Consider the following 247,839-nt stretch of genomic DNA (forward strand, 5'->3'; position numbering starts at 1 on the left):
CCAGGGAAGCCCAGGTGTAGAGGTTTTATACACAATTTTTGTTTTCTTTTTTACACTGTTTTCTAAATTTCCCCAGTGAACTTGTACAAATCCTTAAAATAGTACCTAATATATTCATTTATTTTAAGAACGAGAGCATCTAATGTGAAACCGCAGTGCCTGTCCACCCAACTCGCCTCCAGAGGCAACTCCTTTCAGCTCTTCTAGTATGCACTGCTCCAGGGGGTTTACATGTATTCACTCATTTAATCTTCTCAACTGTCCTATGAGGTGGAACTAGTATTATTTCCAATTTACACATAAGGATACTGAAGCACAGAGAAGTTAAATAACTTACCCAAGGTCACATAAGCTAGTAAATAGTGGAGCTGGGATTTGAACCCAAGTAATCTGGCTCCAGAGTTAAAGATTTTCTGCTGTTACTGAGGCCTTACCAAACTATAATGCATTACTTAACTCACATTTAAAAAGTCACTATTACCTAGCACATGGCAATAAAATCATTAAAAAAAAAAGTTGTTTTATTTACATTTGTATCTTATAAGCAACTGATTAACTTAAACTGAAACATGATAAATAAAAGTTTGCAGCTCTAATCATCACTTAAATACCCAATACATTTAAATTAAAATTAATGTGCTAATATTTCCTCTTTCCTGATTTATAGCAGCATATTTTCTTCCAAAGCTATCATATATATTTTTAAACACGTTATAGAAATTAGATGACTTAAAGGATATACAGAAAGAAAATAATCAAAAATAAGTTAATTCAGATGTACACAATCAGAAAAAGATACTGAAGTTAACGAATATGTGGCTTAAAAATCAATACAGCGTCCTTTTCGTTCCCAATCTCCATATCGGGTAGGTTCTGGGCCCCTGGGTCCACCTCTTTCTTTGGTAACAGGATTAACATCATCTGGAAATTCTGAAGAAAGACAGAGATGTAAAAAAAAGCAGTCAGTGGAGATGGGAAAAGCATTATGGTCAATTCTGCAGACGAGGTTGCAGAGCTGACAGTTAACAGGATGCATGCTACTGAAGAGGCTACTACTATGCAGTCCTTAAACAAACTCTCCCCAGAGAGCGGTTCCTCTCCCCAGTCTGAGAAATCACCTTAGCATCCAATCTTCATATCCAGTCTACTTTATTTCCGGCATTAGTGACAGAATTCTCAGAGGACTCTCAGGCCCTCATCTGAGGAGTGGCTGGGTTAGAACAGAAGGAAAGGGGTGCAGAGAATACAGAGTACAAATCCACAGGGTTTGGAAGGTTTTGAAACAAGATTACTTTGAAGATTACTTTGATTCAATGCCTTATTTTTCTTAACAGTGAAGTGGGGACAACAATCATACCTGCCTTACTATCTTGAGAAATAAAAAAAGAAATGCATGTAAAAGGTCTAGCACAGTGCCAGGTATATAAGAATGCTCAATTAATTTTAGCTATGAGTATTAATTTTCCTCATCATACGGTTTTGGCTTCAGCAACTGGTTCCCTGAAACTGCCATTTATGGGCATAAGAGCTGTTATTATTGTTAATAATAGTGTATGTCTGTTCATAATAGGAATATCTGTTTTGAGTCAGGCCCAATTCTGAGGACTTTATACATATTAATTCATTTAACCCTCATAATAATCCTTTGGGATAGGAACAATTACTGTTTCCTTTTTTTTTAAATTAATTTATTTATTTTGGCTGTGTTGGGTCTTCGTTTCTGTGCGAGGGCTTTCTCCAGTTGTGGCGAGCGGGGGCCACTCTTCATCGCGGTGCGCGGGCCTCTCACTGTCGTGGCCTCTCCATTGCAGAGCACAGGCTCCAGACGCGCAGGCTCAGTAGTTGTGGCTCACGGGCTTAGTTGCTCTGTGGCATGTGGGATCTTCCCAGACCAGGGCTCGAACCCGTGTCCCCTGCATTAGCAGGCAGATTCTCAACCACTGCGCCACCAGGGAAGCCCTTATTTCCATTTTATAGGTGAGGAAGATGAGACTAAGTGATGAAACTGAGTTTGAATTCACACATTCTGGCTGCAGTCTTGCTCTTAGCACATACACTGTACTGATCTGTACACAGGAAGATCAGGAGAGGAACCAGCTATTAGAAAGAATCCCAATTCTTAAACAATGTCTAATCACTCATTCATTTTCTTTGAAGTATAGGTGATTTACAATATTGTATTAGTTTCAGGTGTACAGCATAGTGATTCAGTTATTTTTACAGATTATACTCCAGTAAAAGTTATTACAAGATAAAGGCAATAATTCCCTGTGCTGTATATAATTGTTGCCTCTCCAATTTATACACAGTAGTTTGTATCTCTTAATCCCATACCCCTATCTTGGCACCCCCCTTCCCTCTCCCCACTGGGAACCACTAGTTAGTTTTCTATACTGTGAGTCTGTTACTGTTTTGCTATATACACTGTTTGTTTTATTTTTTAGGTTCCACATGTAAGTGATGAGTATTTGTCTTTCTCTGATTTTTTCACTAAGCATAATATTCTCGAGGTCCATCCACATGGTTGCAAATAGCAGATTTCATTCTTTTTAATGGCTGAGTAATATTCCATTTTGTGTGTGTTTGTGTGTGTGTGTGTATCTTCTTTATCCATTCATCTGTTGGTCACTTAAGTTGCTTCCATATCTTGGCTATTGTAAACAATGCTGCTATGAACGCTGGGGCGCACGTATCTCTTCAAATTAGTGTTTTCATTTTCTTTGGATATATACATAGTAGTGGAATTGCTGGGTCATATGGTAGTTCTATTTTCAGTTTTCTGAGGAACCTCCATAATGTTTTCTATATTAGACGCACCAATTTACACTCCCACCAACAGTGTAGGAGGGTTCCCTTTTCTCCACACCCTCTCTAGCATTTATTATTTGTTGACTTTTTGATGATGGCCATTCTGACCAGTCTGAGGTGGTACCCCATTGTGGTTCTGATTTGAAATTCTCTAATAATTAGTGATGTTGAGCATTTTTTCATGTGCCTGTTGGCCATCTGTATGTCTTCTTTGGAAAAATGTCTATTCAGGTCCTCTGCCCGTTTTCTGATTGGATTGTTTTTTTATATTGAGTTGTATGAGCTGTTTATATATTTTGGATATTAACCCTGTGTTGTCCGTATTGTTTGCAAATATTTTCTCTCATTCACAGGTTGTCTTTTCATTTTGTCCACGGTTCCTTAGCTGTGCAAAAGTTTTTAAGTTTAATTAGGTCCCATCTGTTTATTTCTTTTGCCTTAGGAGACAGATCCAAAAAAATATTGCTACAATTTATGTCAAAGAGTGTTCTGCCTATGTTCTCTTCTATGAGTTTTATGGCCTCAGGTCTTACATTTAGATATTTAGTCCATTGAGTTTATTTTTGTATATGGTGTGAGGAAATGTTCTAATCTCATTCTTTTACATGTAGCTGTCCAGTTTTCCCAGCACAGCTTTTTGAAGAGATTGTCTTCTTCCATTGTATATTCTTACCTCCTTTGTTGTAGATTAATTGACCAAAGGTTCATGGGTTTATTTCTGGGATCTCTATTCTGTTCCATTAATCTATGTGTATGTTTCTGTGCTGGTACCATGCTGTTTTGATTACTGTAGCTTTGTAGTATAGTCTGAAGTTTGGCGCTTGACACCTCCAGATTTGTTCTTTTTCCTCCAGATTGTTTTGGCAATTTGGGGCCTTTTGTGGTTCTATATGAATGTTAGGATTATTTGTTCTAGTTTTGTGAAAACTGTCATGAGTATTTTGATAGGGATTGCATTTAATCTGTACATTGCTTTTAGTATGGCCATTTTAACAATATTAATTCTTCCAATCCAAGAGCACAGGATTTCCTTCCATTTCTTTTATCATCTTCAATTTCCTTCATCATTGTCTCATAGTTTTCAGAGTATAGGTCTTTTACCTTTAAGTTTATTCCTAGGTATTGTATTCTTTTTGGTGTGATTTTAATGGGGATTGTTTTTTTTACTTTATCTTTCTGATAGTTCATTATTAGTGTATGTAAAGGAAACATTTCTGTATATTAATCTTGTATTCTGCAATTTTACAGAATTCATTTATTAGTGCTAATAGTTTTTTGGTGGAGACGTTAGGGTTTTCTATATGTAGTATCATGGATCTGCAAATAGTGACAGTTTTACTTCTTCCCTTCACATTTGCATACCTATTTATCTTCCTTGTCTGATTGCTGTGGCTAGAACTTCCAATACTATGTTAAATAGAAGGGGCAAAAAGTGGGCATCCCTGTCTTGTTCCTGAGTTAGAAGAAAGGCTTTCAACTTTTACTGTTGAATATGATGTTAGCTGTGGATTTGTCATAAATAGCCTTTATTATGTTGAGATATGTTCCCTCTATACCCACTTCGGTGAGAGTTTTATAATGAATGGATAATGAACGTTGTCAGATGGTTTTTCTGCATCTATTGAGATGATCACTTGGTTTTTATCCTTTCTTTTGTTAATGTGGTGTATCACATTAATTGATTTGCAAATACTGAACAATCTTTGTGTCCCTGGAATAAATCCAAATTGATCATCGTATATAATCCTTTTAATATATTTTTGGATTCAGTTTGCTAATATTCTGTTGAGGATTTTAGAATCTATATTCATCAATGATATTGACCTGTAATTTTCTTTTTCTGTAGTATATTTGTGTGGTTTTGGTATCAGGGTAATTATTGGTGGCCTTGTAAAATGAGTTTGAGAGTGTTCCGTCCTCTTCAATTTTTTGGAATAGTTTGAGATGGTTAGGTATTAGCTCTTTATATGTTTGGTAGAATTCTCCTTTGAAGCTGTCTGGTCCTGGACTTTTGTTTGCTGGGAGTTTTTAAATTACAGATTCAATTTTACTACTAGTGATCAGTCTGTTCAAGTTGTCTACTTCTTGATTCAGTCTTGACAGGTTGTATGTTTCCAGAAATTTATCCATTTCTTCTAGGTTGTCCAATTCATTGACATATAACTGTTAGTAGTGTTCTCTTATGATTTTTTGTATCTCTGTGGTTTTTGTTGTTACTTCTCTTTCATTTCTTATTTTATTTGGGTCTTCTCTCTTTTCTTCTTGGTGATCCTTGCTAAATGTTTACCAATTTTGTTCATCTTTTCAAAAAACCAGCTCTTGGTTTCATTGATCTTTTCTATTGTTTTGTTGATTTCTATTTTATTTCCCCTCTGATCTTTATTTCCTTCCTATCGCTGACTTTGGGCTTTGTTCTTCTTTTTCTAATCCTTTTAAGTGGCACGTTAGGTTGTTAATTTTTCTTTCTTGAGAAAGGCCTGTACTGCTATAAACTTGCTTCTTAGAACTACTTTTGCTGCACCCCATAGATTTTGGAGTGTTGCATTTCCATTTTCTTTGGTCTTGAGGTATTTTCTGATTTCCTCTTTGATTTCTTCATTCACCCATTGGTTTTTTAATAGCATGTTGTTTTAGTTCCCATTTTTCTTTCTGTAATTGATTTCTAGTTTCATACTGCTATGGTCAGAAAAAATGCTTGATATAATTTCTATCTTCTCACATTTTTGAGACTTGTTTTACGGCCTAGCATGTGATCTATCCTGGAGAATGTTCCATGTGCACTTGAATATAATGTATATTCTGCTGTTTTTGGATGTAATGTTCTGTACATATCTGTTAAGTCCAAGCGGTCTGTTGTGTCATTTAAGACCAGTGTTGCCTTATTGATTTTCTGTCTGGATGATTTGCCCATTAATGTAAGTGTGGTGTTAAAGTGCCCTACTATTATTGTGAATTTCTCCCTTTTTGTCTGTTAGTATTTGCTTTATATATTTAGGTGCTCCTGTATCAAGTATTTATGTTAATGATAACATCCTCTTCTTGTATTGATCCCTTTATCATTATATAATGCCCTTCTCTGTCTTCTGTTATAGTCTTTGTTTAAAGTCTACTTTATCTGATATGAGTATTGCTACCCCCACTTTCTTGTCATTTCTGTTTGCATGAAATAACATTTTCCATCCCCTCACTTTGTCTGTGTCTTTAGCTCTGAAGTGAGTCTCTTGTAGGCAGCAAATAGAAGGGCCTCATCACCCTATGTCTTTTGATTCGAATACTTAGTCCTTTGACATTTAAAGTAATTATTGACAGGTATGTACTTAATGCCATTTTATTATATGTTTCCTGGTTGTTTTTCTAGTTCTTTGTTCATTTCTTCTCTTGTGGTTTGATGATTTTCTTTAGTAGTATGCTTGTATTCTTTTTAGTTTTATCTACTGTAGTTTTGATTTGTGATTACCATGGGATTCATATATGTTGACGTTTAACTATATCTACTTGTTTTGAACTGATAGTCGTTTAAGTTCAGATGCATTTGAAAAGATCTACGTTTTTTACGCCCCTCCCCTACATTGTTTTTGATGTCATAGTTTAGATCTTCATGTTTATCTCTTAACTATTTATTGTAGTTATAGTTGCTTCTACGATTTTTTTTAAGTTCATCTCTTTCTTTTTAATTCCTTGCCAAATAGTCAGTAACAACCAACAGATATTATTAAGGTTCTGTTTTCCAGCCCTTCCCTTACAGCTACAAGTTCATTAGGTATGTGGGGTCTATGTCCCAGGTCACTGCAGGCCAACAGTTAACCAAATGCTTTTACAATTTTTTGTTTTTAATCTTTGTACTGGCTTATTTAAGTGGTTGATCCTCAGTCCTTACTATATATTTGCCTTTCCTATCAGGATTTCCCCTTTCCTACAGCTTACTTCTTTTCCACTCAGAGAAGTCCCTTCAACATTTCTTTTGGGGTAAGTTTAGTATTGATGAACTCTTAGCTTTTGCTTATCTGAGACGCCCTTTATCACTCCTTCTATTTTAACGATAATCTTGCTGAGTAGAGTACCCTAGGTTGCAGGTTTTCCCTTTCGGGACTTTGAATATATCATGCTGCTCCCTTCTGGCCTGTAAAGTTTCTGCAGAGAAATCAGGTGACAGACTTATAGGAATTCCCTTGTGTATGATGCTTTGTTTTTCTCTTGCTGCCTTCAGAATTCTAACTTTTGCCGTTTTAATTATGATATGTCTTGGTGACCCTAGGTTGCAGGTTTTCCCTTTCGGGACTTTGAATATATCATGCTGCTCCCTTCTGGCCTGTAAAGTTTCTGCAGAGAAATCAGGTGACAGACTTATAGGAATTCCCTTGTGTATGACGCTTTGTTTTTCTCTTGCTGCCTTCAGAATTCTAACTTTTGCCGTTTTAATTATGATACGTCTTGGTGTGCATCTGTTTGGGTTCATCTTGTTTGGACCCTCTTCCTGTACCTCGATATCTGTTCCTTTCTTCAGACTGTGGAAGTTTTCAGTCACAATTTCCTCAAATACATTTTCAATTCCCTTCTCTCTCTCTCTCCTCCTTCTGGGCCCCTTTTATGTTATCCCAGAGATCTCTTAGACTGTTTTCATTTTTTAAAACTGCCTTTCTTTTTGCTGTTCTGATGGGGTGATGTGCATTATTCTATCTTCCAGATCACTTATGTGTTCTTCTGTGTCACTTAGCCAGCTATTCATTCCTTCTAGTGTGTTTTTTACTTCAACTATTGAATTCTTTATTTCTGATTGGGTCTTTTTTATATTTTCTAGTTCCTTGTTAAAAACATTGCTGTGTAGACGTTATTTTTTTCCCTAATTCAGTTTACATTCTTATAACCAATGCTTTGAATTCTTTATCTAGTCAACTGTTTCATTAGTAGTTTTTTCAGGGGTTTTCTATGGCTCTTTCAATTGAGAGAAGTTCCTCTGCCTTTTCATTTTGCTTAACTTTTCCTGCCTCTGTGAATTTAGGTGAAAGTTACCTTGAAGGAGTGTTCTTATGTAGGAGTGTCCCTATACAGACTGCATGTGCCCAGTGCCTTTTGTGGGAGAACTGAATTTGACATGGATGCAAATCATGTCTTTCCTCAGTGTGTGCTGACAGCTATCTCCTTGGTAGGAGGTGGGCCTGCTGGTGGAGGGGCTAGAGCTGGAGGCGGGTGTGGGGCAGGACTTCCCCTCTGCTAGGTGGCTGTCACTGCCCTATCAGGGTGGGGTCTGATCCCAGGTTGCTGGAGCAGAAGCCCTGAGGGTCAGGCATGAGCCGGCTCTGTTCCCTTTAAGTGGGTCTCTTCCTCTCTCCTTGCCCCAGAGCAGGAAGTGCTGAAGTGAGTGGGGCCTATGTGGGCTCTCCGCTCATGTCAGCCTCAGACAGAGGTCTGAGCTGCCTCTGACCCACTGCCTGTTCAGGTGCACATATTTGCTTCCCATGCTCCACTCGGGTGCAGCCTCGGTACAAGCCCACCGTGACCCTCTCAGCTGGTCGCTGCCCCAGCCCGTCACCTCCACCTGGCAGTGCAGCCACACTGCAGAGCCGCGGGGGCCCGTGTGGACTCTCGGCGTGTGCCAGGAGCGAGCTGTGGCAGGCCGGCTGCCGTCAGAGGTCTGGGCTGCTTCTGCTGTGCCACTTGAGTAAGTGCCGGCAGTGGCTGCCGCTACCCCTCCAGGCTCCACCCTGGGACTGGGCCACCTCTGCGTCCCACGGCTGAGTCTTCTTCCTGGTAGTGGCTGCCCCAGAATGGAATGAGTGGGACCAGGGAGTTGGCTTGGCTTGGGGCTGGGGTGCACGATGAGGCAGCCGCAGGACTTGGCAGCTGCTGGAGCAGACCTCTCTCTGCACTGCCTTTGGGCCAAGGCTGCGTGCGCCCTCCTCACAAGCGGAGTCCAGGTGTCCCTCTGCCCTCCTGGTAGTCCCAGGTGCCCTCCAACCAGCCAAGGGGGCTCGTCTCCCCTGTGGAGGACGCCAGGACTAGGGCACCCAATCTGTGGTTCTCAGCACTCACTGCCCATGGTGGGTCTCCGCCACGTATTCTCCCTTTTCTTCTGAGTCCCCTCCCAGGGGCACAGCTCCTGACCTGATCACTTTTCTTCCCTTCCTACCCAATTATGTGTGGATATTTTTTTACAGTCTTGGTTGTACCAGGGTCCTTCTGCTAGTTTCCAGTGAAATTGTTCCATATGTAGATGTATTTTAATGTGTTCATGGGGGGAGGTGAGCTCCACATCCTCTTACTCCACCATTTTGATCAATCTCTCCAAACTGCGTCTCTTTAGAAAACTAAACGAACATCACCAAAATCATGTCGGCAAAAGAAAGCAGACACGGAATTTACCTTGAAAAACTTCAAACATTTATTCATTTCAAAATTCTATCTCCACTGTGAATAAACTGTCCCCACCCTCATCATTATTCTGTTTCTAAAGGCCTCCTTGCTTTGACTTCCTCTGAAAGCGTCTCTAGCGGAAGCTTTTCTTCTCCCATATCTCTGGGGCTCACTGGTGTCTCAGTCAGCTTGGGCTACCATAACAAAACACCAGAAACTGGGTGGTTTAGACAACAGAAATTAACCTTCTCACAGCTCTGGAGGCTGGGAGTCTGAGATCAGGGTGCCAGCATGGCTGGGCTCTGCTGAGGGCTCTTCCTGGCTGCAGACGGTCCCTTCTCATTGTGTCCTCACGTGGCAGGGAGAAAAAGACAGCAAGGCCTCTGCTGTCCCTTCTTATACGAGTACTAATTCCACCATGCGGCCCCACCCTCATGACCTCACTTAAACCTAATTATCTCCCAAAGGCCTTCAACTCCAAATACCATCACACTGGGGGTTAGGACTTCAACGTACGGACTTTAGGGGCACAATTCAACCCGCAGCAGGAGGGAAGAAGGAGAGGGTCAAGATGTCCCTGCTGCTCACTGCTGCTCCCAGCCTCTCGTTCTGCCACCGCACCTCTACAGCCCTTCCTCTTCTGAATTCCAAACTTCACCTCTCCAGTGCTTTTCTCCAGTCTCGTAAGAAACTCAAAGACTCTTCTATCGTCTTGGGCAGGTAGTTTCATTTCTCTTCCCATTGTCCTTAATATCAACATCCACATTAAGAACATCACATACTGGGGCCACAAATGTCCTCAATCCTCTTCCCTAGCAATCTTTATCTCCATTTCTGCCATCCATTTGGGTTTTATTATTTCTTGCATATGTTCCTTCTCCAAATCCCACACTCTTGAGCTCTCTTCTTTCTGACCACAACCTCCTATCCATCCCTCCATCGTCCTCTTCCTCATGTGTGTTTAACCAATCTTCACCCTCATTATATCCTGTAGTTTTCTAAAACGTTTTATTCCCACTACTTCAACCCTGAATCATGCTGAGTCTCATTCTAGACAAATGCAATATTTCTAATTCATCTCTGTTTTCTGACTCTCATGGCTCCAGCCTAACCTGCACAGAAAGCTGAATTAATATTTCTAAAACAGAATCCCACCTCCATACCATACTAAGGGAAAGAAGCCAGACACAAATGACTAGGTACTGTATGATTTAATTCAGTTAAAATCCTAAAAAATGGCAAAACTATAGTGACAGAGAAGAGATCAATGGTTGCCATGGGGATGTGAAAATGAGACTAAATATAAAGAGGCACCGCTTCCCTGGTGGCACAGTGGTTAAGAATCCGCCTGCCAAGGCAGGGGACACGGGTTCAAGCCCTGGTCCGGGAAGATCCCACATGCCACAGAGCAACTAAGCCCATGCGCCACAACTACTGAGCCTGCGCTCTAGAGCCCATGAGCCACAACTACTGAGCCCACGTGCCACAACTACTGAGGCTGCACGCCTAGAGCCCATGCTCCACAAGAAGAGAAACCACCGCAATGAGAAGCCTGCGCACCGCAACAAAGAGTAGCCCTTGCTCGCTGCAACTAGAGAAAGCCCGCACACAGCAATGAAGACCCAACCAGCCAAGAATGAACGAATGAATGAATGAATGAATAAATTAATTAATTTTAAAAAAGAGGCATGGGGAGTCTTTGAGAGATAGAACTGTGTTATACTTTGTGTTGGTTACATGACTGTACTCATTTGTTAAAATTCACTGAACTGTTCACTTAAAATGGGTGAATTTAAAAATGGGTAAATTTTATTACATGCAGATTATACTTTAAGAAAGCCCATTAAACAATCTCCACCTGAGAACTTTCAGTGTTTTCCTCACTGTACACTGCAAAAAGCCCATATACTTCAGGCCCTCTCAGATTTGAAATGAATCTACTTTTCTGGCCTTATTTTCCATTAATCCACTATACACACTTTACACACTGGCTAAGTCTTGCATGTGTCAAGTTCCCAGCCTCTTTCTTTCTGATCATTCCTTTCTCTCTTTTTTGGAAACATCTCCCCACAACTCCTTATCTACTCATTACAATTTCATTGATCCTTTAAACCCCAACTCAAATGTTCTCTCTTTTGTCTACCTCTCTCTAACCTCTTTCTGTGTATCTCGCACATCATTTACCACACAATGTCCTGTTCATAGTTATGCAGGCATTCCATTTTCCTTTCCTTACTCATCTTTGCGTCAAACAGGGTGCTTAGCTGCAAACAAGCATATCATCTTAGTAACAAAAACTACTCTCTGCAAAGGTAACCTATAATTTTTTTCTTAGAATAAAGTATGTAGTAGAGTCAGGGAGACTACATTAGAAGGAAGACAACAAGGAAGAATTACAGACTTGTTAGGAGACCAACAGAACTAGAGACAGCTTGAATTTAGGCTTTATTAATAGAATGGATAAAAGGAGATGAATTTGAGAGATGATAAGAAGGTAGAACCAACAAGACTTGGTTAGTGATTGGATCCAGGACACAGGAAGAGGCAGGAGTGAAGGATTATCCCCAGATTTCAAGCTTGGATGACTTGGTAGGTGGGGTAGACTGGGAATTCAGAAGGAAGAGGATTGGGGTAGGGCTGGTGGGAGGGAACAATGAGAAAAGGATGAGTTTAGTTTTAGATGTAATAATTTGAGATGTACCTGGAATATGCAAACAAAGATGTTGCAGTTGTAGATAGGAGCAGCTCAGGAGAGAGGTCTGACTAGAGGTATAAATGTGTGAATCATCAACACATACGTGGTATTTCAGATAATCTCAGGAAGATATGAGCTCTCCTAGGAATGCTTAGGGAGCTCAGGACAAAGGCTTGGCATATACATACATTTGAGAGTTGGGCAGATGCAGAGGAGCTTAAAAAAGAGCCAGGAAGAAATGATTGAAGAAATAGGATGAGAAACTGAAGAAAGCATAACCGAAACCAAAACAGAAGATTTCCAGAAGCAGTAGTTAATACTGTCAAAGCCTGTGGATAGCTCAGATAAAATGAGGATTGCAAAGCATCTGCTGGATTTGGTAATGTATCTTCAACAAAAACTTCAGTAACTTGAAAATTAAGATGGATGCCTAGCCTTGTGTCAGACAGATGATTACCTTTTGAAATATGCTTTCCTTTTTCTTTGTATTAAATATATATAATATTTATCATTTTAACCATTTATAAGTGTACAATTCAATGGCATTAAATATTCACAATGCTGTGTAACCATTACACTATACCCCAAACTTTTTCATCATCCCCAGTGTAAACTCTGTACCCATTAAATAAAAACTTTCCCTTTCCCCTTCCCTCTAGACCTTGATGACCTCTAATCTACCTTCTATCTCTATGAATTTGCCTCCTCTGGGTACCAGATATAGGTGGAATCATATAATGTTTGTCCTTCTGTGACTGTCTTATTTCACTAAGCATAATATTTCAAGGTCCATCCATGTTGTAGCATATATAAAAATGCCATTCCTTTTTATGACTGAATAGTACTTCACTGTGTGTACATATCACACTTTGTTTATCCATTCATCCATCAGTGGACATCTAAGTTGTTTCTATCTTTTGGTTACTGTGAATAAAGCATGGCTGTGCAAACATCTGTTCAAGTCTCTGTTTTCTCAATTATTTTGGATTTATACCTAGAAGTAGAATTGCTAGGTCACATGGTAGTTCTATATTTTACTTTTTGGGAAATTGCCAAACTGTTTTCCATAGCAGTTGCATCATTTTACATTCCCTCCAGAAACACGTGTGGTTCCAATTTCTCCATGTTGTCACCATCACTTGTTATTTTCCAGTTTTTCTTAAATTACAGACATTCGAGTTGGTGTGAAGTGGTGAGTCACCGTGGTTTTGATTTGTATTTCCTTAATGATTAGTGACATTAAGCATCTTTTCAAATACGTGTTGGTCGTTTGTATATCTTCTTTGAAGAAATGTCTGAGTCCTTTGCCCATTTTTGAATTGGGTTGTTTTCGTTGTTGTTGAATTGTAGGAGTTCTTTATGTATTCTGGATATTAATTCTTTTCAAATATATGATTTACAAATATTTTCCCCCATTCTGTAGGTTATTTTTCTGACTTTCTTGATAATGTTCTCAGATGAACAAAATTTCTTAATTTTGTTGATGTCTTATTTATCTATTTTTACATTTGTTGCTTGTGCTTTTGGTGTCATATGCATGAAATCATTGTCAAATCCACGGACATGAAGAGTCTGCCCAATTTCCTTCTAAGAGTTTTATAGTCTTCCCTCTTAAGTTTAGGTCTTTGACATATTTACAGTTAGTTTTCGAATATGGTGTAAGGTAAGGGGTCCAATTTCATTCTTTTACATGTGGATATCCAGTTTTCTCAGCACCACTTATTGAAAAGACTGTCCTTTTCCCCACTGAATGGTATTGGCAACCATGTCAAAAATCAATTAAGCATATACGTGAGTGTTTCTTTCTGAGACTGCTGCTTTTGTGTGAGACATTTTAAGGAAATATTTCCTCTCAGATTTTTATGCTTAGCTAAAATCTTGGAAGAAAAATTTTACCTCTAGATTAATGGCAACTTTTTAAAAGCCTCCATCACCTTGGCTGGTTGATCTGGTTATTAGATTGGGCTTGGTAGAGTGCTATAATCTGAAATATTTAATGAATGAGCAAAACCCAAAAGCTTTTATATTCTAGGAAGAATTCCAGACACAGGTCCCTGTATCCTCTACTGGTATCTTCTTGCCTAGGATGCTTCACTTCATAGATGGGTTAGCGCTCACGAGACTGGAAAAACCAGACAAGCAGGGCAGGCTTGCCAAAGTTTCAGACTGGTATGTCTACATTTATGCTGTATGAAATGCTATTTTTTGAATAGCTAATATGTGCTCATTTTCCACAATCCAAAGGTACAAAAGGATACAGCATGAAAATAAAGTAGTACTTAAAAAAAAAAAGCTTTAAGACATGAACCAAATTTTATATATACTGAATACAAAATAATGTTTAGTCTATCATCCCTCCTCCCCCCACAAAACCTCTTTATTCTCCAAAACGTCCCCTTCTCTTTCCCCAGCCATGTGATTACAGTGAGAACAACCACATTTTCACCTGTGACCCAGGCCACTGGCCACTGGTTGATTTAGCTGTGGACATCTGATCCAAGGTAGGCCAATGAGCTCTCTTCTTAAGGAATTTGAAATCAGGACTAAGAAATTGTATTTTCAGTCTTGTTGTTCTCTTGAACTGAGTAGCTGCTAGGAGCAGTTACTTTCTGCCCAGTGGACTCAGAAGGGAGTATGGAGACAGAAAACAATGAAGAGTAGGTACCAAAGACAAGAGAAGGAAGAACACCCTAGTTTCCATACAGTGTTTAGTCCTGAGGTCCCAGTCTTCTTCTAAGGCCCAGCAGCATTACTGCCCTAGGGAGCCTCACTTGTTCCCTGTACCTTAATAACAACATACCCTACCTTCTGCTTAAGTCTGTTCAAGTAGGTTTCTGTTATTTGCATCTTAATTCATATATTTTGCCATGCGAATAATGGGGTGTAATAAGTAAATTAATCAAACATAATCAATCACTGCCAGGGGCCTGGAAATCTTTTTTTTAACCCATACATATCGATAGTCAATTCAGTAAGTCCCCTACATACGAACCTTCACGTTGCAAACTTTCAAAGATACGAACGTGCATTCCATCAACATCACGCATGAGTGAAACTGCAGCTTGCCCTCTGTCTCCCATTGCTGACGATCCTTCAGCTCTACCATCTCCCACCTCCTCTCCCTCCTCCAGTCAGTATCTCTTCTTGCCTGTTCACTTGATGCCAGCCCGTGTGCCAGCTGTTGTACTGTACTTTTCAAGGGACTGTACTGTTAGATTAAAAATGTTTTCTTTGTTTCTTTGTTTTTTATGTATTATTTGTGTGAAAAGTATTATAAACCTATTACACTACAGTACTATATAGCCGATTGTGTTAGTTGGGTACCTAGGCTAACTTTGTTGGACTTACAAACAAATTGGACTTACGAATGCACTCTTGGAACAGAACTTGTTTGTATATAGTGGACTTACTGTATGGTAATTTTATTCATTGTTGAAATATTCTTTATTACTGTCAATGAAGAATCATAAAGAATAACATGCTTCCTTCCTTTCATTTGCTTCTCAATGACTGAAACACTTTCTTTGAAACCAAAAATTAAGAGAAGAGCTTTACTCTACTCACTTGTCAGTGGTTCTTTCTCTAAATTGGAATCTTCTGGTGCATCAAAACGACCTTCTGGTAACTTTGGCTTCTTAAGGGGTTGTTTGATGGGTTCAGATTTTTCTCCTTGAGAATTTATTTTCCTCAAAGAATGACACAGAATGGGTGATCCTAGCAGAGTGAAGACAGTGAAAAAATAGGAGCCGTTCATTTATTCTACTTCAAAATGTAATACTTTTATTTACTTGTGTTAAGCTTACACATTCACATTTATCAAAACTAAAAAGTACAGAAAGACACATAGTGACAACCCTTCCCTCTGCCCCTATCTTTCAGATTGGCCAGTTCCCTTTCTTGGAGGCAACCAATGCTATCAGTTTGAAAAGAAGAGCTTTGAAATGAGTTAGTTAACCACTATCAAAATTGCAAAAACAGATATAAAACACGGATTTCTGGGACTTCCCTGGTGGCACAGTTGTTAAGAATCCGCCTGCTAATGCAGGGGACACGGGTTCGAGCCCTGGTCCAGGAAGATCCCACATGCCGCAGAGCAACTAAGCCCGTGTGCCACAACTACTGAGCCTGCACTCTAGAGACCCCGAGTCACAACTACTGAGCCCACGCACCACAACTACTGAAGCCTGCACGCCTAGAGCCTGTGCTCCACAACAAGAGAAGCCACCACAATGAGAAGCCCGCGCACTGTAACAAAGAGTAGCCCCCACTCGCCACAACTAGAGAAAGCCTGCGCACAGCAACGAAGACTCAACGAGGCCAAAAATAAATAAATAAATAAATTTATTTTTAAAAATTTAAATAAATAAATAAAATAAAATAAAATAAAATACGGATTCCTGTCTGAAGCAATGCCAAAAATACCAGGAATCAGATCATTAAGAGTAACTCAGTAGTAGGAACTTTTCAATGACAATATTTAGTATTTAAATCTCTATAAGTCACAAGGCACTGTATTTAGTATTTTTATATTTAAATCCTAATCATGGCCCTCTTTTTCTGCCAATTAAACGTCTTAAAATGTGTTGGGCACCTGCAATGTATAAATGAGTTCACTTTCTAGGTTACAATGAGAAAGGTAAGCTTTCAGTATTATGAAAGTTATCCAACCCTGTTGAGATAATGTTCAATGAGGGCAAAACCACTCTGAAAAATGACCTCAGGGTTGAGGTCTTCAACTTCCCGAAGGAATGGCTTTAGAGGCAGACAGAGGTGGGTACCAGTTCTGGTCACACCACTGTGGCAGGCACAGTAATGCCCCCAAAGAGGGTGAGAACCTAATATGTGGAAACTATGTGCAGGCTTGGTCACATGGTGAAGGAGAATTAGGTAAGAGATGGAACTGAGGTTGCTGATCAGATGACCCTGAACTAGGTAGACTGTCCTGGATTATCTGGGTGCGTCCACTGTCATCACAGGGGTCCTTAAAAGGGGAAGAGAGAACTGGAAGAGAGAACTGGAAGAGAGAACCAGAGAGGTGGCAGTGAGAGACAGACTTGATGATGTTTCTGGCTCTAAAGATGGAGGAAAGGGCCACCAAGTCCAGGAACTTGGGCAGCCTCTGGAAGTTGGAAAAGGGAGGAAACAGATTCTCCCCTAGAGCACCCAGAAGAAACACAACCCTAACACCTTGGTTTCAGCACAAAGAGACCCATTTCAGACTTCTCACCTCCAGAACTTTAAGGATTTTTAAGCCACTAAGTTTGTGGTAATTTGTTACACCAGCAATAAGAAACTAAAACAAATACGTACTAGTTGTTTGACCTCTGTCAAGTTATTTACCCTTTCTAAATCCATTTCTTCCCCTCTAAATTGAATATAACAGTATCTATCTCATGAGATTACTAAATAGATTAAACAGGACAATTCATGCAAAGCACTTAGCATAGTGACAGACTGTATCTATTATTATTATTATAGAATTTTCTGGAAGCTCCTGATAGCATTACATGTAGTTAGAATTTTCTTTCACTACATGTATTTTATTCATATTCCAACAATGACTACATCACCCTACCCCCCCGCTTTAAAATATTATATATATATACACACACATGCAAATATATATGCACAAGTATTTGTTTGTATGTATATATGTCTCTATGTATATATATATATACACTCTCCACAGCCAATTTGGAATTTACATAAGACTTGTTTGTAAGATTACATGAAGTTAACATTACATACAAACTGCATTAACAATTTCAAAATAGTACATCAGGCTGTTAATTTGCACGTCCACTGCATATATCTCAGTGTCTAGCAACATTGCTGATTGTCTGAATGTCCAATTGTAATGCAAGTTAGTCTTCGGCCAACAAAATTCAAGAATTAAGAAAATAAATATACAACCGAATGTATTAATAAAGCTACAATGACTTACAGAATTAATATAGACTTCTCCCATCTAAATACTCACTTACATAAAATACTTCACATTTATGATACTAATTGGCTGAGAAGAATCTCAGTGAATCAATAAAAATTTCTACACATATTAAAATAAAAACACTTACCTAAAGTTTTAATGTATTTATTGAGTTAGACTACAGACCATTTTGCCTTCAAACTTCCACTACAATATTTAAGGGCATATTTTACTTTTAATTATGTCCTCATAATAATACTTAGTTAAGCATTTGCTAAAAATCAAAAGAGAAAAACCTGCAACAATAACATCTTGTAAGGCGGCATTTATTTTTATTAAGAAACTATATGGGGGCTTCCCTAGTGGTGCAGTGGTTAAGAATCTGCCTGCCAATGCAGGGGGCATGGGTTTGAGCACAGGATCAGGAAGATCCCACATGCTGTGGAGCACCTAAGCCCGTGAACCACAGCTACTAAGCCTGTGGTCTAGAGCTCGCGAGCCAAAACTACTGAGCCCGTGCTCTAGAACCCGCGAGCCACAACTACAGAGCCCGCATGCCTCAACTACTGAAGCCCGAACGCCTAGAGCCTGTGCTCTGCCACAAAAGAAGCCACCGCAATGAGAAGCCCATGCACCGCAACGAAGAGTAGCCCCCGCTCGCAGCAACTAGAGAAAGCCCTGCGTGCAGCAACAAAGACCCAACACGGCCCAAAATAAAAATAAATAAATTTATTAAAAAAAAAAAAGAAATTATATGGGTAACAGAAATATGAGTTTCTGATTGTACTAATATATTTCATATAATAATCTGTTCCTGGTTTTTGTGGTTGACTATTTAGAAAAATATTATATTGAAAATGTTGGTGAATATAAACCATGCACAACTGAAAGACATTCTCGGTCCCAAATCACAGGGTTTGTATCAGTCATTTGCTATCCGAAATACAGGATTCTGTAGAAGTTGACAATATTATATCCCAATTTAGCAACTTCAGCCAGCCTCCACAATAGGAACTTCTATCCATCACATGGTGTCCAACTTTCTATCCATCAACAAATCTATTAGCAATTTGTAAAGCGTTAAAGGTTGTTTGCTAAGTCATGACAGTTTAGTAATAATTAATACAGATATACAGAAAAGAGAATTTTAACAAATAGATTCTTAATGTGGACAGATTTTACATCTACTCTGGCTAATGAGTAGTTTCTGCATTTGGTTACTAATTAAATCTATTTTACTGTACTTTAAATAACTTACTTTGGGGCTTCCCTGGTGGCGCAGTGGTTGAGAATCTGCCTGCCAATGCAGGGGACACGGGTTCGAGCCCTGGTCTGGGAAGATCTCACATGCCGCGGAGCAACTGGGCCCGTGAGCCACAACTACTGAGCCTGCGCGTCTGGAGCCTGTGCTCCGCAACAAGAGAGGCCGCGATAGTGAGAGGGCCGCGCACCGCAGTGAAGAGTGGCCCCCGCTTGCCGCAACTGGAGAAAGCCCTTGCACAGAGACGAAGACCCAAAGCAGCCAAAAATAATAAATAAATAAATAACTTACTTTAAAGCCTAAAATTCAGCAAATATTTAATAGATACCAGTAGCCATTGCTACTGTGCACTCAGCCTTGACTCAACACAATTAAATTCGTAATTCTTCTTTTAGGTTTGGCTGTTTTAGCAAGTTAAAAAAAAAAATCCCTGTATTGGAAACTTGAAATGATATTCAGTGTAAAAAGTAACCTGGGTATGTTTCAAATCCGTAGAAATTTGTAAGCATTTATGAAAAATCAGGAAAATGGCACAAAATCCCTGGCTGTCAATTATAATGTAGACAAAATCTGACGCTAAAAATTTTGCTTCTTAACTGATGCAGATATATGAACTGTAAATAAGAAAAGTAATTTTATGTTTTAGTTGCTTCCTGTGTGCCAGGCACTGTGCTAGGGGCTGAAAATATGTCAGCTTATTTAAACCTCACAATAAACTGATGAGATGTGTATAACTGTATTTTACAGTAATTCTGTTCAGTATGAACACAGTCATTTTTGGAAAAGTGACATTAGGCAGATTTGGTAGAGACTGCTAAGTGCCACAAGTAGCCACTTTCCCTTCTTCCACTGAGTTCTAGGACGCCCACTCCTGCCTGGCTTGTGATCAAGCTGAGCACCAGGCCACTCGCTTAGAGATCACATTTCCCAGCCTTCCCTGCAGCCACGAAGCCACGTGTCCAAGCTGGCCAGTGGGCTGCGGCTACAAATGACGCGTCCAAATTTTAGATCGCCTCAATTTTGCAACAAACCAACTGCCCTAGATTTCTTTTTCCATTCCTTCAGGTTGTAATGTGGACATGGCAGTGACCCAGCTGTAACCTTGTGGATGAGGACAAAACCCAGGGCCAAGTGATACTTAAAATATTTAACAACTTGTATGATATAGACACTGCTCAATTATAATATATGTCCAACCAATCAGAACTGACACAGGCTGTAAATAACTAGTAAAACACTACTAGCATGTATGGGTTGACTATTGGTGCTGCTTTACAGATGGTGAAGTAACAAGATGAAAAGATCATGATTCCTGTCCCATCGGCAGGGCTGTCAGAGCAGCTAGGCCCTCCCCTTAAGTAATATAATGGAGGAGTAGAAAACGCAAACTCAAGGCACTAGAGTCACACTTGGGTCCCAGTGCCAGCCACACCACTTAATAGCAATATGATTCAAAGAAGGTTTCTGTATCTCACTGAGTCTGTTTTCCAATCTGAAAAATGGGGATATATCTCCTACCTTGTAGGGTAGTTCAGAGAAATGAAGCAATGCGTATGTCTTCATGTGCACACATTGAGTGTATTAATAACGTGAGCCTAACTGTGGGACACAGAAGTCAATGTGCACAAGGGTTTTGAGTAAAGAACAGAAACGTGAGTGTACCCTGGGGAAAGAAAGAAGAGTAGCAAAGTATAAGTTTGAGAAACTGGTCCCTCAGTCTGGCTTTGGGCAGTTCTGAAGGAACTTTATCTACATAAAGAAGGGTAACAAGGAAAAGCCGAAAGACCAGTTTTCTCAAAGGACTCTGAGACTATGGAACCATAAACAGAACTATTTTTGTAGTTAGGTAAGCGTGTGTCAAAATGCAGAGGAAAAGAATTTCCCTCATTTCTGCACAGTACAAGATCAGATGGGATACTGCGCTCCTTTTGAGAAACAGGGAAATGCACCATAAAGCCCATGTCTTCTTTTTCAAGGGGTGGTTTGGCCTTATCCAGAGCCTATTCAGAACTGTGTTTACAAGTACATTATAGGCAAGAAGATGACATTCTAAAAGAACTAATATAAGCAAAGGAAAAAGAGTGAATCACCACTAAAAAATAAAAACAACTTTTCAAAACTTCTGTTGTGGCAATTTGATAGAGACGTCAAAACCCTATAGCCCTAAAACATCTAAAAAGGTAAAAAAAATATATACAAAACACTTCTAAATCAGAGGAAGAAACTTTAAGGAAGTAAATAATGATAAACTGTCAAAGCAGTCCTGTAAGATAAACAAACACTTAAGCTGCTACATAACCTGTGTCTTTCTCCCCTAGAACTTACACTACAGAGCTCTCAGGACAGCAGGGAGAGCACTGTCTTATGAGTCCGAGCAAAACAAAAAGCCTATTAGAGGCCATAACTCAGGGAGGCTCACACACTGAACAAAGAGTGATTTGAAAGATTTTTAAATGTGCACATAAGCCACCTGGGGAATATCTTGTTAAAGTGCAGATTCTGAGTAGGTCTGGTAGGACCTGAGATTCTGCATTTTAACAAGCTACAAGGTGATGCTCGAGTTGCTGATCCAAAGAGCAAGGAACTAGAAGACAACATCTAGTCAACAAAGAGAAAAGTTAAGGAAGAAAAAGTGTCCATCTCAACCTTCATTCTGACTGGAGATGTAAAAAAGAAAGACCCTTCTGATATTTTGAAGCCACTAGTTGACCACACCTGTGTTTATGCCTGATTACACACTATCCACATGGTCCAAAGACACATGGGAGCATCTCACTATAAAGTGGATCCAAGTCTAAAGTTGAAGTGCTGTCAGACACACGGCAAAAGCAGAAGCAAATCCTCTGAGGACAAATACTCTCTCAACCCATGTCTTATGGAAGTCTCGCAGAGAGAATCCCAGTAAAACATTCAAGGAAACAAGCTATCATAAGCAAGATCATAAAGATCTATATACTGAAATAACTGAAATCAGAAATAACCACTTAATGTGTTTAAGGAAATAAAAAAGGAGCCAAACAGAAAAAGGAGTAAGAGACTGTGAACACTGACTAGGCCAACATTAAAAAAACACACAAAGAAATTTAGAAAGATAACAATTTAAATTTAAAGCTCAATAAAAGGGCTAAATAGCAGAATACATACAGTTGAGAAGAGGATCTGTGACCTGGAATAAAGTTCTAAAGAAATTATACCTGAAAAAGCATAGAGACAAAGAGATGAAAATAATAAAAAAAGATGTCAAAATATTTGGAGGATAAAATGAGATCTAACAAATGTTCTTTTAACCATAGTTCCAGAAGGAGATAACGGAAAGACCAGGAGATGTCCAACAGACAGGAATCTTCGGATGTAGAAAGCACAGAGAATTGCAAGTAAAAAAACAAAAAAAAAAACCAGAGAAGCAAGAAGAACTACAATTCTGCATCCTGTGGAAGGAAAACCACATAACAGAAGACAGACAAAATGAAAAGGCAGAAGACTTTGTACGAGATGAAGGAACAAGATAAAACCCCAGGAAAACAGCTAAATGAAGGGGAGATAGGTAACCTTCCAGAAAAAGAATTCAGAATAATGATAGTGAAGATGAACCAGGACCTCGGAAAAACAATGGAGGCAAAGATCGAGAAGATACGAGAAATGTTTAACAAAAACCTAGAAGAATTAAAGAACAAACAAACAGAGATGAACAATACAATAACTGAAATGAAAAATACACTAGAAGGCATCAATAGCAGAATAACTGAGGCAGAAAAACGGATAAGTGACCTGGAAGACAGAATGGTGGAATTCACTGCCACGGAACAGAATAAAGAAAAAAGAATGAAAAGAAATGAAGACAGCCTAAGAGACCTCTGGGACAATATTAAATGCAACAACATTTGCATTATAGGGGTCCCAGAAGGAGAACAGAGAGAGAAAGGACCCAAGAAAATACCTGAAGAGATTATAGTCAAAAACTTCTCTAACATGGGAAAGGAAATAGCCACCCAAGTCCAGGAAGCACAGAGAGTCCCAGACGTGATAAACCCAAGGAGAAACATGCTGAGACACACAGTACTCAAATTGACAAAAATTAAAGACAAAGAAAAATTATTGAAAGCAACAAGGGAAAAACGACAAATAACATACAAGGGAGTTCCCATAAGGTTAACAGCTGATTTCTCAGCAGAAAGTCTACAAGCCAGAAGGCAGTGGCATGATATATTTAAAGTGATGAAAGGGAAGAACCTACAATCAAGATTACTCTACCCGGCAAGGATCTCATTCAGATTCTATGGAGAAATAAAAAGCTTTACAGACAAGCAAAAGCTAAAAGAATTCAGCACCACCAAACCAGCTCTACAACAAATGCTAAACGAATTTCTCTAAGTGGGAAACACAAGAGAAGAAAAGGACCTACAAAAACAAACCCATAACAATTAAGAAAATGCTAATAGGAACATACATATCGATAATTACCTTAAACATGAATGGATTAAATGCTCCAAACAAAAACACAGGCTTGCTGAATGGATATAAAAACAAGACCCACATATACGCTGTCTACAAGAGACCCACTTCAGATCTAGGGACACATACAGACTGAAAGTGAGGGGATGGAAAAAGATATTCCATGCAAATGGAAATCAAAAGAAAGCTGGAGTAGCTATACTCGTATCAGATAAAATAGACTTTAAAATAAAGAATGTTACAAGAGACAAGGAAGGACACTACATAATGATCAAGGGATCAATCCAAGAAGAAGATATAACAATTATAAATATATATGCACCCAACACAGAACCACCTCAATACATAAGGCAACTGCTAACAGCTCTAAAAGAGGAAATCGACAGTAACACAATAATAGTGGGGGACTTTAACACCTCACCTACACCAATGGACAGATCATCCAGAATGAAAATAAATAAGGAAACACAAGCTTTAAATGACACAATACCAGATATAGATTTAATTGATATTTATAGGACATTCCATCCAAAAACAGCAGATTACACTTTCTTCTAAAGTGCGCACGGAACATTCTCCAGGATAGATCACATCTTGGGTCACAAATCAAGCCTCGGTAAATTTAAGAAAATTGAAATTATGTGAAGCATCTTTTCCGACCACAACGCTATGAGATTAGAAATCAATTACAGGGAAAAACACATAAAAACCACAAACACATGGAGGCTAAACAAATATGTTATTAAATAACCAAGAAATCACTAAAGAAATCAAAGAGGAAATCAAAAAATACCTAGAGACAAATGACAACGAAAACACGATGATCCAAAACCTATGGGGTGCAGCAAAAGCAGTTCTAAGAGGGAAGTTTACAGCAATACAAGCCTACCTCAGAAAACAAGAAACATCTCAAATAAACAATCTAACCTTACAACTAAAGGAACTAGAGAAAGAAGAACAAACAAAACCCAGTTAGTAGAAGGAAAGAAATCATAAAGATCAGAGCAGAAATAAATGAAACAGAAGTAAAGAAAACAACAGCAAAGATCAATAAAACTAAAAGCTGGTTCCTTGAGAAGATAAACAAAATTAATAAACCTTTAGACACACTCATCAAGAAAAAAGGGAGAGGAGTCAAATCAATAAAATTAGAAATGAAAAAGGAGAAGTTACAACAGACACCGCAGAAATACAAAGCATGCTAAGAGACTATACTACAAGCAACTCTATGCCAATTAAATGGACAACCTGGAAGAAATGGACAAATTCTTAGAAAGGTGTAACCTTCCAAGACTGAACCAGGAAGAAATACAAAATATGAACAGACCAATCACAAGTAATGAAATTGAAACTGTGATTAAAAATCTTCCAACAAACAAAAGTCCAGGACCAGATGGCTTCCCAGGTGAATTCTATCAAACATTTAGAGACGAGCTAACACCCATCCTTCTCAAACTCTTCCAAAACACTGCAGAGGAAGGAACACTCCCAAACTCATTCTATGAGGCCACCATCACCCTGATACCAAAACCAGACAAAGATACTACAAAAAAAGAAAGTTACAGACCAATATCACTGATGAATATAGATGCAAAAATCCTCAACAAAATACTAGCAAACAGAATCCAACAACACATTAAAAGGATCATACACCATGATCAAGTGGGATTTATCCCAGGGATACAAGGATTCTTCAATATATACGAATCAATCAATGTGATATACCGTATTAACAAACTGAGAATAAAAACCATATGATCATCTCAATAAATGCAGAAAAACCTTTTGAAAAAATTCAACACCTACTTATGATAAAAACCCTCCAAAAAGTGGGCATAGAGGGAATCTACCTCAACATAATAAAAGCCATATATGACAAACCCACAGCAAATATCATTCTCAATGGTGAAAAACTGAAAGCATTTCCTCTAAGATCAGGAACAAGACAAGGATTTCCATTCTCGCCACTAATATTCAACATAGTTTTGGAAGTCCTAGCCACGGCAATCAGAGAAGAGAAAGAAATAAAAGGAATACAGACTGGAAAAGAAGAAGTAAAACTGTCACTGTTTACAGATGACATGATACTATACATAGAGAATCCTAAAGATGTCACCAGAAAACTACTAGAGCTAATCAATGAATTTGGTAAAGCTGCAGGATACAAATTTAATGCATAGAAATCTCTTGCATTCCTATACACCAAGAACGAAAGATCAGAAAGAGAAATTAAGGAAACAATCCCAATCACCACTGCAACAAAAAGAATAAAATACCTAGGCATAAACCTACCTAAGGAGGTAAAAGACCTGTACTCAGAAAACTATAAGACAGTGATGAAAGAAATCAAAGTTGACACAGATGGAGAAATACGCCATATTCTTGGATTGAAAGAATCAATATTGTGAAAATGACTATACTACCCAAGCAATCTACAGATTCAATGCAATCCCTATCAAATTACCAGTGGCATTTTTTACAGAACTGGAACCAAAAATCTTAAAATTTGTATGGAGACACAAAAGACCCCGAATAGCCAAAGCAGTCTTGAGGGAAAAAAACTGGAGCTGGAGGAATCAGACTTCCTGATTTCAGACTATACTACAAAGCTACAGTAATCAAGACAATATAGTACTAGCACAAAAACAGAAATATAGATCAATGGAACAGGATAGAAAGCCCAGAGATAAACCTACGCACCTATGGTCAACTAATCTATGACAAAGGGGGCAAGGATATACAGTGGAGAAAAGACAGTCTCTTCAATAGTGGTGCTGGGAAAACTGGACAGCCAAATGTAAAGGCATGAAATTAGAACACTCCCCAATACCATACATAAAAATAAACTCAAAATGGATTAAAGACCTAAATGTAAGGTGATACACTATAAAACTCTTAGAATGGAAGAAAATATTTGCAAATGAATCAACGGACAAAGGATTAATCTCCAAAATATATAAACAGCTCATGCAGTTCAATATTAAGGAAACAAACAACCCAATCAAAAAATGGGCACAAGACCTAAATAGACATTTCTCCAAAGAAGATGTACAGATGGCCAAGAAGCACATGAAAAGCTGTTCAACATCACTAATTATTAGAGAAATGCAAATCAAAACTACAATGAGGTATCACATCACACCAGTTAGAATGGGCATCATCAGAAAATCTACAAACAACAAATGCTGGAGAGGGTGTGGAGAAAAGGGAACCCTCTTGCACTGCTGGTGGGAATGTAAATTGATACAGCCACTATGGAGAACAGTATGGAGGTTCCTTAAAAAACTAAAAATAGAATTACCATATGACTCAGCAATCCCACTACTGGGCATATACCCAGAGAAAACCATAATTCAAAAAGACACATGCACCCCAATGTTCACTGCAGCACTATTTACAATAGCCAGGTCATGGAAGCAACCTATATGCCCATCGACAGACGAATGGAGAAAGAAGCTGTGGTACATATATACAATGGAATATTACTCAGGCATAAAAGGGAATGAAATTGGGTGATTTGTAGAGACGTGGATGGATCTAGAGACTGTCATACAGAGTGAAGTAAGTCAGAAAGAGAAAAACAAATATCGTACATTAACGCATATATGTGGAACCTAGAAAAATGGTACAGATGAACCGGTTTGCAGGGCAGAAATAGAGACACAGATGTAGAGAACAAACGTATGGACACCAAGGGGGGAAAGTGGCGGGGGTGGTGGTGGTGGTGGGATGAATCGGGAGATTGGGATTGACATATATACACTAATACATATAAAATAGATAACTAATAAGAACCTGCTGTATAAAAAATAAATAAAATTATATTAAAAAGAAAAACAAAAAAACACGTGGACACAAAGTAAAATGAAGAACCCAATATTAAAGGAAGATCTAAAAAAGCAGTCAGATAAAAGACATATTACTAGTAAAGGAACAAAAATTAGACAGATGACTTCCCAGTAGCTATAATGAAAGCCAGAAGAGATAGAGCTGTGAGAAAATGATGCAGCGATTGAAACCACCTTTCAAGAACAAGAGAGAAATAAAACAAACCATATTTTCAGATTAAAAATAAAATATATATTTTTAAAAAACCACAGAACTTTATCACAAGACTGTCACCAAAGGGAACTTCTAAACAATGTACTTTAAGAAACTGATCCAAGGAATTCCCTGGTGGCGCAGTGGTTGAGAATCCACCTGCCAATGCAGGGGACACAGGTTTGAGCTCTGGTCCGGGAAGATCCCACATGCCGCAGAGCAACTAAGCCCGTGCGCCACAACTACTGAACCTGCACTCTAGAGCCCATGCGCCTAGAGCCCATGCTCTGCAACAAGAGAAGCCACCGCAATGAGAAGCCTGGGCACCACAATGAAGAGAAGCCCCCGCTTGATGCAACAAGAGGAAGCCCGCATGCAGCAACGAAGACCCAACACAGCCAAAAATAAATAAATAAATAAATAAATAAATAAATAAGTAAATTTTAAAAGTTGTTAAAAGAGTAAATCCTAAGAGTTCTCATCGCAAAGAAAATAAATTTATAATAAGAAACTGATCAAAAAGTAAAGTGTGAGATAAAATAGATGATAAAAGTTTTACATGTTGACTGTATAAAAGTTTAATAGCAATATTGATTTGTGTTACTACACAATTCCACCCTAACATACACACAAGAAAACAAACACACACACACACACACACACACACACACACATACACACACACACCCTTAAAAGGCTGAATAACAGAGGTGGAGGGTGAGTGAATTGAAAGCATTTTTAAGCTTTGTACTGTTTAGGAGGAGAATAAAGATATTAATTAACTTTCGACTTCCTTAAGCATGCATTTAGATTTCAAGGGTAACCAATAAAAAGCAGTGTGTATCTTCCAAAGCAGTGTGTGTCTTCATTTTTTCCCTTTTTTTTCCAGCAGAAGAAAAAAATGAAAAAAGCAAACACTGAATTCAAAGTATGACAAATAGAAGGTGTGAAAAATAAGATGGTAGAAATAAAGTCAATTTTATCAGTAACTATAACTGTAAATGGATTGAACTCTCCAGTTAAAAGGTATGCTGTCCGACTTCAAAATAAAAACTCACCAAAATATAGCCATATGCTGTTTATATGAAGAGAACCATTACAATGGTTCAAAAAAAAAAAAAGGACCAATGTTATGGATGGAAGGTTTGTGCCCAACACCAACCCCCCCACCCCAAATTCATATGCTGAAATTCTAACCCCTGATGTGGTGATATTAGGAGGTGGGGCCTTTGGAAGGCAAGTAGATCATGAGGGTGGAGCCCTCATGGTGGATTAGTGCCCTTGTAAGAAAGGCTATGAGAGCTTGCAGGGGCCGCCTGCTCTCTGCCACATAAGGATACAACAAGAAGACAGCCACCTGCGAACCAGAAAGCAGGCTCACGCCAGAGACCAGATGTGCTGGCACCTTGATCTTGGACTTTCCAGCCTCCAGATCTGTGAAAAACAAATGTCTGATGTTTAAGCCACCCAGTCTATGGTACTTTGTTATTGCAGCCTGAGCTAAGACATGTGAGATGCACCATTTCCACATCTTCTGAAAAAAAGGGGAACCCACAGAAAATGGAAAGAAAAATAACAACAATAAGAGAAAAAATAATAACATAAATAAAAGACATAAAACTAAGAGGATCAACAAAACCAAAAGTTGGTTCTCTTAAAAGACTAAAACTACTGTGAAGTCTTTGGTAAAACTAATATGAAAACGACAACAACAAAAACAAAAACACCCCAAAAAACCAAGAGAAGGCAAAATAAATAATAGGAGTAAAAGAGGAGTACATAGCTACATAGAACAAAAGTTTTTTCAAAACCCCAAACCAGGAACTTTATGCCTATATATTTAAAGTATACAAAATGAACAATTTTCTCAAAAAATTTAGCTTATCAAAACTGACTTAAGAAGAGAAAATCTGATAAATACCACAATAATCATTACAAAAATAACCAATAATTTAAAATCTTCCCCAAAGAAAAGGGCAGGTCTAGACAGTTTTGCATGCAAATTGTAGCAAACACTCAAGGAATGGAATATTTCCATCTCAAAAAAAAAAAAATCTAATATAGAAGAGAAAAAGATGAGAACCTGCAGTATAAAAAAACAAACAAAACAACTAATACTAAACTTTCATTGGGTTATTTGTATGGAAATATGTTAATATAAATGTTTCAGACATTACATGAAATTTCTAAAAATCTTATATTTGTATTTGTATGGAAATATGTATGGAAATATGTTAATATAAATGTTTCAGACATTACATGAAATCTCTAAAAATCTTATATTTGTATTTGTATGGAAATATGTATGGAAATATGTTAATATAAATGTTTCAGACATTACATGAAATTTCTAAAAATCTTATATTTGTATTTGTATGGAAATATGTATGGAAATATGTTAATATAAATGTTTCAGACATTACAGGAAACGTCTAAAAATCTTATATGTTCTGGTATAATGTTATAAGTAATAATCCTAGTTATTACTTTAAAATGTATATCTCAGAAATAACTAATTTTCTTGTCAACTGCATTATTATGAACTTTCATCAAATCTTTAACCATGGTCATTTTTAAGTCTTTTGTCATTTACAGACAGTTCTGGGTGTACTCTGATGATTTTGCAAATATGTTCCTATAAAAGGGTTTCATCTTCAAGAAATTCATGGAAAAGACTCTGACAAGTACAGGTTTCTGGTAACTGACTGTACTGCTGAACTGAATGAATAAGCATTTTCAGAACTCTAATGAAAAACTGATGAACTCATAAAAGTGCTAACAAAAGATCAAGATGAAAAAAAAGAAATTAATTACATGGGACTGAGTGAACTGATGAGGATGAGTATAATTTTTGTGACTTTCTGTCTGAATTAAAAAAAAAAAATCCCACAAGGACTCAGAGGAAAAGAATATACAAATCAATTTTCACTGCAAAGTAAAGGAGCTGTTACAGTGGAGGATTACTGGACTGAATGTCAATATTATGACATAGTATAAGTGTGTTTCATGTTTGGTAATTGCAATCATTGTTGCTTTTGTTGTGGTCATCCATGTACAATGCTTGGTGTCAGTCTATTTATCTCTTGTAAAAATAAAATACAGTGTGTGTGTGTGGAAAAAAAAAAATCTAATATAGAAGAGAAAAAGATGAGAAGACTCTTGAATTCAGTAAGAGGCTAGAATAACTTTAATTTCAAAACCAGAAAAGGAAATTGCAAGACAGGAAAATTACAGGCCAACTTCTAAACAAAATATTAGCATACCAAACCCAACATTATATTAATAATATAATCAACCTGATCAATGTGAATATTTTCTAGAAATGCAAGAGTGATTCAGCACTAGAAAAATTTATAATTCACCAACCCACCATATTACAGGAGAAAAATGAATTAACAAACAAGATGAAGAAAAATGAATTAGTAAATTTCAAGATTTATTCTGTCTTAAAAAACAGACAACTACGTAAACAAAAAAACCCCCAAATCCTTCTAGAAATGGCAAGGGACTTCGTTAACCTAATAAAGGGCACAGCTAATATTACAGGATGAAATATGAACATATTCCCTTTGCAATTACGAACAAGTATGCCTATCACCACTTCTAGTCAACATGGTACTGGAAGTCTGAGCAAGGACGGAAAAACAAGAGAAAAGAAAAAGATACAAAGATTGGAAAGGGAGAACTAGACTTTCATTATTTGCAGGCAATATTTGTGTCTACCTAGCACCGGCCCCACCAAAATCTGCAAATAAATTATTTAAATTAATAAAGTAATTTAGCCAGGTTACTGGACACAGAATCAATAAATAAGTCAACTGTGTTTCTATACATAAGCAGCAATCAGAAAATGATAATCTTAAAAAATATCGAGCAGTTGTAACCAAATCCCAACACGAACTTTTTTTTTTTTAAAGAATTTTATATGGAAAGCAGATATCCAAGAATAGCCAAGACACTTCTGAAAAACAAGATGAAAGGACTTACCCTACTAAATATCAAGAGTTGTTACAAAGGTATGGTTATTAAGATAGGTGTTACATCACAGGAACAGACAAATAGATCAATGGAACTGAAAAGAGAGCCAATAAATAAACCCGCGTGCATATGCATATGTAAACTTGATTTATGACAGTTGCGTTACATCAAGGGGGAAAGGTCCAATATATGGACCTGGGACAACTGGTTATTGACATGGGAAGAAAGTGAAATTGGTTTCCTGCCTCACACCATACATGAAAATCAATTCCTGGTAGAATAAAGGCTTAAATATAAAAAGCCAAACTATAGACCTTTGAGGGGAAAATACAGAAGAATATCTCTACGACCTTAGGGTAGGGAAGGCTTTAAGAAAGACCACAAAGCACAGACAATAAACAAAAGGATCACGACAAGATTATAATAAAATTATGAATACCTGTTTATCGAAAGCCACCTTTCCTTTGAATCTGTGTGACTGTACAATCAGATCCATTATTTTATTCTGTCTACCCCTGAAGATAATTTTTAAAAAAAGACACCATAAGAGTAACAAAAGCAGCCCACAAACTGAGCTTGAGCTTGTATGGCTGTTAGCATAAGTGAGGCCATCTTGGGCCCATATAGGCTTTCTGCTGACCCTACCCACGACTGTACTGCGAAGTAAATCACTCTCTGTTGTCAAGGGCTTAGCAGTTAATCGACATTGTTTAGTAATCATTCGGATCAGGTGGCCTCTATACTCTTGTTAGTCCCCAAACAATGAGGAAAATCTTCGCTGACATATTCCGGGCACCCACAAGACCAGTTACCCACTCATAAATCTTAGGAACGCACTTCCTGTTTCCAAGCACATACCTCCATAGTCTAGGTCAACTATAAAACTGTCCCAATGGCCCCCTTAGCGGTTTGGAGTGCAGCTGTTAATTCTTTCTGATGGTTGTCTGCCTGCTCTCAGCCTTTACAGGTAAGTTACCCTATGATAAACTGATTCACCAATTGTATGAACCTGCCTGCCGTGTTTTTCAGTCTTAAGATGCCTTCTCAGCTCAGTAAGCACTTTTCATTCCCTCCGCCCTCAGACAGAGCTATTTGCCATTTACATAAGTAAAAAAGGTATAGTGGTCAAATACACGTAAAGAATATAAATAAGAAAGACAAACAACCCAATAAGAAAATGAAGAGATATTTCATCAAAAAAAGCGAAAAACTTTCTAAAAGATGTTTAACTTCTCTAATCAGAGAAATGCAAAACCGTAATGAAATACCATTTCAACACCCTATAGGCAGACAAAAATTAAATTTTCTGATGCTATCCAATGTTGGCAAGTACGTGGAGCAACAGGAACTCTAATACTGCCGGTAGAAGTATAAATTGCCAGTAGGAACGGAAAATGCCTTTACAGCTTGGCATCATATTGTAAAAGTGAACAGGCCTATGCCACGTATTCCAGGAATCCAACCCCTTGTGCAAGTACACCTACAATGTACACAAGATGTGTAGCAGTCAATCCTGGTGCTTCTAGAGTTACACAATATCCACTGAGAAGGGGAAAGGAAAAACGTATGATACACTCTCACAACTGAATGAATAATTAATTACAGCATCACATACCAACATGGATGGAATCTCAAACCTGTTAGCTGAAAAAAGCAAGTAAAATAAATACAAATGGCATGAAGCCCTTTCTATAAAGATCAAAAGCTTGCAGTTACACAACTGCATCAGGAAGCAGGTAGCAGGTAGCCGTGTGGCAATGGAAATATTCTATTTCTTAAACTGGAGAATGGATTCATAAACGTTGGCTTTGCTTCATAACTCACATGTGTTATGTAACTTTTTGGTATGAAACACTTCATTCTTAAGCTTTGAACATTAGTGAAAAAGGGATATTGAATGAACACACAACGGAGCTTTACACAGTTATTACCTCGAGGTTTGGATAGTATGGGACTTTTACTTTATAAATTATTCATTTCTGGATCATCTAAAATTTTTACAACTAACAGGTAGTCTGGGGAGAGATGATTACAGAAAGGAAAACAAACTTTATAGGAATCTAGGGTCCATCAGGAGGAGGGGCGGAATTGTCTTCAATTTAACACAATTTCTCCGGGATGTCCTAAATTAAAACTAGGCTTAGCATACTCTGTGGGTTAAGGCTGTAATATTTTGAGAAAATTTTCCAGCAAAAATGGGTTTTACAAAAGATTGGTTTTTACTGAAAGCATGCATACTTTCCCAGGAACAATTTCTGGCTTCACCTAATTTTTATTATACTTATTTGCCTTCGGCCCACTTTTCCAAAATTCTGCACTTTTCCACTTTTAGTACTGTAGACTGGCAGAGATCCTTTTCGCTGTAAATAAACTAAGTAAGCAAATGATGACTCCACTGCCGCAGGGCCCGCTTTTCCACACTCTCCACGCGCACCACATGCCGCGCGCCCTGAGAACCCCCCAGGACCCAGGACGCCCGCCCCGCTTCGTGGCCATCGCGGTGGCCGCCGGGAAGCAGGCGTCCGGCCAGCGGGGCCCAGCGACTGTCCAGCTCCGGTCCCGCCCTGAGCTCGGGCGGGAAGGACCTGCCGGGGACGAGCGCGGTGGCCGAGCCGGACACGAAGGCTCGGCAGGCCCGGGGCCCCCGAGCCCGCGACACGCCGCTGCCCCGCAGGACGCGTTTCGCGCGGCACCCGGGCCTTCGCGACCGCACCCGCGACCTCGGCCCCGGGGCCGGGCGCCTTACTTGCCGCTCTCCACGCTGTGGCCGGTATGTGGCCCAGCAACGAGGCGAAGCCCAGCACGACCATGATGCCAGCTCCCGGGGCGTCCGCAACAGCCGCGTCTTCCCGGCACGCCCCGCGGGAGGGGCGGGGCCTCCGCGGGAGGGCGGGGCCTGGGGCGGGGCGGGGCCTCCGTAGCCAGCGCTGCGAATCCGCGCTCCCGCACCTGGCTGTCTGCAGGAAAAAGTGGAGCGGCTCGGCCTTCTCGTGAAGAACAACCCAAACTACCCTGAACCTCGTGTTGATGAAAACCTCAAATCATGGCTGAAGTTGGATGAGGGAAAGCTTCCGTTTGTTCCTCTCAATCTGAGGCGAAGGTCTCTTGGAAGCTCGCTGTTCCAGTCACAAAGAGCGGGCACTTTCTACTCTTCTGCCTGTGCAATAGGCTTCTTTCCCCTCAGTTCTCCGTCTTATTTTTTTACATTGCTGCTTGTTCAGGGAACTCTGACGCACTGACCGGGTGGCCTGGAAGATGAGGTTTGGGTGCAGCGCAGAACAGAGGGATCTCATCTGGTCCAGCTGCTGGGAAGGAGCGCTGCGCATCCGCCCTCCGGTTCCAGCCGCTCCTGCCGTGCTCGGAGCACGTGTGGCCGGTCAGGAGGCTTCATGGGACCTGTGGAAAGTCTACACAGAATCACAGTGGAGTACTTCGGGTTTTTTGTTTGTTTTCTTCTTCCTTCACTCCTTCCTTTCTTTTTTAGGAAAGTTCTTGGCCAGCTCTCGGGCTCTGGTGATGTCTGACCGAGTAATATCAGGTGGCTATACAATTTGAGTTTCTCATCACAAACCGGAGTCATCTGGTCCCCCTAGATAAGGACTCCTTTCACCAGGAGGCAGTGGTATATTCGGAACGCGGCCAGAGCCAAAACCCAAGCAGTTTTCATTAGCAGGTAGCTCGGTAGCTTACATACACACTTTTCACCCTTAGTTCATATCTACAACTTAGTGATGAGTTCCTTGTGACCAGCTGACAGAGGAAAAAATTCAAAGCTGGATTACAGAGGGCTTTGCTCCATATACTGACCAGCTGGCAAATGACTGCTTTGGCATTTCGAGCTGCATTTAACAGAGGCCCTCGAGGAACAGCAGAGAAAAAAAAGATCCTCCCAGAGGGCAGAACTTTATCTTACACTCTTTGCCTGGAAGGAGATATAGCTTGAGATGAAGATCTACATCAGTTCATGGGCACTGAAATCAAGTGGTCAGGGACTGGGAAAATGTAACGGTTTTGGAATAGGTTTGTTTTGGAATTAGGACCTCTCCAAATGACCCCAAAGCATGAGAACATTTGGGTCCCATTGAGTGCTCAAAAGAAGGCTCCCATGGCAAAAGGGCTCTTAATCAGAACAAGATGACTGCACGTTATCTACTGCTGTCTAGCATATTATACCAACATTTTGGGGCTTAAAACAATAAACATCTATTCTCTTGCAGTTTTTGTGCGTCCGAAATCCAGGATCCAGGGTGCCTCTGGCTCTAGGTGTTAAATGAGGTTGCAGTCAAGCTGTGAGCCGGGGCTCCTGTCTCGCATGGAGGCTTGACTAGGGGAAGATCAGCTTCCGAGCTCACGCACATGATTATTGGCAGGATTTAGTTCCCTGTGGCTTTTGGACTGAAGGCCTCCCTCAGTTCCATGCTGCGTGGGCTTCTCCAAAGGTCATTTCACAACATGGCAGCTGGGTGTCCACGGAATGAACAAGCAGGAGAACAAGGGAGACTGCTCGAGATGGAAGCCACAGACCTTCTGTAACCTAACCTCAGAGGTGACAGCCCATCACTTTGGCTGAACTGTGTCATTAGAAGTGAATGAATTAGCAGATCCAGCCCACCTCAACGGGAGGGGATTACACCGGGGGTGAATGCCAGCAGGTGGGGATCACTGAAGGGCGTTTTAGAGGCTGCTGACCACCATGACCATTCTGCAGGCATCGCTTAGCCTCCTCCCCTGTCCCCAGCTGTGCTTGCTCAGTGCCCCCCCCCCCCCCGCCAACAAGGGCGCCACGGTGGCATGGAGACATGCATGTGTTAACGCAGTTTCCCCACTGCCAAGACTGATGGGCTAGCACCACTACTTGCAGTGACCAACCCGATCGATCCCTGATATAATATGGAATAGCCTGGTGGCAGCTTTGCTTACAAGGAACTCTACTATAATGAAGGAGATAGCAATTGGTTCTATAGGAATAGACAGTTATTCTGGGTTTGGATTGCTTTCCCTGACTTATGCTTCTTTCAACACTTCCCCTGTGAACTCACTGAATACCTTATATTCCATACACTTTATGTATCATCCCATACAACATTGTTTCCTGTGGATACAGGTGCCTGTGGGGTAAACCAGTCTCATCACATATCCCATCAGATCAGAAGCAGCTGGTCTTGTAGGACAGCCCTGTTAAAGGTTTACTCTTGGAACGAGGTGAGAAAATGCTTTGGGATGCTGTCCTAAAGGATTTGGCATACGCTCCAAATGAGTTAACAGTGTTCTTCTGTTGACAGAATAACAGGCTCCGAAGAACAGCAGAGGGATTGACATCTTGTTGTGACGTCTCACACCCTGCCCGTGTATTTTGCTTTCCATTATGGAGAGAAACAGTCTGCCATGGGTCCCATGCAGATTATTGCTGAGTATCGCAGCTGCAACTCATTGCCTGATCCTGGGCAGTTTCTGTAGCTGGTCATATGGGCATCTAAGTAGGTCAAGGCAAACACAGCATTGCTACCATTTAACTGCTGCTCTCCTGGGGGAAAGAACTGGCTTGTGTGCTGCTTGTTCAAAAATGGCTTGGCCCTTGGCTCTGGATTCTTCTCCTGGAATGCAATCCAAACTGCTTGGCCCTGGTCCTGCATCGCGTGTACACGCCTCACTTGGCCCTCGGCATCAGCGTGGGAAATGAGGCTCTAGGAGCTGGTGTGAACGTGCTGACAGCTTGGCCACGACTTTGCTGTAATAAGGTCCCCTGTCTCCATGCGTCCACGAAACCGCAGCAAGACTGCAAGCAAGACAAGTAGATACAATCTCAGACCCTGCGCTGCTCGCCATCGTCTGCACGATTCCCACTTCTGCTGGCATGCTAACTGTTGTACCCAGAGTGGGGTATAAGGGGATAGATAGTGTTTTCTCTGAATTGGAAGTTGGGATTGCCTCCTGGCCATTTGTAGCTCATGCCCCTAGGTAAGGAGTTAGAAAAAGTGGTTAAGGTGCTAGCTGTGGCGATGGGCCCTGATGACCACGGGGGAAAAGGGAGTGGGGAGAGGACTCCATCTAGAACTTGGGGGACGTTGTCTCCTGCAATAACCTCTCACACCATGTTGAATTGTAAACATTACGCAAAGACTATTGCAAGCATATAGAGGCAAGGCCACCCAAGCCTCAGATCCTTGGGTCACCCAAAAGGTAAAGAAATCTGATTGGCTGAGGCGCTGGTTGAGCACAAAGAAAACAGGGAATAAGTGGCACTGGTGACAGGTCATAGCCATCTAGCTTAATGGCCAGTGGCAGAACTCAGGGCTCTATTTACCACAGTTTCGTTTTGGTTTGAAATCAGAGAGCTTTGGGACATAAAACACGCTGCTCCCTACATCCTACCCTGGAGATTCTGCTTCAGTTGGTCTGTCCTGGGGCCCTGAAGTTCATCAAGGAAATTTGCAAAGCACTGCTCTAGCTGTAGTTTCTTCCTCACTGGCTCATGCGTGTGCTTATGTAGTTAATAATTTCTTTTCTCTCCTGGTATATTGGCGGGGCGGGTGATGAAGTCACAGTTTTGTCTGTGGGCTGCACACCACTGAGGCAAGATCATTACAAAACCAGACGAGAAATGGACATAACACTGAAATCCTGGACTTGAAACTGGATGGGGGATAATAGCAGTATGTCAGGACAAAGCATTTAAAAAATGTGTGAATATGGTTATTTGTGACGTTGGAAAGGCAAAGAGATGGACTGCATTAGACCTCTGATGTGTTTTTCTATTTGGTGCTCAGTCATCAAACCCATTCCACAGGTTTAGTGAATTCTGGCAGGAGAAACAGTCCCATCTTCTGCTGGGGAAGCTGACGAAGTCCGATATACTCACTGTCTTGGGTGCCTGACAGCCTGGGTGCTGGCACGAGACTAAGCCTGTCAGTCGTATGATCTCACCAGACTCTGAATCTGGAACGAGTGATGCAAGTAAGTGGATGTCTGGGATCCAGTTTTCAGAGGCATCCCTGCTGGCAGAAACAGCTCCCCTGGAGCTGGAACTTGCCTATAATTTTGGTCATAGTCTAGCTTCCTCGGTTTCTACCAGTTTTCCAAGAGTGGTTCTCCAGCCTCTCTGTCAATTCTGTGAGCTACCTATATTCTTCCAATAAATTCTTTTTCTGCTTAAGTTAATCCCAATGGTTTTTGTTGTCTGCAACCCAGAATTCTTACTGGTATACACTTCAGTGAGATTTATTCTCTAAGAGTCAGTTACGATCACTGCCCTTCTCCCTCAGAATCCCACCCCACCCCTGCACTCTGAATTTGGAGGTGAACAGCATATGACAGTTTCCCTGGTAAATCAGAAGTTAAATCTGTTGGACTTGAAACCATAATCACTGATGTGCTTTTAAAACTATTAAAACAACCAACAACCAATCAACCTACTATGATCATAAGAGCAGTCTTCCCTTAAAAAGAATGATATGATTATGAATAAGAATGAATACTTTGATAAATCTGAAAGATTATTCAAACTTAGAATAAGTTGAACTTCTTTTTTTAGTTAAAAAAAAGAAATAAAAAGAAATAAAAGAAAAAAAGTATGGTATTTCAAACTCAGGACCAAGAAATGTGAAGATGAAAAATGTGTATAGCAAAAATAAAAATATACCTCTAGTATTCTGAAAATAAGCAAGCGTTTTAGCTGTTCCTCCAGATAGTCATTTGTTCATTTATTAGCAGCAGAGGCAACAACACAACGCTAAAAATAAACATGCATCAATTGTACAATACACACTTACAAAAGCCTATCTATCCTTAGTGCATTATTTTTTCACAAGTAAAACAAGAAAGGAAAATAGTGAATTTAATGCTATTCAGCACCTTGAATAAAGTCAAAAGACTTTACATCTCCATATATCAAAACATTTGCATCTGTATCACCAAACATGTAAAGTTAATTATTTTGTTCCATTTGAAACATGAATTATTTTATTTACATTACTCTTTAGTTCAACAAATTTTAACAATATTTAAAAATTATCTAAATTCATAAAAGTAGTTCATAAATTTCAACATTTAATTATTATGTACATACAAGGAAGTCCATGAAAAAAGTTAAAGAAATGTAGTCAGAAAGTTCAAGCAACATTTCCAAATTTAGCAAAATTCCAACCAAATCAAGGCAGAGGGCATTCAAACATTCAAAAATCTCTAGATGCTGCTAAAATGAACATGAAAAGTTCCAGTAATAAAAGTCAATATGAGAAATAATGTTGAAATCACCAGTAGAAAATATATTTTAATAGGCATGACATATGTTTACTAGCAACAGTAATAATGATTCTTTTATAGAAAATGTTCATAACGTTGTCATATATGAACTACCCGATTTGAGAGGGCAAAAGAGTTGATTTCAAAAAATATATTTTAGCAGCCACAATTTTATTTCCAGTTAAAATATAGTAAAATGTTAAAAGTAAAATTTATGATTAACTAAATAATACCCCAATACTAGAAAATTTAAAATCCCATGCTATTCTAGCAATAATGGCCTCTAATACGATGTGTCTGATGTGAGGATTGTGGAAAGCCAATAATAAACAATCAGACATACATATGGGCTTAGAGTTTCACTGAAATACTTATGTAGCAAAATATATGAAAAAGTAATAGAAAAGTAAAAAGATAAAATTAAAAAAATATTGCACAGCCACATTACCTAGAAAGTAAAGTTGATGTTTAAAAAGCTCTAAACATGGATGATATAAATTATCTTCCATATAAAAAGGTATAAATATTTCTTAGAACTTATCAGCATCTACAGTTTAATATAATACATTATCTGAATCACTGTTGAATGAGGTAATTGTCAAGTCTCTACCAATGCATTTAATCCTAATGGAAATATTTGAGGGCGGCAACCAGAAAGAATTTCTCTAAAAATATTTCCGAATCCAGAACAGCTATATGTGCAGCTCTCCCAATGAGTGAATCAGCTGTATTGGGCAATGCATTGATGACATTATATCGAACCAAGTTACAATCCTTGCTTTGCAGAACCGGGCGAAGCAAGTTGTGGATCATTTCTGAATAGATCTGTCCTATGGAACAAATAGAAAAAAGGAAAATCGGTTCACAAGAAGAACTGAAAAAAAGTTCTATGCCAACTTTTATATAATTTATAAAATTTAGTTACATTATTTCCGTTTAAAGCAGAAAATTGTCTTTTAAAAGGTTTTTTTAAAATATCACTTGAATATCACTTTTGAGACTGTTTTAGAGAAAATATAATCACATTATTTATCTAGTCAAGTAAAATAAATTTATCATACATTATTCTTGCCAACTTGATATTTTTAATTAAAAGCAATGAATATAACAGAGCAAATAGTTTTCTTCAACCTTAAGTCAATTATGACTCATTATGAAAGTAAAGGAGCCATGCTGAGACATTCTGATAAAACAAAATTTAAAACTTGAGTCAAGAGCAAATACTTTAAAAAAGTTTCCATGGCAGCCAACGTTATTCCACATATTTCCAAATTATCTTGAGAAAGAAGAGCAACTTCCCATAATGAGAAGAACAATGTGAGTTTGGCTCAAAGGTCAAATTGAGAATTTTTTTTTTTTTTTTTTTGCCTGCAGGTTTATTTAATGCTTGGTTTTGCTTTTAATTTCAAAGTTGTGCTCTTCTCTCCCTCTTTTTGGTTAATTCTTACAATGGATTTATTGAGGGCATGCAAAGCATAAAAGGTAAAGGTTACATACATATACACATACAAGCACAAACTGCCTTAAAAGGGGCAAAACAGTTTTTAATGCTCATGCATTACTATATTACTAACAGATGATATGCTAACACATATCCATCAAACGTGAATTTTAGGGAGGCAGGTATTAAATTTCAGGGGAGAGGCAGGATGTAGCCTTGAGGAATGATGAGAAGCGAATAATATACAGAAGCATAATTAGAGAAAGAAGAGAGGTGTTTAAAAGAGGGATCAATATCATTTAGATTTCATAAAAAACGGTTTTTAGAAATTTACTTTTTTTTAATTGAAGTATAGTTGATTTACAATATTATATTAGTTTCAGGTGTACAAACATATTGATTCAATGTTTTTATAGATTATACTCCATTTAAAGTTATTATAAAATATTGGTTCTATTCCCTGTGCTGTACAGTATATCCTTGTAGCTTATTTATTTTACGCATAGTAGTTTGTATCTCTTCTTTTCTTAAAATTTTATTTATTTTTGGCCGCGTTGGGTCTTTGTTGCTGTAAGCGGGCTTTTTCTAGTTGTGGTGAGCGGGGGCTACTCTTCAATGCGGTGCGCGGGCTTCTCATGTTGCAGAGCACGGGCTCTAGGCATGAGGGCTTCAATAGTTGTGGTGCGTGGGCTCAGTAGTTGTGGCTCGCGGGCTCTAGAGCACAGGCTCAGTAGTTGTGGCGCACGGGCTTAGTTGCTCTGCGGCACGCGGGATCTTTCCGGACCAGGGATCGAACCCGTGTCCCCTGCATTGGCAGGCAGATTCTTAACCACTGCGCCACCAGGGAAGTCCCAGTAGTTTGTATCCCTTAATCTCCTATCTCTATCTTGCCCCTCCCCCATCCCTCTTCCCACTGGGAACCACTAGTTTGTTCTCTGTATCTGTGAGTCTGTTTCTGTTTCATCATATTTGTTCGTTTGTTTTATTTTTTATATTCCACCTATAAGGGATATCATACAGTATTTGTCTTTCTCTGTCTGACTTATTTCACTAAGCATAATGCCCTCCAGGGTCCATCTATGTTGCTGCAAATGGCAATATTCCATTCTCTTTTATGGCTGAGTAGTATTCCATTATGTAGATACACATCTTCTTTGTCCATTCTTCAGTTGATGGACACTCAGGTTGCTCTGATGTCTTGGCTACTATAAACAATGCTGCTATGAATACTGGAGTGCACATAAGTTTTGGAATTAGTATTTTCTTTGGCTATATGCCCAGAAGTGGAATTGCTGGATCATATGGTAGTTCTATAATGTTTAAAATTTTTAGAAACTCCATACTGTTTCCCACAATGGCTGCACCAGTTTACATTCCCACTACAAATGTACGAGGGTTCCCTTTTCTCCACATTCTCACCAGTATCTGTTACTGTGATCTTGATTTGCATTTCCCTGATAATTAGTGATGTTGAGCAGCTTTTCATGTGCCTGCTAGCCTCTGTATGTCTTCTTTGGAAAAATGTCTATTTAGGTCTTCCGCCCATTTTATAATCTGTTTGTTCGTTTTTTTGATGTTGAGTTGCATGAACTGTTTACATATTTTGGCTTACTGGTCGTATCATCTGCAAATATTTTCTCCCATTCAGTAGGTTGTCTTTTTGTTTTGTTGATGGTTTCCTTTGCTTTGCTGTGCAAAAGCTTTCACACTGAAAACTTTATTTAGGTCCCATTTGTTTATTTTTGCTTTTGTTTCCATTGCCTGAGGAGCCAGATGCAAATATTCCTATGACTTATGCCAAAGAGTGTTCTGCCTATGTTTTCTTGTAAGAGTTTTATGGCTTCTGGTCTTACATTTAGATCTTTAATACATTTTGAGTCTAGTTTTTTTATATGGTGTGAGAAAATGTTCTAATTTCATCTTTTTACATGTAGTTGTCCAGTTTCCCCAGCAGCACTTATTGAAGAGACTATCTTTTCCCCATTGCGTGTTTTTCCCTCTTTTGTCATCGATTAATTGCCCATAGGTGCGTGGGTTTATTTCTGGGGTCTTTATTCTGTTCCATTGATCTATGTGGCTGTTTCTGTGCCAGTACCATGCTGTTTTGATGACTGCAGTTTTATAGTATAGTCTGAAGTCAGGGAGTGTAATTGTCCAGATTTCTTCTTTTTTTCTCAAGATTGCTTTGGCTATTTGGGATCTTTTTTGGTTCCATATAAATTTTAGGATTATTTGTTCTAGTTCTGTGAAAAATGCCATTGGTATATTGATAAGGATTGCTCTGAACCTGTAAATTGCCTTGGGGAGTATGGACATTTTAACAATATTAATTTTTCCAGTCCATGAACATGGATATCTTTTCATTCCTTTGTATCATCTTCAATTTCCTTCATCAGTGTTTCATGGTTTTCAGAGTATAGGTCTTTCACCTCCTTGGTTAAGTTTATTCCCTAGGTATTTTATCGTTTTTGATGCGATTTTAAACAGAATTCTGTTTTTGCTTTCTCTTTATCATAGTTCATTATTAGTACATAGAAAAGCAAATAGTATCATGCCATCTGCAAACAGTGACAGTTTTACTTCTCCCCTTCCAATTTGGATGACTTTTATTTATCTTTCTGTCTGATTGCTGTGGGTAGGACTTCCAATGCTATTTGAATAAAAGCAATGATAGTGGACATCCTTGGTTTGTTCCTGATTTTAGAGGAAATGCTTTCAGCTTTTCACCGTTGAGTATGAAGTTAGCTATGGGTTTGTCATAAATGGCCTTTATTATATTGAGGTAGGTTCCCTCTATACCCACTGTGATGAGAGTTTTTATCATGAATGGATGTTGAATTTTGTCAAATGCTTTTTCGGCATCTATTTTTTAAAAAATATTTATTTTTATTTATTTGGCTGGGCTGGGTCTTAGTTATGGCATGCGGGATCTTCAGTTGCAGCATGTGGGATCTTTAGTTGCAGCATGCAAACTCTTAGTTGTGGCCATGTGGGATCTAGTTCTCTCAGCATGGATCAAACCCAGGCCCCCTGCATTGGGAGCGTGGAATCTTAGCCACTGGACCACCTGGGAAGTCCCTTTCGGCATCTATTGAGATGATCATGTGATTTTTATCCTTTGTTTTGTTAGTGTGGTGTATCACATCAACTGATTTGCAGATACTGAACCATCCTTGCATCCCTGGGATAAATCCCACTTTTGGTGTATGATCCCTTTAATGCGTTGTTGAATTTGGTTTGCTAATATTTTGTTGAGGATTTTTGCTTCTATGTTCATCAATGATACTGGCTTATAATTTTCTTTTTTTGTGGTGCCTTTGTTTGGTTTTGGTATCAGGGTGATGCTGGCATTGTAGAATAATGTAAGTCTTTCATCATCTTCAATTTTTTAGAATAGTTTGAGGATAGTTGTTATCTCTCTTCAAATTTTTGGTAGAATTCACCAGTGAATCTGTGTGGTCCTGCACTTTTGTTTGTTGGGAGGTTTTTTTTTTTTTTTTCTGATTAAATTTCATTACTGGTAATCATATGTTCATATTTTCTGTTTCTCCCTGATTCAGTCTATGGAGATTTTACATTTCTAGAAATGTATTTATTTCTTCTAGGTTGTCCATTTTATTTATTTATTTATTTATTTATTTATTTTTCATAATTGACCTTTTATTTTAAAAAATTACAGGGAGCAATTTCTAGAATCTTATTTTATAAAAGTACTGCCTATATCAAACATTTTATATCACTATTAATTCCACTAAAGAGCTGCCTTTTTTTTTTAAGGTACTAATTCCAATTGATGGGATACATGCCCTTAAAATAGAAAGTTTCCATTTATTCAAATGTCAAAATTAAGATTATTGAGAAGTTTATTGCTTTATGGCTGGGCAAGATGCTACTAGCACATTTTAGGTAAATAATATTCTTTGTTAAAAACTATGAGGTCATTCTGTTTAAAACTTTCAGGATAATTCACAGAAAATAGATATATTTATTCAAATTATACATTGAAGGGCTGAGATATTAGCTATAGACATTTATACGTGAAGCAGCTCTTTAAAGAAGACACACAAACAGGTCTGTCTTGGTATAATATATATAATTGAAATTAATAAAACCTGGAAGACCAATATTATTACACTATGTTCTGTTAAGATCTTAAAAAAAAAATGCCACATTTAGTAGTCCATTTGTGCTTAAAATACTCATATGCATGAGAAGCTTTAAGGAAAAAAACACCTCTATACATGATGATGAAAATAAAGTAATCAATGTTTTGAAACTGCACTGTTATTTAAAACTTTCCTAAATTCAGACCCTCCTTTGCAGCCGGCACAATTTTTCAGGTCTCATTGGCAACCTGGGGAGGCCCCTCTAGTATTCGTGAAGTAAAGAAGGTGGTGATAAAAGACCAAGCTGCTGCCATTAATCCAGGCCTTTGAATTGCACTGGCATCTTCACCTGCATCTTCTCCACTCTCATCTTCAAGCCCATCATCCATAAGAAGCTCCATTTCTTCAAGTTCTAGATAGTTCGCATTCTGCACATCATTGTTGACTTGGGCATTATTGTTGGGAACCTGTTGCTGACCTCCTTCTTGCCTAAAAGGAAACCATCCAGCTCGGTGTAAATAAACCAGTAGCATGGCTCCCATTACCATGATGAAGCGACTAAAAGAGGAAGAGCAGTACACGATGCTAGGGGGCACGGCGGCCCGTGAGCACGTGTACATCCAGCCTAGCCGGTCTCCACTGAAGTCTTCTTCGTTCAGCACTGGACCTCCCTGTGCGTTCCTCTGAACATTCGCATACGTGGGTCGATTTTCTTGGGCCACTAGGTTTGGAGCCGGTGAGGGTTCTTCTCCAGGAACATGTGCCACACTTAGAGGCTGTGAAGCAGCAGGCGGGGCTGGACTGGCATTTGATGTGGCCTGAGCGGAAACTGCAGCTTGATATTGCGCATCATACCGATGGGTGTACATCTGTTGACACCACAGCATCTGCAGTGGGCGACAGTGGGGTACCCTGGGAGTCCAGCCGGAACAGCCCGCCCAGGAAGCTGGTTGTCTACGTTTCCTTGCATTACCTATGGGAACTGATGACTAGTCATCTCTTATGATACTTGTATTTTTGTGGCATCAGACATTGTAACTATTCCTCTTTCATTTCTTGATGAGTCCGCTTGCTGCCATCTTTGACTAAAAGTAGAGTACAGCCAAACATGCAGCATGACCATTACTGCAACCACCAATCCCAATCATCTGGAGGAAATTAAAGCATGGATTACTTTTGAGGCAATAAAATGGAGGAGCATTGGTAATTAGATGAAAAAAGGATTTCAAAAGAACAACTACTGTGTCATTGGCCAAAACATCTTACGCAGCAAAAGAAAAAGAAAGGAAGAAAAATGGAGGAAGGATAGCTGTTACTATCAGCGGGTGTAAAAGGAAGTCGAAGGAAAGAGAGGACAACAAAAAGAAGGGAGAAGACAACTGCAAGAAAACTTTGGGACAAACTCATGTGTAGATGTAGCTCTTTGAAATACTTCTAATTTACTTTGTTACCTGACTGTTTGTCCTTTAAAGCTGTCTTGCACATTTCAATGCGGGCAGAATGATAAGGAACGTAGCGATCCTGCAGAGAGCCCACTAGTACAACATTTTTGAAATAGTGAAGCCCTGTGAAGAAAAAATACTGAGTTACAGTGCAATAATTAACCAGATTTGAAATAACTTATTAGCATCATATTAAGTGACCATAAACTTTATTTCCTTGGTAGTACTAAGTTTATGCCTTTTTAAATAACCGATGAATTCTTTCTCCAAATTTCTATACATTCTGTACCAAAATCCCCAGCTTCCTTATATGTAGTTTATGTGCTGATATGACAAATGTGTGTTTGCACTGAGTGAGAGCAAGGATTCTGGTCTGGGGGTTAGGGGGAGACTGGATATGGTGAGCTAAAAATTCTATAACAAGTGTTTCATGACGCTTTTACTTTCCAAAGGATATTCATCAATATTTAGGATTACTCCCCAAAGAAACATATATTCTTCCATAAAAACAAACAAAACACCCTATTTAAATCCTTTAAAGCTGACTTTTTACTTTAAGTTTTCATTTGACTCTTGCCTAATATTACTTATATTTTCTCCTTATTTAAGCGTGATGTCAAGAGGATAAACACTTTGATTTTTCATTTTTTTCCAACGAATTTTTGTGATCCATCCAACAGACTTTTGTCAGGTCTATTTTAATTTTTTTTTATTTTTCAGTAAACTACGTGAATTTAGGACTTGTGTCCTTGGGATACTTTGCTAAATAACTTATTTAAGCACTGAAACCACATTCTTGACCTCTTTAATACCAGTAATGTTCTAATTACAGTAATGTACTCTTTGGCTCAGACTAGTATATACAAAATCAAAATTTTATATGATAATTAAATAAGATACAAATCAATAATGGTGACACATTAGAATTGGGTGTGTAGTACAGAGAGTTTTGTTCTGGAATGTTCCAGAATAAAACTTTGATACTTTATGGGCACTGAAATTCAGACTCTTAGAGACAGGCCAATTGTGGGGACTACTGTGAATCCAGAACATAGGAAGCCTTGGTAGAAGCTCCCTGTCTTCCTTGGTACTTAAGGATCCTAATGATGGGAAGAGTTTAGACTGACACACAGCCAGGTGAAACAGTATATACCCTCTGTGTCAAATATAAGGTATCCCTCCTTTTCCCAATGAGAAGATACTACTTTGTGGCCACTTGAATATATAAAATTCTAGAGATATAAGTGAAATAACAGAATGTCTATAACAGGAATTAACTCAGTTGAACAAACATGTTTAAAATATTTTAGAAAGATTAAGAAAAATTGATTTTTTCCCCCTTCATTTTCACATTTCATGGGACAAATTCATCCCCTTTTGGCATCACTTGATGACAGTCTTCACTGGTGCTACTTTGGGAAACGTCCGTGTGTCCTAGAGCAAGAGGTCTCTGAACTGGTATACACTTACCCCCAGGGGTAACTTAAGACTCTCCATGGTGTGGATGGGCATTTACAGCTTTAAGAAAATTGATTTCCAGATCCCAACTTCCATATGAGCACTTTTCTACAAATGACTTTTCCTTCTCCTACTTTACAAGAGAAAGACATTTCTCCCATCTATACCAGATCTTCTTATGGTATATGGCCCTGGGGTATAAAATCTCTGGGAGAACCAAGCAAAATATGAACGAAGTCTTCCTCTTCCAAAAAGTAAGTTCGCTGTTACCGACTGTTTGACAATAAGAAATGGCTGTGCCAGTTAGATTTTATGGCAAATATTCTCCATAAATTAAATGAGCTAAGTCTGTGACTCCAGCTGAATACAGTAAAAATATACCACCTCATATGCTGGAAAATATATCCTGTGCAACTATTTAAAGTTATAGAAAACAGTTCTAGGTGTCACCATACAATTATACAAGGGGATACAAACTTTTCCAAAATTCTTTTGAGGGGTAAACAAGCCAAAAATGTGAAAGCCACGGTCGTATGGTACGTCATCTTCACTTCTAACCCAGTTATTTTAGGTACTGTACTTTCTGAATCTAAGTATGATGCTGTTAACTGAAATCTTTTCCCGAACTGCATGAAACCAGCCATGTAACAGCACAGTTGGCTTCTTCTTTTATCTAAAAGGTGTGCATGTGTGTCCTCCATAAAGGCGAGCACACTGCACATCTCCGGGGGCATCACTCCCATCACATCGACAGGAATGACACTGCACAGCCGGTGGCAGCCTTGCTCCGTAATGGTCACCTCTGTACTTCTCCGGAAACCACCAGCGTCTTCTAGGTCCCCCTCTCTCTTACCTTATGGCCTTCCTGTCTCACTGGGCACACGGAGGCGTCGGAAGGGGCTTCCGCAGACTCTACCGTAACACAAAACCCACCTCCTGCATCTGTACCTTCTCGCCCTGCCCCCGCTGCTGCCTCAGGCCGGCCCTTTCACTAGTGCACTAGGTCCCACTCCTCCTTCCTGTCTGCTTAAGGGCGTGCCTCTAGCTGCTGTGCCCTCCTTCTCTCGCATCAACAATTTTCTCTTCTGGATGCATCACTCGTATCAGGATGGAAAATACTACAGTATTATACTTCCCGTCTTAAAAAAAAATCAGTCCCTCAATGAATCTGTCCTTGGGCTTTATTCTCCCCTCCAATTACCTCCCTGCCCCCCCCCCACCATTTCTCAGCACTGCTCTATTTCTATAGTCTACATTATAAGAGTAATAGTCATTACATTAAAAATTAAATATACTTTTCAAAATAATCGCTCTTTGCAGAGATTCTGTTGTGCTTCTACAGAGAAATGGCACTCAGGCTGAGAATCACGGCTTTAGACCAAGACCCTGGAGAGGAGTACCCACGTCTCCCCAGGTTCAGGCAGCTCGGTGCAGAGGAAGCACGCAAACCAACAAAGGGAGAGGAGGGGACGTCCAAGAAACCCTTTAACTCTCAGATTCCACGATGATGCAATAGATACAATCACAGATTCTGACACTGACATAGATACGCGATATTGTCATATTTTTAAATGTGATTCCCAAGATAGCACTGTACTTTAAAAATGCATTTTAAACTTAGTAATTATTTTAATAATACTTTTTCAACAATAATGTATTATTACTAGTACTGTGCTTCTGTACGGAAGGTTTGCTTTTTGTATTAGCCAAGAACCAAGTTAAACGGACTCTGACCCTCTTCTGAGTCTTCTGGTTCCCATTCCTGTGTAGCAGTGCTGGCTGGAGAGGGCAGAAACTCAAAGAGAAGCACGGTAGCCCCCGAGGCGCAGTGCTGGTGGGAATCATGGCAGCACTTCGCCCGAGCTGAAGTCCAGCTGCTGACAATGTCTGAGGTGTGTATTCGGGGAGCCTTGTGCTGTAGGTTCGTCCTCTCTGCGCCTGCGCTGACTCTACCTGCTCCGAGATGGTCTCGTCCACTGGCCTTCGGGCTAGCGCTTCACTCAGCCCAAGGTGACTCATTCTCGGTTGAAAAGTTACCTCTAACTTGGGAAAGTAACACGATTTCCCCATCTATAGAATGAGACAGTTTAACTGGAAAAGTTTCTAAATATTTTAGTTATTTTTCAGGATTGCCAAGAAAAAGATTTAAGTAAATGTTCAATATTTTTCTGGACTGCATAATTACATGGTTTACATATGAACGAACATTGTAATGGTAAATTTCACCTTCATTATCTTAGTCTTCCTGATATTTTTGGCTGCTCATTTTTTTTTCTGAAAAATTTGACGAGTTTTAAAGCAGTTCATCTTGACTCATCTCTGGTTACTTTCTGGACCTGGCAAAGAGAGCGGTTCTGAACTGGTGGCTTTGCATGCCAGGGAACACTCAGCAGTGTCTGGAGACAAGGCCGCTTCTCACGAGCAGGGGGCGGGGCGTGTGAGGTGCTGAGGGGTGCGTGCTTTACTGGCGTTTGGTGGGTAGAGGCCAGGGACGCTGCTAGATATCCTACAACGCACAGGACAGACCCTGACGACAGAGAACACCCAGCCCAGAACGTCGAAGTGCTGAGGCTGAGAAACCCTGTGTTTTCTAAATGGACACAGTCTACTCAATGTTAAACTGTTCTTATTTTTACTTATTTATTTTAAATACATTTGAAAGAATTTGCTTCCTAAAATAATGTAAGCTGATGCTGATGCTTTCCTACACTTTCAGAAACAAACTACAAATGTTAATTACAAATCAAGTGATACCTATAATTAAACACCTCTGTAATCTGCTGGAAGAAAAGATTATCTTGTACCATAGTAGCACAGCAGGAGACTTCTTTAATTGTTATATTTTGTTTGTCAGAATTCAACAGCTGGTAAAGAGATTCTAAGCAGCTGTTTTTAGGAAGATCTTAAAATAAGGATATTTTGTTCTTGAAATTCCAATAATGGGTAGATTGTTCTTTGGCTCTTTTTGAGCCCTCATCGTGGAATACAGGAGAGCCCCTGGGCCTTCTCTCTATGTAATCTGGACTACTCAGCACTGCTGTCACCTCATCTAGATACAGTATACAGTTTACCTTCCACATTGCTCTAGGTTCCTTCATCTTTCTTTCCCTTGATATTCAATGAGGACATGCTAGCATGCTGCAACTATATTGTGTAAATTACTGATATATTTTATCAGCAATCTGTAGGATGCTATAGGTTTTTTAGTTGAAACCTGCTATAAAAGTTAATCATTGTTATCATATGATATTGCTTATATGTGGCATCTTAAAAAAAGGGTACAAATGAACTTATCTACAAAGCAGAAATAGAGTTACAGATGTAGAAAACAAACTTATGGTTACTGGGGGGAAAGGGGAGGAGGGATAAATTGGAAGATTGGGATTGACATATACACACTACTATGTATAAAATAGATAACTAATAAGGACCTACTGTATAGCACAGGGAACACTACTCAATACTCTGTAATGGCCTATATGGGAAAAGAATCTAAAAAAAAGAGTGGATATATGTATATGTATAACTGATTCACTTTGGTGTACACCTGAAACTAACACAACACTGTAAATCAACTAGACTGCAATAAAAATTTTAAAAAATTTAATCACTGTTTATAATTGTAATGCCTTAATCAAAAAAGATAATTTCCTTGTAAATGTTAACATTTCTGTAGCCCTCTACAATATCTATTGTGTTCACAAAACAACAAAGGCAATTCACACTTAATAAATACCTGATTTTTACAAAAAGACAACATTTCTTAATTGCTTTAGAAATCACTCAAATTATTTTAGGCTTTTAAATGCTTCCTTAATTTTAATATAACGAATAGCTTTCGATTAAGGAACGCTATTAACCAATGAGATGTTGCAGAGGAAAAGACTGTTTCAAAATGAAGACCCACAGGGGAGGCTTTGCTTAAATAAACAAGGGAAGAGGGTAGAAGGCTGGATTTTGCTTTAGACAGGTGATTTTACGCTTTCTCAAAAGAAGAGGAAATTGGCCATTCAGAAGAAACAGAAGCAATAACTGGATCAGGGCATCAAAGACTTTATAGCTTTAGCAGAGTAAAATATAAAAGAACAGTTATCTCTAGGGCTCTTGATTGTTTAAAAATACCTGAGAATAGCATACTGGCTATGTAAATTGGCTAAGTAAACACTGCTCTATGTTTTCCTGTTTTATTTACTTATGTTTCTATTATTTATTTCTATATTTTAGTATTATTTAATGTACTAGTTATTATTAGAAAACACAGTATGCTTTCACGCTATGTTCCATAATAATACTAATTCAATTCAGGTGTATACTAATAAATTCATTTCTAGCTACAAGTAGAAATCTTAAAACACAAAAACAATTTTAATAAGTCATTTGAACAATTTTTATAGCTAGTAATATTGACAGTTCTGCTAAAAAAAAAAATCTCCTAAAATAGATTTATGATGTTAATGTGAAAGCAAATTTCTATAATCTATAATACTAATACTATTTTAGTTCAGGCACCTCTTCATTTAGAGCTATTTTTACCAACTAATATTTACTGAGTTCCGTGCTATTCAGACCATAATCATTTTACATGAATTATCTCATTCAGCCTTTAATGGTCTTGTGAGGAAGATACTATTATTCCCATTTTACCAGTGAAGAAACGGAATTACTTAATATTTAGATCAAGTAACCTTTGTCAGTGTTTCAGCTAAAACTAGTATCTATGTGTGCCTTCAAAGTTTGTCTCTTAACCAGTGCTACACCGGTACAACCAGGGGGGGAGATGAAAGTCCTGCCACGCATTAAAAGGCAAATAATAAATTACTAACTTGTAAGGAAAAATTTTAACTAATCCTTAAAAAATAACTCAAGTACAAAAGACCTACTCATATCTACTAATAATTATAAACTTAGTGACACAAGTATCTGTTCAGTTGGGAAATGCCATGAATTACAGAATCTTTACAGTAAAAGTTTATAGTTTTGCTTTCTTTAGTGTTTTTATTTTCTTATGTTGCTATTAGCACTACTGCTAATTAAATCTCACTTTGGAAAATGCAGTGTAAATACACAGGCCCCAGGGAGTACTGACATTCGGCTTTGCCTTTCATACATTTCCTATCCTGGCAGCAGCACCGGTACAAACTCCACAGCTACACACAGTGCTACACACGCAGCTACACACGGTGCTACACACGCAGCTACACACAGTGCTACACACGCAGCTGCGCACGGTGCTACACACGGTGCTACGCACGCAGCTACGCACGGCGCTACGCACGCAGCTACTACACACGGCGCTACGCACGCAGCTGCACACGGCGCTACGCACGCAGCTACTACACACGGCGCTACGCACGCAGCTGCACACGGCGCTACGCACGCAGCTGCACACAGTGGTTCTAGTCAGGGTCAGTTTCTCTCACATGAGAACTATGTGATGCATTTGATTTTGTAGGAATATCTTGTGGTTTTGTGAATCAAATAAGTATTTCTGTGTACTGTAAATACCTTACTGTTGTCACTTTGTACCCTTAGGAACAAAATCACAAAACTCCACCTACAAAAGAACTTTTCTTTCACTGATTCTAATAACAGACGACACATGAAATAACCATTCCCCATTCTCTTTCTCATATTGACAGCAGTATTTAAGGCAGAATCTTGACAAGGTTAAAACAAGACTCAAATGAAGTGGGCTGTATTCAATGATTAAATCTGTCTAGTGTTCGTATCCAATGTTTCAAGAGCAGGATGGAAGACATGGTGAGAGGAATGAAGATGAAAAACGGATTTAAAAGGCCAGGGCTTAAGTTTACAAGTTCAAGCTACTTCAGCCTTCACCAAATATATGGGTTTGATTTTCAGCTTACCGTACAATATTTGACCTGCTTTTGGGTACCGAACATAATATTGAACAGATCACTCATTGATTCAATAGGTTGACAGCGAACACCTACTAGGAAGAACTACGGTAAATGCTGAGGGTACGTGGGAGGGTGGGAAAGGGTTGTCATGACAGGTCCCACTTAAGGAAAAAAGGTTGAGATACATAAAAATGACTGACATGAGATAAGCTATACGATGACTATGATAAAAGAGGTTCATATATAATGTTACAGCAGTTCAGAGATGACATTAACAATCTTGGGATGTGGTATGCAAAGAAAAGAAGTGGGGTCAATCAAGGATGACACTGAGGTGTTTCAAACCAAGCAATCTTAGAGGACAGAGTAACATTCAGAAAAGGTCAAAAAAAGAGGTAGCAAAAGAAGAAACTATCCACTTTAGACACATTTAGTTTGACATAGAAGCACAGATATGCAGCAGGCAAACGAGGAGGGGAATGCACTACTGCGGTCAGTCCTGAGACGCGAGATTTGGGATATGAAGGCATGTGCTGGTACTCTGACAGCAGAGGAGCACCGCATCAGACAGGGCATCGGGGAAAGCTCCGGAGAGCAGGTGGTGCTGCAGTGTCATTTTAGAAGGCGAAGAGAATCAGCGCTACAAAGACGGGCAGACGCACGGGGAGGAATGGCGGCAGAAGCAGCGTGGTGAAGGCGAGGAAGCACAAACACGTGAGGCGTGGCTACGGAGAAGGATGCCGCGTGCAGAGGAGGATCCGGAGCCCGTGAAAGGACCAGGAGCCACGGATTATACAGGATTTGATGCCCTAAGCCTCGGGCTCGACACCTCATCCTGAAAACTATAAGGTACTCTGGAGGATGTTTGAACAGGACCAATACGGTCTGATTTAACTTTTAGAAAACCATTTCATCCAATGAGGAAGTGAGACAGAGGAGAAGGGGGCGTACAGGAGGCAGGGTAACCAGTCTGGAGGCCACAGCCATAATCTAAGTGAAAGTGATGAAGGCTGGACTGAGGCAGTCACAGAGGAAGGAAAGGGAGGCCCCACCAGCTGCCAAGCAGGCCGGCGCTTCAGGGCTTGGTAACTCAGCAGATGCGGGGAAAGGGAGAAAGAGGAGTCAAGAAGAACTTCTCAGTTTCTGCCGGGGTAGATGCAGAGAGGTCAATGTGAGGGGAAAGAGGAGGTGTCTGAACACACCACACTGCAGGCACCCATGGGACGTCTACGTAAATATACTCTGCAGGCAGCTGCACACACAGGTCTAGGTGTGCTGATGCTTGTAGGCCAACAGAAGGAAGTAGGAAAGTCCTTGCTTGACGGCCTTGACTTTCGCAGATAGAACAGGAAACAGAGCCACTTGTGGAAGTGCAGGCAGCAGTGGTAGTTTAAGCCTGAGGAAAAGAGGTGGGAAGCTTTGAAGGGAATGAGTAGGAAGCTACTGAGAGGTAGCCAGACAGGGAGGCCACGGATCTACAGCAGTAGAGATGTGCACGCCTGCGTGTCCTTTGTGGCAGAGCTCAACAGGCTAGGTGAAGAAGCGGTAGGACAGGTTTGCTAGTTGGCTAGATAGAAAGCAAAGGGTGACAGTGTATGAATGATGAAAGTGATAATTCACAGAGTCTGAGACGGGTCAGGAAGGGGATGAAACCCTGAGGCACACGGTCATCTTAAGAAGATGGAGTAGGGATCTTAACTGAGTCTAGAAAGCAGGCGAGAATGAGGGAGTGAGAGAGAAAGGACAGGCTATTACAGTGACAGAGTGGAATACTGGTTGAAATTTCTGGGTGGAGTGTAGCCATGGGTAAGGGTTCACAGTGGAGTGGAATGGAAGGTTACCAGAGTTGAGAAAGGCTCTGTAATGCTTGGTGAATCATCTAACGGGTCGGCTCATCAAATTACCAAAAATGATGCCAGGATTTAGTATATTAAGATTCAAGAAAAATATCTTTTCTGGGCTTCCCTGGTGGCGGAGTGGTTAAGAATCCGCCTGCCAATGCAGGGGACGTGGGTTCGAGCCCTGGTCCGGGAAGATCCCACATGCCGCGGAGCAACTAGGCCCGTACGCCACAACTACTGAGCCTGCGCTCTAGAGCCCGTGAGCCACAACTACTGAAGCCCGTGTGCCTAGAGCCCGTGCTCCACAACAAGAGAAGCCACTGCAGTGAGAAGCCCATGCACCACAACAAAGAGTAGCCCCTGCTCGCACAACTAGAGAAAGCCTGCGAGCGGCAATGAAGATCCAATGCAGCCAAAAGTAAAATAAATAAAATAAATTTTTTAAAAAAGAAAATCGTACAATTAAAAAAAAAAAAGAAATATATCTTTTCCTAAGCGTAACTGTGTAATAACTATTTGTCAATGCACTCGTCAAAGTCCTCACTGAAGATGCAAGGAGGGCCCAGGAGAGCATTCTGCTGAAGAAGACGAGAAGGCTGCAGCTCAAAGGGAGCAGTCTCACGCGGCGGTGCAGCAGTCGCGACCGGGAAGAATGGAAAGCAAGAGGACGGGCTCCCGCTCTGGGTGGGCCTCGGTAACCGAGGAATCAAGAAATCCAGCTGCCTCTATGGCAGGCCTGTGTGGTCAGGACTGCTGCCTTTTGTTTTTTGGTAAATAAAGTTTTTTGGAACTGCAGCCACACTCACTAGCTCACGTGTTGTCTATAGCTGTTTTGGGGCTACAGTGGTATGTTGAGTGGTTACAGCTGAGACCCTATGGCCCGCAAGCCAAAATGTTTACTATCCAGCCCTTCAGCAAAACAGCGTGCCACCCTCCGCTCCACAGCCGGGGGAGCGGGCAGGCGGGGGCGGGCTGGGCAACAGCCCGCTTTCCGTGATGGCTCCACTTTCAGCAGGAAGCGGAGATCACATTCCTTGAGGAAGGTACAGACGAGGGCAGTCTGTTCTCCTCAAGCGGAGACCTCAGAGGACACAGTGGAAAGAATGTGTCGGGAATCTGTGGGCGTGAGGATGAGTCCGGGAGAGCGGAAAGGTCCCAGGTGAGGTCACTTACAGGGCGTGAGACCGAATGGCCAAGGACCAGCTGGGGACTTCCGGGAGTGAAAGCTTAGAATACACATGCAAGATGGGGAATATATTTAATAACTGGTTGAGTAACAGGATCCATCCAGTGGCGAGAATTTGAAGAAGGAATAACTACTAATAGTTTCGTTTCTGACATTTTCCAGAAATGCTTATAATAAGAAAGTAAAACAAAAATGTGGCCGTTTAAAACAAAGGCTGAGGACTGGGGTTGGGGGCAGCTAGAAAGACGGGAGGCCTAGGACATGCAGAGGCCTAGTTCAAAAACTTAACTTAGAGCTGGTATGAATTATAAATGCCAAATTGTTTAGGATAACTTCAAAGTAGCTGTGCAGCTCACAAAATATAAATACAATCATGTAAAAAGAAATTAAACCATGTTATCAATTGCTTAGTTTTAACTGTGAGTCTATTTCACTATTAAGAAATAACAACCGACTGATAGTTTTTTAATCATCAGAAAGACATGTTGATAATTGATTTGTTAAAGGTTTATTTTAAAAAAGGTTTTCAAGTGAGTGTTTTCAAAACTGTTTCTATATACTTACCGGCTTTATTACTAAGCTTGTATAAGAAAGTCTGGCGAGGGTCTGAATGATCTCGACATGTCAGTTGCAAAAGAGAACCTGATTTTTTCCATTTCTGCATAAACCACAGACCTAGAGAGTTATAAATGGTATGTGATATGTGAGAGTTATAAACCGGAAATATATAGTACCATATGCCAACGTTATTTATTTTAATATATATATTTCACTTCAAAATATATCTCCCAAATTAGCATTTTGTTGGCGAATAAAAAATATATTTGCAAAATATTTCCATTTTCTGATAACAAATATAAACATACAGACACACAGAGGTTAACGATGGGTTAACGGTGGTTGACAGAGGGCTTGTTATTTATTTCTACCTCATTAGGTAAGGAAATAGGTAATGGTCTATGAAGAACACATTTGGGAAAATTACACCTTTAGATATATTTGTTCAAATTATAATGAAGCAGAGGGGGAGAAAACTTTAAACACAGTAGTAGATCCACATGCCTGAGCACGGAGCCTTTACAGACAATCACAGGTCAGTCATGGGAGACTAACTGGATAAGGACCAACTCTAAGGATGAGCAACTGGGTAATGTTTTCTAGTAACAGCTGAATATAATTTAAGTGTCATATTTAACTGTATTTCTTCATCTTATCAGTTACCCGTATTTAAATGCATCTTCCCCTTATTAAGTGAAACCTCAATCACTCTGGAGCTGGTTTTCAAGACTGTAGACTATTCATTTCTACTTTTGTTGATTCTATTACTGAGGTGAACAGGGGAGGAAAAGAGGGAAAAAACCCTTTAACTGATTAAAGCTGCCAATTGGAAGTCTATCTGGGGAAAAGTTTAGTGAAGAAAGAAATTCAAAGTACTGCATCCGATTCATACTGGGTTCTATTTTGTACTATTTATGGATCTCATTTTTCTCATGCCCTCTTCTTGAAACTGTAAAAATCTACAACTAGCTAGATTTTGAATACCACCATTTGAAATGGGATACAAAGGAAAATGGTATGGTTTATTTGTCAATGAAAGAAGTAGAAGAGAAAATGGAAATAAGAGTTTCAAGGCTCAATGAAAAAAGTCAGAATGAAATCTAATTCTTACAATGGGAATCAATTGACTAAACTATAAAAGCCATTTTAAAATTCTAAAGGAAAAACAAAGCCAAATAAAGGGCAAATCAAGTATCAGATCCTTCTTAATGAGAATATTTATTCTAATCAATTGGGGTCTTAATTTTTACTTTAATTTCTTTTAAAAGTTTAGAATTTATTTTCTCATAATATCCCTTTATCACTATCAAACCAAAATCAGAGTTAACGTTCTATATAAAATATTTTATAACTTTAAAATGTATTAAGCATATTTATTTGTTATCTGTTCAACTAAGGGAACAACAAAATAGCCTGTTTGTAAGACTAACATTTACTGAAAATATTTAAACAGTTTAATGATAAAAAGGGAAAAAATGCTCTTGTGACTTGACAAATATCTCAATATGACATCATTTTCTGAAATGAGTTTTGTCAGCTTATTTCATGTGCATGACAAAATAGAAAAATAGATACACCTTTTGTTTCATGAAATTCCAAGTACATGACAAATCTGCTCTAAAATAAACACCAGAAAATATTAAATTTGTATTTAAATCTTCTCTCCACGCCATAAATTTTGTACTGGACAATAAAACTTCTTACCTGTATTAACAAGAGCACTGCTATTGTAGAGCGTACCAAGGTGAGGTCCAGAGAGTGATAGAAAGGTATGAAGTTTGTCAAGGTAATATTGAAACCGTGGCCTCGTAAGCACTGAACGGATTATTAAATTGCCCAACGAATGTCCAATAAAGCTATAAGAGAAACAAAATGACATTTCCCCTATAGTATTAGTTTTAAAAACAAAATAAAAGCTGCTATCACTATACATAGATGTGAAATACTAAGAATTTAAAATGTTCTAATATGTTTTAAAACTATGGTTTGATACTCTGAAATGATATAACTTACATTTTGAAGCAAAAAATGTGAGAATGTAGCAGAAAATTCCTATTATTATAGTTTATATACTTGCTCTATAGAAATAAGATATTACTTATCAGAAAATTTTTACTCCTAGCTCATAATTGCTTAGAAAGAAATACATTTTAAAAGCGTTAATATATTGACTAGATGATAAATTTGCATCTTTAGGTACACACACCAATTATTTACCTGTTAAGTCATGATTTAAAACAAAATAATGAAGTTATACGTATAAGCATGATTTAGGAGACATTATATCCCCATTTCTCTTATTCTCTGGTCCACACTCCAAGGTGGGGAATTCTCTAAGTACTTTCAAGCCACAGGAAAAAAAAAAACGTGCATTTTCTGACTGTAAGTCTAAAATTATACCAAAAGAATAACTAATACTCATAAAGCATTTCACCTTTATTAAGGAATAGTTTAAATCAAAAGAGCCTTTTTGCCTACCATTATTTTACGATAGTATATGAATCCCTCGGGACAATTAACAGTGAAAGAAGAAAGCCTGAAAGCTGTCTTAAAAGTGGTTTACAGATATAACTAGTTTACAGACATAACTAGTTTACAGATATAACTAGTGAGAAGCTGCAAACTTCCTGAAGCTGTGAAGTAAAGTTTGATAACGAACAGTCCTCAAGCAACCAAATCAAGCTTTTGGATAATGGTTGATTATAACTGACCATCTAATCTAAAAGAGGGCATACTTTCATGGATGAATAAAAGAACTGAAACAACAGACTTATTTTCTCATCATAAAATAACAAATTAATAAAAGGAATACAAGATGACTACAGAAAATTTAGTAAACAGATGAAGAATCCATAAATGAAGAGAATGACTAGAACAAGAAAACAATCTCTCTCCACCCTCCACATACTTGCATCTCCCACCATATTTTAACAGAAATCTGTTTTTAAACAGGGACTTCAAATGAAAACCTGCTCTCTCTGTTCTTTGTCGCTACTCTGTACTTCGAAGTGGAAGCAAACTCTACAAAAGCCTAGAGTATAAAGAGCCAGCTTCTTCCTCTAACCCAGCTGGGATGTGAAACTCATCAGTTTACTCTACTCTTTTTGAGGCAGGAAGATTAGTTTTGACTTTTTCTTTAATTCTTACCGGACTAGAAGAAACAAATGCTTTTCTCTCCCCCATGTCTATTCACAACATCTGTGATTAAATAATAAGACATATTGATTTGATCATCATCTCCTGCTTGTGGAAAGCTGCAAGAAATTTCAGAATATTTCACCACCTTAAAAAGAAACCCTACGTTCTTTTTTTTTTTTTTTTAAATAAATTTATTTATTTATTTATTTTTGGCCGCGCTGGGTCTTCGTTGCTGCGCGCAAGCTTTCTCTAGTTGTGGCAAGCGGGGGCTACTCTTTGTTGCGGTGCACGGGCTTCTCATTGCGGTGGCTTCTCTTGTTGCAGAGCACGGGCTCTAGGCACGCAGGCTTCAGTAGTTGTGGCACGCGGGCTCGATAGTTGCGGCTCGTGGGCTCTAGAGCGCAGGCTCAGTAGTTGTGGTGCACAGGCTTAGCTGCTCCGCGGCACGTGGGATCCTCCCGGACCAGGGTTCGAACCCGTGTCCACTGCATTGGCAGGCGGATTCTTAACCACTGCACCACCAGGGAAGTCCAACCCTACATTCTTTAGCTATCACCGCCCCCCCCCACCCCGACCATCTCCCCTCTCCCCCAGCCCTAAGCAGTCACTGATCTACCTCTATCTCTATAATTTTGCCAATTCTGGACAATTCATATAAACAGAATTATATAATATGTGGTCTTTCCCTAAAATCTTTTTATTTTTATTCTCTTTAAATTAGAATTGCGGTATCCTATATTTCAGAATAGGACAACAAAATTACCAGAAATTCTGTGTGATTTTTCTATAATTCATAAAGATATAAAAATAATTTATGTAATATTATATAAGTTACCTTATTTTTGAGACTGTTAGACTATATATCTGAATATATTGTATTATCTCGTCCAGAAGGCGATCAGTCATGCTATCAAAATCAGCAAAAGTATCATTCTAAACAAAAGCGAAATCGATACATTATATACTGAATATGTGTAATTACATAAAACACAGAATATAAACATTATTTTTAATTTAGGTATTGACAATATGGTTAAAGACCAGTGATTTTTAAAGAAGTTAGTGAATGTAATATTCATTATATTAAAATGAACAAGTAGCGAATTTCTAGGGAAAAAAAAGGCTCACTGTTCTTAACACTTCACTTAGATAATCGTTTAGTCCACTATCAACACTGAACATAAGGTTATTTATAATGGTTTAATTAAAATACTTGCACAGAATGTGAAATTCTAGGAATTTTGCACATGTAAAAAGCTCATAAATCAAACTGTAAATCACTTCTACTTCCTTAGGCTACGCATTAATTGTTAAACTTCATAGAAATCAGAAAAATTATTTCTACTACTACAGGCATTTTGTAGTCAGCAAATATTTAGGTAGAAACTGGTAGAAAAATGTGTGCTTCCGCTGAAAACACAGCTATCTGTACCTGATTTCTCTCAGACATAAGAAAATCAATTCTTTCCCCAGGCAGTCCAAGTTCAATGTAAGTTTTTACTAACCGGAGATCTGCACTGTTACCTAGAAAATGGAGAAAATGAAAGTTATACCTAAGGGACGAGATAAAGCAAAAGGTACAACGTGCACCCTCATACTCTGTTACGCTTCTTGGGGACAAGCGTAGGCCTACGCCAGCTGTGAAGAGACAAGGCCCTGGGAACCAGAATCCTCAGTGTCTATTTCACAGTGGATTTCCATCAGCTGGCAATGGCCTCCAACAGCCTATCTCTTCAGAGGTCTGGTCGCATTGATGCTCTCTCGCCACCGCCCCCCCACCCCAGCAGTGTGTCTGTCTCCCTCCCTATAACATGGGATAGTGTGTTCCTTGAAGATTTCAAAGAGGAATTTACCAGAGATTCTACTGGGCCAAGAAGCCTTTCTTGGAGGATAATTCTTTGAAAATTTTATTAGTGGGGAGGGAGAAAGAGGTTAGTATTAGAGATATTTTATATCTTAAGAGTCACGGTTTTGTTTTTCTTGAAGAAAAATCTCCAATTTCATAAGCATTTCCTAGCTCAGACCTGTGTTTAGCATTTTTATAATCCATAAAATCTTTTGTCAATTTGTTGCTACAGAATCACCTTACAACACAGTAATACTCTGCTAATCCAGAGATATTTGGTGTCTTCTAACACAGTTCCTAACCAAGAAAAATAGGCTGCTGAGTAACCAAAACAGCTGTCACAAAACCACAGCAGTAAAACAAGGTATTAAGAATTTAAGTTATACCCTGATTAATCAGTGAATCTTTAATTCTTAGGTATTGATTTTTCTTGTCCATAAGGTTTAAAGCAGCAAGCTAAAAGGGAAGCAGAAAGATGATCAAAGGGAGACAAAATGATTGCCACGAGGTGACAGCTGACAAAAATAATAAAAAGAGAGAAGACAGAAGAATCCGAAGTTAAAATAAATAAAATGTTGGCATGTGGATGTCAACTCCATGGAAAATTTACTTTACGAAGAAATCTAATATTATACTCAGCAAAATTAAGCACGTCTCTGTTTTAGAGAGTATTTAAGATTTAATTAATATCAGCAATTTAGAAATCTTTTTTCAGGTCAAAGATTAAATAAAACTAAATGCGATCTACTAGGAAAAGAAAAGATTGAGTCGCTACGGGTTACATGCACAGACGTTACATACCGTCCAGGCCATGCACACAGACGATGAGATGGACTCCGTGCTCGGAACGGTCCTCCTCCTCCTCCTCCACACAAAAATAGGGTACTGAGGATGCCAGGAGAGGAACATCGCTGTACATGAACCCGGGGAGCTTAAGGTGCTCCAATTCTTCTTTCGCCTGAAGGAAGCTGAAGCAAAAAAGCGTAAAAGACACTCGTTACTAAGTATTATATTCAGTTTTTAGAACCAAAAAGATAATGTGCTGCATTTAGAGAACTGCAGAAGAGGAAACCCAGAAATATTTGATTTTAAAATAATGAAAATACGAGGGCTCACCTAAATGATTTAGAAATCAGAGAGTAATTTTTTTTACTATTTTTTAGTACATATTCTGATCAAATACAATGAGTATTTAAAGCCTGACATCACTTAAAATTATTCTTTTAAACTTGAAATCCACTAAGAAAACACCGGGAACGGAGTTATGCTTTCTACTGAATTTTATACTGTATGCATAGAAAGGACGGGAGAAGTACTGCAGAGAGGACAGTCTGACGCCGATCCTGTGATCAAATCTTACCCTCTTTGCTCCTTTTTAATCTTATATGAAAGGAAAAGAAGGAGATATTCTACACAGTGTAGCAGTGAGAATGGCAGGTATAGTATGTAGTAGATGAGGTGATTTGTATTTTTCTCTAAAAATACCCATAAGAAGGAACAGAACTAAGAGGAGGATGTGATTAAGTAAAATTGGTGGCATACACCCACTTACTGATAGAATAAGTGACATATCTAATCAACCTGGGGACTGAGAACACCAAAAATTATTAACTATCGTAACATTAGATCACTTGGACTGATAAAAGTAAAACTCCGAGAAGCAGATGAACACTAAACTGAGCAGCACACGCTGGGTGGAGAACACAGACCACTGTCTTCACTAATGACTCAGAAGAGTCTGAGGTGCCCAGGAGGCGGTGCAACCTTCGGCTTCCTAGCATGTTACAAGTCTTCAGTGGGCTGTTCTCACCTTGCTGGGTTCACTAGCTGTAGGCACCATGGATCTTACTTATGTGTATACATCAGAATGATCTGGGAACTTAAAAAACCTACAGTGGATACGCCCAGACATTTTATTCCAGGGATTATAATTCCATGTGGAATAAGGTAGTAGAAAACCAGTGCCATGCTAGTAAACCTATGTCATGCTCAAAATTTTCTGGATTTTTTTTTTACTGGTCCAGGAAATCCCAATTCTGGAAACACTGACTTAGCTGAGGCAGTCTAAGTCTGGTAGGCTTTAGGAAGTTTCTAGCAATTATCTACTATTGTCCTTGTTTGCTAGATATAAAACCTAACTTTTGTCTGGGAGTTAACCAGGGGAGAGATGAGGTATTGATGGGAAAAAAAGGGTTTTAACTTCAATTATTCCATACTTCTACCATAAAGCTACCAATGGAAAATCTGTATCAGGCAAGTCGAGCCTACAGAACAGGACAATCACACAGGGAACTGCAGGTCTGTCTGTCAAAGAGCATACTGAGTTCACTGCTCCATTTCAGACAGCTAATTGAAGAAGCACTTTCTGTATTACAGAAACCAGAGAACGTGAAATATGTATGTTACCAGAGAAGTATACATATACGTCCTCTCTCTCTCTCTTTAGTAGCACGTGCTATTGTGCTCCATTACTTACGCTTGTATTTGAGGTTTTGGTGAATTTTCATACCAGGACAGTGATGAGGTGAAGTTGTGAGAAGCGCTGCTTGGCTGCTTTGTAATGGCATCACATTTACTCTTAGAAGAATACTTAACACTACAAGGAGACTCTCGTGGTGCAGACGGGAAGGACAGACAGCCGGAAGCACAGACAGTAGGCATAGTTACACCATCCCTCAGAAAGTCACTGCTAATCTTTTCAGATTTGATCAATCTTTCTTCTGCCGGGGCACCTCGGTCTGTACAGTGAGCATCTACTGTCCCATCCAGGGCTGAGTCACCTGTCTCCTCATAATACCCATTTTGAACCATCTGTTGGTCCTGCTCTTCTTCCTCCTCATCTTTACCCTCTTCCTGCTGAACATGACTAATTTCTTTTTCAGAAGTCTCCTTCTGAGGGCTAACTGAATTGCTGTAGCTAACAGCACACGTGTCAGAAGTATCTGTACTGCTGTGACAGCCAAAATAATTTTCCACAAGCCCTTGCTTTACCATATCAGGACTGGCTGAAAAAGGGTCACCGGTACCCAGGTGAGTTTCATCTTTAACTGTAGGGGCTTCTGAATACGTTTGTTTGAGATTTAACGCATCGCTATTTTTTCTTTTCACAGTTCTATCTTCACTGACGTCTGTCCTGGTAGAAATGGAAGCTGAAACGACACAAGGGGTGCCTGAACAAACCAGTCCTGAACTTAACGGAACTGCGGTCCCTGCAGGGTCACTAGATTTATCAGGACTCTGGGAGTCTTTACACACAGTGTCCGAGTTAGGTTTGGAGCTGCAACTACTTTTCACATCACCGGAAGTACCTTCATCTGAAAAAACAAATTGTAAAGGGTCTTTAGTGCTTGAGCTTAAGGAATGTATTGCTATCGTTTCATTGTCCAAACGCCCTGAAAACACGACACTCTGCTGTTGCAAGAGAATACTTGACTTTTTCCTGTCGTCACATTTTGGCACGCCAATCGTTCCCAGATTCAACACGGCTCTGCTATCGCTCAGGTGGCATTCAGGCACAACAGATTTCTTAGGGTTTTCATCGGGTGAAAGCTCATCGTCAGAAGGCAGAGAGTTTATGGACGTTAAGGATGACTGGATCTCGCTGAAAGCACTTGTGCTCTCGGTACAGTGGCTGCCTAGCGAAAACTTTACATTATGATCCGGCTTCATCAAAAGCTGAGGAAATAACCTTTCGTTATTGTAAAGACCTTGCCCTTGTACGGTTTCAAAGACTAGGTCAGGGTTTGGATGTGTTGCAACAGAGCTTGGTTCACTTTCCACACCTGAATCTGAGAACCGAGACGAGGCACACGTGGCACTAATATCTGGTAACTTAATTGAGTCTGCACTCACTACAACATGATATTCTCTTGTAGAAGAAGCAGGTTGATTACTTCTTAGCTTAGCTAATGATTCTCCAACAGAATGACACTTTGCTTCCTGCAAAGCTTCCTTTTCAAGTGTTACTTCTATAGATTTAGATTTACCGTTAGATTCTAAGGACTCAAAGTTGGGTAGTTGTAAACTATCCACAAATATTTCATCTTGTCGAAGCTCTGTCCAAGGTCCTATTTTAACAGTTATTTTCTCTCCACTGAAAGGGTCTTTATTAGAGGGCTTTACTTCAATTGTCCTAACTCCCGAAGTGGGGGCAGTTTGATGATCATGGCAATCATCTGATGAACTTCTGGATGCCACACTGTGTTCCACTTGTGCAATTTCACTATCGTCCTGGGAGATATCAAGTTTACCTGAAATGGACAAATTTGCACAAAGATTTAGGCTGCCAGAGTTCAAAGGATCAAACAGGTCTGGTTGCATATTTTCAATATCTGGAGACTTTTGTTCAGTTCTCTCTGTATTAGCTGGCAAATAGCTAGCTTCCTTTTGACTTGTCTGTCTGATGTAGGTCTTTAGGTCAAAATTATATCCACATATTGTGGTGTCCAGACCTTCCTTCTGACTATGTGAAGGATTGCCTTCAAAGCTTTTAAAGAGATCATTTGATGCTGTACTTTTCAAACATTTGTAGCCTACCAAAACCACAGAATCCTTAGAGTTCTGTTTTATTAATTTTTTTGTGTTTTCAGGTTTCATTGTTTTCATGAGCTTAGTAACCTTAACCTTGGATTTATTTGATTCTTCACTCTTTCCTTTTAGAGACTTTGTTAGCTGCTTTTCACCTTCTGTAGACCAAAAACTGGAGGCCCCAGCAGGTCTGACTTTCAACTCTGGGCTGGAAAGTCCAGCTAGAGAGCTTTCTTCAGTCTCACATTTATCCATTCTACTGGACTCTGATCTCTGAAGACTCTGAATTCCCATCCAGGGTGCATCTAAGTCTTTTATCCAAAGAAAAAGAAATTCAGGTTTAAAACGAGGTATAAGAACTCATATGATTAAGACTACTTTCTCTGACTATAACTTTCTAATATCCTCAAAAATAAATAAAACTGGAGGGGGGAAAACAGCCCCACATTAAGGAATGGCTTTATGTATATTAGACAGAATATACTGAAAATGACACACACAGCTTACATATTTTAGTTAGATTACACTTACCTTCAGTAACTGCATCTAAATACCTGTCTTCAAAGATCACAGGTAACGAATTGAGATCTCCATCTAATTCACTGCACTCAATAGGCAGGGGTGGGAGAGAGCTGCAGAAGGCAGTGTTTTTGAGAGCGGTGCACATCTGGAGGTGACTCTGAGCACTGGAACACATGTCTTACGTCAGACTGCAATCTAGACAACCACACCGATTTCACCTCATCGTCTCTCCGGGACCACCCCTCCTCAAGACACCCTCCTTACGAAAGAGCGCCTTGGTCAGAGATAAAAACTGGTACGATGAAAATTATGGTTTGTGGACAAAAATTACTGACATAAAATTACGGTTTACTGATAAATTATTTAATTTCTATTACACTCTTCTATACTTTTAAATGTTATTTCAAAGTGAGTCATCTGTGCTTAATGTCTGAACATCCTAATAAGCTGAGAATAGCATAGAGGAGAAAGACCAAAAGCTCAAATGCCTGCTAACGATTTGATGATAATGTTGAAAAAAAAAGTTAACACGTACTGATGAATACAATTAACAGCTATTTTAAGAAAGGTATATAACTTTCTAATGCAAAATAGTTTTTTTTAAAAAACTTTCTTACGGAAAATTTGAAACAAATCAAAGTACACAGAACAGCACCATAAGCCCCATCAGCAAACATTTTCCCTTCTTGCTTTGTCCGTACCTCCACTCACTGCCTACCCACACACCCTATGATTATTTACAGTTGTCTGTTGCGGCATATACTTCCCATGCACTGAAACAAACAAATCTTGGCTGCACGATTCTGACAAACGGACACGCGATACAGAACATGTTCCACCTGTCCAGAGAGTACTCTCACGTCTTTCCAGGCAAACTCCCAGCCCAAGTCGACACCAAGACAACCATTCTTCTGACTTTCTTCACCTTAGTCTTACGTGTTCCAGAACTTCATATAAACAGAGTCATATATTCTTTACTCTTTTATGTCTGACTTCTTTCACTCAACATAATGTCCTCAAAATATTCTTTAAAGCCAAAGAAAACCAGATCTAAATGTACTCAGTAGGGAAAGTGGAAGGCATCTACTCAGGATATTTGAATTGTAAGTCTTTTACATGACAGCAGGAAGTGCCAGGCAGACTACCTGCGAAAATATGTAATGCATAATGATAAATGTAAGAGACTCTGACCTGTGAAGATAAAAATACAGCAAGATGGCCCAATGGAAGGCTGGAGCGAGCCAGGGACTCCCAAGGGTGGGGCAGGTCTGTGTGGGGAGGTGTAGCGGCGCAGTGCACTTCTTTATGTAAGGGCGGGGTCTTTGGTGAAGTAATGCATAAGATTAAATGCAATTCGACTAAACAGGAGCTTTCTAAACGTCAAATTCTCCTAATTTCTTTCATTGTAAATATTGTATATTCTGTCACTGATAAATTCTGAGATGATATCTTAGGTAAAAGGAAGTAGAATCATTTAAATTTTGGATTTATGCTACTCACTGAAGTTCCTGGTATGCAATGGCAGCTTCTCTTGGATGTTCAAAACAAAAGAATGCCTCAGAAAACCTGCGCACCTGGAAAATTCCAAAAGGGAGTATGAATAACATGGCACGTTTAAAAAGTCAATCAGGAAATGGGTGGCAGGGAAAGAAAGCCCCTGTGAGAAGTACTCTCCCTCCTCAGGGTCGCCAAAGCCCTGTATTTTGGTACTTACTGCAAGAGTTAAAAGAAAGAACAGAACGTAGGTAAGAAATTCCGTTTTACGTTATGGATCCACCATTCATCCTCCTTGGAGATGGGGAGTCTGTGTGTCCTATTTACCACGCACGACATCCCCACACCAAGAACAGCACCCAGCGCACAGAAGGACGGTGGGACCAGCTGGCGCTCCCCGCTGCTGGGTGCCAGGCATCCCAGGGCACACCAGCTGAGCTGGCGGTGGGCTCCCTGGCTCTGCGACCTTCGGCATTTCACCTTGGAGCCCCGATGACTCTTTTTCAATCACACTTAATACTTATTCTTCATAGGGGGTTATTGCAAAGAGTAAACAAGATAATGTACTTGATAGCAGTTTTTAATCTGGAAAGTGTCTATAAATATAAGCTATTACAATTACCATTGTAGCATTCACCACGTTTTTTCTTAAAATAACTGTATATGTGAATTGTCCCCCCTCCTAATGTGTAACGTTCTTTAGAGCAGGAACTGTGTTTTGGATGATCTTTGCCATCCCCCCAAAATATGCCTTGGTATGTTACAGAAGCAAGTACTTGGTAAATACTGGTCAAATCTAGTTGAATATTTCTTCCATCATATTTGTATTCTGACCCTTTCATTTCTAACTATGCAGGAAAAGGCTTTGTCAGCTACTGGAGCAACTGAAGCAACAGTAAGGGGATGGAAAAGATATTTTGTTTGAAGGGTACGTGGAGGAGAGAGAAATGATATTACATCTTGGAATTATATTACACTTAAGATTTCTTTCTAAAGGGAAACACAACTTAGGGGTCTTTGGTTTTAAATGTACAATGAGGGGCTTCCCTGGTGGCGCAGTGGTTAAGAATCCACCTGCCAACGCAGGGGACACGGGTTCGAGCCCTGGTCCGGGAGGATCCCACATGCCGTGGAACAGCTAAGCCCTCGCACCACAACTACTGAGCCTGCGCTCTAGAGCCCATGAGCCACAACTACTGAAGCCCACACGGCCTAGAGCCCTCACGCTGCAACTACTGAGCCCACACGCCACAACTACTGAAGTCCTCACGCCTAGAGCCCGTGCTCCACAATAAGAGAAGCCACCGCAATGAGATGCCCGCTCACCGCAACGAAGAGTAGCTCCCGCTCACCACCACTAGAGAAAGCCTGCGGGCAGCAGCAAAGACCTAACGTAGTCCCCCCCCCAAAAATACATATTCAAAAAAAGAGTCAAATATTTTAGAAGCCAAATGCAGAAAATTATGTATTGTACGCTCCCCCTTGTATTTTAAAAAAGAGAGGAGAGGCTGGTGGTGATGGGGTTCTGGACATGCTACCCCAAATTACGGCACCTTGGCACATTGAATATCTTAAGGTGAAGAAATTTAAGAAAAGGAAGAGCAGGAAAGTTACGCTGACCTCCTCACCAACCTTCTCCCCTAAAACAGGTCATAAAACCCTCATGTGAGAGGTGTCCTCACTATACCCAGAGGAATGGAACGTCCATTCCTATCTTCCGAAACAAAGGAATGCCAAGAAGAAGCCTACAAACAGGCCTTGCTAATAAATTCCCTCGGGTTACTACAATTACTTCATACTCCTTAACCTATCATATTCCTCCATGAACTGTCAACTCTTCATCAAGCCTATCATAAGATACTCAGGTCTGTTTCTTTGGGTCTTCATTTCCTTATTCATTTCCTTATGAAGGCTACCTTGTCACATAAAACTTATATTAAACAAATTTGTACACTTCTCAGGGCTTCCCTGGTGGTGCAGTGGTTAAGAATCTGCGTGCCAATGCAGGGGACATGGGTTCCAGCTCTGGTCCGGGAAGACCCCACCTGCTGCGGAGCAGCTAAGCCCCTGTGCACCACAACTACTGAGCCTGTGCTCTAGCGCCAGCGAGCCACAACTGCTGAGCCCGCGAGCCACAACTACTGAAGCCCGCGCGCCTAGAGCCCGTGCTCCACAACAAGAGAAGCCACCACAAGGAGAAGCCCGTGCACCACAACGAAGAGTAGCCCCCACTCACCGCAAATAGAGAAAGCCCGCGTGCAGCAATGAAGACCCAATGCAGCCAAAAAAAAAAAAAAAAAAAAAAAGTACAGTGAATTGGAGAAATGTTTTATAGGTCATCAAGTTATAGCCAGTTGAGTTTCTGACTTCCTAAGCTTGTCTCCCTGAGTTGGTGAGCCTGGGTCTTCAGAGGGACAAGTTGACAGGGGGCAACAAAACGTCTGTGGGAAGGATGCAACTGTCTTCACCTTCAAATGCTGCTGACGGCCCCCTTCTTCCTCTCCAACACTAAGGGAGACATGAGGAAAACTTATCTGCCTGCCTGCCTGTCTGTCTGTCTGTTAGAGGTATTTTCCCCGAGGGCTGTAAAGTGTAAAGAAATGCAGCCTGAAGTCATCTGGATTCCTGCAGCTGCAGCTGGGCCTGCCTGCCCGCCTTCCCTGATCCCTACAATAAGAACCGTCATTTCTGGACAGCGTCCTCCCTACCAGGCTCCGGGCTAAGCACTTTAGTTTCATTCTTTGATTTGAACCATATAAAAACCCTATGAAGTGGATATATGTTCATTTAACAAGCGAGGCAAGACAACATAGCTGGGCCGTGATACACATGGGATTCAAACAAAGACTTGAGAAAAGGGTCAAGACTTGTGCTCCAACCACTGATCCCTTCCCTTCTGCATTAAGACTCCCTGTTATCATAAAGTCTTTCCTTTCCTCTCTGCTCCCAGACGAGGTTCTCTGTCTGAACTTTCTCCTGCCCTGATTTCCGGGCAGTGGCAACCCGTGAGGAAGAAGGCTGGCAACAGCACTGTGAGGCCATAACTAAGGCATCACTGCCACCTGATGGCAGCACAGCTTAATTCTGGGCAAAAGGCATGCATAGAAAAAAATGTCAAATTTACAAATTCAAACTCAGGATATGAGTAACAGATATTAATACTTTGGTATATATATATCTGTAAGACAAGTGTTGAGTATGTACCCTAATTTTAAAAAATCCACTTATTTGGCAATATCAACTATTCAAAATTTAACTAGGACGTTAAAAAAAAAAGGCTTTAAGGGTTCAAAATGGGTGTTTATACTGCTTTAAAGAGTTAAATGTTCCTTTACCTATGTTCACCCTAATATGTTGTTTAAATTGCTAAACAATGCTTACTATAATGATTTTAGTAAGTCGTTATTAATATAACTAAATTTATTATAATTTAATATATTAATCACATATTATTATAATATTTACTATAATAATTTTATACATGCTCATCCAGGTTAGATTCTAATCTGTAGTGCAGAGTCTAAATATGTGATATATTATCTATGTTGCCTTGAAGAAAGAAGGCACCTCACAAATGTTCACTGAACAAATGTTTCCTTTTTTGAATTTTTGAATTTTATTTATTTTTTTATACACCAGCCTCTTATTAGTTATCCGTTTTATACCTATTAGTGTATACATGTCAATCCCAATCTCCCAATTCATCCCATACCCCCGCCCCGCCACCTTCCCCGCTTGGTGTATGTACATTTGTTCTCTACACCTGTGTCTCTATTTCTGCCCTGCGAACTGGTTCATCGGTACCATTTTTCTAGATTCCACATATATGTGTTAATGTACGATATTTGTCTTTCTCTTTCTGACTTACTTCACTCTGTATGGCAGTCTCTACATCCATCCACGGCTCTGCAAATGGCACTATTTCATTCCCTTTTATGGCTGGGTAATATTCCATTGTATATATGTACCACATCTTCTTTATCTATTCGTCTGTCCATGGGCATTTAGCTTGCTTCCATGACCTGGCTATTGTAAATAGTGCTGCAATGAATATTGGGGTGCATGTGTCTTTTTGAATTATGGTTTTCTCTGGGTATATGCCCAGTAGTGGGATTGCTGAGTCATATGGTAATTCTATTTTTAGTTTTTTAAGGAACCTCCATATTGTTCTCCATAGTGGCTGTATCAATTTACATTCCCACCAACAGTGCAAGAGGGTTCCCTTGTCACCACACCCTCTCCAGCATCTGTTGTCTGTAGATTTTCTGATGATGCCCATTCTAACTGGTGTGAGGTGATACCTCATTGTAGTTTTGATTTGCATTTCTCTAATAATTAGTGATGTTGAACAGCTTTTCATGTGCTTCTTGGCCATCTGTATGTCTTCTTTGGAGAAATGTCTATTTAGGTCTTCTGCCCATTTTTGGACTGGGGTGTTTGGTTTTTTTAATATTGAGCTGCATGAGCTGTTTATATATTTTGGAGATTAATCCTTTGTTGATTTGTTTGCAAATATTTTCTCCCGTTCTGAGGGTTGTCTTTTCGTCTTGTTTGTAGTTTCCTTTGCTTTGTAAAAGCTTTTAGTTTCATTAGATCCCATTTGTTTATTTTTTTTTACTTCCATTACTCTAGGAGGTGTATCAAAAAAGATCTTGCTGTGATTTATGTTAAAGAGTGTTCTTCCTATGTTTTCCTCTAAGAGTTTTATAGTGTCCAGTCTTACATTTAGGTCTCTAATCCATTTTGAGTTTATTTTTGTGTACGGTGTTAGGGAGTGTTCTAATTTCATTCTTTTACATGTAGCTGTCCAGTGTTCCCAGCACCACTTACTGAAGAGACTGGCTTTTCTCCATTGTAGATCCTTGCCTCTTTTGTCATAGATTAGTTGACCATAGGTGCGCGGGTTTATCTCTGGGCTTTCTATCCTGTTCCATTGATCTATGTTTCTGTTTTTGTGCCAGTACCATATTGTCTTGATTACTGTAGCTTTGTAGTATAGTCTGAAGTCAGGGAGCCTGATTCCTCCAGCTCCATTTTTTGTTCTCGATTGCTTTGGCTATTCGGGGTCTTTCGTGTTTCCATACAAATTGTGAAATTTTTTGTTCTAGTTCTGTGAAAAATGCCAGTGGTAGTTTGATAGGGATTGCATTGAATCTGTAGATTACTTTGGGTAGTATAGTTATTTTCACAACATTGATTCTTCCAATCCAAGAACATGGTATATCTCTCCATCTGTTGGTATCATCTTTAATTTCTTTCATCAGTATCTTATAGTTTTCTGCATACAGGTCTTTTGTCTCCCTAGGTAGGTTTCTTCCTAGGTATTTTATTCTTTTTGTTGCAATGGTAAATGGGAGTGTTTCTTTAATTTCTCTTTCAGATTTTTCATCATTAGTGTATAGGAATGCAAGAGATTTCTGTGCATTAATTTTGTATCCTGCAACTTTACCAAATTCAATGATTAGCTCTAGTAGCTTTCTGGTGGCATCTTTAGGATTCTCTATGTATAGTATCATGTCATCTGCAAACAGTGACAGTTTTACTTCTTCTTTTCCAACTTGTATTCCTTTTATTTCTTTTTCTTCTCTGGTTGCCCTGGCTAGGACTCCCAAAACTATGTTGAATAACAGTGGCGAGAGTGGATAGCCCTGTCTTGTTCCTGATCTTAGAGGAAATGCTTTCAGTTTTCCACCATTGAGAATGATGTTTGTGGGTTTGTCGTATATGGCCTTTATTATGTTGAGGTAGGTTCCCTCTATGCCCACTTTCTGGAGAGTTTTTATCATAAATGGGTGTTGAATTTTGTGAAAAGCTTTTTCTGCTACTACTGAGATGATCATATGGTTTTTATTCTTCACTTTGTTAATATGGTGTATCGCACTGATTGATTTGCGTATATTGAAGAATCCTTGCATCTCTGGGATAAATCCCACTTGATCATGGTGTATGATCCTTAATGTGTTGTTGGATTCTGTTTGCTAGTATTTTGCTGAGGATTTTTGCATCTATATTCATCAGTGATATTGGTCTGTAATTTTCTTTTTTTGTAGTATCTTTGTCTGGTTTTGGTATCAGAGTGATGGTGGCCTCATAGAATGAGTTTGGGAGTGTTCCTCCCTCTGCTATATTTTGGAAGAGTTTGAGAAGGATGGGTGTTAGCTCTTCTCTAAATGTTTGATAGCATTCACCTGTGAAGCCATCTGGTCCTGGACTTTTGTTTGTTGGAAGATTTTTAATCACAGTTTCAATTTCATTACTTGTGATTGGTCTGTGCATATTTTCTATTTCTTCCTGGTTCAGTCTTGGAAGGTTATACCTTTCTAAGAATTTGTCCATTTCTTCCAGGTTGTCCATTTTATTGGCATGGAGTTGTTTGTAGTAGTCTCTTAGGATGCTTTGTATTTCTGTGGTGTCTGTTGTAACTTCTCCTTTTTCATTTCTAATTTTATTGATTTGAGTCCTCTCCCTTTTTTCCTTGATGAGTGTGGCTAATGGTTTATCAATTTTGTTTATCTTCTCAAAGAACCAGCTTTTAGTTTTATTGATCTTTGCTATTGTTTTCTTTGTTTCTATTTCATTTATTTCTGCTCTGATCTTTATGATTTCTTTCCTTCTACTAACTTTGGGTTTTGTTTGTTCTTCTTTCTCTAGTTCCTTTAGGTGTAAAGTTAGATTGTTTATTTGAGATTTTTCTTGTTTCCTGAGGTAGGCCTGTATTGCTATAAACTTCCCTCTTAGAACTGCTTTTGCTGCATCCCATAGGCTTTGGATCGTTGTGTTTTCGTTGTCATTTGTCTCTAGGTATTTTTTGATTTCCTCAGTGATGTCTTGGTTATTTAGTAATGTATTGTTTAGCCTCCATGTTTTTGTGTTTTTTACGTGTTTTTCTCTGTAATGATTTCTAATCTCATAGCGTTGTGGTTGGAAAAGATGCTTGATATGATTTCAATTTTCTTAAATTTACCGAGGCTTGATTTGTGACCCAAGATGTGATCTATCCTAGATAATGTTCTGTGCGCACTTGAGAAGAAAGTGTAATCTGCTGTTTTCAGATGGAATGTCCTATAAATATCAATTAAATCTATCTGGCCTATTGTGTCATTTAAAGCTTCTGTTTCCTTATTTATTTTCATTATGGATGATCTGTCCATTGGTGTAAGTGAGGTGTTAAAGTCCCCCACTATTATTGTGTTACTGTTGATTTCCTCTTTTAGAGCTGTTAGCAGTTGCCTTATGTATCGAGGTGCTCCTATGTTGGGTGCATATATATTTATAGTTGTTACATCTTCTTCTTGGATTGATCCCTTGATCATTAGGTAGCGTCCTTCCTTGTCTCTTGTAACATTCGTTATTTTAAAGTCTATTTTATCTGATATGAGTATTGCTATTCCAGCTTTCTTTTGATTTCCATTTGCATGGAATATCTTTTTCCATTCCCTCACTTTCAGTCTGTATGTGTCCCTAGGTCTGAAGTGGGTCTCTTATAGACAGCATATATATGGGTCTTGTTTTTGTATCCATTCAGCGAGCCTGTGTCTTTTGGTTGGGGCATTTAATCCATTTACATTTAAGGTAATTATCAGTATGTATGTTCCTATTATCATTTTCTTAATTGTTATGGGTTTGTTTTTGTAGGTCCTTTTCTTCTCCTGTGTTTCCCACTTAGAGAAGTTCCTTAGTATTTGTTGTAGAGCTGGTTTGGTGGTGCTGAATTCTCTTAGCTTTTGCTTCCTCTGTAAAGCTTTTGATTTCTCCATCGAATCTGAATGAGATGCTTGCCGGGTAGAGTAATCTTGGTTGTAGGTTCTTCCCTTTCATCACTTTGAATATATCATGCCATGCCCTTCTGGCTTGTAGAGTCTCTGCTGAGAAATCAGCTGTTAACCTTATGGGAGTTCCCTTGTATGTTATTTGTCGTTTTTTGCTTGTTGCTTTCAATAATTTTTCTTTGTCTTTAATTTTTGTCAATTTGATTACTATGCATCTCAGTGTGTTTCTCCTTGGGTTTATCACGCCTGTGACTCTCTGCGCTTCCTGGACTTGGGTGGCTATTTCCTTTCCCATGTTAGGGAAGTTTTCGACTATCATCTCTTCAAATATTTTCTCGGGTCCTTGCTCTCTCTCTTCTCCTTCTGAGACCCCTATAATGCAAATGTTGTTGCATTTAATGTTGTCCCAGAGGTCTCTTAGGCTGTCTTCATTTCTTTTCATTCTTTTTTCTTTATTCTGTTCCACGGCAGTGAATTCCACCATTCTGTCTTCTGGGTCACTTATCCGTTCTTCTGCCTCAGTTATTCTGCTATTGATTTCTTCTAGTGTATTTTTCATTTCAGTTATTGTATTGTTCATCTCTGTTTGTTTGTCTTTAATTCTTCTAGGTGTTTGTTCTTTAATTCTTCTAGGTCTTTGTTAAATATTTCTCACATCTTCTTGATCTTTGCCTCCATTCTTTTTCTGAGGTCCTGGATCATCTTCACTATCATTATTCTGAATTCTTTATTTGGAAGGTTGCCTATCTACACTTCATTTAGTTGTTTTTCTGGGGTTTTACCTTGTTCCTTCATCTGGTACATTGCCCTCTGACTTTTCATCTTGTCTGTCTTTCTGTGAATGTGGTTTTTGTTCCACAGGCTGCAGGATTGTAGTTCTTCTTGCTTCTGCTGTCTGCCCTCTGGTGGATGAGGCTATCTGAACAAATGTTCTTTAAGTTCTTTTTATACAAACCTGATTTATGCTTACTATTAGACACAACCCCTACTGGTTTAAGTTATTTGGTTTCTTAATCCACAGTACATTTTAAAGAGCAAATGAAACCAAGGGAAAAGGAGAATTAGAGCATACATAGTATATATGGGCATTAAATATACATAAGTATACTAGGCAAAGGAAATGAGAACTTGATGCTGAAACACAAAGGCCCCCCTTAAAGAAAACCTAGAACATTCCCATAAAAAGTAGACAAAATAAGTAAAAAATTAATGTAACTTGGGCCTCTCTAATGGAGGATCTACTGTCCAGACATTTTGAGAGCACAGGACACCAGTGTACTATTAAAGCAGACCACATTATACAAGATTCATAATGATAACTAAGTCACTTTGAAAGGGTTAAATTAGGTTCCATATACTCTGCTTCAGAAGGTAAGCAACCATGAAGCACACTAGAAAGTTTTCTTTAATAGACTAAGTTTTTCAGAGCAGTTTTAGGTTTAGAGAAAAATTGATCAGAAAGTATAGGGAGTTCCAATTATACCCCAAGCCCCCAAGTTTCTCCTATTACTTACGTCTTGTATTACTGTGATGCATTTGTTATAACTGACGAACCAATATTGATACATTATTATTAACTAAAGTCCATCGTTTACATTAAGGTTCACCCTTGTTGTTGTGAATTGTATGGGCTTTGACAAATGTATAGTGACACGTATCCACCATTACGATATCATAGAGAACAGTTTTACTGCCCTAAAAATCTCCTATGCTCCACCCACTAGACTCTCCCCCAATCCCCCTGAGCCCCTGGCGACCACTGATTATTTATTTATAGTTTTTCCTTTTGCAGAATGTCATAGAATTGGAATCATATAGTAGGTAATTCTTCAGACTGGCTTCCTTCATTTAGCAGTGATATACTTTTAAGGTTTCTCTATGTCTTTTCATGGTTTGATAGCTTATTCCTTTTTATTACTGAAAAATATTCCATTGTGTAAATATACAACAGTTTGTTTAACCATTCACCTGATGAAGGACATCTAAGTTTTGGCAATTATAAAAAAAAGTTGCTATAAATATCTGAGGGCAGGGTTTTGTGTAGACCTAAGTTTTTAACTAATTTGAGTAAATACCAAAGAGCATGTTAGCTGGATTATTATGTAAGAGTATGTTTAGATTTATATGAAACTGTCAAACTGTCTTCCAAAGTGGTTGTATCATTTTGCATTCCCAACAGCAATGAATGAAAATTCCTGTTGCTCCACATCTTCACCAATATTTAGTGCTGTCAGGGTTTTCAGTTTTAGTCATTCTTACAGGTGTGCATGGTATCTCACTGTTGCTTTAATTTGCAAATCCCTAATAATAAGTTGGGTATTTTCCTTCCCCCAAGTGAAAGGCTATAGAGGGCCTGAGCTGGGTCCCCCACGTCAGCTGGACTCTAGAAAGACAGTTTCTGAGGAGGAAGGTCTTGTTAAGAAGGACAGAATGCTCTGGATGTATTTACAAATGGCTATTTCCCCCTCTCCCTGCATGAGGGGATTTCTCTGATTTGAAGTATGTGAACCTGGTAGGGTTCCTGGAGCTAAAACTCACAGAAGTGTGGGTGTCCCCTAAGACAGGGCCCTCCTGGAGTTATTAACTCAAGCTTGTTCACACTGAGCCTCCAGAAATTCATCAATTACAGTTTAAGTTTTGCTCTCCTGGTACTGGCTCCTGGTGACTTCTGTTCATGGGTTGGTTTCTGCTTTGGTAAGATGTGATTCTCTGTAACTGGCTAGCCATCTCTCCAGTTTGGGGGTCAGGAGTTTATCCTGTGGCCTCAGTTCTCTAATGGACCCAAAAAGATGTGTTGATATTTGGTTTGTTCAGCTCTTTTCTTGCTGTTAGAAAGGGAGTGATGAAGTCCAAGCCTCTTAAAGCTGGATCAGAAACCAGAAGTCCAGCAAGTACTTTCAAGCCACAAGTATAAACTGGCCAATGACGGGGAGAAGCTGGTCGTAACAAATGAAGAGATGAGGAACCTTAGCAGAAAAATGAAACTATCAAAAAAAGAAAAGAACCAAAGGCAAATTTTGGAAGTAAAAAGTATATATTTGAAATGAAAATTTTACTAGACAAGATTTAGAGCAGATTAGACACTACAGAAATGAGTTAGTGAATTCAAAGATGGAACAACAGAAATTATTCACACTGAAGAGCACAGAGAAAAACTACTAAGAAACAAAAGAATATCATATAGTGTAACATAAGTGAAATCAGAGTGCCAGAGAGAGAGAGTAGAGGGGAAAACTGGGGCAGAAAATTTCTGTAGTTATAATGGCTAAAATTTTGATAAAAATATCACCCTGCAGATCTGAGGATCTCGGCAAATCATGAGATAAATAAACATAAAGATAAATACCAAGAAAATGTATAAATATATATTTAGATAAATATAAAGAAAATATATAAACTACAAGCAAGATAAATACAAAGAAAACTACAACAAGGCACATCAGAGTCAAACTGCTGCAAACCAAAGATAAGGAGAAAATTGTAACAGCAGCTGGAGGGAAACAACAATATAAACGACAACTGATTTCTCATCCGAGATTATGGAGGATGGATGATAAAGGTATGTCTTTAAAATACTGATACAGGAAGAAAAAGTTAACCCAGAATATTGATTACACAACAACCGTATCAATCAACTTGACCTAATTTATTTATTTTTGGCTGCGCCATGCACCTTATGGCATCTTAGTTCCCTGACCAGGCACTGAACCCAGGCCACTGCAGTGAAAGCGCCAAGTCCTAACCACTGGACTGCCAGGGAGTTCCCAACTGTAAATATACATGTACCCAACACCGGAACACATGAATATATTAAGCAAATACCAACAGATCTAAAGGGAGAAATAGAAAGCGACACAGTAAGTCCCCTACATACGAATGAGTTCTGTTCCGAGAGTGTGTCCGGAAGGCCAATTTGTTCGTAAGTCCAACAAGGTTAGTCTAGGTACCCAACTAACACAATCAGCTATATGGTACTGTACTGTAATAGGTTTATAGTACTTTTCACACAAATAATACATAAAAAGCAAACACAAAAAATAAAGAAAACATTTTTGATCTTACAGTACAGTACCTTGAAAAGTACAGTAGTACAGGACAACAGCTGGTACTCCTTAGCAGTACCAGCTACATCACCGCTGCTTTTCCACTTGCTTCTGGACATCCTACGCTTGAAATAAAGATACTATACTACTGTATTCTATACAGTACAGTACAGTAAAATACACAAAAGCACAACCACCTGTAGAGGATGCACGCACGTGACAACGTAGCCAGACACGTGAACTAACTTACGTGATTGGACACGCAAACGTGTGTTCGCATCTTTCAAAGTTCACAACTTGAAGATTCGTACGTAGGGGACTTACTGTACTCATTAAAATGCTCTAACATCACTTTTTTAAAACTTACCCTCAAAGTATGGTGCTCTTGTGCTAGTAATAGTCTTAGCTCTTCATGTAGTGTTATAACTTCCAGAAACTGTCCCCATAAAGCCATTAGAAGTGAGCAAAGTTGTGCGAGATTCATATTTATAAGTTCTGCCAGTTCATCAGGATTCTCTATTTTCTGAAATGACAAGGAAAAAAACCTTTACTGCTCTCTGAGAATTACCATAACACATCTATATATATTACTGAGAATATTAATACAAAGGCAAATTTTTAGTTTTAAAAAATGTGTCTGTGTGCACTTGCACGTGTGTGTGTGTGCTTGCATGTGTGTGTAGAGAGAGACCAACTGACCCATGGCTTTTTTCTATCTGACAGTTACTACAGCACTTTTCGACCATTTAACCAATATTTAAATACCAGAGGTATCTTGTTACTGAAATAACATCATAGTCTAAAGTTACAAATCAGGATTCTATAGAACATGATCAAATTCAAACACTAAAATACTGGGAATTTTAAACACAATGTACAAATCATGATGAAAGTTATAAAAATTTTGAAAGATGATGAAATCTTAAAATCTGATTTTTTTCCCAATCAGCTAAGTAAAGTACTTAAAAGATCCGTAACTCCTCGGAAAGGACTGAGACACTCTCTAAAGTACTGCTTTGCCCTCATACCTGTGCTCCTAGATTTTATTTTGCTTGTGGGGATCCTTTCATAGAGCTGTCGGACACTTCCTTCCTTCTCTTTTCTAACAATTCACTCACCCAGTATTTACTGGGCACATTTTACATGCTAGGGCCTACATTCTACAGACAACAAGATTAATATGAAAAGTTTACAGTCTAATGAGGAAAGAAAAGTGGGTCAACGATTACAATATACTATTATGAGTGTTCTAATAGTGGTATTAAATTATCCCATTTATTTAAATATTCACCTAAACTGATGATGGAAGTTAAGAGTACTGAATGAGATGCAGAATCTTCTAAAAGGCATTTGGTTTTCTTGAATTGATAAAATAAGAAATTCTAAACAAAGAATAACAAAGGACTATAAATCAGAATGATGTATCTCTTTGGTCAAGCATTTTTATCATGAGGACAGGCTTTTCTTCAATACACTGAGGCAGCAGTCAGTCTTCAGGGAGGTAGTATCTTGACGCAAAAATCTGTCTTTAATTACTAGTAACACTAAGAAATCTACTTTAAATACATACATGGGTGCTGATCTCATTTTCCTACTGTAAAGACGGAAGTAGTCGTCTGCTCAGATTGAAGCTGACAGCCATTCCCGCCTACACACCAATGATGGCCTCATTTACGGCTCTGGATCACATCTCCCTGAGTTCTAGATCCAGCATCTACTGGATGACTGTACTTGGACAGTTCAACGTATCCCAAACTGCACTGCACCCTCCCTTTCTAAAAACAAACAAAACCCCCAAATGTTGCTTATCACATATGACCCTCTTTCTCTCAGTTTGTATTGGCTTCTTTTTGAAGTCTGCAATCCAGCAGGCTTTTCTTCCCCAACCCAAACCAAGCTTCCATTTATCTTCTTAACTAAGAGAACACTTAAAACAAAAACTCAGCAACATTAGTAAGAAAGGAAGGTATCGTGTCTTATTTACTTTTGTGACTCTGGTTACCGGTACACAGTAGTCACTCAATAAATACTTACTGGACGAATAAATGAATGAATGAATAAGGAATTACAGGCCTCAGATAAGGAAAAAGCTCCCAGAATACAAGGACAAACTCAGAAAACGCTGACAAATTCCAGAATTCTGGAATGGAAGCTAACAGAGTCAACAGATGATAAGTACTGATTGATCAACATACACAGAAATTCTACAGAGGTGTTCTGCCCCAGGAAATGGTTTACAAATGTTATTAGAAATGAAGCTAACAAGTTTTTCATGTCTCCTAAGAACACACAAAAGATTAAAATGTACTATAAAGAAGCTGAAGCCTGCAGTATTGTTTCAAGAATGATTTTAACGGAGTTAGGAAAAGAAGACTAGAATAAGTATTTGACAGTAATTAAATAGCACTACGTAAGGCAAGCAATGCTACACCTAGTACAATCTACACACAAGTAGAACTAATTCTCCTCCAGAGAGCAAGGCCATCTAGATACCTTGTAATTATTAGTGGCATTTCTCAGGGATCATGGCACCAAGGTTCTGAGAAAGGACTTAGTATTTTCATTATTGGGAAAAGCATCCCTTCAGGTATAAACAAATTACTCCTTTGGTTTATATAACTCTTTACAGTAAGTGTCAAAATGTAAATAATAATCATTTCTTTTTTATATTAAAAAGGAAATCAGAATTAAGTTTGACAAGATCTTTTATATGTATAAATGTAGGAATAATAAGACCTTACATTTATGTATTTTTTTCAAAAAACATTCATTATTTTGTCCTACTCATAGCATTCACTGACCTTGTTTGATTACAAAATGGTGCTTACTTTAATAGACTTGGAAAATGGGGGAAAGCAAAAAAGAAAAAAATAAAGTTCATCTTAGTTTATAGTCTTCAATTTTTTTCAGTTATAGAGAGGAAAAACCCAGAATCATATATAGCTTTATGCCATTTTCACTGGATAACACAGTATGAGCATTTCCCTACATCATCAAACATTTGTTGAAAGCAACATTTTTAAGGTTGTACAACTTTTTTAGATTATGAGTGTCCCATGATTTCTTTAACCATTGTCCTACTGTTGGGGATTTATTTAGGTTAATGTTTTACAATATTATAAGTTACACTACATATGAATCTCTGATTGTTTATTTGGTATAAATTGAGAAGAAATACTCTTTTTGGCTTTGGATACATACTGCCAAACTAATCTCTGAGAAAGATCTACGAGGTACGAGAATCTGTATCTCACCACATCTCAATAAGCATTACGTTGTTATTAAAAAATCACAGCTAGGTTAAAAATGACGTCAGAATATTTAAATTTTTGTTTCTTTGATAACTAAATATTTTTCATATCCTTATTAGCAGTTTTTGTAATTCGGTGTCTAACCTATACTAATATGAAAAATGGGGACTAACAGGTTTTCTTATCGATTTGTAAGACCTCTTTAAATATTATTCCACCTCTTGTGTATTCTATCTGCTGTCAAAGTTTACCCTAGTTTACGTTAAATTTTATGACGTCCATTTAAATACTGAAATTAAATACGAGTACATAAAAATTTATTAGTAATATTTGAATACATACGTATTTTTTTTAACACTTAGTACAGATGGATATAGAGTAAAGAATAAAACTTTTCCTTCACAGCCTCATCCTTCATGCTATTGTTTTTTCTGTATTTTTGTTAACAGTTTGAAATGTATATGTATGTGTGTATATATATCCTTTCAAATATTTTATATATAATCTAATCACACAAATATGATCAAATACATACAGAGCTTTTTTTAACATATAAAAATCATACTCATATTTTTCCAACTTATTTTTTCTTTTTTCTTTTTTTTCTTTTAAAGATTTTTGACGTGGACCATTTTTTTTAAAGTCTTTATTGAATTTGTTACAACATTGTTTCTGTTTTACATTTTGGTCTTTTGGCCCTGAGGCATGTGGGATCTTAGCTCCCGGATCAGGGATCGAACCTGAACACACTGTATTGGAAGGCGAAGTTTTAACCACTGGACTGCCAGGGAAGTCCCTATTTTTTCAATTAATATATCCTAGAGAGCTTTTCAGCATGAAAACTGTACCTTGCATCATAGATGAATATATATATCTTGAATTAAAGAATCCATGTCAATGCATAGACTTGCCTAATCCTTTCAAATGGCTACATGGGAATTGATAATTCTTTATGTCTGTTGAAATGTATTAGCACTTCTGCGGGACAGATTCCTAAATAAAAACTGTTTTGTGGCAGAGCATGTGTTTTTAATAGATGTTTTCAGAATAGACTGATGAAGTGACCTAAAAAATGTACCAATTTCTACCCTCACCAACAGCATAGGCAGATACTAGTTTCCCTACACCCTTATCAACAATGCAGATTAGCAGTCACTTTCATTTTTGCAAATTTCATGGTCAAAAAACCCTTTTATTGTTTAAATCTGCATTTCCCTGGTTTTCAGTAAGACTTAGTGTCACCTATGTAGCTAACTTGTTCTGTTAAGAACTGCGTTTTGTACATTGCCTCTATGCATATCCCTTTTTCCCGGGTGGTGTTTTGAAACTGATACATAGGACCTCTTTATATATTGTGAGTATTAATCATTTGCCACTTTTAAGTATTGCCAAATATTTTCTTCCAGTTTATTGCTTCCTTTCAACTTTATTTATATTTTATTTTGTTTTAAAGAAGTTTCAAATCATCAATACCTTATTTTGTCTTTTACTATTACTCTGAAAAAGTTATTTCATATCCTAATATCAGATTGTTTATATATACATGTATATGTAAATTTATCTTCCAAATTTTTCTGGACATTTAACTCTTCAAGTCCATTTAGAATTTGCTTCTATAGTATGGTATTTTACCACACCATTTATGTAACCCAATGTTTGCGATATTTTATCATATATTTAATTCTTAAACATATTTAGTGACTGTTTCAGTGCTATTTAGTTTCATTGATTTGTCTTTCTAGTCTTTTAGAGAAGTCCTACTCTATTTCCATAACTGTAGTTTTATATATATATATATTAGCATCCACTTGGGCAAGTCCCTCTATATTATTATTATTCAAAAGTTTTTCTTAGTCATCCTTACCTTTCTTTAAGTGATCTTTAACATAAGTTTAAAGTTTCCAACAGGATTTTGACATAGATGCATTAATATTATTAACTTGAGAAAAACTGGATCTTTCAGAGATCATTCACCTTTCCGTCTGGGAGTATCATAATGTTTATTCATCCAAATTTCCTTTAATATGTCAGTGAAACACTGTAGATTTTTTTTTCCATATTAATCGCAAACATCTTATTAAGATTATTTCTAAGCGTATATAATTCTTTGGGGCAACGATTATAATGACATTAGTGATTTTTTAAAGAAAACACTTATCTTACTTGAACCGTGGGGAAAGCCTCTAGGATAGTATACGAAATTGTCTATCCTGCCCATGTATAATTTTACAAGGAGAAGGTAAATACCTTTTTCAAAGGGGTCAAGTCCTCATTTAAATTTACATACAGAAATACAACCCGAAGTCAATATATTTTTGTTTGATTCATGTCTCCGATTTCTTCCATTAATGTAGCTAAACAAGAGTGAAATACATAGGGATCCTAAAACAGTCAAAACATTTAGTTCCATGGGGAAGAAAAAGGAAAAATAAAAATCTATTCAATTTAATTGCAAGAATGAACTAGTAGAAAAATGGTCTGAGACAAACTGATCTCTTGAAATAAAACAAACTTTCATTTCTAAATAATATCACTTTACAAAAATATGTAAGTTTAAGTAATGCTTAAAAAAATTTTTCCAGAAATTCTTTGAGTGAACTAATAAGAGAAAAAGGACACTTCTGATCAGTTAATTGTCTTTGCTATTTCATTTATATGCACAATAATATACATTTTAAAGATAATTTAACTTCACGTTCAAGTCAAATGTTGTTTGATCAACTAAGGTGTGTTTCTACCTAGATCAACAATTTTATCTTTGCATTTTAGAAAGGATAAATAATTAATATTTTCCTCAATAAAATACTTAGAAAACAGAATCCACTCAAATAACTTGGTAACGTGAATTTTAAAAATGCAAGTACCTTGACTTCTTCACATAATTCAGTAAGTCGCGCTTCCACATCCATTTCCTCTGAAAGGAGTAAAGAGTAATTGGAGGAAGTATCTCAATGTTAGCTCTGTAAACTGTTTTTGAAATTATAGAAATAAATTAAATTACCTTTAAAAAACCAGAAGGTTGCAAAATATCCGGACTATATTAAATGAATTAAATTTCAATGTAATATATTTTTCTAAACACATTAATCATGCAGGTAATGTGATAATTAGTAAATTCTATGTTCTGATTACAGGCATACCTCGAAAATATTGCAGTTCGGTTCCAGACCACTGCAAAAGAGTGAAAACTGGAATAAAGCTAATTACATGAATTCTCTGGTTTCCCAGTGCATATAAAAGTTACATTTACACTATACTGTAGTCTATTAAGTGTGCAATAGCATTATGTCTAAAAAAACAATGTACATACTTTAATTTAAAAATATTTTATGCTAAAAAAATGCCAACCATCATCTGAGCCTTCAGTGAGCTGTAATCTTTTTGCAATAGTAACATAAAAAAATCACTGATCACAGATCACCATAATAAAATAATGATAATAATGAAAAAGCTTGAAATATTGAGAGAACTACCAAAATGTGATACAGAGACACAAAGTGAGCAAATGCTGTTGGGAAAAATGCTGCCAACAGACTTGCTTGCCGTAGGGTTGCCATAAATCTTCAATTTGTGGAAAACACAGTATCCATGAAGCGCAATAAAGTGAGGTATGCCTGTATTAAGTAGTGGGTTTCTGTTCTCATAAGAGGCTAACACTGTCACGGAACTACTGACTATATACCTCAAGTAACTTGCACAACTGCATCACAGAAAAGATAAAACACACAACTAAGGTTTTATTGCATTTCACACATTATAAATTCCAGTGATCTTAGTATTTTGTATTACATATGTACATGCTTCACTTTTTACAAAAGCTTCGCTTTTTATAGTAGCTACAGTTCAAGTCAAAATAATTTTTATAACCAAAACATATGTAAAGCATGCCTGGAATATAAGCTGTTTAATGAAAATGAATGACAAAATCCTTTTCGACAAAAAGTAAGTTTATATTTTAGTTTAATAAATTCAGTTTTCTATCAGACAGTCTAAAACCGAGGCAATTTTTTCCCATAAAATCCTGACGTATTTAATGTATGCTACAACCATTTACAAAGGGGGGGTGCAGATTAATTTACAATCAAAATGGTAATATTTACAAAGGAGTACAGAAACTAACAGAATAGAAGACTTATTAGTTACTTTTTGCAGGGAAGACATTTCGCTAAAGCCTGAAATATCATGTTTAGACATACTCAGGTTTTCTTCAGAAATCAAACTAAAATGAGTTCTCCTAAGAGAACTCTAACAGCATAGGGTCAGCACACAACATTTCATAATCTTGTTGCTGTAAGGGAGTTTAACTGATCATTCTCACACAAAAGCAAGAATACATTCTGTGACATCCCTGAATTCATTCACCAGCTCACTGTCTCGTAAGGTACACTGAATGTTTACTACTTGATAAAAAGAATGATAAGCGTTTAAATTTGATAAAATAAGCAGTTACACTGATGTGCTGAACACAACCAAGCTATGATGGGAACAACAAACACTCTGTTGGTAATTAAAACCAGGAGGACACACAAATGTTTTGTAATTCACAAAATATATAAATAACCCACTGATAACTAAAGAAATCTGCTGAGATTTCAAAAATCATTTCACCGTCAGGTAAATCAGTGGCTTCTAAGGTTAGGTTTTCCAAAAAAAAAGAAAATATCTGGCAGACCCTGTATTAAAATCATAACTTCCATATGCCAACATCTGTTTTCACATCACTCATGATGTTTTCCTTTGATAGAAGAAAATCAGCAAAAGTGGTCTTAGTAGGTTACATATCCTACCTATGAATTTTTAAAAAATGAAAATAAACTTTCTAGAGTTTTGATACTCTTTTCTCATCTTTACATACAGGAGCCTAAGTGCAGAAACTGGTCCATTTGCATTATGGTTCGTGAGAGCTACTTCAATGCAAACACCTCCAGGGATGCTTAAATGCAAAACTTAACTTCAAAACCTTTGAGTTGAAATGATTTCAACATCATTTAGGATTTTAACTGAGTTTAATTAATTTTTCTTTTAAAAATGCCTATGTATCTATTTATACAATTTTATAGACATGTGCACAGGTTATTTTCTTACAATTTTTCTTTTCAGAAACGCCATGCGGTGTGATCTCAGCTCCCCGACCAGGGACTGAACCGGGGCCGCGGCAGCGAAAGCCTGGGATCCTAACCCCTAGGCCACCAGGGAACTCCCTACAAACTTTTTTTTAACTTGGCTCCTCCTGCTAATCGAAGGTGGCAGCTTGGAACACATCCTTCCACATTTTCAAATATATACATATATGAGAGCTGGAGTCACTGGTTTACAAAAATGGGTGTATTTTACAAACCTGCTGCAATTTGCTTTTTGTCTCTCAGCAGTACTCCATGTAAATGGGATATGCAGCCCTAAAGCACTTTTTTCAAATGGCTGCATAATATCCCTTGGTGTGGGTACCTCAAAGTCCACTCTTTGCTGAATGATGGGCATTTATCTTTGTTTTCAGTGTTTTGCCACTAAGAATACTGTGATCAACATGCGTGTACATATACCGTTACATACGAGTACTCCTTTCCGTGCTACAGATGGAACAAAAATGGAGTTGCTAGGTCGAAAGGTAAACGTATCTTAAATTTATCTTCTAAATCTATCCACCCTCTCATCTACTCATTCATTCAACAGATATTCATAGCATAGTTCAGATAATGCCAATACACTGCTAGGAGTTAAGGATAAAAGATATCTCAAAAAAAGTGTTATTTAACTAACTTCACTATGTTTTAGTTTTGAATCAAGTCTTTTCCCACCCAACCAAATACTGGGCCCTTCTTTATATAGGCCTTATTATATGAGCAGCGTTTTTTAAAATTATTTAGCATGCTCACATCTAAATTGATAGGCTGACAATACAATAGTTAATGAGAAGTATATTTTTATTGCTAAAAAGAACACTAAAACATGTCATAAACGACCATAATGTCACACCATGAATTCTTTAATTTTATAGTTAAGTTACTTAATGAGAATACAAAATTATACTCTAAAATAATGATCATAAATAAATCTTCAACCTTTCTTTTTTCCTTCCTGATAAGAAGATAAGTTTCTCGCTTCACAGTTTTAGTGAAAACTGACCCAATTTAAGTATTTCTGGGCTAGTTTTCATTTGAGAAATGTGGAGAAAGATTTTGGCTCTTTAATTTCCTTTTATCCATACTTCTGAAAACTGAGAAACAAATGCTGTGATTTAATTTTATTTTTTATTTCTACAGCTTTTCGTAACTTTTAAAAAATGTAATAGTGATGGCCTATTCAACGCCAAGTAAAAACTTTCAATATACTTATGGAAAGATAATAAATTAAGTACTATTGCTGTTCAAGAACAAAAGTCTATAACATATAGGGAAATATATCAATAAAATAATGAGATCACAATATTTCCTTTCAAATGTGTAACATATCTGGATAGTGGTGACTTGATATTACTGTATTTTGCTTTTTAAACTTAGAACAATAAAAAATAAATACAAATTGACTCAAAAAACAAAGCCAGGTACTAAAGATGCTTCTCTCTTTAATTCTATAATGCATGAAATTAGCTTCAGTTTTTAAAACCACATTTTATTATCCTTAGCCCTACCCAAAGACAAACTGACTTTGAACAAATTTAGGCATTACCATTAAACCAACAAATTCTGGCAATGAACATGGTTTCCAAAAAGTGCTCTTTGTAGGAACTCTAAAATGAGTATGTTAAAAGCCAAAGAAATCTTTGCATTTAACATTTCCAGTTTTAAATAAAAACTTCAACATTAAAATTAATTACAAATTAACCAAAGCTTATCTACAAACCAAATTGATTCTAATAGTAAGTTCTTAAATAAGGGTGGTAGGAACATACAATATTAAGAAATACATATTTATGAAATTTGACACTAATTTAAAGCAAAGTTTCCTGCTAATTAAAAGGGATTGTTTACTTAACCTATTTGTAAACATACCTAGACAGGTGTCTTTCTGGGTTGGTGGCTGTTTTCTTCTGAGAAGGCGCTCATAAAGGACCTGCATGTTGGCCTTGGCTAGTTACAAGGATTGCACACAGCACTAGTTACTATACTCCTTTTACAATAAAATTTATTAGAATTTTCCAATTTGTTATTAATAGTTTTAGTATTGATCCGATAGTGCAGTTAGATTAGAACACTAAAGCAAAATCTTTCAGTTAGTTAATTAGCTTATTAGAATTACAAATGATGTACATTCACGTTTATGTTACTTTGTTCTTTTTTCTATTTAAGTGTATGTGCCACTCAACATTTCATAATCCAATATTATTTTTATGTTTTAATTTCTTAAACTCAGAATTTTAGAGTTGGCAGGGGTCTCAGAGGTCAGCGAGGTCAACCCCCTGCCTTTACAAGTCTAGAGACCGGGGCCCCAAAAGGTTACATGACTTGGTAAAGCCTAGATTCCAGAATTCCTGACACCCATTTTCAGTAGGAGTTCCTTGCACCAAACCAATATTTAACTGTATGTCATCAAAAAAATGTACATCATTCATCTACGAGAAAAGAAAAAGACACAAGCAGAACAGAATTCAAGGCATTATTTTTAAAAAGGGAATAGAGTTTAGATACACTCCTCACACCATGGTGGAATTTAAGACTTTTAAATATATACATATTTGAAAACTCAAGAAAAGTGCTAAATAGTAGAAGGAAATAGAATACATCCTCTAATCAAGAACTACTTTACAAACTTACTAAAACTGGTGAATATAATGATGTTTAGTCAACAGTGTTTTACAGAAATATTATCTAGTGCCTACAATCTAATTTTGCTAGGATAAAAATAAACAATGTTAATAGTTCAGAATATGCAGTAGTTTTATTTTGAATAGTTAATAATATTTTTAGATGTTGTCCTAGAATATGCATTCAAGAATAAACTAAAATTCACAATAAATAGAAAATATAAATAATGAAAAGTTTAAGAATAACACAAAGTATCACTGATAAATATTTACTGAAGATGAATCTTGAATTTAAAAATCCCTAGGAAACTACTATAAAGTATGTGCTGATGTCTATGTACTTTTCAATTATCAACAAAAACTGTATTGTGCCATTTCATTCATTCATCCATTCAACAAATATATTTTGAGTAAACACCATGTGTAAGGTACTAATAATTTTATTCTACCACTATTATTTGTTTATTTGAAACTGAAGTCTAGGGGTTTGCTTTAGAATTTTATTTTCTGATAAAATATTTTAAGCAAATAATTTGGAATAAAATTGATATTCATTTAGTAACTGACTCCTGAAATTAAACATAAGGGCTCTTTTAATTATGCTATTTTCTACATTATATTCATAAGCCCAAAGTAATATATATGTGCCACAAAAGCCATCCTCACCCCAAAGTAAAAACCTTATAAATAAATGAATTATCATACTGAAGTTAGATAAATTAGCGCTAATACTGTCTAAGCTATTTGAAATAAATCTTTGCCTTTGAAAAGAGATGCTTGTTTCCTTTAAACATTATTTCCTTTTGTACAGAAATATTTTTTTATAAGTTAAAATGTGGTTCAAGTGTTTTTCCATTCGGAAACATTACATGTGAAAACTCTTTGAAAATTCCGTGCACGCAGCATGGACAGGCCCACCTCACACAGGGCTCTCTGTACTAACCCACAAGAACCCCACCCAGCTGTGGGAGTCTCTCCTGTCTCTCTCAGTGCTGAACTGACTCCTTATTAAGGGAACGGGGATGTCAAAGCTCTTCAAAGACCTAGAAGAGGCCTGCTCTTTCCTCAGCACTTTGCTCAGCCCGAAGGAATTCCTCCGTTAACCAGTTTTCCTCGTGGAGCTTCCTCACACCTTCTGCTTTCTGGATGCCCTCCTCTTTCCTTCCTGGTGCATTCAGCACATCTGGACCCCTTCAATCCTCCTGCCCTTAGAATGGAAACCAGTTTGCATAAACAGTCCCAGTTACTTACAGGTAGTAAGTGACAGCAATGGTGCACACATGCACATGCAGTCCTGAGCACTACACGATGATGCCTCCACGAATTCAACATCCAAACTACTAACAGATTCTCCTATAGAAATGCGATTACACGTGGTTTCTGTGTCATACCACTACTTCTCAGTAACATGGTATCGCCCTTCATTAACATTATGGTTTAATAGTTTTGTGGTCTGACCACTAAACCTAAATTAACCAAAATTTATCATATAATTCTCCTAAGAAAATGTGTTTGAATCCCAAAGAACCAAATTAAAAAATACATGAAGCAAAAGTTTTCCATTAATTGAGGATTAGTGATAGCTTAAATTAGTTCTATTCTACAAACAATTCTTTCATTTTCAAAAAAGAACATTTTTTAAAGTTTACATTTGAGGCAGTGGTCTCTTAAAGGATTTTCCTAAGGGAAATAGAAGAGTCTAAGTACATGAAACAGCAAGGAAAAAGAGTATTCCAGAGAATAGTAATCAAAAGGTTTCCGTACTACCATTTTTGACTTGAGGAAGAATACATGAGCAAAAAAGAACAAACATTTTCCTACTGCTTGTAAAACTGGGGATACACTGGGATCCTTGAATTAAGCATTCTAAATAGTCAACTGAATGATATCTGTTTCTAGTCAAGTCAGGAAAGTGTGCACTGAACTGACTGATAATGAAATTAATCCAACCCGTGGGAGCATCTGCTGACAGGCAGCGGTACAACAGCCAGCCTGTTCTCACAGCTGAACCTCAGTGAGGTACAGATCACTTCCTTACAATTCTTTTGTATCTCAAAATAGGCAGTTATAAAAACGGGCTAATTAGTCTCAAACCCAAGAATTATTTTCAGTAACTGACTATTTTTGATAGTGCATCAATATTGTTAAAAGACTGAGATCCTTGAGGAACAAAGAAATAAGTAAGAACAGTGATTAATTTCAGTAAAATTTAAAAAGTAATTTCTGATTTGTTCAAGTATGTAATGATGAAAATAATTTATTCTAAAGAGATAATTAAAATGTGCTTTTTATGATGAGCTTATAAAACTTTTATAAGTAAAAGCTTATAAAACTTTCATAAAATGTCTGAATAAAAACATTTTTGCAAATCTCAATAATTTATCTTCTGTGAAGTGATATATGTATTTTGCAAACTACAAGTGGTATACAAAATCAAGGCAATATGATTTTTTATTATGTATTACAATATACATGCAGATATTAATGTTGGACAAAAACCGAAGACTGGTGTTTTAAAATTATTTTTTAAATTTTCAGAATGTTAAAACTGAGTAATGTTATTATTTTCTGAAATGAAATAAAAGAAATAAGATCTGATATCACTTAAAACCAAACATATTTAAAAAAAAGGTCCCAAGTACCTACAATCTGCTTAGACTGTTAAATATTTGGAAGTATGGATTTAATTTATCTTACCTAATCTATCTAATTTCTCTTCCCTATCTAATAATTCTATGGATAATTACATTTGTTTTCTAGTAAGCTTTCTGCTTGTACTCTAAGAGAAGTAGTAATATTGACATACTGTTTAAAAAAATCTATCAAAAGACTCATTTCAAACTTAGCACCAAGAAATTATTTCTCAATATCATACAGTTTTTTTAATTTCAGAAAGTAATTATCAAAGATTGAAAAAGATGGAGTTGAGAGAGAAGTAAAAGTGAAGCACATAAACCTAGTTTTAGTATAGAAACTATGGCCAAGCTGATAACTAGCAATATGAGAATGAAGAGAGTGCCTTGAACTAAAGCAGAGGTCTGGCTACTTTCAACATACCCAGTTCTAGTTTCTGACAAGAGGGAAGCTCTTCCGTTACCGTAATGAAGTAGCTGTGCAGCCCCTTGAAGGCCAGCAGGAGGGTGGCGCAGAGGGTGTAATGGAAACGGTAGGCGTGACGCAGGAAGGAGTCTGCAATGACGAAGCTGAAGCCCTAAACAAGGAGTCGATTTGGGACACGCTGTTAGTAACCAAGAGTCTAAAAATAGCACACTTGAAGCTTAGAAAAATAAAGGATTTACAAGTCACAGTTAATTCTAAACCGGATAAGAAATCTAGCAATATCTTAGGGAGTTGTTCTCGTTCACACAAGTAATTTAAACACAGGAAACTTCGACTGAGTGGTACTCCACTTTTGTAGTCTGAGCCCCCTTTTCTTTCAGGGGAGTAATGGCTGTACTCATACTGCTGCAAGCTGGGTCTCCACTCTGGCAGTGACTCTTTACAAGCACCTTTGCAATGATTCTACCAGTTGTGTGAAGGGAACAGGGGGACACAGTAAGTAATAAGTTAAAAAAGGCCCCGGCTGTCAAAGATCTCTATCCATTAAGTCTCGTAAAATCTTGAAGTATCAGGTTCGTTTTCAAAAAAACAACTGGAACCAACCAATCTGTTAAGATCATATTTAATTAGATATGTAAGTTGTTGAGCTCAAATAATTAACAAAAGAACGATCACATTCACAAACATAACAGTTAAAACAAATTTCATTCAAAGTAAGAAAGAAAAGAGGATTTATAAACATATCAGTTCTTACGTCTGGTGATAACTGTTTTGTGTAGTTAATACCAAAGACCACACTTTCAAGAGTAGGAATCACAGAATCTTTGTTTTGTGCTGGTGCATTTCTGTTTAACCAAGTAGTCTTCACAGGGCGAGGAAAGCTGGAGGAACAAGCATCACATTATTAATGTCAAAAGAGTCTATTTATAGTGTTAAGTTAAATGTTTACAAAAGAAAGTCTTAGAGGGACAGAATAAAAAGCAAGGGCTTTGCAAGGCCTTGATTTCTAAACTCTTCTTAAAGTAACTTTACAATTTTTCCTTTAAGAATTTGAGGTAAAGTACTGGCTAACTATAAGAAGGCCAAAGCATTTGACTGGTTGGCAGCCTGGCAAAAGGGAAAAGACAGGAAAGTAAATCAAATGTACCATAAGCAGAGAGCAGCCTTCATTTGCAAAATGAATTTGCTTTGCAAAAATGAAATATCTAGACCCTAGCAACGAGGGTGTCGCAAGTCACTGGTAAATACCACTTGCTATGAAGTGTTTCTTAAAATTGAGTCAGAGAAGCTGTACCTAAAAAAATCAAATATAAGAAACAAGTTATGCAAAAAACAAGCAAAGAAAAATCCTAACCTCAGTTACTTTAAATAATCGATTTAATGCCTATAGTTGAGTTGATCATAGAAATTGTTTTATATAAATATAATATTTAGGGACTTCCCTGGTGGCGCAGTGGTTAAGAATCTGCCTGCCAATGCAGGGGACACGGGTTCGAGCCCTGGTCTGGGAAGATCGCACATGCCGCAGAGCAACTAAGCCCGTGCGCCACAACTACTGAGCCTGCGCTCTAGAGCCCGTGAGCCACAACTACTGAGCCCACGCGCCACAACTACTGAAGCCCGCATGTCTAGAGCCCGTGCTCTGCAACAAGAGAAGCCACCACGATGAGAAGCCCGCACACCACAATGAAGAGTAGCCCCCGCTCGCCACAACTAGAGAAAGCCTGCGCACAGCAATGAAGACCCAACGCAGCCAAAAATAAAAATAAATAAATTAAAATAATAATAATTATGTTTAAAAATGTAATACTGTAAACTAAAAATTTTTTCATTTAGTTTAGAGGACTAAAAAGTCCAGCTATAACAAAACTTCAGGAGAAACCCTGCATTTATAGAAGCATAAACAGTGAGGAACACTACCGTTAACAGGACCCCTCTACCAGCGTGCCACCAGCAAAAAGCTTTCCTTCCCCTTGCCTTGCTTTCCTTCCCGACCCTCTCCTTTATAGGCAAAGAGGGGCACAGCTCTAGCAGCGAGAGAGGGGACATCAGGGCCCAGGGCAGTGACAGAAAGAGCAGCAACCCCAGTTGTCGCAGGCGCCTCAGTCTCTTCTCCAATCGCCAACCAGAGCCAACAGCTAGTCCTCTTGGCTTCTGATTCTGAGCCAAAAATGTCCTCTCCTTGCAGTGAACGGTCTCTAGGAGACGAGCCGCCTCTCCCCACCAGTCTGTGCAAGAGCTGCAGTACCACAGGAGGAATCGCACACTGAGTCACCAGGACGAGCTCTCCGTACTCAGCGATTAGAGAGCGGCACTGATAACCCGAGCTAACGGCTAGGGACCGTTCGCGCATTTCTTCCAAAAAGAAATGAAGCCATTGTTATAAAGAAAAAGGAATGCTAGAGATAGCTTCGTTAGGGATTCTTAATGAAATCACAAAACTAAGAAATTCGGAAAACTACAAGAATGTATTTTATAAACAGATTAAAAACTTTTAGCATTAAAACCTAACAGGCTATTCATATAAAAGTAATATTGTATACTACTTATTCGAAAGTTATATTTCAAAAAAACATACTTTCCTGTCAAAGAAGTTTCATTGAGTTATTATGCTGTTAAGTATTAATTTATTTAATCAACATCTAAAATTGTTTTGAATAAGTTTATAATAAAATTATATATAATCATAGGAACACTTTCCTGTTTACAAAAGTTATAGCAACTGAGAACAAGCTCTCAAAGGTCTAACAGGAAAGACAAAAATGGCAAAACAACTAGTTCCAGATCTTACTACAGAATAAGGAAGGCAAAGCAGGTCATCAGGAGAAACAGACGTCTTCCTGGCCCCATGCTCTAAAGACATCACAGGACAACACAGGGGAAGTAGGGCTCACAATTTTTACAGCAACATAAAGACATGCAACAGGCTGTTACTTGGGGAAAATATGTTAAATTGTCTTGGTTTTCTATAAACTCTGAAGTAGGTAATTCTACAAAATCACCTACTTAGTTTTCTGATAAGTCAGTTTAACATCATAACCCTTAAGCATCATCCCTAACATCAGTTGCTGGAATAAAATTTGCATCAGAAATTGTAAAGTAGTTCAGAAGTCAAGTCAATTTGGAGCCTTTTCACATAAGTTACTGATTTAAAAGTGTCTATCTGTTACCCATGCCACAAGGATGATGTCTTACTGTAAGAACTAAAGAGCTTGAACTGTATTCTTACATTAATGAAAGACAACCCATCTCCCCATGGAAGTGAGCAGAAAAAACAATTATCCCAATGAATTTATTATGATCCAGAATATTATGTACCTTTAGGCTAACATGACATAGTTTTAAATGGCTTATTTAGTAAAGATCCATAAAATAGGTTAATAACTTAGGAAACAAGAATTACTGTATAGATTTAAGAAGATAAATTAGTCTAGAGAAAAGACACAAAAACTATGAAGAAATGAATACACTTCCCCAGAGAATGAATAGTTACAGTCAGCATTGCATAAAAACAGAAGTGCCGACTAAACAGTGCTGTATGGTTATTTCCATATTGCATTACTTTTCTTGGTCAGTTTATTTGACAAAGAATGCTCCATATTTTTGTAATAAAAAAGTCATCAATCTAATGTTCCCATGCTCTTATATTTTATTAATACTTTAGTATAAAACTGAGAGTATTTATTAAATAAGTGTGACTTCAGAAATTCCTATTTCAGTTACCTTTATCAAAGTATATGTTTCCATTATAAAAATAAAGGACACTATGTAATTAAGGAGCAGGGAAGTGGTTACACTTACCTTATTAGTGGCTGGTGTAGAGCAACCAATGACGCATGGACTGTCACAGACACAACAGAAAGGTGGAAGTAATCAAACATGACATTGACATGGTGATGGAGGCCTCTTTGGAGGCTAAAGTGCAGCTTCAGTGTTCGGCTGCTTATCAGCTGCAAGGCGTTCAGATCATCTGCCCTGTAAAAAGCAACACATTTGCTTATTAGTACGAAAATTTCGTAAAGGCCAACATTTTGTAGCATAGTTTAAACTATCAAAACCTTTAATTACTTAATTATTTTTTAAAAACAGAATGAGAATAATTTTTAAAGCATCACATTTGCATTAGACAGCAATATGAAATCTAACAATAAGAAAATAACCAGATCTTACTTCTAGTTTTCTAACTGTACTTACAGTTTCCATGTTAATGGACTGTTTTTCACTAATGCCCCTACAAAACGAGTCCTTTTTGATACTTTAGGAAATACTCTCATCTTAAATTTTACTCCATAGGGAATACCGTTTATAATAAAGTTGCAGTACAGTGTAGGTCAAATCCTATTGTGATAAATCCCAAAAGGTGTTTAAAATTGTTTTTATGGTACAAAATTTTGTTATTAAGTGTTGCTCAAAAATAAGCAAGTATCAATAATTGGTATATATTTTATTACAGATATTTAATCTGTCATTAGATTTACACATACAAAAATTGAAACAATGCCATGAAAATATGTCCAAATATATATCTATTTTTAACCAATACGTACATTATAATTACGTACAGCTAATTAACTATTTACTCATTTCAGCTTACTCCACTTACAGAATTGACCTGGTTTAAAAAAGAATCCATCAAGGAATTCCCTGCAATAAACAAGTATCACAGAGGACCAGTAGCCACCACGTAAAACATTCTTATTCCTCCGTGGTAGTAAAGAGGACATCTCACAAGCAGACCTTGAGAAATGTAACTGCTTAGACGTTTATCCCACACGTAGTCTGAATTTATATACAATTTTCAAGAAGTATTTCTACAGGTACATTTGAAATGAAAAAAAACCCCACGAAAGTAAAATAGTAAAATGGATCTCTGATTCTTGTTTTACATGAATACAAGCATAGTTTGTCCCTAAAATGTATGACTGTATGTCCAGATGTGTGGACAAGTTCAGGGTAGCCAGTCCTAAAGCTTCTTCATGGACTGTGGAAACAACTGTTAAGTCTGAGTCATCAGTCTGGATAACTCTCTGAGTATCAAGAGAGTCCCACCTGAAGGTGGCATCACTCATGCCACCAAGAAGGATAAGCCAGTGATGCACTGGAACAGAGCTCGGTTGTGTTTAAATGCCTCAAGGCAGTGGTGTTGTATTAACCGTGCAATTTCTAGAGTCTAGGAAATTCTTTCATGTTTCTTCAAGTCGTCTGACTTTGCTACCTGGAGCTCATGGAATCAGCATGGGCACAAAAAAGTACGCCTAACCATTCCCATGAGACTCTCCCAGAAGGGAGAAGGAGTCCAAAATAAAGAAGGAGGTAGGCTGGGTTCTAAGAAGAAAATGGGGACTCTAATACAGATAGATAACAGTCATGAGTAACTTAAGATTTTTAATTGTTTGATTAGCCTACTTACGAATAATCTCCATCTGTGAAGTGCAGATCCAAGGATAACAGAAAATTCATTTCCTCAAGGGTTTCTTCAATCTGAAGAGAAATTATACTATGAGCTGCCTTTTGAATATTTTATAGAAAGTTAGAAATATGCCTTGAGGCTTTACAAAAAATATTTATCTAAATATATATGAAGAAATGTTTACCTTTTTTTCATCCAACAACATTTTAACCTTGAAGATCATGACGTCATTTAAAACAACTTCCTCATTTTTATATAGAATTTGAAATGTTTTACTGCAAATCAGAGAATCATGAACTGAAGCTGGAAAGGCTAAAGTCATACCTAAAACAGATAAGATATGTAATTGACAGGTAAAAGGAAAAATACAATACAACCATACTTTTACTTTACTATACATTTGATTATATTACTCCAATGCCATTATTTTATATAGCAGTATTAGAACATTTCTGAAAGTTTGTTACTTACTATGATAAAAAATGAATAAATATGGCTTCCCTGGTGGCGCAGGGGTTAAGAATCTGCCTGCCAATGCCGGGGACACAGGCTCGAGCCCTGGTCAGGGAAGATCCCACATGCCGCGGAGCAACTAAGCCCATGTGCCACAACTACTGAGTCTGCGCTCTAGAGCCCGCGAGGCATAACTAATGGGCCCGTGTGCCACAACTACTGAAGCCTGTGTGCCTAGAGCCCGTGCTCCGCATCAAGGGAAGCCACCACAACGAGAAGCCCGCGCACAGCAACGAAGACCCAATACAGCCAAAAGTAAATAAACAAATAAATTTTTAAAAAAATTTGTTAAAAAATATGAGTAAATAAGTACCTTATAACCATTACAGAACTCTTATACAACTTAATCTGAGAAGGTAAATGAGAAATCTCAAGGTAGATATTTTAAGAGTGAACAGTTGATCTGTATACCACAGAAGAAAGCAATTTAGTTTTCCATAGCTGCCTAGTGAAGAATCTGGTTGGCTTTTGTCCTGCTTGCTGGGAAGCAACTTCTAAACTCTTGGAATAAAGAATTTGGTTGGCTTTTGTCCCTAATTCCTGAGAGTTAGCCTCTAAATCCTTAGAATTTCCCAATGACAGGAGTGTCTCTGTTATTCATGGTGGCCCAGATAGTTTACGGTAAGGTGACGACTCAGGACGGGGGCTGGCCACACCAGTGAGACCAACCATGTGATTGGAAAGTTGGGGTTTTGAGCCACATGCTGTAAGCCCAACCTTCAGGGCAGGGAAGGGGGCTGGAGACTGAGCCATGCGGGTGATGATTCAATCAATCGCGTCTATGTAATGAAACACCAATAAAAACTCTGGACACTGAAGCTTGGGGTAGCTTCTCTGGTTGGTAATACTCTGTACATTGTCACACATAGATTTTTCTGGGTGGGTAATGCATCCTGACCCCTTGGGGGGATAACAACAGACCTCACAAACCTGGGACCCTCCCAGACCTGGCGCTGGGCATCTGTTCCTTTGGATGGCTCTGATTTGTATCCCTTTGCTATAATAACACTTTAATAATACGTAGAGTGCTCTCCTGGGTCCTGTGAGTTGTTCTCGTGAATTACTGAACCTGAGGGGGTACTGAGTAACTCCCAATTTGTAGCCGTGTGATCAGAAGCAAGGGGAGCCTATGGATCCTCAAGTTGCAGCTGGTGTCTGAGGTGAGAGCATATCACGGAAAACTGTGTCCTTTACCTGCAAGGTGTGGTCCACCTCTGGGTTGTTGGGTGTCAGGTCATCCCAACAGCCCACTTGCTGTCTTATTACTCAACCCTCCAGAAATAACATGATGGGAAAAGGAGTCAAAGAACCTGGAGATGTTTAATCTGGAGACGATGCACAGTGGGCCTCTCCGTGGGCAGGGAGCCCACAGTGAGACACCAGAGTCCACCTGGAGTGAGGAGGGCGTCCCTGCTGGGGTGGCCTGAGGTCCGAGCCTGTGCAGGTGCCGAGGGCAATCCAGGTAGAACAAGGTACTGGGAGCCCAAGCAAGATGAGGGGGCAACTGCGTGGGAGGGGACCTTAGGCTGTGGGGGAGGAGGGGGTCCTGGCTGAGGGGCAGCCTGGTACAGGGTTCAGAAGTCCCAAAAGGAGGAGAGAAACCCCTCTCGGGGGTGCAGGTGGGTGTGGGCAGCAAAAGCCCGAGATGCTGCAGCGGAGCCCGAGCAAGGGGAGGAGAATGTCCCTGCAGGAGGAGCTCCTGGCGGGAGGGCTGAGCAAGTCCGGGGTGAGGTGAGGAGGGTGTCACACAGGGACGGGGGCTGCAGGAGGTGCTGAAGCCCGAGAGGTGGACGGGTGCATCGTGAGGGAGGGAGGCAGTGACAGGAGCTGCTTATGGAAGGGGCTGATCAAGTGAGAAAACACACCAAGGGTCTGGAGGGCCAGGTGCCCTACTGAAACCTTTCAGGGAAAGCAGGTCCACAGATGGAAAGGGGATACAAATATAAAACGAGTCCTGCGGTTTTGGACTAAACTGGACTAAAATGAGAAATACTCATGTGAACTCGTGGTTTTTACTACATGTTTAGATAAAGAAAAACAGGTGTAAAAACAGATGTAAATGTATTCATGTATGTGTAAGTATATATGTATATACACGTACTCACTAGCTCGGTCCACTCACAGGGCCTGAGAACACAGCCCCCAGTACCAGTTTCTAACACAATGCTCCACGAAGAAGAACCAAGGCTGTGCAGAAATGGTTGACTCCAGAGCTGGGGCACACACAGGACAAGATCCATCTGGACCATCTTTTCATACCAGAAAGCAAGTAAGTGCTAGGAGAACGAGGGGACACATCAAAAGGACAGAGAAGCCAGCTTGAAGAGGTTTCCCTGGTCACAGCGGGGATAAACTGAGCGTCAAAGTAAATGACGACAGAAATGGATTAACATGCACTGAATAATACAGAAATTCATAAATCCACACTGATATAAATACATACATACATACCAGAAGTTTGAAGGGAAAAAGAGTGACTTTACAGTGAAGTCTGACAGAGACTTAAATGATCAAGTTAACATCACATTAATGGGACACACAGAAGTCATGTGCCACCTGGTAAGATATATGAGGTGAGCACAGCATTGCTCCTGAGACAGTCCTGTCACACACCACGAGGAAATCACAGACCAATGAGAACTGAAGGACATTCTACAGACTATCAGGGTTACAGTCTTCAAAGGCGTTACAGTCATGAGACTCAAGGACAGACCGAGGAACTATTCCAGAACGAAGGGGACTGAAGAGGCATAGCACTGATTACGAGGCATGATTCTAAACTGATCATTTGCTGCAAAGGACTCTATGGGGAAAACTAGCAAAACTTCAATGGGTCTGAGCATAAAGTGGCAGTAATGTATCGATGTTAGCTTTGTAATTTGATGATTTCATTGGGTTATGTAGGACAATACTCTTGTTTGGAGGAAATACCCACTAAAGTGTTTGGGGATGATGGAGCATCGTGTTGGCAAATTACTCTTAAACAGTCCAGGAGAAAAGTTCTTTGTATCGTACTTACAACTTTTCCCTTCACGCATATATGAAGGGAAATCAAGTATCAGAAACGTAACTTCTGTATATTACAGAGAAGAGGAAGAAATTTTCCTTAATGGAAAGTAAATTTTTAATGCACCCAGATGACGCAAACTTAGAATCTGCCGCCTCAGAGAGCGCCAGTAAGGCTGCAGCTCCTCCGCGGGGCTGCTTCTCTTCCACGCTCCTCCCCCCGCCCGGCCCGCAGCTCCTGTGCCGCCCGTGAGTGCCTGCAGACACCCTCCGTGTCTCCTCTCTGCGGCCACCTCCACCACCTTTGAATGCCACGTCGTCACACAGCACCACTCGGCACCTTGCTCGTGTCTGCAGTCCCTACAGAGCCCTGGAAGCCCTTACTTCTTGAAGGCTGTATCTCTTAATTCAAGGTTACTTCCTCCCAAACGACGGCAGCCATCACTGTGGGTGAGAAACCTCCCTGATTCCTTCCCTCCCCGCCCTCAGGGCTCTCGCCTTGCAGCCCTCCTGGCTCCCAGTCCTGCGTCGTCCCCTAGACTTTTACATGGCCGATGACCGCGATCCCTCTGTAACTTAAATTCCAATCGACATCCCCTCACACGCCCGCCTTTCTTTCCAGTTCCTTCTCTCTAAGACCACCAGTTCAACAATCCTTTGACCCCACTGGATCCTACTCCCCTTCATCGCCCCCTGCTTCCCCTCAAGTCCCCACTTCCCTCCTTACCCACCTTAACCTCCACGGTTCATGTTATCACTCACCCTTGCACACGTCCTGTTAAGGACACATACTACTCTTGCTTTGTCATATTTGCCCGGAGAAATCTCAACCTTTGTAAACCTAACTCTTTGCCTCATCCATACTTGTGTCCACAAGGTGAATGGAGCTGGGAAGAATACACAGCTCTTCTGACGGACCAGACTTCAAATCCACGATCACTAAGCTTAAACAGGCCCTCAGTGCTGCCGAGCAATCACACTAGGTTTTCTGAATCCATTCCCGCTCCACATTCCTAGATCACTATTTCATAGGTTATTTTCTCTGCTCAAACCTAGCCTTCAGTCTCGACTGAGCAGTTTGGTTCTTATTTCATAAGAAGATAAACATAACCAGGTTACTTGGCTGCCTGCACGTCTCACTCTCCTGGCTTTTCCCCCACTGCGCAGGCCATGCCCTTTTAATCATTTTCTTTGCTGTGTTTTTCTTATCCAAGAGGAAGCATACCATAGTATGGTTTTTTTGGTTTTTGTTTTTAAATTTATTTTCTTTATTTTTGGCTGCATTGGGTCTTCATTGCTGTGCACGGGCTTTCTCTAGTTGTGGCGAGCGGGGGTTACTCTTCGTTGCAGTGCGCGGGCTTCTCATTGCAGTGGCTTCTCTTGTTGCGGAGCACAGGCTCTAGGCGCGCGGGCTTCAGTAGTTGTGGCATGTGGGCTCAGTAGTTGTGGCGCACGGGCTTAGTTGCTCCGTAGCATGTGGGATCTTCCCGGACCAGGGCTCGAACCCGTGTCCCCTGCATTGGCAGGCAGATTCTTAACCACTGTGCCACCAGGGAAGCCCAGCATAGTGGTTAAGGACAGATTCTGGTTGAAATTCAGGCTCTGCCACTTATTAGCCCAAATTCAATCTTTTTGTTTGTTTTTTTTTAAACAGGGTCACAGATTTATTTATTTATTTTTGGCTGCATTGGGTCTTCGTTGCTGCGTGCAGGCTTTCTCTAGTTGTGGCGAGCGGGGGCTACTCTTCGTTGCGGTGCACGGGATTCTCCTTGTGGTGGCTTCTCTTGTTGTGGAGCGTGGGCGCTAGATGTGTGGGCTTCAGTAGTTGTGGTGCACGGGCTCAGTAGTTGTGGCTTGTGGGCTCTAGAGTAGAGGCTTAGTAGCTGTGGTGCACAGGCTCAGTAGTTGTGGTGCACAGGCTTAGTTGCTCCGCGGCACGTGGGATCTTCCCGGACCAGGGCTCGAACTTGTGTCTCCTGCATTGGCAGGCAGATTCTTAACCACTGTGCCACCAGGGAAACCCCCAAATTCAATCTTTATTAACCTTTCTGTCTTCTATGCCCCAGTCCTTAGCAAATCCCATAAGCTCTACCTACAAACTACGCATACCCAGTATTTACTGCGTATTACTACGCATACCCAGTATTTACTGACTGAGAGTGATAGAAATGCTCTAACAAAAACAAAGAACACTGCAGTTAGGAGTGCCCAAAACAGGATTCTAAAGCACGTGATAAGAAACTGTTCACAAAACAAATTATCCTAAATTGCTTCGCAAGGACAATAATTAACCTGCTGTGAGAGTCACCTATGCCCTCAATTAACATCAATATTTAAAGCTTTTAAAAAGATGTACCAATGACTTAAAGAAAATAAACTTATCAAGTTTTATTCCAAACCAGAAGCCAAGGGCAAAAGCTGTGCAAGTTCCTCCCAGTCGTTCATTCACTCCTCCAGTCAACAAGTATTTACTGAATAGCTATTACAACAGCTATTATTCTAACAGTCTATAAATAGGCACATCATAGACACTTTCTAGGTGTTAGAGATAAAGAGTGAAATTAAAGAGATAAAAATCTCTGACCTTTTGGAGCTTACATACTAATGGGAAGGATGATAAAGACAGTAAATAAGAAAAATGATACAGTATGTCTGAAGGTAATAAGTGCTACGGAGAAAGATAATGAGGAAAGAGGGTGAGAAAGGTAGTGGTTTTAAACGGAAAAGGCAGGCAATGCTTCATTGAGAAGGGGACCTCTTAGCAAGGACCAGATCCCCACGTCCTCTCCCTGCTACAGGCCTCCTTCACCTGAGGAGTCTGGAGGTTTGTTCCCCAGAGAGGACAGAACAGAGGCCCTCTGAACGGGAAGTCACCTGGCAAAGCTGAGAGCACGAAGGTATAAGCAGAGGCGTTCTGAACCCTGAACGCCGAGGTGCAAAGAGCACTTCCTCTACTGGGTTCCCAGAAGGCTGGCAGTTAAAGAGTCTTACTCTCCAGGAAGGAAACAGGCTAGAGCCTTCTCTGGCATTTCAAGAACTGCAAGGAGCGTAAGATCTAACCCTATTTGCAAGCCAATAAACTAGCTGGCCACAGGGTCGTGGATGCCGGCAAGAGACAAGAGACTCTGGGGTGAGAGTTTCAAGTTCACCTCAGTTGCCCTTGTTCTCACTCGCCCACGTCACATGGGGTGACACAGGTGGATACCACGCGTGCATAGGGTTTGGGTCACAGTTGAAGAACTCTAAGCTTAGGAAACCTTGATCTTTTTTAAGGGGGTATAAGAAAACCTGTCTAACCTTTGAACTGGAGGGAGACCTTATCTCTGTCATACTGGACAGTAAACAAATCACCTTCTGCTCCAGACAGAGACACTACCTACACCTCCCAAAGCTCCTCACTACAGCAACATCCTTAAAAACATGGTCTGCAACAAAAGCCTTTCAGTGTCCTTGCTCACAAGATGTACGGAAACTGAGAAACCATGGAGAGCTACTTTCAACATGTAGGGTAAAATCTCAGCTTCTTCACAGTTCTTGACATAGGGAATCTGACCAGGCCAAAATATCTATAATAGATCTGTTATGTAAATCTATTTTATTAGATAAGATCTCAGATACCGACTTCACAGATTCCTAGCAATCAGCTCACCAACATCACCATAATGTGACACTCAAAGACACAAGTCCCACGTGTGCTCTCCGAACGTCCAATCAGCCTCCTTTCAGTCACGTGCAGATAACTGAGGACTATCAGACACCTGAAGAAAGCTTCTAACATGCAAGTTAGAAACCAAAACAGAGAAAAAGCAACTTGTAGAGAGAAATAAAACTTAAAAATCTATCAGTATTGTTCTCAGAGAAAAAAAATCGCATTCAAGAAATAAGAAAATGTTGCTATAACTGGGGGGGTGGGGGAAGGATGGATTGGGAGTTTGCAATTAGCAGATGCAAACTAGTATATATAGGATAGATAAACAACAAGGTCCTACTGTATAGCACAGGGAACTATATTCAATATCCTGTGATAAACCATAATGGAAAAGAATATAAAAAATAATGTATATATGTGTATAGCTGAGTCACTTTGCTGTAGAGCAGAAATTAACACAACATTGTAAATCAACTATACTTCAATACAATAAATTTTTAAAAGGGAAAATGTTGCTATAACAAAGGAACAGTCACAGAACAAAAGAGCACTTGAATTTTAAAAGAAAAAATGGAATGAGACGGAGTGAGGAAAAGGAGGGGAGAGAGGAAGGAGAAAGAGAGATAGACAAAAAAAGGGAGAAAGAAAAGCAAAAAGCTCAAAAAAGCGGTTACAGCTGAAGAAATAACCTAGTAAATACAGCAAAAAGGCATAAATGGAAAAAAAGGAGAGGAAAAAACTAAAAATTAAGAGAACCAGTGAAGATGATCCACCATCTAAATGACAGAAGTTCCATAAAGAAAGAACAAAGACAGATGGGAGAAAATGATTAACAAACTAAGAAAATTTCCCAGAACTGAACTGCTTCCAGAGGAAAAGGGCCCAATGAGTAGTGAGAGACCAGAGGTACATCATCATGTGCCATTAGGGCAGCCGAAACAAAGAGAAGATTCTACAAGATTCTTGAAAGGGGAAAAGGATCACATATAAAGAACTAGCAACCAGAAAAGCTTTGAAACTCTCAACAGCAATGCTGCAACCCAAAAGCCAATGGAGCAATACTCTCAAAATTCTGAAGGAAAGAGTTCCAACCTAGAATTCCATACTTAGCTAAACAAATGTAAGAGCAGAATAAAGACATTTTTAGACACTAAAGGTTTCAGACATATTTATTTCCTACACCACTTTTCCCAACAAGATAATGGAGAATAGGCTCCACCAAAATGAGAGAGTAAACCAAGAGACAAAATAGGTGTTAGGAAACAAGATCCAATGCACAAGGAAGGTAGAGGGAATCCCTAGGAAGACGTGAAGGAAGATTCCAAAGAGGTCCTCTGTCTTAGATACAGAGGTGACTGATCAAGATTGGATCAGTGTGCTCAACAGACAGCTACGCTGAGGTCTATCATCTGAAAGACCTGTGCTGCCATGGTACCATTTTTTAACCTAAGGACAGATTAAAAGCTTGGCCAGATTCCTTTCAGCACGTGATTTGTTTGAGGGTGGACAAAGAAAGTTTCTGCCCTATAGCCTAGATCATATGAGGGCAGTCTTTTCCCCTCACAGAGGTTTTCTGCTTTGCCCTACTCCTAAGAGTTGAAGGAAGGAAAACTGAACAGTAAGTGTACATGCAAACCAGCCTATTCCACACGCTGGCTATCTAATACTCCACCACGCCGCGACCTTGGCAGGAGCCCTGGATGTGTGAGTTCACACAGTACTCCATCACACTACAACCTTGGCAGGAGCCCTGGATGTGTGAACTCACACAGTATTCCATCACACTACGGCCTGGAAGTGTGGATTCACACAAGTCACTCCTGACCTTGCCCATTAACTCCCCTAAGGGATCCTGAGCCCTTTCAGTGCACAGAAGCACACCATAACCCAGGGACTGCTCAGCTTTCTCATGGGAGCAGCTTTCCCTCACAGCTGGGCTTGTGCTTGCTACTCAGTTTTCCCAAACTCAACCAGACACTTCCTTGGCATATACTCATAGGTAATGAAACTATAAGCAAAACAAAAGAATGATTAACACAAAAGTCAGGAGGGTTATACAAGGTGCTTTTATGGTACTAATAATATTCCGTCTCTTAAATGAAGGGTTGGGTAACTGGGTGTTTATTTTATCACTTAATAAAGTAATGTTTTACATTATCTTCAAAAATGTCTGAGACATTTCACAATAAAATTTTAAATGCTTATTGCATTATGTATGTCATGCATTGTTCTAAGCTAAGTAGACCAGACCAAACCAAAACAAACCAAAAAACCGCTTTCCTTGCCCTCATCTAATTCTGTAAATTCCATCTGCACTAAATGTGACGGAAAAGGACAGAGTGCTGTGGCATCTCATAAGATGAGGGTGAACTTTGTCTGCAGAGTCAGGAAAGGCTTTGGTGACAATATAGCATTTGAGTTGAAATACCATGAAAAAGTTAGTCAAAAGAAGACAGAGGGAGGAGAATTTCAGGAGGAAGGAGCAGAAACTTCTCGTTAGCAACTGCTAACAGCTATAAAAGAGGAAATTGACAGTAACACAGTAATAGTGGGGGACTTTAACGCCTCACTTACACCAATGGACAGATCATCCAAAATGAAAATAAATAAGGAAACAGAAGCTTTAAATGACACAATAGACCAGATGGATTTAATTGATATTTATAGGACATTCCATCCAAAAACAGCAGATTACACTTTCTTCTCAAGTGCGCATGGAACATTCTCCAGGAAAGATCACATCTTGGGTCACAAATCAAGCCTCAGTAAATTTAAGAAAACTGAAATCTTATCAAGCATCTTTTCTGACCACAACACTATGAGATTAGAAATGAATTACAGGGAAAAAAACGTAAAAAACACAAACACATGGAAGCTAAACAATACGTTACTAAATAACCAAGAGATCACTGAAGAAATCAAAGAGGAAATCCAAAAATACCTAGAGACAAATGACAATGAAAACACGAGGATCCAAAACCTACAGGATGCAGCAAAAGCAGTTCCAAGAGGGAAGTTTATAGCTATACAAGCCTACCTCAGGAAACAAGAAAAATCTCAAAAAAACAATCTAAACTTACGCCTAAAGAAACTAGAGAAAGAAGACAAACAAAACCCAAAGTTAGCAGAAGGAAAGAAATCATAAAGATCAGAGCAGAAATAAATGAAATAGAAACAAAGAAACAATAGCAAAGATCAATAAAACTAAAAGCTGGTTCTTTGAGAAGATAAACAAAATTTATAAACCATCAGCCAGACTCATCAAGAAAAAGAGGGAGAGGACTCAAATCAATAAAATTAGAAATGAAAAGGAGAAGTTACAACAGACACTGCAGAAATACAAAGCATCCGAAGAGACTACTACAGGCAACTCTATGCCAATAAAATGGACAACCTGGAAGAAATGGACAAATTCTTAGAAAGATATAACCTTCCAAGACTGAACCAGGAAGAAATAGAAAATATGCACAGACCAATCACAAGTAATGAAATTAAAACTGTGATTAAAAATCTTCCAACAAATGGAAGTCCAGGACCAGATGGCTTCACAGGTGAATTCTATCAAACATTTAGAGAAGAGCTAACACCCATCCTTCTCAAACTCTTCCAAAAAATTGTGGAGGAAGGAACACTCCCAAACTCATTCTATGAGGCCACCATCACCCTGATACTAAAACCAGATAAAGATACTACAAAAAAAGAAAATTACAGACCAATATCACTCATGAACATAGATGCAAAAATCCTGAACAAAATACTAGCAAACAGAATCCAACAACACATTAAAAGGATCATACACCATGATCAAGTGGGATTTATCCCAGGGATGCAAGGATTCTTCAATATACGCAAATCAATCAATGTGATACACCATATTAATAAAATTGAAGAATAAAAAGCATATGATCATCTCAGTAGATGCAGAAAAAGCTTTTGACAAAATTCAACACCCATTTATGATAAAAACTCTCCAGAAAGTGGGCATAGAGGGAACCTACCTCAACATAATAAAGGCCATATACGACAAACCCACAGCAAACATCATTCTCAACCGTGAAAAACTGAAAGCATTTCCTCTAAGATCAGGAACAAGACGGGGATGTCCACTCTCGCCACTGTTATTCAACATAGTTTTGGAAGTCCTAGCCATGGCAATCAGAGAAGAAAAAGAAATAAAAGGAATAAAACTTGGAAAAGAAGAAGTAAGACTCACTGTTTGCAGGTGACATACTATACATAGAGAATCCTAAAAATGCCACCAGAAAACTACTAGAGCTAATCAATGAATTTGGTAAAGTTGCAGGATACAAAATGAACGCACAGGAATCTCTTGCATTCCTATACACTAATGATGAAAAATCTGAAAGAGAAATTAAGGAAACACTCCCATTTACCATTGCAACAAAAAGAATAAAATACCTAGGAAGAAACCTACCTAGGGAGACAAAAGTCCTGTATGCAGAAAACTATAAGACACTGATGAAAGAAATTAAAGATTAAACCAACAGATGGAGAGATATACCATGTTCTTGGATTGGAAGAATCAATATTGTGAAAATGACTATACTACCCAAAGCAATCTACAGATTCAATGCAATCCCTATCAAATTACCAATAGCATTTTTTATGGAACTAGAACAAAAAATCTTAAAACTTGTATGGAGACACAAAAGACCCCAAATAGACAAAGCAGTCTTGAGGGAAAAAAATGGAGCGGGAGGAATCAGACTCCCTGACTTCAGACTATATTACAAAGCTACAGTAATCAAGATAATATGGTACTGGCATAAAAACAGAAACATAGATCAATGGAACAAGATAGAAAACCCAGAGATAAACCCACACACTTATGGTCAACTAATCCATGACAAAGGAGGCAAGGATATGCAATGGAGAAAAGACAGTCTCTTCAATAAGTGGTGCTGGGAAAACTGGACAGCTACATGTAAAAGAATGAAATTAGAACACTCCCTAACACCGTACACAAAAATAAACTCAAAATGGATTCGAGACCTAAATGTAAGACCGGACACTATAAAACTCTTAGAGGAAAACCTAGGAAGAACACTCTTTGACATAAATCACAGCAAGATCTTTTTTGATCCACCTCCTAGAGTAATGGAAATAAAAACAAAAATAAACAAATGGGACCTAATGAAACTTCAAAGCTTTTGCACAGCAAAGGAAACCATAAACAAGACAAAAAGACAACCCTCAGAATGGGAGAAAATATTTGCAAATGAATCAACAGACAAAGGATTAATCTCCAAAATGTATAAACAGTTCATGCAGCTCAATATTAAAAATACAAACAACCCGATCAAAAAATGGGCAGAAGACCTAAATAGACCTTTCTCCAAAGAAGATGTACAGATGGCCAAGAAGCACATGAAAAGCTGCTCAACATCACTAATTATTAGAGAAATGCAAATCAAAACTACAATGAGGTATCACCTCACACCAGTTAGAATGGGCATCATCAGAAAATCTACAAACAACAAATGCTGGAGAGGGTGTGGAGAAAAGGGAACCCTCTTGCACTGTTGGTGGGAATGTAAATTGATACAGCCACTATGGAGAACAGTATGGAGGTTCCTTAAAAAACTAAAAATAGAATTACCATATGATCCAGCAATCCCACTACTGGGCATATACCCTGAGAAAACCATAATTCAAAAAGACACATGCACCCAAATGTTCATTGCAGCACTGTTTACAATAGCCAGGTCACGGAAGCAACCTAAATGCCCATCAACAGATGAAAGGATAAAGAAGATGTGGTACATATACACAATGGAATATTACTCAGCCATAAAAAGGAATGAAATTGGGTCATTTGTTGAGACGTGGATGGATCTAGAGACTGTCATACAGAGTGAAGTAAGTCAGAAAGAGAAAAACAAATATCGTACATTAACGCATGTATGTGGAACCTAGAAAAACGGTACAGATGAACTGGTTTGCAGGGCAGAAGTTGAGACACAGATGTAGAGAACAAACGTATGGACACCAAGGGGGGAAGTGGCGGGGGGTGGTGGTGGGATAAATTGGGCGATTGGGATTGACATGTATACACTGACATGTATAAAATTGATGACTAATAATAACCTGCTGTATAAAAAAATAAATAAAATTCAAAAATTAAAAAAAAAAAGAAACTTCATTTATTTTTTACTTCATATAGTATTAGGTACACGGTCAGCACTTGCAGAGAAACTGGAACTCGTGTGCACCATTGATGGGAATGTAAAATGATGTAGCTACCATGGAAAGCAGTATGGAGGTTCCTCAAAAAATTAAAAGTAGAACTACCATATGATCCAGCAATCCCACGTCTGGGTATTTATACAAAAGATTTGAAAACAGGGTCTTGAAGACATATATCTGCACTGTACTGTTCATGGAAGCATAAATGTCCGTCAACGGATGAATGGATAAAGCAAGTGAGATAGAAGATGGAATATTTTCAGCCTTAAAAGAGAAGGCAATCCTGTCATACGCTACCACACGGATGAACCGTGAGGACTTACGCTAAGTGCAACAGGCCAGACGAACACTGCATGATTCTACCTACATGAGGGATCTCGGATCGCCACTCACGGAAGCGGTAAGTACAAGAGTGGTTGCCAGGGCCCGGGAGCTGCGGTAAATGAGGAGTTCTCAGTACACCATGTGCAATGCACAGAGTTTGTCAAACAACAATGTGCATACAGTCAGCAACACTTAACACTTAAAAGTTTGTTAAGAGGGGAAATTTCCTGTTATGTGTTTTTTACCAAAAAAAAAAAAAAAAAATGAGTGCTTCATTCTGGAGTGTTAGTAACCCATGGCAATTTATTTAGAGAGAAGCCTTGAGGTTTTCATCCTAAGGTTAACATTAATTTCCTGACATTCTGCACTTGGGCCTGGGGTGCCCAGCTGACCTGATTACAGACCTTTAATTTATCTCTGTTTTCAGGCCCGCCTCTAACTTTCCTTCATCTGCTATTCCCATCTGCACGCTTGCAGGGAAAGTGTCCCGAAAAGGTAGTTCAGCTCTTACTTCTGTTTTCTGTCCTTCAAAATTCACTGAAATATTTTTGTTATTCCTTCTTACACTCCTCCATTGCTATTACCAAGGAGTCTTGGAAACAAGAAGACCCAGACATATGTGTGTACTCAGTTTATTGTCTTGAGTCGGAAAGCCTCCCTGCTTTTTAACACTTATTTGATGATAACCTCCGTCCATGAGGTTAGGAACCACATAAACATGTTTCATTGCTTTGATTTACGAGTGAGGACCGTGTCTTACACACAATAGGCACTCAGCAAGTATCTATTGAAGAAATGAACTTTCATCTAACTTCTTAATTTAGTGCCCTATTTCCTTGTTGAAATGACTCTATTTTCACTTTGCCTATCAGTCATCTGCTAACCCAAACATCAAACCTACACTTTGAGAGACTTGTGATAGAGGCCTACAAATACTTCCACTAAATCATGATAATTTAGATTTTATTCCTATCACCATCTTTCTGCATTTCCATTTCTTTTGGTTTAACAGCTAGCATTGGTATCTCTCATTTATTCTGTGAACAAGTGAACATTCATTCAACCATAACTTGCTGCTAAAATATCGAGAACTAAGAGATATGAACATAAATAAGAACACTGCCCTTGTTTTCAGAGTTCCCAGTCTAGTTTGGATAGAAACATTCAAGCAAATAATTGCAGTACAATGTGATAATCTCCTAATTCCCTATTTCCGGAGGCCAAAGCAAATGGCACTGTAATTATCACTGTCTCTTCAGCCAGGTAAAAAGACAACAAATGGCAGTGACAGAAGGAAGCCGCTGAATCCAGGGAAAGGAAGTGGAGGCTTGTGATGCCAAATGGACTCAAGTTTCATAATCTATGCAAGAGTTTATTGCAAGAGCTAACTCTCTGGTGAGTTTTCCATTCACAGTTGTTGAAATTATTCAGTTCCTGATAACAGTAATGGATTAGTGACATAATATGAATTGTCTCTAGCTACATATTTCTTTAAACTTTCCTCATTTTTACAGGCATTTTTCTTTAATGATTCTTGTTGTCTGTTTGTATTAGAATTCCACTTCTGAACTGGAAAAAATGTGTTAAGATGCTAAGAGCTGAAAGAAGTCTATAGAAAGAGCTATGACAACATGGCAGAGGAAACTTCTCAGTGCCTATGGGAGGCATCTACGGGCTAACAAAGGAGACAATGAGGGGAGGAATGTGCACAGAATAGGAGGGAGGTTAAAGCCCAGCGAATTTGTTCCAGAGAATCCACAGGGACAACAGTGGGAGATAAAGTCAGACATGTAGGATGGGGGTCAAGTCATGAAAGATCTTCACAATTCAGAAAAATCTATCACAACATTTCAGTGTCTGTCAAAGGAAGGCCCTGAAAGGTTGGTGTCTGGGCAGAGTTTAAGGAAACAACTAACAGGGGAGAAAGAGATGGTTCTTTTAGCAGCACTGCAAAATACTGACGCTTCTTTACAAGTGGCCAGTTAGCCACTGCCAAGGCAAAGCACCTGGGTCAACTCTTCCTGATACCTAGCCCCGATTTCCAGACTTCCCTTTTTCTTTTTGTTTTATTTATTTTTTAATTAATTAATTAATTAATTTAAATTTATGGCTGCATTGGGTCTTCGTTGCTGCATGCAGGCTTTCTCTAGTTGCGGCGAGGGGTAGCTACTCTTCGTTGCGTGCGCGGGCTTCTCATTGCAGTGGCTTCTCTTGTTGCGGAGCACGGGCCCTAGGCATGTGGGCTTCAGCAGTTGTGGCTCGCAGGCTCAGTAGTTGTGGCTCGCGGGCTCTAGAGTGCAGGCTCAGTAGTTGTGGCACATGGGCTTAGTTGCTCTGCGGCACGTGGGATCTTCCCGGACCAGGGCTTGAACCCGTGTCCCCTGCATTGGCAGGTGGATTCTTAACCACTGTGCCACCAGGGAAGCTCCCTTTTTCTTTTAACCACTACCACCTGTATAAAAGCACTGGCTGGTGGTAGGTAGAAAAAAGAATGCAATACATATATGCACAAGGAATCTTACCCAGAATAGACAGCCTTAGAAAAACCCTGGTCAAACACAAATAACTGGAAATTTCCTTTTGGTTCAACCAGGTTTGATTTCTTATTAGTCCAAATGTTTATCTAGTTGTGAAGCTTTTATCAAAGTGGAGAATGTACTTTTTTAGTAATAAGACTTTCCCCGCATATTATTGCTTGAATTTTGGGCAGTTTCTCTTTCTTTCTCCCCATAAACAGCAGTCTTACAGAAGAACTAAACAGATTTTTTTTTCCAAAGAGGACACTAAAATGGCCAACAGTCACATAAAAAGATGCTCAGCAAGGCTAATCATCAGGGAAATGCAAAACAAACCCACAATTACCTGTCACCTCACACCTGTCAGAATGACCGTCCTCAAGAAGAAAAGAGACAACAGTGCTGGTGAGGGTGTGGAGAAAAGGGAACCCTCACACGATGTTGGTGGGAGTGTAAGTTGGTCTGACCACTGTGGAAAACAATATGGAGGTTCCTCAAAAAAGTAAAAATAGATCTGCCATACGATCCAGCAATTCCACTTCTGGGTATATACCCAAAGGCAACAGAAATGGGATTTTGAAGAGATATATGCACTCCGGTGTTTACTGCAGCATCATTCACAATACCCAAAACGTGGAAACAATCTCAATGCCCATCAACAGATGAAAGGATAAAAAAGATGTGGTGTATATATACACAATGGAATATTATTCGGCCACAAGAAAGGAGGACATCCTGCCATTTGTGACAATATGGATGGATCTTGAGCACATTATGCTAAGTGAAGTAAGTTAGAGAAAGACAGTATGTATGATATCATTATATGTGGAATCCTAAAAAAAAGTCAAACTCATAACGAACAGAGAGTAAAATAAGAACAATCTTATCTTCCCACCCCCCCCCATCCCCTGGTATGGGGTGGGTGGGAAGATAACACTGATGTAGCTTAAGGGTACGAGCTTGCAATGAGTATAGTATAAATAAGTCATAGAGATCTAATGCATAGCATAATGAATAAAGACAACAATACTGTACTATAATTAGGTAATGTGATAAATATCACTACAATGGCAATCACAGTACAATATACAAATGTATCAAAGTAATACATTGTACACAATGTTAAATTTATACAGTGTTACATTATTCAATAAAAATGTCAAATTTATTCAATAAAAAAGGAAAAATAGCTGACTTTTAATTACTACTTATCACTTATTTATTGCTTCTCACTACTACTACTAGCTACCATCTATAGAGCACTTACTATGCGCCAGGCATTGAGCTTTACGTATATTGTTATTAATCCTTTAGGCAATCTTATAGGGCAGGGATCAATATATCCATTTTATAGATACCAAGCCTCTGATAACGTAACTAAGTTGTCCAGGAAATAAATGCCACTGCTGTTTGCTGCGAAGCCTGTGCTTGGTCTTCTATGCCACACTGATAAACTAGTTCAAAGGCGTACCTGCAGTTCACTCTTACACTTACTACAGAGCCCCACACCGGAGGGGGAGAGCTGTCTCACTGAGGAAGAAAGACCCAGAGGAGGCGCTGAAGAGGGCAGACCATATCAATCAGCTCTCCTGTGTACGAGCAAGGCCAACCCTTAAACACGGAGAAGGGAGAGGCACACAAATGGCTCCAGCAGCCCCCTCTTCCGGGACCACCTCTCCTTACATCGAGCGGGTGCTGAGATCCTAGAGGTCACCTTATTCCAGCTCTTTAACATCTGCGGCAGTTAAGATAGAACGGGAAGCCAGGACAACGTACCCAATATTTACTGAGTGCTACACCGGGCCTCTTGACCCAATTTTCTCATTTAGTTTTCAAAAAACACACTGTAAAACAGGGATTATTTCCATTTCACTGGTTAGGAAAGGCTCAGAGAAACTGAATAATTTGTTTAAGACCATAAAGCTAGCAAACAGCAGAACAAGACTTGAAACTAGTTATGTCTAAATTCAAATACTCTGTGCAGATTAAGCTAGCTTTATACGAATAGAAATGGAAGCCCAGGTACCCAGCTTTCTGTAGTAAGTTATAAAGTCCAGGGACTTTTCGGAGGTCTCTTCCTCCCTTCGGTTTTCCCCTCTTGCCCTTGGTCATCCTGGCTCATGCTTCTTGTCCAAGAAATGGTTTCATTGATTTTTTAAAAAAATTTTAGATTTACTTATTAACATGAGATGTTATCTTATGTGCTTAATTACTATGTTGTATAAAAGAAATTATATAAATCATAGGAAAACATCCAATTAATAATATAAGTTTCAGCTCTTTACAACATTAAATGGTTCACAAATGGTACAGTAAATGAGTCAAACTTGACTGCTTCTTATTCTTTCCTGTATTACTAGAAGCCCAATAACAATATCCTACATGTATATGGCCCTTTACAGTTTGCTGTGAACTTTCACTTATTGTAAAGCAGGTTACGCATTTCACAGATGAGAAACTGAAGCTCGCAGAGGTTACGTGAGTTCTCCAAGGTAACATAAAGGGAAGCTGGTATCCTGATTCCAAGGAACTACTTTGTTAACCACAACAAAGCTGCATCTTTGACTCTACAACTAGTAAAATACCTAAGATATACCTATAGCTATCTCGATTTCATAGGTGACCCAGATCAATACCAAAACGGGAACTAGATTTGCCTTGTCTGTCCAGAAACTTAAGATTCTCCTTCTTTACGTTGGATAGTCATTTCAATTTTATAAACCCTTTCCCTCTTGTGTTACCATGAAAATGTAAATGCTGTTTACTTGTTTTCAACATTTGGAATAAACCCATAGACAAAAACCACAAGATTTAACTACAGTTATAAATCCGAATATGAATGTTAGCAATCTTGATAATATAAAACAAAGGATATGTCCAACAGGTTGGGAAGTGGAGGGAAAGAAAAAATTTGAAAAAAGAGGTAAGATTGTTTATATCCTTACTTTAGAAAATGAGGGGTCTGTCATATGTGCTGAAATAAGAAACAGAGCTTTAAACATTTCATTTGAAGCTCCGGTAATGATCAAAGAGAAATGTGAGAATAATGGTATCTCTTAAAAAATAGGGGGAGAGGGAGGAAGTGGTGTGACAGAAATTGTCACGGGACGTGGAATGTCCATGTAGGGGAAACCATCAGGACTACAGAAACAGTTAAAAGCGGATGCATCCAGAGAAGGAGCCATGGTTTTCACTACTAATCTTTCTGGACTAATGGATCTTTTAACTCTTTGCTGGTATTATTTGCATAAAAATATTTTTTTCAGAGAAAAGGGACGGATAGATACAAAAACTCAAATAAAACAGTAAACGCTTCTTTTTAAAAACTACTATCGCTATTAGAAATGGCGAGTTGTTACTTTTTATCAAAATTGTACATAGTCTTCTAACATTTCAAACTGGGGCCAGCTTCCCAGAACCGGCAATGACTTCTCTGTTGTAGAAATCTCTGAATGCACTGTTATTATTCCGTTTTCAACAGCCCCATAAATACTCACTGTCTCTCATGACTGATGTTATTATAAGATGACAGCTATGTCCTGGCTCAAGCCTCTCACTGTCAGCACAATCTTGTGCTGGAAATAATTTAAACATGTTGCAATAAGCTGTATAACACTATCTGATTCCCAAACCATCTAACCTGTCTACTGCAACTCACAGACAAAAATCATCATTTTTTTCTCTTCTTCTTAAAAGTTTTCCAGAAATATACACACGGTGTAGGATATATGGTAAAATATAGAGCTGGAAAGAAAAGGTCTTGAGATGGAAGCACAAATCTAAATTAGAAGAAAAATAGGGTATGTAACAAAAAGTACAGAGAAAATTCAAGCCCTTGGAAGGAAACGTGAACTGTTAAGGAACAGAAGCGAAAAGAGACTTAAACATATTTATGTTGTTAGCAAGGATGAATCTAGAAATCAGTGATATATATTTATTAAAACAAAGTCAGCCAAATACATAGGAGTAATTTCTGGAGGCAGAAAAATTTTGGAAGGATACTTTTTCCTAACAAATTTACTAATACTAAAAAGGTACACATACTCCAGGAACTCTTAAATATCATTTTAAAATGAAACAAATCTTAGGGGAGGAAAAACATAAAAACAGAAAAGAACCAATACCTCTTAGATTGGAATAAACTGGCTGCCTTTCTTTGCTCTTTGTTTTTCAGATTGCTGGTGAGGAAACTCATCTGAACATTATTTTGGATCTACTGTACCTGTGATCCTGTAGTAAGTCATGACATTCCATCAACCATTATTCTCTATAATTTTCATACAAACTTAAACATTCAACACCATAGGCTATTCTGGGGTATACTGGCAGGAAATACAATTTGGATGCCAGATTTACATTCCCAGGGAGGTTTCAGAGGATGGTTCAGGAGCTGTGGAACATGACACACATAAAAGGTAACCAAGCTGGGGATGGTCTTGGGCAGGAAAAGCAGCACATCTCACAGTTCATTCAGGGCCACTGCATTTGTAAAAGTGTGGATATCTTTGTGTACCATAGCTCTGATGAGCACAGATGCAAAAATCCTCAACAAAATACTAGCAAACCAAATTCAAGAGCACATTAAAAGGAGCATACACTATGATCAAGTGGGATTTATCCCTGGGATGCAAGGATGGTTTGACATATGCAAATCAATAAACGTGATATACCACATTAACGAAATGAAGATAAATGAAGGATAAAATGAAGGATAAAAATGAAGGATAAAATATGATCATCTCAACAGATGCAGAAAAATAATTTGACAAAACTCAACATACTTTCATGATAAAAACTCTCAATAAATTAGGTACAGAAGGAATGTACCTCAACATAATAAAGGTCATTTATGACAAGCCCACAGCTAACAAATCCTCAGTGGTAAAAAGTTCAAAGTGTTCCTCTCAAGTCAGGAACAAGAAAAGGATGCCCACTCTTACCACTCCTGCTCACCACAGTACTAGAAGTCCTAGCCACAACAAACTGGCAAAAAAAGGAAATTAAAGGCATCCAAATAGGAAGAATTAAAGGAATTTAATTCTTTAGTTAAAGAATTTAAAGGAAGAATTAAAATCATCTCTGTATGCAGATGGCATGATCTTATACATAAAAACCCTAAAGTTTCCACCAAAAAGCTGTTAGAATTAATCAATGAATTTAATAAAGTTGCAGGACACAGAATCAACATATAAAAATCAGTTGCATTTCTATACACTAACAATGGACTACCTGAAAGAGAAATCAAGAAGAAAATCCCATTTACAATAGCATCAAAAGCAATAAAATACTTAGGAATAAATTTAACCAGAGGAGATGAAAGACCTGTACACTGAAAACTGTAAGACACTGAGGAAAGAAACTGAAGAAGACACAAATAAATGGAAAGATAACCTGTGTTCTTGGATTGGAAGAATGAATATTGCTAAAATATCCATACTACCTGAAGTGATCTACAAATTCAATATAATCTCTATCAAAATTCCAATGGTATTTTTCACAGAAATAGAAAAAATCATCCTAAAATTTGTATGAGACCACAAAAGTTCCTGAATAGCCAGAGCAATCTTGAGAACGAAAGAACAAAGCTGGAGGCATCACACTTCTTGATTTCAAACTATAATTGCAAGGCTATAGTAATCAAAACAGTATGGTATTGGCATAAAAACAGGCACATAGATCAATGGCACAAAAAAGAGAGCCCAGAAATCAGCCCACCACATATGGTCAACTAATACCTGACAAGGCACCAAGAACACATAATAAGGAGAAGAAAGTCTCTTCGAAAAGTGGTGCTGGGAAAACTGGACATTCACACGCAAATGAATCAAACTGGACCCCTATTTTATATCACTCACAAAAATTAACTCAAAATGGATTAGACTTAAATTTGAGACCTGAAACCACCAAAGCTCCTAGAAGAACACAAAGGGGAAAAGCTCCTTGACATTGGTCTTGGCAACGATTATTTGGATTTGACACCAAAGCAAAGGCAAAAATAGACAGGTGGGACTACATTAAACTACAAGGCTTCTGCACAGCAGAGGACACCACCAACAAAAGAAAAAGCAACCTACTGACTGGGAGAAAATGTTTGCCAACCATATATCTGATAGGGGATAATATCCAAAATATATAAAGAACCAAACAACTCAACAGCAAAAAAACAATCCGATTTTAGAATAGGCAGGGGAACCGAATAGACATTTTTTGGCAAAGAAGACATACAAATGGCCAACGGGTACATGAAACGGTGCTCAACATCACTAATCATCAGGGAAACGCAAATCAAAAGCCCAAAGAGATATCACTTCACATCTGTCAGAATAGCTATTATCAAAACGTCAAGAGGTAACAAATGTTGGCCAGGATGTGGAGAAAAGGGAACACTTGCGCGCTGTTGGGGAGAATGTAAATTGGTGCAGCCGCTATGGCAAACAGTATGGAGGAGCCTCAAAAAACTGAAAATAGAACTTCCAAATGATCCAGCAATCCCACTCCTGGGTATATATTTGAAAGAAATGAAATCAGTATCTAAAAGAAAATTCTGCACTCCCATTTTCATTGCAGCATCATTCACAATAGCCAAGAAATGGAAATAACCCAAGTGTCTGTCAGTGGATGAATGGATAAAGAAAATGCAGTGTTTCTTTAAACAATGGAATACTATTCAGCCATAAAAAAAGATGGAAATCCTGTCATTTGCAGCAACATGGATGAACCTGGAGGGCATTAAGCTGCATGAAATAAGTCAGACACAGAAACACAAATACTGGATGTTATCACTTACATGTGGAAACAAAACAAAAAAGTCAGTTTCATAGAAACAGACAGTAGAATGGTAGTTGCCAGGGGCTGGGGTGTGGGAGAAATGGGGAGATGTAGGTCAAAGGGTACAAACTTTTAGTTATAAGAAAAATAAGTTCTGCAGATCTAATGCACAGCATGATGACTATAGTTAGTAATAAAGTACTGTATACTTGAAATCTGTTAAGAATAAATCTTAAGCCTTCTTTCCCACAAACACACAAAACAACTAAATATGTGAAGTGATAGATGTGCTAATTATCTTGACCATGGCAATTTTTTCACATTGTACCTGTATAACAAATCACATATGTATATGTACTGTACAATGTATGTGTATAACAAATCACATTGTACACTTTAAATATATAAAATGATATTTGTCAATTATTCCTCTATAAAGCTGAAAATATATATAAATAAAAAGGTGGTCCAGAAAAAAGAAGTTTTTCTACAGTATTTTCCAACTGGCAACTTTAGGAGATACAACAGAGCAGGACATTTAGTCTGCTGATTAAGGAAGGTCAAAAAGGCAGTACCAATCTGTCCTGTAACATTAGTTGTTTTAACCTGTTTCCTAGAAAGTAGACTTACAAAAGACCTATTGACAATAAATGTATACTCCAACATGTACAGCAGGCCAAGAAGAAAATTAATTTTGAAAAGAAAAAAGGTACATATTTTTGGTCATAAGCAATAGGTCTCCCTGAGCATTTTGACAGTCTTCAGAAAGAGTAAACTCTCCATTACGTACAATTCATTAAACTTTAACATTAACCAGTTTTTTGGTATCCATAGTACGCTAAGAAAGATAATCCTCAACACTTCAAATACCCAGAATATATTTTTAAATTTCAAAAATGAACTGAACTGTGCTCAACATAGCTTTAATGTTAGGCATACTTATTATTTTATGATGCTTTGAAAACTAGTAATTCATATTAGAAATACATGATAACTCTCTAGTACGTTTCATTAACCATTTCGTTTTCTAACTGCTTAGACTGAAACAGAGTATACTGTATCAGGAAAGCTGAAAAAATGCCCAATGATTATGTCAGGGCCACTAGTTTTGGCTCCAATCCTTTAATGCTGGTGTGTCTCCTCAGAATATGAGTAATAAAAGAGCTGCTATAACATGTCTATTTTATGCTTTCTGGCCCTTTGTTTTCTAATTAGAGTAATCAACCAGAAAAAAAAAAAGTGGTTGAAGAATATTCTCAAAACGCATACTATAAAACTTTATCATAAAACACCTTTGTGATCGTATGTCAAATTATGTGTCCACGTTCACTGTGTATTTGTTAGAATTATATATTACATGATATAAATGATACCACCCCCACTTATGTTTGGTTTCATGGAAATTTCACATACTTTCTTTTATTCACTCATCATAAGAAACCTAAGAGGGAGACAAGGAACCTATAATCAAGCCTGTTTTACTGAGGCCTCAAATATATTTTTTATAAGAAGTATGAGAATGATGCTCTTTGGCATCTTATATTTGTAATTAAAAGACAAAAATAATTATGAGAAGTTATTATTGGTCATTATAATGTTGCTTCATATTTTTAAAAAAAATGTTGAAAATATTCCTTGGCTTACCTGCTGCATGTAACAAACTAGCTTCCACTCTGTGGGGAACTCTTGGTGGAATTTTCATAGACGCACGAATCTGGTAAAAACTAAAGCAAAAGAGACAAAGAAGTCACTTCAAAACACTTAAAAATATGCAATGTCACAATTCCTATATATCTATATGTATTAAAAAATAACGTTGGTCTGCTTCTATCAGTCTCCCACAGTATTTACTGCTGGTGGAAAACAGTGTATCAGATCCACACACAGATCAAATACTAGCATGGCATAAAACCCAAAGGGAAACAGGCGTGTGTAAAGACAGACGAGAGAAACAATCTTACTTTAAATGAGAGAATGCATAGCACCCATAGGAGTTACTAACGGTTCTAAGAGTTTCACTGCTTTATTTGATTTATTCATTTTTTCTTTTAAAAGATAATAAATTATTCTTAAGCATAACTTTGAGAAAATACAGGATTAACAGCAGACGGTTTATAAAAAATTAGTTTCATACTATAAGGTATGTATTTGGTTGAAAGAGTTCAGTATTTTTTCGAGGTCATAACTATTCTGTTTAGTTTATGCACTTTTACTTGCTTATTTATTCTACAAAATTAAGAAAAAATATATATTAAAAAAAATCTACCAGTCATTAATAATATCAGTTTAAACAAAAAATTATGAGATAAAAGTATTATAAAATGCTTGTGTTTTAACATCATTACACTACTAGTTTGTGTATGTAATGGAGGATACATGTATCTTTGTACACACACACACACACACACACACACACACAGAAGGTTACTAAAAGCTAAATGAAGATTATAAATCAGGGATGACTTTAGATGGACCCTAGGGAGCTGAATATTTAGTCTTTATTTTTCTTTAATAATTTCCTAGATGATAGTTTAAATATTACATTTGTAAATAATACAAAGATTAAAATATATAAATATATTTATTACTATTATTTCTAGGAAGGTGTGGCCTTGAAGAGAACATATGGTCAGATCACAAAACCCGAATTAAAAAGTGAATGAAACAGTAGCCAATTAAATTTAGAACCTTTAAAATCACAATTTGGCCTTAAAGAGACATGGCAAAACTCCACAGAGATAGATGCTTAGTTGAGATTAAGATGGGGTAAACTTGAAGACGTGAGATGACTGAGAAGAAAAATCAAAGTGGAAACAGCAGGAGCCTTGGGACCAAAGGAGAGCAAAGTTTTAATTTTAATTAAAGATTAAGTGAAATATTGCTATTTTAAAATATTCAGGTATGTGGTATAAGAGCTTAAGAATAAGCAACTGATAGACATTTCATTTTAAACTTCTTAAGCACAAGAACTATGTCCTATTTGTAAGTGTACACCCTCAATCCTAATATAATGATTTGCACACATAAATTCAGAGACATTTAAACAACACTCTGCATTTACTGTATACTGTTAGAGTATCCTAATATAAAATTCTCTGAATTTAAATGTGCTTGTGGGACTTCCTTGGTGGTGCAGTGGTTAAGAATCTGCCTGCCAATGCAGGGGACATGGGTTCAATCCCTGGTCTGGGAAGATCCCACATGCCGCGGAGCACCTAAGCCCGTGTGCCACAACTACTGAGCCCGTGTGCCACAACTACTGCAGCCCACGTGCCTAGAGCTTGTGCTCCGCAACAAGAGAAGCCACCGCAATTAGAAGCCCACGCACTGCAACAAAGAGTAGCCCCCGCTTGCTGCAACTAGAGAAAGCCCCCGTGCAGCAACAAAGACCCAGTGAAGCCAAAAATAAATAAATGAAAAAAAAAAGTGCCTAAAACATACGGTTCAACATATTAAAAAATAAATAAATGTGCGTGTGTATACATATACATACACGTACCATTAATTCAAGACTTATTGAGGACCCACCTATGTGTTAGCCACTGGGCTAAGTTCTAGAGATACAGGAAAAACAAACCACTGGAAGTAATTACCTACATTATTTTAAGCGATGTTCACTTTGCATTTATAAAAGCAGTCTATTATGACTGTAAATATATTTTTTTAATTAAAATTAATGGTACTTTAAAGGTATAAATCTTCAAAAATGAACAAAACTTTCAAATGTGCATATGTTAATTTTTTTACGTAAAATATCAAATAAGAGATAAAATTTTAAAAGCAAAGGATAAAATATTTCCTTTTCTAAGGGCTGTGGTGAGCTAGGTTATTCAGAACAACTTCTTGCTAAAAAAACAACTAAAACAGCCAAATAAGTATAAAAATATATCTTTATAAAATTATTGAAGAGGTAACAAAATAGTATGGAATTATCAAACAAAATCAGTCAGGTAGACAACGCAATGAAGTTGCTTTTGTCCTGCAGGCATCTGCCGATCCATTCTGACAAACCTTACTTTCGGCTTTAAAAGCCTGGGTTATATTTTAGATATGAGCATCTAAAAATTGAGAAGAAAAAGGCCAATTAACGTAAAAAAATGAAATAGAAAATTAATAAACAGTTCACCAAAAAAGAACTGCAAATGTCTCTTAAATACATGAAAAAAATTTCAATCTTATAATTTTAAAAACTACAAATTAAAACTATAATGAGCTATCCTTTCTCATCTGTCACATCGAAAGAAAACCAGCAGTTTGACAAAATACTCTGCTGGTGAGGCTCTGGGCAAAAAGGAATTCTTCCGTACTGCTGGTGAGGTAAAATTGTGCAATGCCATATGGAGGGGAATTTAGCAATAAGGAGCAAAAACACATAGACATGTACTCTTCGACCTAGCATCCCACTTTTAAGACTATTTCCCAAAGATACTTTAGCAAAAATATTCAATGAGGTAGCACAAGGCTATTCACTGCAGCCTTAACTGCAACAGGAAAACTCAAGAAAAATGCAAAATGTCCATCATTAAGGGATTGGCTGAATAAACTACGGTGCAACTATACAATGCAGTACCACATGGCTATAAAAAGTAATCTTTTATATATATATTTTAGTATATCTATATCTACATTTACATATATATATTTAGTATATCTCTACATACTGCAAAGGAGTGATCTCTAAGATACATTTTTTACCAACAAAAGCAAGCATGGAACATGTGTACTATGCTACCTTTGTGTAAGAAGAAAGGATATGATTATATATATTTTTTGCCTTTTAAAAAAAGTAATAAGGGGGCTTCCCTGGTGGTGCAGTGGTTGAGAGTCTGCCTGCCAATGCAGGGAACACGGGTTCAAGCCCTGGTCTGGGAAGATCCCACATACCGCGGAGCAACTAGGCCCATGAGCCACAATTACTGAGCCTGCGCGTCTGGAGCCTGTGCTCCGTAACAAGAGAGGCCGCGATAATGAGAGGCCCCTGCACCGCGATGAAGAGTGGTCCCCACTTGCCGCAACTAGAGAAAGCCCTCGCACAGAAACGAAGACCCAACACAGCAATAAATAAATTAAGTAAATTAAAAAAAAAGTAATAAAAGGGAAGAATATACACAAAACTAATAAAAAATAAAATGGTTACCTATAGGTGGGGGAATGGGGTCAGGAGAAGGGACCGGGATGAAAACAAGGCCTCTCTCAATGTATGTACTTCAGAGTTTTGATTTTGGAACCACAAAATATTTTTATATAATAACAAAATAAATTAAATTTAAAAAAAGCAATCCCCTAAACCACCCTAAAACAACTGAACTTAATGTGTACCTTCTTAACTGCAATTTCACAAAGTTCTTTCAAGTGATTTTTAAAACATAGTACTTTAAGTGCCTATTCCTCATGGGATATATCCTACAATAAAAGAGAACCCCAAAGAAGTTTTAAACAACATTTATAGTCTTGTTGGTGGTGCTACTATTATTTTGAAATTATCGTAGACATATTTGCACACACATGAATAAAGCAAGTTAAGTAATCATGTTATTAGGAACCAAGATTTTCAGTGTAAATGAAAAGAGATACAAATATAAAATTATAAAAGTAAAATCCTTGTAATCTAAAATTAGAATAGGAAAATAGTAAAAATTTATCATGTATTTTTCTTAAAAAAAATGTATTTTCTACCTCTGTCAACTGAGAAGGCCTAGAAGCAATGACTCAATAAAAATGTGTATCTTTAACACGTATATTACGATCTCTAAACACTATTTCCTACTAAAAGGAACTAGAGCCCCTTGGCTGATTCCAAATCTAGAGCAGGGAATATACTAGAATCTAGAAAAGCTAGTCACAGTAGGAAACACGGAAGCTCTCAAATACTGCCTGCATCACTCCATGAGTTCACAGAAATCAACCTACAAGGCTCTCTCTGAACATCAAGAAGACTAATGATGCAGAATTACCATCAGATACATTAAAAATCCATGAGTTCATATTGGTATAGGCATAACTTGTTTTTATCACACTTTATTCCAAGGTATTGGGGTGGCCAAAAGGTTCATTCGGTTTTTTCCCATAAGATTGCTCTAGTAGCCCTTGGTTGTCTTTAACTTCATTCAAAACAATTTTATTAGATTGTATGTGACAGCTGTCATATCAGCATGCATTTAAAAAAAGACTTATCAAAATTGGTGAATTTTTGTGCAGCCTTTTTAATACTGAAGATGGAAGAAAAAAAGCAACATTTTCAGCATATTGTGCTTTATTATTTCAAGAAAGGTTAAAACGCAACTGAAACGCACAAAAAGATTTGTGCAGTGTATGGAGAAGGTGCTGTGACTGATAGAATGTGTCAAAAGTAGTCTGCAAACTTTCGTGCTGGAGATTTCTCACTGGACGATGCTCCATGGTCGGGTAGACCAGTTGAAGTTGACAGCGATCAAATCGAGACATTAATTGAGAACAATCAACATTATACCACGCGGGAGATAGCCTACATACTCAAAATATACAAATCAATTGTTGAAAATCATTTGCACCAGCGTGGTTATGTTAATCGCTTTGACGTTTGGGTTCCATATGTTAAGCGAAAAAAACCTTCTTGACCATATTTCCCCATGCGATTCTCTACTTAAATGTAATGAAAATGTTCCGTTTTTAAAACATATTGTGATGGGCGATGAAAAGTGGATACTGTACAACAATGTGGAATGGAAGAGATCATGGGGCAAGGGAAATGAACCACCACCAATCACACCAAAGGCCAGTCTTCATCCAAAGAAGGTGATGTTGTGTATACGGTGGGATTGGAAGGGGTTCCTTCCGGAAAACCAAACGATTAATTCCAACAAGTGCTGCTCCCAATTAGACCAAGTGAAAGCAGCACTTGATGAAAAGCGTCCAGAATTAGTCAACAGAAAACGCATAATCTTCCATCAGGATAACACAAGACCGCATGTTTCTTTGATGACCAGGCAAAAACTGTTACAGCTTGGCTGGGAAGTTCTGATTCATCCACTGTATTCACCAGACATTGAACCTTCAGATTTCCATTTATTTTGGTCTTTACAGAATTCTCTTAATGGAAAAAATTTCAATTCCCTGGAAGACTGTAAAAGGCATCTAGAACAGTTCTTTGCTCAAAAAGATAAAAAGTTTTGGGAAGATGGAATTATGAAGTTGCCTGATAGATGGCAGAAGACAGTGGAACAAAACGGTGAATGTGTTGCTCAATAGAGTTCTTGGTGAAAATGAAAAATTTGTCTTTTATTTTTACTTAAAAACCGAAGGCACTTTTTGGCTAACCCAATATTTTTTTTTACAAGTTGAAGGTTTCTAGCAACCCTGTGTCAAGCAAGTCTACTGGCATGATTTTCTCAATAGCATTCGCTCACTTCATGTCTCAGTGTCACATTTTGGTAATTCTCACAGTATTTCAAACTTTTTCATTATTATTACATGCGTTACGGTGATCTGCGATCAGTGATCTTTGATGCTACTCTTGTAATTGTTTTGGGGCGCCACAAACCACTCATATAAGACAGTGAACTTAATAAATGTTGTGTGTGTTCTGACCGCTCTACCGACCAGCCATTCCCCCATCTCTCTCCCTCTCCTCGGGCCTCCCCATTCTCTGAGACACATGATATTGAAATTAGGCCAATTAATAAACCTACAATGGCCTCTGAGTGCTCAAGTTAAAGGAAGAATTGGTTGTTTCTCACTTTAAATCAAAAGCTAGAAACGATTAAGCTTAGTAAGGAAGGCATGTTCAAAGCTGAGGCAGAAAACTAGGCCTCTTGTGCCAAACAGGTAGCCACATTGTGGATGTAAAGGGAAAGCCCTGAAGGAAATTAAAAGTGCTGCTCCAGTGAACACACGAATGATAAGAAAGCAAAACGACCTTATTGCTGCTATGGAGAAAGTTTCAACGGTCTGGAGAGAAGATCAAACCAGCCACAACATTCCCTTAAGCCAAAGCCTCATCCAGAGCAAAGCCTAACCTCCCTTCAATTCTCTGAAGGCTGAGAGAGGTGAGGAGGCTGCAGACGGAATGTCTGAAGCTAGCAGAGGCTGGTCCATGAGGTCCAAGGAAAGGAGCCGTCTCCATAACAACAAAGTGCAAGGTGAAGCAGCAAGTGCTGCTGTAGAAGCTGCAGCAAGTTATCCAGAAGGTCTAGCTAAGATAATTCATGAAGGTGGCTGCACTGAACAACAGGTTTTCAATGTAGGCAAAATAGTGTTCTATTAGAAGATGCCGTCTAGGACTTTCATAGCTAGAGAGAAGTCAATGCTGGGCTTCAAAGTTTCAAAGGACAGGCTGACTCTCTTGTTAGGGAGGATGCAGCTGGTGACTTAGCTTGAAGCCAATGCTCATTCACCATTCTGAAAATCCAGGGCTAAATCTCCTCTGCCGGTGCTCTCTAAATGGAACAACAAAGCCTGGATGACAGTACGTCTGTTTACAACATGGCTTACTGAATATTTTAAGCCCACTGTTGAGACCTACTGCTCAGGAAAAAAAATTCCTTTCAAAATGTGACTGCTCATTGACAATGCACGTGGTCACCCAAGAGCTCTGCTGGAGATGGACAATGAGATTCATGTTGTTTTCATGCCTGGTAATATAACATCTATTCTGCCGCCCATGGATCAAGGAGTAATTTCCACTCCCAAGTCTTATGATTTAAGAAATACATTTCATAAGGCTATAGCTTCCAGAGACAGTGACTCTTCTGGTCGATCTGGGCAAAGTCAATTGAAAACCTTCCAGAAAGAATTCATCATTCTAGATGCCATTAAGAATATTCATGATTCACGGGAAGAGGTCCAAATATCAACATTAAAAGGGGTTCAGAAGAAGTTGACTCCAACCCTCCTGGATGACTTGGAGGGACTCACTCGTCAGTGGAGGAAGTCACTGCAGATGTGGTGGAAACAGCAGGAGAACAAGAACTAGAAGTGGAGCCTGAGATGTGACTGGATTGCAGCAACCTCATGACAAAACTTGAATGGATGAGGAGCTGCTTCTTATGGATGAGCAGAGAAAGTGGTTTCTTGAGATGGAATCTACTGTTGGGGAAGATGCTGTGAAGACTGTTGAAATGACAGCAAAGGATTTAGAATATTAAACTTAGTTGATATAGCAGGGACAGGGTTTGAAAGGATTAACTCCAATTTTGAAAGAAGTTCTACTGTGTATAAAATGATACCAAACAGTGCTGCATGCTACAAAGAAATGGTTCGTGAAAGGAAGAGCCAATCAATGCAGCAAACTTCATTGTCTTATTTTGTCACATTACCACCCCTACCTTCAGCAATCACCATCCTGATCACTCAGCAGCCATCAACACTGAAGCACGACCCTCCACCAGCCAAAAGATTACAACTCACTGAAGGCTCACATGATGGTTGGCATTTTTTAGTGATAAAGTATTTTTAAATTAAGGTATGTGCATTTTTTTTTTAGACAAAATCCTATTGCACATTTACTTTTTTAAGTGTAAACATAACTTTTACATGCTCTGGGAAACCAAAAAATTCCTGTGAACTTATTTATTGTGATATTCGCTTTATCGCAATGGTCTGGAACTGAACTCATAATATATCCGAGATATATCTGTACTAAATAAAAACTGATGATATTTGAAAGATGCTAGAGCAACAACACAATATTCTGAAAACTAGTAAATAAGGAAAAGAAGAAAACATTGGCCATGTCTTTCTGTATAAACTGTATTTCAGAGTAGCCAAATAGTTAATGAGGCAAAAGTCTTCTTCACAGAATTATAGCTAATAAATGCAGAAGGAATAATAGAATATCACCATTTTGTAAGCCCTAGTAAAATAAAATAATGACTCTGGACAAAAGTTATGAATAGGTACTATCAACTAAGTGATGAGGAACTTTATAATGGATGCATCAGATTGACAATACCTGAGTCAATCTCATGAAAAGAGGCAGACATTTTATGTCCCCAAATATAAGGTAACAGGAAGGACACAGCATCAGCTATGAAGGACTCTTCTCAAAAACTATCAGAATTTAATCAAGCTTTTGGATCAAACTAGCAATTACAAATTTAAAAAGAAATCTAAGAGACATAACACCCAAATACAACCTGTAAATTTTGGAGGGATACTGATTCAAACAAACAAACTATAAAAACACATTTATAAGATGACTGAAGAAATGAGAACACTGTTTTATTTGATGCCAAGAAATTATTTTAAACATTTCTTTAAGTGCAATAATGGTTTTGCAGATTTTTAAAAACAAAAGTCTTCCTGTATTAGAGATACTAAAAAAAGATTGGGGAGGAGGGTAATAGGTGAAATAAGGAGAAAAAACTTTGATAATTGTTGGCTAGATTATAGGTATATATGTGTTTACTATACTTTCAAATGTTTTAAACTTTTCTTTAAAGAAACAAAAAGTGGGTCCTAGATTGGTATTTCCCAAAAGGCCAGACACAAGGAAAATCTCTCTCAAAGAATAAACCTGAAGATCTTGGCAGAAATCAGAACATGAAAAAAAAAAAAAGAGATGCACACGGAGAAAAAAAGAAGAGGGTACACAGAAAGCACAAAATATAAGATAATGGATATAAACACAAATATATCAGCAATTACATTAAATATAAATGGACCAAATGCTCCAGTTAAAAGACAAAGAGTGCCCTAGAGAATGAAAAAGATAAATCCCACTGTACGTTGTCTACAATAGAAAAATTGAAAATACAAGGATAGAGAAAGTCTGCAAATAAAAGAATGGTAAAAGGTACACTTTGAAAATTTTAACCAAAAGAAAGCTGATGTCACAATATTAATATTAGACAAAACAGAGTTAAAAGCAAACAGCATTATTAGGATACAGAAGTCTTTTCATAATGATAAAAGCTTCAATTCACCAAATTAGCACTTTTAATTTGTAGGCATCAGTTCTCAAAACATGGGGTATGTCTGTTATAAACAGAAAATTATTGGATTTAAAATCCAAAAGTCTGCCTTTAAACCGGAAAACTTAAAACTATTTGAGTTTTATGGTCACAATAATTTTAAATGTTTGCACTTGTCATCTTATTCTATATTTTTTGTTTTTGATGTTGCTTACTTTCTCCATTCCTTCATTTGCTATGTCGACTCTGGTTAACTTGCTTTTTTTTTTTGTAATAACCACATATAATCTCTAATTCCATTAGAAAGCAAATAAGTTTTTCAAAAACATTAGTATATAGGTATAGGTTTTTACAGAAAGACATTTTTTAAAATTTTGCTTTTCATTTATGTAAGATGCAGAATTTAACAATTACTTCCCCCACTGTCATTCTCCTTTTCCATATTTTATTAATAAATCTGGAGAACCAACTCACTCATCTGTTTGAAATGGACAGTTTTCAAAAACTCTAAGATTTAATTTTGTAAATATATTTATTATTTTGACTTATTTCTATCATTTCAATAAGTTTCACAGCTAATCTCCTATTACAACTTCCTTAATTTAGAGTTCTAAATTTTTACTCCCTTTCCTGTTGTTCAAGAACATATCACAAATAATTTATTCAAAAAGAGTAAGTAAAGAGTATATTTTCTAAGACTCTGTATTTTCTTAGAATATCTTCCTACTGTTACAAAAGACAGACTACTTGGGTCACTACATCTTCCCTGCAAAGCTCCGAAGAGGCTGTGGCGTTATTGTAGGATCATGAGTAGTTTTAGGAAAAAAGCTTCAGAGCAGATTTTTATTTCCTTTTAGGTAAAATCTTTTGAAACTGGATACTTAACAGAACTCTTTAATTTTTGAAATATAAACTTTTTACCCCAATACGTTAACTTTTAAAATCCATTCTTTAATTTTGTCAAGAAAACAATGAGCTCACTTGCTGTGTCAAAAAGTCTTTATTAAGATCAGGAAAGATCTATTCTTATTGTTTATTATCTAGCCGAATTTACTGGTTACCTCTTTGAGAGCATCTTGTTATTTACAGGTGGAACTCTCATAAAATCCATACAGATAGTCCCTGGGTTAAGTAATATTTGACCCATAAATAAATTCCTCTTTATGCAAATTGTTCCTTAAATTACATATTTGCATTATTATGGAAACACATTATTGTACACTTTGTTAACGAGTACACAAATTCATAAGTTTCATGTTTCTCTTCCCATTGGTGTTTGCATTGCCTTGAAGTCACGTCATTTATGCTTTGATTTTCGCATAGACACTTCTCATAACAACTGTCCTTTAATGGAAAGATTTTCTTCTACTTAATTGACAACATTAATATTAAACTATTTTTTTCTGTTTTCTATAGTTCTTTTCACAGTTCCTAATTTGATTTCTTCTATTTATTTATACTTCAAACACAGATGCATTCAAGGCCAGTACAGGCTAACTGTTGGTATACTCAGTCAGTATCAGCTCCATCACTGACTGTTATGCTCCATCACTATGATCCTTCAAAGGATGCAGACATCCTATCTCACACAGGCCACAAATGGCAGACCTATACTATGGCATCGATTTTTAAAAATGAGGTAGGACACAATAATGAGAGAAATCCAAAGGTTTAGAAGTAGTCTAATAATTGATGTAAATTGCTGTGAGAAAACTAACTTTTCTGACTACAGAGAATGGTTGATTCATTTAAACCTGAGAAAGTGATGAACTTCTTAGATAGTATTCTCAGTTCTTATACCTTACTGAAGAAACAGACAATTTTAGATAGTTTTGAAGGCCTTGAAGAAAACTTGAGGTGGTTTCCTGTGAGTCCAATCAGCACCACTTAATCAGAAGTCCTCAATTTATACAACATATACACATTATAGACAAGGGATCATTTTTTCCAAGGTTGTAATCAATGTCAATAATCCAAAAAATCAGCATGAAATTTTCTGACTCTGTTGGCTGACAATCATTTTTAAATCAAACTGTCAACTTCCCATGAGTTTAACAACCTCAGAATTATAAATGGAAGGGATTTAAGATTGCTTTGTTCAGAGCCTTTAAAGACTGTGGTATAGAACCTGGTTTCTAGGGTTCTACAGGCCTTTCCTAAGAGGATTTCAGCTCCACGGTTTTGTGATGTTACTGAAACCTAAGAAAACAATTTCTAAGTCCATATCCTTGATCTTCTTTATTTCCAAATCATAATACATTATTCACCTTGCAGTAGTATAGCTTATGACAAGGGAATGGTGCTAGGACTGACTGGGGAAAGCAGTTGTAGCTACAGGTATGTAATTAAACTGTTTTATGGGAAACCACATGCGAAAGAAAATAAAAAATAACAAAGTACTACTATCATCGTTTCAACTTGCACTCCATGGCCGTTTCCCTCATTACTTGTTTTATTATCAGCAGTATGCTGGATTGCTGACTGTCCCAAACACACCTGGAAACAAATCAAACTGATAACATTTCACTTGCTTTACAAAAGAATGTTAAAACATACAACACTTTGCCCAAGTTCCCACACTTTCTAAATATTTGAGAATACCTAACGTTAGTCCATCTGCTTCCTTCTGAAATGAATTAAACTCAACTCCATTCTAGAAGCCATTCACTGATATTCTAAAGCTGTGTTGTTTAAACTGCGGTACGTACACTGGTGCATCTCTGTGACATGTTACCAACCTGCAGTGAAATAAAGCAAACCGACTCCATCTCAGAACACACTGTTTTAGCTAGTCTTTTTTTTTTTTTTTCTTCCTAGCAAGAGTTTCTCACTGAAGAAAGCAGTGCATTAATCTACATTCTGGCAAAAGTGCCTCACCTCTTCTTGAATTAGTAACAAACTGTATGCAGATGAGTACTCAATAGCAATATCCAGAATTCCAGAAAAAGATGTTCTCATAATTTTGCAATGGTCTCCAAAGAGAGGAAATTTCCCCTCCAGTTTAATACCTAACTGAAATTGCTACAGCTTCAATTTAATACCACTCTCTTATCCTTTATGCTATTGAGAACATGTGTTTAAATAACATTTTTCCCTGTATATTTAAAAGGCGATCTCTCCTCCCCTTTTGGAGCCCTCTTGATAAACGAATTTTGAATAGAATCAATTGGGAAGTCCACCAACTTGTAATCATGTACTTCTAGTATAATAAACAACTCAAAACAAGTTAGTTACACTGAGTTCTTGTATCTCTCATTTATATAAGACATACGCCCACATACCATTTAATAACATCAAATTTATAATCAATGCTGTAGAGTCTCAATTTTCTTTTCAGAGTTTACAATCTACCATACTTAAAAAAAGACAGAATAGGTTAAAATGAAAATACAGCTAGTTTTTCTTTCGACTGTTAGTATCTGGGCCATTGGTTTACCATTAAGGAAAAACAGTGTAATTATAGTAAAAACAGACCTACTCAGATGCCACATGTTCTCTCTCTTCTGTGCCTGCCAACAGCTTAGGCCCTGCCTAGTCGGTTCCTTACCGTGTAACAGCAACGGTGGCAAAATTAAACACTACACACTGTGGGCGCACAGGACAAGGACCATCACCAAATGTGCACGAGAAGCGCTTCCTCAAACTCCACCTCCATTTAGTTCTCGCTGGGCTATGACTCTAGTGCTGTTCAGTAAGATATTTATTGATGTTATTTTAAAAACACTGAAGTAAAATACCGTACAGGACTACAGGCAGACCTCGTCTTATTACACTTCACTTTATTACACCTCGCACATAATGTGTTTCTTTACAAACTGAGGGTCTGTGGCAACCCCGTGCCGAGCAAGCCTATCGGTGCCATTTTCCCCAGCAGCGTTTGCTCACTTCGTGTCTCTGCGTCACAGTTTGGTAATTTTTGCAATATTTCATTTTCACTGTTATTATGTTTGCTATGGTGATCTATGATTGGTGCTCTTTGACGTTACGGTTGCATTTTCTAGCATTAAGGTATTTTTTCCTTAAGGTATGTACATTGTGTTTTTAGACGTAATGCTATTGCACACTCAACAGACTACGGTTTAGTACAAACATCACTTTTATATGCACTGAGCAACCAAAAACTTCATGTGACTCTACTGCAATACCCACTTTACTGCAGTGGTCAGGAGCTGAACGTGCAGTCTCTCTGCGTTCTGCCTGCATTTCATTACCTGAATTTGTAAGTTTCTCATCTCAGTCTCCTAAACAGTCATTTCATAAATCAGAAAATAAATTGGAAAAGATACATTCTATTTCCTAACATTTAAATATAAATTTAGATAAATTTATCTGTTTATCTATCAAAGCCGACAGTTATTTAACATAACAGCCAAACACGAGCTCTAAATTAACTTGCTTATGGCAAAGGTAGTAAAGACTCAATAAGAAGCATAAAGAAAAGGTTTAAAAGGCAGGAACTGATAAATCAGAATAGAAAAGAGTAAATTATATCCTTGAAAATATTCTTACAAAAAAACAAGTCAAGCAATATATCTAAAGACAATGAGCCTCTAATTATTAGATTTTAGAAAGATCAGTAACATAACAATATTGTTCAAAAGTCCTCAATGGATGTGGAAACTAGATTGCAGAATAACAGAAAATTAATGAAAGCAGCAATCATACGTGCTATGTTTACGACGGCTGACAATAAAATGGAACAACAGTTCACTTAGTCCTTATCTCCAGTTCCAAACCTCCAATTATTTATGAACTATCTCCACTTGGTATCTTACCTCAAACTCACCATATGGAAATGAACCAATTCTGAGTCCCACACCATGGCCCCCCTTCAACTTCATTGCTTATTTCAATATCACTAATACTGTCCAAGTCAGTGTGATTCGAAACTTCGGCATTATCTTTTCAAATTTCTTCTCTTTAAAAATTCTAACTTTGCAAAGGTAGAACAGTGCACCCATATCCCACTGCCCATTTTTCACCTGTGAAAAAGACTTTGCCATATTTGCTTCACATATTCATTTTTTCCTTTGCTGAGCTATTTCTAGGTAATCCTAGAGGTCACGTAAACCCACCCTCCACACACAGATTGTTTATGCTTTTGCTGTCTCTGCACCATCCTCCACACAGAGTCACTCATTAAATCCTACTCTTTACTCCCCAAAATACCTCACAGAATAACAAAAACCAAAAGATGCTGAAGTGTGTGGCAGACTGACTTTAAAATGTCCTCACTTTCTTCCTCCACCCCTGTATCCACACTCTCGCAATGAGACTCCCGTTAAGAAGTGGAGTGTAGCTCCCCATCCCTTGAATCCGGGCTGGCCTTATGGCTTGTTTTGGGCAGTACAATGTGGAGGAGATAAGAGTGAGCTAGTTCCAAGCCTAGGTCTTAAAACGTCTTCTTGTACAGTTTCCTTCTCTCTCTTTGGATCCCTGCCTCCTCTATGACAATAAGCTGGAGGATGAGAGATGATAAAGCAGAGCTGGGTGCACCCAGGTGGGGCCATTCTGCACGAGGTAGCACCCTGCCAGCTGACTGTGAATTCGTGAGCCCAGCCAAGATGAACCAGGCCAGCCCAGATCAGCAGAACCTTTCAGCTGATCCACAGATCTGTGAGCAAAAATAAATGCTTACTGCTGTGATGCACTGAGGCTTTGTGTTTGTCGTCAGCTGCATTACTGTGGCAATAAATAACTAATACGAAAATGGGTACTAACGAAACTTAAAATATGTGGCACTGACTTTGGGACCGAAGTAACGGTTAGCTACAATTACAGAGGCAAGAAAAATAATGCAGAAACTACAGGAGACTGAAAAAACAGTGACCCATGTTTTGTAGTGATAAACTTTTGGTCAGTATGCTTTCAAACAATAACTTAGAAGCAGTTAGACACTGTACCTAAGAAACTTTTGGACTCGAGCAAGCTAATTTCCTGGCAGAATGTTGGAAACGTCACCTGGTTGCTCCTAGCAAGGGTAGTAAGGTTTTGCAAGAAAGAGATGAGCTAAAGAAAGACCTGATCATTTCACAAGCAGAATCTAGAGGAACCAAGACTTCCTGGGGAGGAAAATAAAACTGCTTACAAAGATCTAATCAAGGGAGTGGCTGTAAATCCCTTTCTTAGATCTCCAAAGGAGTTAAGGGCAGTGTCTAAGTAGACATTCTCAGCTTGACAAAAAGGCTTTTAGGAAGTTAAAGGGCGTGATCCCACAGAATTCTGACCTCCAAATAGTAGTGATTCATTGAGAGAGTAGTCACGTCTCAAGAAACAATTGTGGGTGTGGGTTTCAGAGCATGGAATGGACTATATCAGACATACAGAATCCCCATAAAGTTTTACACTGAGTTTCACTGGCCAGAGAGCCACCAGCCCAGACCTGGCCTGGCCTTGTAACTTGCTTAGGCAGCAGAATGCAGTGAGGAAACAAGTGTGCCAATACAAGGGATCCTGCCACTTCTGCTCTCTTTCTTGGCCTCCTGCCTCCGCCATGAGAACAAGCCCAGGCTGTCCTGAGAGACCACGTGCAGCAGAGCAGAGCACAGCTGTCTGTTTTTTTCAACAAGATGGCAGAGCCAAGACAGACAGACGAACAACAGAAGATTTCTCTCATCCTACCCCGGTCGGTCACAGCCCCACCGCTACCACTGCCAGCACAGGAATTCAGGTTTGTATCTTGAGACATCGTGAGCACCTCCACACTGCTCCCTGCGCCTCTATTTCTTCTACACGACCCTCCATCCAATATCACCATGCTCTTCATCATGTCAGTAAGTGCTGATTGTAATAACAGTGACAATTTCATCCCTGCTTGGAAACCATCAATGGCTACCCAAATCCCTCCAGACATCAAAAGTCCTTCACAAGCATAACCTCTCCTCTCTTTACTATCTTTCCACAACTCTACTAGAGAATATCCAACCTCCTACTACTCTTTAAAATAACCTGTTCATCCCTGTTTCCGAGACTTGATTCATGATGCGCTCTCCTACTAAGAGGGTCTTTCACCTTATCCTCTGCCTAGCAATCTTATCCATACCTTGATCCTATCCCTCCATTAAGCTTTTCCTAACGTACGAGCCCAGAAACATATCTTCCTCTTCTGATTCCCGGAGCACTTTCTATATATACTTTTTGAGGAGTCAACATTTTGTGTTCCTACAACATTTTGTGTTTTGTGTATATATGTTTTATTTTCCCCACACACTGTTAGCTTTGAAAAAGCAGAAATTAGATCTTAAACATTTTCATTAAAATCCTCTCAATGCTCAGTACAAATTCATAAACACATATTAAATATATCCAGCATTATCATTAAATCCTTGTGAATATACTCAAATATATATTTAGCAATAAAATTTCTCTGAGAAAATAGTTGAACATAGCTCATTGTTTTCCTTATATATGGTGGAACAAAAATATGTAATTAAATTTAAATGAAAACTGTACAATTTATCTTATGCAAAATATATAATTTTCACATTAAAATACAAACCCTCTCTGAAATAAATCCACATTGTAGAACTTGTTTAGCTCCACGGAGAATTCTACCATTGCTTGAACTTCAGTCATTTTTAATTTATACTCAGAAGACAAATCTGGTAACAGCACCTTGGTTAAAGAAGGGAAAAAAAAAATCATGAGAAGCACAATAAAAATGCCAACTTACAAAATCACTAATATTAAACATATTTCAGAGTATGATACATAGGCAGGAAATAAAAATGAAGCTAATTAATTCAGTGCTCCTAAGTTAGCCTGTCGACTATATAGCACCAGAATCTATACTCACTAAATATACTTACTAATGAAATACTTACTAAATAGCACTACTCTAGAAGATATGCCCTGTTAGAATGCATTTTCTAAGATTTGTTTCCCTTCGTGACAACTATGTGATAATAAATAATATAGCAAATTGCTAAAAGTAAGTTCTGACTTTATCATAGATAAAACAGTAACTTTTGAAGAAAAAATTAAGGTACCTAATTATTCTCTTCTAGTTCTACATTGCATGTAAAGGCAACTTCAGAGTCAAAACAAAAGAATTAACAGTCTTTAATTCCCATTTAAATTCATGAAGCTTTTTCTCTGTCAGGTGAAGTTCTTAACTGACTGTTCATTTTTAAATTCAAAACAAAATTTTCCCTCATTACAAAAGCCTAAAGTGTTCATTTTCAAGAGGTTAAAAAAAATAGACAAGCAAAAAAAATAAATAAATATTCACAATTCTATCCATTGAAATACATACTTTGGTATATATTCTTCATATGTGTGTACATTTGTACAATTTCTATAAAAGTAGGATCAAACTACATGTACATTTTATAACCTGTTTATTTTACTTTTTTGATGAACACCTAGTTAATAACTTTCATACTGTGAATGTTATAATTTAAGCAATCTCCTGCTGTTGGGTATTTCAGTGGTTTCCATCTTCACACTATTTCAAAAAAGCATTATCACAATTATCCTTATCAGTGACACATGCTTTAAAAAGCAGTTTGGAGTAAGAGAGTGTTGAAAGACAATTCTGAGAGTCTTGTGTTTCTGCATGTCTTGCGAGCAGAGGCACTGACTGCCTTTATTCCGGACTATTTTTCAAGGACATATGTTTAGCAAACAGTCTTAGGAGTCAGAGACAGTGTCTCACACTGGAATTAAGGGCAGCTCTGTTTACTGCGCCATGTAATAAAGTCTCCCCTGAGGCACAAGCCAGCAGGCTCATTGCCCATCATAAAAGATCTGGGTTCCTCAGTTCAGGGGTCCCCTCCATAACTCAACCTACTCTTACGCAGGGGGCCTCATACTCTAGCCACCGCTATTGCCATGCCTATAAACTATCATTTTCTCTGATCCAGGAATCTCATGTCTCCTGCCCACATCCATGGCGCTGCAGCAGGCTAACTTGTTACTTTGCACGTGGGATAAATTCTCAGACCCTTCAGTTCTTAAAATAGTTCTTCATAGAAATCTGGCAAATATTTTGATCTATTATGAATTAAATGCCATATTCTTACCTCTGCTGATCAAAACTTCATTTTAATATCATTAAATAACCAATGTTGTACTTCCAGTTACTGATTCTTGCTAAAAAAATATTGTTCCCCCTATGAGTAAGAAAAAATAACATCTCAAACAAAATAGCAGACATAAAAATGTCCATTTTCAGGAAACCTATGCTTCGTTAGTTACTTAGTATTTTCAATTTATCTAAAAGATCCATATCCTCCATAAGGCTTAGGAATAAGTTTTAGAGATGTTTTCATTCACAGTTTCACATATAAATATTAACTATTATATCTTTGTTATGATTCACTTGTATATACTTCAAAGTACAATAATAAAGGAGTGCTTTCTGAGTCCAGTGATTCAGAAACAATCTTCATGAATACCCAAAACAGTATAAGCTTATTAATTTTTAAGATGTAAATTCACCATTTTAAATTATGTAATTCCGGAGTAATATTCCATTGTATATATGTACCACATCTTCTTTATCCATTCCTCTGTCGATGGACATTTAGGTTGCTTCCACGTACTGGCTATTGTAAATAGTGCTGCTATGAACATTGGGGTGCATATATCTTTTTGAGTTATGGTTTTCTCTGGGTATGTGCCCAGTAGTGGGATTGCTGGGTCATAAAAGGAACAAAATTGGGTCATTTTTAGAGATGTGGATGGAGACTGTCATACAGAGTGAAGTAAGTCAGAAAGAAAATAACAAATATCGTATATTAATGCATATACGTGGAACCTAGAAAAATGGTATAGATGAACCTATTTGCAAAACAGAAATAGAGACACAGATGTAGAGAACAAATGTATGGACACCAAGGGTAGAAAGGCGGGGGTGGGAGGAATTGGGAGATTGGGATTGACACATATACACTATTGATACTATGTATAAAATAGATAACTAATGAGAACCTACTGTATAGCACAGGGAACTCTTCTTAATGCGCTGTGGTGACCTAAATGGGAAAGGAAGTCCGAAAGGGAGGGGATGGAGAGATATATATATATATATATATATATATATATATATATATATATATATATAGTTGATTCATTTTGCTGTACAGTAGAAACTAACACAACATTGTAAAGCAACTATACTCCTATAAAAATTAATTTAAAAATATGTATTTCCCTTGGTGGAGTGATTTCTGAAACTTCACACACACACACAGATATGTGAAATGTGTGTGTATATACATACACACGTATGCTATGAGCTATTTAAAATATTTTGACGAAAACGGTTGCCTGGATATGCTATGGATAGTTTTTTCACACTCCAAATATTTATTGCTTAAATTTTAAAAAAGTCTTTCGCCCTTGGTATAATTATTTAGGTACTAAAAATGTTAAAGACCACATTCTCTCTTCTTTATACATTTTTTTTCTTCTCTCCATCATACAGATATAGACTTTACCATGTTCCATAATTGTTATTTTAAACCTTAATAACCACATCAAAAGATTTTTATAGTAACTATTCCTAACGAGATCAAAACGATACTACCTTTATATAAGATATGCCCCATCTCATGGAAGTAGCCTCTTCTCTAAGACAGCTTCTCCTGTACATATATTCTTGTGTGCAGGGTTCAGATCATGATCCAGCCCTGTGACTCAAGTTTGCTTAGGTCTCTATGCCTTAACTTACTCAGATATAAAACAGGTATTCATTCATTCAAACATTTATTGAACACTTACTATAAGCTAGGAAATGCAAGAGATCCAGGCATAGCTAAGTTCCCAACACCTCAAAGCGCTCACTAGCCACCAGGAAGAGATAAATATACATAAGTACAGCACAGTGGTTAAAACAAGGCTGAGGATCTGAGCCCAGATCCAACATTCTGGTAGCTACCCCTCTAGTGTCTTCATTTCCTTCATGGAATATAGCATCCCTACCACCTAAATTAGTAGGCCTGTTATCTGGGGAAGAAATAAACTTTTTTCTCATTTAAGCCATTTTACTTTTGGATCCCTTTACAGCAGCCTTTTCCTTAACCCAGAAATTAATACCAAAATTAGAGTACTGCCACAACAAAATCCTAAAATATGTGGCAGTGGCTAAGTCACTGGGTAGCAGGCAACAGGGAAACATACTACTAGGATAACGGTGACCTGGTTATAATGGAGCAAAACATTCCATAAATTGTTGCCTACTCTAACTTACAGAACTTGGTGCCCATAAAAAACCCAGAACTTCAGGGAAAGTAGGTGAAAAGAACCACAATATTTGTGTGTGTCAGTGGTTCTCTGCTGCATTTACTCAGGCAAGAACTGGCCAGTTTGCAAGATAAGATGGAAGGAAATATAGAGATGTGGGTCCTTAGTACCTGCATTATCAGGAGATAAGATTATTAGTACTTTTCTCAAAGACTTCTATTAAGACTTTATTTTTCAAAACAAACAAATTTGTATTGGTGCATAGTTGATTTACAATGTTGTATTAGCTTCAGGTGTACAGCAAAGTGATTCAGTTACATATATATATTCTTTTTCAGACTCTTTTCCGTTATACTTTATTACAAGACATTGAACATAGTTCCCTGTGCTATACAATAGGTCCTTGCTGTTTATCTATTTTATATATAGCAGTTTTTGTATCTCCTAATCCCAACCTCCTAATTTATCCCTCCCCCCTCTTTCCCCTTTGGTAACCATAAATTTGTTGTCTGTGAGCCTATTTCTGTTTCATAAATAAGTTCACTTGTAACATTGTTTTTAGAGTCCACATATAAGTGATACCATATGATATTTTTCTTCCTCTGTCTCACTTACTTCATTTAGCATGATAATCTCTAGGTCCATCCATGTTGCTGCAAATGGCATTATTTCATTCATTTTTTATGGCTGAGTAGTATTTCACTGTATATACGTACCACATGTTCTTTATCCATTCATCTGTCAATGGATATTTAGGTCATTTCCATATCTTGGCTATTGTAAACAGTGCTACGATGAATATAGGAGTACAGGTACCTTTTCAAATGATGGTTTTCTCCAGATATATTCCCAGGAGTGGGATTGCTGGATCATATGGTAATTCTATTTTTAGTTTTCTGAGGAACCTCCATACTGTTTTCCATAGTGGCTGCATCAACTTACATTCCCACCAACAGTTAGGAGGGTTCCCTTTTCTCCACACCCTCTCCAGCATTTGTTATTTGCAGATTTTTAATGATGGTCGTTCTGGCCGGTACAAGGTGGTACCTCATTGAGGTTTTGCTTTGCATTTCTCTAATAATTGGCGATGTTGAGCATCTTTTCATGTGTCTATTGGCCATCTGCATGTCTTGTTTGGAGCAATGTCTACTTAGGTCTTCTGCCCATTTTTCGATTGAGTTGTTTGTTTTTTTGTTGTTGAGTTGTATGAGCTGTATATTTTGGAAATTAAGCCCTTGCCAGTTGCATCATTTGCAAATATTTTCTCCCATTTTGTAGGTTGCCTTTTCTTTTTTTTTTTTTTTATGGTTTCCTTTACTGTGCAGAAACTTGTTAAGTTTGATTAGGTCCCATTTATTTATTTTTGCTTTTATTTCCATTACTCTAGGAGATGGATCCAAAAAAATATTGCTATGATTTATGTCAAAGAGTGTTCTGCCTACGTTTTCCTCTAGGAGTTTTATAGCATTCAGTCTTACATTTAGGTCTTTAATCCTAAATGTATATGGTGTTAGAGAATGTTCCAATTTCATTTTTTTTACATGCAGTTGTCCAGTTTTCACAGCACCACTTATTAAAGAGACTGTCTTTTCTCCCCTGTATATTCTTCCCTCTTTTGTCATAGATGAATTGACCATAAGAGTGTGGGTTTACTTATGGGCTTTCTATCCTGTTCCATCAATCTATGTGTCTGTTTTTGTGCCAATACCATACTGTTTTGATTACTGTAGCTCTGTAGTATAGTATGAAGTCAGGGAGTGTGATTCTTCCAGCTCTGCTCTTCTTTCTCAAGATTGTTTTGGATATTTGGGGTCTTTTGTGTTTCCATACAAGTCTTAAAATTTTTTGTTCTAGCGAACCCTAAAGATGCTACCAGAAAACTATTAGAGCTCATCAATAAATTCGGTAAAGTTGCAGGATACAAAATTAATATACAGAAGTCTGTTGCATTTCTACAGACTAACAATTAACTATCAGAAAGAGAAATTAAGGAAACAATCCCATTTACCATCACTTCAAATAGAATAAAATGCCTAGGAATAAACCTACTTAAGTTGGCAAAAGATCTACACTCTGAAAACTATAAGATGCTGACAAAAGAAACTGAAGTCAACACAAACAGATGGAAAGATACACCTTGTTCTTGGATTGGACGAATCAATATTGTTAAAATAACCACACTACCCAAGGCAATCTACAGATTTAATGCAATCCCTATCAAATTACCAATGGCATTTTTCGCAGAACTTTTAAGACTTCTTGATGAAACGAAAGAATCTAGCGCTGTGGCTAAGATTATGTTTTAGGCTGCTGCCATCCCACCCCCCCAATGCCTGCTGTTTCAGATGGCTTCAAGACAGTGGCCATTAGAATGAGATAAAGTGGTCAGTGCACAGAGAGCAGTAAATAAGGCAGGCTTAAGAACTACACCGGGAAACAATTTTGCTATAGTCACTGGCACCAGAACGGAATGGAGACAAACATAAAAGACTCCTACTATATTTTTGAGAGAATCGTATTTGTCAGAGAAATTATAAGCTAATCTACAAACACCTGTGACCATGTCACTTGCAGGATAGCAAGCCTGCAGTAGCAGGAAACTGACTATGAAAGCTATATACCTTCCAAAGTTGGGAAATTTTCCATACCAACTTCAGATGTGGTCATGGAGGTTAACATAAGGAAGAAACACCCAGACAGCAAAGACAGGGGTCACAGTGCAATGAATATAGGCATTCTTACCAGAAAGCAGAACTAAGGATAATAGATGCTACACCACTACTGCCCAGCATTGCTCTCAACCAGAGACCTCTATGTGTCTCTCATTGTTTACTTACCCAAATGGAAAATTTTATTATTCTTTTCCTGTTTCTGATCCACCATGATATGTTCAGTGTATGTGGGAGGGGCAAGGGAGGAACAAATAACTGTTTTGTCTACAGGTCACTGGACTTGCGGATCTGACAGGAAGTACTGATCCCTTAGTTGGATTAGTGCAACGAGAGGATTGCACCTGGGTTGTCTCCTTTGGGGAAGGGAGCTGGAGTGTTTTCAATAGGTAGGATGAAGGATACACATGGATATTTGGTGCCGAACTGCAAGACTGTGGTCAACTACTTGTCACTTCTGTTTTCCTCTTCCTCACTGCTGAATGGTCACCCAGCCGGAGACTACGTCCCCGAACCACCCTTGAGGCAAGCGTGGCCAATCGGTCCTTTCTGTGGACCGCAAACTGAAGTAATATATGCAATGTCTGCCTCATTTGTTTAAAAGGAAATTCTTTGCCCTGGACTTCATTGCTTCCCTTTTTTACAGGCCAGAATACCTTCTTAATAGTGACCCAGTATTGACCACACAGATTAGGACAAAACCTGAAGAATGGTAAACAGAAAGATGGAAAGATTCTGGATTCCTGAATGGTTTCATAGAGCACAGATGTCGAACTTATCTAGGCTGTTCAGACTTTTACGTCTTATAACTCTTTATTACAGCAACTGTACCTAACCTATACCCTAAGTAATACATCCCCCCTCCAGGCTATTTTCAAAGAGGAAGACAGATGATCCTTTATATTATGTATTACATATATTAATTAATAGTTATGTTATATAATTATATACAGTAATAATATAAAATGCTATACAATGACATATATTATTTGAAAATAATTCAAATTGTCTCTCTTTGTTCTGATTCAAACCCCCAACGGCTTCCCACCACGTTCAGCAGTAGTGCCTTACAATGGATTGTATGACAACCTTATAGAATCTAGATCTTCCATCACTTCTCTGTTCTCATCTCCTACCAGTCTGCCCACTCCAGTCACATGGTTTCCTTGCTATTCCCCACACACACCAAAGAGATTCCTGCTTCAGGGCATTTGCAGTGGTTCCCTGGAACACTCTTCCCTCCAGAATATCCAAATGACTCACTCTACTCCTCCTAGTCTTGATTCAAACGTTAACTTCTCAAATAGGCTTTTCTGAGCCACACCCTCTAAAACAGGACTCTCTCTCCTGACACACCCTATCTCTTTCCTCCTTTATTGTTTCTCCTCAGCACTAATCTCCATTTAACAAACCAAAGATTCTACTTAGTAGTCTTCATTCTTTCTCCCCAGTAAAATGTAAGCTTCATGAAGGCAGGAAATTCTGACTACTCTGTTCACAGCTGTACCCCACTGCCTGCCACACGGCAGGCACTTAATTTAAGATTTTAAGGAACACTTAATAAATTAGCTTTAAATATTCCATAAATATTAACTACTAGTATTTTTCTCCTATTTAAACCCAACCGACTTGAAAGGAATCATTACACTGATGTATTGAAAACAGTCTTGCACGAATAAACTTTTATGATAAAATTCCTTTACCAGTATAAGTCCAAGATCTGTTAGCAATTTCCTTCACTTTTCCTCTCACATCCTGCTGTGCTTTTTGTTCTTTTGTTGATGCCTAATTTTCCTCAGTTCATCCCTTTTTACTGATTATTCCCTAAGTAGAAACATATGTGTACAGATATATACAGAGTAATACTGATAAATCTATTTTTCATTCCCCCCCAAAAAACAAAAAAGAATTATGTTTATTTTTATATGTTGGTAGAAGAAAAAAATTCAAAGGAGAAGAAACTAAAGGAAAAGAAGAGTAGGCAAAAAAGAAAGGAAAGGGCTTCCCTGGTGGCGCAGTGGTTGAGAATCTGCCTGCTAATGCAGGGGACACGGGTTCGAGCCCTGGTCTGGGAAGATCCCACATGCCACGGAGCAGCTGGGCCCGTGAGCCACAATTGCTGAGCCTGCGCGTCTGGAGCCTGTGCCCCGCGACGGGAGGGGCCGCGATAGAGAGAGGCCCGCGCACCGCGATGAAGAGCGGTCCCCGCACCGCGATGAAGAGTGGCCCCCGCTTGCCGCAACTGGAGAAAGCCCTCGCACGAACCGAAGACCCAACACAGCCAGAAATAAATAAATAAATAAATAAATAAGAAAATCCTTTAAAAAAAAAAAAAAAAAAAAAAAAAGAAAGGAAAGAAAAATTCAGAGCGCTCTCAGAGTCCAGGGGGATGTGTGGGACCCTCTGCTCATAAACCGCTCTTCCCCATCACAGGGAGTAACTGCTACTAAGGTCCACACAACCCTTGCTGGCCCAGCACCATCAGAGGCTTCCAAATTTCCAAGTAGATACTGAAAATGTTTTTCCTAAAGGTTTTCACCTAAATTTCTCCTAAATTTTAGATGTTGCCAGCTAGTTAAAAAACAAACACAGACAGAACAAAACCTGTGTAGTGAAAATCAAATTCCTCTACAGGAAAAATTCATTCAAAGTTTGCAATGTCTGACTTCCACAGATTCTCATGCCACTCAGTTCATCAGGTAAAGAATCTTTCATGAAACAGGGAAATCCTGGCCTGTCCGCTCTCAAGGAGGAAAGAAATTGAAGAGAGGAAGCCGTTCCTTTTACCCAGACGTTCCTGGGAGACTCTCCACTGCCAGGAACTCCCTGCACCACCGGAAGCTGTGAGCTTCACGGCCTCTTGCACAGTCTGCTAGACGGCTCATATCTGTCACTTTCATCTGCACCTCTGAAGCTATGGGAAGCCTGGCTTACCTGAGACTGTCCACTCTGCTCTCCTGGCCTTGGCAAAGTAGCCTAAACAGAATAACTTGAGAGGTCTGTTCAAGAAGAGTCCCTGCCTGGGCCATTTCCTAGGCCCCTAAGAAAGAACTGAGCTGCGTAAACTACAAACCTCAATCCAAAGATGCCACAGGGGAACCTCAAACAGGAACTGCCCCTGACACTAAGTGAGAAACTTACGCAGAAAGGCTCTTAGGTCTGAAGAGGGGTTTCTCTGACGGTCAAACCCGACAATCCCCTGTAACATCTCAGGGAAAGGCAGCCCATTCCCAGAGGAACGCGGTCACCTGTCAGACCGGAAGACGGCCTTGGCCCTCAAGAGTCGCTACATCCCACATGGCAGCCAGCAGCCACAATGGCTACTGAACAACAGAAATGCGACTAGTGTGACCAAGGAACGGAATTTAAAATTTTTAATTCGTTTCCATTTACATCCAAACACTGAAGCAGTGTAGACATTTTTTTCATTAAACATAACTTTATTGTTTTCATGGGCTGTATTTTACTTTAACTGTTAAAGACGACTGTACTGAGATATACTGTAAATGTAAAGCCCACACTGGGATTCAAAGACTTAGAGTACAGAAAAAGAATGTAAATATCTCATTAATATGTTTTTTATATTGATCACATCTTGAAATAATATTTTGGATAAATTTTTATTTAATAAATTTTGGATTAAATAAAATATACTATACAAATTAATTTTATCAGTTTGTTTTTATTTTCTGAAATGTAGCTCCTAGGACATGTTTAATTACACATATCTCACATATTTCTCCTGGATCTTAGTCTTGGAATGCCAAGCCAACTCCTTAATCACTAGAGTGCACAGTAACTGCCCCAGAAACAGTGCTGGGTGCATAAGCACTGTGCCTAGCTTCTAAGACCAGGGATTCTCACACCCATCGGATCAGCTGAGACCTACAGTATCCGCAAAGAGGAGTCCAGGCGTGGATCCCTGGAAAAATGTGGGAGATGCTCCTGTACCACCAATGCCCATCCTGAAACAATAGCTAAACATTCTGAGCTCAGCCTGAACTCCTGAGTGTTTCAGAAACCTAAAAGAGGACACAGAAATATCTGAAACTAAGAGGCACAGTTAGTTCAGAGGTTCCTTAAAAAAGACTAGCGACCCCAGGCGATGATGAGATCCTTTCTCAGAAAGCAAAGAGCTAACAGTCTTGACTCTTGAACTATGAGCCCAAAACAGATGTTCTGAGGATATTCTTTCTCCGAAGGCCGGGGGTAAAGAAGCTGAACAAACTGGAGACTCCAGACACTCCCTTTGTCAACCTAAGAGATAAAGGCACCGCTTTTATAAATTATGGAGCCAATGGCTCCAGCCTCCGAATTTCATTCCCCAGTCAGCAGCCATGGGACAAACGGGTTCAGAGCCTGTAATACTGGCCGTCCAAATAATGATGCCCAATTGTACGCAGATGTTAGGTACAGAAGACACCACATAAGGTAAAAAATACCTATGGACCAACTTACCCTTAGAAAGGCTCCATGTTGGCAATCAGTACATCATTTCGCAATGAATAAAGCACATTCACTTTTCCTTCTAGCTTTAGAAAAAAAAAACCACTGGTTCTTCAGATGAACACTAGATAATGTAGTAAACTTGCACTGAGGGGCCACAGTGTACAAAAATCTATACATCTTTAAATGTTCACACTCAGTGTAGTGAGATGCTCACATTATGATAGACACATAGGAAGTGATACCAAATGAAGGAACATCAAATTCAAGCCCAACCAGATGAGGGACTCACACTATGACAGATATCTGGGGACTGAGACCGACATTTGGGATCTGGGCCCAGTGAAGGGAAGGGCATCAAACATGTACAGTTAAATTCAAGTTTGTTAAATAGGAATACGATGGGAACAAAGAAGTCCTCTAGATCTAGAAGGAGGCTAACTCAATCCATTTAATACTAGTCAATTTTGAGTACATTTTTTTGGGCCTTCTCCCACAAATAAACAGGAAGCCCCAAAGAGGGGCACCCCAAGAAGCCTTCAGAATGCTGTTCTCATAACCTTGCAAATAATACAAGATTCCTGTAACCCTCAAGTTCTGTAGCAAACCAAGGAGAGTAGGAAGAGGCGTCTCTTGGCGCAAGTACGCTCAGCCGCCACCTTTCCTAAGGACCACTCACCTAGGGCCCAGCAGAACTCCAGTCCGCAAGGGTCCGGCCCTCACAGTCTTTGAGCTAATCTTGACCAAGTCAAACCAGACAGCCATAAACTGAGAACAACCAGCCAGTGACGTCTGTACTAGTCTTGCACGTCTCACCCTGCTTTCTGGTGTAATTCTGGCCACCTAAGCCGGTTAAGTCTGCATTGCTTGGTTCAGTCTAAATATCTGGCCTATGCTCTTGTTTCTTGATTTACATTCAGGTCCTTTTAGGACTGGCTGAGGCCTCGACACCCTGCCCAGCTCTGGAAGCTCCCTATTTCAGGGGCTAAGCATGCTACGTCCCTGGATTATACCCTACTCTAAAACAGCCAAGCCACCCGGCACTCTCTTGACTCTGAGGATCACCACCACTCAGAAGGCGTCTAACCTTCTTTTCGCCTCCACGATTATTCGCACACACAACACCCTTTCGTCAGTGACATCTCTCACCTTAAAAGGTGATTATCAACGAAGATGAGCTTAAGAGACTCGCTAGAGTAAAGGGGACATGTAAAGTGAGGGAAATCACCGGTCTAGAACCTTTTGCTGCTACGCATCACTCATCAAATGGAACTCCTGGGCTTCCCTGGTGGCGCAGTGGTTGAGAATCTGCCTGCTAATGCAGGGGACACGGGTTCGAGCCCTGGTCTGGGAAGATCCCACATGCTGCGGAGCAACTGGGCCCGTGAGCCACAACTGCTGAGCCTGCGCGTCTGGAGCCTGTGCCCCGCAACAAGAGAGGCCACGATAGTGAGAGGCCCGTGCACCGTGATGAAGAGTGGCCCCCGCTCGCCGCAACTAGAGAAAGCCCTCGCATGAAACGAAGACCCAACACAGCTAAAAATAAATAAATAAATAAAGTAGCTATTAATTAAAAAAAACGAACTCCTGAGGGCCACATACCGTACTGCACTAATTATAGAAATATTTAAGAAGAGAATAGAGTACTAAGTTCTTCTCTTCTGGGGAGAGGGTAAGAGGGAAATCCTCCAAAGGAAAGATAAGCAGAATAGCTTGATAGACAAATTATATTTTAAAAAGCTATACGTTTCCCTGTTGATACCAAATATAGACCAATATAGGCAATATCAAATACAAACCAAATATGAACACTCAAAACTTTTTGGATTACTTACTCTTATACCAGTAGCTTTTATTACTGCATCTAATTCTCATAAAAATCTGAAAGCGCTATTATTACTCCATTTTACAGGTGAAGAAACTAAGGAGCAAAAAGTTTACATAACTTATCCAAGGTCACACAGTTAGAAAATAATGAAAAGAGGACAAATACCTCAAAAGTGTCAAACTTCATGGCCTATATTTAAACTTGTATAATTCTAAAGTCCACACCTTGTTTTAGGAAATAGATTCAGTAGTCATCAAGCCATGAGATAAACATGTCCCTACTACAAGAAAACCTGAAATCAGAATGCAATATTGATGAAAAAATTTCACTTGATAAATTAACTATATTCAATCTTCCATGCAATTAACATTATTCCCTAATCATGAAATCTTCAAATTCCTCACACCCACAAATACAAAATCTGAAGTTTAAAGGCATTGCTATCTTCTGATTTCTTAAAAATTTGGGTTTAAACAGTTGTGTCTAATAAAAGAGAAATATATTATTATTACTCATCTTAGAACTGACACTTAGATTAAGAAGCACTCTCAGAACATTGTTAATTTTGGATAACTGTATTAATATGATAGAAAATCCATAGAAAAAATAATTTTTAAACATAATGTAGAAAGAACGTTAGTAACTTCTGAGAGTATTTCGATGATTGACTTACTACATGAATGAAGTAAAGAAACTGAGAAACAACTTTTCTTGCTCCTTATGGGACACTTGGTAAAAGATACTTTTGACATTACGTGGAAAATCGGATTTATTAAGAGCAGTTCATATAAACTTTTCAGTTGTATATGCCACAAAACAAACCTGCCAGTAACATAATAGAGAACGCCTTTGAATATATCATGTTATTATATATCTTAAAAATCCCAGAATAGCCCAAAGTACCAAAACTAGTTACTCCTTTTAACATAAAGAGAAATTCAGAAAGAACCACAATCATTATCTATTACCTAGTTCAGGGATCTGCCCAACATTCTGAAAATATTTCATCTTACTAGTTATCTCAACAGAGAACAAAACTCAGAACCAGAACAGAAAGTACAATCCTCTCTCTGAAAAATATTCCAAGAAACTAACAATGTTTTCCTAACAACTTCTGCTTTCTTGCTTTCTTCAGTATACCGTTAACTTTGGTAACAGATCCAGGTAACCTGGATTCTAATTCAGACTGTCTAAGCCTCAGTTTTCTCAAATGGAAATAATATTTATAATTCCTAAGTCAAAAGGACCTGACACTTTTATATTTCCATTAAGAAAAAAGAGGTTGTTATTAAATTTAGCACATCATTGATAACCAAGTATGAACCTGTTAAAAGTGGCAATCTTTGAAAATAAAATGGTAAAACTCACTGTGAAGTCGTTTCACTCTATTTCCCTGAAAAATCTAGACCTGCCAAACAACTTGTGCTCTCTGATTTTTCTGAAAATCCCCTGGGCCCATTAGGAACACTTTTTTCTGTATTACCACTCTGCTTCTTACTCACATTCATTTCTAAACCTTCTTCCTGACAACTCAAGGAAAAAAAAAAAACACGATACACTACTCACTTCAGATCTACATACTCCCATCTCCACCCATTTATTTAAATACACAATGAACATATCACAAAACTCACTTTTAAGCAGTTCTTTCTTACTTACTTTTTAAGCAGTTTTTTGATACTTTGAATCAAAGCAAAGGAAATCCTTGCCCTTTCTATCCCCTAAAGAACCTCCACTCTCAAGGGTCTACATCACAGCAAAGATGAAATGTAAGACAACAGAAATTTATGGAAGTAACCAAAATCCTGTTAACTTTACTTTTTCAGTTCATGTAAATGTAACTTTACATTTTCAGCACACGTACTGAATGCCGCAGTGGCTGTTTCACTGCATGTGAACATTAAACTAGTCCACAGTTCATGGTACATGCTACTAAACTTTTCACATAAGTCTGAAATCTAAAGAAAAACATCGAAATTGCAGTGATCTGGGATTTAAGCATTCAATTATACTCTTACGACATAGTCTAAAAGAGATAAAAATTAAGAGTTTATATTGCAGTTTTTGCCTGTGGTGGCCCTAAGCATGTTTAAATGATTAGGGCTTACTTTGCTTTTGGGAGATCAGTGCGTAGCCAGCCACCTGTTTACCCACGTATTACAGGAAGACACACCCGAGGTATAGAGGTTAAGCGACTTCTACAGACTAATGCCATGACTCATCATAAGAGTGTAGATCTTCTGATTTCTAGCCCTGTGCCCGCTGTCCGCCATGAATCTTTATTTTAATTTCTAAGAGCACAGAATCAACTCACTATAAATACCAACAGGAATTTGTAAGAATTTATTTTAATGAACAGCTACCCAGAAATAGAAAGACTTGCCTTTGAAAGCTGGGAAGACTTCCTTCTGAAGCAGCACTTATCTCTATTTGCATTGGAAAAATCATTTCTAAAATCTTAAAAGCTGAGGAGTTTATCACCGCCTACCATACACAAGAACTGCTGGTTCTTCCAAAAGAGATGTGGTTTCACCACCTCAGACCCTAAACAGTGTCTCCTTCTACTTTTACCTCTCATACACCTTCAAATAAGGAACGACACATTTTTGTCTTGGTGCTTCCCTTCTGTACAACAGAAACAGAAACATTTAATTCCTACCTGACATAGACAACGTAAGGAAGAATTTACTGTTTGTGGACTGCTTTGAGATGCCAGAATGAAATACATAATGCAGTTGCTGTTCGGCCCTAGAATAAACGCAAACTTCACTGAGAGTGACTGCTTCCGCAGATGCCTTCAAAATAAGATCCTACAACATCGTTGACACAGAGAAGTTTTTTGTTAAGCCAAATCTTGATCACCATGGAGGAAAAAACCTCCACGACTGTTTAGAAAGTTCTTTCACCCAATTCAAAAAGTTAGTACTTCTGTCCCCACATGTTTCTCCTTTAGTAAGGACACTAATTCTGTAAGTTAGCAAAAACTATGCATTTATTACAGAGACCATCACAAAAACGATGCAATCAGTTGCAATAGCAAATGTATAAAATATCAAATTAATAACTAATTTTATTTTTTTTTAATTTGTTAAATTTCATTTAAGACTAGTTCTTGGACAACTGTATTTCCCGGAGGACAATAAAATCTCCAAATGTTAACCTTATGTTTGGAAGTCAGCCTTTATATTTTCATCAGCTCTGTCCTCAAGTGGCTTTTCTTGACATGTCAGGCAAACACAATTCTTAAAAATTAAAGGTTCTATCAGTAAGTGTAACAGGTTATTGCTACTGTCACTCTTTTGATGATACTTCCAGTCAGCGAAGAAAGAAAAGGAAGAGATTTTATTAAATTGTCAACTGAACTAAGTATACTGAGTGGATACCTGCTTTAGGTAGAAAGTAAAAGAGACTAGAACTCTTCAGAGATTTCATAAGAAGTAAAACGGATTGGCATTAAGAGCCTCGACCTATGCAAACAGAAAAAAGAAAAAGTTTTAGAGAAAAAAAAGATCGAGATTAGAGAGTAGAGAGGGGATCAGGATGGAGAAAGACTGGAGGACAGGGGCCGTCAGGCGGAGGCGATGCAGTAGGGACCGAGAGGGAAGGATTCAGGCAGCGAGAGGGGCGTAGAACGAACTCCAGCACGGAGCGATGCCAAAGCCAAACACGCCGTCGGAAACTCACACAAGAGAGAGAAGGTGAAGCACCGAAGGGGGTTAATGGGAAAAGCAGAGAGCCAAGGAGCAATGACAGAGGCGGCGGAGTAGGAAGCCTGGCCGGTGAGGGAAGAGCCGGCCCAGGGATGCACGGGGGGAGGGGGAGAGAGAAGTCCAGGCGCGCAAGGGGTACCCCGCCTCCCACGGGGGACCACCGGGGATGAAGAGCGGATCCGCGAGGGGGGCACGGGCGGGAGCGAGGCGCGAGGATGGGCAGAGGGCGAAGGGCAGTTGGGGGCGCCGGGGGGCGGGCAGGAGGAGTGAGGGGCGGGGGCACGGGGTGGGGGGGGCAGGAGTGAGGGCACGGGCGACAGCGGCTCCGCACCCCGAGCGCGTCCGCACCGCCGTCCCCGCCGACCTTCAGCCGCCCGGCGCCGGCTCCCACCCGAGCGGCCGGTGAGGGCCGGAGCGGCGAGGGCGGACCGGGCGCAGAGGAGGCCGCTTCCCGCCGGGCCCGCGGGAAGGACAAGGAGGGGGTCGCGGGGGTCGCGAGCTGGGACGGGAGGACGTCGGCGGCTCACCTCTCGCCCGGCTCGGCCTCCGCCGCCGCCCGTCGGACGAAGGAGCCCGTGGTGTCGCTGCAAGAAGGCGGCCCCGCCCGGGTCAGCACCATCCCGCCGCGGGCCCCTCACATCGCCATCGTAGCCCCGCAACCTCCGCCGCGGAGGAGCCGGCTCGTCAACGCCGCCAGACGAGCGGCCCAGCGCGGCCAGCGAGCATGCGCAGTCGCCCGGTCCCGAGGGAGCCCGGCCGGCTGCGCTACCTGGGAGCCACAGGTCCCGCCGCGCGGCCCCGCCCCCGTCCGGCCTCCCCTCTCCAAGCGAGGCTCCGCCCCGCCGGCCTGCGCCCCGCCCCCCGCGCACTCCGAGCGCCCCGGCAGCCGCTCCAGCTCCAGAGCTGACTGAGATTTCGAGAGCTCTGTCCGCCCTATTGGGCTCCCGCTCCCAAGCTCCCGCGAGAACGGGAGGTTTGCGTCAATAAAAAGCGCGAGCGCTTTGGAAGTGCCCGGCTGCGGGTATGAGGAGGGTGAGCGCCTTGCGGTTGGCACCCAGCGGCGGGCGAGGAGAGGGAATGCGGGGACTTGAGTTGTATTTCTCACAGCGTCCTTCGTTCTTCTGTCTTCCTCACCTCCTTCCTGCGGTCCGGGATGAAGAGCCCGGTCCCCGCGCTGCTCACTCTGCGCAGCAGGAAGGGAAGAGACAGCTGCCGTTGGAGAGTCGGTTGCTGCATTTGAGGGGGGGAGGTGTCCGTGTTGCTATGGTTACTGAGCGGTTACTGATGCCCAAAAGGGCTGGAGGGCGAAGTGAATGTACCTCTTAGGTTCCATGAACGGAGCCCGTGAAGGATAATCCTTCAGTGATCTACTTCACTCACCCCAGTTTCTGAACCTAACCCAGAAGAACCTTTTGTGGTGCGGAAAGCTCAGTGTGTTACAAAAGCAAAGGTGAAAAGAAGGAAGTTGGGGCTGCGGCGGGTGTTTTACAACTGAGGGGGGTGGATAGTGGTGAGGGTGTATAACAATATGAGTGTGCTTAATAGCGCTGAACGGCACTTTTAAAAGTGCTTAAAATGGGAGCGGGGGAGAGATAAATTAGGAGTTTGGGATTAGCATATACCCACTACTATATATATAAAACAGATAAACAATAAGGACCTAGTGTATAGCACAGGGAATTATACTCAATATTTTATAATAACCTGTAAAGGAAAAGAATCTGAAAAAGATATATATATAAATCTGAATCACTTTGCTGCGCACCTGAAACTAACACAACATTATAAGTCAACCATACTTCAACAAAAAAAATAAAAGTGATTAAAATGGTGAATTTTATGTATACCTTACCACAATAAAAATGAATTGGAAAGAAAATGCTTTGTGCACTGATTTGGGAATAAAACCGATGCCTTGTAGCTTAGACCAGCGGTGCCCAACCTTTTTGGCACCAGGGACCAGTTTCCTGGAAGACAATTTTTCCACGGACGGGGTGGGGGGGGGGATGGTTTCGGGATGATTCAAGTGCATTAAATTTATTGTTCACTTTATTTCTATTATTACATCGTAATATATAATGCAATAATTATACAGCTCACCCTAATGCAGAATCAGTGGGAGCCCTGAGCTTGTTTTCCTGCAACTAGATGGTCCCATCTGGGGGTGATGGGGACAGTGACCCCCGACGTGTGTTGCTTCTGTCCAGTCTACTCCGTGAGATGCAGCTTGTCACTTGCCACTCGCAGATCGGGTTTTGATGTGAGTCTGCAAGCAGTTGATTGATTATGGTCTCTGTGCAGTCAGACCTCTCTGCTGATGATAATCTGTATCTGCAGCCACTCCCCAGCGCCAGCATCACCGCCTCAGCTCCACCTCAGATCATCAGGCATTAGATTCTCATAAGGAGCGTGCAACCTAGGTCCCTCGAATGCGCAGTTCACAGTAGGGTTTGCGCTCCTATGAGAATCTAATGCCACCGCTGATCTGACAGGAGGCGGAGCTCAGGCGGTAATGCGAGCCGTGGGGAGCGGCTGTAAATACAGATGCAGCTTCACTTGCCGGCCCGCTGCTCACCTCCTGCTGTGCGGCCTGGTTACTAACAGGCCACTGACCAGTGCCAGTCTGTGGCCCAAGAGTTGGGGACCCCTGGCCTAGACCATTTGGGGGACAGATTTTGAATATAATTTAACCTCTGGTATTTCTTTGTGTTACTATATCTTGTTAACATGACTGTAAGTGCCTCGTTACCCTACAATAACCAGTATATTAACATTTGCATGAATGGCTTGCTTTCCTGGTTCCTAATCTCTGTCTTTTTAAAAAATGGCCATATAGCATTTTACTATCCTTACACGTAAAGGTTTTTTTGTTTTGCGATTTGAATTGTAGCCTTACAACTGAAGGCCTTTTCCTATTTTTTTCCTTTTTTTTTTTAGCTCTGGCTCTCTTAGGAAAATGTCCTAAATATCCAATAGTTTGCAGTTCCATATCTATGTCTTCCCTAAAATTCACCCTGTGCCAAGATTCCTTCCCTATTAATGTATTCTTTTTGTTCAAATCACATTTTTAAAACATCTATGTGCCAGAGAGTATACTAATCTTGGAGGATACCAACATGAATAAAACAGAACTTGGGTGGAGTGTTTACATAACTGCCTTATGATGTGATGTGTGTAGTGCAGAGATGTGTGCACAGGGAACTACTGGAGCTCAGAAGAGGATTAATCCAATTTAGGTTGGGAGAGGTCATGAGTCAAGAAAGACTTCCAGGAGGAAATGATTCCAGAGAGTTAATGCAGTGGAATATATGTGTGTTTGGGGGTGGGGAGAGGGGAGGAGGAATAGAGGGGGAAAAGATCGCTTGAACAAAACCACGCAACGAGAAACTGATCTTTGCACAGAACTAAGACTAAGCAATTTGATGCCACAATTTGAGGGTGTCACGCTAGAGAACCAGGCAAAGATCAGATCATGGTGAGCCTTTGAAGGATTTCAAGGAAAGATCAATTTAGTATTTTTTCATTACCTAATCAATGTATGCCAAGCACTGTGCTAGTTACTAGGGTACAGGAGGTTTAAGAGTCACTCCTAACTCTCAGGGAGTTTACAATCTAGTAAGGGGAGACAGGCACCTCAAAAGTCGAAAAGTTGTACCAAGGAGTTAAAATTGGGGTAGGCAGAAGGTTGGTTGGGAGTCCAGAAAAGGAGCTCCCTTCTAACTAACCTAGAGGTTTAGACAAGACTTCCTGGAAATGATTTGTCAATAGAAGAATACAGAATACTCTCTTAAAATTAGAAAAACTATGATATCTCCTGACATACAGACTATTAGAGTGCAGAATGCGTTGGTCTAGGCGTCAGTTTACCTGGTTCAAGTCTAGATCTGCGGTACACTGTGTAGTCTGAAGAGTCTGTGTGATCTGTGTAATCCTACATTCTCTAGGTCTCAGTTTCTCTCATAACAAGAGAATCAGATTATATGGTATCTAAAGTCTTTTAGAAAATTTGTGACTCTAAATTTACTTCCCATTTATCTCCCAAGGTTTTGAGTCAGCCTCTATGCTGCTAATTAACATTTTTGTGTCACACTTAACACACTTAACGTTTAAACTAAGTTTTATGTTATATGTGTCATTTTCTATCCAAGCCATGCATGCTCAAAGGATGCAAAGTTGGAATCCTTTCTATCCTGTGGTTTACTATCTATGGTTTACATGATTTCACTTTGGCATAGAATGTATTTGAATCTTTACTAAACCCTTCTAACTGTAGTGTTCTCTTAACTGGAGTATTCCTTCTGGGGCAGTCACTCTTGTCTCCATGTAAAATATAGATTTAATCATTTGCAGACATTTGGGAAAGTGCCCACAGTACTCAAGGTAAGTTTTTTAAAGGTTATATAATCTTAACTAATATGAGATGGGGGCAAAAAAAAAGTTTCATTACAGGAGTTCCTTCATGGTTTGGTAACAACTACAAACCAGAAGGACAAATGTATTACTTCACAACTTAATGTCATAACATTATTTCATGACTTAATAGCCATGGTCTTTCTGGAGGAATCACAATATAAAACTCAATTACCAAGTTTTTCTTCCCTGTAATGTAATAGCAAACCCTCAAAAAAAAAATGTTTTCTTCCTTTCTTTCTTTCTTTCTTCCTTCCTTCCTTTCTTTCTTTCTCTCTTCCTTCCTTCCTTCCTTCCTTCCTTCCTTTCTTTCTTTCCTTCTTTCTTTCCTTCCTTCCTTCTTTCTTTCTTTCTTTCTTTCTTTCTTTCTCTCTCTCTCTCTTTCTTTCTCTCTCTCTCTTTCTTTCTTTCTTTTTTTTATTTTTATTTTTGGCTGTGTTGGGTCTTCGTTTCTGTGCGAGGGCTTTCTCCAGTTGCGGCGAGTGGGGGCCACTCTTCATCGCGGTGCGCAGGCCTCTCACTATCGCGGCCTCTCTTGTTGCGGAGCACAGGCTCCAGACGCGCAGGCTCAGCAGTTGTGGCTCACGGGCCCAGTTGCTCCGCGGCATGTGGGATCTTCCCAGACCAGGGCTCGAACCCGTGTCCCCTGCATTGGCAGGCAGACTCTCAACCACTGCGCCACCAGGGAAGCCCTCTCTTTCTTTTTTAAACTGATAATGTTGGATGCTTCTGAGAGGGAAACTTGGAGAGCTGGGCTTTTGGTGAGGGGAGGGAAAGAAGACTTTATATAGTATATTCTTCTAAGTTCAAAGCTAGCAAATGTATTAAAGAAAAAAATGTTTGAATCTATGTTAAATGATACAGTTTTTTAAATGTACACAGACTTTAATGATGATATTACAGAAAAGAAAACCTTGATAGCTACATAATCGACTAAAATACAAACAAGTGTTTGCTATACAGTGTGAAAGGGGTAAACAGTGACTCCTTGGTTGGTTGCAGCTCCGATTATCTGGATTTCCTAAAGACAGAGTGTCTGCTTGGATCACTCAGAGAGAATCTGTCAGACAGAAGGTGTTTCCCCCACCACCATCCCACTGAATCATTCCTGTGAAGTATAATTATCTAGCATCATGTGACAGTAATGAAATGATTTCTGAATTATTCTCTTCCTCATATGCTAGAAGCGTAACATGATTTTTAAAAAGATAATATTTATACTAGTTGCCATTTGATCTGTGATAGCAAACATATTAGGGCAACTATCTCACTCTTCTAATGACTCACACATTTTTATCTCAAGTCCTGATCCTTAACTCCAGTCACAAAACTTCTTTCTGCTTCATATCAGGCCCTGTCACTGAGGTATCCTGTCGACTCCTGTTACTCAACACATCCCAGACTCATCCTGCTCTCCTTTCCCCATCACACACAGCTCCATCTCCCTACCGACCTTCTAGTGTCTGTTAATGACCCTCCTCCCCTCCCATTTACCTAAGCCCGGAACCTCACAGCTGTATTTGCAACTTTATGGATTGAACACATAATCAAAAAATCAAAACAGTTTTCTAGTATCTGTGACCTTATACCTTTGCATAACTTTCTTTTCTAGCTTCCTGATCTGTAAGTTGGGTATCATAATAAGAAGCTGCTTCACGAGAATGTTGTGAAATTATTACAAAGATCTTTTACAAAAATAAAAAAGGTATACATTTCTGATTATTCCTGGCACTGGCAGGAATAATGAGAAGTCATGGAAGATTAAGAGATGAATCGAACTTATAATGTGTCCATAATTAGTGTTTAATTTCCTCTTGATAAGCAACAGATACAATTCTAAACTCCTATGTCAATTTGCAGACCATAGAGAATGCAAAATTAACTTCATATGTTTAAAATGTCTTCAGTGGAAAACTCTTCTTTCCACTTCTTAGTTTCTGCATTGGGAACATTGATGGGAATGCAATAGAAAGAAAAAAAAACCTACAATAAAATCATTTTTCTGTATTATAGTTGTCATTATGTTTTATTTTTTTCTTGGGTAACTACCAAATTTATTTATCCTTAGGTTTATTTGAAATGTGTAACAGTTGCCAAATTTGTCTCGGGTATTGAAAATAAAAGCTTCTTTGTATTAGGAAATATGAATTTCATTCATTATTTCCATTGTTTTTAAAAGTTACCACTATTTTCGAATTATTCGGAAAAAAAAGTAGTTTAAAGTGATCTGGGAGATGGGAAAATAGTTAGCTTTTGGGTGATTCTATTTGTAGAAGCTCCTTTAAGAGAACATATGCCTTTGTACTTACTTTTACAAGTTAAGGAAAAATGTTCTTGGCAGTTGCTTTTCTTTTTTCTTGCTTTATCACCATGCAGAATGTAGGAATTAAAAGCTGACAAAGGATTTTATTGTTACTCCTGTAAAAAATATCTTCTACTAATTTTTCGCTGGTTTAAAATGATTGTATAAATAGTATATTGTCAAGATTGAAATTTGTAGATGAAAATTTTACAAGTGCTAAAGCAAAACTTTATTAGGTTTTAAAAATAGTTTATTGAGATACAGTTGACAAAAACTGCACTTATTTACCATGTACAATTTGGTACATTGATGCCTGTAAAATCATCACCATAATCAAGATAACGAACATATTCACGAGCATGAAAAGTTTCCTTGAGCCTCTTTGTAACCCTATATCCTGTCCCGTTCCCTACCCACACCTATCCCTAGGCAAGCACCAAACTACTTTATTTCACTATAGGATAGATTTCATTTTCTAGAATTTTATATGAATGGAATCAATCATACAATGCCCACTCTTTTGTCTGACTTCTTTCACTCAGCACAATTATTTTGAGATTCATCCATGTTGTTGCACATACCAATAATTCACTTCTTTTTACCATTCAGTAGTGGTCCGCTGGATTAGTCAGCTCTGGCTGCCATAACAAAACACCATAGACTGGGTGGCTTAGACAACAGAAGTTGAATTCCTACAGTTCTGGAGGCTGGGAAGTCCAAGATCAAGGTGCTGGCCTGTTTAGTTCTTGGTGAGAGCTTTGTTCTTGGCTTGCAGAAGGCTGCCTTCTTGTTGTGTCCTTACATGGTGGAGAGAGAAAGAGGGATCTCTTCCTCTTCATACAAGACCACCAATCCTATTGGATTAGGGTCCCACCCTTTTGACCTCATTTAACCTTAAATACCTCCTAAAAGTCCTGTCTCCAAATACAGTCTTGCTGGGGGTTAAGGGCATCAATATACGAACTGGTGGTGGTGGTGGCATGATCCAGTTTTGGACTATTACAAACAAAGCTGCAATGAATGTTTTTACATGTACTTGTATGGACATATATCAATACTTTCATTTCTCTTGGATAATACCCAGGAATGGAATGAATGGGTCATATGGTAGGTGTATGTTTAATTTTTAAAGAAACTGTCAAACTGTTTTCCCACTGATTGTACTAATTTACATTTCCACAAGCAGTGTTTGAAAGTTTCAGTTACTTTACATCCTCCTCAACATGGTATGGTCAATCTTTTTAATGCTAGTATCCTAATAAGTATATAATGATATCTTACTGGTTTTAATGTACACTTCTCTAATAACTAATGTCTGGAGGGAGCATTTTTGTCATCAGTTTTTTTGTCATCATGTAACTTTGGTGAAGTGTTTGTTTAAATCTTTCACACATTATGTTATAGGTTGTTTTCTTGTTATTGATTTCTGAGAGCTCTTTATATACTCTGTATATACTGTACATTCTTTTTTTTTTTTTTTTTGCTAAGCAAGCAAATAGTATGTTTAATGTATTTATGCCAAATCTGAACTCTTGGTTTTATGTATTCATTTTCTTATTACTTTCTAACATATTAATTTCTATCATTATTTTTTAATTAATTAATTTTTAAAACATCTTTATTAGAGTATAATTGCTTTACAATGGTGTGTCAGTTTTACTGGACATTCTTTAACAGACAAGTGATTTGCAAATATTTTCTCTGAGTCTGTGACTTGTCTTTGCATTCTCAACAATATCTTTTGAAGAGCAAAAGCTTTAAGTTTTGACAGCCTATTTTATCAATTTTTTTCTTTTGTGAATTGTGTATTTGGTGTCATAACTAATAAGTTTTTCTCTGATTCGAGGTCACAAAGATTTTCTCCTATGTTTTGTTATAAAAGTTTTAACATTTAAATCTAAAATCCACTTTGAGTTGTTATATATAGTATGAGATATGGATTGACGTTCTCTTTTTATTTTTTGCATGTAATAATCCATTTGTTCCAGCACCATTTGTTGAAAAGACTATTCTTTTTTTTTGTTCCAATGTTGCATTTTATTTTATTTTATTTTATTTTTTTAAACATCTTTATTGGAGTATAATTGCTTTAAAATGGTGTGTTAGTTTCTGTATAACAAAGTGAATCAGCTATATGTATACATATATTCCCACATGTCCTCCCTCTTGTGTCTCCCTCCCACACTCCTTATCCCACCCCTCTAGGTCATCACAAAGCACCAAGCTGATCTCCCTGTGCTATGCGGATGCTTCCCACTAGCTATCGATTTTACATTTGGTAGTGTATGTATGACCATGCCACTCTCTCACTTCGTCCCAGCTTACCCTACCCCCACCCTGTGTCCTCAAGTCCATTCTCTACATCTGCCTCTTTATTCCTGTCCTACCCCTAGGTTCTTCTGAACCATTTTTTTTAGATTCCATATATATGTGTTGGCATACAGTATTTGTTTTTCTCTTTCTGACTTACTTCACTCTGTATGACAGTCTCTAGGTCCATCCACCTCACTACAAATAACTCAATTTCGTTTCTTTTTATGTGAGTAATATTCCATTGTATATATGTGCCACATTTTCTTTATCCATTCCTCTGTTGATGGACACTTAGGTTGCTTCCATGTCCTGGCTATTGTAAATAGAGCTGCAATGAACACTGTGGTACTTGACTTGAAAAGACTATTCTTTATCCATGGAATTGCCTTCACACCTTTGTTGAAAAATCGTGTTGATATATGTATGTCTATTTCTGAACTCTGTTCTTATTCTAGTTTCTTAATTGAAAATGTATAATTTGAGAACTTTTTTTCTTTTCTGTATAGGTGTTTAGTAGTATGATTTTTCCCCCTAAATACCACCTTAGCTTTATCCCACAAATTTTGAGCATGTTTGTTTTCATTTTCATTCTGTTAAAAATACTTTCTAATCTCCCATTTCATTCCATCTTTAACCTATGGGATATTTAAAAGTATAGTATTTAGTTTCAAAATATTTGAGGGTATTTTAGAGATATTTCACTTATTTATAATTTTATGCCATTGTGGCCAGAAAACATACTTCGTATGACTTGAATCCTTTTAAATTTATTGATACTTTAAAATGGTCCAGAATATAAACTATTTTAATAAATATTCTGTGGACACCTGAAAAGAATGTGTGTTCTGCTATTATTGGGTGGACCATATTAGATATGCTATTTATGTTAAGTTAGCTGATAGTATTGTTCCAATCTATATCTTACTGGTTTTCTATCCACTTGTTCTATCAATTATTGAGAACTGGGTGTTGAAATTTCTGATTATAATTGTGGGTTTGCTATTTATGCTTGTGGTTTTATCAGCTTTTGCTTAATTCATTTTGAAGCTCTTATTAAGTGCATATGTATTTAGGATCATTAGGTTCTCACAATGAATTTATCCCTTTATCATTAATAAATGGTCCTCAGTTTCCTTGGTGATATTTTTTGCTCTGAAGTCTATTTTGCCTTGTATGAATATAACCACTCCAACTTTTTTTTTTTGGCTGCCTTGGGTCTTCGTTGCTGCACGCGGGCTTTCTATAGTTGTGGTGAGCGGGGGCTACTCTTCATTGTGGTGCAAGGGCTTCTCATTGTGCTGGCTTCTCTTGTTGTGGAGCAGGGGCTCTAGGCACGTGGGCTTCAGTAGTTGTGGCTCGCGGGCTGCAGTAGTTGTGGCTCATGGGCTCTAGAGGGCAGGCTCAGTAGTTGTGGCACGCGGGCTTAGTTGTCATGCGGCATGTGGGATCTTCCCAGACCAGGGCTCGAACCCGTGTCCCCTGCATTGGCAGGCGGATTCTTAACCACTGCGCTACCAGAGAAGTCCCAACCAGTCCAACTTTTAATTCGTGTCACCATGGTATATCATTTTTTATCCTTTTACTTTTTAACATATTTGTGTCTTTATATTTAAAGTGGGTTTCTTGAAGGTATCATTTAGATATGTCTTTGTTTTTTATCCAAACCGACAATCTGCCTTTCAATTAGCGTGTTCAGATCATTTGCATTTTGTGTCAGTACTGATACTGTTAGGTTTAAATCTACCATCTTGTTATTTGTTTTCAATTGTGCCATTTGTTCTTTGTCTCAGTCTTCTTTTTTCTGTCTTATTTTGCATTAATTTTTAAAAATAATTCTATTGTACCTCTTTTGTTGGATTACTAGCTGTCACTCTTTGTTCTGGTATTTAGAAGTTACTTTAAGGTTTATCATATACATTTTAAACTTATAACCATCTACTTTCGAGTGATATTACACTATTTATATGTACTATAAAAACTTTACAACAGTATAATTTCATTCTCCCCTCCCAGCCTTTGTGCTATTGTCACACATTTTACTTCTACATGTTACAAACCTCACAATGTATTGTTATTATTTTTGCTGTATACAGTCAATTATTTTTTAAATAAATTTAAATAGAGAAGCTCTTTTGTATTTACTCACAGAGTCATCATGCCTAGTGCTCTTTTTGTCTTTGTATTGATTCAGATTTTCATCTGGTATCATTTTGCTCTTGACTGAGATTCTTCCTTTAACATTCTTTATAGTGCAGGTGTGTTGGTGATGAATACTTTCTGCTTCTGTATGTCTGAAAATGTCTTTACCTCACCTTTTTGATTTGTTTTGTTTTTAGGTTCACCTTTGTTTTTTAAAGATATTTTCACAGGGTACAGAAATCTAGACTGACATTTTTTTCTGTCAGTGTTTTAAAGACACTGCTCCACTATCTTCTCACTTGCTTCTTTCCAACAAGAAATCTGTGGTTATACTCATCTTTGTTCCTAGCTGTATAATGTGCCCTTTTTTCTCTGTTTTTCATGCTTGAGGTTTATTGTGTTCGTGGATCTATGGGTTTATATTTTTCATCATATTTTGGAATACTTTTGGCCTTTATTTATTCAAGCATACCTCTCTATCCTTCTTTCCTTTGGGAGCTACAGTTGCATATATATTAATTAACATAGAGCAGTCCTACAACTTATTTATGCTTTATGTAGTCAATTATTTTTAAAATAATTTTTTCTTTAGTTTTTTTTTTCCTCTCTTGAGTTTCATTTTGGACAGTTTTTATTGCTGTGTCTTAAAGTTCACTCATATTTCCTTCTGCATGTTTACTCTGTTGTTAATCCTATCCAGTGTAATTTTCATCTCACATTGTGGTTTCCCCCTCTAGAACAGGGGTATCAAACTAAGACCCTGGCATAATCAGCCCATGGCCTTTTATATATAGTCTATGAGTTAGGAATGGTTTTCACATTTAAAAAAAAATTTTTTTTTAATATATGAGAAAAACTTTAAGAGCCCTACAAAACCAAAAATATTTACTATCTGGCCTCTACCCTGTGACTTCTACCTACCATAGCCTCCTCAACTCCTGCTCTATCTCCTCAACTCAGGAGCTCACCAGGCTTTGCCTGCATTCCCCTCCCTGATCCACACTCTGGGTACTCTCTCCATGCAGTAAGTTAGAGCAGTTTTAGGGCTCATTTTCTTTGCTTCCTGTCTCTCGGGGATTATTGTCTGATATCCTTTTTCTTGAAAACCATTATTTCTTTTCTATTAAAAAAATTCTTTTAGTTGCTTTATACAGGAAATGGTGGGTGGCCAGAGGAGTAGTAAATCCAGTCCTTAGTACTCCATTTTGGCCTGAGCAGATGTTCATTAGATTTTTCTTAAACACCTTTCACAAGTTAGAACTTACCTACCTTTCCAACGTAGCGTTTATCTTAGCTAAACTGGTCATATTTCAGTCTTGGCACTTGGGTTCACTTTCTTACCCCTGCCTGAGATTCCTTTCACCTTTTCTAGATGCTGTACTATACAACTGCTATGGTAGAATGTCTGTGTCCTCTCCAAAATTTATATGTTGCAATCCAACCCCAAAGGTGATGGTATTAGGAGGTGGGGACTTTGGGAGGTGCTTAGGTCATGTGGGCTCTGCCCTCATGAATCGGATTAGTGCCCTTATAAAAGTAGCCCAAGAAAGCTCCCTTGTCCTTTCTGCTATGAGAGGGCACAGTGAAAAGATGCCATCAATGAACCAGGAAGTGGGCCCTCACCAGATGTCAAATCTGATGGTGACTTAATCTGGGACTTCCACCTTCTAGAACTACGATAAATAATTTTATGTTGTTTATAAGTCACCCAGTTTATGGTATTTTGTTATAACAGCACAAACAGACTAAGACAAGGACCTAGGGTTTTCTAGTCTCTTAGTAAAATAAGGGGAACCAGTTTCCCAGGTAATTTTTACTTTAGATTTTCCTTACCATACCATCAACATAGGAAAGTAGAAGGGATTAAAGATTGAAGACACTCTTTCTGAAACTCTTTTTTCCCAAAGATACTTCCATAAAGTAGAAAAGGTTTGAACCAAGGTTTGAGCCAGCCTATGTCTTAATGCAGAAAATATTTACTATTTAGCTTTGTCCAGGGAGGACTGTTCCTATACCTCTTGATATGGTAAGATGGGAAGACTATTATTGCACTAGTAATCTGGAAAACTGGATTCCAACTCTCATGCTGTCACTAATGGTGTGAATCTGGACAAGCCACGTAACCAGCCTGGCCCTGGGTGATCTCTTCGTATTGTGAGCAGGATACTAATATCACAGTCTCCGTTGGTCTGTGTTTCTCCTGCAGAAGTAGCCTTGTCAGCTCTATTCAGCTTGGTGCTTCCATTCTTTTTGTTATGCCTTTGATGTTTTCTCGGGATATCTCATTAAACAGGAGGGCAATTAATAGTTAGATGTGGGACCTATTTTGATCTGCTCCATGATTTACAGGCCCTCACTTTGGAATCTGAATTTTGGGGGGCTAAAGTGATTGTATTTATGGGGTAATCACAAACACTTCATATGTAGTGTCCTGGCACAGGAAGATATTAATCTTCCATTGAGTTTTACCTGATTTAAAATGTTCCTTTAAGGTAGAGAACATGTCTTGTTCTTCTTTCTTTCTGGCACGGTGACTTGCACAAAGCAGGCTTCAGTGAATGTTGTGTTTTTTTTTTAATTTTTAAAAATTAAAAAAAATTTTTTTTTAGTTTTTTGGCCACTCCCCACATCATGCGGGATCTTAGTTCCCTGATGAGGGATCGAACCCGTGCCCCCTGCATTGGAAGCGTGGAGTCTTAACCACTGGATCACCAGGGAAGTCCCATGTTGTGCTTTATATATATGCTATCACATACTGTATCTCATTCATGAAACAACTCATTAAGAAAGCATACTAGGATAATAATTAATTTAAAATTCTGGGCCTCTGAAAAAATTTGAAATAGAACTCACCTATTTTTAATCCTTAAAGAGTTAATATTTTATTTTTAGATTTGCTAGACACAGCACAATGCTAGGGCAGTAAAGGTAGTCCTGCTTGAAATCAGCTAATGAATCCTTTGTAAACAAATGAATAGTCTGCCTTTCTTACATGTAGGCAGAGAGCATAAAATTTTTAATTGATGATTTTTTTTTCTATTTTATTTATGGCTGTGTTGGGTCTTCGTTTCTGTGCGAGGGCTTTCTCTAGTTGCGGTGAGCGGGGGCCACTCTTCATCGCGGTGCGCGGGCCTCTCACTATCGCGGCCTCTCTTGTCGCGGAGCACAGGCTCCAGACGCACAGGCTCAGTAATTGTGGCTCACGGGCTTAGTTGCTCTGCGGCATGTGGGATCTTCCCAGACCAGGGCTCGAACCCGTGTCCCCTGCATTGGCAGGCAGATTCTCAACCACTGCGCCACCAGGGAAGCCCTTAGTTGATGATTTTTAAGTTTGATGAAGATACTGTTATTTAGCCCATCTTCTCCTTTATCTCCACAAGGCAAATAAAAGAGCTTTGACATTCCTGAGCTGGTATGTTCAAGGTCCCTTGAGTCATTTGTCTAAAACTGTATTTATTTCACTGATAATCACAAGGCCCCAAACTGGCCCTTCTTCTTTTCCTTCATCTACCTCTTTTTCTTTTTCCTTTTTCCAGTTTACTCTGAATGTCTGCAGCTTTCAGTTGATGCCCCTTCAAGCCATGCTCCACATCCCCCAGTGACTTTTCTAAATGCAAATTTCATTGTTACCAAGCTTGCGATTAAAATTCTTTGGTAGCTCTCCAGGGTCAAGCGCAGATTTCTCAGCAAGGCTTCTAAAGTCTGAATCAGGGGTGGAAATAATACTGGCAGAAGGAGCAAAAGCATGCCTGGGGCAAATGGAGTCAGAGGGAGTGTTTATGTAATGCTGCTTTAGGTGGCTTTTCCAGAGATAAGAATTACCACTTGTCACCCAGTAAAGATCCAGTTGTTGTTTAGACATGAGCTTTGCGTTTGTTTGTTCTTTGTTCTCTTCAGCAGGAAGATTCCTTTATAATGGTGAAAGAACCAAAACAATAGGATGAGGATGGAAGACAAAATTAGTTGTATATAAGAAGCAGGACCCCTTTTTTATGTAGTGATGTGTGCGTGTGTGTATTTAGGGGAGGAAGACAGGAAGATAATTTATCATTTTTGTTCATAGGTGTCTGGACTCTTAGGCAACATCCTTACCAGACGGAGAAGACCATCACTTGGAGATCCTTGATCCTGAGTTGGATACAGTGACTGAATGGGATTTTGGGCTGTTTCTCTTGTGAAGCGGTAAATAGTCTGTGTGGGAAGAGGAGTGGAAGACTATGTGATGCCCAGGAGGATAGACTCAGGTGAGGCACCACTTCCATATTAGAAGCAACCATGTGACTAAGTTCTATTAGCAGGATATTAGTGGAAGTGATGGGTACCACTTCCTGACCCAACCCATATCAAAAGTTTCCCATGTGTGATTTTCTCCCTCTCCCTGTCTGCTGGTTGGACGTCAGTTCTCAGGGTAGCCTTAGAGGTTATGTACTAAAGGTGACAGAGGCCCTTAGTGACCACATGGACAATACATCACACGTTACCCTCCTTAGGCCACACTCTCCTCATCTCCTTGAGACTGCCACTGGCTGGACCTCCTAGGAATAAGGAATAAACATATTTTATTAAACTGCAGAGATTTCAGGGTGTATCTGTTGTAGCCAATAGTGCTCCCTTAACTAATACAATAGAAAATATTTTTTATCAAATTTGAGAAATATCCATCTACTCTTAGTTTGCTGTGGGTGTTTAAAAAATCAAGACTTGGTGTTAGATTTATTAGGTACCCTTTTGATATCTATTTAAGTTTTCTCCTTTGACCTATAGATGCCATGTGTTGTATGTCTAGCCACCTATGTTCAACTTTCCTTCCACTACATGAGAGTAAAATCTCCTTGGTGGGGCTTGATTTTTCTTTTAATATATTTTTGAGTTTCATTTGGCAGAATTTTATTTAATGTTTTCTCCATCTGTATTGATAAAGGATATTGTGTTGAATATTTTCTCCTTTTTTCTCTCTCTTACTGTCTCCCTTCTTCCTCTGTGCCCCTCCCTCCTTTCCTTTGCATTTCTCATTTATGGGTATCAGGTTTCTACTAAATTTGTAAAATAAATTTAGAAGACTTTTTTAAAAAGTGTATTATATCACATGGGATTTTAGAAGAATTTATCGCTAAAATAATCTGGCCCTTGAGTCTTTTCATATTTTCCCAGAAAAATTTACTTAACATAGGCTTTTAGCTCACAGCTTTTCTTTTTATTATTTTTGGTAATGCCTGTGAGCCCAGGCACATGGTCACCCAAGGCATCATCAAGGTGAAAATAATGGCCAGAAGTTCTGCCAGACGGGTAGTGATCTGTCTTTTATAAATATATTTCCATGTAAAATATTTCACACTTATATAAAAATATAGAGAGAAGTACAAAGAATGCCTGAGACTTCACAACCCATCTTTGTCAAATCTGAAGCCTTTTTTTTTCCTTTGTGACTTTCAGTGGTTTGGTTTGTGGTTACCATGAGGTTTTTGTATTGCCGTCCATATGTATACGTGATTGTTTTAAATTGCATCTCTCTTTTTTTTTTAAATTAATTAATTAATTCATTTATGGCTGTGTTGGTTCTTCGTTTCTGTGCGAGGGCTTTCTCTAGTTGCGGCAAGCGGGGGCCACTCTTCATCGCGGTGCGCGGGCCTCTCACTATCGTGGCCTCTCTTGTTGCGGAGCACAGGCTCCAGACGCGCAGGCTCAGTAGTTGTGGCTCATGGGCCCAGTTGCTCCGTGGCATGTGGGATCTTCCCAGACCAGGGCTCGAACCCGTGTCCCCTGCATTGGCAGATTCTCAACCACTGCACCACCAGGGAAGCCCCTAAGTTGCATCTCTTAATTTCAAATGCATTTTAAAAACCCTGCATTTGTACTCTCCTTCCCTCACAATTACTGTTTTTGACATCATATTGTACATCTCATTGTTTTGTGTATCCCTTAACTGCTTATGGTGGATACAGATGATTTTACTACTTATGCCTTTTAACCTCTCTACTAGCTTTGTGTGTGGATGATTTCCTACCTTTACTATATGTTTGCCTTTACCAGTGAGCTTTTTCACTTTGTAATTTCCTTGTTTCTAGTTGTACCCTTTTCTTTTTCACCTAGAGAAGTTCCTTTAACATTTGTTGTAAAGCTGGTTTGGTGGTGCTGAACTCTTTTAGCTTTTGCTTGTCTGTAAAGCTTTTGTTTGAACTGAATCTTGATGCTGCCTATATTATGAATTTTACCCACATTTTGTGAGTGTTATTTCTCATTGTCATAGAACGTTTACTTTGAAACATCATTTTGTGATATTTTTAATGGTAAAATTTTTATATCAAAATAAGTTATTATATATATAATACAAATTCATTGTAAGCTTAGATATGCAGGATACGTGCTAGTCATGTTAGTTTTATTTAATCAGTTACTATACAGGCAATATAATATACTTGTCTGTAGTTCTGGGTGTTAGAAACAAACAAAACTTTGCTTTAAATGTTGGCTCAGCTATGGAACTCTGGGCAAGTCACTGTCCCAAGTTTTTCATCTGTAAAATGGTGAAACAATGGCAACTTTCTGGACTTGTCGTGAGCTTTGTTGGTAGCAAAAGTATGCACGGTGTTTGGTTCAGCACCTACTGCCCAGGAAGTATTGAATACAAAATCAACTCATTGGATTTCAGGAGAACATTTTCATACAGATGATTAAACTTCCCTTACGGCTTTACGTTTAGGAAGTTAAGTCCTGTTTATGGTGTTGTACAAATTACGAGCATCCCCAGGTCCCAAGCAGGTGAGCGCTGATTGCATTTGCTCTGATGGCGAAGGGAAGGTGCCCGGTCTGCTGTGCCCCCTCACACCCTCTTCCTCCTTCCTCCCTACAGCTCTTCCTCTGGATCAGGTGTTGTGTCTGGCTGAAGGGAGAGGTGTCCCTGGAGCTGTCTCGCTTGGCACTGTCACACCATATGCTGCCATAAGGAAAACATACCAGGGAGTCTAGTCTTTGCTCGGAGTGGGAAGAAAGGCAGATGCTCCCAGTACTGCCTTTCTTCCAGGCAGAGGAGGAACTTCTCAGGTTTCCGTCCCACTGAATCACAGACTCTCACTTCCCTTCCCCACTTCCACACTCCCTAAGTTAAGATGCTGCTCTGTGCTTTATGGTTACGGCTCACAGCCTCATCAAAGCTGAGGTGAACAAATGCTTACTGACCTCTTATCACAAAGAAGGCAATGTTGTTTAAAAGAAAACAAAAATAATTCTGTTGACAATGCACCTTTCCGTCTGTTAGCCACGGAGCTCGTGTCGAGATGGACAACTTTCCGGGACATTCAGCCTGCGGCCACAGTGCTCAGGAAAGATTACTGGTTTGCTGAAATATGAATATAAAAACACCTGACTCACCAAATTATTTCCTAGAATAGTTAGCTGGGTGGAGGCTCACCAAGTTAATAACTAAACCCAACCCTCAAGTCTATTGGCAAAGGGCATGTTTAAGCTTAATGACTTTGTATCCACCCAGAGAGATAAAGGAGACTTTGATATTCTGTGTGGTTGGCTGCGGAGAGGAGCATGACTCATTAGGCACCTGGAACGCTGAAGGAGTGACCTGTACTGGAAATATTTTGAAAGGTGAGTCGACGTACTAGCCCAGTCCTTCAGAGACTGCTCCGCACCAAGCCTGAGGCAGCTGATGATTCAAGAAATAGGACTTAAAAAAAGAGAAAATCTTGTGCAACAGAAACATAGGGCAGAGCAAATGATCTCTGCGTTATGAACGTGTGAGTAGTCAAGAGTTATGCTGGCTTGCATATGATCCAGCGATCCCACTCCCGAGCATATATCCAGACAAAACTCTAATTCAAAATGATACATGCACCCCAATGTTCATAGCAGCACTTTTATAATAGCCAAGACATGGATGCAACCTAAGTGTCCATTGACAGATAAATGGATAAAGAAGATGTGAGGTATAAACACAATGGAATATTACTGAGCCATAAAAAAGAATGAAATAATGCCATTTGCAGCAGCATGGATGGACTTAGAGATGATCATACTAAGTGAAGTAAGCTAGACAGAGAAAAAACAAATATCATATGATATCACTTATACGTGGAATCTAAAATATGACACAGGGGTTTCCCTGGTGGTGCAGTGGTTAAGAATTGGCCTGCCTATGCAGGGGACACGGGTTTGAACCCTGGTCCGGGAAGATCCCACATGCCGCAGAGCTACTAAGCCCGTGTGCCACAACCACTGAGCCTGCACCCTAGAGCCCGCGAGCCACAACTACTGAGCCCATGAGCCACAACTACTGAAGCCCGCATGCCTAGAGCCTATGCTCTGCAACAAGGGAAGCCACTGCAATGAGAAGCTTGCACACCGCAACGAAGAGTAGCCCCTACTCACCGCAACTAGAGAAAGCCCACATGCAGCAACAAAGACCCAACACAGCCAAAAATAAATAAATAAAAATGAAAATAATTAAATTAAAAAAAAATAAAGTAAAATGTGACATAAATGAACTTATCTACGAAAGTAAAACAGACTCAAACATAGAGAACAGACTGTGGTTGCCAAGGGCAGGGGAGGGATGGATTGGGAGTTTGGTAACAGCAGATGCAAACTAGTATATATAGAATGGATAAACAACATGTCCTACTGTATAGCACAGGGAACTGTACTCAATATCCTGTGATAAGCCATAATGGAAAAGAATATGAAAAAGAATATATATATATGTATAACTGAATCACTTTGCTGTACAGCAGAAATTAACACAGCATTGTAAATCAAGTGTACTTCAATAAAATAAAATTTTTAAAAAGTGTTATGCTGGCTTAGAAAAAGAAAACTTCCACAACTTAAAAAATTTCCTATATAACTATACTGTTAAATAACCCAAGGTATGTGAAGCATACAGCCCAGTGTCTGGCTGGCATACAGTGTCACTCAATCTGTTTCTTCCTTTAATCTCCGATCTTTTTTTAATTTTATTTTTTGAAGAGTAAGAGTACTTTAAGATGATATCTATATTGTCTGATGTAAGTTCATATTTATAAGGTATTAATTTGTGTCTAAAGCTTAGCTCTCTCATTGGTTTCACTGTTAATAATAATGAAACATGACTGCAAATTGAGTCATCTGTATCAAAATTTTGCCATATGGTTCAGAAATTATTTGAGAAATCATTTTGGAATGAAGACTGTTAGCTCACTTTGGTATACTTGCTATGGTTTTGCCAAAAAAAAAAAACAAAAAACAACCCAGTTATGTACATATAGCCAGAATATGAATTTGGAAATATCACTGGTAACTCTGGGTAGTTACTCATTTTTGAATATTAAACTACCAGGGTGACATTTTAAATTTGGAACAAATCTTTCTAGTTCTTTCCCTGAGAAAATAAACAATGCTTTGAAGTGTTAGTAAATTAGAGCACCTTTTCAGCTGTTCCACAATAAATTATTCCACAGGCTAGAAAAAAAATGATTCCACAAGTACTATTAAAAGTCACTGTATTCTACAAGGTCCTACTGTATAGCACTCTACTTAATATTTTGTAATAACCTATAAGGGAAAAGAATCTGAAAAAGAAAAAAAATATATATATGTATATAACTGAATCACTTTGCTGTACACCTGAAACTAACACAACATTGTAATATCAACTATACTTCAATTAAAAAAAATAAATAAGTGACAAAAAAGTCCCTGTATTCTGAATAGGGTGACAAACACTGTCACACATAAAACCAGACATATACAAGGAATGAGCAATCTGAAATATTTGAATGCCTGTTTTTCAACTCTACCTAGTCACCTACTTCATATTTCTTTAATATGTGCCTATAATACTTCTGTGTATTTAAGACTTCATTAAACCTAAGTGTATGAGATAACTTCGAAATAACGTTTTTGTCAATAACATAACATTTAATCATATATCATAATCATGTACCTCTCAGTGATATTTTACTAAAGTCAAGTTTTTCTTTCCTAGAATATGCTAATTTTGTTCTCTTCTAGAACAAAATATCGGGAAAAAAATCACGAGGGTTTCCTTGACTGAGTATATATAGGATTTTGATGGGCTGGATTCTAACTCTTTTTTGAGAATTCACTTTCCTATTTCAACTCTCCCCTTCCCCACACCCCTCTGCTCCAACACACACCCTCTGGGGCAAGTTTCACTGCAACAGATACAACCTTGTTGGGCCAGTCTGTCTACAGACAGGATGTAACTTGTAGGAAGGAGAAGCACTGGTGTCCCAGAAAGATTAAGGTTGCCAGCTGAGGGGCCAGCCTGCTTCTTCCCTTTGCTTTGCTACCCAGTGTGTGCATTCTTGCAGAAGTGGACCACTGTCACCCAGGAGCACAAGAAGCTGTGACCCGTGCCAGGCAGTTTGTAAGGAAGAGAGGAGAATCTAGGATGCGGGACAATTCAAGGGCAGGACGTGCTTCCACAAGGAGGAGAAAAGAGCCAGAAAGGGCGGTTTGAAGACCTGAGAAATTTGGCAACTTCTTACCTAGGGCCAGTGTGTGTGTGTGTGTGTGTGTATACAGGAAGGAACTAGCATTGCAAAATATCCCCAAGTACTACTGGCGAGCCTCCCTCTCTTGAAAAAACAACAATAAAAAACAAACCACTTTGAATCCTTTCATAACAGGAAATAACACACTGGAAACTGGAGGATTGTGATGTGAAAAAAATCCAAGAACTTAGAACAATAGAGGTTAAATAATTTATTAAAATAGTTTGTATAATAGAAGTTGAGAATAAATAGAAAGGGAGTTTTGGGCACACAGTTGAGTTTACTAGGCATCAGATAAAGTAGTGAAAGCAACTGAGAGCCAACCATTTGCCAGGTTTTCAGAAGTACTCATAGATTTTCAGTACTCTCATCTCCAAATATAATTGTAACCTAAATTGCCTTTGCATTGGAACTTTCTTAAATTCAAATAATAGTAGTAAGGAACTGACAAAGGATTGATTGCATAGGTTTCAGAAAAACAAGTGCTGGTAATTAGGAAAACCTAACTAGTAAGGAGGAATGGGTTCCTGTAGAATAAAAAAGGCATGTTTCATATTTCACTTTAGTCAAATCAGAGTGAGTTTCTCCCCCGATAATGAGTAGAGATGCCACATATGTGATAAGTTATTGGAGAGCCATTGGTTTTTTGTGATATGATATCCACTTAGAACACGATTCCAAAAATCATTTACACTCACATCTAACCCAGGTGATCAACAGCAAGAGGCTCCCAGAAGTCATCACATGCCACACAAACAGCACCACGGTGTTGAGGACTAAGTGTCTTTCCCCATCATTTCTAACTAAGTTATTATCTTCCCAGTCTAGCTCTTTTCAGGACCTGTATTTCCCTTTTCTTCTTCAAGACACACGAACACCTCTGTTGTCTTATCACGAACTCTTTCCCAACGTGGCCTTTCACTGTTTTTCATTGACCTGATTTGTTTTCAGATATAACGTCAAATAAGGGAGGAAATGAGGAGAAAGGACCTGAAGGGGTGCTTCAGTTTTGGGGTTCTCCCTGGTCGGCAGCCTGCTGCCGCCTCCTGAGCTAGTTAGTGGACGTGGATCTGAAACTGGTGTCCAGAGGCAGCTCTTCCTTCACGTACTCGTTGTTGAGAGTTTTTTTATTCTGCAGAATTTGCCTTATAAGTTTGTTAATAAAATGCACCTTACTTTTACTTGCATTAATCCACTTATCGCTAATCTTTATTCTCACTTCTTTTTGTTTCCCTCAGTTTGATTCATTATCCTTCAACAAATTGTCTTAACGCCTCATTCACTGACCCATTTCTTTAACATATATTTTTGTATTGACAACTGACTCCTTGGAAAGAAGGAAAGTAACGGTTCTATTGATTAGGGAGCTTTACTGTCAATCTTATGCCCTAATGTTGTTTTGTGAATGATGTTTAAAGTATTTAATAAATTGTATATTTGAAATGATCATTGAAGAGATTTCCTAATTTCACTCCAACCAATTTACAACAAACTACTGAATGCTGAAGGCGAACGGAAATGAGCTTGTCTGCATAAACAACTTGAAATAATTATTTCTAAGATGTCTTTTTATGCTGTGTAGTGAGCTTTCTGGGAATTTTAAACCATTCAGGTGTAGGGTAAAAAATCCTCCAGACATTTATACTAAGTATGAAAACCCAGGTATGAGGCTGAAGTTTCTATGACTAAGCCTTGTACTTTATGTAGCACGTTATACTATCAGTTTTGGAATCTTTTAGAGTAACCAAAAGGATATTAAAACAATAATCTTTCCTTTCCCAATAACTAGCTTCCATGTTAATCAGCATATTCAAGCTTCCTTCTCATTAGTTTCAAAAAATTCTAGGAAATACTTTTCATTGTATGCTATGAGTGATTTTACTAAATGATTAAAATCCTTTCAATAGACAATAGGAATGTGAGGCGGGATACAGGTATTTTGTATCCTAAGCCAATACTACAGTGCCAGGTAAATCTTGAAATGGACTTCAGTTATTTTATACTTTGTTTCATGGTAAAAGTAGCCATGTGACAAATTTTGCTTGCCACATCTTACCTCAAATTCTCCATCCTGGATCTTGTTTCTACATTCAGAACACTGGAAAAATTGCTGAGAAAAAACCTTGGCAAAAATTTTTTTTACTTGCAGTACTATAGTTCATACTTTTCATTCCATATCTGCTGGGTCCTCGATGAGGCTTTTTTTTTTTTTTTGAAAAGGGACACCTCTGGCCACCCTCCTGTCATTAGCTGATCTTAACCCTCGGTCCTGCACTGACTTCCTGTATTTGGCTACTGGTGGCCTTGCTCTTACTTCATAGACAAAATCAAAGCACCAGATGGGAACTCTCTTCAGCTTTCCCAACTACAGTCTACAAACTTATCCGCTCCCACACACATCCTTACAGTTTTCTTTCTCTCTCGTGGGAGGAGTGTCCTCCTTTTGACAGAGGCTAACCATTGATCGGTGCTCCCGAACGCAGGCTCTCCAAAGCCCTGGTGGCTTTGCTCCAACTATCCCCCTGGTCCCTTGTCACAGACCTTAGCCCTCTGCCCAGTCCCTAAGTGAGGATATTCTGCAGTTCAACCCTCACCCGCTTCCTTCTCTCCTGTGTGAATCACAAAGGAGATCTTACCCACTCCCCTGGCTTCAAGCTTACACTAAAGATATCTGCATCTGCCCCCAGCCCTGTCTGCTCTCCTGAGAGCTCCAGGTGCTGCCCGCGGTACAGCTCTGTCCAAAGATGCTTCCATCACAAAATGTTCAAAATGAATCCATAATTGGGGACATTTTTTATAATCTTCTCTTCTGTATTCTCCTTGATAATGAATGGGGCTCTGACTGTCCAGTCTTGAAGCCTAGGAATCACCTTTGTTTCTCCCTTCTCTCTCTGACTCTCCACCTTCAGAAAACAAGCAAGCTCGGGGGCTTCCCTGGTGGCGCAGTGGTTGAGAATCTGCCTGCCAATGCAGGGGACACGGGTTCAGAGCCCTGGTCTGGGAAGATCCCACATGCCGCAGAGCAACTAGGCCGGTGAGCCACAATTACTGAGCCTGCGCATCCGGAACCTGTGCCCCGCAACAAGAGAGGCCGCGATAGTGAGAGGCCCGCGCACCGTGATGAAGAGTGGTCCCCACTTGCCACAACTAGAGGAAGCCCTCGCACAGAAACGAAGACCCAACAAAGCCATAAATAAATAAATAAAATTTTTAAAAAACCCCCAAAAACAAATAGAATCAAAAGTAACTTAAAAAAAAAAAAAAAGAAAGAAAATTACGAAGCTCTGTTGGATTTAGTAATAATTAATAGTGCTCCGTATGGGCTGGGCATTTTTCCAAGAGGATTAAGTGCATCATCTCAGTCTTCAGTCTCACTGTGTTATGTGGGTGGCTATTACTATCACCATTTTAAAGGTAAGAAAGCTGAGGCACAGAGAGGCTAAATAATTTGTCAGGACATGGGGTAATAGGGTAGAGCCGGGGTCTAACTACAGATCCAACCTTTCAACAGCCATGATCTGCTGTCTTCCAACATGTCAGGATCCTCAATATCCTGAATTCATTTCCTCCTATTCTTTCTTGTTTCAGCTGATTTTGTTCATGTGCTTCCTTATTTCTTGCCTGTGTAACTTACTACAACTTCCCTCCTCAAATCCATTTTCTGGGATCTGTCTGATTAATCAGTCCTAGTCAGATTTTCTGGAGTGTTGACTAAGCTATGTCTTTGTAATCTATGGATTTGAATCTTTATTTCAGAAACATTTATTCAGTTATACATTTGATTTCCCCCCCCCCCATATCGTGAGCTCTTTTCTTCTAGGATAACGATTATTTGTATGTTGTCCCTATTTGCCATCTTCTTTCTTATTTTATCTCTTTGTTCTTTGTCATTTCATTTTGTGATTTCCCCAAGCCTATTCTCTTTGTACCTGACTATGTTTTTATCCATATCTATTTTACTTTTTGTTGGGTCTAATGGGAGGTTCATGTCTGTAACAGTTTCCTTTTATTCTTCTATTCATTCCTGAGCTCCATAAACTCAGTTTTCATCTCTGGTTCTCTCTTCATCTCTTTTTTGATCACCTGTTAGTTTTTCAGGCTCATTTTTTCAGGAAGGGAAACTTGCTTTTAGTTTCTTTGAATATTGGGAGAACTATTTGTTTGAAATTGACCTATTTTGCTAGGAAAGGTCCTGAAATTCTGTATTCTTCATTTGACTTTGTTTGTTTCTTTCCTCCCTATTTTTCCTTAGTATCTATGTTTCCATCAGAGAAATGGATGTTTCAGAAAGAATGAAGGATAAAAACAGGTGAAAGTTTCTGAAATGAAAAAAAAAAGTGTATACAACAAACTTTGAGAGAGCATTTTATAATTTGCTCAATCTTTCCCCTTTAACATACTGAGGGCTAAACCAGGATGACCTAGCACACAGATTTCTCATGGAGTTTAAGAAGGATACCCCTTCAGCCAATGGTAGTCAAAACCTTTGTAATATATAAGCAGGAGGCCTGCTTTCCCACAGTAGAAGGAAGATATGATATAGGAAATGTCTGAGAAAAAGTTACCTGTGTTCCAGCAAGGAAAGGAGGAGAGAGAAGCCAGGGAGGGAAGAGATTCAGGAAGCATGTGTCCTAACTTTGCACTGATTACTCGAGGATAACAACGAGGGTGAAGGGGTGGAGGGCTCTCGCTTCTGTTTCCCGCTTGGGATTCTGAGAGGAGCTTACCTCGGACTCTGCTGCAGAAATCTGGGGCACGGCCACAGCAATGCAGATACAGCACAGTCACGTTTTTAGAGGCTCTTAAGTTGTGTTTCCCTGTTGTCTTAGTTTGTGGCCCTTCAGAGGCAGAGCCAAGGAAAGGATTTGGGAATGGGAGGATTTATTTGGGATGTGTTCCCAGGAAACACCAGTAGGTTAGTGGAGAAGTTAAGCATAAAGGAAGAAAGCCAATAAGGGTGCAGTGCTGGAATAACCCACAGTCCTTCTCCTGTGTGTTTCCTTCACTCCTCACAACGAACACTTCACTCTGACACTTCTGGTCACCAAAAGCGTGGGGTCCTTTCCATGCACAAGCAAGTCTCCGGGCACCAGCTGGATGTCTTACAATTTAACTGAATTCTGACATTGTCTAATGGGGATGGTGTCAGATCCCCCAGTCCCACGAGACTGCCCCCAGCCCTCTTCAGGTGCCAATCACAAGGAGCAGATCCTGGGACTTCCCTGGCGGTCTGGTGGTTAGGATTCTGCGCTTCCACTGCGGGGGGCATGGGTTCAATCCCTGGTCAGGGAACTAAGATCCCACATGCCACACGGCGTGGCCAAAACAAAACAAAACTAAACAAAACAACTTCCTGGCGCTACCATTTCTGGGCTGTATGACCTTGGGAAAGTTACTTAAGTTCTGTGTGCCTCAGTTGTCTCATTTGTAAGATAGAATAATATTACCTACCTCAAAAGATTGTTTTGAGGATTAATTATATATGCTAATTAATACACGTAAAATATATGATCACACCAGTGCCTGGCAAGAAGGAAGCACTATATAATTTATTTGTATGTATGTAATATTACTTGCTTTTTTTATTTGAACTTCCAACCTTACAGTTTTACCTTCTCCAAGTCACAGTGAGTTTTCCCCATACTAAATATGTGATGCATATATATTTAAAGGTCTGGTGGAATTAGAGGTAATTATAGGTAATCTTTCAAAAAAATAAAACAAGGAGCAGGTCCTCAGGGTGCCCACCACTTCTGTCTGATGTGGCCGCCAGCTGGGGGCTCCCATGACCCCCGCCTCGGGTTCCATTAACTTGCTAGAGCAGCTCACAGAACTGAGGGAACCACGTACGTTTACCAGTTTAAAGGATGCGATAAAAGATGCAGGTGAGCAGCCGAATAAAGGGATACTTGGGAGCGTCCCGAGCATAGGACGTCTGTCCCCTTGGAGGTGGGCTGCCTTGCCCACACCCCACTCCGTGGATGTGTTCACCAACCTGCAAGCCCCCCAAACCCCCTACTGTTGGGATTTTTATGGAGGCTTCATCAGGTCGCCATGACCGATCATCAAGTCCATTTTCAGCCCTTCTCCCTTCTCAAGAGAATGTGGCTGTACGGTTGAAATTCCAAGCTTCTGATCATGGCTTGTTCTTTCTGGTGACCAGCCCCCATCCAGGAGCCATCCAGGGGCTCGCTCAGCATTGCCTCATTGGGACAAAACACACTCTTGTCACCCAGGAAATTACAAGGGTTTCAGGAGCCCTATGTCAGGAACCAGAGTCAAAGCCCAAATATTAGAGCAAACAATGCTCCTGGTGCTCTTATCACTTAGGAAATTACGAGGGTTTCAGGAACTCTGTGCCAGGAACCAGGGGCAGAGACCAATACAGTAAGTCCCCTACATACGAACCATCGAGTCGCGAACTTTCATAGATGCGAACGTGCAGTTGTGTGTCCAATCGCGAAAGTTAGTTCATGTGTCTGGTGTATATTGTCACGTGCCTGTATCCTCTACAAGTGGTTGTGCTTTTGTGTACTTTACTGTACAGTACTGTATAGAGTACAGTAGTACAGTATCTTTATTTCAAGCCCAGGATGTCCGGAAGCAAGCATAAAAGCAGCAGTGACGGAGCTGGTACTGTACTGTACTTTTCAAGGTATTGTACTGTAAGATTAAAAATGTTTATTTTTTGTGTTTGTCTGTTTCTTGTGTATTATTTGTGTGAAAAGTATTATAAACCTATTACAGTACAGTACTATATAGCCGATTGTGTTAGTTGGGTACCTAAGCTAAATGAGTTGGATTTACAAACAAATTGGACCTATGAACGCGTTCTCAGAACAGAACTCGATTGTATGTAGGGGACTTGCACTACATAGATTTTCTATTATTTCACAGGTGTGCTGTCACACAAGTTGCCACGTGGGCAGTTGGGGTCTAACCCTGCTGGGGACTCTGGAGAGTATGTGAGAGCACATATCTCAGGTGACTCCACACCAGAGGCTAAGGAGCTGGGGTCTTTTATCCACTGTCTCCCAGACAGTCAATGGTTTGGGGCTGTTCCCGAAGAACCTTAATTGCCTGGCATTTCCAGCCTGTCATGTGTTCGTGAGTAGCCACTGGTGGCCAGAGAAAGTCTTCAGCCAAGAAACCAAGTTGGCCAGTGGAGTCAGACTGGCGTCCATGGAAAGTGCAAGCGTTGGGGGATGTTGGCTGGACCCTGGTCGCATCTCATACACCTGGTCTTTTCATCCCCAGGTGCAAGGGTGCTGACTCCACGTGACATCCTGATGGTAAGGCTCTGTGACACCTAAGCCGAGGTAGAGAGGGGGCCAAGCGGAGACTGGGGGACCTGCAGCCAGAAGGGACTGAGAGGAGGGCTGTGTCAGCACCGCCTGAGCCAGAAAACAGAAGCAGGAACTTCAAAGCCAAGCAGGCTCCCACCACAGTGCAGTTATGCTGAACATATGCAGTTTCTTTATTTCCATCCATAACAAGTCTGGTCTTATTTGAAGCCTCCAGCTTCTGATTAGTAGGAAAAATATTCCCCTTTCAAGTCTATTACATTTAAAACTTACTCTGGTCCTAAAGTTGAACAGTCCTTTCAGGTAAAGTTCAGTCCACGGAAGATATGCTCTGGCTGCCAGGTCCCTTCCCTCCCCACATCTGCCACCTGCGACGCCTCCACAGGTGAAGTCGGGCACCTGGAGAGAGGGATGCACCTTCCTTGGCCTCTCACGGTGGAAGAGTCAGGGTCTTCAGGTGTGACATCCTCTGTGTGCTCTGGTCTCCAGGTGTCATACTTTACGTCATGTAAGGTTTGGCTCAGATTTCTTTTATTTAGCCACCATCCCACTTATAGTCATTCTTTACATTTCACATCTGCCATCGGCTCGCTGTCTCATCCCTCTTCTCTGGGATAAAGGGTCCTAACTGTCTGCTACATAAGTGGTCCTGTGAGCCCATCAGTGGGCCTTGCCCGCTGGTCACGGGGATTACCAATCTAAGAAATGGGCTTGCACCCCAGGCTGCCCAGTCGTAGCCCTGGTTAGGATTTTTCAATCTGGAGCTGAGACGTTGGAAGGAAGTGAATCTGGAATTACAGACAACAGTGTCCCTTCCTCAGAGGAGAAGCTGCTCTGGGAGAGCAAGGCTGGCAGTCACTGCGGGGCAGAAATGAGAATGAGAGGGAAAGTCCTGATGGCATTAAAATTCTTGCTTGCTGTCACACCCAAGGCCAACCCTACCTCCGCCCTTTCTATAGAGTGGTTATAGTGAGTCTTAGTCACTTCTCAGGGTTTGCGTCCAATGCTTGTAACCAAGAGAATCTGCAAGGGAAAGTTACTACTGCTGTGTTGTTTGTAACTGAGTGAGTGGGCATGAAAGGCAAATTCAGACATTTAAGAACGCAAACGTGTACAACCACTTTGGAAAAACAATTTGGCATTATCTGCTCGAATTAAAGATATGAATACCTATGATCTAGGAATTCCACTGCCAGATATTCATTAGTGAGAAATTTGCACAAGGGAAGAAGCATGTCTAAGAATGTTTATAGCATCATTTTTGGTAACAGAAAAAACCCTCAAACTGGAAACAGCCCAAATACCTTTTATATGAATTTAAGAATGAGTACTTTCTGGTATATACTCATAGAATTGAATATAGAACATTGAAAATGAAGTACAGATACATTTGTCAACATGGTCAATCTAAAAAAATGTAATGCTGAATAAAGAAAATTTATTGAAGAATGCTGCTACATGACTGCATTTATTTATTGCTTAAAAACATGTCAAACCAAACAATATGCATAATTATATGTACCACATACATGTGGTAAAATTGCAGAGAAAAGCATGGAGTGGTATTCACAAAATTCAAAATAGTGTTTGCCTCTCATGGGGGAGAAAGGGAACAGAGATTTTGATTATGTTCTATTTCATAAGTTGTGTGGTGGGTACTTGGGTGTTTGTTTCATTATTAGTTTTTAAACTGTACATATAAATTGTACTCTCTTGTTTGTATGACATACTTCACTAAAGTAATTCCAAAGAATTAATTTTGAAGTAGCATGTTAATAAGTTAGGTCCATTTTCTGCCTTCAGATATTAAATCACAGGAAATTAAAAACATTTTAAGAATTCAGTTTCGTGGAAGCAGTTATCACCAACTCTGATACCAAATTGTTTTTAAGTTTTTAAGTATTCTGTAACTTAAAACAGCACACACGGGTACACCATCCAAAGCCGTCTTTTCTAGGTGTCAAAATTGTGCGAATCAATTCAAATAATGAAATGATAAACCACAGCCATTGACTATAATTTCATCCTCTAATGTCTTAGTTAAAGTTTTAGTTTAGTTCCTGGCTAATCATGCCTAAAACAAAATAAATGCAGGAATATTTTTTTAGGTGGCAAAATGAATGCAGGAATATTTTTTTAGGTGGCAAAATGAATTTTTTTTAGTTTGCCCTTGTAAAACTCAGACAATTACTTATCTTCTCCTTTAGGACATACATTATTTCTCCATATTTGGTTGGGAACCATGCAAACTATGGCTGAAAACGTGGTTGGAAGAAGCAAACATGACTATTGTACTATCATCAGCACTAAACTTGTAAGTCCTATGGAATTAGATGGGCTCTATATTTAGTGTTGAATGGGTCCTGGCAACCTCCCATCAAGTGCCTTGCAATTAAACATCCCAACACCTCCGGCGTGTGAGTCGTCTGGGCCGGTACACAGACAAATGTTTACACGAACCCGCGGGACAGCTGGACTCTGTAATCGTAGCAGTCACGTGGAAAGGCAACCCAGCACCTATACTAGGAACCTCCGGTACCTCCCTCGGGCTTCTGAAAAATCTTTGAAAAAATTTAGTGTGAAATATAACATATATATACAGAAACAGATACAACACAAAAAGAGCCTTAAAAGTGTTAAAGGGAACAGCGATGTAACCACCTCCCAGGTCAAGAAATAGAACACGGCCAGCACCCCAGAAGCCCCCGAGTGCCTTTCCTCATGGCAACGCCCTCACCCTGTACCCTTTAGTGGGAACGACTATTCTGGTGTTTTTGTTAATTCCTTGCTTTGCTTTCTAGCTCTGCCTCCTGACCATGCCTTCCCAAGCAATATAGTTTGGGTTGTGGCTGTTTTTGTTCAGCATTATTTCCTTTGTTCGACATTATATTCCATGAGCTCCATTCGTGTTATTATACACAGGAGCTCTCTTAAAACTCCTAAATCTTTCTAATATCCTCTATCTGCCGTGCGTTGTAATTTGTACAGCACTCTAGTGATGGGAGGGATCAATAATTCTACTCTGGTATGTTTGTAATTGTAATCTCCCTGGCCCTCCCACCACATAATAATATTTTTAAGAATTATAACATTTATTGAGTGTCTACTGTGTGCCAGGACTGCATGAAGCACTGTTCAAATAATATCGCTATATTCTTGATAATTCTGCATAGTGTGTAGGTTTAACATACTGTTTTTACAGATAAGAAACTGAAATTCAGAAAGATAAGTAAGTTCGGGCCTTTCTGAGATTTTGTTACCAGGAGCACAAATTTTGTTTTTATTTATTTTTAAATTGAAATGTATATATACTTTTCATATATATATATATATATATATATATATATATATATATATATGCTCTTTCAGATTCTTTTCCCTTATAGATTATTACAAAATATTGAGTCTAGTTCCCTGTGCTATACAGTAAGTCTTTGTTGGTTATCTATCTTGTATATACTAGTGTGTATATGTTAATCCCAAACTCCTAATTTATCCATCCCCCCCTTTCCACTTTGGTACCCATAAGTTTGTTTTCTATGTCCGTGAGTCTATTTCTGTTTTGGAAATAAGTTCATTTGTGTCCTATTTTAGATTCCACATATACGTGATATCATATGATATTTGTCTTTCTCTGACTTACTTCACTTCATGTGATAATCTCTAGGTCCATCCATGTTGCTTCAAATGGCATTATTTCATTCTTTTTGATGGCTGAGTAATACTGGAGAGCTACATGTAAAATTATGAAATTAGAACAATCTCTTACACCATATGCAAAAATAAACTCAAAATGGATTGTTTTTATTTTTATTTTTCACGAGTTTATTCACGTTGAGTCCGTGAGTGAACTTGCCATTTTAGAGGGGTCTCCGTCTGTCTCACCAAGCCCTCGGCACTTGGCCTTAATGTTCCGTTGGTGCCTGCATCATCTGTCCTCCCCTTAAGGTGACAGCCTTTCTCCTGCTATCGTCACAGAGGTAACTTCCTTCTGGTCCACGGCACCCGCAGACAACTGTCTGTGAATGTCCCTTCTTGGAAGCCCTAGAAAGGTGACTGTCCCTGCCCTGGGGACCTAGGAGGAGGGCAGTCTAGCCGGGCGGGGAGTCGAGGTGAAGGGCCCAGAGCTGAGAGTGAGGCTACACCAGTTCTTCCCTTGGCCGTCGTTAGTCCTCATCCAGGTATGTGACCTCGGGGAAGTTCTTTAACCTCCCTGGGACTCAGGTTCATCACGTGTAAGTGAGGGGCTTGGTCAGTAAGTTTCACACTGGAGCTCAAGGATCATCCTGAGTTCTGTTTCAGTTGCAGATTTGGGGAACTCAGGAGAACTTTCCAGCTTGGGGATCCATAGGTTGAACAAGCTCCCCACGTGATTCTGTCGCGCACCCAAAGTGGGAGTCAACAACGGAAGGAATGGCCCAAGTCTCCTCTGATTTTAAAATTCTGGGTTAGAATTTGAACTTTTGGTACCTTAGTATCTTTCCTCAGAGCCGACTGCCTACTTATTTCAAAGAGCTCTGTTTTGCTTTTGTTAATAAAAATAAACACAAAGCCATTAAAATTTAAGGTGCTAAATAAATACCGGCTATCCTGGTTCTGAGTGAGCAATAATACACGAGGGTATTTGTCATCAGAACAGCTTGGGACTGTTTGGTGTTCATAAACTGAATTAAAAAATGACTGCCCCAGTGAAACTGTATCCATGTCATTAAGAGCGATTAACACAGTGTAGCAGGAAATACAGCTCGCCTCTCTGGAGGACACAGCCTCATCGATATGATTGCCGATGTAGAAGATACAGAGTGCCGTGCAGTCGTATGAGGAAAACCAAGTAGTTTAGACTTGCAAAACAACTTTCAAGTCAGCTTATTTAATTATAAAATATGCTAAATATATCACCCAACAGATTGGAGACAGGCTGCTGGCTTATTTTCACTTTGATATTGCATTTCTTAGATATTTTTCAAATTTTTGTGTGCCTATTTGGGGGAAAAATTTCCTTATTTAATACTTTTGGGGGGTTATTCCTTATATTCTGAGGAACTGGAGTCACCCAGTTAATTGCTCTCATTTGGGGGATTCACTTTTTCACTGGGGATAACCAGCCTGAGGTATTGTCAGAGGTCTGCCTTTTCCCACCCCACATGCTCTGCAGTGATTCTCAGACCCACACCTGAGGCAAGTGGTGCATCCATCTGTGAGAAGACTCACAAGCCACGGATTCTCAGGCAGGGGCGGTAGCCCCCAAGGGAAGTGATAACAGAATCTCTAGGAGTGTGGGTAATTTCAAAAAGCTCCCCATGTATTTTTCTCTAGTGCTTGAATTGCAAAGCTGGGACCAAAACCTGTCATATAGCAATTGTTCACATATTCAGCAGAAAGCTGTAAACCTTGAATCCGGGAGCTGCTATGTTACTGTAAAAACAAGACATTACTGTTTGAAGTAAATAGGAAACTTCAATATCAAAAGCATGTAAATACATGTTCATGAATGATAGCTGTCAAAAGTGTCTATTTACTGATCTCTGCCTTCATAGAGACATTATTATTTAGTTCCCTAACCATTTTCCCCTTCTCTTCTTTCTAGCCCACCTGTAAGGTAAAATAGACAAAATTGTTTAGTAATTATTTTCACTTCCTCTTCTTCCTCATTTTTCATAGAAGTCTTGGAGATTAACTTGACCTTGAACGACAGGTGGAGTTGATTACCTGAGAGAAGGCAGATGGTGAACCAGTCAGCCTAATGGCTTGGCATGTAGAACAGTGAGAAGTCCATCTCTGCTGAAGCAGGTGGGAGGTGGTTATAGGATGGAAAGGATGAGGATGACCTATCCTGGTCAAACATCAAATGTCAGGCTGAAGAGGGTATAAGAAAGAATGAGGAACCACTGAAGTGTTTGCGGGTTTTTTTTGGTGTGCAGAGATAAACTTCATTATTTATTTGTTTACTTTTTATTGAGATACAATTGACATGGAACTTTATATTAGTTTCAGGTGTACAGCATCATGATTTGGTATTTGTATATATTGTGAAATGATTACTGCAATAAGTCAAGTTAATATCCATCAACTCACATAGTTACAGATTTACGTGCGTGTAATGAGAACTTTTAAGATCTCTCCCACTGGAGTTTTTTGAATGGACAATCGCATGAGGTAACTGGCATTCTATATTAATCTGGCATTCTATCCATTTGACTCTTTCCTCACACTGCCAAATTCTAATTTATATTCTAAATGATCAACTTCTAGGACTTTGCTTGTCACCTACAGCAAGTCCCAAAGTTACAGCTTTGCCCACACAGCTCTCCTGAACCACAGACCTATGTTTCCATTGCCTTCTGGACCTCTCCACTTGAATGACTCACAACCATTTCAAAATCAACATGTTCAAACTGAACTCAATATATTCCCCTCCGGAACTTGCTTGTCTATTTCCCTTCCCTATCTCAGTTAACGATCTTGCTGTCTAATTATTTGACTAAGCTAAAGCTACCTGCGCTTCTCTATTAATATTCATGTGTGGTTCGTTTTGTGTTGTCTTGCTGGTTCTGCTTCCATTCTGTACCCATCGCCCTCGCCTTTGTTCAGGCCCATGTCATTTCCTGTGGGGACTCTTGCTCATACATCCCAGTACATCTGATTTCTCTCCTGTCCAGTCTATCCTCCACACCATCACCAGAGACATTTTCTAAAACAACTGTATATTCCTCTGTATTCCAGTTCTGCTCACAGATAGCTACCACTCTCCCTGGCCTTAGGAGGGAATCCAAACGTCTCATTATGGCATTTGGGGGATAATCTGACCCCAAACAACTTTTCCAGACGGATCTCAACATGGCTCAAATGCTCAGTCTCTGCGTAGTGGATGTTAAACAACTATGTGAACACAATGCTCCCTTTCCTGCCCCTGTGGTTTTGCATATTTCATTCTTTCAGCTTTCCTCCTGAATTCTTCACCTAGCAAACTCCTATTCTCTCATCAAAGGACAATTCAAATCATCCCACCATTTATGCCGAACTTCTCAGGGCAGCATTGCCAGGGATTCAGAGTCTGTTCCTCAGTTTAGCAAGACACACAAACCTGAAATTTTCTAAGCATTCAGATTCAAGAGGATTGATTCACATCAGTTAGACTCATGGCATTCACTAAATTATAACTTTGAACCGATTTATTGATCTACAATGAAAAACATAGCTATCAGGCAAATTGTAAAGTTCATGATCACTAGTGTGGGAACTCTAGTAGTTAGTAAACTATGCATCAGGTTGTTAGTGGAGCATGGAATCAGGATAAGGAGATTAAGGTGGGTGATCCTAGCATCTGTTGCCGTCAAGCCAAGAGAGTCTGTTGTATCCCTCTGTGTTATAAGGATGTCTGTGCCCTGCAACGGACTGAATGTGAAAACAACCAACGTGTTGCCTCTCTGGGATAATTCTAGAGACAGACTAGAGAAGCCATTGCTCCCTTTGCTAGACTGCAGAGACACTATATCCCCTTTGCCCCACATCCTTTCTCCACAGCCACGAACATTGGATAGTTTAGCTGTGATAATAAAGGAGTCACTGTGGTTGCAAAGTCTCTGATAGATCCTCCTGGCTGTCCCCCACTCAGGAACTTCCAAGAACGCTTACTTGGGTTCATGCATAAGCACTGGTCACCCCTCTGCGCCATAATCCGCTATAGCCTTCAGACCTTGATGTTCCCAAAGAGGAGCAGCTCTAATTTGGAATTCTGCCGCCCATGCGCTGATGGATTGCATATCTCCTACCCAATGACTCTAGCCACCATTCTTTCCTGCCTGAAGTATAACGTCTTCAAGGTCTCCCTTAGTCCAGGCTTGTCCTCCCATAATCTACTTTCCACAGAGCAGCCAGAGTAATTGTCCAAAATCACGCCTGATCACCTCACTCCTTTGCTCAAAACCTTCTACTGGCTTCTCACCTCACTCAGAGAAAGGCTTTGTCTTCTGTTCTCCTCTGCCTGGGCGACTCTGCTCCAGCCATACTGGCCTCCTTGCTCTGTGGACACAGCGGGCACACCCCCACCTCGGACATTTACACCTGCTCTTCCCTCGCCTGGCATTTCTCCTTCACTGATACCCTCTTGGCCCACCGTGATCACTATAAATCAGCAACCCTCTTCCCCATCTCCCTTTCCTGCTCTATTTTTCTTCTTGGCACTAATACCATTGAATCCGTTATGCATTTATTTATTTTTCTATTATGTGTATCTTGTCACTGGATGATAAACTCTGCGAGGGCTGAGGTTGAGTCTCTTTTGTTCTCTGCTGCATCCCCATGGGAACCGGGACGGTGCAGGGTCTGCCCTGTAGTGGGTGCTCCGCAAACATTTGTTGTGTAAATGAATCCAAAGTCTTCGCCTTCAGTCTTTTCATGGAAATGCAGATATTTAAAAGTAATCATAGGACAGGTATTTGTCTTTATGTCTTTCTTTAGCAGGAAAACCTGCTAAGGTAGGAGAGAAAGTGTTTCTCTTTGGTTCTTTTATGTACCTACATATATAAAGCATAGATAAATAAAGAGAGAGAGAGAGAGAGAGTTGCAGGAATTGGCTCCTGTGATTGTAGGAGCTGGCAAGTCCAAAGCTGCAGGATGGGCTGGAAACCCAGGCAAGAGCTGGTGCTGCAGCTTGGGTCTCAAGGCAGACTGCGGACAGAATTACATCTGCTTCTGGGGAAGCTCAGTCTGTCTTCTCGAGGCCTTCAACTGGTCACATGAGGCCCACACACAACCAGAGGATAAACGGCTTAACTCTTAAGTCTACTGATTTAAATGTGAATATCATCAAAAAATACCTTCTCAGCAATGTCCAGACTGGCACCGGACCAAATATCTGGGTGCCACGGCCTCGCCAAATTAGCACATAAAATTAACCATCACAGTTCCTCAGTCCTGGTTTTTCAGGCTCCTGTGTTGATGGGGATCTACTGAGGGACAGAACCATTATTTATGCAGCCAAATTTTGCTGGTCGTTTGTGTTGAACTTTGTGGTTGCTTTTAATTTTCTGTTTCAGCAGAAAAGTTATTAGTGTACTAACTTACTAGTTTATTAATTACTAACTTGTCCCTACCTTAGCTTACCCAATCCTTTCTGATCAGTAGCTCATTCAAGATCCCATAGCAATGAATTCTTAACTCAGAGAGTCTTAAAAACCTATTTTGATACAGATTACTTTTTGAAAGCTTAGACTTTTAAAGTCCACATAAATAAAACTTTAGGTTTAAAAAACACATTTAAAATTATTGCACCAAAAGCTGTCTGAGGTTTAAAAACACCAAAAAAGCATTTTGGACATGATTTGAAAGCAAAATTTGATTTTATACTCTGCTATTTGGTTTCTGAGTCTTCAATAATATACTTTTATTTTCTGAAATACTGTTCATCTCATCATTATTTTTGAAAACGGCTTTTATCTGAGCAGTTATTGGTTGATTATCAGCTCTTTTGATTATAGCCTTGAGGATCCCAGGGTCATGGGTTCAGTTCTGACACAGTGCAGTTAGCCAGCCCTACTTGCTTTGGAAGCTGCAGTGCTTCCTAGGTGTCTCTGCCATTGTGCACATGTGTGGTTTGGGGTCCATGGGGCAGTCTAAAAGAACACAGTGTGCAAAGCTGATATTAATAATGAAAAGTCAATTGGAAGTTCATCACCCTATTTACAGTGGTTCAGTGGTGTACACAAAAGCACATCGAATAAAAGAGTGCATTTAAAAAATAGGTGTCTTCAATTATTTATTTGTGTTTTCTTCCCCTCAAAAACAGAAAAAAAGAATTCCAAAGCAAATTTCTTTTTCTATTTCTCCTCCTAGACATTCAGAAGATTTCCCTAACATTTTATGTATTTTTTCGAGTGACCTTTGATTTTCTCATGAAAATCATAATCAGATTTTCCTGCTGAACACCTTCAATAAGGTTGGCAAGATGTCTGTAAGGTACATGGAAAAAGTGTGACTTCATCTTGTGCTTCTAGAACATTTTTAGATTAGCTCATGCTTTTGGAAAACTTTGAGATATCTGACACACAAGTAAGTACATTTCTCACTATTCTTTCTTCTTATCTTTTCTTTTTGAAAAAAAGAATGGTTTGAAATTGTGATTCGTATTCTGATAGATGGTTGGGGAAATTTTTGGTGTAAGGTTAGAAATTTCAGTTATGTATTGAATAACTTCAGGTGGTTTGAAAGGATTAAACGATGACAAGGTGGATAATGATTTCATATTTGATAACAGTGATGTTTAGAACAGATCATCTGCCATTTGTTGTTTCCTGTTTGTCCACTGCTAACTTACTGCAGTAGGCTTTCAGGGTTTGAAGTGAGGGTTCCTCATCAGTACTACCACTGCAGCTAAGCTCTCACCAACTTTCTTTCTTTTTTTTTGAATCTTATTTTATTTATTTTTTTATACAGCAGGTTCTTATTAGTTACCCATTTTGTACATATTAGTGTCTGTGTGTCAACCACCAACTTTCTGACAGGTACATCTTTTTAGATTTTAACAAGATCAGTGAGAAAGAGCTCAGACAGCCCATCTTTTGTTGAGAACGTAAACTGTCCTGGAACCTAGCATGCTCTATTGATGCAGCTTGCCCATGATACATCTTATTCCTCCCCAGTTCAGTGAAACAGTGGACGACGGGGACCTGCAGACGTTTTGCGTCAGAATTTGGTTGCACGGGTATGTTAGCATTTAGCGGCGATTTCCATAGATTACGGGTCGGTAAACAGGGCAGCATCACACCCTTGTCTTCTGCAACTATTTTCACATTAGCACAGTTTCTTTTTTTTTTTAAATTAATTAATTTATTCATTTATTTTTGGCTGCACTGGGTCTTCGTGGCTGCATGCAGGCTTTCTCTAGTTGCGGCGAGCGGGGTTACTCTTCGCTGCGGTGCATGGGCTTCTCATCGTGGTGGCTTCTCTTGTTGCGGAGTGGGGCTCTAGGCGCGCAGGCTTCAGTAGTTGTGGCTCACGGGCTTAGTTGCTCTGCTGCAGGAAGCACAGTTTCTTATGATGTAGTTTTTCCTTTTTTTTTTTTCCTTTTCAAGCCTTTCTTCATATTTTCCTCAAGCAGTTAAAAGTATGTTTAATTATATAAGCAATTCACGCATATACTCTTGTTGTAAAAAACAAACTCAGATGCTATAGCTAAAGCCCAAGTTCCCTCCGACAACTCCTGTCCCCTGAAGGCTTCCCCAGAGGCAATCACTGCTCTCATCGGTGGGTGTGTCTTTTTGCAGCTCTTTCTTTATGAATGTGTATACATATATGTGTAGAATATATAATAGTTGGGAATATAGTCTGTGTGGGAATATACAGCTAAAAATACATCATATTGTCCTTGTTTCTATTTTAGATCTTTTGGTGCCCCGAATATTTATTATTTGAGTTTTGCTACACTTGGTGAAATTTATCTGTGGACACACATTGCAGACTTCCTTTTCCTTATCAGGTTCCCACACATTTAGAGTGCTAGCCCTTCACGTTTTCTTCTTATTTTGGCCCCATGATAGAGCAGAACGTGATAACGTGCTTGTAACTCTCATATACAAAATCTTATCACCCAACATATTCTAATCTCAACTAGCAAGTGAGGGCTGGATCAAATCAAGTTGGCCAGAAGAAATGCCTTCTCTTGCGGTTTTTACTGTTAGTTTGGTGGCTGTCACAGAAGTTTTAAGTGGCCTGGAATATCTGTTAGGGTTTCTGGAAAAGGGAGATGTAATTTCTAACCTTCTTCCCTTTCTCAGAGCCACCTAGGGTTTTAGGACATTGGCGGCCTGAAGCTGTCTTGAAAGAGTCATACTGAGACAGAATTATTGTTTCACTGAAATGGAAAAGACAGGCCAGCTGTCAACAGTATCCCCCCGTGGCCACCCTACAGCCAGGCCTTGCAGTAGATTTGTTCTTAATAAAAGTTAAATAAAGCCCAGTAGATGTAAATGGCATCATATTTTAAATGGAGCAGAGAATTGTCTCAGCCTGGAATTATGGTTGCAAGATACCCACCCAAAGGATTGAACTTCTCAAATTCTGAGTCTGCATGCTCTCTTTTTTCTTTTTTTTTCTTTTTTGGAGGTGCTCAATGAATATTTATTGAATGAACACATACAAAGCAGGTAAAACAGTATCCAGCGTACAGTAAGTCCTCAATAAATGTTAGCTGCGTTTTGTTTTTTTTTTAAACATCTTTATTGGAGTATAATTGCTTTACAATGGTGTGTTAATTTCTGCTTTATAACAAAGTGAATCAGTTATACATATACATATGTTCCCATATCTCTTCCCTCTTGCGTCTCCCTCCTTCCCACCCTCCCTATCCAACCCCTCTAGGTGGTCACAAAGCACAGAGCTGATGTCCCTGTGCTATGCAGCTGCTTCCCACTAGCTATCTATTTTATGTTTGGTAGTGTATATATGTCCATGCCACTCTCTCACTTTGTCCCAGCTTACCCTTCCCCCTCCCTGTATCCTCAAGTCCATTCTCTAGTAGGTCTGTGTCTTTATTCCCGTCTTACCCCTAGGTTCTTCATGACCTTTTTTTTTTTCTTAGATTCCATATATATGTGTTAGCATACGGTATTTGTTTTTCTCTTTCTGACCACTCTATGACATAAATCACAGTAAGATCCTTTTTGACCCACCTCCTACAGAAATGGAAATAAAAACAAACAAAAGAAAAACAAATGGGACCTAATGAAACTTAAAAGCTTTTGCACAGCAAAGGAAACCATAAACAAGACCAAAAGACAACCCTCAGAATGGGAGAAAATATTTGCAAATGAAGCAACTGACAAAGGATTAATCTCCAAGATTTACAAGCAGCTCATGCAGCTCAATATCAAAAAAACAGGGCTTCCCTGGTGGCGCAGTGGTTGAGAATCTGCCTGCTAATGCAGGGGACACGGGTTCGAGCCCTGGTCTGGGAAGATCCCACATGCCGCGGAGCAACTAGGCCCGTGAGCCACAACTACTGAGCCTGTGCGTCTGGAGCCTCTGCTCCGCAACAAGAGAGGCCGCGACAGTGAGAGGCCCGCGCACCGCGATGAAGAGTGGCCCCCGCTTGCCGCAATTAGAGGAAGCCCTCGCACAGAAACGAAGACCCAACACAGCCAAAATAAATAAATAAATAAAACATTAAAAAAATAATAATAAAAAACAAACAAACAAACAAACAAACCAATCCAAAACTGGGCAGAAGACCTAAATAGACATTTCTCCAAAGAAGATATACAGATTGCCAACAAACACATGAAAGAATGCTCAACATCATTAATCATTAGAGAAATACAAATCAAAACTACAATGAGATATCATCTCACACCCGTCAGAATGGCTATTATCAAAAAATCTAGAAACAATAAATGCTGGAGAGGGTGTGGAGAAAAGGGAACACTCTTGCACTGTTGGTGGGAATGTAAATTGATACTGCCACTATGGAGAACAGTATGGAGGTTCCTTAAAAAACTAAAAATAGAACTACCATATGACCCAGCAATCCCACTACTGGGCATATACCCTGAGAAAACCATAATTCAAAAAGAGTCATGTACCAAAATGTTCATTGCAGCTCTATTTACAATAACTAGGACATGCAAGCAACCTAAGTGTCCATCATTGGATGAATGGATAAAGAAGATGTGGCACATATATACAATGGAATATTACTCAGCCAGAAAAAGAAACGAAATGGAGGTATTTGTAGTGAGGTGGATGGAGTTAGAGTCTGTCATACAGAGTGAGGTAAGTCTGCATGCTCTCTTAATTCTGCTTTCCGGTCTGCCACTTTCTCCTGCCTTCATACTGGTCTCGCCTCCCCCACTCCCCAGCCCCACCCTTGCCCCAGCCTGCTACCTCCAGTTTCCACTCCCCTAGAGCTACAGAAGTCACTGGGCTCTGTCTTTGTTCTGTCAACCCTTTGATCTACCAATAACTTAGCCAGCCCTGGGCAATCTCGGCCCAATCACCTGCGGTCTTGGGGGAAGGGAATGAAATTACATGGTACTAGCATGGCCATCTAGGCTGGCTCCTTGGGTGGGATTATAGGTAAGATTAGTTTGTAGAGACAAAGGCTGAGGATGGGGTAGGTACCCCCAGACATGTCGGCCACTAGGAGTACACACAGTTATTGAAAGGAAAAGCCCTTCAGTGAATACGGCAAAATAGTTCATTCTTTTCATTTTTCGTGGAACAATGTTCTATACCTAGAATCACATGGTGTGATTAGAATTGTTGGAATGCACAATCGGATGTGTGGTGATGGTAACATTCTCCAGAGGAGGAAAGAGAGGAACAGAGTTTTTCTTTAAATTTCAATTCTGTTAGGAAATTTACTTTTTTTTCTCTTGTCTTACAAAAATACAAGTATGAATTATGTTTTACAATTCAAGACTTTGTTTCATGAATGAATAACTCTTTTCTTTCTGTTACCTGTACAGGTGAAACTTCAACAAGATCTTCTGGTTCTACCTCTAAACTATGCCCTGAATCTGACCACTTCTACCATATCCACTGGCCATGCTATTTCTTTGCTTTTAATCCTGTGAGGTACACTCACTGCCATTAGACTGATACCCACACTTCTTACCACAGCTGACAAGAGCCTGCACGACCCCATGGCAACCTATTTCCAGACTTCACCTCCTACCATGCGTTCCCATCTGCTGTGTCCCATCCCCTGAGCCGTCTACATCTTCCTGCAGCCGCTAAGCTTCCTCTCATCTCCATGTGCTTTCACTTGCTTTGTTTGCTCCTTATGCCTGGAGCCCTCTCTTCCCAGATCTTGGCATGGTTGGCACCCTCTCGTCTTTTTTGGCCAATGTCGTCTTCACATAGAGACATTTTCCGACTCTCTGAGCCAAAGTAGCCCTTCTTCCTTCTAACTCTTCATTTCATCATCCTTTTGAATTTTCTTTAGAGCTTTTTTTCACCATCAAAAATGAGCTTATTTTATTTTTAGTTGCTTGTATTTCTTATCTGTATCTATCCACTGGAAGGAAGGTCCATGAGTGCAGGAATTTTGTATTGTTTATGGATGTATCTTTAGTGCCGGGGATAACGTGTAGAGTATAATCGTCGCTCTCTGTAAGTATCTGCTGAATGAGTGAATAAAAGGAAGAATAAATGAATAAATTTTGTCATGTTTCACATTCTATTATGTTTCTTATAGTTATATTTGTATTACAGTATTGGTCGGAGCATACATTTTGAACTAAAAAGTTTTATGTGTCCCTGGGCCTCCTCAGTGTTAACCATTATAAATCTAAGTCCTGTCTATATGTCTAGAGACACGTGTATTAAATGTTCATTGGGAAACTTAACACAATCACTGCTATCTCCAAAGGACACAATAAAGAGGCCAGCAAATTGTCCTTGGAGTCAGACAGATCTAGATTTGAATCCAAGTCCAGTAGCTTACTAACTTTGCCACCGTAGGCCAGTGGCTTAACATATGTAAAAATGCCTGGTCCAATGCTCAGTATTGGATGGTAATTGTCCTCATCACATTGTACACCATTTTTTATTGAGTAAGTTCATAAGGCATTTTGTCTGTCATCTGCAGTTGCTACTAGCAGATTGGGGTCAAGTTTGAGAAATAGCGCTTGTAAGAAATAAAAATAAAATTTCAAGCGAACTTAAAGTCAGGTGCTGTTTCAATATAGGTAGTCTTCTAAACAAGTTTCTTTATAGTAACACCTTTCTCAAGAGGCAAAATAAATAGATACAAGTAAGAATTTAGTGAATTTAACAATGTCATGTCTTATACAATTTGAAAATTTTATAATTTGTAAGTAAAATGTGCAAAGTCAAAATGAAGGAAGAGATACATAAATTGGTTTTTGAAAATAGAAAATGGCAAAGATGTTTGTATGTTTATTCATTAATTTGTCAAAAAAATTTGAGGGTCTTTTGAGGCTAGGCATGGTGCTATGTTGAAATCACAGGTTCACTTGAATTGTATAAATGAATAACCTTTGTTTGAGCCTCAGTAAAGCATCTGGAGCAATATATCTTAATTTTGCTTTCAAACACATACAAATTATTTAAGATATAATATGTTACTTGGACCAGGACAGTTCAACAATTGGGCAATAATAGTCTCTTCAACAGATGGTGCTGAGACAACGGGATATTCACATGCAAAAGAACGAAGTTGGGCTCATACTTCACACATATAAAAGTTCATTCAAAATGGGTCATCAACTTAATGTAAGACCTACACGACCAAACTCTTAGAGAAAACATAGGAGTAAATCTCTGTGACTTTGAGTTAGACAATGGCTTCTTAGATATGACACCAAAAACAAAAGTGACAAAAGAAAAAATAGAAAATTAAACCACATTAAAAAAAAAAAACTTTTGTGGTGCAACGGGTGCCATTAAGAAAGTGAAAAGACAACCCTCAGTATGGAGAAAATATTTGCAAACTATATAACAGATAAGGGACAAATATCCAGAATATATAAAGAACTGATAGAACTCAATAATAAAAAGGCAAATAATCCGATTACAAATAGGCAAAGAATTTGAATAGAGATTTCTCTAAAGAAAATACATAATTGGCCTATAAACACATGAAAAGATGCTTAACATCATTAGGCACTAGGGGAACACAACAAAAGTCACAACGAAATACCACTTCACAGACTCTGGGATGGCCATAAGCAAACAAACAAACAAACAAACAGCCTCTAGAAAATAGCACTTGGAACATTTGTGTATTGCTAGTGGGAATATAAAACGGTGCAGCCACTGTGGAAAACACTTTGGCATTTCCTCAGAAGGTTAAACATAGAATTATATAATCCAGGAATTCCACCCCTAGGTATAAACCCCCAAATTTGAAAACATAGACTCAAACAGATAGTTGTATACCAATGTTCATAGCAACATTATTCAGAAGAGCCAAAAGGTGGAAACAACCCGATGTCCATCAACTGATGAATGGATAAAGAAAATGTGCTATGTATTATTGTTATATAATATTATCAATGCAGTATATAAAATATTTTATATTTTCAGTAATAAATAGAAAAGAATGAAGTTCTGATAGCTGCTACAACATGGATGAACCTTGAAAATATTATGCTACATTTATGAAGCCAATCTCAAAAGACCACATATTGTGTGATTCCATGTATATGAAATATCCAGAACAGGCAAATCCATGGAAACATGAAGTGGATTCATGCTTGCTGAGTGGGGGATGGCAGAGAGGATGTGTATTGACAGCCCATGGGTACAGGGTTTCTTTTAAGGGAGACAAAATTCTCATAAATTAGATTATGGTGATGGCTGTGTAACTTTGTGACTATACTGGAAAATATTGAATTATACAGGATAAATGGTTGAATTGTATGGTATGTGAGTTTTATCTCAATAAGCTGTTAAAAAATGTTGTTTGGAGTGAAAATTACCATTGGGATTTATAAATAAGGAGCTACACTTAAAGACATTTAAGTTGTTCAATATGCCACCAGATGGCTTCAATTTAAATTCAACTGATTTACTAATCTGTAAGTGTATGTTCCTAATAGTTGGCAGATATATTTTCATCTGAGTTCATTCCAAAGTGGGTAGAGGGGAAAACCATAGGCTTTAACCTCTGTAGTTCTCGCTTATTGCTTTTCTGCTGTAATATTTATCATAGCTAAAAATAGACAAATTTTAGGGAAAATATTTTTCTCTTTCACCACCAATTGTTTTCACTTGTCCTATGTGTGCCAGATTGTAAAATTCTAGTATCCTAAATGTTCATATGGGAAAACTGAATCTGGTATAAAGAAAGACTCCTTATTCATTCCTTGATTCTTTGACCGAAAGTATTATAAACACCTTTTCTCTATGCCTAACATTACTATAGGGAATTTTATTTTTATTTTTGAAGAGGTGATAGAATATTCTTTTATTTTGACTAAATTTAGCCAGTTGGAATTATTTTATTTTATTTTATTTTACACACTATATTTTACTTTCTAATTCAATGGATGTATAACAGTTTTTTTCAAAATATAACTTAAAAGTTAAAATTTTTATTTAAAAAAGCATATGCTTCACTATAGTATGGAAAGTTACAAACTGGTAAATGATAAAAAAATAAAATTCAAATCCCAATCAGAAAATTACAATGAACATTAACCATTAACAAAAGCTACCATTTATTGAGCATTTATTTTGTGCCAGGTACGGTGTTAATCTCTTTATCTACATAGGTTAATTTAATTCTTAAAACTGCTTTATGATGTAGCTATCATTTTCACTTCTATCAGATTCAGAAGTGAATTAAACTTCACATTTGAATCAAAAACTACAAGTGTATACTCTTCTGATCAAATTTAACTCTATTAGTGGATTTTTTTTAAACATCTTTATTGGAGTATAATTGCTTTACAATGGTGTGTTAGTTTCTGCTTTATAACAAAGTGAATCAGCTATACATATACATATATCCCCGTATTGCCTCCCTCTTGCGTCTCCCTCCCACCCTCCCTATCCCACCCCTCTAGGTGGTCACAAAGCACAGAGCTGATCTCCCTGTGCTATGCGGCTGCTTCCCACTAGCTATCTATTTTACATTTGGTAGTGTATATATGTCCATGCCACTCTCTCACTTCGTGCCAGCTTATCCTTCCCCCTCCTTGTGTCCTCAAGTCCATTCTCTACGTCTGCGTCTTTATTCCCGTCCTGCCCCTAGGTTCTTCAGAACCATTTTTTTTTAGATTCCATATATATGTGTTAGCATACAGTATTTATTTTTCTCTTTCTGACTTACTTCACTCTGTATGACAGACTCTAGGCCCATCCAACTCATTACGAATAAGTCAATTTCGTTTCTTTTTCTGGCTGAGTAATATTCCACTGTATATATGTGCTACATCTTCTTTATCCATTCATCCAATGATGGACACTTAGGTTGCTTGCATGTCCTGGTTATTGTAAGTAGAGCTGCAATGATCATTTTGGTACATGACTCTTTTTGAATTATGGTTTTCTCAGGGTATATGCCCAGTAGTGGGATTGCTGGGTTGTATGGTAGTTCTATTTTTCGTTTTTTGAGGAACCTCCATACTGTTCTCCATAGTGGCAGTATCAATTTACATTCCCACCAACAGTGCAAGAGTGTTCCCTTTTCTCCACACCCTCTCCAGCATTTATTCTTTGTAGATTTTTTGATGATGGCCATTCTGACGGGTGTGAGGTGATACCTCATTGTAGTTTTGATTTGCATTTCTCTAATGATTAGTGATGTTGAGCATTCTTTCATGTGCTTGTTGGCAATCTGTATATCTTCTTTGGAGAAATGTCTATTTAGGTCTTCTGCCCATTTTTGGATTGGGTTGTTTGTTTTTTTAATATTGAGCTGCTTGTAAATCTTGGAGATTAATCCTTTGTCAGTTGCTTCATTTGCAGATATTTTCTCCCATTCTGAGGGTTGTCTTTTTGTCTTGTTTATGGTTTCCTTTGCTGTGCAAAAGCTTTTAAGTTTCATTAGGTCCCATTTGTTTATTTTTGTTTTTATTTCCATTTCTCTAGGAGGTGGGTCAAAAAGGATCTTACTGTGATTTATGTCATAGAGTGTTCTGCCTATGTTTTCTTCTAAGAGTTTTATAGTGTCTGGCCTTACAGTTAGGTCTTTAATCCATTTTGAGTTTATTTTTGTGTATGGTGTTAGGGAGTGTTGTAATTTCATTCTTTTACATGTAGCTGTCCAGTTTTCCCAGCACCACTTATTGGAGAGGCTGTCTTTTCTCCATTATATATTCTTGTCTCCTTTATCAAAAATAAGGTGACCATATGTGCGTGGGTTTATCTCTGGGTTTTCTATCCTGTTCTATTGATCTATATTTCTGTTTTTTTGCTAGTACCACACTGTCTTGATTACTGTGGCTTTGTAGTATAGTCTGAAGTCCAGGAGCCTGATTCCTACAACTCTGTTTTACTTTCTCAAGATTGCTTTGGCTGTTCGGGGTCTTTTGTGTTTCCATACAAATTGTGAATTTTTTTGTTCTAGTTCTGTGAAAAATGCCTTTGATAGTTTGATAGGGATTGCATTGAATCTACAGATTGCTTTGGGTAGTATAGTCATTTTCACAAAGTTGATTCTTCCAATCCAAGAACATGGTATATCTCTCCATCTGTTGGTATCATCTTTAATTTCTTTCATCAGTGTCTTATAGTTTTCTGCATACAGGTCTTTGGTCTCCCTAGGTAGGGTCTTTTGTCTCCCTAGGTATTTTATTCTTTTTGTTGCAGTGGTAAATGGGAGTGTTTCCTTAATTTCTCTTTCAGATTTTTCATCATTATTGTATAGGAATGCAAGAGATTTCTGTGCATTAATTTTGTATCCTGCTACTTTACCAAATTCATTGATTAGCTCTAGAAGTCTTCTGGTAGCATCTTTAGGATTCTCTATGTATAGTATCATGTCATCTGCGAACAGTGACAGCTTTACTTCTTCTTTTCCGATTTGGATTCATTTTATTTCTTTTTCTCTCTGATTGCTGTGGCTAACACTTCCAAAACTATGTTGAATGATAGTGGTGAGAGTGGGCAACCTTGTCTTTTTCCTGATCTTAGAGGACATGTTTTCAGTTTTTCACCATTGAGAACGATGTTGGCTGTGGGTTTGTCATATAAGGCCTTTATTATGTTGAGGTAAGTTCCCTCTATGCCTACTTTCTGAAGGGTTTTTATTGTAAATGGGTGTTGAATTTTGTCAAAAGCTTTTTCTGAATGTATTAGATGATCATACGGTTTTTCTCCTTCAATTTGTTAATATGGTTTATCACAGTGATTGATTTGTGTATATTGAAGATTCCTTGCATTCCTGGGATAAACCCCACTTGATCATGGTGTATGATCCTTTTAATGTGCTGTTGGAGTCTGTTTGCTAGTATTTTGTTGAGGATTTTTGCATCTATGTTCATCAGTGATATTAGCCTGTACTTTTCTTTCTTTGTGACATCTTTGTCTGGTTTTGGTATCAGGGTGATGGTAGCCTTGTAGAATTAGTTTGGGAGTGTTCTTCCTTCTGCTATATTTTGGAAGAGTTTGAGAAAGATAAGTGTTAGGTCTTCTCTAAATGTTTGATAGAATTCGCCTGTGAAGCCATCTCGTCCTGGGCTTTTGTTTGTTGGAGGATTTTTAATCACAGTCTCAATTTCAGTGCTTGTGATTGTTCTGTTTATATTTTCTATTTCTTCCTGGTTCAGTCTTGGAAAGTTGTGCTTTTCTAAGAATTTGTCCAATTCTTCCAGGTTGTCCATTTTATTGGCATATAGTTGCTTGTAGTAATCTCTCATGATCCTTTGCATTTCTGCAGTGTCAGTGGTTACTTCCCTTTTTTCATTACTAATTCTATTGATTTAAGTCTTCTCCCTTTTTTTCTTGATGAGTCTGGCTAACGCTTTATCACTTTTGTTTATCTTCTCAAAGAACCAGCTTTTAATTTTATTGATCTTTGCTATTGTTTCCTTCATTTCTTTTTCATTTATTTCTAATCTGATCTTTATTATTTGTTTCCTTCTGCTAATTTTGGGGGTTTTTGTTCTTCTTTCTCTAATTGCTTTAGGTGTAAGGTTAGGTTGTTTATTTGAGATGTTTCTTGTTTCTTGAGGTAGGATTGTATTGCTATAAACGTCCCTCTTAGAACTGTTTTTGCTGCATACCATAGGTATTGGGTCATCGTGTTTTCATTGTCATTTGTTTCTAGGTATTTTTTGATTTCCTCTGTGATTTCTTCAGTGATCTCTTGGTTATTTAGTAGTGTATTGTTTACCCTCCATGTGTTTGTATTTTTTACAGTTTTTTTCCTGTAATTGATATTTAGTCTCAGAGTGTTGCAGTCAGAAAAGATACTTGATATGTTCAATTTTCTTAAATTTACCAAGGCTTGATTTGTGACCCAAGATATGATCTATCCTGGAGAATGTTCCATGAGCACTTGAGAAGAAAATGTATTCTGTGTTTTTTGGATGGAATGTCCTATAAATATCAATTAAGTCCACCTAGTTTAATGTATCATTTAAAGCTTGTGTTTCCTTATTTATTTTCATTTTGGATGTTCTTTCCATTGGTGAAAGTGGGGTGTTAAAGTCCCCTACGATGATTGTGTTACTATAGATTTCCCCTTTTATGGCTGTTAGCATTAGCCTTATGTACTGAGGTGCACCTATGTTGGGTGCGTAAGTTTTTACAATTATTATATCTTCTTCTTGGATTGATCCTTTGATCATTATGTAGTGTCCTTCTTTGTTTCTTGTAATAGTCTTTCTTTTAACGTCTATTTTGTCTGATCTGAGAATTGCTACTCCAGCTCTCTTTTGATTTCCATTTGCATGGAATATCTTTTTCCATCCCCTCACTTTCAGTCTGTATGTGTCCCTAGGTCCAAAGTGGGTCTCTTGTAGACAGCATATATAGGGGCCTTGTTTTTGTATCCATTCAGCCAGTCTATGTCTTTTGGTTGGAGCACTTAATCCATTTACATTTAAGGTAGTCATTGATATGTATGCTCCTATTACCATTTTCTTAATTGTTTTGGGTTTGTTATTGTAGGTCTTTTCCTTCTCTTGTGTTTCCTGTCTAGACAAGTTCCTTTAGCATTTGTTGTTATGCTGGTTTGGTGGTGTTGAATTCTCTTAGTTTTTGCTTGTCTGTAAAGGTTTTAATTTCTCCGTTGAATCTGAATGAGATCCTTGCTGGGTAGAGTGCTCTTGGTTGTAGGTATTTCTCTTTCATTACTTTAAATATGTCTTGCCACTCCCTTCTGGCTTGCAGAGTTTCTGCTGAAAGATCAGCTGTTAACCTTATGGGGATTCCCTTGTATGTTATTTGTTGCTTTTCCCTTGCTGCTTTTAATATTTTTTCTTTGTATTTAAATTTTGATAGTTTGATTAATAAGTGTCTTGGCGTGTTTCTCCTTGGATTTATCCTCTATGGGACTCTCTGTGCTTCCTGGACTTGATTAATATTTCCTTTCCCATATTAGGGAAGTTTTCAACTATAATCTCTTCAAATATTTTCTCAGTCCCTTTCTTTTTCTCTTCTTCCTTTGGGACCCCTATAATTCGAATGTTTTCACATTTAATGTTGTCCCAGAGGTCTCTGAGACTGTCCTCAATTCTTTTCATTCCTTTTTCTTTATTCTGCTCTGCAGTAGTTATTTCCACTATTTTATCTTCCAGGTCACTTATCCGTTCTTCTGCCTCAGTTATTCTGCTATTGATTCCTTCTAGAGAATTTTTAATTTCATTTATTGTGTTGTTCATCATTGTTTGTTTGCTCTTTAGTTCTTCTAGGTCCTTGTTAAACGTTTCTTGTATTTTCTCCATTCTATTTCCAAGATTTTGGATTATCTTTGCTATCCTTACTTTGAATTCTTTTTCAGGTAGACTGCCTATTTCCTCTTCATTTTTTTTGTCTCGTGGGTTTTTGCCTTGCTGTTTCATCTGCTGCATGTTTCTCTGTCTTCTCATTTTGCTTAACTTACTGTGTTTGGGGTCTGCTTTCCGCAGGCTGCAGGTTCGTAGTTCCTGTTGTTTTGGGTGCCTGTACCCAGTGAGTGAGTTTGGATCAGTGGGTTTTGTAGGCTTCCTGGTGGCGGGAACTGGTGCCTGTGTTCTGGTGGATGAGGCTGGATCTTGTCTTTCTGGTGGTCAGGACCGCATCTGGTGGTGTGTTTTGGGGTGTTTGTGACTTTATTATGATTTTAGGCAGCTCTCTGCTAATGGGTGGGGGCAGTGTTCCTGTGTGGCTAGTTGTTTGGCATAGGGTGTCCAGCACTGTAGCTTGCTGGTCATTGACTGGAGCTGGGTCTTAGCATTGAGATGGAGATCTCAGGGAGAGCTTTTGCCGTTTGATATTATGTGGAGCTGGGATGTCTCAGGTGGACTAGTGTCCTGAACTTGGCTCCACCACCTCAGAGGCACAGGCCTGACACTTGGCTGGAGCACCAAGACCCTGTCAGCCACACGGCTCAGAAGAAAAGGGAGAAAAAAATAAATAAAGAAAAAATAATAAAAATAAAATAAAATAAAGTTATTAAGATAAAAAAATTTTTAAAAAATTATTAAAAATAAAAAAAGTAAAACAAAAAACAAATGGACAGACAGAACCCTTAGACAAATGGTAAAAGGAAAGCTACACAAGTAACATCACACAAAGAAGCATACACATACACACTCAGAAAAAGAGAAAAAGGAAGAAAAAATATATATCTTTTGGGAAGTCTGAGGTCTTCTGCCAGCATTCAGTAGATGTTCTGTAGGAGTTGTTCCACATGTAGATGTATTTCTGATGTGTATGTGGGGAGGAAGGTGATCTCCACGTCTTATTCCTCTGCCATCTTGAAGGTCCATCTCTCCCATAGCGTTTTGTGTTTTGTTTTGTTTAAACTGCTTTCAGACCAAAGCTGAGTCTCCAAGTCTCTGCCATCTAGTGGCAGTATTGAAGAAATACTGGTTTCCTACACAGCTCTGAGTGCACAGACTTTGGTAGATGTCCAAGAACTGTTAAGAACCATCAGCAAACTAATGACTAATCTTTATGTTTACCCTTTAGTTCAAAGTACTGAGCTAATGTTTGCACAAAATTTTTATGACTTTATCAGTCTTTTATTTTTTGATGTTAACTGCCTTCAGTACAAAACCTGGGACTTCAAGACATACTAATTTATTACTAGTTTCTAACCACTTACTTATAATTGAGGCAGACTAAGTTTTACAAAGACATTTCTATTTGCACTGTAAACTGAAGGTAATTGAAGAATTTGTTAGTTTTTGTCAGTTTTTAACTACGTTCTAGTTAATTTCTTAAGTTCTGATATATATATATATACATATTAAATGTGGGTTATGTTCACTATTTTAGATTAAGCTTTAATTGATTGAATATATTTCCCCACATGTGATAGTGATGGATCTCTATATCATGGGTTATTTGTAGGATGTTTGTCAGGTTAAAAGTCAAAAATAGGATGTCTCATTCCTTAGGATATGTAAAATTCAGTGCTGGTAATGTCTTTATTGGCAACATTATAGTGAAGCTTTTAAAAAGCCATTTTATACTAAGTATATTTTATTACTCATGATAAGGTATGCTTATTTCAGAGTGGACTGCTCTTATAAAATTGGTGGCATAAAGTTTGATTTAGATCAGCTAATTTTATTCAATGACAGAAAAATACTTCTTTATTAAAAGTGGAAAATGCCCAAGATTAGTTTAAAAAGTAAAATAAAGTACAATTATTTAAAATAGAAATGAGGCAATTTGTTTACACTGTGGACTCATTTTAGTTCATTTCTGGGTAAATGTTAACTTTTTTAAGGAAAATCATGTCAGACATGTAAGTAGCACATTCAGTAATAACCTGGGTAAGGATTTTAATAAATCCTGCTTCCAGATACTCAGCTGTAGCATTTTATATTCAAATGAACTCAAATCTCCTTATTACGGATGAACTTAGAGAGGATACGCTTAGAACTTAATCCTCAATAGATTATCCTGTTTGGAACTGACACTGGCATACTGCGAATCTTTCCACCTCTTTAGAAAATAGAATAATTAGCATGTGCGTGTGTTTGTAAATTATAAAGTTGTTCCTTTGTAATGGGGTTGAACAGGGGAGGGGATGCAGAGGCTAGTGAAAACCACATGACTAGTGCATCCATTTTTCTGCCCAAATGCCATTGAGTGGGTCGCGATATGTACATGAACCAAAACCCTATGGTCTTGGTTTGTGTACACATTTGCCTGTTCTTTGGGTCTGATTAACCATCATTTTTCTAGTGCTGATGAATTTCCAGCAGAAGTGTGCTGGATATGCACATGGGAAGAAAAACTTTAATTTTCCCTGAAAGCTCTACACAATTTGTCCCTGAAAGCCTGAATCTTATACTCTTGTCATTCGAGTGCCAGGGCCAGACAACCAGCTAAACGATTAACTCCAGCCCAGAAATCTATAAATAAAGTTTGTGAAAAGAGAGAGAATGAACAATGCAGGGTGGAGAGAAAACGTAGCATAGGTCTTGTAATGGAAATCTACAAATTCCATTGAGGCTGCTGTTTGAAAATCTGTAAGGCAATGGCTTTCCCCAAGACTGAATATACGAGAAAAGAAGCAGATGTTCTTGAACTGTCTCTTTGAAGATGCTCATTATTAATACAGAAGAAGACGAAATTCAGGAAAGGACTGAGTGTCAACAGAGATGTTATGAAAGAAGCCAGGAGAGGTAGTTGTCTGTGAAGCCAGAGGACAAAGTGGGAAGAGCTGCCAACAGTTCACAGGAACATGCAGAAGTCAGAGGGGAAAGAACGAATTTTGGGTGACCTTGGATTCCGGTCCAAAGGATGGGGCCGCTGGAGTCAGTACCACTTGGCGACAGGAGGGGGCAGCAGAGGGCCGCAGGGTGGCCTGGTTGAATCAAAGTCAATTTAGGAGCCAGGAATGCAGGGAGAAGCTGGGAGGAAGGCGTGGTAGCTACAGAAGCGCCAGCAAGTGGTGAAGCCTGCAGGGGGCGCTCCTGCACGATCCCCTAGCCCTAGAAGACCTTTCCTTAAGGACCTTTCAAATACCCACTTTCGTGTGGTTGCAAACGCGTAGCCCAGGTCCTAAGAGACGCCAGGCTGTAGTGCTTTGCCTGGAGCCTGTTCGTCACATTTAGCCACATTAGGGGCACAAGGCCAGCAGTGATATTAACTGTGGCTGGTGAGTGTCACCATGCTTCCCTATGACCCCTCATGGCTCGGAACTGTCCCCAGGTGTCACACTTGACCTTGATTTCTGCCTGACGGCCACTGAACTCCATCTGCCTGATCACAGCTTGAATTACGTGCTGTTAATTTCAGGACAATGTAAGTACTCCACGAGCAGTGGAAACCCTGTAACTTCCATGGAGACCATTTGAAAATTTGTAAGGGGGTGATTTCCCAACTCTATTTTGGCCGACGTTTGGGTCACTCTGGTTCCCGGAGTGTGATGGGCACACCACGGTGGGGACCGAGGTCAAGTTCAAGCTCGTGAGCCAAGGTCAGGAGGAACCGCTAGTGCTCTTGTGCCAGGAAGGCAGGGTTTAGCCTCTTTCTATTCTTCTGGGAAGTGCAGCACTTGCTAGAGAGATAGATGCACTATTTGACTATCTGCCACAAATGGGCAGCCCTGGCTCAACCACTGACTGAAGCCAAGGAGGTTGGTAGCCCTGCAGGTGGTGGTTGGCTGGCTGTGGATGGATTCATTAGGGGCTTGTTGAGGTCTACCCGTAGTGCTGTGTTTGAACCAGTTTGTCCTGGCTCCTGAGACCGACTGTCAGCATCTCAGTTACATCCCATTGGTAGCTTGAAACTGGCCATGAAGGGAATAGTCACAACACAGAAGTCGGAAGACTTTGCAGATGAGCCTCCCGCCTTCTCACCCTGAATGCTGGTGCTTAAACAGTTGTCAGCACACCACTGCCCAGGCGCCAGACTCAAGGCTGGTCCTCGTGCTGGTCCAGGCAGGGATGGTGGGATCGCGGCGCCCCTGTCAGGTCTTCTCTACTTTGTTTCTTATTAGAATCTCCAAAGCTGCTCAGTGTTATAAACCACGGAAGTGAAAGATTACCTTTTTCTCACCTACCCTCTAACCTTGCAGGCATGGATGGTTTTTTCTGAATACCCCAGTGTGAGTGTGAGGCCAAATTGTTTGGATCAGGTCACAGAGCTGTGCTGTGCATTGCAGAGACAACATCAAAGCTGGGACCAGCAGACTAGGATGCCGTTTAGTTAACCTGGGTTAGACAGATGCCTCCCGTCCCCCAGCCCCTGCAAACCTGAGTTTCTTTGTAAAATAAAGAGGCTTGGTCTAGCAAACTCTAATTATCCCTGCTCTTACATTCTGAATTACAAATCTAATTTTCTTTTGCAATGTCGTGTATCAATATACTTTGGGTTATCAGTCATCATCTCTAAATTATTTTCCCCAAACCTCTATTTTTACTAAAGCACTTTTCATTCTCCCAAACACGCTGTGTCAGATCTCTGGGCTTTGTATTTAATGTTCTTTCTGGAATGTCCTGCCTTCCTCTCTGTCCACCTGACAGCACCCTGCTCCTCTTTAAAGGGTCAGCTCGTGTGTGCCCACCACCGTAAGGCCCTCCACGGCTCTCAGAACACTTTGGCACCCCGTTTTGCTGTTTCTCAGGGTCCCTACAGCGCTCTCCCTGGCACAGCTGGAGATGCGTAGGAAACCTGGCAGCAGGTGCGGGTCCTTCAGGGTGTGTCTCTATCGGTCCCTCTCCTGTGTTATCCTCTTGAGTTCATTTGCTCTGTTTAGATTGGCTGAACTTTGGATTCAGCTACTGCTTGATCTTCACCTCTCTGCCCAGCACCCCTCTTCAGATTTGATGGCATCCCTTTTGTTCCTGACCCCAAGGGCCATTTCTGGTATTCCACATCCATACCTTGTTCCAATTCCTGAAATTCCAAGCCTGGCCACAGACCTAATTCCCTGCCCGCCTGAGCAGGGAGCTGTGAGGAGAGCTTGGAAATTCTTTAGGGAAGAAACTGTTCTTTCACTTATGCGTCCTTAGTACCTATCGTCATGTCTGGAACATGGAAGTGCTCAGCGAATGTTTATTGAATGAATATGTGAACGAATACGGTGAGGAGAACTGACCTAGCAGAAGATCCTACTTAGGATGCAGACTTGGTCTCACTTCTTGCATGTCACATTTGGATTTTGCCCTCTAGACTGGTGGTTCTCAACCTTTTTTAGGGCCTCTAGGAGGATGTAAAAAAACTGGATATCTTTACCAGCAAAATAACGCACAGCATACAAAAGTTAGCACAGAATTTCAATGCCTTCAAAAATCCCTTTGAAGCCCATCCATGAGTGCCACAAAATAGCCTCTGTAACACACAATGGGGAGGCACTGTAAGTTTTTAAGTCTGGAAAGACGAGATGAAGATGATTCAAGGAGGTGTTCAGGGTGGACAGAAAGCTGGGAACTGGAGAGCTGGAGGGTGTGGGTATAAGGTGAGGAGGGGCTGAGATAGAGTGCGATGCCCTACGGATGAGGAAGGAGACGCAGGAAAGGAAGAACAGAGGGGCTCTACTATCACTTGTATGGAGAAACCCGATAACAATGATTCTGTGCTCTTGCAAAAAGATCCTTAAAGATGAGACAGTTGACACAATAACCATCCCTTGTTTTTAAAGAGTGATACTGGCACACGTGAAATAAATTAGTATTTCCAGATCTGTTGACTCATTTGTTGGGAGCAGTAGGTCTGCGTGCCCGATTATCCGCTGACTTGGACACTGTTGGTTTAGGAACTTCGTGGGAGCGAGCAGAAATAGAAGGGAGGGGTGTCAGACAACTTTCCAGAATTTTAGAACTGGCAACTCTCCCTCCCTCCCTCCCTGTGTCCCTCCCTCCCTCCCTTTCTTCCCGTCTCTATAATATAAAGGAGAAAACAGTTTTCTGTAAATTACATTTTTCCAACCATTTAAAAAAAATGAAATGTACCTTTTTCTTATGTTTGGTGTTCAATTCAAACAGGATGTCTGCCTGTAAAACCTGTGAATAACGGTCTTGTGCTTCCATTGAATCAGGTTGGTAAACTCTCTCCTAGCCCTGCAGTTCCCAATCTAAATGTATGATATATTGCTAGTGGCCATGGCACATGAGTGACCGCCCGAAAATTCATGAAAAGCATGTAAGATTTAGAAGACATCAGGCTTAGAGTGCATTTAAGACTAGGTATTAAGTGTAGTCTGCGGGGATGAAGCTAAATACATTTAAGTAAGTGAGAGAAGATTAACACAAGCTCAGTCCTTTGGAAATTCTTTATGTCTCTATCAGAAGATGGGAGAAAGTGATCCATTTTGCTATTATTAGGTTTTCTGCAACTTTTCTTTCCCTTTTAATTTCTTTGTTTCTTCTCCCATCTTACTTTCCTTTGCTCCAGTCTTTGAGCAAACATTCCTTCCAAGACTTATCTCTTCATTGGTGTCTTGAATCTCAGTCTTTCATTTCTTTTCATGAAGACTGGTCCCTCCATTTCCTCCTGTCTTCTTTTTTTTTAAAAATAGATTTTGTTTATTTATTTATTTATTTATTGGCTGCGTTGAGTCTTCCGTTGCTGTGTGCAGGCTTTCTCTAGTTGCGGCGAGCGGGGGCTACTTTTCATTGTGGTGTGCGGGCTTCTCATCGTGGTGGCTTCTCTTGTTGCAGAGCACGGGCTCTAGACATGTGGGCTTTAGTAGTTGTGGCGCGTGGGCTCAGTAGTTGTGGCTCGCGGGCTCTAGAGCGCAGGCTCAGTAGTTGTGGCACACAGGCTTAGTTGCTCTGCGGCATGTGGGATCTTCCCAGACCAGGGCTCGAACCCGTGGTCCCCTGCATTGGCAGGCGGATTCTTAACCACTGCGCCACCAGGGAAGCCCCCCTCCTGTCTTCTTTACGTTGCCAGTGTCTCTCTTTCTTGGCTCCTTCTCGCTTGGGTACAAACAAGCTCCAATGGGCTCTAATGGGCTCCAATGGGCTCTAATGGGCTCACTATCTTTTCATGCAGTCACCCTCTCTTTCTCCTTCTTTGTGTGGGTCAGAGGCAGTGTAACCTACTCTTTTTGCCCCACCTCCCAGTCTATCTTTGCATTAATCAGGATACAGGAGAGGTTATGCTGTGATAACAAATATGTGAGAACTCTCCGTGGCTCTAGCAAAACAGAGATAGGCATCCGTCCACGGCACAGTCTGATGCAGGCTGGGCAGGTGCGTCTCTCCCAGTCTCTCCCGAGTCTAACCCAGAGACCTCAGTTACAACCAGTTCCAAGGGGCCGTATTAGCGTCCAGGGCTTTGCTTTCAGCCACAGCCAAGGGAGAGAGCACACGTGTGGAAGAGACCCTTGATTATACCTGTCCAGGCTGGCAGAGACACCTCCATTCTCCTTAGGTTCTGCTGGTGAGAACTCGTCATGGTCCTGATGCACAAGGGCTGGGAAACCTTGCGCAGCACACGGATATTCCATGAGTGCTGACGGGCATGGCATACCCCCAGTTCCTCAACACCATGTTTCTGTTGCACGTCTTTGAAGGAGAGAAAAAAGCAGATCACAACCTGGGTACATGCCATGACCCTCAGGCTGCACCTGGCAGTGCTTTGGAAGGTGAGGTCGTGAGTACTAAATTGCATGTAAGATTGAAAATTTATTTTATTGAAGTATAGTAGATTTACAATGTTGTGTTAATTTCTGCTGTACAGCAAAGTGATTCAGCTTTGCATATATACACATTATTTTTCATATCCTTTTCCATTATGGTTTATCACAGGATATTGAATATAGTTCCCTGTGCTATAAGATTTGAATTTTTAAACTGGCCTACACTGGACTGGATGTTTTAATATTCGAAGTCACCAGAAAGCTATGGGTTCTGCCTGAGGTGTTATTAAGGGTCAGGAAAGAAAGACTTGACAAAGTATATTTGAAAACAATGACCGGGAAAAAATAAACTGGTTAATGTTTGTACCATACTGGGTTCAAGACTGTCCAATATAAAACCTGTGTTTGGTTTGGAGAATAATGTCATCAGATATAAATAAAACTATGCAATGCTTTATTATTAAATGTGGGCTACATGAAGAAACCAAAAGCTAATAAAGACATTCTTTTGTTTTTGAACAAGCCTAAACAATGACTTTGCATAAGTTTAGATAACAGAATAGGGAATTTAATCACATTTTAAATTAAATTCAAAGATACATCCTCTAAAAATAATTGAAGTTTGCTGAATGCCTTTCTACTAAGAGTGATGTGAAACTCTCATAATTAGATTAATGTGTTTAATTCCCCTGGAGTATTGCAGAGGGTGTGAATCAGCCCTAATCATAAAGTATATCCCATTTAAACAAAGCAAACGCCCTTTAATGTCTTTGCAATGACCTTTGTGTGGAATTTTCAAATTCTCATAAATTCTTATACATGTTCTTAACGTCTAAGGATTTTGGCATGAATTATGATTCAAAGATAGAGTTTGATTAATAATGTCTATGTCCATGCATAATTAAAAAGATCTCTTCCTTTAGAGAAAAAAAATTCTTGAGTTCTGAAGAAAATGTCTCAGATAATGTTCAGAGGGCTGGGGTGTGCCTGACACGTAATCCCAGTCTTCTTGCTTCCTAAGCCATCCCACTGCAACTGCTTTGTCTTTAAAGACCTCCAGAGAAAGATGTTAACATCACACAGGTCAACCATCCTCTGGTCACAACTACACCTGTCCATTATTGATTATACTGAACACTCTTTATTATAAGTTTCTTAAAGCCAAGCCTATTGTGTTCTTACAATTTTGCTTATTACTTATTTGTGTGAATTCTTTATACATGAATATTTTCAAGTCCCTTTGCCTTCTGGAGGACACAGCCTTTATTTGTTATGAAACAATAAATTGTTGGAATATAAAATAATGTTGTGATTGGAAAGATACTTATCACGTGATTTTAAAATGGAAAGAACCCTTCCAGGATATCTATGACACCACTTAATTTTACAGAGTCTAAAGAACTCTGCAAGTTCACTTGGCTAGTGGCAGAGCTGGGACTCAACTGATTTTCAGGCCGGTGCTTTGTACCTTATATAATAATTTCCTCATTGTGTATAGCTCTTTATGTACATAGAGGGGATAGAAAGGCTGATTTAGGGTCTAAGCAAGCACGATTAATAGCAATAACTAAAAAGTACTATGGACAAATTGCCAACCTTTTTGGCACTAGGGACCGGTTTCGTGGAAGACAATTTTTTCACGGGCTGTGGGTGGAGGGATGGTTTCGGGATGATTCAAGCACATTACCTTTATTGTGCACTTTATTTCTATTATTATTATATCAGCTCCACCTCAGATCATCAGGCATTAGATCCCGGGGGTTGGGGCCCCCTGGGAGAGTATAGAAAAATAAAATCCGTATTATTGTTTGTAGTTGTACACTAAGTTATTTGATTATTTAATAATACCTTTCTAACCCGCTAAATTGTAAGCACCAAGACAGCAACAATTACATTTTAAATTATATTTTGATAACAGGCGTATAGTTGTCCTTTTTAAAAGAGATATTTAATTTGCCAGCTTACAATTTCTCTTTAAGCATTTTCTCTAATATTATATGAGCAGTTCTACAGATAATTTCCAAGGTCTGAATTTTGTGAATTTTATGAACGTTTCTTTTTCATAAAGTCATCCTTTAACGTAATTGCTGAACTTTATATATGTTTCTAAATGTCATCAGAAAAGCCACATTTTAGTGCTCTCTTGAATTTCTGACATTGTTCTGAAGGGTCTTTTCATTGCAATACTTGTTAATTGCATCACTTTAAAGTAGATGAGTGGATCAATGAGACGTCTTCCAAATTGAGCGTGAGTACTGATGGAGCAGACAGTTGATGTCTTTCATTGATGGCTCATTCAACCTGCATCTGGTACGCTTCTGAGTCTAAGAGATAACTGAAAGTATCACTGTAAATGGGCTATAGGGATTTTTTCCCCCTTGATTTGCTTTTAGTTCATTTAAATAATAAAAATACATTAATATATTCTTAAAAGAAAGTTACATAAAATAGCAGTTACAGAGCAAAAACTGAAGTTCTTCCTTAATAATCATCTTAGTCAGCTCAGGTTGCCATAACAAAATGCCATAGACTTCACAACAGAAGTTTATTTTCTCACAGTTCTGGAGGCTGGAGGTCTGAGATCAGGGTGCCAGCACGGCCGGGTTCTAGTGAGAGCTTTCTTCCTGACTTGTAGGTGGCCGCCTTCTTGCTCTGTGCTCACAGGCTGGACACAGAGAGCAAGCTCTTTGGTGTCTCTACTTGAAGGGCACTAATCCCATCAAGAGGGCCCCACCCTCATGACCTCATCTAAACCCAACTACCTTTGAAGGCCTCATCTCCAAATACTATCACAACAGGGGTTAGGGCCTCAGTGTATGAATTTTGGCGGTGGGGGGGGAGGTGGGTGGGTACACAATTCAGTCCATAGCAATAATATTGATAAACATGGGTGTAGTGCTTGCTAATTTATATAATGTGCCAAGATCTGTCCTGAGCAGCATTTGCACACATATACACATTTTACAGATGAGGAAACTGAGGGATCTAGAGAAAACACGCAGCTAGTAAGTGGCAGAGCCGGGATTCGATTTAGGAGATGTGACCAAAAGTTCCATGCCCTTAAACTCTACTTTATAAGATTCTCTCAGCCTTCAATCTTTTTAGATAAACCTTCTTAGAGGTAACACTGCCTGCAAGTGGTGTGAATTCTTCTAAGCCCATTATGGACTGTTTTGGGCTCTGTGTTTTGGTCACTGAGTTCATCAGGAGACTGATACTGTAGCACGAGGCATATAGAACATGACAGGCTGAGCCTGCCGAACCACTCTTCTCCCAGCATCTGCCCTTTTCTCGTACCTCACTGACGTATATCAGGCCTGCAGATTCCAACTGAGCAGCTCTCCATCAAGGAAGCCTCCCTGATATCCCATCCCTTTTGTTCTAGAGGAAAGAAACGAGATCCAGAGAGGCAGACTGATTTCCATGAGGCTGCCTAGCTGTTTGGTATCAGAGCTAGGACAGGAATTCATGCCTCTGGATCTTGCTGAGAGCTCTCCTCCAACACACCACTTTGATTTTCTGGAACTCAAACTCACCACCTAAGACTCAGGGGAGAAATTCACAAGAGTACTACTGTCTTGTGATTTTGCTAATTTTGGAGAAGTACATTTTAGATCTTGAATCTTTAAACCAATTCTTCCAAAAAGCAGCAGCAAAATAATAGAGACCATTCTAGCTTTCAGCAAAAGGCACAAAACAAATTTTTGAAATTACTTCTGTGAAAGACAAGGTCGTTTAAAATGATTTTTGGAGTTTAAGTTCCTTGAAGGTATGGAGGCACTATACTATTAGAAAAGCAGAGAGGATCATAGTCTTTTTTTTTTTTGGATCATATTCTTATAATAAGTTAAATCTGACTGTGTAAGTGAATGTGTATTAGTTGCCTATTATTACCAGCATATTATCACAAACTCAGCAGTTTAAAATAGAACAGAGTTATTATTTTACAGTTACGTAGGTCCGAAGCCTGGAAGGCTCAGCTGGTTTCCCTGCTATGGGTGCCACAGGCTGAAATCGAGATGCCAGTCAGCCTAGGATGTTACCTGGAGGGAGAATCCACTTCCACGCTCATTTGGGTCTTTGGCAGAATTCAGCTCCATGTGGTACAGCACTGAGTTCCTCATGTCCAAGCTGGTTGTTGGCTAATGGTTGTTCTCTGCTTCTGGAGTCTGCCTGCATCGCTGGCTTGTGGCCTCTTTCTCCATCCTTAAAGCAGCAATGTGGTCCAATCTGCATCCCTGGCTAGTGGGCCTCTTTCTCCATCCTTAAAGCAGCAGTGGTGGTCCAGTCTACATCCCAGGGTTGTGGCCTCTTTCTCCATCCTCAAAGCAGCAATGGTGGTCCAGTCTACATCCCAGGGTTGTGGCCTCTTTCTCCATCCTTAAAGCAGCAATGGTGGTCTAGGCCTTCTCATACTTATTCCCTGTGACTTCTCCTTTTGCCTCATCTTTCCTGCCTTCTTTTCTGCTGCATCTCTGATTAACTCTTCCATTTTCCTCTCCTACTTTTAAGCATTTTGCTTGATAATATGTTGGGCCCAGCTGAATAAACCGGAATACTATGGCTATTTTAGTGTCCGTAACCAGGATCACACTGACAAAGTGATTATGCCTCCCATTTTGCCACATAGAGTAACATTTTTCTGGGAACACTACAGAGTGTGAACACTACACCCCTACAGAGTGTAGCCCCATATCTCTTATCAAGTCACAGATGGGAATAAGAGAGGAGAGATGGAAACTGCAGAGGACCCAGCTCCTGGGAGCCAAAGGAAGAAGTGGGAATGCATCCAGCATCGTATGGACCACCAGTGTCACAGCAACCACAGAGGCGCAGGCTGGAGGCTGGGGGTACTGAGCAGCTACTCAGCATCCTGACAAACCCAGAAAAGCCCTTCTGGTTTGAACCAGGAAGGCAAACTTAGGAAGGCTGCCAGGAAGGCAGCCAGTTAGCCCAAGTAGAAAAAAATAATGCCTGTATCTTTAGCCATCACGAACAATTCTGATCAGGAGTCAGACAGTGTGAGAGCAGAGAAATAGGTTGGCTTCACAGCCCAACACTGAACTCTGCTATGTTATGGTAACCCAGTATATTGATTTGGCTCCATGGTAAGGGTCCAGGCATGCTTGTCTCATCTTGCAGACATTCTCACGAGTGTGGGAGTAAGGATGGGTCATAAACCAATAGCATCAAATTCCCTGAAACCATCTACTGGGAGAACTCCTGTTAGGGTGTCCGATAGAAGCTTACCTGGTTAGAACACAGAGCCATAACAGATAACACCACTTATCAGAGCAACAATATGGTAGTTGTATATTTATTTTTCCTGCAGTAGAATCATTCATCTGGGTCACATGAATCACACTACCTCTGACCTGACAGCTCAATAGCCGATATCCACGAGTAACTCATATTAAGATAGGCTCTGGTACTTAAACAAGAGACTTCTTAGTCCCGGAAGAGTGTGCAGGAATCTTTTTAAGGACTTTGCCATCTCCATCTGCTTAATTTAAATTACATAGCCAGTGTGATGTTTAAACTGTCTTGTACTAGAAAATTAATCAAAGAACCTCATTCATGTCAGTTTGCTTTTCTGCGGCGTTGGCTCCAAGCACAGAAGTGTGATGAGATACCATATTTAGCTTAGCACTTCAATCAAGGCTACAGGCTCTCTTAAGTATATATAGTGACTTTAGTGAGTTAATACTCCTTTCCCTGCCCTGATGGCTTGCTTTCTAAATGGGATTCTTTCCAAATCCCTTACATAGGGGGAAAGAAAAGCAATTTAAAATTTGAAACAAGCCAGAATCAAGTACTTCACACAATGCGTTTAATCATGACACTAAATCTTAAATTAAAAAAAATTTTCCAATTATCAAGAATTTGGACTTGGGCCACAGTAATTACTGAAAGGTTTCTTTTCTTTTTTGTTTTTAGTGGTGAAATAAAGACTGTGGTGTGGTAATCAAGTTATGCAGGTGTGTGTGTGGGAGCTTATTGGCCATTTTTCTCATTTATGTTTTTCTTAAATGATGTAGTCCCTAATACTTACATATGCTTGTACTTACTTTTGGAATACTGTATTTGAACTCCATCCCAGAACACCATTTAGTCTTATGTGGAAGTAACTTGTCTTCATTGGGCCATGATCACCTGAGACAGTGTGGTTCGGGGTTAGGGAGTGGAAGAGAGTCTATCTTTTTTGCTTACCTAAATTTATGGCCACTGATTTTTCAGGGGATCTTTCCTCAGATGAGCCCATGCCGCCCCCTTCTACTGACCATGTGAATGTTCTCTGTGAATGAGCCTTTGTTTGGGGGTGGAAATTGATGAAAGGTTTGTACTTTCTGTCCAAATTGATGCCTAGTGAAGTAGAGACACATCTGTGGATGCAGGAAGCCGTGGCAGAGGAGGCCTTGGGAATATAGTTCCCCCCAAATCAGCAACATCCTGGGGAAGGCTTTGGGCAGAGCAGGGCAGTTTCAGCTGGAACTCAGGGAGTGGAGAGATCCCATTTACCATCTGCATTACTCCTGTTAACACAATAAAGTGTTTACATGTCACTGTCAGAATGGTGATCATCAGACACTGGTGTAAGTTACAAGTTCAGATCAATAGAAGCATCGTGCCTGCGAAAGGACACAGCACAGATGTGATCCTTGTTTCCTGATAGTCAGCTTGAGACGCTGTAATCCAATCTGGGAGGACTTGGAAAATCAGACTCACATCATCTTCCTGCTGCCTCTAAATTGAATTCCAACCCCCATACCTTTGTCCTCTTACTCCAATCTGTACTTGAAAATTACCCAAAGCCAGATTACCTTGTCTGCCAGAGACGGAGTCTGAATTACAACTAACTGTTCATTCAGGGGGCAGCCATGGCCAAGGATAACCACGAGTTGCCATGCCTTTGACATCGCACTGGCAATTTCGCAAACTGTGATTAGTAGAGTACAAAATATTCCAGGAAATCTGCAGTCCCAACACTGAAGGTTTGTTGTGTCTTTAGGATCTGTGAGCACACATATGGGAGCAAGGGGTCTGCTACGTGTTTGCGTTTGGGCAACTGTACGGTCAAAGTCGTCCTAAATATAAAGTTGCTAATTTCTCACTGAAAGAAAGGCTTTTTGCTTCTTGCCCTGACCTACTTAGACTTTACCAAGGAGGCTGCCGGGCAAACAAGAACTTTCCTTGTCTGCTGTCGAGATGCCAGAAAAATGATGAGAAAGGCACACCAGGTCCGTTTATAAAGGTAAAACTGTTTTAAGGCACGACTTGCAGCATTCCTACTCAGATTTTCCAGACGTCACATAATTCTGAAACATTTGAAGAAACGCTTTTTAAAAATGTGTTAACAATTTCTCTAAATTCTTAAATTTTAGCTGTTTTATCATTTGGTACTGTAGTTAAGATATACATAGAGAGAGTTGACGTGTGTGGGAGTTACTGGTTTATTTGAACATCATGTTAAGAAATCTTTTGAGGTGTGCAAAGTCGTGGCTATAAATATGTTGTTTTTAGAGCTGGGAATGTCATTGATGGGTGCTGCACATCTTGAAATAATTTGAAACAGGATTCCCTGAAGTGATATATTTCTTCTACCTACCTTTCCTGTGCTACCAGGTACTGAAAATAAGGAAAGAGTAACACCATACTAGGAAAGGCGAAGGGAATACATATTTTATATGTATACATATATATAATAGACATATATAATATAGAATATACATATATAAAAATATAATATAAATATATATAATAAAATATATATATAATATACATTTTTCCTCTGCTAATGAGGCTGCAACTGTGAAAAAGAAAAGTTGGTAGACTGTGTTGAGATGAATCTCATGTGTCTTTTGAATCTTGGTGGAATCATTCCAGCTTTAAAGTCTTACATTTGACGATGAACAAATTTGATTTAGCTCCCTGTTATTGGCTCACCCAGTATAAATCATTATAACTTCACCCTGTTTTCTCCAGTATTTTCTACAAGTTATAAAAATCTCTTATTAAAATATGACTTCAATCATAATTGAATAATAACATCTGACACGTATTGAGTGCTTCCATGTGGTGGGCGTGTGCAAAGCACTTTAATGCATTATCTCATTTAATCCTCAGAACAACCCCATGAAGGAGTATTATTAACCCTGTTTTGCAGATGAAATTATTCATGTACTGCGAGGTTAGGTAACTTGACCATAAGGCTAGAAAATTGTCAAATTGTGATATAATAATAACCGTTGGTAATCTCAAACTCCTAATTTCTCTCTCCCTGCCCCCATCCTCTTTGGTAACCGTAAATTTGTTTTCTATGTCTGTGAGTCTATTTCTGTTTTGTAAATAAGGTCATTTGTATCATTTTTTGGAATGATTTTGGGATTAACATATACACTGTACTATACATAAAATAGATAACCAACAAGGACCTACTGTATAGCACAGGGAACTATACAAAATATCTTGTAATAAGTTATAAGGGAAAATAATCTGAAAAAGAATATGTGTGTGTGTGTGTGTGTGTGTAACTGAATCACTTTGCTGTACACCTGAAACTAACACAACATTGTAAATCAACTATACTTCAATAAAAATAAACCAAAAGAACGCAGTTGCTAAGATTTATATAGCGTGTCGTGTAACACACTGAACCGTCACATCAACCCAACAATGGGGGAGAGAAAAGTAACAAAATAAATAGTGAAGCCAGAGTTTGAACCTTGTCAGTATGACTCCAACTCTGAATATTAACTATGACTATTAAGATATAAACGTGTGTTGTCCATTATGGTTGCCACTAGGCACATGTCACAATTCAAATTTAAATTAACTAACATTTTTTTAAAAGTTCAGCTTTGCAGTCACACTAGCCCCATTCAAGTGCCCAATAGCCGTATGTGGCCGTAGCTCCATCCTGGACCGCACTGCTTACAGCTTCCTTCCATCACTGCAGAAAATTCCCTGGAACAGTGCTTCTCTACAGACTGTATACCAGTGTTTTCCTGATGGAATCTGAGTCCAATAACGTGAACTCCAGGAAGAGATTTGGAAAACACTTAAGTTTTACTGCCAACACGTGAGCATATCATCATTTGGGGTAGATTCATTTAATTGATGGATCATTTAATTAATTTTATGTTTATTCTTTTTATCATAAATTCCATATGGGAAAAATTTCCCATCTTGTCCCTAAATCCTGGAAATTTTGGATCCTTATTTCAGACCTGTGACTCTCTTCCCATGGGCTACATAACTCCTAATAATTCTCCATTTGGGAATATGAAGTGGTTAAAATATTTTCAAGGAGACAATAGGTGCAAGAGAGTATTAAAATTTCACTCTAAAAATTGGAGTTCTTCCAATAAATAAATTTACAGTTTCCTTTGCGAAGAAGAATAAAGCTGTTTAAATGAACCCTTTTCCCCACACTGCATTCTGCTTAGTCATTTGAAACATACCTTGTCTTTTCTGAATGGTGTACATAGCTCTATTTTAATGCTGCTTCAAGAGTAAAATAATCAAGAAGAAATGTTCTTACTTTGAATGTGTTTGAATTTTTATGAATATCCAAGTTGGTTCTTCTCTCTTCAGTTTTTGACTTGAAAATGAGACAATGCAGCTTACTGCCTAAATACTGGCTGGGTACCTGTTGGATTTGTTCCAGTTTATAGCAGTGCTCTGAATGATAATTTCAGAATTGACTGGATGCATTTCAGATGGAGACCTGTTTCTATGGCAACATGTGGGATTTACAGACTGAAAGACTATTCCAAATAGCATTAACTAAAATTGCATATGCCTGAGATGTGTCCCCTCCTTCCCTAGAAAGCTCATTAAAAGAAAAAAAAAAAAAAGCTAGAGCAGGCTGAACCCAATTATCCAGTCACCTATAGGTTGTCCATCCTACCCAGCCCTAGAAATAAGCAATTTCGCGGCCAGTATGTGCTCTGTGAGAGGAGAGGGTTCCTTATCAGGGCAGTGCTTGAGTGCCAGTACTAGCGATGTAAGGAAGCTGTTAGTGGTATGATACTTGTGGGATCATCTTGCTGGGGGCATGAGCTAGGCACGTAAGTCAGAGGTGATTCTAGGAGTCAGTAGTTCAGACACCAGAGCAAAAACAAGGACTAGATTCAACATGGAGAAACCACTGGGGAACAAAAGGAAAAACACGGGGCAATTTGGGACTGGGGTGGTGAATGCAGTTTCTGAGGAAGATGGTGCTGTGCTGAGCAGGTAGAAGTAGTGTCTCTATGTGGAGGAAGGTCAAGTCTGTTTGCTCTCTGGTATAATAGGTACGTCTCCCTCCAAGACAAGCTCTGCCAGGCTGACTGCCCATTCTAAAAGATTGGGGTTTCCTAAGCTCTCCTGCAACAAGCTCCACTCCACGTGCAGACATCACCTGGCCTTCACATCCCCTGTGGGAACTGGAGTTCAGGGCCCTGATACAAATGCTGATCCTCTGGCTACAGCTATGAAGGGTAAACTGTCCTTTGCCTCTGACCCAGGAATCTCGTGTCTTCCGCCAGCATCTGTGCATACATGGCAGCCTGTCTTGTTAGCTTGCAAGGAGGGTAGAATTTTAGACCCTTGACAGGTCTCAGCAGTCAGTATGGTTTGGAAATGCTCTTCATCATCTTCAGCTTGAGCCCTGAAGTACTTTAAAAGATACTACTGTCACCTAAGGCATCAACAAACAGGACTTCAGCCTCTCCATGCTCTCCTCACTGTAGGGGCTGCTGGAGGGGAAGAGCCCTTGACCCTTCGGACTAGGTCTCTGGCATCTCTTGCTGCCCTGTTTCCCAATGTCTCTAGCATAAAGGATGGAGAGATATAATCTCTAGTTGCACACATGTATCTATAACTTGCTTTTGTATTTAATAATGGTGCCTAGTTTTAATCTTTTTTGTCATGTTTGTACATTTATGTGGGATCACTCTATAGTCATTTTGTCATTTTGTTTAGATTGCATAATTTTTGTCATCAGTGGCCACTATCGTCTCACATGGATACTGACACCTACTTAGAATTGGGTTTGAGTTTTTCCAGGTTTCCTTAGATTTGGCTGCTGTGAACTACCATGTCATACATGTTATATGACTTGCCTGGTGTGACACTTTTTTTGATGAGTCCCTCCTAGGAGATTGCTATGACACAGCCAATATTCAGGATGCGGAGAAGGTATTGGGTTGGCCAAAACGTTTGTTCGGGTTTTTCCATAAGATGTTACGGAAAAACCCGAACAAACGTTTTGGCCAACCCAATATTTATGTGACAACTGAGAAAGACCGGAATTTAAAGTCAAATCTCTCTAAGTAACTGGAAAGGAACATTATTACATTCTAAAATTATTTCCTGTTTTGTACTCTTGCAGAGGATCAAAAAATAGATGTGACACACAGTTTGCTGCTAGCAGATTATAAGATGCTTTTGGGAATCTTTCAACCTGGTTTTGGCTTGTTTTGCTACTGGTGAGAATTCCGAAACACCTGATCCAGAATTCTTCCAGATCATCTCCCCTACCTCACGTCAGTACAGCTTCACACAATGTCGAGTTTCTGGGGAAAAAAAGATGTGTGTAAAGATTTCTGCAAAATGGAAACTGTAAAAGCCAACTTCCCCACTCAACAATTAGCTTGAGAGTTATTTCAGTTCTCTCCACAATTCTAATGGCATTGTCAATTAACTTGTCCATTTGTGTTCAATCTTGTCTTGCTAATGTCTAGTGATTGGTGCAGAAAAGAGCGGAGCATAGGTAAATAGGAAACATGACCTGGAATTTATAATTACACATGTGTACTGGCTTGCACTGAATTTGTATTCGGAAACAGTGCCAAGCTTTTAATCTTTGATTTGAGTTTTTGGGCAAAAGCATTATTTACTTATTTTAGGGGTCTCTCTCTTTTTTTTTTTTTAAATTATTTATTTATTTATTTATTTTAATTTTTTTGTCTGTGTTGGGTCTTCGTTTCTGTTTCTGCGCGAGGGCTTTCTCTAGCTGCGGCAAGCGGGGGCCACTCTTCATCGCGGTGCGCGGGCCTCTCACTATCGCGGCCTCTCTTGTTGCGGAGCACAGGCTCCAGACGCGCAGGCTCCGTAGTTGTGGCTCACGGGCCCAGTTGCTCCGCGGCATGTGGGATCCTCCCAGACCAGGGCCCGAACCCGTGTCCCCTGCACCGGCAGGCAGACTCTCAACCACTGCGCCACCAGGGAAGCCCGTCTCTCTCTTTTTATGGCTCAATTTGTAGCACTATTCAGAATGTCCATCTGTTTTTCATGAGTTTAGTGACTAAGCTTGCATGTTACTTTTTCCCACTGATGATGAAACAGAATATAACCAAAGAAGGAAGTCACCTGCATATTTATCAGGCAATATGATAAATATAAAATTTTCCTCTACATGGTTGGTTGTTAAAAAAATACAACCATTAAACTTTCAGGAGTTTACAGGTATTACAATTATAAAATTGGATTTGCTTTTATTTCAGATTATTCTTTTCCATTTTTTCCTCTGATAGTGCAGATGAAGCAGTTATAAGAATTTTTTTTTAAGAAAATCTAGCAACACTCTTAGATTATGCTAAATCCATACTGTACCTAATTTAAAGTAAAAGGAGCTAAATCTTTTTCTCCCACTCTTGATTCTGTTATGTTCCTCATTAGCTGGTTAAAGAGTTCCCAGCCCGGACTCTTCTCACTCACAAATAGGAAGAGGGAGACGCAAGAGGGAAGAGATATGGGGATATATGTATACGTATAGCTGATTCACTTTGTTCTACAGCAGAAACTAACACAACACTGTAAAGCAATTATACTCCAATAAAGATGTTAAAAAAAAAAAAAAAGATGCTGTGAGAGCCTGTCTTGGTCAGTTTAAACTGCAATAACAAGTTACCACAGACCCGGTGGTTTACAAACAATAGACATTTATTCCTTACCATTCTGGAGGCTGGGAAGTCCAAGGTCAAGGTGCCAGGAGATTCGATGTCTGGTGAGAATCTAATTCCTGCTTCACGGACTGTAGTCTTCTTGCTGTGACCTCACGTGGTGCAAGAGGCCAGGGAGCTCTCTGGTCCTCTCGTTCATGGACACCATCCCTACCGTGAGGGCTCCACGCTCACGACTGATCCCCTCCCAAAGGCCCCACCGCCTAATACCATCACGTCAGGGATTAAGATTTCAACTTGTGAATTGTGGGTGACAGGGGGGGCCCAAAACTTGAGTCCATGGCAGAATCCATTTAATTTACACGTAAAGTCCGAAGGGAGCCACCTTCGCTGCCTGCACATCCTACATTAGATTAGAGAGTATCTAATCCAGAGAGGCTACATTATATCCGTTCTGCTCTATCATGGCCAGTTGGTAAAAGCTTGAAGTACCTGAGTCCATTTTTGATAGAGTATAACATTTTGATGGGCTCTCATTTCCATGCCAACATAAAGGCTCTACAGGGTTTCCTCAGTAAAAGATCTCTTAAAAAATGATCCAAACTTATTTATAAAACAGAAATAGACTCATGGACATAGAAAACAAACTTATGGTTACCAAAGGGGAAAGGGGGTGGGAGAGATAAATTAGGAGTTTGAAATTAACAGATACACACTACTATATATAAAGTTGATAAAAAACAAGGGGCTACTGTATAGCACAGGGCACTATATTCAATATCTTGTATAACCTATAATGGAAAAGAATCTGAAAAAGAATACATACATATAAATGTGTGTGTATATATATATATATATTTATAAAACTGAACCACTTTGCTGTATACTTGAAAGTAATACAACATTGTAAATGAACTATGCCTCAAAAAAAAGATCTTTATGGAAAGTGCTGAAATGTGCTATGTTCAAGATTTCTCAGAGAAAAAGATACCCTAAAGATGGATGGAAATGGTATCCTAAAGACATTTTATTAAACTTTTCCAGATGTCAGAGGTGTCTGGTAAACCACAATACTGGAGACTTTGGAAATTATTGAGACCCAGACAATGTTAGGTCTGGTTGTTGATTCTGCCACTTGTAAATCGAGTTGTCTGACCACAGTTAAGAGTATTTTAATTTTTTTAAGCTGCGGGGCAACCTTAAGATGGTATAACATAGGAGCACACATTAAAAAAATAAATTAAAGATCAGCACCAGAAAGTCTGCCTCTCTGCCATTCTATTGAGAGATTCACATGCGGACCCTGCCATGGACCATCACACATCATCGAGACACACTCTCATTATCACTGATGGGTGTCAGCTCCTTTCCTCTACGTGTAGCTACTAGAAGGACATCTCCTTTGGTTTGTGCTTTTCCAAATATCCATTGTAAGGAGGCAGATAACAGGACTGACATATAGGGAAAATTAGGAGTATAAAGGAATGTCAAGAAAAAGACAGCAGACATGAATTGCTTTAGGAATATCTTTGCAATTATGTTGGTCCAAAAATATGTGCTGATTTACATCAGCACATATTTAAATATATGCTGATTTACATCAGCACATATTTAAATATATGCTGAGAACAAATACACACAGCTCAGATGTAAATTATAAATCAACAGTTTTTTTGCCCCTTTTAGACAGTTCTTGTGTAGCAAATTTATGATCCTATTTTTCCTTGTAAACATATAGGATAAATTAAAATACAAAAATTTAAGCAACAAATCATATTTGTGCTAGACATTATTATTCACTCTAAGGAGAAATAATCAGGAACAAAATATTTCATACATATGAATAGAAAATCCTTTTTTGCCTAAGGTCATGGTATTTATTTGAATACTTGGGAAGATATTATCAAGAAGCTTATGAATTTGACTTTGGGCGATTTGTAATCCATCAGTTAGCTTCGGGTTGTCTTGTTTATGCCTCACATTTGATTGAATTCATATAGAGCCTGATATTTTGTTTGTCATTTCCACTCTTCCTCCATGTTTTATTTCTTAGTTTTGCTTTAGCTCTTATGAAATCTTCTCTATGTAGTTCTTCAAATGTATTATTGGTGATGGGCTTCTGCCCTACTGGTACTACCAGTGTGGTCTTGGTCAGCTCACTTATTTATCAGAGCCTCTATTTCTTTATATTCTAATATTGGGGTAAGGACAATTATCCTCCACATTGTTGGCAGGATTCCAGATAACACATACAGAGCATGGTGGCAGGTCCCATGTGGCGAGGGGGCGTGGGGAGGGGGCTGGTGGGTCAGTCGACCCTCTTCCGCAGGTACTGCTGACCGTTCTCAGGAGGGAACGGCTGGCCCCAAGGATGGCTCCGACAGCTCAAAGTCCATTCTGGGCTGGATTCTGATTCTGGTTGTTTTTAGGGTAACCAATCATCCTGATCTGCTTAGGACCGGGGTGGGAGGGTGGTTCCCCAGGACTCCAGGTTTTCTAAAACCAGGAAAGTCCTGCGCAAACTGGGATGAGTTGGTCACCCTAGATTTTTGGTTCATATATTATTGAGGATGAACTGTGGATTCTTTGCAAAGACAATGTGCGTGTGTGTGACATGAACCTGAGCCTAGAAGTTTCGTAAGACAAAGAGCCACTCAAACTGAGGGTCAGGAGAATCGTGTTTCACTGCCCTCTGTGAGTTGCAGGAAAAAAGTTCTTGCCCCTTGAGGAAAGGGTCTCAATCTAATTGCCTAACTTGAAAATGAAACCAACCAGGAATGAACTGAGGAGAGACCACGGCTGCGGCTGTTTGTAGTTAAAACTCTGAAGCACGGTTTCTTGCAGTTTCTGCCCTCTACATTGGGGTTCACTTCTTCAGTTTTCACGAGTAACTGAGAGGTGAAAGGTTCTGTTATTTTAAATATGAACAGACTGTATTTGGAGCACCTGAATATTGCTCTATTCCAGACTTGGAAGCTAGCAATTGAAGCAAGGAATGGCTCTCCACATCCCAAAGCTTGCATATATCCTGACGTTCAGGGCCAGAGTTTTACAATCTCTTTGACTAGATGTTTTTTTAAAAGTGCCACGTCTTCTAATTACTTTCAGCAGAATAGGCTTCTTTGCTTTCTTGGATCAAAGTCATATTAACATGGAAACATTCCCTCCCAAATGACTTTGCTGTCTCATTAGCAGGTTTAGCGATGTCACATGCAGCTGGTGTAAAGATAACTAGGTCAAATTTCTTGGTTAGTCCCCTGAGCAGCCCTGGAGGTGATGTTTTAGTTTAATATTTCTGTGCATGTTTGTAGTAAAGAAGAGATAATTTGGTGAAGAGCTTTGACTGTCACCTCAGATGTAATCTTATCTTAATTAAAAAGAAACTAGATCTAGAATGTATTTCAAGATCCAATGAGGATACACAGATGTTCAACCACCCTTAAAACTTTTAGGTTTTTGGACTGGCTCTATAGCAGTTGTTCCCAACCTGATTACATGTTAGAATCATTGGGGGTGGATGTGGAGGATGTGAGGGGATGGGGAGAGGGATTTAAGAAAATACTGATGCCCAGGCAATTAAATCCATCCCAAACAATTAAATCTGAACCTCTGAACAATTAAGTCTGATCTACCCAGATCTGCTTGAGTAGATCCAAGCACCGGAATTTTTAAAAAGGTCCGCAAGTCATTTTAATATACTGTTTCACACAGCTATAATGTCTCTAATGGATCAAAAATTCAGAGGACAAATAGGTCCAGAATTTCAGGCATTGTGTGATAGCTTTTTAAAAAATCCTTTATTTTAATCGAAGTATAGTAGATTTACAATATTGTGTTAATTTCTGCTGTACAGTTAAGTGTTCCAGTTTATACACACACACACACACACACACACACACATTCTTTTGTATCGAGTAGAACGAGCATTCTGTTTAAGGGAGTTCTCTTTTCACTCTCATCCTGGGACCCCTCTCACCTGCACTTCTGGAAGAAGTGGGAAGCAGGTCACACTTACAACATCTCCATCTTTTGTGAATGTGTTGAACGCAGGTCCACACAGGCCAGTGCATGGAGACAGACTGATACTTACCTTTCTTCCTCGCCCATGACTGTCTTCTTCCCCGACAAAGCCCTACAGGACCTGCATTGAACTTGGGAGGAAGTGATCCCCATGAATGGACCTAGGAGTTCAGGCTTCCTCCCTTGAAATTTTAATGTATAGCAGTGAGGAAACCAAGGGGAACCGTTTTCATAGGAGGAAGAGAAGCATGAACTTCAGGGATGGGTTGGCTAAGAGGGAAGGAGAAGAAAGAAAGGAATAACAAAATATAGGAAAAATGACATTTTTGCTTTCTCTTCCCTAGAAAAACAACAATATCAGCAACAACCACAAACTTTAAAAAATCAATACATTGAAGGAAAGTTACGTTAAGATTGAACGTAAAAGACTGCAATTTACTTTATAACTCAGCTTATGAAAATGACAAAGAAACAAAAATGACAGTATGCTCAGATTATTACTCAGATATCTGGGTGATGTTACAGGGGAAAGTTGTGAATCCCCAACATAAGACAGTGAGAGCCAATGGCAGGACATAACTGCCATCTGGCCGGCTGGCCCCAGAAGAGGATGCCTATATCCTAGGTCCTTAAGTAGTGGTGGTGGGAGATGGGATGATGGAAGGGGAAGGAAAAAGAATTAAAGCACATACTAAAGGTACTCAAGGACAGCAACACAGGGTAGTTAGTGTGTGGAAAGCTAAATTTGAGGCATTATTAACAAGGGTCTGGGTTTGGTTGAGTTTAATTTTGTTCCCTTTAAAAGCCACACAAACACAAACACACACACACACACACACACACACACACACACACACACACACACGCCTCAGGTGCAGACGGTGGGGGGAAAGGAGAAATAAGGGACTGTTCCTACCCTCAGGATGCTAACTCTCTTATTGGAAAGCTTATTTTTACAGAGAAGACATAAGGACAAATTTAAAGACAATATTAATCACTAACATGATTGTCCATTAAAAAATTATTTATTTATTTATTTATTTTTGGCTTCATTGGGTCTTTGTTGCTGTGCGTGGGCTTTTCTCTAGTTGTGGCGAGCGGGGGCTACTTTTCATTGCGGTGTGCGGGTTTCTCATTGCAGTGGCTTCTCCTGTTGCGGAGCACGGGCTCTAGGTGCACGGGCTCAGTAGCTGTGGCGCACGGGCTTAGCTGCTCCGTGGCATGTGGGATCTTCCCGGACCAGGGATCGAACCCGTGTCCCCTGCATTGGCAGGTAGATTCTTAAGCACTGCACCACCAGGGAAGCCATGATTGCCCATTTTTGTATGGTTTAGTTTTCTGGTTACAAAGATGATGATGCCTATGGTAGAGAAGTTAGGAGTTTAAAAATGTGGAAAGGACAATACCAGTCATCCGTAATCCCCGAGCAGTCCCTCCTTTGAGTCCAGATAGCATCTTTGCTCTCCCTATAGGTGCTGGCTCCCTCTTCTCAGCCCACAAATGTGGTCAAACTCTCCTCATCTCAGTATCCTCGTCCCTCCAGTGGGGATAACTGCACCTACCACTCTCGGTTGCTGTGCGATTAAATGAGTCACTATAGATGAAATGCTTAGAACAGTGCCCAGAAAAAATTGCTATTTTAAAGTTATGATTTAAAAAATAAACAAACAAGAAACCCGTCTGGTAGATCCTGTCCTCCCGGAACCAACATCCCTGTTTTCCCATCCCTGGTTCCTGGACTCTGTCGGCACCATTCTCTTCCCCCCACGGTGATCAGGCTCCTGCTGGAGGTGATGCGAACCCACCCTTATGCTTTCCCAGAACAGCTGACTCTCCGGGGTCACCTCCACTCCCAGCCCCAGCATCCAGCTGCCTTACTGTGCTGGTCGATCCAATGCCACGTCTGGTCCTTTTCACCTTTTCTGGAAATAGAAACCCAGTATTTGGAAACAGATTTCACACTCTGCCATCTCCTGCAGAGTTTACCCGTGGACATCTAGGCTTAAGCCTCTCCATCTGCCTTTCTACACAGACCTAACACATTCCCAGTAAGTTCTTTCTTTGCGGGATTTATCACCATCTGCTTGTACTGACACCATCCCTGTTTCTCTGTCCTTCCTGCCAGACAGGTGACAGTGACCCACTGTGTTTACTTTTGGATCTCAAGAGCCTGTTTCATGGATATTTGTCAAAATGAGTTGAAGTCATGGGGTATTGCTTAGGGAACTTACTATCTGCTACTCTGTAAGGGTATGTATGTCTTCACTTCTCTGCTACATTTTAAGGTTTTTGAGAGCTGGGAGTTTGCCTTCTTCAGTTGTGATTACTATGCAAAACTGTGGTCCTGCACATCATAGGTACTCCCTAAATACTTCCAAAACAATAATTACCTTTGTAGGTTACTTGACACTTTACAAAGCTCTCTCACGTGGATGAGCTTGGGTCTCACAGTGAACTTCTAAGGGGGTCCCCACTGGACAGAAAGGAAACCAGCTCGGTGGTTCTAAGACCAATGAAAGGGACTTCCCTGGTGGTGCAGTAGTAAAGAATTTCCCTGCCAATGCAGGGGACACAGGTTGGAGCCCTGGTCCAGGAAGATCCCACATGCTGTGGAGCAACTAAGCCCCTGCGCCACAACTACTGAGCCTGTGCTCTAGAGCACGCAAGCCATAACTACTGAAGCCTGTGTGCCACAACTACTGAAGCCTGCACACCTAGAGCCTGTGCTCTGCAACAAGAGAAGCCACCGCAATGAGAAACCCATACATTGCAATGAAGAGTAGCCCCCACTTGCCGCAGCTAGAGAAAGCCCACACGCAGCAACAAAGACCCAATGCAGCCAAAAATAAATAAATAAATAAATAAAAATAAATTTTAAAAAAGACCAATTAACGACACCACTGGCGGAACAAGGGGGGCTCAAGGCCATGTCTCCTGATTTTAGATGTCCCTGCCTTCTCCACTATAACCTCCTGCCTGGGGAATGGAATGTGACATCAGTCCATGCAAATAGCTTTCCCCAAGAGCAATCAGAATGCAGAACACAGAAACAACCTAAATGTCCATCAACAGAGGAATGGATAAAGAAGATGTGGTACATATATCGAATGGAATACTACTCAGTCATGAAAAAAGAATGAAATAATGCCATTTGCAACAACATGGATGCAACAAGAAATTATCATACTAAGTGAAGTAAGCCAGAAAGAGAAAGACAAATACCATATGATAATACTTATATGTGGAATCTAAAATGTGACACAAATTAACCTATCTATGAAACAGAAACAGAGTCACAGACATAGAGAATAGAATTGTGGTTGCCAAGTGGGGGCGGGTGGGAAGGGATGGATTGGGAATTGGAGTGAGCAGATGTAAACTATTATATATAGAATGGATAAACAATAAGGTCCTACTGTATAGCACTGGCAACTGTGTTCAATATCCTATGATAAACTCTAATGGAAAGGAATATTAAAAAAGAATGTATATATATATATGTCTATATATGTGTATATGTAAAGCTGAATCATTTTGCTGCAAGCAGAAAGTAACACAACATGGTGAATCAACTATACTTCAATTTAAAAAACCCTCGAGGAGACCTTCAAGATGGTGGAAGAGTAAGACGTGGCGATCACCTTCCTCCCCACAAATACATCAGAACTACATCTACATGTGGAACAACTCCTACAGAACACCTACTGAACGCTGGCAGAAGAACTCAGACCTCCCAAAGGCAAGAAACTCCCCATGTACCTGGGTAGGGCAAAAGAAAAAAGAAAAAACAGAGACAAAAGAATAGGGATGGGACCTGCACCAGTGGGAGGGAGCTGTGAAGGAGGAAAGGTGTCCACACACTAGGAGCCCCTTCGCGGGCGGACATTGCGGGTGGCAGAGGGGGAAGCTTCGGAGCCACGGAGGAGAGCGCAGCCACAGGGGTGTGGAGGGCAAAGCGGAGAGATTCCCGCACAGAGGAGCGGCGCCGACCAGCACTCACCAGCCCGAGAGGCTTGTCTGCTCACCCGCCGGGGCGGGCGGGGGCTGGGAGCTGAGGCTCGGGCTTCGGTTGGATCGCAGGGAGAGGACTGGGGTTGGCGGCGTGAACACAGCCTGAAGGGGTTAGTGCACCGCAGCTAGCCGGGAGGGAGTCCGGGAAAAAGTCTGCAGCTGCCGAAGAGGCAGAGACTTTTTCTTGCCTCTTTGTTTCGCAGCGCGCATGGAGAGGGGATTCAGAGCGCCGCCTAAACGAGCTCCAGAGACGGGCGCGAGCTGCGGCAATCAGCACGGGCCCCAGAGACGGGCATGAGACGCTAAGGCTACTGCTGCCGTCACCAAGAAGCCTGTGTGCGAGCACAGGTCACTCTCCACACCGCCCCTCCCGGGAGCCGGTGCAGCCCGCCACTGCCAGGGTCCCGGGATCCGGGGACAACTTCCCCGGGAGAATGCGTGGCGCCTCAGGCTGCTGCAACGTCACGCCGGCCTCTACTGCTGCAGGCTTGCCCCACATCCGTACCCCTCCCTCCCCCCAGCCTGAGTGAGCCAGAGCCCCTGAATCAGCTGCTCCTTTAACCCCGTCCTGTGTGAGCGAAGAACAGACGCCCTCAGGCGACCTGCACGCAGAGGCGGGTCCAAATCCAAAGCTGAATCCCGGGAGCTGTGTGAACAAAGAAGAGAAAGGGAAATCTCTCTCAGCAGCCTCAGGAGCAGGGGATTAAAACTCCACAATCAGGACTTCCCTGGTGATCCAGTGGTTAAGACTCCATGCTTCCAATGCAGGGGGCACGGGTTCAATCCCTGGTTGGGGAAGTTCTGCATGCTGCATAGCGTGGCCAAAAACAAACAAACAAACAAAAAACAAAACTCCACAGTCAACCTGATGTACCCTGCATCTGTGGAATACCTGAATAGACAACGAATTATCCCAAATTGAGGCAGTGGACTTTGGGAGCAATGATATATATATATATTTTTCCTTTTTCTCTTTTTCCGTCTGGATGACAGGGTCTTCGTGCTCCGGCCGGGTGTCAGGCCTCTGCCTCTGAGGTGGGAGAGCCAAGCTCAGGACACTGGTCCACCAGAGACCTCCCAGTTCCATGTAATATCAAATGGCAAAAATCTCCCAGAGATCTCCATCTCATGCCAAGACCCAGCTCCACTCTACGACCAGCAAGCTACAGTGCTGGACAGCCTATGCCAAACAACTAGCAAGACAGGAACACAACCCCACTGACTAGGAGAAAGGCTGCCTAAGATCATAATAAAGTCACAGACACCACAAAACACACCACCGGATACGGAACTGCCCACCAGAAAGACAAGATCCAGCCTCACCCACCAGAATACAGGCCCTAGTCCCCTCCACCAAGAAACCTACACAACCCACTGAACCATCCTTAGCCACTGGGGGCAGACAACAAAAACAACGGGAACTACGAACTTGCAGGCTGTGAAAAGGAGACCCCAAACACAGTAAGTTAAACAAAATGAGAAGACAGAGAAACACACAGCAGATGAAGGAGCAGGGTTAAAACACACCAGACCTAACAAATGAGGAGGAAATAGGCAGTCTACCTGAAAAAGAATTCAGAGTAATGATAATAAAGATGATTCAAAATCTTGGAACTAGAATGGAGAAAATACAAGAAATGTTTAACAAGGACCTAGAAGAACTAAAGAGCAAACAAACAATGATGAACAACACAATAAATGAAATTAAAAATTCTCTAGAAGGAATCCATAGCAGAATAACTGAGGCAGAAGAATGGATAAGTGACCTAGAAGATAAAATAATGGAAATAAGTACTGCAGAGCAGAATAAAGAAAAAGGAATGAAAAGAATTGAAGACAGTCTCAAAGACCTCTGGGACAACATTAAATGCACCAACATTCGAATTACAGGGGTCCCAGAAGAAAAGAAAAAGAAAGGGACTGAGAAAATATTTGAAGAGATTTGAAAACTTCCCTAATATGGGAAAGGAAATATTAATCAAGTCCAGGAAGCACAGAGAGTCCCATAGAGGATAAATCCAAGGAGAAACACGCCAAGACACTTATTAATCAAACTATCAAAATTTAAATACAAAGAAAAAATATTAAAAGCAGCAAGGGAAAAGCAACAAATAACATACAAGGGAATCCCCATAAGGTTAACAGCTGATCTTTCAGCAGAAACTCTGCAAGCCAGAAGGAAGTGGAAGGATATATTTAAAGTGATGAAAGGGAAAAACCTACAACCAAGATTACTCTACCCAGCAAGGATCTCATTCAGATTCGATGGAGAAATTAAAACCTTTACAGACAAGCAAAAGCTAAGAGAATTCAGCACCACCAAACGAGCTTTACAACAAATGCTAAAGGAACTTGTCTAGGCAGGAAACACAAGAGAAGGAAAAGACCTACAATAACAAACCCAAAACAATTAAGAAAATGGTAATAGGAACATACATATCAACAATTACCTTAAATGTAAATAGATTAAATACTCCAACCAAAAGACATAGACTGGCTGAATGGATGCAAAAACAAGACCCATATATATGCTGTCTACAAGAGACCCACTTCACACCTATGCACACAAACAGACTGAAACTGAGGGGATGGAAAAAGATACTCCATGCAAATGGAAATCAAAAGAGAGCTGGAGAAGCAATTCTCATATCAGACAAAATAGACTTTAAAACAAAGACTATTACAAGAGACAAAGAAGGACACTACATAATGATCAAGGGATCAATCCAAGAAGAAGATATAACAATTGTAAATATTTATGCACCCAACATAGGATTACTTCAATACATAAGGCAAATGCTAACAGCCATAAAAGGGGAAATCGACAGTAACACAATCATCGTAGGGAACTTTAACACCCCACTTTCACAGATCATCCAAAATGAAAATAAATAAGGAAACACAAGCTTTAAATGATACATTAAACTAGGTGGACTTAATTGATATTTATAGGACATTCCATACAAAACCAACAGAATACACTTTCTTCTCAAGTGCTCATGGAACATTCTCCAGGATAGATCCTATCTTGGGTCACAAATCAAGCCTTGGTAAATTTAAGAATATTGAAATTGTATAAAGTATCTTTTCCGACCACAATGCTATGAGACTAGATATCAATTACAGGAAAAAAATCTGTAAAAAATACAAACATATGGAGGCTAAACAATACACTACTTAATAACCAAGAGATCACTGAAGAAATCAAAGAGGAAATCAAAAAATACCTAGAAACAAATGACAATGAAAACACAACGACCCAAAACCTATGGTATGCAGCAAAAGCAGTTCTAAGAGGGAAGTTTATAGCAATACAATCCTACCTCAAGAAACAAGAAACATCTCAAATAAACAACCTAAACTTACCTAAAGCAATTAGAGAAAGAAGAACAAAAAACCCCCAAAGTTAGCAGAAGGAAAGAAATCATAAAGATCAGATCAGAAATAAATGAAAAAGAAATGAAGGAAACAATAGCAAAGATCAATAAAACTAAAACTGGTTCTTTGAGAAGATAAACAAAATTGATAAACCATCAGCCAGACTCACCAAGAAAAAAAGGAAGAAACTCAAATCAATAGAATTAGTAATGAAAAAGAAGTAACAACTGACACTGCAGAAATACAAAGGATCATGAGAGATTACTACAGGCAACTATATGCCAATAAAATGGACAACCTGGAAGAAATGGACACATTCTTAGAAAAGCACAACCTTCCGAGCCTGAACCAGGAAGAAATAGAAAATATAAACAGACCAATCACAAGCACTGAAATTGAAACTGTGATTAAAAATCTTCCAACAAACAAAAGGCCAGGACCAGATGGCTTCACAGGCGAATCCTATCAAACATTTAGAGAAGACCTGACACCTATCCTTCTCAAACTCTTCCAAAATATATCAGAGAGAGGAACACTCCCAAACTCATTCTACGAGGCTACCATCACCCTGATACCAAAACCAGGCAAAGATGTCACAAAGAAAGAAAACTACAGGCCAATATCACTGATGAACATAGATGCTAAAATCTTCAACAAAATACTAGCAAACAGACTCCGACAGCACATTAAAAGGATCATACACCATGATCAAGTGGGGTTTATCCCAGGAATGTAAGGATTCTTCAATATATGCAAATCAATCTATGTGATACACCATATTAAAAAATTGAAGGAGAAAAACCATATGATCATCTCAATAGATGCAGAAAAAGCTTTTGACAAAATTCAACACCCATTTATGATAAAAACCCTCCAGGAAGTAGGCATAGAGGGAACTTACCTCAAAATAATAAAGGCCATATATGACAAACCCACAGTCAACATTGTCCTCAATGGTGAGAAACTGAAACCATTTCCACTAAGATCAGGAAGAAGACAAGTTTGCCCACCCTCACCAGTATTATTCAACATTGTTTTGGAAGTTTTAGCCACAGCAATTAGAGAAGAAAAAGAAATAAAAGGAATCCACATTGAAAAAGAAGAAGTAAAGCTGTTTGCAGATGACATGATACTTTACATAGAGAATCCTAAAGATGCTACCAGAAGACTACTAGAGTAATCAATGAATTTGGTAAAGTAGCAGGATACAAAATTAATGCACAGAAATCTCTTGCATCCCTATACACTAATGATGAAAAATCAGAAAGAGAAATTAAGGAAACACTCCCATTTACCACTGCAACAAAAAGAATAAAATACCTAGGAATAAACCTACCTAAGGAGACAAAAGACCTGTATGCAGAAAACTATAAGACACTGATGAAAGAAATTAAAGATGATACAGATGGAGAGATATACCATGTTCTTGGATTGGAAGAATCAACATTGTGAAAATGACTATACTACCCAAAGCAATCTACAGATTCAATGCAATCCCTATCAAACTACCACTGGCATTTTTCACAGAACTAGAACAAAAAATTTCACAATTTGTATAGAAACACAAAAGACCCCGAATAGCCAAAGCAATCTTGAGAAAGAAAAACGGAGCTGTAGGAATCAGGCTACCGGACTTCAGACTATATTACAAAGCCACAGTAATCAAGACAGTATGGTACTGGCACAAAAACAGAAATATAGATCAATGGAACAGGATAGAAAACCCAGAGATAAACCCACGCACATATGGTCACCTTATTTTTGATAAAGGAGGCAAGAATATATAATGGAGAAAAGACAGCCTCTCCAATAAGTGGTGCTGGGAAAACTGGACAGCTACATGTAAAAGAATGAAATTAGAACACTCCCTAACACCATATACAATAATAAACTGAAAATGGATTAAAGACCTAAATGTAAGGCCAGACACTATAAAACTCTTAGAAGAAAACATAGGCAGATCACTCTATGACATACATCACAACAAGATCCTTTTTGACCTACCTCCTACAGAAATGGAAATAAAAACAAAAATAAACAAATGGGACCTAATGAAACTTAAAAGCTTTTGCACAGCAAAGGAAACCATAAACAAGATGAAAAGACAACCCTCAGAATGGGAGAAAATATTTGCAAATGAAGCAACTGACAAAGGATTAATCTCTAAAATTTACAAGCAGCTCATGCAACTCAATATCAAAGAAACAAACAACCCAATCCAAAAATGAGCAGAAGACCTAAATAGACATTTCTTCAAAGAAGACATACAGATTGCCAACAAACACATGAAAGAATGCTCAACATCATTAATCATTAGAGAAATGCAAATCAAAACTAAAATGAGGTATCACTTCACACCAGTCAGAATGGCCATCATCAAAAAATCTACAAACAATAAATGCTGGAGAGGGTGTGGAGGAAACGGAACCCTCTTGCACTGTTGGTGGGAATGTAAATTGATACAGCCACTATGGAGAACAGTATGGAGGTTCCTTAAAAAACAAAAAATAGAACTACCATACAACCCAGCAATCCCACTACTGGGCATATACCCTGAGAAAAGCATAATTCAAAAAGATTCAGGTATCACAATGTTCATTGCAGCTCTATTTACAATAGCCAGGACATGGAAGCACCCTAAGTGTCCATCGACAGATGAATGGATAAAGAAGATGTGGCACATATATACAATGGAATATTACTCAACCATAAAAACAAACGAAATTGAGTTATTTGTAGTGAGGTGGATGGACCTAGAGTCTGTCATACAGAATGAAGTAAGTCAGAAAGAGAAAAACAAATACCATATGCTAACACATATATATGGAATCTAAAAAAAAAAAAAGGTTATGACAAACCTAGGGGCAGAACGGCAATAAAGATGCAGACCTACTAGAGAATGGACTTGAGGACACATGGAGGGGGAAGGGTAAGCTGGAACAAAGTGAGAGAGTGGCATGGACATATATACACTACCTAATGTAGAATAGATAGTGGGAAGCAGCCGCATAGGACAGGGAGATCAGCTCAGTTTTTTGTGACCACCTAGAGGGGTGGGATAGGGAGGGTGGGAGGGAAGGAGATACAAGAGGGAAGAGATACAGGGATATATGTACATGTATAGCGGATTCACTTTGTTATAAAGCAGAAACTAACACACCATTGTAAAGCAATTATACTCCAAAAAAGATTAAAAAAAATAAAGATAAAAATTAAAAACCCTCAAAAAAAAATGCGGAACACCTGGCTGGAGGTTCAGGGTGGGAGGAGCTTCGTGGAGGGGGTGGGGCTTGCAGGCAAGGGCTGGGAAGGGTGCCGTAGAAGGGCGCTCAGAGGAAGGCTATGGTCCCTGAAGGGAAAAATCTTGTATTAAGATTACTTTCACTATTTCTCATTTGAGAAAATAGTGGTACTTTGGCTTGGCAGGAAACATTTATTTTTAAAGGAAACGCATGAATGGCAAGTATACAGGTTACAGCTGAATTTGTTGCCAGTGTGACTCTGGACACAGAATGATAGAAATGAATATGGTGGGCTTTGTGGGCAACACAGCAAAACCCTGAGGCTTTTTATAATCTTTCAATTTCTTTTAAAAAAACCCTCTTTTTACAGTTATTTATAGTCCAGTGAGGGTCACCTAACTTCGTGGATTTTCTTTTAAAATAATGTCTCACAATAACACACCAAGGATCTATCATTTAGCCTCTGGATATAACATTAAAGTTATTTATTTCTTGCCATCTGTGTTTATAGTGTGTATTTATGGACAACTTTATTATGGTACAAATCTGTAGCCAAATGACATTTCCCAGTATTGTACCAAGAGACAGATTCCTGTGATTCTTGAGTAATGTTTTACACGTTCTTCTGGCTTTCAGCAGTATCCTGTCAGATGACAAAGCTTTAAGAGCATCTACAGTGATGAAAGCCTGGTGGGGCTGCAGTTTCTCCACATCTGCTCCTGAAACCAACGCTCTGTAGCAAGTTCTGCTTGGAGAGGCCAATAATTCTAGGTCATTTATTCTTTTGTTGCTTCTTTATTATTTCGTTCTACTTGACTGAATAGGTTTTAGGAAATCCGCCATGGGCATGCTTATTTCCATTTGGGTTGCTCCGGCTGCACTCTGCCTTTACCCCGTCTCGTTTGAGCTTCAATCCAGAGCTTATTTCACTATTCAGAGCACCTTCAATTTCAGATCTTTTCCCTGCACACAGCACATCTCCCGTTCTTGGCTGTGTGCCTTCACTCTTGCAGGCTGAAGCCATCGCTTAGTATGTACCCAGGATTCTTTTGGACTGTTATTTTTTAAAGTAATGTAGATTGTTATTTACTGATTTGCTTTCCCCCAAGGAAATGAAAGCATTGTTAACTGGTTATGCCATCGACCCTTCCTAGCCCCTGACCTAAGGCAGGCTTCGTAGCCTAATACTGATATTAAAGGGAAAAAATAAGTTGTAATTTAAGTGGTAGCAAATAACTTGTGTGTCCTAGTGAAGACATCATGCCTCCTTTACCCTTGCTCCTGGCATCAGGCACCTGATATTCCTTTTGTCTTGATGAAATTCTCAAACTGAGAAGCCTTTGCAGACAACAAAAAGTTTCTCCTGGAACTGTGCCACCCTACCATTGAAACTCTTACTTCTACCTTTTCCATGGCAGCAAATGGATTGCTGATTTGTTTTCCAGTGACAAAATATGAATGTGATAGGCAGCCTAATAGAAGACAGTAATAAACATTGTTAGGGCCCTTATTTATTTATTTACCAAGTGTGGTTTAATGACTAGTTTTCTCAACCCCTGGGTTCATAATGACACACAAATAATATTTTCAAAAAGTGAAGTCATGCCTTTGACATAATTAAGTACATGCCTCGCATCATGATGCCTCTGGGGTTTTGTTCTCCTTATTCCAACTGCCTTGTCACCCTTTCTGCCCTTCTCTGCCTGTAAAATCTGATTCGTTCCTCAAGGTCACGTTAAAATGTCACTTCCTCTGTGAAATGCTCTTGAATCTTTCTAGACAGTATCAGTTAGTTTCACCTTTCTGTCTCTAGAACACTTTGTGGTTCTACTTATTTTCATTCAGGGGTCCTTTTAGACAAAAGTGTGCTTCACAGTTTTGGGATGTGTGTGTGTGTGTGTGTGTGTATGTGTGTGTGTGCCCTTCTTCCTTGAGGGCCGATAAAGTGTTATTTGGCTCTGAAAACTTCCTTAGTACCCAGCACTGTGCTTTAAATATGGTGTTGCT

General features: G+C 39.1%; 2 protein-coding genes and 1 pseudogene across 8 annotated transcripts; all 3 read right to left on the reverse strand.

Moving 5' to 3' along the window:
- Positions 1-500: 500 nt before the first annotated feature.
- SDHAF4 (succinate dehydrogenase complex assembly factor 4) lies at positions 501-34,374 on the reverse strand. The gene is made up of 3 exons (XM_057528226.1): positions 34,262-34,374; positions 15,419-15,568; positions 501-930 (listed from the first exon to the last, which is right to left on the reverse strand). The coding sequence occupies exons 1-3, from the start codon at positions 34,323-34,325 to the stop codon at positions 821-823; spliced, it is 324 nt and encodes a 107-aa protein (XP_057384209.1). The 5' UTR covers positions 34,326-34,374; the 3' UTR covers positions 501-820.
- A 4,820-nt stretch (positions 34,375-39,194) lies between these two features.
- FAM135A (family with sequence similarity 135 member A) lies at positions 39,195-158,966 on the reverse strand. Of its 7 annotated transcripts, XM_057527904.1 has the most exons (22): positions 158,690-158,966; positions 143,346-143,435; positions 141,821-141,936; positions 125,078-125,157; positions 100,635-100,774; positions 100,451-100,521; positions 98,842-99,015; positions 95,795-95,921; positions 95,038-95,191; positions 91,229-91,306; positions 87,104-87,153; positions 81,356-81,511; positions 69,183-69,256; positions 67,692-67,846; positions 65,110-67,471; positions 63,435-63,601; positions 62,220-62,311; positions 61,623-61,720; positions 59,354-59,505; positions 57,656-57,766; positions 46,755-46,868; positions 39,195-40,586 (listed from the first exon to the last, which is right to left on the reverse strand). In XM_057527904.1, the coding sequence occupies exons 3-22, from the start codon at positions 141,895-141,897 to the stop codon at positions 40,381-40,383; spliced, it is 4,638 nt and encodes a 1,545-aa protein (XP_057383887.1). In that variant the 5' UTR covers positions 141,898-141,936; positions 143,346-143,435; positions 158,690-158,966; the 3' UTR covers positions 39,195-40,380. The 7 variants fall into 7 exon arrangements, with proteins under 7 accessions (XP_057383887.1, XP_057383889.1, XP_057383886.1 ...); XM_057527906.1 differs by lacking the exon at positions 143,346-143,435 and having other exon boundaries at positions 65,110-66,883; XM_057527903.1 differs by lacking the exon at positions 143,346-143,435.
- LOC103013188 (homocysteine-responsive endoplasmic reticulum-resident ubiquitin-like domain member 2 protein) lies at positions 45,408-46,288 on the reverse strand (annotated as a pseudogene).
- Positions 158,967-247,839: the final 88,873 nt, after the last annotated feature.

This window comes from Balaenoptera acutorostrata, chromosome 14, assembly GCF_949987535.1.
Source record: "Balaenoptera acutorostrata chromosome 14, mBalAcu1.1, whole genome shotgun sequence".
NCBI classification, from domain to species: Eukaryota; Metazoa; Chordata; class Mammalia; order Artiodactyla; family Balaenopteridae; genus Balaenoptera; species Balaenoptera acutorostrata.

Bases quoted from the DNA above. Each gene is read 5' to 3' on its own strand.
- SDHAF4 (XM_057528226.1), bottom strand. From the start codon at position 34,325: ATGGTCGTGCTGGGCTTCGCCTCGTTGCTGGGCCACATACCGGCCACA. The intron at 15,569-34,261 runs GTAAGGCGCCCG...TCACTCTGCTAG, and splicing joins CACAGCGTGGAGAGCGGCAA to GATCACCCATTCTGTGTCAT. The intron at 931-15,418 runs GTGAGTAGAGTA...GTCTTTCTTCAG, and splicing joins AGAGAAAGAACCACTGACAA to AATTTCCAGATGATGTTAAT.
- FAM135A (XM_057527903.1), bottom strand. From the start codon at position 141,897: ATGACTGAAGTTCAAGCAATGGTAGAATTCTCCGTGGAGCTAAACAAG. The intron at 61,721-62,219 runs GTACAGATAGCT...GCTTTTGTTTAG, and splicing joins TTATGTCTGAGAGAAATCAG to AATGATACTTTTGCTGATTT. The intron at 46,869-57,655 runs GTAAGTATATAG...TTTTCTTCACAG, and splicing joins CAAGCTTAGTAATAAAGCCG to GGCTTCACTATTTCAAAAAT.